The 215338-nt window shown below is 34.1% G+C and overlaps 24 protein-coding genes across 41 annotated transcripts; 14 read left to right on the top strand and 10 right to left on the bottom strand.

Annotated features, from left to right (window-relative positions):
• Positions 1-6040: 6040 nt before the first annotated feature.
• On the bottom strand, positions 6041-62912 carry LOC144856161 (uncharacterized). The gene is made up of 126 exons (XM_078714119.1): positions 62823-62912; positions 56652-57091; positions 56396-56458; positions 56123-56218; positions 55725-55820; positions 55512-55583; positions 55016-55108; positions 54712-54816; positions 54468-54566; positions 54232-54300; positions 53971-54066; positions 52128-52196; positions 51392-51484; positions 50844-51196; positions 50433-50643; positions 49951-50306; positions 49587-49797; positions 49140-49495; positions 48807-49014; positions 48596-48664; positions 48269-48364; positions 48056-48085; positions 47752-47841; positions 46804-46872; positions 46624-46716; positions 46439-46498; positions 46146-46250; positions 45944-46039; positions 45752-45847; positions 45408-45476; positions 45081-45176; positions 44868-44897; positions 44564-44653; positions 43554-43622; positions 43374-43466; positions 43189-43248; positions 42896-43000; positions 42694-42789; positions 42502-42597; positions 41625-41705; positions 41449-41527; positions 41014-41109; positions 40561-40631; positions 39913-40026; positions 39711-39812; positions 39509-39613; positions 39315-39413; positions 39113-39211; positions 38928-39026; positions 38731-38829; positions 38537-38635; positions 38343-38441; positions 38158-38256; positions 37971-38069; positions 37786-37884; positions 37599-37697; positions 36639-36737; positions 36441-36542; positions 36109-36216; positions 35575-35671; positions 34962-35134; positions 34225-34515; positions 33961-34069; positions 33540-33721; positions 33130-33276; positions 32598-32726; positions 32321-32454; positions 31944-32088; positions 31316-31603; positions 30725-31089; positions 30237-30447; positions 29663-29770; positions 29275-29376; positions 28798-28911; positions 28303-28419; positions 27398-27517; positions 27005-27053; positions 26703-26843; positions 26407-26465; positions 25561-25896; positions 25041-25343; positions 24341-24466; positions 24053-24142; positions 23021-23152; positions 22768-22801; positions 21984-22124; positions 21683-21741; positions 21195-21536; positions 20606-20902; positions 20274-20433; positions 19893-19954; positions 19644-19662; positions 19294-19422; positions 18534-18601; positions 18385-18400; positions 17599-17736; positions 16688-16746; positions 16486-16510; positions 16135-16275; positions 15661-15725; positions 15436-15454; positions 14986-15123; positions 14747-14805; positions 14464-14479; positions 14226-14363; positions 13995-14053; positions 13845-13860; positions 13556-13693; positions 13121-13179; positions 12989-13004; positions 12584-12721; positions 12381-12439; positions 12134-12155; positions 11811-11948; positions 11569-11627; positions 11380-11404; positions 11062-11196; positions 10369-10427; positions 9874-9898; positions 9397-9531; positions 8930-8988; positions 8775-8829; positions 8442-8579; positions 7103-7161; positions 6640-6846; positions 6041-6554 (listed from the first exon to the last, which is right to left on the bottom strand). Exons 1-126 carry the CDS (start codon positions 62858-62860, stop codon positions 6532-6534), a joined length of 14496 nt encoding a protein of 4831 aa, XP_078570245.1. The 5' UTR covers positions 62861-62912; the 3' UTR covers positions 6041-6531.
• Positions 62913-65279: 2367 nt separating this feature from the next.
• On the top strand, positions 65280-70902 carry LOC144855334 (synaptophysin-like). Its single transcript, XM_078713157.1, has 6 exons — positions 65280-65389; positions 65855-65911; positions 66131-66246; positions 66552-66741; positions 68820-69014; positions 69230-70902. The coding sequence occupies exons 1-6, from the start codon at positions 65366-65368 to the stop codon at positions 69383-69385; spliced, it is 738 nt and encodes a 245-aa protein (XP_078569283.1). The 5' UTR covers positions 65280-65365; the 3' UTR covers positions 69386-70902.
• Positions 70903-76160: 5258 nt separating this feature from the next.
• On the top strand, positions 76161-80902 carry LOC144856563 (ankyrin repeat and BTB/POZ domain-containing protein 1-like). Of its 2 annotated transcripts, none has more exons than XM_078714582.1 (13): positions 76161-76240; positions 76612-76689; positions 76996-77058; positions 77356-77411; positions 77510-77654; positions 77774-77933; positions 78084-78129; positions 78275-78391; positions 78614-78735; positions 79279-79371; positions 79638-79805; positions 79925-80125; positions 80553-80902. In XM_078714582.1, exons 2-13 carry the CDS (start codon positions 76631-76633, stop codon positions 80757-80759), a joined length of 1437 nt encoding a protein of 478 aa, XP_078570708.1. In that variant the 5' UTR covers positions 76161-76240; positions 76612-76630; the 3' UTR covers positions 80760-80902. The 2 variants fall into 2 exon arrangements, with proteins under 2 accessions (XP_078570708.1, XP_078570707.1); XM_078714581.1 differs by having other exon boundaries at positions 76177-76248.
• Positions 80903-81087: 185 nt separating this feature from the next.
• Positions 81088-83131, bottom strand: LOC144856564 (m7GpppX diphosphatase-like). The gene is made up of 4 exons (XM_078714583.1): positions 82764-83131; positions 82243-82388; positions 81857-82081; positions 81088-81743 (listed from the first exon to the last, which is right to left on the bottom strand). Exons 1-4 carry the CDS (start codon positions 83083-83085, stop codon positions 81477-81479), a joined length of 960 nt encoding a protein of 319 aa, XP_078570709.1. The 5' UTR covers positions 83086-83131; the 3' UTR covers positions 81088-81476.
• A 234-nt stretch (positions 83132-83365) lies between these two features.
• LOC144855730 (zinc finger MYND domain-containing protein 10-like) lies at positions 83366-91831 on the top strand. Of its 2 annotated transcripts, none has more exons than XM_078713652.1 (13): positions 83366-83540; positions 83698-83806; positions 84198-84365; positions 84678-84757; positions 84987-85056; positions 85195-85283; positions 85690-85790; positions 86358-86530; positions 86870-86995; positions 87206-87327; positions 87730-87852; positions 88243-88338; positions 91691-91831. In XM_078713652.1, exons 1-12 carry the CDS (start codon positions 83443-83445, stop codon positions 88331-88333), a joined length of 1350 nt encoding a protein of 449 aa, XP_078569778.1. In that variant the 5' UTR covers positions 83366-83442; the 3' UTR covers positions 88334-88338; positions 91691-91831. The 2 variants fall into 2 exon arrangements, with proteins under 2 accessions (XP_078569778.1, XP_078569777.1); XM_078713651.1 differs by lacking the exon at positions 91691-91831 and adding an exon at positions 88765-88821.
• LOC144855733 (monocarboxylate transporter 12-like) lies at positions 88666-92462 on the bottom strand. The gene is made up of 4 exons (XM_078713655.1): positions 92273-92462; positions 91699-91842; positions 89619-90404; positions 88666-89205 (listed from the first exon to the last, which is right to left on the bottom strand). Exons 1-4 carry the CDS (start codon positions 92460-92462, stop codon positions 89033-89035), a joined length of 1293 nt encoding a protein of 430 aa, XP_078569781.1. The 3' UTR covers positions 88666-89032.
• Positions 92463-94402: 1940 nt separating this feature from the next.
• Positions 94403-96388, bottom strand: LOC144856160 (galactose-3-O-sulfotransferase 2-like). Its single transcript, XM_078714118.1, has 3 exons — positions 96368-96388; positions 96020-96132; positions 94403-95793 (listed from the first exon to the last, which is right to left on the bottom strand). The coding sequence occupies exons 1-3, from the start codon at positions 96386-96388 to the stop codon at positions 94497-94499; spliced, it is 1431 nt and encodes a 476-aa protein (XP_078570244.1). The 3' UTR covers positions 94403-94496.
• Positions 96389-97258: 870 nt separating this feature from the next.
• On the bottom strand, positions 97259-104337 carry LOC144855729 (monocarboxylate transporter 12-like). 3 transcript variants are annotated; one of them, XM_078713649.1, is made up of 5 exons: positions 104177-104337; positions 102038-102225; positions 100147-100290; positions 98748-99716; positions 97259-97763 (listed from the first exon to the last, which is right to left on the bottom strand). In XM_078713649.1, the coding sequence occupies exons 2-5, from the start codon at positions 102219-102221 to the stop codon at positions 97582-97584; spliced, it is 1479 nt and encodes a 492-aa protein (XP_078569775.1). In that variant the 5' UTR covers positions 102222-102225; positions 104177-104337; the 3' UTR covers positions 97259-97581. The 3 variants fall into 3 exon arrangements, with proteins under 3 accessions (XP_078569775.1, XP_078569774.1, XP_078569776.1); XM_078713648.1 differs by having other exon boundaries at positions 97260-97763; positions 102038-102273; XM_078713650.1 differs by lacking the exons at positions 102038-102225; positions 104177-104337 and adding an exon at positions 100574-100996 and having other exon boundaries at positions 97260-97763.
• Positions 104338-105724: 1387 nt separating this feature from the next.
• On the bottom strand, positions 105725-107843 carry LOC144855874 (uncharacterized). Its single transcript, XM_078713826.1, has one exon. The coding sequence runs from the start codon at positions 107082-107084 to the stop codon at positions 105873-105875; it is 1212 nt and encodes a 403-aa protein (XP_078569952.1). The 5' UTR covers positions 107085-107843; the 3' UTR covers positions 105725-105872.
• A 28-nt stretch (positions 107844-107871) lies between these two features.
• LOC144855872 (monocarboxylate transporter 12-like) lies at positions 107872-110844 on the bottom strand. Of its 2 annotated transcripts, none has more exons than XM_078713824.1 (5): positions 110782-110844; positions 110201-110434; positions 109707-109850; positions 108562-109407; positions 107872-108136 (listed from the first exon to the last, which is right to left on the bottom strand). In XM_078713824.1, exons 2-5 carry the CDS (start codon positions 110379-110381, stop codon positions 107979-107981), a joined length of 1329 nt encoding a protein of 442 aa, XP_078569950.1. In that variant the 5' UTR covers positions 110382-110434; positions 110782-110844; the 3' UTR covers positions 107872-107978. The 2 variants fall into 2 exon arrangements, with proteins under 2 accessions (XP_078569950.1, XP_078569951.1); XM_078713825.1 differs by lacking the exon at positions 110782-110844 and adding an exon at positions 110524-110602 and having other exon boundaries at positions 110201-110487.
• A 1721-nt stretch (positions 110845-112565) lies between these two features.
• Positions 112566-123940, top strand: LOC144855723 (uncharacterized). 4 transcript variants are annotated; one of them, XM_078713638.1, is made up of 14 exons: positions 112566-112763; positions 113272-113535; positions 113872-114016; positions 114252-114319; positions 114477-114572; positions 114906-115001; positions 115404-115550; positions 115836-116090; positions 116514-116681; positions 117079-117162; positions 117992-118021; positions 119574-119646; positions 119981-120182; positions 120511-123940. In XM_078713638.1, the coding sequence occupies exons 1-14, from the start codon at positions 112671-112673 to the stop codon at positions 122591-122593; spliced, it is 3804 nt and encodes a 1267-aa protein (XP_078569764.1). In that variant the 5' UTR covers positions 112566-112670; the 3' UTR covers positions 122594-123940. The 4 variants fall into 4 exon arrangements, with proteins under 4 accessions (XP_078569764.1, XP_078569763.1, XP_078569766.1 ...); XM_078713637.1 differs by having other exon boundaries at positions 119978-120182; XM_078713640.1 differs by lacking the exon at positions 117992-118021.
• A 1297-nt stretch (positions 123941-125237) lies between these two features.
• On the top strand, positions 125238-134623 carry LOC144855735 (protein meiotic P26-like). Its single transcript, XM_078713657.1, has 3 exons — positions 125238-125296; positions 125975-126725; positions 134522-134623. The coding sequence occupies exons 2-3, from the start codon at positions 125993-125995 to the stop codon at positions 134536-134538; spliced, it is 750 nt and encodes a 249-aa protein (XP_078569783.1). The 5' UTR covers positions 125238-125296; positions 125975-125992; the 3' UTR covers positions 134539-134623.
• Positions 128645-174570, bottom strand: LOC144855725 (dynein regulatory complex protein 11-like). 3 transcript variants are annotated; one of them, XM_078713645.1, is made up of 13 exons: positions 174435-174570; positions 173769-174096; positions 173090-173467; positions 172683-172976; positions 172428-172568; positions 172093-172168; positions 171593-171741; positions 171326-171480; positions 170965-171155; positions 170557-170840; positions 170017-170194; positions 169465-169703; positions 128645-128827 (listed from the first exon to the last, which is right to left on the bottom strand). In XM_078713645.1, the coding sequence occupies exons 1-13, from the start codon at positions 174443-174445 to the stop codon at positions 128693-128695; spliced, it is 2559 nt and encodes an 852-aa protein (XP_078569771.1). In that variant the 5' UTR covers positions 174446-174570; the 3' UTR covers positions 128645-128692. The 3 variants fall into 3 exon arrangements, with proteins under 3 accessions (XP_078569771.1, XP_078569769.1, XP_078569770.1); XM_078713643.1 differs by lacking the exon at positions 128645-128827 and adding an exon at positions 136556-136735; XM_078713644.1 differs by lacking the exon at positions 128645-128827 and adding an exon at positions 168983-169227.
• LOC144856066 (uncharacterized) lies at positions 130313-132482 on the top strand. The gene is made up of 4 exons (XM_078714040.1): positions 130313-130325; positions 130658-131206; positions 131787-132415; positions 132477-132482. Exons 1-4 carry the CDS (start codon positions 130313-130315, stop codon positions 132480-132482), a joined length of 1197 nt encoding a protein of 398 aa, XP_078570166.1.
• On the top strand, positions 132408-136277 carry LOC144855728 (tripartite motif-containing protein 2-like). The gene is made up of 3 exons (XM_078713647.1): positions 132408-132572; positions 132922-133008; positions 133785-136277. Exons 1-3 carry the CDS (start codon positions 132515-132517, stop codon positions 135953-135955), a joined length of 2316 nt encoding a protein of 771 aa, XP_078569773.1. The 5' UTR covers positions 132408-132514; the 3' UTR covers positions 135956-136277.
• Positions 140582-144919, top strand: LOC144855727 (tripartite motif-containing protein 2-like). The gene is made up of 3 exons (XM_078713646.1): positions 140582-140679; positions 141029-141115; positions 141887-144919. The coding sequence occupies exons 1-3, from the start codon at positions 140622-140624 to the stop codon at positions 144067-144069; spliced, it is 2328 nt and encodes a 775-aa protein (XP_078569772.1). The 5' UTR covers positions 140582-140621; the 3' UTR covers positions 144070-144919.
• Positions 141630-199620, bottom strand: LOC144855740 (thioredoxin-like protein 4B). Of its 2 annotated transcripts, XR_013614859.1 has the most exons (5): positions 199528-199620; positions 199150-199301; positions 198581-198732; positions 197459-198246; positions 141630-141641 (listed from the first exon to the last, which is right to left on the bottom strand). XR_013614859.1 is itself a non-coding variant. In XM_078713661.1 (4 exons), the coding sequence occupies exons 2-4, from the start codon at positions 199282-199284 to the stop codon at positions 198081-198083; spliced, it is 453 nt and encodes a 150-aa protein (XP_078569787.1). In that variant the 5' UTR covers positions 199285-199301; positions 199528-199620; the 3' UTR covers positions 196813-198080. The 2 variants fall into 2 exon arrangements, 1 of the variants encoding a protein (XP_078569787.1); XM_078713661.1 differs by lacking the exon at positions 141630-141641 and having other exon boundaries at positions 196813-198246.
• On the top strand, positions 145685-148324 carry LOC144855896 (tripartite motif-containing protein 2-like). The gene is made up of 2 exons (XM_078713848.1): positions 145685-145787; positions 146684-148324. The coding sequence occupies exon 2, from the start codon at positions 146702-146704 to the stop codon at positions 148127-148129; it is 1428 nt and encodes a 475-aa protein (XP_078569974.1). The 5' UTR covers positions 145685-145787; positions 146684-146701; the 3' UTR covers positions 148130-148324.
• LOC144855520 (tripartite motif-containing protein 2-like) lies at positions 156588-160391 on the top strand. 2 transcript variants are annotated; one of them, XM_078713407.1, is made up of 3 exons: positions 156588-156718; positions 157779-160193; positions 160268-160391. In XM_078713407.1, exon 2 carries the CDS (start codon positions 157790-157792, stop codon positions 159956-159958), a length of 2169 nt encoding a protein of 722 aa, XP_078569533.1. In that variant the 5' UTR covers positions 156588-156718; positions 157779-157789; the 3' UTR covers positions 159959-160193; positions 160268-160391. The 2 variants fall into 2 exon arrangements, with proteins under 2 accessions (XP_078569533.1, XP_078569532.1); XM_078713406.1 differs by lacking the exon at positions 156588-156718 and having other exon boundaries at positions 157700-160193.
• LOC144855556 (tripartite motif-containing protein 2-like) lies at positions 162513-167145 on the top strand. Its single transcript, XM_078713453.1, has 2 exons — positions 162513-162541; positions 164963-167145. The coding sequence occupies exon 2, from the start codon at positions 164974-164976 to the stop codon at positions 167143-167145; it is 2172 nt and encodes a 723-aa protein (XP_078569579.1). The 5' UTR covers positions 162513-162541; positions 164963-164973.
• On the top strand, positions 174636-185983 carry LOC144855724 (putative helicase MOV-10). Of its 2 annotated transcripts, XM_078713641.1 has the most exons (21): positions 174636-174699; positions 176317-176514; positions 176795-177086; positions 177275-177403; positions 177616-177710; positions 177836-177930; positions 178040-178185; positions 178432-178533; positions 178915-179074; positions 179408-179550; positions 179685-179867; positions 180292-180442; positions 180673-180840; positions 181322-181425; positions 181539-181744; positions 182020-182246; positions 182731-182916; positions 183477-183656; positions 183876-183964; positions 184188-184300; positions 184891-185983. In XM_078713641.1, exons 2-21 carry the CDS (start codon positions 176325-176327, stop codon positions 184965-184967), a joined length of 3036 nt encoding a protein of 1011 aa, XP_078569767.1. In that variant the 5' UTR covers positions 174636-174699; positions 176317-176324; the 3' UTR covers positions 184968-185983. The 2 variants fall into 2 exon arrangements, with proteins under 2 accessions (XP_078569767.1, XP_078569768.1); XM_078713642.1 differs by lacking the exon at positions 174636-174699 and having other exon boundaries at positions 176256-176514.
• LOC144855734 (uncharacterized) lies at positions 186027-187131 on the bottom strand. Its single transcript, XM_078713656.1, has 2 exons — positions 186281-187131; positions 186027-186217 (listed from the first exon to the last, which is right to left on the bottom strand). The coding sequence occupies exon 1, from the start codon at positions 187117-187119 to the stop codon at positions 186307-186309; it is 813 nt and encodes a 270-aa protein (XP_078569782.1). The 5' UTR covers positions 187120-187131; the 3' UTR covers positions 186027-186217; positions 186281-186306.
• LOC144855736 (zinc finger CCHC-type and RNA-binding motif-containing protein 1-like) lies at positions 191520-199068 on the top strand. 3 transcript variants are annotated; one of them, XM_078713658.1, is made up of 7 exons: positions 191520-191615; positions 194009-194183; positions 194570-194681; positions 195177-195284; positions 195575-195711; positions 195924-195996; positions 196374-199068. In XM_078713658.1, exons 2-7 carry the CDS (start codon positions 194071-194073, stop codon positions 196485-196487), a joined length of 657 nt encoding a protein of 218 aa, XP_078569784.1. In that variant the 5' UTR covers positions 191520-191615; positions 194009-194070; the 3' UTR covers positions 196488-199068. The 3 variants fall into 3 exon arrangements, with proteins under 3 accessions (XP_078569784.1, XP_078569785.1, XP_078569786.1); XM_078713659.1 differs by lacking the exon at positions 191520-191615 and adding an exon at positions 193560-193851; XM_078713660.1 differs by lacking the exon at positions 191520-191615 and adding an exon at positions 193560-193895.
• A 7091-nt stretch (positions 199621-206711) lies between the features above and the next one.
• LOC144855732 (origin recognition complex subunit 5-like) lies at positions 206712-213672 on the top strand. 3 transcript variants are annotated; one of them, XM_078713654.1, is made up of 10 exons: positions 206712-206807; positions 209434-209537; positions 209782-210078; positions 210531-210717; positions 211064-211194; positions 211512-211651; positions 211950-212166; positions 212269-212379; positions 212666-212778; positions 213262-213672. In XM_078713654.1, exons 2-10 carry the CDS (start codon positions 209448-209450, stop codon positions 213308-213310), a joined length of 1335 nt encoding a protein of 444 aa, XP_078569780.1. In that variant the 5' UTR covers positions 206712-206807; positions 209434-209447; the 3' UTR covers positions 213311-213672. The 3 variants fall into 3 exon arrangements, 2 of the variants coding, with proteins under 2 accessions (XP_078569780.1, XP_078569779.1); XM_078713653.1 differs by having other exon boundaries at positions 206749-206870; XR_013614858.1 differs by lacking the exon at positions 213262-213672 and having other exon boundaries at positions 206749-206870; positions 211950-212170; positions 212274-212379.
• The last annotated feature ends 1666 nt before the right edge of the window (positions 213673-215338 follow it).

The raw sequence follows: 215338 nt of genomic DNA, 5'->3' as shown, positions 1-215338 counted from the left end.
TTTTAGTGTTATACCTAACATTAATTATTTATAATATGTTTGTGCATGATACAACACGCCGGTGTATAATATCCCTATAATGTTGTACGCTGGCTTCCATGTTTATCCACAGTGGAAGGTAGGTACTAACGCAGCAAGACTTCCTTAACACATTGGATTGTAACTTAGTTGTTAGGCTAGGCTTGTGATTTTATCCCAAAACAAACTCATGTATTTTTTTTTCTCTTTCGTGGATTGTTGGTAGCCGGCGCTTCTGACAATCACGAAAGAGATTTTTTTTATATTTTATTTCAGATTGATGTCTTCTGTGACATCTTACGTGTAAACTAATGCTCTATCTATCTTTAACGTTTAGTGACTCGCACGTCGGCATACTTAGCATGGCTGTCACTAATGTCAAATAATATTTCTGTCGAGTATGGTTATTCAAAGCAGTTGTATAGGGCAGCTACTTGGCTAACTGTATTTGATATAAACATAGGAACTTGATGTTTTGAAAGAGATGTGATATAAATTAAATTTAAAAAACACGATGTTGAACAAGATTTACCGTGAATTCTTTATAGGGAGTCTTTACGTGTACGTCCTCTATTCGACATTTAAATTCAAAATAAACGAATAAATAAATAAATAAAATAGAAAACATCATACACAACACATAAAATACACTCGACAACGTAGACATAACACATTCTCATTTAAATGATTTGATTTAATTAAAGTTTGTATTGTACTAACAAAATATTTTTATTTCAGCTTTGTTTGGGGGGGGGGGGGGGTGGGGGTAGGGGACACCCCACTAAAAGTAGTCTAAGTTCATGTTTGTAAACTGTCTCGTCTATGGCGAGCAGTAAGCGCATTTTGTAAACTACTAACCATTTTTACTTTTCAGGTATAGGGTCATTTTGTAAACTGTCTACCACATGAATGGAAGGCGGTATTAGACGCATTTGTACACTAACATCTTCACTAAATTCTTTCATTAGGCCTCGTTATGTGATTTTGGATATTAACCACATACGGGTTCCATGGTCTAGTGTTACATAATATGTGAGTTATTATTAATCAGTACTTTGGTATTTGGTTAAAATAATTCTACATTCCTATTTGGGTGGTTGGTTGGTTTATTAGGTTAAGTTCCAAATCGTATAAATCAGCTTTAAAAACTCCTCCATTCCTCGGATAACACTAAATTAAAGTTAGACGAGATTTTGTTGGAACAATGTTCTCTTTGTTTATGTATCCGTTTATGTTACTGTTCATAAAAAGGTTTGTAATAGTGCTGGCTGATTTGCGTAATACTGATGTCTAATTTGCATAATACTGCTGCCTGATTTGCATAATACTGATGTCTGATTTGCATAATACACCTGTCTGATTTGCATAATACTCCTGTCTGATTTGCATAATACTCCTGTCTGATTTGCATAATACTGCTGTCTGATTTGCATAATACTCCTGTTTGATTTGCATAAACCTAATTTGCATAAAATATCGAACACGTGGCAAAATGCAACAAATAATAGTCAAGGTCATTGTCTGACCTAGAAGAATAGCAATTTCCCATTAGTCTTGTTGTATGTATCTCTCCACTAATGTATTTATCTGGCTTGTAGGCCAAGATATGGTAGTTTATTTTATGGTTTCAGGTTGTCTATTGTTTAACACTGCTGTGTACAACGTGCAATCGTCCGACTTTATTTAAAAGATAAGTACCGTACTTAATTTAAAGTAAATTATTGTAGGGCTAACTCTCCCTCCCCCTCCCAATATTCTACCTCCCTAAGTAAATCCCACCTCTCTAAGTAAATCCCATAAAGAATTACCAAATAATGAAATCACTGTAAAATTATTACTAGCTTAAACAATAATAATTCTTAAAAGGGTAATTTAACTAGATATTTAAACAAAAATAATTTATTGCCGGTACAAAACAAATTCGATTTTCAAAATAGTAATTTGAATCGCAATTTTGACTTCTGAACCTTTAATGTTTTATCAACTTTCATGACGTGTGTGCTGACGTACGTATGACGTGTGTGCGCATGTTGTTCGTTTGGCGTCTGCGCGCGCGTCGGCGTATGTTTTCTGAATAGTAGAGTATCCAATCACATCCATATCATTATCATTGTCCTCCAGTTTGTCCTCGTCATATTTTCTTTTTTTTAAATAGAGCCTTCAGAACCGAAGTATGCAGATGATTTATGTTTTACATTACATAAAAACATAAAAGGTTACAGAAGTCAACTAAAATTCAAAAACTATAATGAAAAAAAATGTTGCGGTTGCATAAAATACCACGCGTACATTTTTGGGAAGACTCTATATTCACTACTCCTACACAATATCCTCATAGTTTTCATTGGTGGAAACCTAACTATTGATTGTTTTTTTTCGTAGACGCAGCAGACTTCAGCCTCAAGATCCCAACGGACACCAATGGTTGGCGGTAGCCTACAGACAAGCACCAATGGTTAGTTGGTTGGCTGGTTGTACACACTGGTATAGGTAATTAAAATGGTTGCATTTTTCGTCTCCCAACGATTACAATCCTTTTCGTTATATTTATATTGTCTGTTCGTTTTGTTACAGGTTGCATCTGACAAAGGAGCTAGCTCTCAGCACGGATGCTGGTTGTCGTCTGATGATGGTCCTTGTGGAACTCAAAGATGAGGTAAAAATAAGCTTATGAAAGAGGAAATTATTCAAAGACACTGCAACATTATTTAATTACATTTTCTGGTTTGCATTGTTACAGGAACCACGATGCATCTGGCCAATAACACTGTTTGTCATCGTAAGCATGTGGTTGATAGTTCTTGTGAATTTTCTAATGGCCGCAAGTCTCACCTTTCAGGACTTATGCTTATGTTTACGTTGTACATTTTGTAATACATCTAAATTATAATTTGCTTTGTTAAAGCAGTGTGCATCTGACCAAGGAGATCGGCACGGATGTTGGTTGTCATCGGAAGCAGGTGGTTGATACTTGATGGTTCTTGTAAGATGAGGTAAAAGATCTATATGGCTGTGGAGATAATTCATTGAGTTTCACCTCTTATTGTAGAATGCCTATTATATGTTTACGTCGTACATTTCTAACATATTTAAATGTATTGCTTTGTTGTTACATGAACAGCGATGTATGCCAAGTATGAGCTTATAACGGATGTTGGTTGTCATCGGAAGCATGTCACTGGTTGATTGTTCTGGTAGATTCTCAAAGATGAGGTTAAAAAAAAGCTTATGAGAGAAAATTTAAAGACGTCTGTAACATATTTAAATTACAGCCAGATTTGCTTTTGTTTCAGGAGCATCTGGCCAAGGAGCTCAGAACATGGATGCCTAGCATGCTCTTTATGGTTCTTGTGGAGGAGGTAAACAATAATTAGCTTATCGTAATGGTTTTTTCATATATTGTGTCGTGTTCCTACAATTTATAACCCCTTTACATGTTTCATTGGGTACCGCATAGAGCTGCTTCTAGGTTCTTCAACTAGAAGATGAAAGAGTGTCGCATCTTACAAAGATGGATGATGCGCGATAGAGGACTGGTGATCAAGAGGAAAACATTCTAATACACTTGATGTTGCAGGTAAATAACTATCATTAGATCCCAGATTGATGTTTAAAACTGTTGCATGGATTTGATTATGAAAGCCAATTGGTTGATTATCATTGTATTTTCTTAAATTTTTAAATGTGTAATTTTTTTAATGGCTGTTTGAAATCCTCTAGATCCTGACACCCAAGTTGACCAAAGTTGCATCATACCAACTTCAAGATGTAAGAAATGGTAACGGCTGGCGCATCTCTGTGATGATAACCAAGAACCAAACTATACTATTAGGTAGGTGATATACTATATATAATATTTGATTTATACACCAATTTTTATATATTCATTGTCGACGAATTGAACTTGCCCAAGATGACCATGGGTGAGGATGATAACTTTTAACACTTCGGTGTCAACCAAGGACTTACGAAAGTTGGAAAGCTGTCAAAAATATCCGTAAAAGCAGTAGCTGATATCTTTAATTATATTTTTATAATACTTTTAATACAATATTTTCAGTAGCCGTCCTTACGAAGCTCATCACCGAAGCCTGTTGCTGATAGTAGAAGCTGTGCTAGATGTTGATGAGGTGATAAGGTGATAAGGTTTTCTTATTTTTCCTTTATTCTCCTTCTTTTATAAACTCCTCTTCTATGTAATCCGTTTGATATTTCTATTTTCAGTATGTTATGCTTTATTAGTTGATTTTAAACAGCTAACGGCTAATTTTATAATGATGACGCAAAATATCAGTATAATGATGACGCGAGCAGTTTGACGCGAATTCTATAATGATGACGCAAAATAGTATAATAGTGATGACGCGAGCAGTATGTCGCGAATTCTCTAATGATGACGCGATACTAAATGCGACTTAAAATCATTTCTTTTAAAATTAAAAATGTTCAACCAATCGCATTAAAACAAAGCTTAATAACGTAAGGTGTACGATACACCATTCTCACAAAACATTAGGTAAAGTTAAAAAATGTTTCGGTCAAATCTTGAAATCTATAAAAAAAAAATTAAAAATGTCTTTGTTGAATACTTACTGTTTATGTACTTTGTATAATTCTGTACCATCAACCTAACACTGTGTAATCGGTATTATAATTAATATTAGTTATAACTTAGTGGCCTTAGTCTAGTCAGGATTAACTTAGCCAGTAGATAAGTAGGTAGATATAGTGAGATGGTAGATAGTAGTAGTAAGTTGGTAGATATGTGCGCTATAAATGGTACCAATTAATTTAAAATAAGCGAATTAAGTATTAGACTTAGTTTAAGCAGTTAGTATGATACCGATTACACTTTCATCAACTAATCATTTACTTTTTGTTTTCAACTTATAATTAATTTTTATATTATTAATATTATTTGTTATTGTTATACTGTCAACCGTATCAAGGACGAGCAACAATTATGCCTTATAAACTCGATAAAAAAAACCTTAAGATAAAATATCATTTTCGGCCTACCGGTAAACATTAGGCCTTCGTTTGTAGAATTTTTTTTAAAAGCGCATATTAGCTAATAGAGCATAACATACTTGTGTCCGTTAAATGTTCAGGGTCATATGGGTACGATGCGTCTCGAAAACACACTCCTGAAAATAACTTAAAGGAGAGTTTTGTGATGGGTGTAATAGCCTCTCTACCCAGCAAGCCAACCCACACCTTCTCGTGGTTGACCCTGGTTAACCAAAGTGTATTACTTTGGAACAGACGTGGGCAATGGCAGTTTATGTTCATATTGTACCATTCTAATGTAATGAATATTGTTTAATAATGCTTTCTTTTTCTTTTTCAAATGTTCCTGATTTAATGGCTGAGTGGACGAACATGCTTGCTACTCCAAGACCCATCCATTGTCATGATTTAGAATCATCATGTTTGATAATAGAACAATTGAAAATAAATTTATAAAACATTTGTAAGTTGAATAGAATTTGAGTTTGTCAGTTTACAAATAGGTAGTGTACTAAAAACTGATCTGAAGGCGTCAAGAACTTGTATAATCATAAATTAAGTGTATTAATTTGAGGCTATCGACTAAAGCTCTGTCTACACTATTAAACTTGGTGATAAATAAATGTGATGTGCTCATATATGGACATGATGACCATATTTTGGCACATCACACTTTTTTTTGTCAAATTAGTTTAACAGTGTAGACAGAGCTTTACAGAAAAATGGTTATGTCCGTCAATAGAGTTACCATACCACTATCTGTTGCCATGCCACTATCTGTTGCTATGCCACTATATTTTGCCATAGATCTTGTCATCTTCCTTCTGCGCAGAACCTCGTTTGAATATAACAGTCGCACATAGTGAACTACTGTACAATTGTTATCCATTGGTCCATTGATGACTTGTAAATGTAGTTGCATGTGGCCATGGAGGTATAATATTAGTACCAAAATGGTTCCAACTAATTATTGTGTGCGGAATGAGCTGAATAACAAAAACACTACATAAGATATTGTATCCAAAAGTATTTAATAACAAATAAAAACAAGATTGTACCGTACTGACATTTCGGAATGCTTACAATTTAATTACAATGCAGCAAAACAAAAAAGTTAATTTATATATTCAAATTAAATTATAAATGGAGGTATGTTATTGTAAATGTCTGCACAACCAGCTAACATTCCTAATATAAAAGTATTAGCCTACAGTACAAATAAGTAAATAATGAAAGAACATCATTGTTCCAACATCGACACACGAGTTTCAGTAATAAGCTTTCTTTGTATGGCATTTATCATTTACTTATCTAAAGAAAACGGCAATATTCCATTATTCTTAGGTGTACTATCTGCAAACAGCATTATGTCACAATAATATAAAATCGATCCTGATATTTAAACATAATTTACAGTATTCGATCAGACCTAATACAATTAACACGTATTATGCTGCATACAAATGATCTTGTATTGCGAATCGCAACTCCTACCAGTCATCATTAGCCGTGTAATATTTCAGAAGCTGAGAAAAAAAAAATGAAACTTTCAATCAATTTGAACACACATACTTGAAATTTAGTAACTTTTTATCTAAAAATGAGTCTTACCCTTTCGTCTTTCTAAATAACAATTTTGAGATTCTCCCGATCGGTGTGTAGTTCCATCGATTGGAGCGCCATCGGCTGTGGCGCACCAGCATATTGAGCCTGAGCACTGATACGCCAGGAACGTCCCGTCAAAGTCACATTGGGGAATAAAATCCTCGTTGGCGTCTATGGATATTTGACGTACTGCACCACACTCACCCGGAGTATCTGTAAAATTGAAAAAGGATGTTTATTGATTGATTGATCACATTATTTTAGATTAACAATTCCATACAAATGATACTTATTTTGGATAACAATGAATTTTATCTCATTTCTATTGTACAACTCAACGTCTGTTTACATGAGATTGTACTGTGAGCAACAAAGAATGAGTGAGTGAGTGCCATAACACATTTGTAAGATGAACCAAAAATTACAAAGATGAGAAAAATGTTCTCGCAGATGTTTTGATATTACTTACCACAAGCTGGCATTAGGTAAAAGTTTGGATCTCCTGTGTATATATCTGCACAGTGGCATCTATAAAACAAATATAATAAATAATTATATAATATATAACATAATTAATGATAAAATCAGTACGAACTAAACTAGTACTATACTTTCACTTCACTGTGATTTGTGGATACTTGAATAAATAAATGTAAATACTCGGGCAGCGCTTGTCTGCTTATTTAATTTTTTTTAAATTTATCGTTTTGATTTAGATTTTTGCTTATTTTATTTTGTATCTCCATTGAGATCCAGCCACTGGCACCAACAGCATTGTCATTTTTCAGTGCTTATTTTATTTTGTATCTCCATTGAGATCCAGTCACTGATACCCACAGTATTGTCATTTTCAGTGCTTATTTTATTTTGTATCTCCATTGAGATCCAGCCACTGATACCAAAGAATATATATCACAAGAATGAGTATTCCGCGATTTTTGCATGAGAAATTTGTAACAGAGAGCTCCAGAGAGTAATGCCCGCCCTCATAAGGGCGGATGTATACATACTAAATAAGACTTGATTTAATAGATATTATACATGTCACATTAAATAGAATTATGATAATATATTTTGCAATTGTAAACCATTTTATAATACATATTTATTAACAAACTAGTGTACATTCACTTTTACAGACAATTATTTACTAACATGCTAAGTTAGTTCACAAAAAAGGCCTAACACAGCAACACCAAAAATCAACGAATCGTACTCAGCACGGCCTATTCTTTACCATTGCCGTGTACTACTCTACGCCCGGTAAATTAAGTATTGTTTTTATGATATAAATTAGTATAAAATACATGTTATTAATAGGACAAAATGTTAAATGTCATTAACATTTATTTGTTTTACCAGAAACAAGTTAAATATAGGAATATTATTAAACTATCCTTCGTGAAAACGCGTAAACACCAACACGCCCGGTCACGCTATCGTAGCGCCCGGTTGATAAAGCAAACTGTTTATACGACAGTTTTTACTAAATAAATTGCATAAAAGGAACAATTAAATATCCAAATAGTATTTAACATGATGGTGGCATGTAGTTGATAACATTTTTTATCATGAAAATACTACCGGTGGTCCAGCCTTTGATTAGTGAAACCGTCACAAAAAGTTGTATACGTCCCAGATACATCCACACTTATGGACAATATTGCTGTTACAGGGATCCGGGAAAATCGCGGATTACTCATTCTTGTGATATATATTCTTTGCTGATACCCACAGCATTGTCATTATTTTTAGTAATTTGCCTTTGGATTTATAAATAAATATAATGCAAATAAATATATACTTACGGAATTGGGTAGTTGCATTTTATAGGATTGTAATTGCCATCGTCGGTACAGTCTGGCGGGTTCAAATCCGCAATGAAGGCACCTTGTTGTGCAGCTTCAGCGAGCTGGGCGTGAACTTCGGCTGCTGCCCTAGAACAGCTGTCAAAATAAACATACATTATTATTTCCATATGTTTTATGCAAAAAAGGACCGGGGTAATAATGTTCAGCGCTTAGAGGTTTCACAACATTAGGCGCTATATAAATCCAGGATATTATTATATTAATGCTATAGCAATTTAAACTAGTCAACTCCATGATGGTGGATTATTGCACTTGGTGATCACGGCTTACCTTCCTTGACCCACAGGTGGCGCACTCTCTGTTGTTGGTGTACGTTCAGTTGCTTCTAAAAAACAAAAAAAAACATGCAAAAACAAATTCAATAATTTAAGGCATAAGTATATTGCATAAAAATAAAATTGTATGTAAAAAAAAGGTATGCTTACCAATTTTAAACACAATATTTCTGATAAAGTTTCCATTGTTTACATCCACCAAGAAACAGCTGAAATACAATGGTAGTATAACTTAATATAATATATCTTAGTGCTTGTGACAACTCTTGGTGGACAAAACGTATCATAATAAACATAAATTACTTTTATGAACTTTTAGTTCCAAATATATTGAAATTGCTGAACTAAAACAATTTATTGATATAGTACAGGAATTACACAGGAAGGTGTGACTGGTTGCCCTTGACCGCCCCCATCCATGGTTGCTCGCAAAGTACTACATAACATGAAATTGTTCCCAATCATATAACTTTGCACCCACCCAAATCAAATCATGCGTATCTCTATATTATCCCTTTATCAAATTTGATATTGACTTAATTCTCAAATTATAACTCTATATATATGTATAGCTAACTTACAATTTAAGCTTTAATTAAAGATTATTGTGTAATTACTTAGAATTATGACACTGCACTTCTCTGTACAAGCCATCTTCGGAGCAGGTCAGAGGTACAATGTCGGGCGCTGGACTTCCCTGTGAAATGGCTTCTGCCTTCTGTTGTTCAATAAACTCTCTTTTCTGTATACAGCTGTTATAAAAATAGCAACAAAACCCAACAGTTAAACTAATGTTGTGTATGACCAGCTAGTTACATTTTATTTTACAGACAATTAAAAAAACGATATTAACTGGGCTAACCCAAAAAAGTTTAATTAAAAAAACTTATTTCCATTGGGGTTCTAATACAATGCAAGTTGTTAACCCTCAAAAGCTTGTTGAAAAAACATTTTAGAAATAAATTAAGCAGTAAAAGATCTTGTATTCCGAGAGTGAGTATACTACCTACAGCAACAGCAGCACTACATACATACTAGACTGTTACATAGTGCATTCTATCTATAATGAGACAGTTGTACATGTTTCAACTTACTTTATTTCATCTGGTTTAGAATCCACTGAAAGTAAAAAAAATAAAACAAATTTAGATTGCAGTTTAATTGATAATGGTTTTAAATTAAGGTAAAACAAGCGAGGGATGTCTCACAAAAAAGTAGGAATTGTAAATCCATGCTAACACTCAAAACGAAGTAAGGGATACGCCCTCGTCAGACGGAGTTCATAACAATGAACTACAATTGAAACGCAAGTTGAGTTTTCTCTGGACTCTGTCTCTTAAGCTTGGTTCCCACTAGCGATGCAACGCAAGGACATAACTCAACGTAAATGATTTTACCAATCACAAGCAATGGATTATTCGAACAGTGGCTTGTCATTGGTCAACTCGCTTGCATTGCACGAATGTCCCATTCGTTGCGTCTCTAGTGGGAACCACGCTTTATACCAGTTAAAGCGAGACAACTGACAGGCCTGAATACAAATACAAGTAGGTCATACTTTAAAATAACCAAATAAATGGAATACTAACGACAGTAAGGTTCGCGAAGTCCAGAGCGTGTTCCAGTAATTGCATCTACACAATAACATCTGAAGAACAGAGATATGTTAATCATTATTGCTTGAGTATGACAAAATAAATATGGTATATGGTAGTGATATGCCTAAATATAGTACTGATAGGACATCATCATGTCCATGTTATGGGCACATAACATTTTTTGTCACATAAAGTTTGATAGTGTATACAGAGCTTTAGAAAGTATTTCCAAAAAGCCCAAACTGTTATTATTTACTCTTTACTGGGTAGCCTCTTCAGTCTAACACTGTTCTCCCAGAGGGCTCAGTGTATATGATGAGTTGGTGACATGAGCCAGATATGTACACTGGACCTACGGTTTATAGTCCTTAACTATTCTACAGAGTCGCCATGTGGAGATCCATGGAAGCTAAAATAAATCTAGATCTGAGTCTCTTCTTGCCCATATATTTCATTTTCTTCGGCATCCGTTTCTCTATGGAATGCGTTGCCTATTGAAATCCGTCAGGCTACTTCCACCAGTGTCTTCAAATCTCTCCTCAAAACCCACCTTTTTAATTTGTAATTTTTCTAAATTTTCTGTCTTTGTAAAGTGCATTGAGGCTTTCAGCATAATGCGCTATATCAAGTACCAGTTATTATTATTATTACTTTTATATAAATATAAAAACACTGAACTCTTACCCAATTATGGAGCACTGTAGTAGTTCGTAATTGCCATCATCTGTGCAAGATGGTGGTAGAAGGTCTAAGATGCGTTCTCCAGATTCTTCCGCTTCTCTTAGTCTCTGCTCGATTGAAGATACCACATCCCTACATCTATAAGAAACACAGTACTTTATTAAATCATTTTCTTTCCATTATGACGAGTGAGTTTTGTAATCCCCATCTGTTTCACCGCTGTCCGATGGGTTTGAGGCCTGACCATTGTGTAAAATATTGGGTGGGGTGTAGTATTTATAGTATAAACGGTAAAAGACAAACATAATTTTAAATACTCACGTTGCTTCAGGAACCTCGTAACTCACTGAAAAAAATTAATGCATTAGTTAATTTTAAACAAACTAAAACGAATGTTTTTAAAATGAGAAAATAGATTACAAATAAAAAAGTGGATAGTATTTTATGCTAAGAGCAAGTATATTAGTAATACAGTATAGTGAACACGGTAATTGTGAAACTATATCTTACCACAATCCGGGGCTGTGAAACCAGAGTTTATTCCCGTTTCAGGATTCACACAGAAACATCTGAAGGAGAATAGTAGCAATAGTATAATAATAATCGCATAATGAACTAAAATCTAATTTTCCATATGTATGTGGTATGGTGTGTTAAAATTAGTTAAATCAGTAAAACTTCCAGAGAATATTTAAGTAGAAAAATTATTTGTTATCAACCTTTTATTAGATTAAACACTTTAATTTACATACCCCTGTTTAGGTAGACACTGAAGAAGCTTAAAGGTACCATCTGGGGCACATTGTGGTGCCACTAAATCCTCAGTAGATCTACCAGCTTCCTCAGCGTCCTCTATCTGCTCATTAATGGATGCAACCACCTGTAAACACCTAAATAAATAATTTAAAATTTTATTGGAGACTGTCAAATTATTTGTTTGATTTTTGTTAGTCATCATCAATCATTACTGCCTCTACGCTTAAAAGTCTGCCGACATTTCTGCTTGGGTTACAGTAAATTTGTTATATATATATTACATTACTACAGTAATTCGGCGCATTTGAAACATACTTACGTTGTTTCTGGGGTAACAATCCCTGAAAAATAAAGAAAATTAATATTTGAATTAAAAGACATTGCTGTTTGAAGGCATGGTTATCAACATCTTTGCTCACATATTAAACTAACACAGACATTCTCAACAAAAACGAAGAACAGTTTATAAAATTAGATTTAGAAAATGTTCTGATTGTAGTTAAAATGTATTCCTGAAAAAGTAAAGAAATTGATACATAAATTTAAAATAAATCTTTAATTCTTACCGCATTCGGGATAAGTCAGCCCTGTTTGGTCACCAGTAATTGCATCAACACATAAACACCTTTAAAAACAAACGTTTTATCTTTTAGTTGGGATTTTTTACTTTCTTTAAAAGAATGGAAACAGTTTATTGTTTGGTAGTCAATTTGAGACATGGAAGTCCATGTTCTTGACCGACAGAATTTAAATAATAACAATTTCTTACCCAATTAATGGATGGCATTGTACAAGGACGTAGTTGCCATCTGGGGTACAATTTGGTGGTGCTAGATCGGCGATGAATTCCCCTGCTTTTATAGCGTCGTCTAACCTCTTGTTAACGGCAGCTGCTCTATCAGCACATCTATCATACATACATACATGTTTTTATTATAACAATATTCCATCAAAATAAAATACTAAACTGTGAAATAATTATTTTATTATTTCTTTATACTGGGTAGCCTCTCCAATCAAAGACTGTTCTCCCAGAGGGCCCAGTTATGCTATGATTAGTGGCTGTGTGTGACAGTGACTGAGTGTGTGTACTAGTACACCGGGGTAACCCCATACTTGATGATGTATAAGGTTCTTTAAAGTGCACATGATTGTAACAAATTACAATACTCACGTTTGTGGTTCTCTACCTGAAATATAAAAAACAAAAACTGTTTAATTTACATTTGTCTTTAGATTAAAGAAAAACCTTTGACAGATGAAAAAAACAAATGACAGAAATTTAGACTGAATCATTAATTCTTACCGCATTCAGGATAAGTCAGTCCTGTTTTTTCACCGGTTATTGCGTCAACACAGAAACACCTTTAAAACAAATTACATATGTTACGGAAAAAGGTATTTATATTTGTCCTCAAGCTTAACTTGAAATCGAGGAAATTCGGATTAGGCCCTCTACGGACCCATAGCAGCCAGCAGTGCAGCGCCTACTAGATCAGAACACCGGGACACAATTCCCTACTCTTTGCGAATAGTGTACTAAGCTCTTTAACATGCACTATGTACACGGGACCAACGGCTTTATGTCCCATCCGAAGGACAAGGCAACTAGAGTAAAGCACTTGCCTAAGGATACAGTTAGTATGTTACAGACAGGCTTAGATTTCTGGTATAGTCAATGGCATTGACATGTGGAATTTTTGGTCGACAGTATTTAAATAAATGAATCATTTTTTCTTACCCAATTAATGCGTAGCATTGTGCAAGAGCGTAGTTACCATCTGGAGTACACGCTGGTGGCGTTAGGTCAGCAATGATGGCGCCCCTTTTTATAGCATCATCCAACTCCTTGTTAATGGCTGCTGCCTTATCAGCACATCTATTATACATATTTTCAATACATACATTATTTTTATTTATTAAAATTTGCAATAAAAATTAAATATTACAACATAACATAAAATAAATGAGTTTTCAACAGTTAGTATGATGATTGTTACCATGAAATTGGAACATCTTATAATACTTACGTTTGTTGTTCAGTACCTGAAATAAAAACAAAAAAATGTTTGATTTACATTTATCTTCTTTAAAAAATGTTTATGGATTAAACAAAAAAATACATTGATAATTTAGAATTATTGAATTACGTAACTTTAAAATTTATAAATAATTCTTACCACACTCAGGATAAGTCAGGCCTGTTTGGTCACCAGTAATTGCATCAACACAGTAACACCTTTAAAAACAAATTATATATTCTAGTCATGGTGTTCATAATTTATAATCTAATAGTCAGTATCTTTAGTTGGGATGTTTTGCTTTCTTTAAAATTATAATAGTTTAATTGCATGTATAAGTCTTCTGGTGGAATTTTTGTTCGTTTAAATAAATTAATCATTTTTTCTTACCCAATTAATGCGTAGCATTGTGCAAGAGCGTAGTTACCATCTGGGGTACACGCTGGTGGCGTTCGGTCAGCAATGATTGTTCCTCTTTTTATAGCGTCGTCCAACTCCTTGTTAATGGCAGCGGCCTCCTCAGCACAACTAGATCACATAAAAATAAAATAATAAATGTATTACAACAAACATATTTCATTTCTAAAAGTCAATAAAATGAACTTATTAAAATTATTATAATACTCACGTTTGTTGTTCTGGTTCTGAAATAAAAAAATAAAAAAAACTGTTGTAGATTTGTTATTTAAAAGAAAAGTCGCATGGATTAAACAAAAACATAACAAAACCATGAGCAATTAAATCTATAATTATCAAATAACGAGAGGCAAGCCACTATTAAACGTTTAAATCTTTATTTGATCATGATCAGGAATCATGGCTTGCCTCTCATTATTTGGCGTTAATCAGTGCATCTATTGGTTTTTATAATTATCAAATTATATAACTTTAAAATCAACATCAATCCTTACCACACTCAGGATAAGTAAGGCCTGTTTGGTCACCAGTAATTGCATCAACACAGTAACACCTTAAAACAAATTATCAATCCTAATTATGATGTTCACATTTTATAATTTGTGTCTTATTTGGGCTGTTTTGTTTCATATATATAGTTTTACTCCATATTTTAGGTAGACAATGTTAAAGTTTAGATACTTGCTTAACTTTATTTAAATAAATGAATATTCATACTAATTTAAAGTCTTACCCAATCAACGCTAAGCATTGTCCAAGAGCGTAGTTGCCCTCTGGAGTGCACGTTGGGGGCGACAGATCAGCGATGATGGTGCCTGATATATAAGCATCTTGTAACTGCTTGTTGACTTCAGCAGCTTCCTTAGCGCATCTGTTACACATACATATAAAATAATGTCAAACATTTATAAAGCGTTCTTTACCGGAGTCTCACAGCACAACATGGAAAGAATAACTATTGAAATAGCTGAGTTTTCAGGAAAGATTTGAATTGAAAATGGGGATGGAGTGTAACGGATGGAACGAGGAAGTTGGTTCCAGATCTCTGGTGCCTGAGCAAAGAAGCCCTTTGGTTGGTTCTAGGTGGTTTTTAACAAAATGTTATTTCAAAATAAAACCTTTGATGTATTAAAACCTAGCAAACGTCAATAAATTCCTAAAAGCCATTGTTAATAATACTCACCCTTGTAGTTCTGTGATATCTGAAACAAAAGCAAGTAATACAAAGTTTCAATAGGATTATATCGAATTGTGTTACATTTATACGAGTTAAAGTTAAACAACCTTCTTAAGGACTGGTTGCCATAATAAAAATAACCGTAACAATTATCAAATTTGTTCTCAAAAAACAAAGAAAATTTTATATATGCAAAGAAAAATTAGTGTCGCATGATGATTAAGAACTTACTGTGGCTACAGTCAGGCGCTAACTTTCCTGTCTTTTCTCCAGTTATGACGTCAACGCAGTAACAGCTAAAAAAAAATAAAACAAAAAATGGTGGTTTAAGTTTGGTGGGGTGGTGGCAGTACTAGATGATAGAACATTAGCACTTTGTGAAGTACGGCTTCTACAAACTATCCATTTTGGTTGTGCTAGATCATTCCATTTTTTATTTATTTGTTGATCATGCACCTTTCAAATCAAATATACTTTTATTCATCATCGTTAAAATATTAAAAAAAAAGGTTGATAAAGAGATGAAAATGAAATACATAAAAACTCGAAATAAGCTTGATAAAAGTGTATTCTAAAATTTACGAGAAAAAATAAATACAAAAGTCATCAAGTATCATATTGATTAGTGGCACTCACAATATGCGGTGCGGTCCAAGAAACAAAACAGAACATATCGAGAAAAAACATATTATTAGTGAATCTTACCCTAGAGGTTCTAGTGAACATTGTACGTCCACATAGTTTCCATCGGGGGTGCAAGCTGGTGGCGCTAAATCAGCAATTTGGTGACCCAGTCTATCAGCTTCTGCTAGCTGTTCTCCGATAGAAGCGGCTTCCAGAGCACATCTAGTAATAACAAATACATAATGTTACATTGTATACCACACTTTGGTGTGTTCAATTTGATTGGATACAGTTCTACTATATATGGTAAAATTTGATTGGTTAATTTCATATAAAGTTCTACTATATATGGTAAAAGAAAACTGTTGTGTAACATAGGCCTACTATGCCATGTGAATTTTTTTAATAATTAAGGCACACAATTGTACTTACTTTGCAGTTTGGACAGGAATTATTTCTGAAAAACAGAAAACTCATTATTATGAGCATCAGAAAATGGAAGTGCAGGACAAATGTGTTATATGTTAAATTAATGTATTTAATTTATGTTAAATATGTTTAAACTTTTATTCATTTTATTCAGATTTTTACCAAAATAAGATTCCTTGTGTCTTAAATTAATTCAATTTCTTACCACAATCTGGTCCAATCAAACCGGTTCTTTCACCAGTAATAGCATCCAAACAAAAACATCTTTAAAAAAATGAAAATTCAAAAAATATATATCAACCGTTTTAATTTAAATTGATGTTCCACAAATTAAATTTGTTGTTTCATACACTTGTGAAACATTTGAAGTAAATAGAAATAAATTTGGAAATTCCAGAAAAAAACAGTAGCTGAGGTTTTCGTAATTTTTTTTTCAATGGAGGGCCTAATCCGAATTTCCTCAGTTTGAGGACAAATATAAATACCTTTATGCTTTTAATTCACTTATCATTAATTAGCATGTTTTTCTTTTCTGTTTGCAGCACCTTTAAATGGTAAAACTGATAAATACACCCTTAAAGTGCCTAAAACAAACTTGGAAAAATCCACTTCTCACATGGCCGGCCCGTTGAACCTTTACATGGCCGGCCCGTTGAACCTTTACATGGCCGGCCCGTTGAACCTTTACATGGCCGGCCCGTTGAACCTTTACATGGCCGGCCCGCTGAACCTTTACATGGCCGGCCCGCTGAACCTTTACATGGCCGGCCCGCTGAACCTTTACATGGCCGGCCCGCTGAACCTTTACATGGCCGGCCCGCTGAACCTTTACATGGCCGGCCCGCTGAACCTTTACATGGCCGGCCCGCTGAACCTTTACATGGCCGGCCCGCTGAACCTTTACATGGCCGGCCCGCTGAACCTTTACATGGCCGGCCCGTTGAACCTTTACATGGCCGGCCCGTTGAACCTTTACATGGCCGGCCCGTTGAACCTTTACTTTGGACTGCACTGCCTTATTGCATAGGTCATTCAATTTAATTCATACTAATTTATTCAGTTATTTGACAATAATAACTTGGGCCCGCACTAGAAGCAACATATTGAATCTCTTACCCCTGTTCAGGGACACATTGGTACAATTCAAAGTTGCCATCAGGTGTGCAGACAGGTGGAATCAGGTCAGCTATCTCGTAGCCGAGTCTTGAAGCCTCTGCCAGTTGCTGATTGACCGCTGCTGCTTTCTGTGCACATCTGATGACAAATATGAATTAAATATAATACATTAGTAGAACATTGTAACTCTTTTATACCCCTTTTACATTTAAGCATGGTTCCCGCTATGATGCAACACATGGAAGGATATGATTATTCAAACTTTTGCTTGCTATTGGTCAATTTGCTTATGTTGCTTAAATCCTTGCATTGCGCTCTAAATCCTACACCCACTGAGAGTCAACAATGTTGTTTTGTATGATGTGCACCCCAACGTTGACGCATCCTCCAGGTACATGTTGACATAAAGAACTACTTTTGTTGTGTATGGTGTGCGTCCTAGTGTGTTGGGAAGGGTAATATTGGAGTCTCACTGTGAGACATGTATTCAGCTTGTTTAACTGAGTGGAGTTGTGGCTTGGTGGTTATGATGCTTGGCTACCACTCCAAGGGTCCTGGGTTCAAGTCCCGTCACATGTCAGGATTTTTTCTAAGGACCAAATTATTCCACTCCCAAAGACTTGTAATAAGACTTTGTTTATGTAGAGCATCTTGTGTATATGTTTGTCTTGTGAACCTCTGAGGGTCCCTAATGATCAGCAATAGCTGGATGGATCACCCTCATTAAATATGGTAAAAAAAAACAAAAAAAAAAAAACTTTAGAATGTTTAAGAATGTATACTTACTTCCCTGTTGGTGTCACTGAAAAAAAACCAAAAAAAAAACTAAATTCAGGCAATATATCAAAAACTCATCCAAGAAAGAAAGTACATTTACCAACTTACTATTGAATTTTGAAACTAATAATTTGTAATATAAATTATACAATACTTACTACAATTGGGTGGTGTCATTCCATTTGGTTTACCTGTCCTGGTATCTACACATATGCAGTGGGTGAAACTACAAAGAGATATCATAAACTTACTAAAAGCTGAACAATGTAATTTTCTGTCTATAAAAATGTAACTTATACTAATATATAGAAACATTAAAAACGTATCATAGTCTATAGAGAATAAAATATTCCATTGACAGTTAAAAAATTGTCTCAAGTAAGTAATATTTATTGCTTTCCAAGAACAGTAGAATTTATAAAACAGCATAATATTTGAATGAAAATAAATACATAGAATAATACAAACATTTAACTTGAGAAATTAAACATGGAAAGCAGGGGATAGCCCTTTAAGCCCAAAGGCTTGTTTCCAAAGGGGTCCTCAAATATACATATTAGTTAAAATATATCAGCTAAGTTAATCATAGTAATCAAGGTTTACGTTTGCTCCAGTACCAGAATTTAGAAGTTACACAAACCTATAAATGATTATTGTTTTAGTTGCAATTCCACAAAATTATCCAAGTAGAAATGTATTGATTTGGACAGAGGATCAAGTTACATTAATTGTGACTATCAAGGAAACTAAAGCTCTGTCTACACATTTTATGTGACAAACAAAATGTGATGTGCCCATATATGGACATATGAGGGCATATCAGTACCATATATGGGCACATCACACTTTTTTTGTCAAATTAGTTTGATAGTGTAGACAGAGCTTAAGGTAATACTAAGAAACAATACATTTTCGTACCCAAAATCTGAGCGACACTGTTGAGCGTCATAGTTTCCATCCTCTGAGCACGTCAAAAATTGTATTTCTGGGTCAGCGATCAACCCACTAGCTAGTTGACGTCTATAAGTCTCAACAAACTCGGCACAACTATAAAAACCAAAAAAAAAACAAATATATAAACAAAAATAAATATAAATTGGCATCTCGACGTCTCACAATCAACCTGGACTCTTTGGAAAACATGCATTAATTATATAGTAGTCATCTGTCATTGCCGTTTAAAAAACCTAAATAAAAATAGCATATAACTATTTCACCAACATGAAAGTATTATTAGATAATAATTAAAAGTATTCATAAAAACTTACCTTAATTGGTCAAATGGGACTGAAAAGAAAAAACATGAGAAAATAAAAAGATGATTTAAAAATATTAAATCACAATTATTTGAGAATACACCATCCTTATAATTTTATATTATAATCTTTATGTGACAACAAAAATGTGATGTGCCCATATATCGACATGATGATGTCATATTACTACTATATATGGGCATATCACTTCCATATTTGGGCACATCACCTCCATATTTGGGCACACTAGAAGTATCTTACCACAACTTGGAGGAACAAGGTCTGAATTGACATCACCAGTTTCAGGATCTGCACAATAACAGCTAAAAACAAAGATAATAAATAATTGTATTATTATGCGAGAAACAAGAAAAAATTATTTTTTAAGCAGTATATGTAACATTTACCACCCGTCTTTGTTTTTACATAGTAGAGTATTGTTCTTGCTGTTGTATTATGTCTCTCTCTGTCTACACTATCAAACTAGTTTGATGTGCCCAAATATGATAGTGATATGACATCATCATGTCCATATACGGGCACATCACAGACAGAGCTCAACTTATATCAAACAACATTCATTATTGAATATAAGACAATAACAGTTTTTTAAATTTTAATTATGTTAATAGTATAGCTTACCCAACGGCATCAAAACATTGAAGAACTTCATATCTACCATCTGAAGCACAAGCTGGTAATTCACCAAAGTCTGGTATTTCGATGCCAAGTTTTTGAGCTAATTCAATATTTAAGTTAAGTTCATCTCGTCTTTGAGCACATAGTGGTACTTCACTTGTTTCTGTGAAAAAAAGCACAAAACAAAAAATGTGTTTGAGAACAAAAAATGTTTTTTTTATGTTGTCTTTCTAAGCCAACTCGAGTAATTATCATCGCAAAATAAATAGTATTTATTGTTTTTTAAAGACAATATTTTGTTGGTAAAGGCCAAGTACCTAACCAATTGTTCATACCTTCTACAACCAGACGAGCATGTGAGCTAAGAATCGTTGATGATCGAGCAGTAACACCACATCGATAACTTCCCTCGTCTTCTTTCTCTACGCCAACGATAACGAGATCATACGTTTTGTCTGCTTCGTTTCTCACTACCCTGTAACGGCCATGTGGAAATACATTAACAGGAATGTCGTCTTTGAACCAGTAGACGTAGCCTTCGACTTCCAGAAAACTGCAAATCATGTTGACGGTGCTGCCAATGGCTGCCGTGACATCCGAGGGCTCCACATCGAAGATCACTGTTGGCGCTTCTGTAAAAGCAAGAGTAAACCAAGATACTTTATTTTTCACTTTAACTTCACAGCCTTGTCGCCGACAGGTCCATGTACTTCTTAGCTTGGGCTGCCTTACACCTTACAAGATTTCTCTCAAGATTTTTATTCTATGCAATTGCTTTTACTTGCCAGATCCATTGAAATTTTGAGTTTTAACTTAGAGGGTTTTTTAAGGAATTTTATTTATGGAAATAGTTATTAATGAAAACACAAGAAAACCAATGAAGTGTACACATAAATGAACCTTTAGAGCTAAACAATCACCTACCATCAACAAGGTATATGTAGCAGTTGACCGGCGGTTCATCAAATCTTCGCAAACTGTCTTGAATCAACGTTCCATCTCGGTAGTTACACATGCTACTTCCGGTTGAAAGTTGTCGTGATTTGTCTTTGTAATCACCGTAATGATCGCACTCGGGCAGGAACTGATCAACGAGGTAAACGCTTACAAGATCTTCGTCGAGCAACGCTAGTTTGTTCATTACCTCGGGGATGTTCTTTTCTATGTGGAGTTGTTGGATTTCGTCGGCTTCGTCGCTGTAACCTGCGCTTCTGATAGCTTCTAATATCATGTTACTCATGGAAGCCACACAGGATGTGTACTCGTCTGTAATACAAAGTTTTAAATACTTAAGAAATCAAGGGGATGTTCATATGACATAATTGCTACACCAATCCACCTTTAAAAGACTCCATGTGCCTCTCCCTTCAATCCAATAACCACCACAATTAACAAATGTACAAGAAACTTACTGCAATCGGGATATTGGTATGGATTTATTCTTCCGTGTATTTCATCCACGCATATACATCTAAAAATTAAAATTAACATCATTATTATTTCAAGGTTAGAAAGAAATTTTATTGGTCCACTTAAAATTGAAATTCATTTTGCTTGGCATAATTAAGACAATAAAACTACAAGAAAAATACATCAAATTGCACAAACTCTACATAGACCAATGATAAAATACGGTTAATAGGCCAATTGTCTTGTCTAAAGTCCAGCATTCATTTTAGGGGATTACGTCACATTATCAAACATCATCCTTACCCCGTTTCTGCAGTGCATGATTGTTTAACAAAATATCCTTCATCATCACATTCTGGTGCTTCTGGGAATGGCGCCACGTTGTAACTTTCAGAAAGAATTGAATCTATCTCTCTCAAGGTTTCTCTTCGACTTTCAAAACACCTAAATAATAAAAATATAAAGTCATAAAACTGCCACTTCATTGTGTTCTTAAGTGAGATTATGTTCTTAAGTGAGACTGTGTTCTTAAGTGAGACTGTGTTCTTAAGTGCATGAGACTGTGTTCTTAAGTGAGATTGTGTTCTTAAGTGACATGGTGTTCTTAAGTGACATGGTGTTCTTAAGTGAGATTGTGTTCTTAAGTGAGATTGTGTTCTTAAGTGAGATTGTGTTCTTAAGTGACATGGTGTTCTTAAGTGACATTTGGTTCTTAAGTGAGACTGGGTTCTTAAGTGAGACTGTGTTCTTAAGTGCATGAGACTGTGTTCTTAAGTGAGATTGTGTTCTTAAGTGACATGGTGTTCTTAAGTGACATGGTGTTCTTAAGTGAGATTGTGTTCTTAAGTGAGATTGTGTTCTTAAGTGAGATTGTGTTCTTAAGTGACATTTGGTTCTTAAGTGACATTTGGTTCTTAAGTGAGACTGGGTTCTTAAGTGAGACTGGGTTCTTTTCAAACCAAACTTACAGAGATGTATTCTGCTAAAGCTACCCCTACCCATCATGTCACATTTTTAAATTTGTATTTGTTGTGTTGTATACAGTATGCCAGATAAGATATGATAAATATACACAATATGAAAATACCTTGGTTCTGCTTCTTGGTCTTTTGCTGGCAATTCTAAAGAACAAAAATTTTAAAAAAAATATCAGATTGTAAAATTCAAATCAATACAACTTTATCATCCCAAACTCTGGGGAAATTCATTTGGTTGTGGTATACAAAGAAAAGCTATGAAAAAGGACACTACCCACTGCCAACATTTTCACAAGATCAATAATAATTTACCGGAAAAAATTAACACAAACCTTCTACAAATTCTGAAATAAAATATCTTACCAACTTTAGGTAAACATGAACACAATCTGCAGTAATCATCTCCTCTTTCGAAACCAAAGAAACAGAATTTGTTACAAATAAACGGCGGACAATCGTCACCAGCCGATGCTTCAAAAATGCTGGATGAATAGTCTAAAAGAAAATAAAATATTAATATTAATTTGCTTCAAATATGTGAACTGAACTTTCAGAAACATTATTAAATTAAATTATAAGTTCAAAATCAAATTTTAAATATATAGTAACAAGCAGCAAGAATATTATGACATAGTCAACCCGTCCAAGCTAAAAAATGTTGTTTGCCAAACTAAACTTTAAATTGAACGTAAAAGTTTTAGGAGAGTTTCCAGTTTCACTTACATCTGACTTCGGAGAGTTGACTGTCTGACTGTAATTTATTTATTTATTTATTTCAACAATATTTTATGAGGGTGGTCCATCCAGCCGAAGCTGATAATTAGGGACCCTCACAAAAATAAAACATGACGAGACAAACATTTATTAATAAAAATATAAAAACTTATTTAAAAAAAAATGTTAAAACAAATATACATTTTGAAAAAAAATGTTAATGACAGTTTGGACTTTATAAATAAATTGATTTAAAATAATTAACATAAAAATGAGATGAAATCTAGCAAATCACAATCACATAAATACATACAGGATATTAATTATATATGAAGCTAATATTGCCAATTCATTAAATATAAATGATGTCAAAATATACAGTATATTAAATATTATTATGTATTATGTTTAATATTGTATAGTACATACAAATGTATTTAAATACAAAAAAGAAAACTAGTGTAGTATTCTGAGTACTGAGTTAATAAATCAATATTGTAGTTTAAACTGATAAGCTTTCCTTAAAGAGAAGTCATAATCGCTTGTAATATACTCAAGCAAAATATATTTGACATGCATTTGTCACAATATTAATAATATTTTTCCTCATCCCCTCTCCCTTAAAGGAGGTGTTAGGTTGATATCATTAATATTGCATACATGTTTGCAATACTCTTTTACCTGAATCATTACATTCACAAACAGAGCAACCACAATTATCGGTTACATAACCAAAATTACATTCTAACGAACAATTAAATGGTTGACATTCTGAGGAAAACAAATATAACCAACAGTACAGAGTAAACAATTACATTATGGAAAACAAACATTAATGTGATGACATCAGTATAACATTAATATAAACATTAATAATTGTATTTCTTTAATTAATGATTTATGAGAGTATGACACAAGTATTTTATTAGTATTGCTGTTAGGGTACTTAAACTAAGTATTGTAACTTACTTGTAAGTGTGGTAGAATGTGAGTCTGGTTGGTAACATTCACAAGTATCACAGCCATTCTCATCTTTTACGTAACCTTGACTACAATAGACTAGCAAACAGTCAGTAAGCGCTGGACAGCCTGGAGCTAAATAAGAAAAAATAAAGAATATCATTCTCCAGAAAATGGTGAAATATTCGCAATTTAAACTAACTATGTGGTGATAATATAATCATGTGGAGATAAATATGAAAAATAAAGAATATCATTCTCTTGTGACATAATTGCAAGGCAATTTTTTCAACTAATTATGTGGCAATAATATTAAAGGATATAAACATTGCATCACCTATAAACCATCCTGCCCTAAAGACAGAACTGGAAAAAATATTGCAGAAAGCATGTTGCAAGACGGAACATGATAAAGATGATGCTTATCAATGTCTGGAATAGTCTAACTAAGGATGTAGTTGCAGCAAAAATGGTGAACTCCTTCAAGACTCGTATTGACAGATGTGGCCCTGCGTTATAAAGGCATTGGCCTAAACTTTTCCAACTTACAGTACACATAAACCTGGTGACGAAGACGAAGACAAACCGCCAAGACAAACAGCCCCTTGGACGGCCATCTTATCAAGTATATGTTGGTCTGAGCCTACATTAGTAGATACTTATTCACATCATTGGTAACGTATAATTGTTAAGACTGAGCTAAACATACCTCCTGTAACGGTGAGCTGAGCAGTAGTGCTGGATTCATAGAAAGGCAGAGATGTGACCCCACAATGGTACTGGCCTTCATCCTCCTTCTGAACATCGTATATCACAAGGTTATAGGTCATCTCAGCATCGTTCCTATCAACGTAGTAGCGACTGTGTGGGTACACATTGACCGGTATTTCAGAGTCTTTCACCCAGTATACGTAGCCTTCTACTTTTGTGAATGTACAGGGTAAAATGATGGTGCTACCAACCTCAGCTGTCATGTCAGATGGTTGTGTATCAAACTCAATTGGTGATGGAACTAAAAATGAGGAAAACAATGACAGTTATACCATGGTGACAATTGTACTATGGTGACAATTATACTTTAGTGACTCTTAAAAATATTTTTATATTGAAAGGAATAATATCATTGTATATTCATATACATTTCAACACCTATTTGAAGAGTCACTAAAATACCAAAGAATGCTAAAATAAATTTGTTAGCAAGCTTGTGGGCTAACTTAAGTATTTACCATTGTATAACTCCCTGCAGTTGATTGGTTCTTCTCCCACAGTTCTCTGTGTTCCTGGAATCAACGTACCGTTTCTATAATTACAGTTTTTACTTCCAGTGGACAGTTGAATGGACGTATCAAGGTAGTTACCGTAACCGTCGCACTCTGCCCAGTACTGATTCACAAGATATTTACTGATACGCTCTTCATCAATGGTTGCCAGGACTTTTACGATGTATGTATCGTTCTTGTTAATCATTCCGTCAATTTCGTCTGCTTCGGTTGTGTAGCCAGCACTTCTTAGCGCTTCAATGATTCTGCCAGTGTAGTCTAACATGCATGGTTTGAACCGATCTGTAATAAGGAAACAAGCAAATATATAAACTGATTATATACAAGATAAATGAAAATGATGGTACAGAAATACTCATAAGCTGTGCACAAGCACCACTAGTTTGGAACCAGCTTCCACTCCACATCCGTCAATGTAAATCTGTTAAGCAATTCAAGTCACTTCTAAAATGTCACCTTCTTGTTGGTCTTTAAGCGCTGTGAGACATCCGTAAATAGCGCTTTATAAAAGTTTATTATTATTATTATAAAAGGCTAAAAGAAGGCTAGAAGATATGCCACACTGCTTTCTTGAGCTTGCGCATTTGTGCCTGGCATGGGCTTGCTATAGATATACATAGTTAATGGTTATGAAAATGCAAAGCACAAAAAGTCTTGGAGCGTTGTGAAAAACAACATCAAAGAAAAGGAAGAGAAAGTTCATGGCAGCGCTCCAACCAAAATATAGGGATACGCCCTCATCGTTGTTTGTTCTTTATAAAGTTAAGCATGATAAGTTAAGCATGTACTAACCACACTCTGGATATTCAAGCTGGGTGGCTGAGCCATATATTTTGTCTACACATACACAACTGAAAAAAAACACAAAGAAAACTAATGAAGGAAGAAAAATTGAAAGAACGGAATGTGAAAGGAAAGATCCTCTATTCATTTTTGTATTGTCTCATTATATATTACCACTTTTTTTATTGTATTGCTTTTACTATTGATAGAAACTAATAAATGTTGAATTATATATAGTCAAGAGTAGAGTAGTCCCGAAGCTCATATGAAATGCTTTCATTAAACAAGACACCAACAAGTCTTACCCCTCTTCTACAGTGCATGACTGCTGGACGAAGTTACCATCTTCATCACAATCTGGTGGTTCTGGGAATGGGCCGACCCTATAATCTGAATTTAGGATTGCATCAACGCTATCCTGCCGCCTCCTCTGTGTCTGTGGACACCTATAAGATAAAACCTTATATGCGTAATGAAAACATAAAAAAAACCCGGTAATACGAGAATGATATTTTGTAGGTCAGATACTTAAAATGCGTCTGGACCGTTCCATTTTGTATTCTTGGACATTTTTTCCGGTTTTGTTTTTACATCTAAAAAAACAAACCTGCCAGCTTCTGCTTGCTTGTATCGTTCTTGTTCTTCAAAGTCTATTTCTAGAATAAAAACAAAAAAATCAAATAATTGCATTTCACACAAAACATTATAATTCATGTCTAACAAAATTAACAAGTAAATATATGGACACGATAATGTCATATCACTACAATGTAGATATGGGATCATGTCACAATTATTCTACTAAGTTACTGCAGATAACTACATTTTGATACTGCAATGGTGTATGATTTTAATTTGGTCAATGATAAGGCAGTCACTGTAATAAACAGTGTGTATGGTTATCAAAAAAAAGGTAGTTAAGCCATTGCATAAACCGGTTTTAAAAAGTATAAACATGTAGTTGCTGCAGTAACGTGTACTAAATAAGCAAAAATCTTACCAACTGCAGGCATACATGAACAAGTTCTGCAGTAATTCATATCTGTCTCGTATCCAAAGAAGCAAAACTTGTCGCAAATAAACGGTGGACATTGTACACCTCCTGAATAGTCTCCATCTTCTATAAAGTAATAACATTGTATTTTAAATTTTTTTTTAAACCATTTTTATACAAATTTTAAACATTTTAAATCTTTACATTTTTTATTTTTAATCTCTTCTTTTATTATTAGTGTAAGAAATCTGTGCAATTTGTTTCTCTGTGTTCTGGACCCCAATGGAAATAAGTATTTTAGTTTTTGGGATATCCTTTTAACTCAAGTCTTACTGTTGTACTGATTTTTTAATTTGTTCATATGTTTTTATTGTATGTATTTGTGTGACTCTGGTTAATAAAGTAAATCAATCAATCAACAATATCATGAATATATAATATAAAGACAAAAACACTGTTGAGACTTATTTTCACATAAATCACTGCAAGGTTTGCTTTATGAAAAAGAATTTTACAAACCGCCTAAGAAAAAACCATGGGCCTAAATGGGCACCTCTTGGTTAAAAAAAATGTTGAAGTGTGTACAATAAATAACACATCATAGTAAAGAAGAAAACATACTTATAATTTCGATTCGTTTATTTTAATGATATAATTTGATCAGATTCAAATAAAATACTTAAATATGATTACAGATTAAGTTTATCTTAAAATAGTTTAGTCCAGACCCATCCCCATATCGACATTTTTAATGCCAATCTTCATCTGTTTCGTTGTGTTTCTTAGTTGTTGTAGTTGTCTTTGTTTCTCTTAACCAGCTGTAAGTGGCGGATTTGTTTCTGCTGTTGTTTTTGGTTTTAAAAATAAAATTTAAAAAAACAATTAAATTGAATGTAATTTGTTATCATTACCTGTAACATTCACTAGATAGTTACATTCGCATGTATTGCATCCATTCTCGTCCTTCAGATAACCATCACTACAATACAATGATGAACATTCCGCAGACAACGATGGACACTCCGGACCTGTAAGAACAACACTCATCATTGGCCAATTGTTCTTATGTAACCTGATGCTGATTGGACGTATTAATCTCACCATCGCCACCCCATGAATTTGTTCAATACAAACATTTTGTGAGAAGCAACATTTTGTTGTACGCTATCCATTCTAATTTTATATTTTCAATGTTTTTTTGTGCATTTGTATCTTTATACCGCCTTAGATAGCTTTATAGTATTTTTATATTTGAATTTCTTAGTTTGGACTGTCAGGCCTGCGGGCTATAGTAATTGAGTTTACTTTTAGTGTCCATAGCTGATGACGAAATTCATTTATCTTGTAAATTTCTGTATATTTTTATGGCTTAATAATAAATGAAAAAAAGACAAAATTGCTGGTACCTTCTTGTTGACGACAAGTACATGTTTCGCAGCCATTGCCATCAATGACGCCTCCAAACTCACAATGTTCAACACATGCATACACAGCACACGCAACAGGTGCATAGCTTGGAGCTAAGACAGAAATAATGTTAGAAGCTCACAGTTAGTAGCCATGCAAATGCAACCTATTCTAAAATACAGTCTAATACATACTAGAGATGACAAAACATACCAAACGTTTATATAACAACACTTTTGGGTATCAAAAAGTTTCTTTTTACTCTCAAACTTTATGTGACAAAACAATGTGATGTACTCATATATGGACACGATGATGTCATATCAATACCATATTTGGGCACATCACACTAGTTTGATAGTGTAGACAGAGCTTTATAATATGACATTAGGAGACATTACATTTTTAATAAAATGTCTTTCTGGACATTAGCTTTATTGATAAATTGATTTGATTTATACATAATACAATGGTACCTTGTTGTTCAACGCATTCACAAGTGTGACAGCCATTTTCATCAACCTTTCTACGTCCAGGACAATGTCCAACACACGTCACTGTTACACACGCTACGTGTCCTACATAAATTATTATGATTAGTCTTATTATAAATGTTAGCAATTAGTCCAACATGTACATACAATTTAAGGTTCAAATTCTAAAAATCTACTGCTACTATTATTCATTCATTCATTTCCCAGAAAGAAATACAATAATACAAAAAGCATAAATTACATAAAAACAAAAACAAGCATAGAAAAACGCAGGACACTATCCTGGCGGATTGTCAAAAAGCAAAAATATCGCTGTAGAAGACTTTCCTGATAGTGCTGGTGGCAAATTATGTTAATGTTTATAACATACCTTCTGTTGGAGGTACTGTTGGGGTGGCACACTGGCATGTTTCACAACCATCAGAATCAAGGACATACCCATTTACACAGTTGAAATCACACTGTACTGGTTGACAGTCTAAGTGAGTAATTCAAATCAAAACCAATTATTAAGGGGGAAAAAAGCAAAATCCAATTTTGTATAAATGATTTAACTTTATGTATATTAATCATATAATTTACACAGTTAAAATCACACTGTACTGGTTGACAGTCTTAAGTGAGTAATTCAAATCAATAAAACCAGTTAATCAAAAATCCAATTATTAAGAAAAAACAAACTCCATTTTGTACAAACATCATACATTTAACTAAAGGGAACATGTCAAAATATTCTACTGTTTTTTTTAATGTAAAAGATTGAAGCAATAAACAGAGTGTATGGTTATCCAATATTAAATAATGCATATAAAGGTTAAAAAAGTAAACAAAATATAGTTAATCCAGCAACTGCAGTAACAAAAAGTTGAAATGATCCCTTATAAGCATATTTGTTTTACGTTTCAATCATTATTCATAAATAATTTTAACATTTTAACCGTTACCCGATATAAACGGTCTTGCTACCGGACCACTACCATATGAATTGGTAGTGCGAATTTTAGCAAAGTACCGGTATGATGTATTGATATCGTTAAGTACATATGATGTGGAAGACATTGGTAGCAACACATCCCATGATTCAGTTGTGTCACGTGATGCAATCTGAAGAATGTACTGAGCATCTGAGCTTCCCCAGTAGATTGGATCCACAGCCTAACAAGACAAAAAAGAAGCAAAATACTGTATATAAGTCTATCTGCTTCTGAATAATTACCAATTCCAAATGACAATTGAAATTGATGATTCAGTATTTAGCAAAAACAATTATTATTAGTCTGTCTACACTATCAAACTAGATAAAAAAGTGTCCAAATATGGTAGTGATATGTCCAAATATGGTAGTGATCATCATGTCCATATATGGGCACATCACATATTTTTGTCACATAAAGTTTGATAGTGTAGACAGAGCTTTAGACCAAATACTTACACTCCATACAATCACTAGTGTGCTGCCAGAGATCCTAGCTTCAACATTTTCAGGATTGCGGCTTGGAAAACCTGGCGCCGTTTCAATTTGATTAGAGGGCAGGCTAGGAGCGGATCGTCCGACATCATTTTCTGCCAACAATCTGAACATGTACTGGTTGCCTGGTAACAGACTTAGGACAGTGCTACTGTATGGACCTGCTACTTCTTCCAGTATTCGCCAACCATACTCCTCGTGTTGCGACATGTACTGGACAATGTATCGGAGGATGGGAGAGTTTCCATCAGAGGAAGATGACCAGGCAAGGGTCACCACCAGATCCTCTTGTTTCTCCACCTTGACAGCAGTTGGAGGGAGTGGTACATCTGGGTGGAATTTGAACAAAATTATCATCAAATATACTTTTTGAGCACAGCATTACTGGAGGACAACTTACTGTTGAGTTGCGTGTCATTTTATTATCACAGTTTAAATAGAATACAGATACTATTAATCACATTAATTTAAATTCTTTATACTATTATAGGTATACATTCTTTGAAAATAAGCATCGATTTTAATATTTATTTTGTAAAATAAATTATGTTATACCTTTCACATACAGGTTGACTGTTACCCTCTCCTGAACACGATCTGTACGTGCCAAGCAGGAATAAGGTCCTTCATCTTCCAGTCGTGCCGACAAGACATTCAGGGTGTTATCGTCATCTACAACAAAATTCTCAACATTTTCTCCAATATTCTGTCCATCGGGTCCTTGCCATACAATGTCTCTAACCTCGGTAGTTGAAAAGCGGATTTGACACATGAAGCTTGTTGATTGGCCGACAACAAGGGTGCGAGATGATGGAAGTACGACCATTTGAATCTTGTCAGAGACTGCATTAAATTAAAAAAAGAAAGTTTAGATTTTGTAACATGTATTCGAAATGTGTCTAAAGCTCTGTCTACACTATCAAACTTTATGTGACAAGAAATGTGATGTGCCCATATATGGACATGATGATGTCATATCACTACCACATTTGGACACATTTTTTTTGTAAACTAGTTATCATCATCTATAAGCTCTGTCTACATTATAAAACTAGTTTGACAAAAAAGTGTGACGTTCCCAAATATGGTAGTGATATGACATCATCGTGTCCATTTTTTGGCACATCACATTTATAAAGATACCTCAAATTTATTGTGCATTGAAATATACAAATAATTTTACCTTCTATGATGATATTGAAATCAATTTGGACTTCAGATTCTCCATTGCCAACTACACAGGTGTACACTCCACCCTCATACACTTCAATGTTACGTATTACCAGATAGCCACCTTCTACAAATTCAAATTTGTAACCAGCAACAATCTAACAGAGAGAAGAATTGTTATTTTAAATTGTTAATTTGTAATCTTGCTTTTTTTACTCCTCATGCTTTTATTGAACTTACTTACTTAGTAGTTTCAAATATTTGGATTTTTAATGTTGTACATGTTGCAAAGAGTATTGAATTGATGCAATAATAGCACCATAGGTTACCAGAAAAAGATGTTGTTTGATCTGCTCATCAATTACTGTAAAAGTAATGTTTGTTGCTTACCTCATCTCCATTTGCTGTCCTCCAAGTAGTTGTGGGAGCAGGAGCACCGTAACCCTCACATCGTAATGCCACATGGCTGCCTTCTGCCACTCTCCATTCCACATTTGAAGTTTCAAGTATTCGTGGAGAAAACTCTAAAATATTAAAATTTAGATTAAACAATTTGTTGAAAGCATTCTCCTGTCAAAGCCGTTAAGAGGATTAGATTAGGATTAACTGATTATTCTTCAATTGGTGAGTTTAAGTATTCACTTGCTGTAACAAAGTACGTTCTTACCTACAACATTGATGGCAACATTGCTCATGATAGTACCAAAGACGTTTGATGCTCTACATGTGTATACTCCACGGTTTTCTACATTGGCTGAAATTATCTGTAGTCTATTGTCCCGGAAACGAACATTGTCTGCAAATTGTAAGAAAGTAAAGATGTGAAAACTTAATATAATGTCAAGAATATTGTCGCAACAAAGATACCAGTGGTCGTATTTACTCTTGGGCTAAGGGAGACACCCTTAAAATAAAAAAAAAAACTCCTATCTAAGTGAATACAATTTAAGGGAAATACTGAAATATTTATTGAGTGGAATACTTAATATTTAAGTGAAATATCTCACTTAAATGTGATTGGTGAATACGGCCACAGGTCCCCTCATTATCGAAGCCACAATTAAATACGCACATGCTGATATATTTGCTCACCAGTGAAAAACATAAAAAATGATGCCACAACCAGGTTTCCCCAACAACTAGCCATAAACTGTACCTAAATTTAGTGTTATAATCGAAGCCTGTAACGTTATACTTACTTGGTAAATAAGAGATAGATAATTGCTGGCCATTGAAAAACCAGTCGTATGAAACATCTGGTACAGCCTCCGCCTCACAGGTCAGTGTAATGTCATTTCCAACAGAAAGAACAACATCCTGCATCTCAACCACCCAAGACGGCTTATCTGAAAAAATTAAATCACGATTTGCTCATTATAATGCTGAATTAATTGTATTTGTGTATTGGATTCTTGTCAAAAATGGGAACACAAGTGATCTTTTTGTCATACCTCAAAACATTAAATATTAGAAAATCAGGATTTTTTCGATTTAATATACACTCATTTGAGATAATTTTCTGCTGAATTCATTCTATCTTTTATATGTATTGGATTTTTGTCAAAACTGGCAACACCAACAAGTTTATACAAGCGATCTTTTGTCATACCTCCAACGATGACGTCAACAAATCCTTCAAACTGATTCCCAACACCGTTCTGAGATGTGCATCTGTATCTGCCGGAGTCTTCATACGCTGCGTTGAACACGGTCATTTTTAATCCACCGTTCGTGAACACAGCTTCTGGTATGGCGCCACCAATCTTGTCCCAAGTCGTTGTAGGAGTTGGGCTTAAAGGATAATGGAAAATATTAAAACCAGATATTTTATAAATAAATGATGTATTAGGTTGTTATATTAATGTACTTTGTATAAAGTACAAAATGATGTCATAGTAGGGCAAACATCTAACAGGTATTAATTGTAGTATTTGTGGATCTGGACTAGCGTAAGCTATTTTGTCATACCCGTGTTACTCTGTTTTGTAGTGAATAAATGTATGACTGAACATAATGCGTTTAAAACTTACAATGCTTGAGGGCTGCACCACAAACTAAACGTGTCACCAGAGGCTGCATAGACAGTGTCCTGAAGAGCAGTTGCAAGCTTTACTTGTCTAGGTGATGTAGGCTCATCATCTGAAAAGATAAGAATTTGAGATTGCAACAATCATTTTCATTCTTATTCTTATTTCTTATTCTTTATTGCCAATCATAAAAACAACAATTAAACAAACAACTACTAAGTGGCAGGAAACACAAAAGGGAACATGTTACTCAACGCTGAAACACACCTGATAAAATGAGGCGATGAACTCGTGAGTAGAGAGCCTTGAAGATGACATCATTGAAGATAGAACATACGTAAACATCAACATCTTCCTCTTTCATGTTGGAAATCACCAGATTATTTTCATTATCTTGGTAGACACGACTGTCGTACACCAATGGGTTATTATAGCGCCCTCTGCTCCAGAATACGCGAGGCGGTGGGTATGAATTCGGCGAGTCACAGTGAAGCTTGGTGAAATTGTTCAACGTGACCTCATGGGTTAGAATAGGCTGAAACGGTACACTATCCATATCTGTAGGAAAAATTTGTTTAAAAATTAAAAAAAAATTCAACAACCTTGAGTAAATCACATAAACAAACAGCGAAATGTTGACCTAACAAATTATGATTAATTTGAAGAATGATAGGCCCCTCCAACAATATCGTTTAGAGAATCTGAAGGTTCTAATATAGATGGCGGTATACCAACTACAAGGTTTCACAATAACGTTTCCAAGCTCCATGGACTGACCCGTGATTCTAAAGCATATGATAATAATGTATAAATAAAAGAAATCAGATACCAACTACAGTATGTGGTCGCTAGCACCTTGAGCACTTTCAGTGGATATGTGCGCTATATATATAAGTTATTATTATTAAACTGTGTCAATGAACCTGCGAAAGCTCAAGTAAAGTTAATAATTTTATATCAGATAATCAGAAAGAAAATTGATCAATAGCATGATATACACTTACATGGAACATGAAGTTCTAATGGAGCCGACTCGGCTGTGCCTGCGTTGTTGCTTGCTACACATTGGTACATCCCATTATCATGGGCATTTCGTTCCTCGATGCGTAGTGTGTTTCCATCAAGATTAACGCCATCAGCTGCCGTAATAGTCACTCCATCCTTCCTCCAACTTATACTATTGAAATAAAAAGGGTTTTAATACGCTGTTACTTCTCTGTTCGGTTAGTGGATTATGATCAATAGTGGTTTTCTTCATGAGAAAAGCTGACTTCATTATTACTTTATTTAAACAACATAAATTGCTTTCAAACCTTCATCTTATACTATTGAAGTATAAAGCTCTGTCTACACTATCAAACTGTATGTGCCCATATATGGACATGATGATGTCATATCACTATCATATTTGGGCACATCACTACAATATTTGGGCACATTACACTTTTTTTGTCAAACTAGTTTGATAGTGTAGACAGAGCTTAACCTCCTGATTAAGGTTATGATATGCTGTTACTTCTCTGCTTGGTTAGTGGATTATGATCAACATTGGGGGTTTGTCAATAAAGAAATGAAGAGTTGATGAAAAAAGCATGATTTTTTTAATTGCTTTCAAACCTTGGTTCATCAGTCCCTTCTGCTTCACAACGAAGTTCCAGTTCTTTTCCTACTGATCTTGTTCTGGAGACCTTTGAAATACGTGGTGGAATTGGAACTTAAAGAAAAAAACAAATCAAGCATAAATTAAGCAGTTCTTAAAAGTTGAACATTTTATTTCCAATATTCAACTGGATAATTATTTCTCATTTCACTTCTTGGACACATGATTGTATACATTGTTAAACCTTTTTCAAGAGAGTAGAGCCAAACATCAGTGGGGTCAAAGATCTTTTACGTTGCAGCCTCAAGTGTATGGAACAGTTTACCAGCAACAGTTGCTCCACTAGTCGGAACAGTTTTAAACCAACATGAAGGCGTCGCTATTCATTGATGTTAATGCACAAAGCGCCATGTGCTCCACATGGGTGGGTGGGGGACACCAGCGCTAAGTTTTCATTTATTATCAATAGTTTCTCTAGTAATTGGTGTAAACTGGTTATTAAAGATTCACATTAAGTTTTACAAATGTTATTGATGTTTATATCGTTTTACCTTCTTCTATATAGTTACATCGACAAGTACTGCAACCATTTGGGTCTAAAATATACCCTATAGGTCCACAGTCAATTTTACACGTCCGTGGCTCACAAACAGGTACCTCTATAAAATTGATAATAAATCAATGCATTATGACTGTGTTTACATAGGTATGCATGTCAGTTTTATTTTGAATATAATGAGTATGTTGGATAGGAATTAAATATCTATCTAGAGCTAGAAAAGCAAAATAAAAACTCATTTTATAACAATTTATTAAAAGAGATTTTCAACTTTACACAGAGGAAAGAGACATACAATTATATAAAAAATAAATCTAAACTTACGGAATGGATTAAAGCATTCACAAATGTCACAACCTGTCTCTGAATCTTCGACGAAGCCAAATCCGCAAGAAAGATCACAATTGATTGGAGGACAAGTTGGTGCTAAAAAAAAGAACCAATCAAGATTTATTAATACACCAAGTCAAACATTTCTCAATGGATTGCGTAATTGACCAATCAAATGACAGCGTTACTAACCTGGTGGGAGGTTGCATGAACATATTTCACACCCATTTGAATCCACTTGGTTGCCATGCTCACAGAAGATTGTACACACAAATGGTGGACATGCTGGCTCTAAAAAATAGACATTGTGATCAACTTTTTATTTTTTGAAACAAAATCATATTTTGTTTCAAATAACATACAAGTATTGCTACCAACAGAATGTTTGTTGACTAAATGTATTTTTAGTCGCGTGGACGCGACTCTATAGTTCACTTCTGGTTCGGTCTGTCTGTCGGTCTGTCTGTCTGTCTGTCTGTCGGTCCGGTATCACTATGCGTTTTATCGCTTTCTGAACTTATCTTGATATCAGTTTAATCTTGCTATGTCAATTTTTCACAGAATATTCCTTATGGCCAGGAATCGATGTGGTTATGTTTTCACGATGCGCAATAAAAAATTACGCGGTCTACGCACGATTTAACGAAATCACGTTTGTAATCATATCTTCACAACCATGAATCACAATTAAATAAAATTTGGTACTCATAAATTTCAGGGCATAAATCATCATATGGCAATACAATTACGTGCGTAGCGCATGTAACGCATGCGTACGCGCGCTTAAAATTTTCAAAATTTTTTTTCGATGAAATAAGAGTACGTTTCAGGCAATTTTAAGCGTTTACAAAATTGCCATGACTGCGCAGATTTTTGCGCGCGCACTGCGTGTTAAATGTTATTGCGCACTCTTTTTGCCCGATTTCTGTTTTCTTGACTTACTTAACTCGAAATTACGTTATACGAGCACGTCAAAAGTGACAGGCTACGCACGTGTAAATTAAAAAAATATAAATGTTTTTAAACATTTCAACATTTTTAAACATGTTCAGTAATTTCGGTCAGTATAGTTCACTATGTCGGTCTGTCTGTCGGTCCGGTATCACTATGCATTGTAGCACGCGACTTAATGGCTGTTGGCCTTGTTCTTACCTGGAGGAGCATTGCAAGCACAAATTTCACAACCATTTTCATCAACCTGGTTTCCATACTTGCAGAATATTAAACAGAGAAATGGTGGACAAGTTGGTTCTAAAAAAAAAAATATATATTTAAAACAAATAGTATCAAACAGAATAAAATGGTTAAAAAGTTAAATAATTTGTTTCAAAAATTTTACCTGGTGGTGGGTTACAAGCACAAATTTCACACCCATTCTCATCAACCTGGTTGCCATGATCACAGTAGATAAAACACACAAATGGTGGACATGTTGGTTCTGAAAAAAATAATATATTTAAAACAAATAGTATCAAACAGAATAAAATGGTTAAAAAGGTAAATAATTTGTTTCAAAAATGTTACCTGGTGGTGGATTACAAGCACAAATTTCACACCCATTCTCATCAACCTGGTTGCCATGATCACAGTAGATAAAACACACAAATGGTGGACAAGTTGGTTCTAAAAAAAAATATATATATTTAAAACAAATAGTATCAAACAGAATAAAATGGTTAAAAAGTTAAATAATTTGTTTCAAACATTTTACCTGGTGGTGGGTTACAAGCACAAATTTCACACCCATTCTCATCAACCTGGTTGCCATGATCACAGTAGATAAAACACACAAATGGTGGACATGTTGGTTCTGAAAAAAATAATATATTTAAAACAAATAGTATCAAACAGAATAAAATGGTTAAAAAGGTAAATAATTTGTTTCAAAAATGTTACCTGGTGGTGGATTACAAGCACAAATTTCACACCCATCCTCATCAACCTGGTTGCCATGATCACAGTAGATAAAACACACAAATGGTGGACATGTTGGTTCTAAAAAATAATATATTTAAAACAAATAGTATAATAGAATTTGAGAAATGCAGAATAAAAGGTTTAAAAAACATAATTTTTTTTTAATAGTTTACCTGGTGGTGGGTTACAGTCACAAATTTCACACCCATTCTCATCAACTTGGTTGCCATGCTCACAGTAGATAAAACACACAAATGGTGGACATGTTGGTTCTAAAAATAAATATTTAAAACAAATAGTATCAAATAGAATTTGAGACATGCAGAATAAAATGGTTAAAAGAAGTAAATAGTTTCAAATATTTTACCTGGTGGTGGGTTACAGTCACAAATTTCACACCCATTCTCATCAACTTGGTTGCCATGCTCACAGTAGATAAAACACACAAATGGTGGACATGTTGGTTCTAAAAAAATAAATATTGAAAACAAATAGTATAATAGAATTTGAGATATACAGAATAGGATGGTTAAAAAAGTAAATAATTTGTTTAAAATATTTTACCTGGTGGTGGGTTACAGTCACAAATTTCACACCCATTCTCATCAACTTGGTTGCCATGCTTACAGTAGATAAAACACACAAATGGTGGACATGTTGGTTCTGAAAAAAATAATATATTTAAAACAAATAGTATCAAACAGAATAAAATGGTTAAAAAGGTAAATAATTTGTTTAACATATTTTACCTGGTGGTGGGTTACAAGCACAAATTTCACACCCATTCTCATCAACCTGGTTGCCATGATCACAGTAGATGAAACACACAAATGGTGGACATGTTGGTTCTAAAAAAACATATTTAAATCAAATTATATAAAACAGAATTTAATTGCATAAAATAGATTTAATCTGATAAAAAAAAAAAATAATTTGTTTAAAATATTTTACCTGGTGGTGGGTTACATTCACAAATTTCACACCCATTCTCATCAACTTGGTTGCCATGCTCACAGTAGATGAAACACACAAATGGTGGACATGTTGGTTCTGAAAAAATAACATATTTAAAACAAATAGTATCAAATAGAATTTGAGACATACAAAATAACATTAAAAACATACATAACTTCCTAATATTTTACCTGGTGGTGGAGGTTTACATTGACAAGTTTCACATCCATTCTCATCAGCTTCATGGCCATATATACAGTAGATTAAACAGGTACCAGGAAGTAAGCATGTTGGGTCTATCAATATAAAGATGCAATTTAGTATTTCACACAAAATAATTGTGGGATTTAAAGTCCCGTATCACAATAAACCAACACAATTAAAATATTTTACCTGGTGGTGGGTTACAGTCACAAATTTCGCACCCATTCTCATCAACCTGGTTGCCATGCTCACATAAATTAGAACATATAATTGGTGAACATGTTGATGGAACTGAAAGATATAATATAGCAAGATTATGATTGGCCAACCTACACTGTAATATTCAACTGATGTCAAAGGTTATCAGATGAGATAACAATAAGGTTCTTACCTTCTGATTGTTCTTTACATTTACATGCGTAACAATCACCATCATCAAAATCATAACCAAATTCACAGGTTCTTTTAAATTTACAGATGGCAGTAAAACCAGAACACGGAGCAGCTGCAAAACAAAAATAAAAAATTGGTTTTAATCCATCTACTACTTTTTTTTATATCATATTTTGCAAAAAATCAAGTATTCAGTAAATTACAATGTTTGAGTGTGCAACAATATTTGCATCTATAAAACAATTCCCAACTATTTTCACTTATTTATATTTAAGTTGTGACCTGCCCAACAGGTAACAGGCCTGTGAAACGAACTAAGCCTAAAGCTCTATCTACACTATTAAACTTTATGTGACAAATAAATGTGATGTGTCCATATATGGACATGATGATGTCATATCACTACCATATTTGGGCACATCACATTTTTGTCAAAATAGGTTGATAGTGTAGACAGAGCTTTAGAGTTCCTTATCATTCCTTATGTATAAGCTTGAATGTCAAAACAAAAGATGAAGCGTTGTGGCCTGGTACGATGTTACAAAACATAAAAGTGAATTTTACTTAATTTTTTGTTTGACCATAGAGATATTATAGTGAACTATAATATCTCTATGGTTTGACTCAATAATGTCAATAAATTTACCTTTACACGAAGGTGGTGTCCCCGATGCAGGGCCAAGCGGTTCGCCTGTTACTGTGTCGACACAGATACAGCTGCAAAAAATATACAATAAACATTACAATATGCTCATTGGTCATTGTATATTAAATAGAAAAGTTATTGAATGATTAATCAAATGCTTTAATAGATAACTTATACAGTTGGGCGGCTTGGGCCATTCTATTCACTGTCAAGGGGTGTTCTAGTAATAGCAACAAATATGTAGATACAGCTTATACAGTTCACTTAGGCCATCCCATTCACTGTCAAGGGGTGTTCTAGTAATAGCAACATATATGTAGATACAGCTTATACAGTTCACTTAGGCCATTCCATTCACTGTCAATGTTTCAATGGTTGTTCTAGTAATAGCAACATGTATGTAGGTACCAGCTAAACACTCTGGTAGTTACTTAGTTACATATAGTTACTTACTTTCCGAGTGGAGGGCACTGCATTGGTTCATAATCGCCATTCTCGTCACAAGCGGGAGAGAATCCACCACCAGCATTATCACGTGCAATTAAACATCTAAAATAGAGTTTGAATTATAGAGTCAACTCTCCCAATACTGGACTCTTGAAAACTGGAAACTCCCCCAATACCAAACTTTTCTTAAAGTCCAAACAGTCCCAAATTCATTTTTACCATTAAAAATACATTCCAAATACCAGAATTTCTGGAAAACCAGACATATTTGGCCAGCCCAAAGGTGTCCGGTATTGGGAGAGTTGACTGTATATAAATAAAAAACTAATAAACAACAATTTATCAAAAAAAGAATTGTTGTGCTAAATATGGCATCTAAATATACTGACGGAATGAGTACTTTACTGATAGACCACAAACAAAATTAAATTATTTTCCAACCGTTTTCCTGCACTTGGTGTAATATCATCTACTTCTGTAACTTCATCTGCTTTTTGGGTTGCAACAACCGCAATATCTACTGAAAAAAAAGAGGTTAACAGTTACCATCGCTTTAATGTCAAGCTGATTTTGTGTTGGAAAAAAATAATATCAAACAGCGGGAGGTGGTGTATTACCTTTTTCAGTGACTGGTACAGCTTCTTTTTCAATTGTTGCTGTCACTTCATCTGCTTCTCGGGTTGGAACGACCGCAATATCTACTGAAAAAAGAGATTAATGTTGGTTGAACTGCAAGATATATTTTAGCAGGATTATGATTGGCCAACCTACACTGAAATATTCAACTGATGTTAAAGGTTATCAGATGAGATAACAATAAGGTTCCTACCTTCTGGTTGTTCTTTACATTTACATGCATAGCAATCACCATCATCAAAATCATAACCAAACTCACAGGTTCTTTGAAATATACAGATGACGTAAAAACCAGCACACAGAGCAGCTGCGAATAAAAATAACATTAATGTAACTTTAAATGTCAAGTTGATTCCTTTGTTCCTTTGAAACAAAATAATATCATACAGCCCAGGTCTGGTTATTTATGTAGTGATATATTACCTTGTTCTTCAGTGACTTGTTCAACTTCTTTTTGAATCGTTGCTGTTACTTCATCTGCTTCTTGAGTTGGAACGTCTACCAAAAAAGAGCATCAAAAAGTTAGCAACTGCTGTGATTGTATGAATACTGGATTATAAGTTTTACAGTACTATGTGCTACTAATTTCCAGCTTCTATCAATAAAACATTTGACATTCTACGACCTAGACATATTGTGTCACTGGTCATTGCCTGAACTCCGCCAAAACTGTTAAGTTAAGAAATGTCCTAGCATGCGTACAATTATTTTACTTGGATGGAATATATGAATGGAATAGATGGATGGAATAGGTGGATGGAATAGATGGATGGAATAGACAGATGGTGTACTTATGCGCAAGTGTTTCTGAATTTAGTATGTTATAATAATGAGGCATGATGATAACAATATGATTACCTGGTAGACATTCACAAGTAAAACAGCCATTGTCATCTTTAGCATATCCAGCTAGGCATGAACCGTAACATACTCTGGTACCACAATCCTCGGGTTCTAACATAAAAAAAGGAAATCAGAGATTTTTAACGTAGTGCATGTTGCATTTCCGTGGATAACCTGAACTCGTCATGATGTTAACAATATGATTACCTGGTAGGCATTCACAAGTAAAACAGCCTCTGTCATCTTTAGCATATCCAGCTAGGCATGAACCATAACATACTCTGATACCACAATCCTCGGGTTCTTACATTTAAAAAAAATAAATCGGAGCAAATACATTAAAAAGATTATTTTTTTACAATTACAAAAAAACAGCACACATTTGGTTATTTCTGTAATGGTTTCCTACCTTCTACAGTGACTGATTCATATCTCTCTTCAGTTACGATTTCAAATTCAGCTCCTGAAGATGAAACTCCTTTAGTCCCTGGGGTTGGAACAACTTCATCGTCTTCTACAAATAAACAGCCAGACATTGATCAATTTAAAATTAATGTGATTCAGGGGGTAGCTTTTAGGGTGCGCACAAACCGCTTTTGAAAGATATAAATGGAACACATCTGATTTTTAAACATACCTGGCAGACAATCACAAGTAGGGCAAACATGTAATTTATTTAAGATCGTACTAAATGAGACTTACCTTCCACTGTAACTTGATCCGTAGGTTGAGTGACCTCTTCAACTGGTATCTTGGTAGGAGCTGTTAAAATATTAAATGTTGCCTTTATTTAGCATTCTTTTAGTAGTTTTTTTCTTATTCATACAAAAATAACTTACTTTAATTTAATGTTGTCTTTTAGAAAAGTAACAAAATTGTAAAAGTACCTGGTAAGCATTGGCATGTGTAACAGCCACGGTCATCTAGGATGTAACCGTCAGTACATATTCCATAACAAATAACAACACCACAATCAGTATCTGAAAGCATATACAAATATGATCATTACACACTGTGAAACATTAAATCAGCTTCCATGCACTTTTTGTCAATTATTTTTACTTTACCTCCGTCTACTTCTCCAGCTATTTCAGTTACCATTTCAACCTCAAAATCCGTAACAGTCGCACCATCATCTTTTGAAAGTTAATGAAGAAAATAATCATCTAATTTAATGTCATTCGTATTCTGCCTTATTACACATTACTATCAAAACTGTATATGGCTTTGAAAAATAGTACTACAGTGTGTAGCAGTACTATAGTTGTGCTGGAGAAGTATTTTAGTTGTGCTATAGCAGTACAAGCAGAGCTATAGCTGTGCTGTAGCAGTACTATACTATAGCTGTGCTTTAGCAGTACTAGCTGTGCTGTATCAGTACTATAGCTGTGTTGTAGCAGCACCGTTGCTTGCTGTTCCTGTAACAATGTTGTAACATTGTTGTAACAGTGTTGTAACATTGTTCTAACAGTGTTCTAACAGTGTGGTATTGTTGTAACAGTGTTGTAACATTGTTGTAACAGTGTTCAACAGTGTGGTATTGTTGTAAAAGTATTGTAACATTGTTGTAACAGTGTTCTAACATTGTTGTAACAGTGTGGTATTATTGTAACAGTGTTGTAACAGTGTTGTAACATTGTTGTAACATTGTTGTAACAGTGTTGTAACATTGTTGTAACATTGTTGTAACAGTGTTCTAACAGTGTGGTATTGTTGTAACACTGTTGTAACAGTGTTGTAACATTGTTGTAACATTGTTGTAACAGTGTTCTAACAGTGTGGTATTGTTGTAACAGTGTTGTAACACTGTTGTAACAGTGTTGTAACATTGTTGTAACAGTGTTCTAACAGTGTGGTATTGTTGTAACAGTGTTGTAACAGTGTTGTAACATTGTTGTAACAGTGTGGTATTGTTGTAACAGTATTGTAACATTTTCATAACATTGTTGTAACATTGTTGTAATAGTGTTATAACAGTGTTGTAACATTGTTGTAATAGTACTGTAACAGTGTGGTAACAGTGTGGTAATAGTGTTGTTGGTGCTACACTGCTTAATTAAAAAGTGAATGTGCTTACCAGGCAAACAGTCACAAGTTACACAATCATTTTCATCTGTAGCGTAGCCATTTGAACATTCAGCGTAACAAACAATCGAGCCACATTTGCCTATAAAAAAAATAATATGCAGATATTTATAACACGCAATTAACCAACATAACCAAAGGTTCTGTACACAAATAAACGATTTGAAGATTTGAAAACATAAAAGAAACCTCAATCAGTAATTGTTAATCTACCAATCTACCAAATTTGGCATGTGAGTGGATAGAGAAAAAATGTTGAGTTTTTAATTTGTTAAACATTAAAAATCTTCACCTACCGTCTTCTGTTACTGGTTCCAAAGTGGCACCTTCAACAACAAAGACAAAAAATAAGATATTGAATAAGTTATGTAATAAACTGTATACAGGTTGAAGTTTAGGTATTTAAGAGCTTGTAAGTTCAGCATGCAAAGTTCATCATGCAACATGCTGGCAATTACCACTTCACTCAATCAGTTTAAAGTCTATTTCAAAATGGAGTACTCGGTTACCTGGGAGACAGTTACAGGTATAACAGCCATTATCATCAATTTCATATACACCTGGGCAGAATCCATAACACACACGAATACCACATTCAGATGATTCTAAATAAATAAGATTAAATAGATTATGTAAAAATCAGGGTTAAGACCCAAATGTTAATTAAAATCTTGTTTTAAATAATTATTTCCATTATATTTGGTAGTAGTGCGTAAGCAAGGTTATTTTTCCACAAAAGAGTAAAAACTCATTATGAGATGTGCTAGAATCCCTCCTCAATCCGTCTTTTGGTTACAGGCTTGATATTGATAGCTTAAGTGATTGCTTATTAATACCTGACACAGTAACTGGTATGCCATCCGATTTTGCTGTTGGCACTACATCAACTTTAGGAATAACAACAACTAAAAAAGAACAACAAAAGAAAAAGCTAAATTTAAACCTTGTTCGGAGCGGTATGATTTTTTTGTGAAATCAATTGGTATTATTATTTCGATTCATAACTAAAGACCATAATACACAATGATAAGAAATCAGTAGACTTACGAACTCCACTAGCTGGTGATGGAATAGGTGGATGGAATAGATGGATGGAATAGACAGATGGTGTACTTATGCGCAAGTGTTTCTGAATTTAGTATGTTATAATAATGAGGCATGATGATAACAATATGATTACCTGGTAGACATTCACAAGTAAAACAGCCATTGTCATCTTTAGCATATCCAGCTAGGCATGAACCGTAACATACTCTGGTACCACAATCCTCGGGTTCTAACATAAAAAAAGGAAATCAGAGATTTTTAACGTAGTGCATGTTGCATTTCCGTGGATAACCTGAACTCGTCATGATGTTAACAATATGATTACCTGGTAGGCATTCACAAGTAAAACAGCCTCTGTCATCTTTAGCATATCCAGCTAGGCATGAACCATAACATACTCTGATACCACAATCCTCGGGTTCTTACATTTAAAAAAAATAAATCGGAGCAAATACATTAAAAAGATTATTTTTTTACAATTACAAAAAAACAGCACACATTTGGTTATTTCTGTAATGGTTTCCTACCTTCTACAGTGACTGATTCATATCTCTCTTCAGTTACGATTTCAAATTCAGCTCCTGAAGATGAAACTCCTTTAGTCCCTGGGGTTGGAACAACTTCATCGTCTTCTACAAATAAACAGCCAGACATTGATCAATTTAAAATTAATGTGATTCAGGGGGTAGCTTTTAGGGTGCGCACTACCCGCTTTTGAAAGATATAAATGGAACACATCTGATTTTTAAACATACCTGGCAGACAATCACAAGTAGGGCAAACATGTAATTTATTTAAGATCGTACTAAATGAGACTTACCTTCCACTGTAACTTGATCCGTAGGTTGAGTGACCTCTTCAACTGGTATCTTGGTAGGAGCTGTTAAAATATTAAATGTTGCCTTTATTTAGCATTCTTTTAGTAGTTTTTTTCTTATTCATACAAAAATAACTTACTTTAATTTAATGTTGTCTTTTAGAAAAGTAACAAAATTGTAAAAGTACCTGGTAAGCATTGGCATGTGTAACAGCCACGGTCATCTAGGAGGTAACCGTCAGTACATATTCCATAACAAATAACAACACCACAATCAGTATCTGAAAGCATATACAAATATGATCATTACACACTGTGAAACATTAAATCAGCTTCCATGCACTTTTTGTCAATTATTTTTACTTTACCTCCGTCTACTTCTCCAGCTATTTCAGTTACCATTTCAACCTCAAAATCCGTAACAGTCGCACCATCATCTTTTGAAAGTTAATGAAGAAAATAATCATCTAATTTAATGTCATTCGTATTCTGCCTTATTACACATTACTATCAAAACTGTATATGGCTTTGAAAAATAGTACTACAGTGTGTAGCAGTACTATAGTTGTGCTGGAGAAGTATTTTAGTTGTGCTATAGCAGTACAAGCAGAGCTATAGCTGTGCTGTAGCAGTACTATACTATAGCTGTGCTTTAGCAGTACTAGCTGTGCTGTATCAGTACTATAGCTGTGTTGTAGCAGCACCGTTGCTTGCTGTTGCTGTAACAATGTTGTAACATTGTTGTAACAGTGTTGTAACATTGTTCTAACAGTGTGGTATTGTTGTAACAGTATTGTAACATTGTTGTAACAGTGTTCTAACATTGTTGTAACAGTGTGGTATTATTGTAACAGTGTTGTAACATTGTTGTAACATTGTTGTAACAGTGTTGTAACATTGTTGTAACAGTGTTGTAACAGTGTTCTAACAGTGTGGTATTGTTGTAACAGTGTTGTAACACTGTTGTAACAGTGTTGTAACATTGTTGTAACATTGTTGTAACAGTGTTCTAACAGTGTGGTATTGTTGTAACAGTGTTGTAACACTGTTGTAACAGTGTTGTAACATTGTTGTAACAGTGTTCTAACAGTGTGGTATTGTTGTAACAGTGTTGTAACAGTGTTGTAACATTGTTGTAACAGTGTGGTATTGTTGTAACAGTATTGTAACATTTTCATAACATTGTTGTAACATTGTTGTAATAGTGTTATAACAGTGTTGTAACATTGTTGTAATAGTACTGTAACAGTGTGGTAACAGTGTGGTAATAGTGTTGTTGGTGCTACACTGCTTAATTAAAAAGTGAATGTGCTTACCAGGCAAACAGTCACAAGTTACACAATCATTTTCATCTGTAGCGTAGCCATTTGAACATTCAGCGTAACAAACAATCGAGCCACATTTGCCTATAAAAAAAATAATATGCAGATATTTATAACACGCAATTAACCAACATAACCAAAGGTTCTGTACACAAATAAACGATTTGAAGATTTGAAAACATAAAAGAAACCTCAATCAGTAATTGTTAATCTACCAATCTACCAAATTTGGCATGTGAGTGGATAGAGAAAAAATGTTGAGTTTTTAATTTGTTAAACATTAAAAATCTTCACCTACCGTCTTCTGTTACTGGTTCCAAAGTGGCACCTTCAACAACAAAGACAAAAAATAAGATATTGAATAAGTTATGTAATAAACTGTATACAGGTTGAAGTTTAGGTATTTAAGAGCTTGTAAGTTCAGCATGCAAAGTTCATCATGCAACATGCTGGCAATTACCACTTCACTCAATCAGTTTAAAGTCTATTTCAAAATGGAGTACTCGGTTACCTGGGAGACAGTTACAGGTATAACAGCCATTATCATCAATTTCATATACACCTGGGCAGAATCCATAACACACACGAATACCACATTCAGATGATTCTAAATAAATAAGATTAAATAGATTATGTAAAAATCAGGGTTAAGACCCAAATGTTAATTAAAATCTTGTTTTAAATAATTATTTCCATTATATTTGGTAGTAGTGCGTAAGCAAGGTTATTTTTCCACAAAAGAGTAAAAACTCATTATGAGATGTGCTAGAATCCCTCCTCAATCCGTCTTTTGGTTACAGGCTTGATATTGATAGCTTAAGTGATTGCTTATTAATACCTGACACAGTAACTGGTATGCCATCCGATTTTGCTGTTGGCACTACATCAACTTTAGGAATAACAACAACTAAAAAAGAACAACAAAAGAAAAAGCTAAATTTAAACCTTGTTCGGAGCGGTATGATTTTTTTGTGAAATCAATTGGTATTATTATTTCGATTCATAACTAAAGACCATAATACACAATGATAAGAAATCAGTAGACTTACGAACTCCACTAGCTGGTGGTGGACCAGATCCCAATGGATTCACGGTTTGAATTGACACAGAAAAATCTTCAGAAGTATCAATGTTGCTAAGAACATAGTTTGTAGTTGAGGGCGACAAAGAGTATTTCCAAACTCGATGAGATGATGATGATGTAATGGTTAGGTTGTATTGTGCATCTGAATGTCCTTGATAGAGTGGACTAATGGCCTGAAAATGTAAACATAAAATGGAATGGGGATTAATACATGTAACATCAGATGATTATAAACATCTTTTATTAACTTCTGTTTAAGTTCTGTAAAAATCAAATACACTTTTAAGTTCATACTTACACTCCATGTAATCAAGAGCGAGTCTCCTGTAAAACTGAATTTAATGTTTTTAGGATTTTGACCTGGAGCTCCTGGGGCTGTGCTGACGATGTTTGACACTGAACTTGGCTCGGATCGACCGTTATCATTCTCAGCAAATATGCGGAATGTGTAAACAAGTCCTGGTAGGACATAGATTAACGTGCTATTTGTACTGCCAGGTGCTTTTGTAATCTGTTGCCATCCTAAGTCGTGATATTGAGTACGATACTCAATGATATAGCGGTATACATAGGAAGATGATTGGTCCCACTGTAAGAACACAACATCACTTTCTTGCAGTTTGCCTCGGACATTAGATGGAGACTGAGGAACACCTATAGTAACATTGGAAATCATTTAATCAATTTAAACATTAAATGAGATGATCTTTCAGCCATGTTTAAAAAACAATTATGGTAAACTTACCAGATTCAGAAGGCAAGGGAACTGGACCTGATCCAATGGAATTAAAGGATTGAAGAGTGACCGAATAACTGTCAGATGTGTCGATGCCTTTCAATGTGTAAGACGTAGTTGAATGTGACACATTAAATGTCCAAGTTTGACCAGAGGTCAGTGACACTATTGTAAGAATATATCCAACACCAGAACTGCCAGAATACAGTGGACTAATAGCCTAGAAAACAATATCAATAAAATGTTCATATTATTAGAAGTTTTTTTTTTTTAATAGCAACTAAAAACAGTAAATAAAACAGAAATTGTCTTAGCATATGTAGTTATTGCAATACTAATCACTTAAAATAATACACTATTCTATTTTACTCACAGACCAACCAATGTTAAGAGAGTGCTCTGAAAAGCTGATGTCAATCTTCTCAGGATTTCGGCCAGGAACACCAGGAGCTGTGGTGATTACGTTGGAGACTTCACTTGGTTTGGATTTACCGTTTTCATTCTCTGCTAAGACGCGAAACGTGTATTTCAGCCCTGGCAAAACATTGAAATCAGTGCTATTAACATCTCCTGAAACTGATGCAATCTGCTGCCATCCTAAGTCGTGATATTGAGTGAGGTATTGTACGATGTAACGATCCACATCAGAGGTTGACTTCTTCCATTCCACGAAAACGACGTTAGCTTCACGTAGTTCAGCATTGACGTTAGATGGTGGTTGAGGAGCACCTACAAAAAAATAAGAACATTAGTAAAGAAAATCAAATAAACATACCCATTTTAAAATGAAATGTAAAAGTGTAAACAGGTAAAAATATGTCTAACATAAAGAAATAAGTTTCAAGTTAAACTTACTGGATTCCAATGGTGCTGGAACTGGACCGGAACCAATTAAATTGGACGACTGCAAGGTGACAGAGAAACTCTCTGATACATCGATGCCACTGAGGGTGTAGGAAGAAGCCGAGGAGGTCACGTTAAAGGTCCAACTTTGTCCAGATGTCAACGACATGATGGACAGGATATACTGCATATCTGAACCTCCGTAATAGAGAGGACTGACAACCTTGAAGACAAAAAAAAACAATATTTTAAATGCCAATTCTCTTTTGATGCCACTGACATCTTGATCGATTTTAAAATCCCATTTAAATGTTTTATTTCATAATGTTGAAGTTCTAGGAATATAAAAGCTGTCCTTTGAGCTCCGCCTACTTAAGACTTTGTGCTAAAACATAATGTTAAGTTCATCCTTAGAATACTTACATCCCAACTGGTAATTAGAGAATCTTCTGCAAATCTAACATTAACATTTTGAGGATTTTGACCTGGAATTCCTGGAGGTGTGGTGATTACGTTGGAGACTTTACTTGGTTTTGATCGACCAATAGCACTCTCTGCTACGACACGGAATGTATATTCAAGCCCCGGCAAAACACTGATGATAGTGCTAGTAAAGTTTGCCGAAACCGAAGCAATCTGCTGCCATCCTAAGTCGTGATATTGAGTGAGGTATTGTACGACGTAACGGTCCACGTCAGAGGTTGACTTTTTCCATTGCAGGACCACCACATTATCATTTAGCTCGGCACTGACTTCAGATGGCGGTTCAATAAAAACTATGAAAAAAAATTGAAAAAATATGCATGTTAATAATTTTTGTATATATTATTGTAAATATACTGTACTGTGTAAGAATACTGAGTATAGTATAACTAGACGGTGGGGTTATACTCGAGCATGTGATTATTATGTTATATATATACAGTATTACTATTATTAGTTTTTGTATAACATTATATTTCTCATACTACCTTCAATACAGGTACAGGTTGTACAGTTATTATCATCCTTTGCATAGCCCCCTGGACAATATACATAGCATACAATAGTGGGACAACTGTGCTCTATATAATAAACAAAAGTAAAAATAAATAAAATGATTGGAACACATCAAGTATACATCATCAATATTGTATAATATAACACAATAACCATACTCCATTTCTAATGACAAAGTCCATCATCTTTCTGTCAACTAAGTTGAAATTAGTTAGCCACCATGTCCCTTTTCTATACCACCACCAGATATAGTATCTCATCCCGCCAAACCCACGTGTGTACCGGTACTCCATGACACTGACTGCGGAGTTATTGGAAATTACCTCTCGTATGCGAATCTTGGATAGGCCTAGGCCTAGTCTACGGCTAGTTTTCTACCTAATATTATTTACAAAAGGCACTAATAATGCTATTTGCAACACTTGAACATGCTTGTTATTTATTGCTGATGTTCAGTCCTTCGATTTAATGTATTTTTGCTAGGCTTTCTAATGCTCTAAGCGGGTAAATAATGTTTACACGTCGCTACACCAAGTATACGAAAAAGAGAAAAGTTATGTGCATAATTACACATGCGCAGTTCAAAGTAGGCGGAGCAACATATGTAAATTACTCCTAATTACAATTCGCCCGTGGAAGAAAAAGTATGAATTTTACGTTAGAAAAGTGATAGAATTAGACAATTCTTGTATAATAAAGTTAGGTTACCTTCAATTGTAATAGTTTCCACAATCTCTGTCACAACATCCACTGTAGGTTCATCGGTAGGTTCTACTCCTAAGCAGTAAAATAATACAAATTAATTCGAAAAGAATACATTTTTAAGAGGGTAAAATTAATTTCATTTTCATATCTCATTTTGGCAGTTTATCATAGTGTGTCTGAGTATTTTAATGTTATAGGCCTATGTCTATATTAACTCAATATTTTTTAGAGCCATAACAGCCTATCAAATACCTGATATGGCGGGTGAAGGGTGTGTTATAAAAATAAAATATAATATAATATATAATAGTGCATATTAGTGTATATATAAAGCATGGTAGTTTTTATAGGTCATCCATATAATTCTATGCTTAAGAAAGTTGAGGTGAAGAAAGGAAATTTGCTGCAGGGGTCTCGATGGAACTTGTGTATAGTATTATATTTTAGTATTCAATCGTGTTAGTATGCCCGGAATGTTATGTGGGTTACACGGTGTAGTAAAGTATATAACGAATAGCCACAGGACATTGGCTTTATGACACATTAATGTTTTTAAACATAACTACTTCATTCAAAACAGTGGATGTTTAAGCGTTTTTGCTTTTTTAACATTTAAAGTGAAATTATTTCATTAGGATCCAAATAAATTATTTAAAAGTTAATTTTCATTGTCCAGTAAATAAGTCAAAAACAAAGTACAGTGGTTTGCGAAACGAACTGTAGGATTGTGAAATACTAAAAACGTTTTCCTCTGGTTTCGATAATATATTTGCTATGTAGTTAATTGATAGTAAACCAGTAATTCTAGGCCTACTGCACTTGGAAAAAAGAAAATGTACTAAAATTGGCCATTATATAGCATTGGATCATGACCATAGATTCTATTCATTAATCCATGATTTACATCCTAGTACTATTCTGTACTATTCTTTAAATTCGGTGTGTTTTAAACTAAGTATAGTGAATTGGACAAATATCACTAGGCCTATAATACTGTACTACGGTTATTAACTGCGTCGATGTCAGCTCTTTAAACTAAAGTATAGATATAATAGTGGGTGAAATAGGCTATGAGATGAGATGAGATAGATAATGCATTGGATACTAAGCCTATATATTAACTACGTTGACGTAGACTCTTTAATCATTTTAATAAAACAAACACAGTCGGGTATCTTTCTTTATAACAGCGGTTAAGAATGCGTTAAGAATGTGTAGGTTATCATAATCTAAGGTAGCTTACTGTGATACCAGGGTGTATCTAATCACTTAATAAAGTAAATATTAGGCAGGACATCTTTAATGCCATGTCAAGAATGTCTGTTTCATTGAGTACTTATACGTGTGTCATGGGTGATATGGGTTATATATTCAATTTCACTTTGATCTCAATAATAATAATAATATGTGATATGTATAATATGTGATATGTATAAGTGTGATGTAATTAGTAAGTTCTAAAAAGAAAATGTATTAATATGCGTGCTATAGTGTAAGGTGAATTTCAGGTAACTGGGTTATCAAATCGTTCAATATAGAACTTATTTTTAAAATATGGATACGTTGTATTTACCTGGTAGACATGTACATGTGTCACAGCCATTTTTATCTTTCTCATAACCATTAAGGCAGATTCCATAACATATTCTGATACCGCAACCTTCAGATTCTAAACACAAAAAAAGTGTCACTGACGTCAGTGGAAAATTGGAAGATCGTAGTATTAAACATGGGACGAGCACAACGCAACTACTGCGCGTACACGTGACGCAAACGAACCAATCACAAGTGACGTTGTACAACATTGTTGCGTTGCGCATACGTTGCGTTTTAATTAGAAATTTACCTGGTAAACATGTGCACGTATCACAACCATTTTCATCTTTCTCATAACCAGTAAGGCAGATTTCATAACATATTCTGATACCGCAACCTTCAGCTTCTATAACGAAAAAGTTTACTGACGTAAGCACAACGCAACTACTGCGCGTACACGCGACGCACACAGTCATTTTAGTGACGTTACATATCGATGATGCGTTTCGCGTCTTAATTGGAAATTAAAGTTATATTTGACACCACATCAGATACTAAGTACAATACTAACCTTCCACAGTTACTTGTTCGGTTGCCATGCCAACTATTTCAGTAACAGTTTCAATTACTTCTGTAGGAACTATAAATTAAGTAACATACCAAGAATAATATTAGATATTTGAATGTAGTCAATCTTCTTTCTGAGGTTTTGACTTTTCACCAAAAAAAAATGTAATAGAAAAGTGCTGGTACACAAACAATACTAGTGTCAAAATGACGTAATAATAATTTAAACTATATGCGTACCTGGTGGGTCTAAGCATACGCAGGTCTCACAGTTGTTTTCATCAACTTCTTTTCCGTGGTCACATTCAGATGGACAAATGAGAGCTGGACAACCGGGGTCTGCAAACATTAATAAATGTTCTTTGTATATTCACATTGATGTGTGTGTACTTTCTTTTGAGACTTAAAATGTGTATTATTTTGTGTTGCTTCTTAGTCTCAAAGTACTACATCTTTTATGTATACAAATAAATTTGTTTCTTACTCTGCGGATCTTCCTTGCATCTGCATATTTCACAGCCATCTTCATCAACATTGTTTCCAAGAGCACAGAACGCCTTGCATAGCAACGGAATTGGTTCACATTGTACTTAAGCATAAAACATAATAATCATTATAATGGTCCAATATTATGTTCAATTAACATAACTTCGACTCAAACAAGGCCCAACTTAAAATACTCATCCATATCATTGATAAGAATACTGGATTTTCAAACATCAAGGGTCCCTTAACATTGGTTTCCAAAATATAACGCAACGAAAAATATAAGGCTGAAATTGTTTTACCTGGTAGACATGTACATGTATCACAGCCATGTTCATCTTTCTCATAACCATTATGGCAGTATCCATAACATACTCTGATACCGCAACCTGGTTCTATACCAAAACGAAAATTAATTATTTTTAATTATACTTAAATTAAATTGGAAAATCATGGTAAGTGCTTCCCACTATAAAACGCAACACACAACTGGACGCACACGCGACGCAACTGGACGCACATGCGACGTAATTGGACGCACACGCGACGTAATTGGACGCACACGCGACGTAATTAGACGCACCGCACAACTGGACGCACACGCGACGTAATTAGACGCACCGCACAACTGGACGCACACGCGACGTCATTTTGCCAATGTCATAGAACATGATCTTCTTGCGAACCGTCACTTGCGTTACGCATACATCTGTTGTTGCTGTGCATATACGTTGCGTCCTAATTCCAAATACAATTTTATTTACAATTAAAGATATTTTAGACAAGTACAATACTAACTTTCCACAGTGGTTGTTTCGGTTACCATGTCAACCACTTCAATAGCGTCAACTTCAATTACCTCTGTAGGAACTATAAATTAAGAAACATAGCAGGAAATATATTATATATCGGAATACTAGGATATTCCTCAATTGTTGCAAAAACTCATCAACCTTAATAAACTAAGAACAAGTTTGGAAATTATATTGCAAAGGCCTAAGCAGCACTTACTTGGTAAACATGTACACGTATCACAACCATTTTCATCTATCTCATAACCAGCAATGCAGATTTCATAACATACTATGGTACCGCAGCTTTTAGGTTCTACAGTATACCAAAAAGATGTATAAAGTTTTACTGACAGTGGAAGAATTAGGAGAATTAAGTTGGGGAATTGAAAAACACTTTAGGAAAGAATGAAATAGGGACTTTATTATTCTTGTATGGTTTCAGAATGGATATTATATGTAGTAAGTTTCCTGAGAATAAAAACAGGTTGGATTGAAAACATCAAGAAGTGGACCGACAGACGGGTAATTAAAATGGCCATGGCAAGAGTAAAGACATACAAGAGAATGCTTATGATTCTCTCAGGCTTTATGGTAATAATAGATAGAGTAGCCTACCTGGTAGACAAGTACACGTTTCACAGCCATTTTCATCTTTCTCATAACCATTAGAGCAGAATTCATAACATACCCTGATACCACAACCTTCAGGTTCTATAACAAAAAAATTGATAAAGTTTTACTGACACCAGTGGATGCAACGCTGGACGTACATGCGACACAAGTTTGACCAATCACAAGCAACAGGTCTTCGAAAATGTCGTCTGTGATTGGTCAAACTACGTGTGTTGCGTATACATTGCATTTTATATTGAAAGGTTACAATTTTACCTTCAACAATTTCTGTGATGATTTCAAGTGTTGTATTCTGTGTAGTAACAACGTCATCCTCCACTAAGATAAAAAACAAAACATTTTGTTAATCTTATTAGTCAGGTTTACATTCTCCAAAGGAAATAATAGGTACGATACGTAGACGCAACATGAGTTTTTGACCAATCACAGGCGATGATCCATGTGATTGGTCCAACTACTTGCGTTGCGCGTACGTTCGTGCGTTGCATTCTTGTTGAAAAAGAAAACTTACCATCCGTTGCTGCTGTGGTTGAGGCTACCATAGATTTCATGTAAACTTCACGACTATCAACGAAAGCGTATTGAACTTCAAGACGTCCATCCGTACGACTGGACTGACCCTTGTAAACGAGTTGAATCCTTGAGTCCGAAGACTGAAAGAATGTTGGTAAATTAACTCCTTCACTGGTACAGAATCCATGCAAGAGTTCTCTGTCTCCGTTTGTTGGAGTGTCTCTTACGTTCAACCGTAATTTACAGTCTTCGCGTTCTTTGATATCTGAAGAGAAAATGTCCATTTCCCTGATACCAACAACAACATATTTGCCTGGTGGTGCGATGAACCTGTATACACAGTTGGTCTCATCACCAGAGAATTCCTCAACAAAACTCCCTTCAAGTGGCTCCTTTTTGTAATTTATTACCTTCCCACACGAGCTGGCCGCTGACGTGCTGAAATTAAATTAAATATTTATAAATGAATAAGTAATCAATACATTTTTTTCAAATAATCATCCAATCAATCAAATACCGTTTTACAAGATCCGACTCACAACATTTACGCGCGCGTACAAAGTCGGTGGCACGCGCGTAAACGTTTGACGCGCGCGTACTCAAAGTCTTATCACGTTTTCAACGCGCACATATTTATTTATTTATTTATTTATTCAACTTCTCACTAACACTGTTAGTGAAGGATCGGGACCAACAGGTGGTAAACACCTCTATAAACGGTCCAGTCCCAATTGCACAGTGGCTGTGTGTGACAGTGGCTGTGTTTGTGTGGACTAGTACACCGTAACCCCCTACTCGTCTCGAAAGATATATAATTATAAAGGACATGGAGAGAAAAATATAAAGGTAAAAAATAACATGAAGGGAGCTCCTCCAACATTCCCGAGACATAAAGTAATTTTCATCTGTTTTCACACAATGAATAACTATTAACAGTCCAACCCAACTGATTATCTACTAATTGATGAAAGGCTAGCCGGCACACCCCTTACAAGAGGACAAATATGTAGGTCAACTCTCTTCGGCTTTATTGATATTAGATTGTTCCCGTATAGACGGATCAAACAGAAACTAGTACGGTTAAAAAGTTGTTGTCTGATAGACTATTACACGTAACAAGTAAATTTACGAACGAATTTAGGAGAGATAAATTTAACAATTAGTATCTTAATTAATCGTTTGTTTTAAATCAAATAAAAAAATCCATCCTTTTGTTTCAAAAGTAAGCCCATGATAAGAGAAATTGTTGTGCGAGCTCAATGCTGATCTTAAATCGAATAACAAAATTCAATTGCAGTAATAAAAGTGTGTCATTGCTTTAAAAAAAGTTGAATATTAATATAAATAATAATATTACTAACTCCAGGCCTACTATAGTAATTATTTATTCAAGTATTTTCGGTTAACTTGTTAACCTTGTAGGAACAGTAGAGGAAGTGATCACACACGCGGGTGGTGCTACCGGTACCCAAGTTAGCCGTGACCTATACCTACATGGTATAACAATTGCTTTGTCTGCTCCTACATGTGTAGATTCAATTATTCGCCTTAAATTTCTTGTAACATTTCACCACAGACGAACACGCCATACCGTGTTGTCAATAAATAATTTTTTTTTAAAGATGTTGCACTTTTTTTGGAACAAACGTTTTAGCAGTCACACTGAGTGAATTCACAAATTATTAAAGACAAATTGAGGCTGACAGTTGGTTTTAAATTTAGGAGCTATGAATGGTTTAGGCAGCTAGGCTGAATGAATTATCAGATCGGTAATTTAAACAAAATAAAATTGCATACAATGTGTACGCGCATTAAATGTCTTCTTGGTGACAGTTTGTAACTGTAAATAACGCTTTTTAAATTGCTTGTTTTATTTGAAACGACATTAAGCTCTATCTACACTATCGAACTTATGTGACAACAAAATGTGATGTGCCCATATATATGGACATGATGATGTCATATCACTACCATATTTGAGCGTATCACTACTATATTTGGGCACAACACACTTTTTTTGTCAAACTAGTTTGATAGTGTAGACAGAGTTTAACTTTTGACGTGTTCTCCAATTCCTTCATTTCAAAGGTTGATTCCGCCTCTAGTAGTAGCACGCAACGCAATCGGACCAATAGACAAGCACGACGGCTCATCCGTCCCTTGTGATTGGTTTATAAATGTCTTCCGCGTACCTTGACTTTGCTTTCAAAAGTGAGAATCAGGGGGTGTATTTCAAAGGACAAAGACTATCGTGACAAAGAAACTAATATATTCTTAATTTAATGTCATATATACTGCAATACAACAGCTGTATTACTGTAAGCAGATGGTTTATGGTTTTCAGTTTTCCGCAATATTTCGTTTTATGGTTCATGCGTCTCTTTGTAAAAGTGGCTGTGCAGGCTGGTCGTTTCCTTCCTATCCCAAAATGTTTGGTTCAATTCTGGTGGGTTAGTACGGTAGGCCCTACCAGCATTTCGCCAATGACGTCATGAATTTCTACGCATCGGAAGCGTCCGACAAATTTACGATTATTATAATTCATTATGGCCATATTAAAAATTCCCTTGCCAAAAGTTCGACAAAAACTTTTGATTATGACGTTCTCTCTATTCTAACTCTTTTATTCGTCAAAATAAATAATTTTTGATTATTTTGTTTGTACTATACGGACATAAGAATAAAACCACAAAAAAAATGACCTTCGATCCTGTAAATAACTTTGACCTATCACAACAATATCTAGCTTACTGACTTTAAAACTTTTGTTTCGATTATGCAACTGTAAGCCGGGTATATAGGGTTGAACTAATGCCCACCAACTAGGATAACTGTAATAACATATGACGCTAATCATAGGGAATTAAATAAAGAATTACTAGTGGTATCAGCAACAACTTCATCAATAGATTGGAACAGACCAAGGTCGTCCAGGCAACGTTGCGTGCGTGCCGATGACGACGACAAGTGTAAAGAACTTTTTATTAAAATGCACCGACGACATTGAGAAATTATCAAATAAATGGTACTCTAACCAAATTAGTTAACAATTAAAATGTTCTGTATTGTTCTCCTTCTGACACAAGTCCCTTACCATTCCAGGTGCACGAGTATTATGGCTAGCATTTTTTGAAATTTTGATTATGTTTTTTAGAGATCATGATTCTCCGGTCCCATCACATTTTACCGAATTCCAGTTTGCCGAAACCCAGTTTGCCGAATCTCAGTTTGCCGAATTTTAGTTTTCCAAATCCCAGTTTACCGAATCCCAGTTTACCGAATTCAAGTTTGCCGAATTTCAGTTTACCCCGGAATCCAGTTGATCAAATCCTAGTTTGCCGAATTCCAGTTTAACGAATAACAATTTCCGAATTCCAGTTTTCGGAATGGCAGATTTCCAAATCCCAGTTTGCCGAATTCCAGTTTGCCGAATCACAATTTTCCAAATTCCAGTTTGCCGAATCTCGGTTTACCGAGTCCCAGGCTTACGAAACATTTTATTTTATTTGCTTTTTCTGTTATTATTACTAGTATTGTTTTACTATTGTTATATTATTACCTTTTATTGAATAAATGTTATTGAAATTGAACTTGAATAGTACAGTTGAATAGTACAGTCCTACTATTAGTTCAAACACAGTTTATTGACGATATTTTACAAACTTTACTTGTAATGATTTGCATTTAAACTGTTGATCCTACGTGGCTTTGCATCGCCAATGCAACACCTTGGAACCCAGGAAATTATATAAACACACTTCCCTTATTTCCAACGTTTTTTCAGTCATAAATCCTTAGATTAATCCCATTTTTTGCAACATTAATCCGTAAAATCAATCTGCAACACAGTATAGGTTGGTTTCTATGGGGACATACGCACGCAAGTGATTTGACCAATCACGATGACAGATCAGATGTCGCGAGTGATTGGTCAAAGCTTAGTTAAGTTAATTGTGGGTACGTCCTTGTGTTGCGTTTTGGAGTGGGAACCAATCTTTAGCGTATTTCCACACTAAACAAGTCCAATATTTGGCAATCGTTTTTACCCAGGGAATGTTCCCAACGGACTTCTTAACTTTTCTCACTGTGCACGCAACGCCATATTAAACACAGTACCATCATTTACCATTGGTCCAAATTACTTGTATTGCTATTTTGTGATGGTGTAGCGCCAAACATTTTTTATTTATATATTGTTATGTTTGGTGGATCGATTTGAGGCCGTCTTACAGGGTTGTTCGAAAACCACATTTCCGTATAAATAAACTAATTGAAGGATTATTGAAACTAAATAAAGAAACACATTAATCTCGCTAAGTTATTTCGGAAGGAATAGATAGCATAGCCAATGTTGTGGCCTCTACGTGACATTTTACTGTATTGAGCGAACGAGAGCATGTACCGTAGGGTAGTAGGTATCATGTAGGGATATACTTTATTGAGGTCAGATGTCATTATAACAAAGCAAAACAAAGACGTTTAAATGTATACCAGTAATATTGAATGCCTGAAATGTAGGAAGACTGTTGCAATTACCAGAGGGGGATGTAAAATAAATGAAGACAGTATACGAATTAACCTCCTTTGAAGGTGGTTTGATAGCCGCCGACCCCATAAAAACCAAGTAGTATCTCCCTGCAATTACTGTTTTTTATCCCACATTTTCGGAATCATGAATTTGATATGATTTTTGCAAATGCATTTTAAAAGTCAATTTTCTTCCGGGACTTGACTTCGTGAACCCGACTATATCAGAATGTAAGTATGCTATTCCAACACTTTCCCAGTTGGATAAAAACGACACCAAATAAGTTATTTAACAAACAAAAAAAGATCACATTTCCAGGTTTCATATTCCTTGAATTATTTCTTAAAATTATTTTTAAATTGACTTTGGGAAAAGGATCTTGAAATTACAAATACTGTATTTAAGAAATTTGTCGATTATGATGTGTTTTAGGCCCTAATCAAAAAAGGGAAATCCGTACTGACTAAATTACTATCAGCTTGCTTGTTATCAGCAACATGCACAAGATACAAGGCAGTCACACTTCATTCTTTAGAGGTGGTTTTTTTTTCAGCCAAATTCATGGAAGAATTTGTCCTGATTGATAGGAATAGGATGAGTCACTGAACCACCAAGTAATGATACCATTATCTTGTTCCAGCCCACGTGACTAACTGACTTGGTTTATTACTCATGCTGACAATTAACCCTTTTAAGGGCCTGTTTTCATGGGGACTTGAAGACTTCGTTAGGATTGCAACATTATCTATGATCCATATTATTATTAAGCCGCTCAATATATTGGTAAAATATAAAGCTCTGTCTATGTGATGTGCCCATATATGGACATGATGATGTCATATCACTACCATATTTGGGCATATCACAACCATATTTGGGCACATCAGAGCAGAGAAGACTATATAACTTGACAAGACATGACAAGACGCCTTGTATCATTCCTTTATGGTTTTATATTTCAACTTCCTACTGTTACGTAATATTACGTAACATGCATTCATTCAAAGTGTTCACACGTGATAGCAAAGGGAACAATCATGGTACAATTTAAAATTATCTATAATTATTATATAACTTTATCAAATAAAAAAAAAAAGCCTATGGTCGTTTAAAATCTGTTTACTTTTCATTCAGTTCTAAAAGGTTAGAAATCCTACACGTTATTGGTGTAGCCAATTTGTATTTTAACCTTGGCATGATTTTAACATTTACATCATGGAGTAAAGTAGCCTTCATCATATATTTTTTATTTATCCATTTACTATAATGTGGGTATAATATATATATGATAAATTTACTCCAGCCAGGCAGATAATTATCTATTTGTCCCAAATATTAACTCTAAATATTATTAAAACTAAAATATCAATAAACATTGTATTCATAACACAGGATGTAAGAAAACTATTTTAAAAAAAACATTTTTGTTATAAACAAAAATCATGAGCAATTGTTTTACTGCAAAACAAAGTTACGAGTTGTTCTAATAATGATCTCACAACCCACAACGTATGGGTACAATCAAAAAGTAATTATAAAATAACTCCTTTTTTGCCATTAAATTTAATTAAATAAAGGTGGTGGTCATCAAAACCACATTTCGAAAGCACCCTCCAAAAATAAACAAAGAATTTCACTAACCTGGAAAAGAGCAAACCCAGAAAGAAAATAGATAACATGATGTTGGATTAAACTAAGTCATCCAAGAAGGGGGAAAGACATCCGTTCCTGACGAGACGTTGGACAGGAATGATGGGCACCTTGACGCTTGCTTGAGAGGAAGGAAACGGGAATGAAGATAAGAATCTAGAACTTATTTTGTTTACCGTTGGCGGCGTTAGTTCATTTAAGAGAAGTGTCTTATTTTCAATTCAAATTCTTTTATTTCGGAAATTTCATCCATATCAACAAACGTAGGCCTACAAAAAGAAAAAGAAGAAAGAAAATTCTCAAACTCTAAGCTTAAATATATAGAATACTTCTCTCAATCTACAATACATTTTTTAGTTATGGAGCATATTTTTTCAAACACAAGCAACAAGAATACTACAACTATATTCAACATACGTTGCATGAAACCATAGATAGACTTTTATTTCCTCATGGAGTCATGGGATGCCTCTTCAGTTTTGTTTTTTTTTGTTTTTTTTTGTATTTCTAGGGTTTGTGTAACTATTTCCCTGTAAGCATTAGGCGACCTCATTCTTTTTTGTTTTGTGTATTTAATTTCATATATTGTGTGCATAGTTTGTTGATCAAATAAAGAAATGAAATGAAACTGCTTCTGTGCACTGAAGGCAGATTTCGACGTTAGGAGATGTTTGTTTTAATAATTGTATGTATTGTATATATTGTATATATTTCAACCACCACACCGCATAGGTCCAGACATATCCGCTTACACCATTTTTGTCATTATAAAACAATTATATAAGCAAACACGTCGAGACAAAATATAAATATCCACATGACCACATCCGACCAATCGACTGTTACTAAAAAGCGTATGTATGCCGAAAAGTTTCGGATTAACTTCCTGAAAAAGTTGTTTAGACCTATTGTTAGCCTATTAGGCCTATTAATTAAGTATTTTTATTTATTTTATTGGTAGTTAAAAAGGAACAAAATTCCACTTACAGTTAATTGATAAAACAATAATGATTAAGCCTATGTCTACGGTGTCAATATAAATTGTAAACATTGATAAAAACAATCCCGACCACAAACCATAAATAAAATAATTAACGGGATACATAACAATTTATACAATGTGTTAAACAATTACGGAATCCGAAAACAAATAAACTTTGATGGTAGAAAAAGGTTTATCGCAAATAGCTTTATTTCACGAGGAACGTCATTGCATGATGGGAAGGGTTTGGGAGCAAACGTCACGGCGCGTACGTACAACCAACAAATCACGTACGTGCGCGTCGTGACGTTTGCTCCGTTTTGCGATACTTTATTTTGCAAGTCATCATACATCAATTTGGTAGCAGACAGAGAAATCATAGAACTTTTTACAAATATTAATGACCAAACGGGACATAAAAGGATCTCGTTGACGAAAATTGACCAGTAACTAAGAACAAAAAAAATAGATCGCTCGGAGTTTCTTAATTGGACCCTGAGAAACAATACATAAGTTTGTAGGAACTTCACACACATATATTTGCGTGTGTGCGCTCTCTCTCTCCGCGTCAAGTTTTCAACGAGAAGACATCGACATTTTATGAGCAAACTATTAGCGAGTTTTTACGAGTTTAACGATAATAATTAGTTGTCCTAATTATTAGCGCTATTACATCTCGATATTTAGCGTTTTAACTTTACATATTTTACTACGTGTTACTGTATGTTATCGTGTTTCAATTATTGTACCGTTGTTATATATTATTGTCCTGAACTACTACGCACGTAACGCGCTTCGTGTGGATATTGTGGTTTCTACACTCCGTATAGTTTATTTACTTCGAGCCTAGGATACTTCCAGCTTTGGACATCGTTCGACTGCTAGTGCTACAATACTCCATTACCGTATTCTAAATAGGGTAAGTAAAGACCGAATTACTTATTCCCTAAAATAAAAGTTTATGTTGGACACAACAGAGGCAGCATTCAGTATACAGTTCAGCCTGCATGCCGTGCAAAGATCTGTGTATTATATATAGCCTATTTAGGGCTCACAGGAACTGCTTTTACCAGCGAATTAATCACGCACTATACAGATATAACCTTCGTAACACTTTATTGTCCCATTAAAACAGCCTGTAGAAAAGTATAGAGATACTTGGTGGTTTCTCCAGAGCACCCAATTGAAATGGTACATTTCCGATACTGTTTCAAGAACTATCCATTGATGATAAACAAAATGTTTACAGTTATTTGAATTATTTTGACCTTAGAATATTCAGTCAGAGTAGTTTTTTGCTAATAATGTTCTGTATTTGCCCCTGTTACAGTCTTGTAGGAAAAAATATATTGTATACTAGGCTAGTTAATAAGTAAAAGCGCCTATAATATATTATAATTTCACGCCAAAGGCGCCCCATATTTGAATGAGGAAGTGCCCCCTCTATTTATTTCGGTTGGGTGTGGGGTACGTTTTTTATGTGGCTGTTTTTTATACACATACTCTAGGCCTAGCTAGTTATATCTTGAAAACCTTTGAAGTTAGAAAGAAAATGGCAAACAATGAACAGGATCAGGTTTGTGTAATATTAAGTGCATCTGAAATCACAATTATCTCTGTAATACTATCTACGTATGGGTAACTAATAATCAAAAAAGGCTAGGCTAGGCCTAGCCTAGAGTGACTAGTCTACTCGCGATCCTCTCTCCTACCTAGTAGTCTTGAACTCCTGCTAGCCTAGGCCTAGAATATAGGGCTAGAATAGTAAGCGGTAGGCCTAGGTAGAGTTCGAGACTCAGGAGAGCCATTATATTCTGTATACGGCAGGCTTGGCGCTACTATTACAAATACGTACTATATAATTTATTTAGACATTCATTTTTGTTTTGAAATTTATTCGACAAGACTGAAAAAAAGAGCGAATTCTCAATTAAATTAATTGTGCTATCACATCCAATGCGATAACAAATATTTTAATATGTATAAATTCAAATCTTAACACATTTATTAAAAGTAAAGGGTGTTTATTATTTTTTTTCAGCCATGGAGGTTACGAGTCTTACTGGAACCAAAAGGCTTCATAAAAATATTGGAATTTGTAAGTATTTAAAGAAGCTTCATTTGAATGTTAAATTTATAATGTAACATTAACAAATACCAGAGTTCTAGTTCTATTTTCTGGAAAAAACTGATGAATGTGAAATTGTCGAGTCGATTCCAGACCTGCTGAAACAATGCAGAAACTAATTCATTATTAGAATGTGATCACCATGAAAATATTGTAAGAAAAATAAAAGCATATTTTATTTATTTGTAGATACTTTCTGTGTGTATGTTTGCTACTACTGCTGGGTATTCTGATGACTTGTTGTACACTCTATCATGCATAAACAGTCCTGATGATAGAAAGATACATATAGAATACCCATTTCAGTAAGTGATAATAAATTAATTCCTGTCATTTGATGTGCAATAGTATATACTATTGAACGATCGTTCTATTCCAGTAAGTGCTCCTATCAAATACCAATAGATTTGATTAGTGTGAATGCAAGCATCGCAACAAATCACTGTTTTGGAAATAATTTGTTTGACCCTTTTTTATGTTTTTTAATTTCAAATCCACTTTTAAAATCAGTACTACTGTGATACTGAAAGACAAATATATAAATAAACTTAAACTGTAAACAAATTCCACCTTCAAGTTATTCACACGTGACACTGTCTTTACCTTGCAGACTTAACACTGTGAAAGTACCAGAAGGCTGTACTACATCTGCTGATATGTACCTTGGTGGTGACGCATCAGGAGCTGCTAAGTTTTTTGTAGCCATTGGTGTACTAGCCTTCCTCTATGTTATTGCTATCACTGCTTGGTATGTGTTTTTGGAACATAAACACTTGGAATGGGATCTGGTCCCTATGGTTGTAAGTTTGTTGTTTTCATATTGATGGGTTGTGGATACATAGGGCAGCGACGCATTGTGGTGTGACGCATTGTGGTGTGACGCATTGTGGTATGTACCATTGTGGTATGTACCATTGTGGTGTGTACCATTGTGGTGTGTACCATTGTGGTGTGTACCATTGCGGTGTGTAGCAATCCATTGTTGTATGTACTATTCCATTGTGGTATGTACCATTCCATTGTGGTGTGTACCATTGTGGTATGTACCATTATCGTATGTACCATGATATGTAGCATTGTGGTGTGTACCATTGTGGTATGTACCATTATCGTATGTACCATGATATGTAGCACTGTGGTGTGTACCATTCCATTGTGGTATGTACCATTCCATTGTGGTGTGTACCATTGTGGTATGTACCATTATCGTATGTACCATGATATGTAGCACTGTGGTGTGTACCATTCCATTGTGGTATGTACCATTCCATTGTGGTGTGTACCATTGTGGTATGTACCATTATCGTATGTACCATGATATGTAGCATTGTGGTGTGTACCATTGTGGTATGTACCATTATCGTATGTGCCATGATATGTAGCACTGTGGTGTGTACCATTCCATTGTGGTATGTACCATTCCATTGTGGTGTGTACCATTGTGGTATGTACCATTATCGTATGTGCCATGATATGTAGCATTGTGGTGTGTACCATTCCATTGTGGTATGTACCATTCCATTGTGGTGTGTACCATTGTGGTATGTACCATTATCGTATGTACCATGATATGTAGCACTGTGGTGTGTACCATTCCATTGTGGTATGTACCATTCCATTGTGGTGTGTACCATTGTGGTATGTACCATTATCGTATGTACCATGATATGTAGCATTGTGGTGTGTACCATTCCATTGTGGTATGTACCATTCCATTGTGGTATGTAGCATTGTGGTATGTACCATTATCGTATGTACCATGATATGTAGCATTGTGGTATGTACCATTATCGTATGTACCATGATATGTAGCATTGTGGTATGTACTATTATCGTATGTACCATTGTGGTATGTAGCATTGTGGTGTGTACCATTGTGGTATGTAGCATTGTGGTGTGTACCATTGTGGTGTGTACCATTGTGGTATGTACCATTATCGTATGTACCATGATATGTAGCATTGTGGTATGTACTATTATCGTATGTACCATGATATGTAGCATTGTGGTATGTACCATTGTGGTATGTAGCATGATATGTAGCATTGTGGTGTGTACCATTCCATTGTGGTATGTACCATTCCATTGTGGTATGTAGCATTGTGGTATGTACCATTATCGTATGTACCATGATATGTAGCATTGTGGTATGTACCATTATCGTATGTACCATGATATGTAGCATTGTGGTATGTACTATTATCGTATGTACCATTGTGGTATGTAGCATTGTGGTGTGTACCATTGTGGTATGTAGCATTGTGGTGTGTACCATTGTGGTGTGTACCATTGTGGTATGTACCATTATCGTATGTACCATGATATGTAGCATTGTGGTGTGTACCATTCCATTGTGGTATGTACCATTCCATTGTGGTATGTAGCATTGTGGTATGTACCATTATCGTATGTACCATGATATGTAGCATTGTGGTATGTACCATTATCGTATGTACCATGATATGTAGCATTGTGGTATGTACTATTATCGTATGTACCATTGTGGTATGTAGCATTGTGGTGTGTACCATTGTGGTATGTAGCATTGTGGTGTGTACCATTGTGGTGTGTACCATTGTGGTATGTACCATTATCGTATGTACCATGATATGTAGCATTGTGGTATGTACTATTATCGTATGTACCATGATATGTAGCATTGTGGTATGTACCATTATCGTATGTACCATGATATGTAGCATTGTGGTGTGTACCATTCCATTGTGGTATGTACCATTGTGGTGTGACGCATTGTGGTATGTACCATTGTGGTGTGTACCATTCCATTGTGGTATGTAGCATTACGGTGTGTAATGCAAGTAGGCCAAAACATTACACCACAACCATTTCTGTATTAATAAATTTATTTAAATTTCAGGATTTTGGAATTCATTGTGTATTTACATTCATGTTCTTCATTGCATCTTGTGTGTGGGCTGCAGGTGTGAATGAGGTCAAAGATCACACTGATTTTGACAACATGAAAGCAGATGTTTTAAAGGATCAGTGTAGTGGTAATCAAACCTGTACATTAACTGGGGCACTTAGCTTTGCATCACTTAATGTGTCTTTGGTAAGAATGTTTCTTGATAATATTTATTTTTTATGATTCTAGTTATTTGCCCAAGTAAAAATATTCTTTTTTACTAAAAGTGACAAATTTGAACAATCAAGTCTTTAAGTATGTACGATTATGATTGCAAAAGTGAAAATGCTTTACACCACGGTCTAGTGTGCATTGGTAGTTTTTTTAAAAATTCAAAAATAATTTCTCATTTAATATTTCAGTTGTTTGGTTTCCTGAATGTAGTAGTATGGGGCGGAAACTGCTGGTTTGTTTACAAGGAAACATCTCTGTTTGGTAACAAGCGTGATACTGGTAACGGAGATAAAGCCACAGGACCACCAGATCAAAAGGTGGAAGTACCAACAAACACCATTTAAGCACTCAACAATACACTGGTGGTAGTCACTAATCTGCATTGAATCTTGTCTATCGCGCAGCACAACAAGAGCGACATGTTAGATATTGTTAACTAAATAGATGTAGCGATCTAAACAAATTATCAAATAAAAAAAATTGTCTTTAATTACAGTGCAAACAGGAGCCTTACCTGCGAAGTTCCTCAACCAAGTCTTTGTATGTTTTTTTCTTAGTTTACACTATTTTATATATTCAATTTGTTATAGTTTTTGTATCATTTTCAGTGTGTTGATATTATGATTAATTATTGTAATTTTGATTTACTTTGCATAAGTTTCGCCAGTGTAGCATAGCAAAAAGCTATACATAAACAACCTTATTGCTACACATTTCTAAAATTGTGTAGCAAAAAATTAAATTTTTAAGTTGAAATTTTTCGCTCTGAGTATGCTTCCATGTTATTATATAATATATCATTTTAACATTTAGTGCCTATTATCACAATATTTACATTCAAAGCGTTTATTTTTTGGCTCAAACTTTTGGAAGTATATCCACATATTAGGAAATTTCGTAGTTATAACAGCCAGTAAATAAATTATTTAGATAGCCAAGAGGTAGAGACCACCTTTGAAGAAGGTGCATTTTCATGTCAATAAAATATGTATTCATTTTATTCCATTGGGAAGAGGGTGTACGTATTATAAAATTGTAGTAAGATTATCATTTTGATGATTAAAAAAGACATTTTGCACAATTTATTTGTGCATATTATAAAATTAGGCATGTGGATCGGTAATTTTCTATAAAAATTATGATTTAAATTTGTTGGCAATTTGTTTAAAGATGTATTGTCCCTTGAAACACAAAAAAATGAAGATCAAAATATTCTAAATTTAAATTGGCCATATCAAGTAATATTAAAGTTATTCACTTTAAGTCGAAAATTCGAGCTAAAAGCAACAAGTTTACGTAATTAACAGGTAAATTAGTTTAACTACATTTCGTCTGGAAAATCGTCGCAAGCAAAAGTAAACAAGGATTTAAAACCACGAGTACGCATTATGCATATGCTAATTAGGATTGTTTACAACTCGTCGCGGTTGAGAAAGTATTTTCACACAGATCGTGAGGAAGTTTTATGATTATGCATACAGAGTAGCCAAACAAGCGCGTTTCATTATGGGGTATGTTTTGATCGAAAACTTTGACTGGAAGTCAGTTATTTTTTTAACAAAAAAACGTCTGTATTTCAGTTAAATGATTTTTTTTTCGACAAATTTTTGGTGATAGTTAATAACTATTATGATACTTCAAAATGACCCACCTTTTTTCGAAATCTGTTATTTTTTATTTTTTTGGAATTAGTCAAAGGGACAATACATCTTTAAGCAATGATAATATTTCTGCTGTTAGTTTTCATTCATATCAAAGATAAACATACTATAAAGTAGTAAGTAGTTATTCATGATTTGTTCTTATATTACTGTTCTTATTATTACTTATTAATTCTTATATAAAATCTTAGTTTTAAACATCCGAGCCTCCTGTTGTTATTTTGTTATTTACAACAAAAACTAGCCTATACCTGTAAAGCAGTACAGTATATATAACAAAGAACTATTATGTTCTTTGGTCTGTAAACAAACAAGGTCGCGTGCTATGCATAGTGATACCGGACCGACCGACATAGTGAAACTATAGAGTCGCGGCCACGCGACTAAAAGAGGTATATTCAGAGCGTCATTTCGGCGATCGAGCATTCTCTACTTCTACGGCGCGCCATATATGCCTTTATTTACTTCCGAAATAGAAATAGTACTACCAAATTTAGCACCAGTGGAGCACATACAGTGATGATATAAAATAGAAATAAGTCACTAATTTTAATATCTTTTCGTATGTTAATACACTGTGCTCAAGTGGACCCAATTTAGAGCCAGGGGAGCACAGTGATACTAATAGAAATGAGTCACGGAATTTTAATATCTTTTCGTATTTTAATACACTGTGCTCAAGTGGACCCAATTTGGTACCAGAGAAGCACATTGATATAAAATAGAAATAAGTCACTGAATGTTAATATCTTTTCGTATTTTAATACACTGTGCTCAAGTGGACCCAATTTGGCGTCAGTGGAGCACAGTGATATAAAATAGAAATAAGTCACTGAATTTTAATATCTTTTCATATTTTAATACACTGTGCTCAAGTGGACCCAATTTGGTACCAGGGAAGCACATTGATATAACATAGAAATAAGTCACTGAATTTTAATATCTTTTCGTATTTTAATACACTGTGCTCAAGTGGACCAAATTTGGCGTCAGTGGAGCACAGTGATATAAAATAGAAATAATTCACGGAATTTTAATATCTTTTCGTATGTTAATACACTGTGCTCAAGTGGACCCAACTTGGAGCCAGTGGAGCAAAGTGATATAAATTAGAATTAATTCTCTTCGTTACGTGTTTAGAAGAGAATTAATTTTATCTCATCGTAGTTTGGTATGCCGTGCGTTTGTTATGCAAATGAGTGTGCACATGTGCCGTAAGAAAGACGGTATTGTTAGTCATTCGCGATCAACACACAACACTGTTCAATTTTTATTTTGTTAATCTTTTACATTAGAATTGTAATTCTACCGTTACACATTATAGTGTGCTTTTAAATATCCGTTTCATGCAAGATATTGTATTGTAGGCCTACTAATATGTTGTGAATAAAAGTTTATGGTAGAATATATCAATAAATATGTTTTAAGCAGATCTTCGAAATTTAAGCATAATTATGAAGTCGAGTTTTTTAAAACCCAACCTAAAATTCGCATCTGGATAGTTGAAATTTAACATTATAATTATCAAAGGTGATATGATAATTCTAATTGTTTTCTAAATTATAGAAATATTAAAATGTAGGCTTTTGTTTGTTAGCTCTGTTTGTATTTCATAATTTTGTTTTGTTGAATTACCGTCACGGCCGCGTGCATTGCATGTCTCACACTTGGGAAACAATACCATTGTATGGCTGGTCCTGAAGACTTTTATATTTCGTTTCATAATTTCCGGGGACTCATTCTTTCATTCTTAGCTCTGCCCCAACCATGGTGAGCTTAACTGGAGACTTAATATTTAATTTCATATTTCAATAAATATTTTTTTCAAAATTGTCTGCTCAGCCCCAATCATGGTGGGGTAGTGAATACTCTTATATATCATGTTTCAAAATATTATAGGTGTCATTTCTGGGGACATTGTAGCTATTTTAAACAGTTTGGTAAGCCCTGCGTTGTTATACAAATAAGTTTGTGCAGGTGTAGTGGGAAAGATGGTATTGTTAGTCGTTCGCGGTTAACGCGCCCCACTGTTAAATTTTGATTTTGTTAATCAATGTTGCAACATTGGTAGCGAAATGTCCGATTCTTCATAGTAGTTGGTGTGTATGGCCGCACCGTACCTTAATAAACATGTTTTAAACAGATAGTCTCCGATGGTTTTTGCATAGGGTTAATGGAGAGTGAAATAAGATCAAATATAGAACATTTGCAAAGATGCCGATTTCCAGACCAATTTCGAAGCTTAGACTAATTCCGCCGCCGGGCTAGGCCATAGGCATATACGAAGTCGAGTTTTTAAAGTAGAAAACCCCACCTAAAATGTTGAAGTCGCATCTGGATAGTTGAAATTTTAACATTATCATAATTATCATAGGTGACTATGTATAGTAATACGTATAAGTAAGTGCATTTCTGGGCTCTATTTTCATTGCTCTGCCTCAACCATGGATGGGCTAGTACTGGAGACTTAATATTTAATTCTATATTTCAATGAATAGGTGCACTTTCCGGGGACAAGCTCATATATTGTCCTGGTGAGTCTTATATAGTTTGTTTTATTCAAATAATGTAACGTCATTTTTTCGGGCGGGAACCTACTGTATACAGCTCTTTTTTTCAAAATTGTCTTTGCTCAGCCCCAAGCATGGCCGGGTACTGAAGATTCTTATGCATGTTGTTTGAAAACATAATAGATGTCATTTTCGGGTACCTTGTAGCTCTATTTTAAACAGTTTGGTATGTGCGTGCGTTGTTATGCAAATGAGTCTGTGCAGGTGTAGTATGGTAAAGATGGTATGTTAGTCATTCGCGGTCAACACGACACACTGTTAAATTTTGATGCTGTTAATTATTTACATTAGAAGATTTTTCAAATCATGTAAATAAAATATTTTTTCGGGCGGGAAGTTAGCAGTTCCCCCAGTTTAGTTTGCAAACGTAATCTCGAAAATAACTCCATGTGGAAAAAAAGCCCACCCAAGAGTACTAAAAATGAAGGAGCACATGGGCTTCTTTTCGAGGTTTTATGGCAGTCTATTTAATGGAAAATAATGCCATGCAACTTTGTTTCTGATTTAAAAAAAGTTCCACTTGACATTTACAATCCTGAAAATATCTCTCTTTCAAAATAAAAGAAAAACAATATTCACTATTTTCCATTAAAAAAAATCTACTGGCGCCAAATTGGGTCCACTTGAGCACAGTGTATTAACATACGAAAAGATTGAAACTTGAGTGACTTTATTTCTATTTTATATCACTGCTCCCCTGGTACCAAATTGTGTCCACTTGAGCACAGTGTTTTATACGAAAAGATATTAAAATTTAGTGACTTTATTTCTATTTTATATCACTGTGCTCCACTTGGGCCAAATTGGGTCCACTTGAGCACATTGTATTAACATACGAAAAGATATTAAAATTTAGTGACTTTATTTCTATTTTATTTTTTTATTAAACCTTATTTTGTGAGAGTGACCCTAAACAGCATATGCAGACAGTCAAAAACATAATTATATGAAAAAACGGATGAACTATGTTAAACAAATTTAAATATATAATATATGTACTTAAATACAAAAATATAGCCTACAATACTATACAAAACGTTGAGTCTTTTCTTTTGGGATTAAATATTTTTTTAGAGCAGACTTAAAATTGTTTATTGTTACCGCATTTCTTAGTTTGGTGGGTAGCAAATTCAGGTATGTTGTGCTCTATAGATGATGAAGCTGTTCTTAAAAGTTTCAGTTTTAGGGAAAGGGACGACAAATTTCCTCTCACTTACACTTCGGGTACATCGATGATTTGGAATTCTGGCAAGACGCAGGGCAAGGTATTCCGGAGCAAGACCATTTACAGACCTGTAGGCAAGGCAGCCCGGTTGTAAATGCATGCGATCTTGGACTGTATGAAGATAAGGTGTTGTAAATGTTACGTTAGTTCGTGGTGTGAGAGGATGAGGTTTAAGGATAATGCGAAGTGCTCTATTTTGAATGGTCTGTATTCGGTCAATATTCGATCTGATTCCTCAAACACTACATCAATAGTCAATGTGTGGGAGGATTATAGTGTTATAGAGGAGTATGGATGTGAGTTTATTAATTAAATGACCGAGCACGCGATAAGATGGAGATGGAAAAGCCCAGTTTGGAACGGAGTTTATTTACATGAAAAGAAAAAGATAAATTTGAATCAATGTGAATGCCAAGATGTTTCTGTTTGTCAGTTTGTGATATGGGTATATACGAAACGAAAGTAGTGACTTTTATTTCTATTTTATATCACTGTGCTACCCTGGTGCTAAATTGTGTCCACTTGAGCAGTTACCGTAGTACTATTTCTATTATTGAAGTTAATAAAGGCATAAATGGCGCTCCGTAGAGAAGTAGAGAATGCTCCAGTCGTCAGAATGACGCTCTGAATATACCTCACTAAAAATGATGTCAAAGTTAGTATGACAGCAGCAAAAAACACAATTACCCCCTCTATTGGTAATCCCAGTACAATAGTTCCCGTACTGAAAAGAAATAAAAATAAAATGTATTTTCCCATTGTAATTATAATACAATGTAATATTCTTTAAATACTTCTTTTAAACTAGTATCCTAGAACCTCAACATGGGTAGACCACAGCTTGTGACAAATGAATTTAACACGGTTTAGGTCCAAAATTAGACCCAAAAAATATTGTCAACTTCCATGATAACAGCAAAAAACACAACTACCCCCTCTATTGATAATACCAGTTCAATAGTTCCCGTACTAATGAAGGGGAGATAAAATAAATATATTTCATTATCAAAATACACCTTTAATATTCATGAAATATTTCATTTAAGCTAGCAACATTAACACCTTAACATGGATAGACCAATCATTTGCTTTTAAATAAATTATTTTAACACTGTATAACAAAAGTTCAGTTTTGAACATTTATGATAGCAGCAAAAAACACAACTACCCCCTCTATTGGTAATCCCAGTTCAATGGTTCCCGTACTGAAAAGAAATAAAAAATAAAATGTATTTTCCTATCATAATACACCTCTAATATTCACTAAAAACTTCATTTAAAACTATCATTCTAGCACCTAAACATGGATTGACCACTGCTTACTATAAAAAATGAATTTAACACGGTTTTTAGACTAAAACAATATTGTCAACATTTATGATAGCAGCAAAAACCACAACTACCCCCTCTATTGGTAATCCCAGTTCAATAGTTCCCGTATTGAAAGGAAATAAAAAATAAAATGTATTTTTCCATCTAATATTCATGAAATACTTCATTTAAAACTAGTATCCGAGCACTTCAACATAGATAGACCACTGCTTACTTTTAAACAAATGACTATAACACGGTTTAAGTCAAAATTAGGCCCAACAAATATTGTCAACATTTATGATAGCAGCAAAAAATACAACTACCCCCTCTATTGGTAATTAGTAACTATTTCGTCACGCTTGAGAAAATTCAATGAAAACATCGCAAGAAGAGTAATTAGGAGTTTAGATTATTTGGAGGATTTTCGAGGTTTTTAGGTTAGTTTGAGTAAACTTTATGTAAAATGTTTTGCTGATGATCTAATTATACATAAACATAAAATAGGCATATATCTGCCTCTTCTAGTACTACTACCGATGCCAGAGCTAGTTAGGAGAGGGCCTAGGCCTACTGGACTGCATATTATTATTTATATGCCATATGATCCAACCAGGGCAGGGAGGCTCTCCTCTAGCTAGGCTGGTATTATGGTAAACAGACGATCGGGCCCATCATAGAGACGACCGGGCGCATTATAGAGACGATCGGGCGCATTATAGAGACGATCGGGCCCTAATTATCAATGAAGAAATGCAGTGTAGTAACGTGTAGAAATGATATCTATTGCCTTTTATTTGTAGTGCATTCAATGACACCATCATGGGGAGCAAGGCAGAACTGTTCTTATGCTGTAAAGCAGGAGACTTGTATCAAGTAAAGTAGGTTGAAAGGCCAATGACCTCTTGAGAAAGTTACCATACTATCATGTGGTGTATATTAAAATACCTCTCACATAGAGTTATTATACTACAACTAGAGAGTCAACTTCTGTGATTGTGGAGGACCTCTAGTATGTTGACCCTTACTTTTTTATTCTAGATTCTAAAATATGATCTTAACTTTTTTTATTTTCTTGCTCGCACACAGAACAGAATTGTCTTGGGATGACTAAAAAACTTCCATTCCTGATATTAAAAATGTTTAGTAATATCTTTTATACATCCTTATTTTGTGACCATCTTTAGATACCTATTGGAGAAGAAAGAAGTTGATGTAAATATTCGTGATACTTGGGATAGTACTCCACTGTAAGTACAAACTGTGTCATGTGCCCAAATATGGCAATCCATGTTGGTTTTTTCCCTGTACCCCCACAGGGGAGTGCACCACTGGAGGTGCTGACCGGTCGTGCTGCAATGTTTTTACTTTTTTGTACATAATTTTTTTTGTATGTTGTATGTACCGTACATTTAAATGCATTTAAATAATGGTTACCAAACTGACAAGCACTCACTTCTTTTGGTATACAGGTAGTATTATATATTGTGAATATTACTTAATTAATGTATTTGTTTGTGTCTATCTAAAATATTTTTTTTTGGTAGATATTATGCTTGTTTGTGTGGACATTTGGATGTAGTTAAATATCTACTAGATAATGGTAAGTCTGATAGATGTAATATTAATAAGTTTCTTGTAATATAAACCTCTAAATTAAATGGGAAAAATAAAATTTTTAATTAAAGTTTGTCCTTGTAGGAGCACGTTGTGAAGCAAAGACTTTTGACGGAGAACGCTGCATCTATGGCGCCCTCACTGATGAAATCAGAGACGTTCTGAAAGGATATAAGGCTGTCAACACTGGTAGTAGAAAGAGAGATGAGTACCAAGACTTCTTATTGAGGTAAACATACAAATATCAAGAGTACAAACAAATTAGTATGATTATAATGTGTATTATACAGTATATTTACATATACGGTAACGGTAATTTAAAATATGTCAATATTTGCATTTTTCCAGGGCTTTAGAAGGCGGATTATATGAAGATATTCAATTTGTTATTCATGATGAGACATACATTAGTCATCGCTGTATCCTAGCAACTCGCTGCCAATATTTAGCAGAATTACTTGAGGGAAAATGGAAGCATAGGAAGACCATACATATCAAGCATGAACTGGTAATGCTATTACCCCTTGAAAATGCTAAGTGTAGAATGAATGAAGAATTTGATATTATTATAAGAGACAATAAATCATAAAAGTTGCGTTGTTTGAAACATTTGTATTTTTAATTAACTTTAGTAATAACTTAAAATACATTGTTTCAGGTGAGACCTCAAGCCTTTCAAGCAATTCTGAAGTATCTGTATACAGGTATTTAATTTGATTTAAACATAATTAGTAGAAAATATATAGCAATACCCGTGTTATTGTGGAGCAGGAACGTCTCAAACTGAGGCCTTCTCTTGCACTATCTCCATAGAAGATTTGTGACAGACAATTTAATTTTGTTTTTAAGGAATTTTTCAGATACAGCTGGATTGTGTGGAAGATGCCTTACAATTTGCCAACAAGTTCCAGCTGAAATACCTTCAGCAAGAAATAGAACAAAAGTTGAAAACTGTTTACACATTTGGTAAAAAATTATAAAGAATTTGTTCTAGTTCCACCTGAAGTATTCTTATATTTACTTAGTATAAAGTACAATGACATCAGAGTAGAGCAAACATCTGACCCTTCCCTCCCTGATACAAAGTATTTAGTAAATTATCATCTTATTCAATATTGATTCTGTAGCTTTTCCACCATTTATTGTCTGATTTATCTAATTATTCAAATTTGTGTTTCTGCAATTTAGTTCATGAAAAACCAGGAACAGATGTGAACATTTTATGTATAGAAACGGCAAATGAGTTTCAATCGTTAAAAGACGATTTCCAGACTTTGGCTGACATGGCGATGCCCGCATTACCAAACTGGGTAGGTCACAGATTACCTTTGAACTCTTAATTTGAGTTTCTAAGTTGACAAAAATCTCACTTTATTTGTGAATCCGTTGTGAGTATCCATAAGGGTTCCCGGCCGTTTACACGGGAAGTACCGGTATGGTGTACCCTAAATAGAGGTGTCAGATGAAGGGGATTCTGCTGTAATTTTGTTTCTTTTCAATTTCAATTTTTTTGTTTCTGTCGTATTTATATGGTGTTGGTTTTTTTGTAATACAGTATCACAAACTTGTGTAAAAACAATCAATGTTGATTGAACGAGTTGTACTGCACATCAGTCTTGTGTCTAAATAAAGTTTATATATATACAATACAGAGAATCGGTTAAATAGCAGTGAATGTTTGATCGGTAACAATAAAACGGTTATCAAATTTATTACTTTTCTTATTACGTAACCAGGTATGTTGGAGCTGATTACAATCTTTCTATATTTTGTGAATCTGTTGAGAGCATCATATTGAAGTATGAATTTTCTTGTACAGCTTATTTTAACTTAGTTTGTTTCTTTAATTACAGATGGAGATGGGTCTTCCGTTTCAGTCTGATCTGCTGCCACCATTCTGTGATATTTGTTTTCAAGTTGAAGAAAGCCGGTTTTTCTGTCATAAGGCAAGTGTTGGTATTTCAACATTAAAGATGACAAAGAAATTGAAAATGTGGAAGAAGTGGATAGATGGTGTAAAAGCATAGAAACTTTATGTGACAAAAAAGTGTGATTTGCCCAAATATGGTAGTGATATGCCCAAATATGGTAGTGATATGACATCATCATGTCCATATATGGGCACACCGCATTTTTTTGTCACATAAAGGATTGCTAAAAGATGTTACACTCTATAATCATCACTATCTATGATGTTTGTTTTTTGTTGTAGGTGTTTTTCTGCGGTCGAAGTGATTACTTCAAAGGACTGCTATCCAATCATTTTAGTGAGTTGACAGAGGATGATGATGATTGTCTCGTACAAAAGATTACGCTACAAGGCGTCTCAACACAAGTGTTTTCCACTGTTGTCAACTATATTTACACCAACAAAGTGGAGGTATTAACGGTCAAAGATTCCGAAAGTAAAGATTTCCATACACATTTTGTTTGGATAATAATTAATGAAATTCACTTCATATAGACAAGATAAAGATATAATTTTATTTTTATGTTCAGATTTCGGAGGACAATAGCTATGAAGTATTGGTTACTGCAGATATGTATCTGTTGTCTGGACTGAAGAGACTATGTGCCAATGAGATTGGGGGTCATCTTACAGAAGGCAGTGTTCTGACAATACTTAGGGTTGCTAAGATGTTCAACTTAGTGCGACTTGAAGATCAATGTGTGGAATATATGGCAAAGATTGTGGACAAGGTTTGTGTAGTAACAGCTTTTGATTTGCGTTGGCTTAGGAACTACTTTTGTCGTGTAGGAATGTGTGTTCACTTGCATGTGTCCAGTTAGTTTAGGTTCTAGACCGAAATTAGTAAAAAGATAAATATTTTGGCACATATGGCGTTTCATACCTATAATACATGAGCTTGTATTTTCATAGTATTCAGAAAAAAATCGAAATACCGACTGATGGACTAACATAAAAAAGACAATAATTACAGACTTGGGGCAATCTACAGAAGTATCCAGTCAATGACACAATATTTGTAGGTTCTTGGTACACTATAATTAGGTGCTATAGTGACAGATGATAGTTTTGATGGCAGAGATGTCACTTAGATAATTTTGTTTTTGAAAAAAAAATTGGGAGGGATGGTTTAACAGCTTTTTCAATCCACTTTCACAGATGGTAACAAACGAAGATTTTGCAATACTAGTTCAAGAAGACGCTGCAAACGTTCAAGAAAGAGAAGAAATAGACTCAATTCCGATCATCGATGACATGCGCCACCACATCAGTTGCAACGTGCAGACGACAAGTGCAATAGCAGACGCTCAGGAGAAGTTGAATTTGTTAGATAAGTTCCTGGAGCAACTTGGCCTCATTTGTTAGATTATTTTTAGTTTTTTTTAGAATTCATAGTTTTTTATTGTAAATAATTTGTAAAGTATTACCTACTAATTTTTAAAATATTTAATTAGAATTTATAAAACTGAAAAAATATAAATTATATTTATATATAAAAGGAAAAATAGAATAGTATTTCAACAAATTTGTTTGTCGATTTAGAAAATTATAAAATTGGTTTATTTTTACAAGCTTTTGTTTTAACTAATGTATTTTTGACTACCCTATTTTATCAATTACTAAAGTGTAGTAAACTTAATAATAAATGTAAATATTCACTTCCTCTCAAATGAAAAAAATGACTAGTACAGTATACACTGCATATTGTAACTGTTTTAATTCTAATTAATTTAATAATTAACAGAACAGTGAATGGAATCTAGTATTGGGCTTTTTATAATACTTACAAGTTGTTCTCTTGATCAATAATTAAACTGTATTATAACAAGATTATTATTAATAATTATTTTTGAATTATTTATTTGAAAAATAATTTAATCTTAACAGATTACTGTATCATAAAGATTGTGTTTGAAAGTGATGGTTTAATTCCAGTTTTTGTTCATGGGTTTTATATAGTGTCTGCATCATGTTATTCTTTACTCTCAAAACCTGATGTTTTTGCTACTGTACTTGTTTAATATTCCGTCTGTCCTCTTTTCGTGGGGAATTTCATTCATTCATAATGTAACAACATTATTGTTAGAATTTCCCAGCCTCTTTAAATTTCGTTAAAAGGCCATCGTTTTCTTGGAGAGAGAATGTCATTGATTTTTTCTGATAGTAGTTCGCAACCATCTCAATATTCTCAATGACGTCCGACAACAAGTACGCTCGTCCCACTTGGATACCGGGGGCTTCAAACTTGAGGTGTGTAACATGCACGTGAAAATGGTAATATGAAGGCTGGTAGTGGACGTACATTCGTAGCTGGCTGGGTGCGACGTTGAATTTTTCTTTAACAGCAATCTGTAGAGATAAAAAAAACAAGAAATATTTGAAAAAAAATATTTCTGGGAAATGAGTCATGAACATTATTTAGAGAGTTGGATAAATTATTTTTAAATAAACACATAACTTACTCTACATTTTTCTTGAATATTTTTCAACAATGGTAAGTGTTTTTCATTTAAGTCTCTAAGACTCATGACGTCTTTCCTGTGGCATATAGCAATGAGGTAGAGATTCTCCAATTGCTTCTTGTCCCATTTCATGTCTGGTAACAATACAAAGCCATTGTTTTCATCCTCGTCTTCAAAAACAATACGATCAGCTTCTGATGTTTTATTCAGAATATTGTAAACCCACTAGATAAAAGAAAAATATTGTTATAGTATTTAACAGATTTTTAGATTATATTTAACTAAAATATTATGAGAAATAAAAATTCTTCAAAACAAGAAAACATCTTGTTAAACCATGAAGAAAACTTATGATTTTTCAACGAGTAAACCATGTAGTACTTTACCTGTAGACTAAATTTCTGTGATTGTAGATATGGTAGTGTAATATTGACGTAGTCCTCGTAACTCTCGCATATCAAGTTCACATTTTGTGCGGTGTACTTCTGTATGTGGCGCTCTGTTGCTGGATAGATTACTGTTGTTTTCACACCTAAAAGAAAAACAATTATTGGCTTTTTTCAGGGAAACAATTTTAAATTCTTTTTATGTAAACCATTCACATTAAAAATTTTAGTTTCAAATAAAGCCAAAATAACATAATTAATAAAACAAGACCATTATACAGTATGTCATCTTGACTCTCCTTGACAATAATAAATACATGTGAATAATATTAATCACACATATTAATTAAAACAGCAAAAAAAAAAACCAGAATTTAATGCAAAATAAAACATTGACAAAGAATGAAGAATTGAGACAATTCTTTTAATACAATATAATAATATTAATATTCTTTCTGACAATGTTAATCCAGGTTAATCTAACCGCATTAATTAAAAATACTGAATAAATATCGATGTACCATTAAGCAATTTGTCTGGGTATCCGGTAAACATGCCATATATATCATTCTGCATTTGAAGAGACAGTTCCATCTTAGATGAAAGAAGATTGCCGACAGTCTCTTCTGAAAACGGTGTTTTCTCCAGAATAACTACCGCATTCTCCTCCTTACACTTCTCATCTTTTGAGAACTTTCCCAGAACAAAAATACTTTTATTTGAAGCATTTTCATTTAAAATTTTTGTAATTGTGAATCCATCAAATGATTTTAATTCTTCCTGAGTTGTCCCTTCGTCGATTTTTCGTTTCTTTGCAGCTTCTTTTGCGTCTACAGAACTCATCCTTTCGTGCTTGTTTTTCTCTGTTTTGTTTACCTTTTGTTGAGTTTCGCGGATTTTTTTGTGACATGTGCTTGACCCCGGATCACTAACTATCTCACTATTGCAAATTGAGTGAAATAAAGATAATACAACGCTGTACTTTAAAATAAATAAAAACTCAATAACATATTATAATTATTTTTTTAAATATTAAACGAGTTAATAATTAATTTTAGCTATTAAATTGTCTAGAATGTTGTTAATGTTGCGTGTTAAAGGTCGATACCAACGGCAACCATGATACGCGCTGCTGCAATATTTTTTCCCACGCACTGTTTTTGTGTACAAAAAATAAACAATTAAATATACGTTTATATAATGGCCCAACAAGGTTCTCAAGTCGTCTTACTTGTCGAAGCTGAAGCATATATTGAATCTTTACAACAATTTAAAATTAAAGACATAGGAAATTTAAGGTAGGCCTAGTCTTATTTTATCTAGGCCTAGGCCTAGGCCGGATGGCTAATAATACGATTATTAGATAGAGGTGTTAGCGGAACGATTCGGTGTGCGGACCGTTTCTGTCCATGGTCGTTTTGTTCCATAACAATAAATGATGTGGTTTGTTTTCAGATGGATGAAACAACATAATCATCTTGAAAAGCTGAACATGCAAGCTGTCAGAAATGCTTCTGTAAATCAAGATGAATTTATCAAAGAAATTCTAATATCACATGATAAGGTACAAATTATAATTTAATTTAAATAATAATTTTTTAATAATTTAATAAAACCAAATTGTGTGAAATGCCTTAATTGATCATTTCTATTTTACCAAGTAACCATTGTTAAGTGTTGCAAATATTATGTGCTACGATATTTTAGGTTATAATATATATATATTTTTGCAAAGATAACATATTCTGATTATTATTATATATTATTATGATGTATTGTAATTCATTTATTCACTTTTATTTATTGCCATGAAAAATAAACAAACCACAACTTAAAATGTTGTATGAAAATATATACAGTATTCAGTAATTGTATAATAATAATAGGCACTGTTATAGTGGAGTGGTGAATATAAATAAATAATAATAATATATAATCTTTATTAATTATTTCAGGTATCTCTAGTAATATATGAATTGTTAGCTTTAGAATTATGGAAACAGAAGGTTTGGCCAATCATAGCAAAGATGAACTTTGAACCCAAACACACATTTTTTCTGTACATGACACTTTACCACGAAGCAGTCTTGTGTAACTTACTTGAGACGACCCTATTTTACAAGGTATGACACCTGGTAAATAAATGACATGTTTTGTATAGATAGTGGGATACTTACACTATCAAACTACTTCGACAAAAAAAAGTGTGATCTGCCCAAATATGGTAGTGATATGCTTAAATATGGTAGCGATATGCTTAAATATGGTAGTGATAATATGCTTAAATATGGTAGTGATATGCCCAAATATGGTAGTGATATGACATCATCATGTCAATACCTTATTTGGGCATATCACACTTTTTTGTCACACTAGTTTGATAGTGTAGACAGAGCTTAAGACTATTAATGTTTAAAAAAAAATCTTTTTTGTAGGAAACCTGTGAAGCAGCTGGAGACAGTATTCTGGATCTTGTTGATTATTGTTATCGCAAAATAACAGCACTTTTATCCAGGTAATTATGACATCAAACAGTTGTAAAAGAAACTCCATCAAACTTAGTTTGCTGCTCCGCCTACTCGAGTTTTTCTTTGGTTATTTGTCTGCTCCACCTACATCCTGCTTTCAAATAGCACTTCTGATCATCATCAGTTTTGGCGATACTAATCAAAATGCTATTTGGGAGTGTATCTGATTCGTTTCTATTAATTTGGTTAAATGAGTGTTTTATTTTTTATCTACAGACAAGAAGAGGGAGAAGAATTTTATCAAGAAGAACAAGATAAAACCATTGAAAGTGATTCTAGCTTACAAGTAAGGAAGCCTGTATATGGTACCTTTTTTAATTGTAGAGTCTCTGTAAACAACTGTACTCTCCCTCTCTTTGTTTTGTTTTGCCAATCAGTGAATTTAATATTATTCATGTTGATGTGTTTTTTTTTTAATATTCAGCATCTGATGAATCAAGAACGAAAAATAGGATTTGAAGTTGGAATCAAATCTGTGTCCATTATCAGATATATCACTGACCACATGTCATGGTAATATAATAATTATTTCATCTATAAAGAGAATTTTTTTACCAGTTATATATACCTTCAGGCACCTAGAGCCGCTTTGTGGGACAGATGTTACGTTTTCCTGCCAAGCGCTGCTGGACCCAATTTCCCTGGAGAAAACCATAATGGTATTTATGAAAAACCATGTGGCCTTCCATAGATACTGTAAATACAGTAGAATTGAATTGACCACCCCACAGCAATTGCAGGTCTCACCTTTACTATAGGTTATTGCCTTTTTTATAAACCCACTCTTAAGCTTGGTTCCCACTAGAGATGCAACACAACGACGCAACGTAAGTGAGTTTACCAATCACAAGCGACTTTTCATTGGTCAACACGCTTGCATTGTGTTACTTGCTTAACGTACAGTATGTTTTGTTTGTAGCCTTCCATTAAGTGTTGTAACCAGACTGCTGAATACTCATGACATACCTTGTTTGTTAGTATCATTAGTGGAGTCACCACCTTGGAGTACATTCAACAATGGTATGTTACATTGGTTACTGTGAAACATTTTGCTGCAAGTTTGTCTGTTAAGACTTCGAAGTGCAATCACTCACCTAAAGCACTGTCTAAACTATCAAACAAAAAAGTGTGATGTGTCCATATATGGTATTGATATGCTTTAATATGGTAGTGATATGACACCATCATGTCCATATATGGGCACATAACATTTTTTTGTCACATAAAGTTTGATAGAGTACAGAGAGCTTAATACACTTTTGAAATACCTACCAGGTGTGCGATTTACAGCCCAGTTAAATTTGTTAATCTTCTACACCTAAAGACACAAACAGCATGGCACAACACACCTAAATGTTTTGAGTGAGTGCAATTTGTAGCCTTGTGAGGTAATTTCCCACATGATCACAATCAAAAACGGTACTGGGTTTGGACTACTAGCGTTCCTGTTCCCAACTAGTCATCCATTCATAGAAGCGTTGATGAAGCAAGCCTACCTGGTGGTGACTAAAGAATGGTCCCGAGATAACAAAAAGACAAGGCCTGTTGTGTTAATTATGCTGATAGATTACTTTTGTTTGTTATTAGGTAAACAGATGAAATACATTGATGGTAAATGGTCAGAGATAGCAGCAGATGAAAGGCTACAACTGACCAAGATGGACGGTCAAGTTTGGATAACAGTGTTCAACCTTCTGATGAATGAAACATGTCAACAGAAATATGAATTCAATTCCTTCAATAAAGCAACTATTTTAAAGGTATAGCTTTCTAAATTGTAACAAGTATATTTTTAAATTGCTCTGTCTACATTATCAAACTGTATGTGGCAAAACAGTGTGATGAGCCCATATATGGACATGATGATGTCATATCACTACCATATTTGGGCATATCACTACCATAATTGAGCAATGTCAATTACAGGATGCCTAAAATTTGGTTCACACTTAAATGCAATGCAAGTATTACTGCGATGATTGCATCTTTGCATTGGAACCAAGCTGTAATAAATAAACATAGCTATACAATTTTAAACAATGAAAATGTTTGCAAATTCACATTAAACCCATCAACATCTTTTGTTACTTTATTTTCAGTTAAGAGGTCATTTATCAGAGGTCACCATTGATCAAATTCCGAATCTGAGTGACCTTCAACGATACTTGGAGACGTTAGCAGTGATGGAGCCACCACCAGCTCGCACTGGCCTTCTACTTGAGCAGGTAACTTGTAAGCTCTACCATTAAAAGTTAGTCCGACTAGTAAAAAATAGCCCTGCTTAAAATTGATTAGAACAAGATGAAATTATTCATTAATTGTTTTAATTTTAAGTATATTATTATTTAAAGTGTTTCATTCGGTGAAAATAAGTTGTTTTATCCTTGGAATGCTTATGTAAACTTAATTTTTCAGAATAATTTTGTCTTGAATAGGTTCCAGAAATACGTGATAGGTTGTTGTCAGAGAATGAAGGCAAATGGGGTGCGATTGCTAAGCATCAAGTTAAGACGGCATTCAACCCACCACATGAACAACTAAAACAACAAGCAAAGATGTGGGTATAGGAATTGTTTGTAATAGAACTAGTACAGTCAATTCTCTCAATGCCAGGCACCCCTGGGCTGCCCTAATATGTATAGCTTTCCAGTACCATTTATACCTTGAGAAAAGTATAGTTTTGGTGGATTTTCCCGTTTTAGAGAATCTGATATTGGGAGAGTTGACTGTATTTCTTCAGCACCGTGACTACCATTTTCTCACCCAGTAGGGTGCAGCCAGTGTTCATCATAACTGGGCCCTCTGAAGAGCCCAGTATAGATAAATAAATAACAAACAAACACCATCTTAGAATGTTATAGCAGCAATGGCAATCAAACCTAAACCTTAAAAACTTCAATTCCAACCACTATATTGACACGGTGTGAACAGAAGCTTACTACAAAACTTACTTTCACAGATTTGCAGAAACGTACGATGTTATGCTTGAAGACTTGATAAAAGAACCGCCGAAATGTGTCATGTGCGGGGAACTTGCCACCAAAAGATGTTCACGTTGTCAGAATGAATGGTACTGCCGAAGGTAGGTTTAATAAAAACGATAACACGCATCACATTCAGTTGCCAATAACACGCAACGACTTAAGCTATGTCTACACTATCAAACTTTATGTGACAAAAAAAATGTGATGTGCCCATATATGGACATGATGATGTCATATCACTACCATATTTGAGCATATCACTACTATATTTGGGAATATCACTACTATATTTGGGCATATCACTGCCATATTTGGGCACATCACACTTTTTAACTCACAAGCGACGACTGTTAAAAGATTTAATAGACCAATCGACAAGAGTCGTCACTTCTGATAGGCCAAACTCAAATCTTTTTTTCCGGATTCAATTAAATTTATGTTTGTAATCACTATTAGGAACTTTAATTTTGGGTTTCTTATTTTTGTAGAGAATGTCAAGTTAAGCATTGGTGTAAACACAAACAAGTGTGTGACTTGCTCCAGAAAGATAAATTGAAAACTGCGCCGACAAAATCATAGCACAGGTAATTGGAAACAGATGGACTTTAGAATAATGTTTCTGCATGTTTTTATTTTTCCATAAAAGGAATGATTTCTGCTTCTATTGTTTTTGTCATTGTGTTTTGTGAGAACAAATTAATCTTACCAATCATTTTTTACATTATGTATTTTATTTTTAAAAAAAACACTAAGTTCAAATTACTATTGAGAGCAAACTTCTCTTTCCACTTTTCTACAATCTAAAGCCTGTAAAATTCAAGACAGTATTTTGTAAAAATATTGTTATATTACATATTGCATAGACACTGCAATTTTGTCTCATTACGTTGAGTGATTCTCAAAGTTAAATTTAATTTTGTTTACATGTGTTGTGCGTACGTCATGCAATGTGCTCATGTCCTTGCTTAACAACCAAACTAACTATGTTTTTCACTCTTTTACACAATCAGTCTAAAAATATGGTTATCAACTAGAAGGTGTATGCTAAATGCCAACGCAGACAGCATCGTACGATGTGTCCCAACGAAATGTCTTGACTCGTTGGTGCTGTCTGAGTTGAGGACTTTAAACGTGTTTACGATGCTGTCTGAGTTGGCCTGTGTTTCATATATTATCGCTGTACTTTTTGGCAAACAAACAAATTAGCAATGTAGCATCCCATCAGAGCTTAAGAAAATTCGATTCGCGCTAATATGTTCACACAGTGGAAACAAGATATTATACATGTGTCTCTTTTTCTGAATCATTGTCTTCTTCACTAATTTTCTGTGTTTTTCCCCGAAGTTTGGTAATAATCTCTGCAATTGTTAACATAATACCTACTATTAAATAGTTGGCAGCGGCAAAGAAAAACGATATTTTGTAGTTTCCAATTTTATCATAAAGCGCTCCTGAAATAGAAAAAAATGTTGTGTCAGTGTATCTTTTAGGAAAAATTAAGGTGACGTTTTTCAATAATAGTTTCTTCCAATTAGTGTGGTTCAATTAAGATTTGATTTTATTAGTACATCACTGCATTAGTTCATTGTCCAGTAATTTATGAGTTAAGTCATTAACTATTGTTAAGGCCGACGTTTGTCGCGAACTACAATGTCAATTAGTTTTATATTCATCCGATCTGAATGATGGACTGTTTAAAGCACCTTGATTGGTCTTATCATTGATCAAGGGCTTATCTCGTCCAGTGTCCACCTTAACCAGAGGAGAGGCATAAGCCAATACATCTGATTCAGATACTAGATGCAAGGGGGTGGGGACCCCAGCTCCATAAATACACGCACTTAATAAATAAGTATTTCCTTACCTACTATGTAACCACCAAATATTGCTGTGAATCCTGAAGGAACAAGACTGATGCCATAAGCTCGAGCAAAGACGCGTTTTGGAACAAACTCCTTGACAATCGCTGGTATTTGCGGGATGTAGATGCCAAAGAAAAGTCCAGTTATTAACGAGAATGTTAGAAGAGATGGAAAAGATTGCGATACTGCCACAGCTGACATCGTGCACGTGATGACAAACATGCAGAAGATGAAGAGGTTATATTCTGAAATCCATCCAAAGTATAACGGTATCGCGTTCGCCACTCGTCCAGCAAGATTCCCAATTCCAAATCCGCCAAAAATTATCGAAGCTTGGAAATCGGTAACGCCTTTATATATTGCACTAGCGATGAGATGCACGTAGAATCCTGAATAACCAACGCATATAAAACACGTTGCTACGGTCATTAGTATCAGACGTGGATATTTCTTAAACAATCGTAGATTGTGTAAAATCGTGTCTCGATCTTCGTCATTTGTAATCATGTCTATTGAACATTTTTTATCTTGATCTTCCGATATCGGATAGAAGTCTTTACGGAAAATCAGAGTTGCGATAACAACGCTGTGTAGAGATACTGCCCCCATTATCAGCAGTGAACCTCTCCATCCGTAGTACATTTTTAATACTGAGCACGCCAATGGTACTATTAGAATCCCGAGTCCGATTGCTGCAAAGAGAACTCCATTAGCAATGCTGGCTGATCTCTTGTAGTTCAAGTTCACATATATTACCATTGTTTGAAAACAAATGCAAACTCCTGCACCTAAAAGTTCAACAAATTGTAAAAACTGTTATTGATTTCTGAAAATAATTATTTATTCTGTTTTATACTGAATGACAACTAACACAATGTAATGTAATTTACATTAGTACACACACATTTACAGTAAGGTAACTATCTACACATACAGTATATATAAAAAATTAAATGAATTCAAGGTAAAAGATACTTATTAATCAAATTTTGGATTGAATTTTTAAAAGTTGAAAATGTCATAAAAGTTTTTTTTTGTTGTTCCATAATTTGGTTGATTGATATACAAAAGTGCTTTTACCTTGTGTATTTTTTTTGTATGTTTATCTGTAAAATGTGAAGTGTAAACCGTATGTTGAAGTTCACAGAAAATAAGTCTGTGCATGTTTAATCATGCTACAGTATAACACGATATCTTTGTGTACACCCAGTATTGCTCAAGTCATTGTTCTATTCAAACTTGACACAGGTTTTATTGCTGTTTACACAGATCATATGCAAACAGTAGCATTATGACATTAGATTTTATTATCTGGTTTCTTGCACTCCTACTTATGTATTGTGTAATATTTGTGATAACAAACTTGATTGGAAATTTATCTTAAGATAGGCTTAATCTATATTGCTATCCATTGTGCTGGTTTTAATATACCTATCTGTCCTATCTCTAACAACTAACGCTAACTGCTGTGTGTAGAACTAAAGCTCTGTCTAAACTGTCAAACTTTATGTGACAAAAAAGTGTGATGTGCCCATATATGGACATGATGATCACTAACATATTTGGGCACATCACTACCATATTTGGGCACATAACACTTTTTTTTGTCAAACTAGTTTGATAGTGTAGATTAAGGTTATGAAACAATTTTGACATGTAGATTATACAACTATTTATCTAGTGTATATTGACCTTGTTTGTGTCATTTCCAGGTCAAATTTCATAATGATACTACCTTCATTGTTTATGTCCAAAGTTATTTACAAATTATCATTTCCTCAATTAACAGTGTCATGCAATTACTGCAGGTTTTATTAAGCTTTGTCTACACTATTAAACTACCCAAATATGGTAGTGATATGCCCAAATATGGTAGTGATATACCCAAATATGGTAATGATATACCCAGATATGGTAGTGATATACCCAAATATGGTAGTGATATACCCAAATATGGTAGTGATATAACATCATCATGTCCACATTTCTTTTGACACATAAAGTTTGATAGGGTAGACAAAGCTTTAAACAAGAAAAAAGTCCTGAAAAAATATTATTTTTTCTTTTTTTTTAGTACTTTACCTGTCATGAGTGAGTGTGACAAGAATAGCTGCCAGACCTGAGTGACCTGTGAACTGATCATCATTCCTAATGAGTATGACAACCCTCCAACCACAACTGTGTTTCTGTATCCATACTTTCTGCTCATTGTTGAAGCTAAAGGACCTGATATAAAATGCATCATGTTACCGTTATCCGAAAAAAAAAATCCTTTAAAAGATTAATATTTTGATTCATGCAGAATCTTACCTAGTGGTATGCTGTTAAGGCTTAAGTTTAGTCCGCTTAAGCTATGACATCTTACTTACTTAGTCATGCAGTGCTATCAGTTTGATGCTTAAGCTATGACTCGGACAACTTACTTACCTAACAGTGCTGTTAATCCAATACTTAAGCTATTACTTACTCAAGCATCATCTTACTTATCTAGTGGTTTTATTAGTACAATGCTTATAAGCTATTACTCGGACTACATCTTACTAACTAACAGTGCTGTTAGTCCGATACTTAAGCTATTACTCAGGCAACATCGTACTTATCTAACAGTGCTGTTAGTCCGATACGTAAGCTATTACTCAGGCAACATCTTACTTACCTAACAGTGCTGTTAGTCCGATACTTAAGCTGTTAGCTATCCCAACCAATCCGGAAGTGGTGTTGAACTCATCCTTGATGGAAACTAAAAAGAAGCTGAAACAAGGAATAGCACTTCCAATGGATGTCAAAGCAATGATGTGCATGCCAGCCAGAAGCAGAACCTCTCTACAAGAACACGCACAAGCCATTCTGTTTGACGTCACAGGTTCGCTAGCACCAGAACCAGTTAACTAACATTCTACAAAGAAAACAATTATTAATATGCGTTCACGTTTGGTGCGCATTAGGACGCAACGCACGTATTTTTAACCAATCACAAGCGAAATTTCTAATAATCCGTCGTTTCAAGCACTCTGTTCAAATAGGCCTACTTGTAATGATAATATTTAAATTTTGTATTTAAGACATGACCACAATGCAAACAGGTTTTCTTTTACCTTGTGTAATCCTGTATAAAGATGATGTTAAATAAAATAAATAAAAATAATACCTCATATTTACCCTTTAATATTCGTGTTTTTAATACCTGTATCTTGAAAAGGGATGTTGCATTATCGTAACACTACTACTGCAGAACTTGTGAGACTGGTGGAACAATTAATTTGTATAGCCGTTGACGTGACAGGTTTCACAATACATTGTCACTGCAAAGTCCACATTTTAACAAGGGTATACACTTGAACAAACATCATCATGATAACTTCCTTCCTCACACAGCAATAATAACACGCTTAGCAGTCGATTTCACAATGTTTTATTATGAGAAAATGCGACTCTTAGCAAAACATACAATTAGATGTTTCAAATAAGGTTTTGAAACTAATTGGAAATCGTATTGTACTTAAGTAAAGCTCTGTATCGTAATTAACCATGAATAATTAGTCTTTCATTCAATTTCGAGTATTACATTGGAGGGTCACAAACAGTGCCCAAGGACCAAGGTATTGTGATTGCCACAAGCCGAGGTTGTAAGATTGCACTTAAGCTTAAGGTCGAATAGCATTACAGTATGTACTGGTATTTCTATAGAAGCATATGTTTGACAGGACGACAAAATAATTTGTTCAGCATACATACCATTGACTAATGTGTTACCATAACATCAATAGACCATTTGAATATTTTTTTTACATATTTTGTTTTTTAATATTAAGCGAAGCTCCTGGTTTTTAATTATCTATTATTAAAAATACAGACATTAGCAATACATTACGCAAAAGTTCTGTAATACCTCTTTTTCTTTTAAAAGAGGCTTAGTTATTTTTAATTTTGTATATCTCTTTTTCAGCAAGTGCTTTTAATTTCTTTGGATCGTTGGATAATAAAGTTTTCTTGTCTTATGACGCTCGTTCTGCTTCTCCGCTTTTAAGTGGGGAATATTATCAATGTTGCAAATTGATTGATTGATTGATTTACTTTATAAACCAGAGTCACAGGGATAAATCCAATATAAACATAATTAATTAAAAATAAGTACAACAACAGTGAGACTCGAGTTAAAAGGTATCCCAAAAATAAAATACTTTAATTCCATTGAGGTCCGAACACGAGAAACAAATTTCACAGATAAATAATAAACATGTTTAAACCCCGGGACTACCCATAATATCTTTTTCATATTTCTTTAAGCCTGGTTTCCATAAATCGCTACACCGTCGCTACAGCGTTTCCATTAAAATCGCTACACGCGCAGATGTCGCCGACGCAATCGGGAAGGCTCCCCGATTCATCGCAGTCAAATCGGCAAAGTTCAACCATGTATGCCCATTGTACCTACACTTAAAAGTATTTTCTGTCAGTCCAACATATGTTTCAACTTTGTTAGTGTCATTTCTTGTGACAGTGGCCTGGTATACTACACCACTTGTTAAGCATTTCCCATCTAAAGGGCATGAATCAAATACAAATATATAAACTGAAAGATGCACAAATTATGATAAATAACATAACAAACGTTTCATAACTAAACAACTTTTTTATTAAACATGCAATATATTTTGTAATAGATGACATGAAAAAAATATGCAGAAAATAATGTAAATATATATGAGATTCTGTAATTGTTGTTTATGTAACATATTGAATGAATAAAGGTGGTAGTTAACCATAAAAGATAAAAAAAAAAGTTCAACCATGTTCAACTTTGCCGATTTTGTCGGCAATTAATCGTATACGCGTACCAAAGAATATTTAGCGCTCGCGTACTAGATCCCCGATAAATTCTAGCGTTTCCATAGAATCGCTACGCTCTGTCTTGTAGCGATTTTATTCTCTCTCTGTGCGAGACGGCGTTTACTCTGCTTGTTGTACCGTTTTATTCTCTCTGTGTGAGACGGCGTTACTCTGCTTGTTGTACCGTTGTTGGTCATCTTTGGCGGCGGTTTAGGGTATTGTCTTTTCCATACCAAATCAAACAGTTCTTTCTTACTCATTACCAACAGATTGCAATCTTGAGACGCTCCTTGTCTGAGCACTTGCTTAATTCGATTCCAAATATCATTAACCGTACTAAATTGTTTCTGAATGCATTCGTTAAAAACCTGATGTCGCAAACTTCTGAAAAATGCTAAATCACTTTGAAAATCGCCGCCATATTGTGAAATTTTTCTCCATAATGTTTCATTGAAATGTTTATACAGTAAAACATCGAGGTGATTCCACGCTTTTATTTTGGTTGCTAAAGATTCTGATATTTTTGTATTATGTGGTCGTCTGTTTTTTGAAATATATAGGATATCATCCCACGACCAACAGAATTGCCTGCGCATGATCACCAACGACTCATCGATATATTCGGTCAGTAGCACCATATCTAACTCTCTATCTAGCGTGTCGATATAACTTAATGTTTTCGTTTTATTTAAGTGAAAGTTGTGATCCAATCCAAGATCGAACATTTGATTGTTTTTAGCGTAATACCAGCGCAATCCCATCACCCCTTCCCATTGGACATGTCTTAATCTTTCGTGGTATATTTCAGGTTGTTTTAAGAATTCAAACACTTCTTGTTGTGACGTTTTTGGTATTTCTTTATCTATTTCATTATCATTGGTATCTACTTTATCAAATACATCTCGAAAGTGAAAATGTGAAAACGCTGATTCGAACTGAGTGACAGGGTTGCGTAATATCGTTATGTATTTAGTTCTAGGTTTCATGAACGAATCCATGGCTTTACGGTTGTATCTTACATGTACACCAATCAGATTATATTTAAAATTGACGTAATCATCTTTGGAGATTCCAATCGGCGGAAGAAAAGAGTACCTAGGGCTTCTCTCGTTCAACCTAAAGTAGACGAGATGCCCATTCCACGAACTGTTCTTGTTGAACACGAATGATAAATTATTATGAAATCCGAATCTATTTATTAAGTGTCCTAATGTTGTGCTTCCAGTTTTGTGTGTCTTTATAAACGCTACGTTTAATACTTTGTTTCTACAACTGTTCACGTCACCGTAATCTCTCCAAAATGGTGAAACGGATGACGTATTGAAGTAGAGTTCATCTTCTATATTTCTGTGAAAGTAAAAATTTAGTAAAATGTTATGTCGTTCAGAATGGTATTTGTTTGTTATGTGTTGCTCATTCATCAAATACAATAATACAAATGCATACAAATGACAGGATGAGAGCCTATAAGCTCTAAAGATTGTTAGTCTATTTGTCGGTAGATCAGTCACCCTGTCGGTCTGTCTGTCTGTTGGACAGCCATTGTACTTCAATATAATTATTAGTATCTTACTTGTTAGGCCTATGGCTTTCTTTTACATGAGGCTTGTTGCCCGCAAAGAAGTTATCCATCACCGTCGTCACCATTGCAATTAAACATAACCCAACTATCAAGTTTATACATATCTGTTAAAAAAAGTGTTTCATGTGTTCCCTAATTAGGGGGTATTTAAAGGATGGGTGTCCCTTAATAGGGGTGGCTGTCCCCTAATTAGGAGTATTCAAAGGAAGGGTGTCCCATTAATAGGGATGTTCTAAAGGAGGAGTTCTACTGTATGTGAAGTTATCGTAAATTACGATTAAAGAAAATTAGGTTAGGCGCGCGCGCGGAGTATCGGACGCCCTCTGCAACGTAACTTACCTTGAACTTCTTTATTCTCATCGTGAAAATTGCTTATGCGTCTGTGTAGGCCTAAAAACCAAAGCTGGACGTCAAATACGTGGCCGTTTGTGTTACTTGTACCAGGTATTAACAATCAATAACAGTCAATCACGCAACGGCTGGTTTCAGGCCGAATAAGTATGACTTTTCAGTTTTTGTTTAATTATCGATTCCATTTGTTTTGGGTTAATTATGAGGAATGAGATTAATATTTCCATTTATTAAACCATTGACGGACACAACGCAAGAACGAGGTAACACGAGGACTTTGGCCAATCACGATGACGCGCGATGTTGTCGCTTGTGATTGGTCAACTCACTTGTGTTGCGTGTACGCCCTTACGTTGTGTGTACGCCCTTACGTTGCGTCTAAGTGGGAACTAATCGTTAGGCTAGCATGCACACGTACAAATAAACCACTCCGAATTTTTGTTCGGATAACGTAAACATTTGAGCTTTGATAAATTGTTTTTATTTAAATGAAAAACATTTCATAATACAGGTCAATTACTGTGGAAGATATAGCATTTATTTACAAACTATTAAACTCTTATTTTCGTAATTTTCTATACTGTATTATTTTATTTTATTTCTTTAGGCTTTTTTTTTACAAATTTAGTATAAAGTTCTATCTGTGCATTGTACTTGTATAGACCTATACAGTTATTTTTTGCACGATTTTTGGACGTTCAATTGTCTGTGGACAGCCCTATGCCAACTACAGTGCACACTTTTTTTCTATAACTCAAATTAATACTATGTTGAACCTAGGAATCCCTGGGTCAGCAAGTTCTCAAAATAGTGGTGGGATGTCATGTAGAGTATATTTCCCATCGTTCGTTGCGTGTCATGTACGCCGACCCCCCCCCCCCCCCCCCTTACTGTATCAAGGGTCTTTCACATCTGTTCCGGCACGGAATCCAATCTAACGTCAATGTTTCGTTTTCACGCGGCTACGCGCATATCGATTGGTGCCGGAACACTGTGTGAAAGGCCCTTAAGTCATGCTAAACACAATGTTTGTATTTGTTTGTACGCCAATAATAATAATACTGAAGTGTTTAAGTCTTGTTCTTTGCACACGTCAGCATGCACCATCAGCAGGGAAACCGTTTACCGTCATCATGATTACTTTACAGTAGGCCTATTGCGTAATAGCATCGATCCCATAATGCGTCCGTCTCCTAACCTACTCATACAGCCGTTACTGGTGCGTCTTCATCTTCTGTCGGTACCGGTAGTCTTCTGCTTACAGATTTACTTTTCCAACGTGTTACAAGCTTTGATACAATGAGCATCGCTACTACAATTACGTAATTTCCGGCCGCAAAGAAGAAAGAGAGTGTGTAGGTCCCCGAGCTATCGTATATTGCACCTATAAAGAGAGAAAATAAAGGGTGGGTGGAATTACATCAACATTATTTGACGAATAAACAACACAGTGGGTAAGTATCCACATAGGAGTTGTAATTATTGTAAACATTACGTTTATTTTCTTTTAAAATTAAATTTTAATTTCAGTGCCAGTTCGGATGATCCGTCACACGTCAATTGCTTACGTCCTAAAGCTCTGGCTACACTATAAAATGTTGTGACAAAAAAATGTGATGTGCCCATATGAACATGATGTGATATCACTACCATATTTGGGCACATCACTGTCATATTTGTAGTGTAGGAACTAAGTTTAACTTCCAAATACTTAATTATTTAGGAAACAATACGGACAATCACAGCTTATGATGAATTAAAGGGATGTGACATATTTATTTAAGCATTGTCTCTGATTAATTAAGTACATCCTTTAAACTTGACGTTGATGGGTAACTGACTGATGTTAACGCTTCGTTTACTATGTAGGAGTCACAACAAATCAAATTATTTTTGGATCGTCACTTGCATTATAAAATGTTGACAAACCCAAACTGTAGTACCTCTGTGAGTGTAACTGTATTAATTGAATATGATAGGCTTAGGTCGTATAGACCTACTTATCGACGACAGTTGAACCAGGTATTGTTCACACAATATAGTGGTTTGTAATGATACGCATACAACAACTTAGACGCAATGACGTAGGCCCAATGACGTAGGCGCAATTAAGTTGACCAATCACAATTCGGATCGCTTCGTGATGATTGATCAAGTTTGCAGTAGTGCGCTTCATGAGCGTGGTTCCCACTAGAGACGCAACGCAAGGACGTACGCGCAACGCAAGCGAGTTGATCAATGACAAGCCACTGTTCGAATAATCCATCGCTTGTAATTGGTCAAATCACTTACGTTGCATTACGGAGTTGCGTTGCTAGTGGCAACCAAGCTTTACGACGTGCTTACGTAAACCAAGCTTTAAGCTTACCTGCAATGTAGCCTCCAAAAATAGCCGTTACTCCAGACGGTACAATGCAGATCCCATAAGCGTGATCAAATTTTTCTTTTGGAACAATCAGCCGAGCGATGGAAGGAATTTGAGGGACATACATCCCGCAAAATAGTCCAGTCATTGATGCAACAAACAACATAGCTGGAAAAGTCTGACACAAGCCAAACAAACTCATGCAAATAGACACGACAAATAAACTAAGTATGAAAAGGTTCGTCTCTGATATCAGTTTGAAATATAATGGTATTGCGTTCGTTAGTCGGCCGAGTAAATTTCCGACGCCGAAGACACCGAATATTACAGCCGATTCAAAGTCGGTAACACCTCGGTATTTGACGCTTGCTATCATGTGTACGATGAATCCCGAGGAGCCGACGCAGATGAAACAGAGCGCCACGGATAGTACTAACAGGTTGGGATATTCTTTGAAAACTAATAGACTTCGGAACATCGGAACCAGACATCTAAACTTCTTTGGTGGTAACGGTTGCTTAGCAACTTTTTGTTCTTTTTTGTCGTCATTATTTTCGGGTTTACAACCATTCTCATTGCATGATGCTTCTCCGTTGGTATCATCGTCTGCTACCGTTGCCATTGACATCGGAGTGCGCGCATCATCGCAATCATTCTCTGCGTCGTCACATTTCTCCTTGTCCTCATCGTCATGTTTCTGTGGCAACGCGTCAAATTGCTCCATATACGGGTTGAATGACCTGCGGAATATTAGCACTGAAATGACGACAGAATGTAGAGATATCGCGCCTATGATACGTATAGCAGCCTTCCAACCAAACCAGTAATCAAACAGGGAGCAGAGAAGCGGGATGACCAGCATACCCAGACCAAGCGCTGAGAACAGAACACCGTTACCGATATTGTTTGATTTCTTTAAGTTCATACCGACGAAAAATACCATGGTCTGAAATGTTATACACACACCGCCACCTGGAAATATAAAAGAAAAATAATAACAATGTATGGCTTTTCACGCAAAAAAAGGATGTTTTAATTGGAGTTTGTTACGTAGAGAATTAATTCCGTTGTCTCTAGCTGCCGTTGAAACAGACAAGTTGAATCAAATTGGTTGTTTGGGGCTACACCTATGTTATAGAACAATAATGGAATTGTCTTCGGGTTTTTTAGTTTTTTATTGTAGTGGTTTACACCACTTTTTATCATAGTATTTCGACATCGTCATCATTGTTCGTTCCATAATATATCTTTTTGCATACCGTACATACGTTACACTTTTTTATTTTATAGTGTCCATGTTTGTCTAAATATTATTGCTTGTAATCTTGTAATTTTCTTATGATATTGAAATTGATTTTGAAAAAATAAATTAATGCCTATAATAATTTGTGACGTAACTAACCCGTTAACAAAGAATGTGTAAAAAATATCTGCCACACTTCGGTGACGTAGGAACTTAGAATGAGACCGACGGAACATGACGTGGCTCCCGCCAGGATCGTCAACCGATATCCGAATCGTCTGTTCATAATCGTCGCGACTGGCGCTGGAAAAACAAAAATAACATTCATTAATATTGATTACAAAAACTGGAAACTTTCTTATTGAGATATCATTAAGCGTGGTTCCCACTAGCAACGCATGGACGTAGTCGCAACGCAAGCGAGTAGACCAATCACACGCGACTGTTCGAATAATCGCTTGTGATTACGTTGCGTCCTAGTGGGAACCACGCTTACATAAAAACCAACAGCCATAAGAGATTTAATTTGAATCTGTAGACTGTTGGGAGGAACAAAGTTTAAAATAATAAATTTAAAAAAAATCACCTAGATCCGATACAGAATCATTTAAATCCCTTTGTTTAAAACTGACAGTTGTTGTTGACAAGTTAATAGAATTTTGACCACTGGTATATTAGCATTGAAATGAATGACCTCTTTAACAACATCCGATGAGTACGTACTTAATAATAAAAACAGACCTACTTATTTTGATTAAATTTGAAAAGTTTAAGAACCTCACGAAACATAATTGGTGGCACATGTATAGACAATAATAACATGACTCTTCTTTGTGGATATTGTTGGTTCTATGTAATTACTATGAAATGTTGACATGAAATGTTATGGTCATATCGTTACGGTGTATTCATGTCAACCGGACGCATCAAAACATATCACTCACCAGCAATTATTATACTTTATTGGAACAAACCAAATTCTTTTGTTTTTGTGGGTTTTTGGTTTTTTTTTTGCACGTAACAAATTGTTTCAATGTGAACCCGAATTACTGGATTTAGACTTTAATGTGTAACATCCCTGAATAAGTAATTTTTTTTCCATTGAAGTAATTTGTATTCATTTTTTTGTTGTAATAGGCCTATGTTAATGTGTTTTAAGCCTCAGTATTATATTACTATCATACAACAGCGAACAATGTAGTTGGTTCCAAGGTCCACTCTCTGTGTTGTTTAGATAAGCTCCCAATTACTTATTAAACACAGGTTATTGATTTTAAAAACCTCCTATGAATACATCATTGGAACTCATTAAACTTATTTTAGATCATTTACAGAATATCAATAATAAAGCGAGGCTACCTATTATGAGTGTTTCTTCGCTTGTTTTCCACTAGAGACGCAACGCAACGAAAGCAAGTAACCAAACCAATCACAAGGGATTGTTCGAATAATCCATTGTTTGTCAAATCACTTACGTTGAGTTACGTATTTGCGTTGCGTCTCTAGTGGAGGAAGGCCCATACATTGAAGCTTGGTTCCTCCTGAGACGCAACGCAAGGATGTAAACGCAACGTAAAGCTTGGTTCCCACTAGAACGTAACGCAAGGACGTAAACGCAACGCAAGCGTTTTAACCAATGACAAGCGAAGTTATAGACAGTTAGCAATCACAAGCGAATAAGCCATCGCTTGTGATTGGTCAATTCACTTGCGTTGCGTTACGTCCTTGTGTTGCGTCGCTAGTGGGAACCACGCTTAAGTGATTTGGCCTATTCGCTTGTAATTGGTCAACTCACTTGCGTTGCGTCTACCTACCTCCTGCGTTGCGTCGCTAGTGGACTAATGCTGTATGCAAATTGAGGAGTAAAACGCTTATGAACTTTTTATGAACATATTATAGACTTCGGATGGGACGTAAAGCCGTTGGTTCCATGTAGATAGTGCACGTTAGAATTTGGCACACTATTCGAAAAGAGTAAGGGGGTGTGCTGCTGGCTCCATAGAGGACCTAATCCGAATGTCCTCACCAGGAGGTCGATATCTTTACTCACCAATGATGTTTGTGAAACCGATACAAAGGCTGTTAGCGGTACCTATGAGACCAGATCCAACTTGAAACTGTTCTTTAAACTGGATAAGAAAGAAACTGAAGCAGGGCAGAGCACAGCCTATTGATAGTAGCGCTATTATATGCATGCCCGCAAGCACGCATACCTTTCTAAACATCTCTCCCATTATACTGATGGTGGAAACGCACAAATTAAAAGAGTACTGTTAGTTAGTAGACCTATAAGAAAAAAAAGGTTATTACATTATATTTTAGGACAACTTTTACGTAAGGTTTCGCAACTTCGTACTTTTCATAATAATTGCTCAAATGGCATATGTTGCAAAAGGTATTTTTACACGATAGACTAGTCCAGATTTGAGAAAAATGAAATGCTGTAGGCATTTCGTGTTAAAAGCAAAAAAACATGTGTTTTAGGGTAATTTCGGGGTGCTGAATTCAAATCTGCTGTTTACCCGGCTCAATTTTTAGATCTTCACCCTTAAAATGTGAAAAACAAAATGGCCGCCATTTCAGACTTATTTTGGCTTTTAACTTGACTTCTAAGTGACGTAGCAAGTTAAAAATGGTGTCTATACCTATGTTTGTGATATGAAGATAATGACATTTAATTAATTAGAAACAATAAAAATGACGAAACCTGTGAGAATGAGAGAAAGCCCTAACTGAGATTCGAACCCGGAACCTTCAGCTTGATATGCAGATGTTCTAACCATTAGACCACTGGGGCTTTCATTGTATTGTTCCAATTCGATTGGACAGACTCTCGGTGGGGTATGGCTGAATGTATCTGTACATAGCTGTGCCTACTGTATACTGGTGGATATATATATATTGCTGCTACTAAATTTGTCGAGTATTTTACGTATCTCCTCCGAAACCGCTGAATGGTACGTGCTCACATTTGGCACACTTATGTTTCTTTTATCATTGTTGAATGTTTTGATATTAGCCTAATTGTTAAAACGACCTTCACAACTAAAATATTTCTTTGGAATAACATTTATTTTAAATGGAACGCTACAAAAATAATCCTCTTCTTCATTAGAGCATGAATACCTAATAACCAGACAAGAACGCATCTTTATTACGTTTTACTATCAATCCATTTTCATATCACGCAATCCATTTTTCAACAATATAGTAGTATAATAATAACATTTTGATTGAATAGTGAGGGATTAGTTACAGTTTAACTTTGAATAAACCATTGGTAATTTACTGAAAATCCAAAATGGACTTGTGTTATAATACAAACAACATTATTCAATCAAAGAAACGAGTAATTCGTTAAGCTTGGTTCGCACTAGGACGCAACGTAAGAAACCCGCCGCAACGCAAGTGAATTGACCAATCAAAAGCTTAAACTGGATGAGGACGCATCCAACGCAAGAACGCACACATAACGCCGCCGCGCGCCGAACGGATCATCCTAACTGTCACATGATTGGCCGAATTACTTACGTTGTGCGCGGGTTTTTAGTTCGTCGTGCATGCGTCATGACATCACGTGTGTGTACGTGACATGGGACGACGAGACTTTCAATTGTTACGTACCAGAAAAAAAGGTCCCTAGTATTACATGTACTATTAGGAGGACCGACCATTAGGGCAGATAATTGAACATACGATGTAGGCCGCCTACGTTAAGTGGCCATACAGAATCAATAGGGGTCAATTCATCGATATTTTTTTCGATACTGTGCTCATTCATGTGATGATGCAATGACCACTGGCTATCGATTGGTCTCAATGTCCGATAAACAGCAACAAAATTGGCGCGAGCACATAATACACTGTATTAATAGGGCCTACACACACATATGATTATGAAGATTTATACAAGAGGAAATTAAGCTCTGTTATAATACTAAGAGATTATAAAAGAGATTTTAAATAATCCGTTATAAATACTATATAAACCCTTTGAATTGTACTACAGGCCTACTAAATAGTCTTATAGTATTAGCCTATGTTATTGTATATTATGTCGCCCGCTAAATGTGTCGATCAGCTGATCAAACTACTAGAGTATCACATTATCCATAAGCTGGTAATGTCATACTGATTACATAAGCCTAGATACGTTATTAGTAGTAGATAATACTCTATCATAACCTACCTCTATTCGTGCCTCGCATTCAAATCAACCTTCTTTCTCCGATCCATCGAAAATTATGGCACAAATTTGTAAAAAACCTTTGTTAAGGAAGCCAACATTCTATAGACACAACGTAGGTATACACTCTTGGTGCTTATTGTCTCGATTAGGGGTCAAAGTTCAATTGCCTGCCAATGAATTGCTTGCTATAATACATAACATATTGTATTGCTTGTTTCGCAATCCGATCATGCAATACAATTAATTGTTATTCATGGAGCGTTTTACTTATTGTCTGGTGCAGAACAGCAGGACAGTGATAAATATTCCACCATGACCCCGTGTATATACGCATTTAGGTAGCAGATGTCATAATGCATATCATCAAATTTGCATAGGCCTATATAGGGCCTACCTATTATTTAGAAAGTACTGTACTAAGAGAGTCAAGTGGTATTAACATGGCGTACATTTCACGATACAAAAATAGAAATGGTGAACTTTTTCAGGTGAAAATATTGATTATTAACACAATTGTAAATTGTTTAAACAAGTTTTGTGTTTCCAGAAACATAACATTTTGCATTGGTTTGGATCAAAATCACAAGCGACAGTTCGGATAAGGCGTCGCTTGTGATTGGTCAAATCTTTCGATACGACTTGCGTTGCGTCCTGGCAACAAGCTATAGCAGCACGCTCACAGCAGCCAGAGAGCTAACCGCCTGGCAACAAGCTATAGCAGCACGCTCACAGCAGCCAGAGAGCTAACCGCCGGACAACAAGCTATAGCAGCACGTTCACAGCAGCCAGAGAGCTAACCGCCTGCAACAAGCTATAGCAGCACGCTCACAGCAGCCAGAGAGCTAACCGCCGGACAACAACACAAACATATATTAGGCCCTTATACTAAACCAAGTAAAAAAGTAAATTTCGAAATAGATTTTTTAATTATTCGCTTATCATTAATGACATTATTGAAATCGATAGGCCATCAATCTGCATGGTTCATTTTGAGGTCGAAGAAAGAAAACATCAATCATAACTAATAATATAGGCCATAGGCCTGGCCTAGGTACCTAGGCTAGGCCTAGTAGTAGTAGTAGTAGTAGTAGTAGTAGTAGTAGTAGTAGTAGTAGTAGTAGTAGTAGTAGTATTAAACTATTATGAGATCGCGGAAACGACTAGGCCTAGTCTAGGCCTAAACAGTATTTTTATAAAAATAATACTTCTATGTATGTAGGCCTACCTTGCTAAAAAGAACATCACCAGGCAATTAAACGTATCATTTCTTGAATAATGTTGTCATAGGCCTACTTACAATAATCTACTGTGTATTCTGGTTTGATAATTATTTGGAATTGCATGCGTACATCATACACACGTCCATTTATTCTTTTTACGCGCGTATTTTGCACAATGCGCGCGTAATTTTTCGCAAGCAAAGTGCTTTTTTTAGATAGAGAACCAAAATCTTGGTCGAAGGTCTTGGGGAAAAAGTACGTTTTCAATTTGGAACATGGACATAACAAGCAATGAATGAAAATATCATATAGGTCTAATTCGATCTTTTAATTAAATAAATGTTAAACAAAGTACAAATCGATTTGTTTTATCCCCGATAATGTACTAGAATATCACGGTATTAGATCCATACCCACAATAGTCAAACAAACCATCGATAGTTACGTCATTGTTTTGTTTGTTTTGCATTATTTACTCAAGTGACATATTGTGGTTGTTTTTTACATGTATTGTTATTGACTTTTTGCCATATACTGTTAGTCATGTGTTCTACCGTGTTGTATACGATGAACGCATCGCGCAGTTTCTCTTGGTTTTCATTTGGATTAAATATTTCACTTGGTATAAACGTCGGTGAAATCCCCAACCTTGCCAATGTCTTTTCTATTAATCTGTTTTCAAGTATAGATGATAATGAAGTATTATCATTGAAAATGTTTATCATTTTATGTACTAAGTCAGTAGATAATATATTCACACTTCGAAATGATAGTTGATGCCGACTTTTACCGAGGTTGTCCCGAGTGGGTTGTCTGCGCAGAACTGATCGTCTGTGATGCCAAAGCATAGGAAATCGTCTGCGTCGAAAAGTCGTTTGTTTGCCCATATTTGGGTCAGTATTTGCATAAAACGGTGTATTACTCTTTACGTTGCTAAGATAATTTACAACCCTGTACATATTGACTATGTCATCATCATGTGCAAGTAGGACATACGAGGCAGTAGGGCAATTAATGTTCACCCATCGTAGTGCCATTTGTGTCTTTAATTCCATCAAATCTGAAGCATCAACATCTATCTGGATTATGTCACCAAAATCGAGCGATTCTTTAAAAATTATTTTCGATGCATTTGGATTCAAAGAGTTTCCAAACAAAAACAATGTCTTGATGATTCGTCCCTCGTGGTTGCTAGGCCAACAGCTTCCCCAAGTATCGCGTATAAGCTGTCGTCTGATTGAATTATCATCACGTGATATAATAATATTTAAAAGAAATACATTTTGAGTTTTTAAAGGATTCATGTTGACGCAATAATCTGGATAACTGAAAATGTAGTCAATGTTTTTGAAAAAAGATTCCCAAGTTTTATAGCTTCCTCTTCCTCGTAAGAGTTCATTTGTAAGGAGTTCGATGTTAGACATGGATAGAGAAGCTAGGTGTCCTTTTAACTGGCGGTTCATTGAATCATTATTAGCTGGTAATAACGTCATCAATTCGTTCAATTTAACTATGTTTCGAATCGGATCGGAAACGAGGTTGAACTTTGACACTTTCTGTAAGACTTGATGAGTTAGTTGTCTGTCTTTGGTTTCTTCAAGATTGTAGTTGGAGGTGATAGCAAGGTAGAACAAAACGAGACAGAACATAGCAACCAGTACCACTTTCAGACGTCTATATAACCTCATTTTAGATTAGTCTATATACACGGAAATAGTCACTGGGAGTGTTTTACTTGCTTACCTTTCCATACACCACCTCTTCGTCGTCGTAAATTGTGGACTCAACATACGTTGTTTTACAATCAGGAAAGAGTAGTCGATCTTCCAATCTACCCGGATACAACGCTATACTTTAACAAGTATCCATATAATCCAATACCACAAATATGACGTTTAAAAATACATTATTTATTAACTGATTGTCATGTGTACCGTACCTGGTGAATATATAAATACGAATAATGTATTTAACCTTATAATACCAATATTGATTGCATCCATTGTTGTGCGTTCTGCTGTGTTGTACTTCCACGCATGTTTAGCCAAATATAAAAGTAATACAAATGATTCTAGCTCGATGGACCGTGATGGGTTTTATACCATATATTACTGTATCTATTTATTATATGTTACAAATTCATGAAACACATAATTTCCATTGAAATTTTCATTTCAGGGAAACGAAATGTTCAAGAAAATGAGGTATTTGAGTTTAGAGAAAGTTGCAATGAAAGTGGCCGATCAATACACACGACCAAAAGATAAATGTATAGACTCTGATTATTGTGTGAGCTGTATGCTTGCTGGTATCATGCTTGCCTTCCAATCCCAAGGTCTGGGGTTCAATCCTGACCTAGTGCCAGGGTTGTAACTCACGACTCTTCTACTTCACTCCCTAAGCCTCAAATGAGACTTAGTTTATAAGCACGATAACAATTATAAAATAGTTTATTCATCCTGTAAGGTACGGCGGTAGTAGGCATAAATGTCCAACCAAGTTTACTGTTTAATCGGCATGCAACAACATTCCATAAATATAAATGTTTTGATTAGTTCGTTAAATGTCATTTGAATGTTTGTTTACACTTTTGCCGATTCCGTAGGAGGCCTATATTTTGTTATCCATTTTAAACTAAACGCGACTTCTCCTATAATCATCAGGACAGCATTTAGTATAAATATTCCTCCTGCGATGAAAAATGACAGTCTATATAACCCACTTGCATCGTATATCACACCTGAAATATAATAATAATAATATTCTTTAGATTAACTTAAGTTTTTGCGTAGACGTGACGTGTGCGCGTGTCTAGAATGCAGGCCCTCTAAAATTCTCCACGAAAACAGGAGTCATGCTTACTAAGTTATTTGAACATTTCCTGAGACAAGTATAAGGTCTGTACCAACTCTACAGGGTTCAATTCGTGAGCATCCCAATAATTAAACACATAAGAATACTGCACACTGTATTTTATGTATTTTGACGTGAATACTGTTGCCCTAATTATTGACACACACATGCGCTGCGCGGGAAGCATGTGCGCGGGAAGCATGCGCGCGGGAAGCATGCGCGCGGGAAGCATGCGCGCGGGAAGCATGCGCGCGGGAAGCATGTGCGCGGAAAGACTGTACCCACATAATATCAATTGGTATTTCAACTTACCTATAACATATCCAGCGAACATACAAACGACTCCTCCAGGTAAAATAATAAGTCCATAAACATCTTTGAATCTTGTTACACAAACTGATTCACGTACAATAGGTGGAAAGATTATAAGGTACCAACCAATAAAATAACCAATTGTCGCCGAACATATTATAATACCATAAACGTTATAAATATAATCAAAGATAATTGTAAGTGTTCCTGTGATTAGCATTGACGTGATAAATTCGGTAGATTTTTTCATTAAGTTCATATGTCCTGGTACGAAGGCTGTAAGTCGACCGATAAGGCTACCAAGCCCATAGGAGCCTAACGCGAACGCCGCATTTCTCTCTGATATTCCTTTGTAAATTACACTTGCGATGAAGTGAATAAAAAACCCAATATAAGCATACTCTGCAAGTGATCGTACGGTACACAGTAGTATAAGATACGGGTACTTCAAATATAAACGTACTGTGGAAACATTGTCTATCGAATCCGTTTTGGTAAAATCCGACGCGTGGTCATCATTTAAAAAGCTGGTTTCGACCGTATTCACATCTTCAACTACCCCATTGCTAGTTAAGTTCATCTCCGTATTTTTCTTAAGTCGTCGCTTTTTGGAAAATTTTCTAAATATAAAGAGAGAAATTGGTATAGCGTTCATAGATAGCGCACTTAATATCAGCAAAGTTCCTCGAAATCCGAAATAAATTTTTGCCTCGGCACAGAATATCGGCGTTACGAGCATGCCTGAGGCTGACCCGGCGTACAGGAAGCCGATGTACACAGGAGAGCCGTTGAAATAATGTCCTATTATGAAGATGGTACTCGTAGCCATCAGAGAAAAACCCAAACCTATAAAAAAATAAATGTATATAGCAACTGAAGTGTGTGTGTATATTATGTTTCAATTGTTAGTTTTTTTAGTACGAGTATTGCCAAGGATCGTCAAGCATGGTACCGTATTCATTTGCGTTTTTCAAACACAACACGCACGTACGGAATATATATTGCACAGTTCTTTTCCTACAAAATTATTAATAGACCCATTTTTACGGTGTTTTTATCGGGCCACCACCACACACAACTCAGTGTGACCGTAGCTTAAATTAATGTTCTCTGAAACTTTTCTGAAGTGATTTAAAATGTCTTACCTGTTACCAATGAATGTGTAAAGAACAACTGCCAAACCGCTTTTGTTTGTGACGTCATCAGTAACCCACTGGAGACCATACAGCATCCGATGACAATTCCTTCCTTGTCACCGATTCGCTTCGTCACGACGACTGCCAACGGGCCTACAATGTTACCAAAACGCATTTTCATATAAAAAACCAAAACGACATACAGACAACAAATCACGTACACACGCGTCGTGACGTTTGCTCCCAAATTCTTCCCACAATGCGTCGCGCACGCTCTTTGCGATAAACCAATGCGCAGATACATTTTAATCTTAACATGATATATTTTTAAGCTATGTCTAAACTATCAAACTAGTTTGACAAAAAGGTGTGATGTGTCCAAATATGGAGGTGATATGCCCAAATATGGTAGTGATATGACATCGTCATGTCCATATTTGAGCACATCACATTTTTGTTGACACATAAAGTTTGATAGTGTAGACAGAGTTTTAGGTACATACCGAATACAGATATTGCTCCAAAGAATAAGCTATGTGCCAGTCCAATTGTGGCTGTTGAACTGCCTTGCAGGCTGAGTGTGAAGTCCACAAGAAAGAAGCTGATGGCAGGCCCAGCAATCCCCATTGTCAACAGATGGGAGACAAGGATACCGACGAGGGTTGCCAATTCTTTCCACTCCATAGTTGTCTACACCAAGGGTGTCTTAGTTTACTAGCCTACTTCGGAAGGATTCCCTGAAAATAACATTATTTTTTATTTTATTTCACCTTATTTATAGAGGGTGACCCTAAACAGCGTATGCTGACAAACAAGAGGCCCTTACGATGAGTGACAGTGGCTGTCTGTATACTACAGTAGTACACAGGGGTAACCCCCTACTCGTCTCGAAAGATGTACTAGGTTCTTTAAAGTGCACATGAGCTAGATGTGTACACTGGACCTACGGTATAGTCCTTATCCGGGAAGACTCGTTCTACCACCAGAACCATTAACAAATAAAATGTTAACGTCAGCTTCTACACCTATTCACGTTTCCTGCAATCATATAATAATATATAGTTAAATCTAACCAGCAGCAGACCGGTGGTACCAGCATGATTTACGAAAGAAACAAACAATTGGCACCAATTGGGACTCTGCCTTGTCAACGTACAGGACATCATGTGTTACTTATTATTTGCATTATCAAAGAATGAACTGTATCATTAAATAGGCAATGTCTTCCGTTTGCATGGTTTTAACCCAATGAAATAACAAATTCGAGTTTCGAGAAGTTAAAATAATTGTTAGGTGTTTCCCCCTAACCTATCAAAACAGTAGATTAATATAACAATTACAAAACATCCCAAAATAACTAATCAACTTAGGCCTACCGGGGCTATGAGACTAACTTTTGAACAATGCTCATGACAATTGCGTAAGCACATGCTTACTACCAGACCGTTTAATCTAAAAACAAATATGATTAATGAATATTACTTTACCATGCTTTGCCAGCGAAGATATCACTAAAATTATAACGTTTCCAAAAAAAGTACACTGTTAGTGCAATGTCAGTTTTTATAAGGAATTATGGTAAAAATGAAACTTAATGCACACACGAACATGCCGGATGCCTTACAGGATGTGCCTCCGAATGTCACCACTGTCTATCGTGACACTTACATAGCGAAGTTCAAAGTCCTACACTTAAGTATACAGTACTACAGTATAATAAGCCCATATAGTATTTCGTAAGAACATGGAACTATATAGTTCCATGGTAAGACTAATTTTTGACTCAGCTTTGCGCGGTAAACCATGTGTTCCCACCATTGTCTGTAGAGCTAACTGCCCCTACACATGGTGTACCCGGTTGCAACTTTTAGCCACGCAACCTTTAAAAAATATTCATAATTTGGCAAAATATAATTTTGCCAAGTATATAATAGTAGGCCTACTTGCTTTATATGTTTTTGTATAGCACGATAGTGCCTACAATTTTCAAATTACCATTCTGAATTGAACCAGGGATCTCAATTTTGAAAGGCTGGATACAGGTTGGTCTTTGCAGAAGACTATGTAAAAAAGTATCAAGCTAATTGAAATGGCTATTATAAGAACTTAAAATCAGGTAGGTACAGTAGTATGATTATTTTATTCTACTAAATGTAATTTATGAAGACCGAAACAAAAATTATTTTCCATTTATAAACCAAAAAAAATCCGCAGAGATTCGAACCCGAGCCGACAGCTAGACCTTATGAGTTCTCGAAACAGAGCATTACCCGTTACTCTACAAAGTACTGTACAAGACTGGGCTGAACAGCTGACAATAGTCTATTTTTTACGTTCTTTATTATTACATCATTCTGATCGTTACGTCATAAATATGCATATTCATGAACGTCATTGTGAGAGAACGGTGGAATAGAGTTAGCTACCGTGCTAGAGGCAAGGGGGCACACCAAATTTTTTTTTCGGCTTATCGCCTCGACCTTCGATCTCGTAAATTTTATTTTTGGCGCCCTTAATTTTAAGAACATCTGAGTTATATACATTATAGGCTTATCATAAAAATATAATTAAATAATTATAATTGATGGATTCCAGAATGTATTTTAAATGGCGAGTGGATCACATTGCCAACGAATAATTCTTTGATGGTGGTTCTTACAGAATCCAATGTGTTGCTTTTCTTTATTATAAATAATATAATAATTTGAAATAAAAGTTGAATTAAAATACGTCGATTTTCGATTTCTCACATAATTATTAATAATCAGTACCCATTGCGTCATTACACAATGACCAATCATAACCGTTTGTGCTATTTATTATGAAAATCAAGAGACTGCTTCCGGGTTATTTGAAGTACCACCTGACAGCAGAGTTCATGAGAGGAGAATGTGTGGTCGCGGAAAAAAAATCAATTATTAGTTAGAGCTAGGCCTAGCTTTACGCTAAATTAACTTTTGTAATAGCATAAAAATGGCACAAATAGGAAACAGCAATACACCAAATATGGGTAGTGATGCTAGAAATATTGATATAACTGCTACTGAACAAGTAGAAACATTTACGGTAAGCATCGAATATCCCTTTTTAGCTAGGCCTTAGTTAGTTAGGCCTAGCCAGCTAAATTAACTAGGGAACCGAGAGGGACAGCCAGGCACCAGGAATATTTGGCCCAGTGGCAGGGCATAGGCAGCTCTACTACTATAATCCCTTCCTAGACCTACCCAATCTATAGGAGCGTCGTGAAGTTGGTTACTTATTCTTTATAATAATATTATTTATTATATATTTAAAAACCGGATCCGTTAAAACCTAGCCTAGCTTGAGATAGTATGAGTATACTATATATTATATAGGCCCCCAAGTATGGTGTGTGAATATTATTAAATTGTTGGCTCTTTTTTGTCAATAATACAGTTTTTACAAAAACAAGCTGTGTCTCATCTATCCATATAATAATATTCTGTAGGACAGCAAATAAGTGTCAATGTAATTACAATAATAAAAATGTTAACAAACTGTTATATTTTGCCAAAACGTTAATTATAATTTGAGATGTTGTTTATTTATACAGGTATATGTCATTCAAGTCACAATGGGAGAATGCTTTTGGACCGTCAAACACAGATACAGTGAATTTCACGAGCTGCACGAGAAACTAGTGTCGGATAAAAAAGTAGAGAAATCTGCTCTGCCGCCAAAGAAACTAATTGGGAACACATCTAAATCCTTCATTCAGAAGCGTAAACAAGAACTGGCAGTTTATCTGCAGAAGTTGATGGAGAGATACGATCCGTTGCCTTCACATCTTTCACGTTTCCTTGAGTTTGATATATATGTAAGTATACTGGTTGAACTTTAACCTTCTACACTAAGATTTGTGACGACTTGAGACATTTGTTGCTTGACGACCTCTATCCTAACTTATGCACTTGTCAATTGTATGACACACTATACGACAGGATAGGTGTGCCATTTTTCCGATGTGTGTCACACCTTATGTATATGTGATACAACTTTCCCGGGGGTTGAATTGCATAAGTATAGTGGTTGAACCACGGGGTGAACAAACTTTAACCTTCTTAATCAAGATTCGTAGATCTGTGAGTGTGACAGCTAAGTGTTAGGTCTCTATGTTATGCCACTGAACAAAACATTGTTTTATATTTTAAAGGATGTGACTGGTGTATCCCAAGCTCTTGCCAGGGAACTCTATGAGAAAGGTGATCTTATCCTATCAAGTGGTGAGGTGTGTGAGATGACACCAATGCAGTTGTTTGCTATTACAGAGAGACTCAAATTACCTCTACCAACATGTGGTATGTAATCTTATACAGTATAATGTGCTTTGTATAATGTATTAACCTTTTACCTATGACATTCTTACCTTTCATTTTCTAGGGTCAAACAACATATTCAGTAATTGACAATTCTCAATGTGATCAGCTGATTATATTCCCAAACAAATAATTTGAAATCATTTATATCAACTAATATATTAGTGAAATTTAAATTTAATTTGATTTTTTTCTGCTTGGTTTTTTTTGTTAACAGTTACTGGAGATGCCCGTAATGACCTAGGTCATATCATGGACTTCCTTGCACAATTAAAATATCTCAGGGTAAATATTTGCTCTTTATTTTCTTTTATAATGCATTCCAATGCAAACACTTTTTTTATTCTGACTTTGTAACATCAGTACATGTTCCAGAACCTATCTTTCATATTAAGTACTGACTTAGAATGTTCTCTGTTACATAAACCGTTTTCTTATGTAGATTGTTGGATCACATAACATGCTAGGCACCAGTAATAGAAAGGTCGATGAACTTCTGTTTGATATCAGTCCATTTAAGAACCTTATTCACTTACAGGTAATTGATTGCTTTATTGTTTATATGAAAACACTTTCTTTACTGCAGTAACTACATTTACTGCAGTAACTTATGTTTCAATGTAATGTTTATGTAGTATAATATCTGTAGGTGTGAAATATGAGTAGTACATTAGTGTGTTATTAAAGCCTTGCTTGTCTACACTATCAAACTTTGTGACAAACAAATGTGATGTGCCCATATATGGACATGATGATGTCATATCACTACCATATTTGGGAATATCACTACCATATATGGGCACATCACACTGTTTTGTCAAACTAATAGTGTAGACAGAGCTTAAGGTTTGATTTTTTGTACTCATTACAGATTGATATTTGTGATTTGAAGATGATTTTTGGGTTAGAGTCATTGAAGAAAACGTTGCAAACACTATGTGTACATAAGTCAGCCAGAAGCGTTAAGGTAATATTGTGGAGCTGTAGCTTGGTGGTTAACATGCATGCCTTCCAATCCCAAGGTCCAGGGTTCAATCCTGACCTAGTGACAGGGTTATACTGTTACTCATAACTCTTTCAACTACACTTCCTAAGCCTCAAATGAAACTTAGTTTATAAGCTAAAGATAAATTATTTTAAAATAATTTATCCTCTTGTAATTGGCGAGTTGCTTGGATGCGTATACATTTTTTTTAAAAAAGATGAACAAATGATGGCGTATTGCGCAACTACTGTATTCCCATTAGGTGTTAATTTAAACAAATTAACACCTTCCTCTATTTGTTCATTTTTAAATTTAGAAACATATTTTTTTATTTTTACAAAATTAATAACTTCCTTTATTTGTTATTGTTGTCCTTGGTTACAGGACATTCTACTGCCCTCGGTCAAGGATTGGTCAGCCCCCGAGAACACTGCGAATGACGGTTGCACAACAGCGTATGTGCCGGCCTGGAAGTGTATCACTACTGCAGATTTCAGTCGTAATGATTTGCCAACCATAGATGAAACTGTGGTATGTTTACAGAAATTATTCTGAGAACTTTTATTTTAACATTTAAAACTAAAAGTCTGTCTACACTATCAAACTTTATGTGACAAAACAATGTGATGTGCCCTTATATGGACATAGTAATGTCATATCACTACCATATTTAAACATATCACTACCATATTTGGGCAAATCACTTTTTTTGTCAAACTAGTTTGATATAAATAGGAGTAATGTAGGTAGTGTTATGTTTTCATAAAAAGCTACAGATAAACTACCAGTTTAAAATCCTTTTTTCTTATGTTATAGAAACTTTTAGCAAAGGTAGAATACTTATTCATTGGCAACAACAAAATTACTGAAATCACCAATTTGGAACATCTAAGTTGCCTCACATACTTGGATCTATCATTCAATGAGATTGAGAAGATGAACTGTCTGCACTCAAGGCTAGGCAATGTGAAAACATTGAGATTAACTGGTAACAAGTTAAAATCACTGAAAGGGATGAATAAGATGTATTCACTGGTAGAACTGGACGTCAGCAGGAATCAAATTGAAAATGTCAGTCTATTTCTTTAGTTTTTTGGACCAATCTAAGAGTTCCTCAGGTGGGGTTTCTCGGGAAGTTTCACATAAATAATATTGGGTAGAGTTAGCCCCTGAGAAATACAAAACTGATAATATATATAGTATAAATGGGAGCAGGCTGGTTTGTTTGTACATTTGGTATATACAGTACAGCTATTAATTATTGCTCCGTTCCCACACGTAACCCTTCGTAACCTACGTATGGGACATTTTTTTATCCCTATCCTACGAATTATTGTTTTTTTTAATCGCAATACCACAGGAAGGTGTTTTTTATCGCGATCCCATGCATTACTTCGTAGCCACAAAGCTAGGACGTAGAGAACTTTGCAGTAATTTTTTGCTGGACTGTATAATTTCATTCTTTTACTTTGTTTTCTAATATTGCTACTGCAGGTGGTGGAAGTTAGTCATATTTGCAATCTACCTTGCATAGAAGTACTACAGATGTATGGAAACCCAATTACTAATGTTCAAGATTATAGAACTAAAGTGTTTGAATTATTTGTGAGTAGAGTGTCGGAGCTAAACCTGGATGGCCAGAAAGCATCTGAGAAAGAGCAGGTAAGTGGTACTGTGAAGGTGAAACGTTCAAACTCCTTACCGATTTTGCGATCATTCACATAATCAAAATAATTCCCTTATATATAATCCTTTAAATGACTGTAATAAATGTATACTTGAGCTTGCCTAATAACCTCATGTTCTTGGGATCAAGTCGTACTTTATGCTTAGTCAACAGCAGCTCCATTTCTTTGGAACCTACTTCCCGAACATGCAAATTCATTGAACTCCTTTAAATCAAAGCATAAGACCTTTAACATCAGCTGGGACTTTGACTTTACTACATGATTTCATTCATTGCATTGTTGTGTCAATGCGCCATGAGCATCTAAGATATTATTATTATTATTAAGTGTTTAGAAATGGCATTATTATTTTGTGGTTTTTTTTGTTACAGGATACAGTAGCTGTACTAATGGCGATTCAGAAATCTAAAGATCACAAAGAAAGGTTAACGAAGCAAAGCTCACCTCATAAAAAGGTAACAATGTAATAATCAGTAGAGAAAAATACAGCATCATTTCTTTTATTAAAACATATTCCGTTATACTCATTGTGAGTGAGTGAGTGAGTATAATTGCCCAGCTTGTAAACACAGGTTTGAGCAGTGACTTTGATCAAGCCAAGCTAACAACAGGACACTGCCAAGATGGGAACTGGTAACAGTCCTTTGATCTTATGTCTGGCTGCGACAAATACCAATAGTATTGTACTATGTGAGTGAGTATGATTGCCCGGCTTGTAAACACAGGTTTGAGCCCTTGCCTGCAAGTGACTTTGATCAAGCCAATCTAACAACAGGACACTGAGCTTGCTTTGCCAAGATGGGAACTGGTAACAGTCTTTTCACTTCAACTTTTATTGCGACAAATACCAACAGTACTTTAATGTACATATTCTCTACAGTGCGCGGCGTCTGTTAAGGGTGTGGAACTGATCGTGTTGCAGCCGCTTTGATTTCCAGAGCTCAGCATCCTGTTGTTAGATTGCCTTGCTTTACTGTAGGAATTGTGTGTTTGTGTAGTTGACATTTTTTGTTTCAATTATTATTAATGTGTCGGTTACACAGAGAATATTAGAGGCTAGTTAAAATGTTTTTTTCTACTGACAGTTTTTATTTTATTGTTTAAATATTTTAAATATCTTTTTAATTTTTTTATTTTTTTGCCAAGCAAACCTTGCATAGTATAAAAGACCTTTCTACCACATGGATGGTGAATGCAACATGATGGTATAATATTAGGTTAACCTAAATATTAGTATAAAAGTAGTAATTATGGTATTGTTATTATATTTTTATTATTATATAGGATGACAATGCAGAATCTTCCAGTCTAACAGTAATATATTTTCATTTTCATGCTATTTAAAAATTGTCTTCTGAAAATGAAATGAATTTTTAACAATGCTCGAATGTCCTTGACTAAAACAATCCTTTTGTGATGACATTGCACATGACATTGCACATGTGCGCGATTAAGAATTTGGTTCACTATTCGAAAAGAGTTTAAAATATTAATTCAAGATTCACTTTCAGAAGACAATTATACTATTGTTTCAAGCTAATTTCCTTCTTTTACAAAAACTATCAATTTGATCAATACTGCTGGTTGTTGTAGACATAGAAATCAATCCAAATTTGGTATTATTAGTTTTTTCCACTTCATCACAACCGAACCATTGTATTTTGCACGATTTAATTTAGAATGCGGTGAAAGTGCTTTGTCTATAAAATTATTCTTTTTGCCATTTTTCTAACTAAACACTGATAACATTGATAAACAAACAATAAATCGATTGACCAGGTTTGTTCAAATTGAATAGGTTTTCTTAACTAACAAGATAAACACATATTTTGTGTATTATAAAATGTTCAACTTTTTATTTTTGAATTTTATTTATTTTGCTTCACAACTGCTGCAAGTGCAATAAACATATATTATTAAATATAATACAATATATATTATATATACAGTATAGAGGCTACCATTATTAAATAGGAGTTGTGCTTTTAAAACTATTTAGGCAGTATCACAATTAATATTATCACTGGCTTATTTTATGGGTACATCCGTTTATTTATGTTTATAAGTTTATAAATGTTAGTGTGACATGGTTGTATTTCTAGATGAGATTCTACCACCACTACCACCACCACCACACTGTCTAAAGTTTATTTAAGAACTAACTCAATATCCTCTTGAACCCTACCCAATTGCCTCTGGTACTATTTGAAGATCATATGCAAATATGCATTTGAAATCAGCACTGCTGACTCTTATGGCAGCCCCTGCATATAGTATCTGCCTCAGACGTATTGGCTTATGCCTTTCCTCTGGTCAAGGTGGGCACTGGACGAGAGAAACCCTTGATCAATGTTAGGACCAATCAAGGTGCTTTAAACAGTCCTGGCTTTGTTTGTATCAAACCTGTTAGTGGCGGTAATTATCGCTGTTGGTTTCGATTGAATAAAATAAATAAAAATAAATACCTCTCAACATTTTGTAACCACAACAAAATGATTCAGCTACTGGTGATGGGTTTGTTTGATTTGAAATGGTGTCAATAACTACAATCAACAGTTGCTTTACCAATGTGGTCTTTGTATTTAAGTCCTTTTCTGTCATAAATACTTATTATCAAATTTGCATTAGTTTTCTCGTCATCTGCAGGTCAAAAAGTACTGAAATTCCCAATAAAGTAGTAGAGCTGTAGCTTGGTGGTTATCATGCTTGCCTGCTAATCCCAAGGTCCATGGTTCAATCCTGACCTAGTGCCAGGGTTGTCACATAAATGATAGTGTAGACAGAGCCTAAGCATGATAAATTATAAAATAGTTTGTGCTAGATGTTGGATGCGTATAAAAAAGGTTTACAATTTGTGTCTTTGTAGAAAGTGAACAAAGCAACAATAATTGATCCAGACAACAGTACTAACGATTCAGCAGGTTCAATTCAGTCGGCATGTAAGTGTATCATCCACCCATGAGTGTAAATAGTCACTACCATATTAGCATGAGAACATTCCCCCACATTTATTGTCGCAATAGGATGAGAAACTTGTTCTCTCTACTGCATTGAGGCAATTAAATGAAACTTGGAAATGTTGATCACACCAATCTTGCTTGTATTTTAAACAATGTATTTTATCTGTATTATAAACATAGTATTTTATCAACAAATGAAAATAATTTTAAACCATGTACTATATTTTACTGTGTTTAACATTGAAAAATGAAATGAAATAATGTACAAAACTATTGTACTTTATTCAGTAAAAATGTGTAATTGTTTCAGCAGCCACTGAGATTGACAATGCAGAATATCGCTCTAAAGTGGAAGCCTTACGAAATGAAAGTGGAGAAAAGTGGTTGAAGGTTTTTAATGAACTCCAAGACTCTCCTCAAACATCGCCAAAAGCAAGTCGCAAAGGCAGCAAATCTCCCAAGCGAGGGCACTCTCCAACACGATCTCAGAATAATTCACTATCAAATCCACGAAGGTTTGTATTCAAGTTTGTTTAAGGTCGTTTTTTTTTAAACTTTCACTGTCCATCATTTTAGTGTCTTTGAAAAATATAAAAAATTACCTTATTTCTAGTAAATAAAAGTGAACTATTATATGTGTTATACATAGTTGCATAGCCCTTGTATGACACGGCTTTTTTTTTGTAGTTTTGGAGCTTTTCCCCTTTTTTTGTCTTTTTTATGTGTTTTAGATTTATATTTTTATACAAATTTTAATGTAAAAATCAATTGCAATTCAGTTTTACTGTGAAGATTATTTTTAATAAATATACCATTATGAATGAATGTTTGTTTCGTTGACAGGGCCAGTGATACAGACTGGAAACCCACTTTACAATGGCAGAGTCAGCAAAGAAGTGAGCCTTTTGTACTTAACCCAACAACACTCGCACTTGTTATCTTTGAAGAAATTCCTCGCTACTCCGTTAGAAACCTTGTCGAATTGAATGCACTTTTATTGCAAATCCGTATGGAACTTTTGGGGCCAATCCTTTACACGTGTGGACCATTAGAGCGTAAATCGGTTAAAAGTGAGTATACAAAGCCGGGGAATAACGGACCATCGATTGCCGAATACTTACGAAGCATGTCAGCCGAATTACAGCAAGATTTTGTGAAGTATCTCCGTAGTTTATTTGAGGGTCGAGTCGAGCTGAAATCTACAAAGGTAAAAATAAGTAAAGAAATGATTGGTAGTGTGTTAGCGTACTCTTTGAATGCCGTGGAAGAAGTAGAAGCGGACAAGCAGAGCCGATTACAAGAGACTGAAACAGAAAGTGAAGGTGGGTCATCTAGGAAGTCTAGTAGCAGCAGTGCAAGAGGACTAAATCTAGGCCCAAGCATCAAGAAACCAAACAGCCCTACAGCAGTTGTACAGCCAGTTGTTGATGATGCTAGTTCAGGAAACTTTACAGAAACGATCAAAAGTACCGATCAAGGAGCTGCAGAAGGTGTAGTAGCATTGAACGAATGCATAGAGCAGGAGGAAGTTGCAACTGAACAGTTAGTGAACTCAGCGGATGATTTACCTGATATTGTGTACGATGAAAAGACAATAAGATTGAGTACATGCTATGATGATAAACTTCATTTAGCCCATCTGACCCAATGTAACAAAGTGACCGACCTTCATCTGACCCCTGCATTACAACAGTTGGCCTGCCTACAAGATGAACAAATCGTCAAATATTTTCACGAAAATATTGCACAAATTTCAAAAGAGAAGGAATGGCTTAGTCATATTTTATGGACAAAGGTGATATTTTACATCCACCCAAGCGAAGAACTTACGTATTGCCTGTTACTAAGCAACAAGGCATTATACTTTGTCAGTGACCAAGCGATTCAGTTGAAAAAGCAGCACTTTAGAGGTCACAAACGATATCAAAGCGACTCTTTTGTTGGAATGCGTAACAACGCAAACAATGTTATGAATTTCTCTGCAGGTCGTCCTGGAGTGCCTACCTCAGCAAGCGGCGACCTCTTAAACGTGAACTCGGAAATTTACTTAAACAGAGTGAAATGCCAGCATACGTTACATTTTGAGAATTTAGATGAGGTAATAGTCGGTTTATTCGATCAAAAACTACGCCTAACTGGAAAAAGTGGCGCAGATACTGTTACGCTAATGACGAGGGAGTTCAGCAAGACGCGGACATTTATTGAGAAACTCATGGATGCACTTCCTGTCTCGGGCCCCAACGAGAAAGACGACGATCGTTTGCGAACCTCCTCATGGGCAGATATGTACAAAGCGTCTATTAATGATCGCAGTAGTCATGAAACCTCTGAATTTGTACACCCAAGTGACGTTAAATTTATTTATCCGAATGAAGAAACAATTACGGAGTTAGCGTATATTATCACCGAGAAAGTGAAAGATAAAACACTTGATGCAAAAGAAGTTAAAGTTGTTGCTTACTCGCTTGTTCTTGAGAAACAGAAACATCCAACCGAGCAGGAGCAGGCCATGTATGAAACCCGTACATTCATTATAACCGATTCCCACTTAGCCTTATGCAAAGAGGATCATGTTAGTTACCCCATTCCAAGTTATGCCAGATCCATTCCTGAAACTTCACAGTACACAGTCACCGAAGTCATCCCGACTAAAAGCTTAAGAGAGGTTGAGGTCAACGAAGCATTGCCAAAGAATTTGACACTCACGTTTGATAACCCCGAGATAGTTGTTGATGTAAGTAAAGAACACTTCAGTGAGAAGTCGCATGAGAACGAACGTACAGACAGCGTCAGCTGGTTTCTGACCGTACAAACGTCGCAGCAGAGAGATCGCTTGATTAAACTTCTTCAGCAGCAGTGGTTACAGATCCACGATGATGAAGAGTTACGAGTCGTTGGTTTTAATAAACAGAATCATGCCGAATAAATACTGTGGGAATGCACAAGGAATGTTTTTATTATTTATTTTATTTTATATATTTAGGCAAATTGCAGAGGATAACAATAAGTGAATTCATTCCTCTTCTTAAAGGTGACAATCCTGTTCACCAGACAAACATATACACAAGATGCTCTATGAAAAGTTTTATTACAAGTCTTTGGGAGTGGGTTTTTTTTTTGTAATGAGAAAAATTCCAGACATATTACAGGACCCTTGGATTATCAATCAATTCGTGAATATTATTCGTAAACCTTTGTACTCGGCATCAGGCAATCTTTAGAAATAAGAAATGTTCTTGACCTTTGACATCTTATTCTGCAAACCAGTGGATTATTTTTAAGCATATACTTAGATTCTCTTTTTTGTACCACATGACTATCAACCAGTTTTTATTCTTAACTAGTTTTTATTTGTACTGTAGTACTGTGCAATTTCTAATTATTTCTTGTAATTATTTTTATCATCAAATGATTTTTTTTTTAATTGTTCATAGAAATATATCATAGAGATATATATAGTTAAATATCTATGATCGTAAAATGTTTTGTTACATTACAACTCTTTACTTAAAATGATAGACTTTGACTTAAAGTTAGTTTTTGGGTTATGGTTAATTAAAGTGCCTTAATATAATTCAAAATCCAATAATTGCTTATTTAACGGGAAATTTTCTTTTGGTGCAGTTTCCACTTAACTCTGTCTAATAATAAATAAATAGTATATAGAAATAATATATTATAGTCTTGATTTTCTAAAATTACTAAGTTGAGTTAAGCTTGGTTCCCACTAGAATGCAACACAAGGACGTCATCCTCAACCCAAGCGAATTGACCAATCACAAGGAACGGTTCGAATAATCCATCACTTGGATTAGTCAATTGGCTTGCGTTGCGGCTTACATCCTTGCGTTGCGTTCTAGTGAGAACCAAGCTTAAATTTGTCTGTATGAATTTATATCAAAGCAGCTTACCGTATTACAATTAAGGGGAATGTAATATAGGGCACTTTTCGATTTGTGACACCGGATGACCAAAATACATTTATAAATTTATGTTCAGTCATGTATTGTAGTGCACTCAAATATTATATATTATATAAGATCATATACTCAACTCAAGTTCACTGATGTAGATTGGCACCCTATAAATAAACATAAATTAGTATTGGAAAGCATAATTGGTGACGCACTACAAAAAAAGATAAAGAAATTCAAATTCCAAATAAAAGTGTAATTTAATATATGCAATGAGTTATTCTCATTAATTTTTATTCATTTTAGTAATATATCTAATATCTTGTATTTTTGCATGGTGAGATCAAATAAAAGTTTAGTATAAAAAAACAGCAATCTCATTACTAAATCGATTTGTTCGATATGGTCGTTGTTTCATGTTCCGTGACTTGCTAGATTTAATTTGTCATCTTTTTCATTACTATTCCTGCAGCTGTGCTTTTTTTCAGCTCATTTTTACGTTATTTGTTTAACCTTTATCTACTGGTATAATATTTATTTTTATTTCTAATTAATTTATTTTTTATTTATTTTTTCATAATATCTATTTTAAATTAATTTGTAAAGGCAATCCCGCCACAACTTTCTCATCTTTTTGGGGTCGTGCCTTCGTCCATTCTCACAATTATTTTCTCTTGTCATAATATTGTTTTTTTTTACTTTTACTTTTAATACACTTGAGCACAGTGTATTAACATACGAAAAGATATTACAATTCAGTGACTTTATTTCTATTTTATATCACTCTGTGCTCCACTGGTGACAAATTGTGTCCACTTGAGCACAGTGAAAAATATATACGAAAATATATTAAAATTAGTGACTTTATTTCTATTTTATATCACTGTGCTCCACCGGTGCCAAATTTGGTCCAGTTACTATAGTACTATTTCTATTTCGGAAGTAATAAAGGCATAAATGGCGCTCCGTAGAGAATGTTAGTGTAACACCAGTGAGCTGTAAACCGAAGGCTAGAGGGCGTACTCCAGATTGAAAAGTGATTCCAACAGGCAGGAGGGGGAACCAACAAGATGGCGGACGTAAATGTGTTCAAAAACATTATTTAATATAAAAAATAATAATCTAATATAATACATTAAGACCACATACATTACAACACATATTCTTGCCAAAGCACATTAAAGTTTTTATAAAATTAAATATTGTTAATCGCAATGAAATGAAAAATTTCTTGGTAATCTAGCATTTTTTGTATAACGAGGATCATATAGAATACGTTCGCGTTTATACGCTTAACACGCTGCGTTGCGTACCGTTCTCACGCAGATAGACTCAACACAGGCGTAGCAGTGTGTACAGCGTAGGGCATATCTGATTGGTCGATTGCAGCCGCCATCTTGTTGGTTCCCTCTCCATGGAGAATCACTTTTACTGCGATAACATTAAAATATTGCCATCCAGCCTTCGGCTATTACAGATCACTGTGTAACACTATCTTTGCTAATACCTCAACTTTTTGGGCGTGTACCTCTGATCATGATCCAAAGTCCAAAGATTTGAGTTCTTAACAATATTAACTGTACATAAAAGAAGTAATCGTGCTAGTCTAATAAAATCAAAGCTTTAGTCATATCGGAACCATTGTTTTAAATTAGACCTGCAGCATTTGCGCCTGTCTACAAACAACTATCAAAACACTGATCTATTGAGAAAAGGTAGGTTATTTAATAAGCTAGTACTAGTAGTAGTAGGTTAATTTTGATACCATGTCGTACTTCATGGTTTGGATAAGTGAACTGTTTTAGTATTTTACCAATAAACACAATCGTCATTCAATAATTCAATATAAAATAGATCGTCTTCATTTTCAATGTAATTCTATGGAATAATACCACGAGTATGTATTATACTTTTGTAAGTTAACTGTATATCTTCGGTTTTAATTCACAGCGAATAGAAATAAGAACTAATCCAGTTTAATAATATTCAGGGCGTGACTGGTGACGTCACGACAATTTTCACATGACCGATCGATTTATAAAAATCGATTTATAAACTAATTTCAGAGTATACCGATTGCCCGTGACTCTCCCAACATTATTGTAAATTGTTTATTTGATTATTACCATCAAGTTAAGAAGTTGAGAAGTGTAGAGTGTATAATATAAATACACTAACGTCACAAGAATCATGACTAAACACTTAATTCATATCGGAACTTCAGCAGTTGTCATGTCCACATTATAGTAATAGACTTGCGCCATAATGTATCTTTACAAAATATCAAGTGAGCACGCAAAATGAAAGACAAAAACTCTGTGAATTATTAAATGTATTTCACCATGAAAACACAATTAAAATAAAAGGAAAATAACCATTAAAGTAATTATCAGTTCACAGATTAACACAAGATGGCTTCCAGTGGTGATTTGGCTAAATTTCTAGAAGATATCGATGAAAAGGTTCTAGAGTGCCAAATATGCTTAAATAGACTCCATGAACCCAGAACCTTAACATGTCTTCACAGCTTCTGTTTGGGTTGTCTTGACAACTGGTTAGAGAAAAATAAGAAAGAAACCTGTCCAACATGCTCTAAATCTTATCAGATTCCTGAGGGTGGTTTAAAGAAATTACAACCCAACACTTTTCTGAATAATCTATTAGAAACAATTGAACAATTTACAAATAAAGATCAGATGAAATGTCTCTGTGGAAAGGAAAATGAAACTAAACATTACTGTCAGGATTGCAGACAATATTTTTGCCATGATTGTAGTGATGCTCATAAGAAATATAGACTATTTAAGAATCATACATTGCATGCCGTGGAAGAAGTTCAATCTATGAGTATTAGTGAAATCAATGCCATACACCCGCCTCTGTGTTCCATCCACAATGAACCCTTAACAGTGTTTTGCAAAATATGCGATGTTGCCATTTGTATTCACTGTTTGTACATGGACCACAAGGAATGGGAAGGAAAAGACAAACACACCATAATCAGCATAACAGACGCGTTTAAAACATTTAAACAAACATCAACTGAATTGGAGAAAGTTGCTAAGCAATGTACAGATAGATTAAATGATGACCTTAAAGTAATGACTGATCATGTTAAGAAACTCGATGAAAAGAGGGAAAAGAGTTTGAGAGGAATTGAAAATCATGTGAAGGAATTGGTAACAAGAATAAAAGACAGTGAAGGCAAGTTGAAGAGTGAGGTAGAGGCAATGTACAAAATAAAGAGGAAGGCAACTGATGCTGACATAGAGGATGTGACAACTACTGTATCGTATATAAACACTAACATCAATTTGCTGCATCACCTAGGAAAGGGCAACGAAGCAACGGCGATGTTATCTGGTAATAATGTTATTAGAATACTGGATGAAAGGGTCAAAGCAGCTTCTGAAACAAAATATGATGGAAATGCAGAGATTAACTTTGTTAAAAACAATCAACAAATTGCTTCATTACAAGAGGATGTTGGAATGGTTACAGACTCGAGGGCAGGCTATTTAGAATTAAGAGGAGCTGAGAGCATGACATTGCCAACAATTGATGTTAAAATAATTAAAACTGATGAATGTGATGTAAATGCAAATAACATAAAAGTTACGTTGACACAACCAACAGGAGAAACTATCATCCCTGAAGTAGAAGAAGACATCAATGGTGACTATACTGTGATAGGTAGATGTACAAGTGCAGGGATTTGCAAGGTTGATGTTAGAGTTGATGGTGAACACATTAAGAACTCACCTATGAGTATTAATGTAGAGAAAAAAGGATTATTAAAGTCTATAAAAATAGATAATGTTAAATACGTTAAGGATGTAGTTAAATATGTAGACGACTGCTTGTTTGTTTCATGTCGAGACAATGCCATTCACAAATACAAGCAGCAATCAGGTAAAAACATTGGTAAGGTTACACTATCAGAAGGTGTGCAAGTAAACAGAATATACACAATGAACAATGGTAATATAGCATTCAGTGATTGGGGTAATAAATGCATCACACTATGCACTATGAATGGTGAGGTGGTTAAATCATTTGGTAAGGAAGAGTTGACAAATCCATTGGGTATCCATGTGGATGAAGCATCACATGTCATGTATGTAGCTAATCATGACAGTGTATCCATGTTTAACATTGAAAGTGGCAAACTGATTAAGAAAATAGCAGCATGTGATGTTGCAAGTTTAAATATCATTGATGTGACCCTTACAAGACAAGGACATATTCTTGTACTTTACTTTAACGAAAGCTGCTTAAAACAATTTGATAATGAGAGAAAGTTGATGAAGGTTCTTGTCAATAAGGGTGATGAAGATGGTAAGGTAAAGTACCCAAGAGGAGTAGTAGTTGATGATGATGACAATATCATAATATCAAGTTTCCACAAACTACAGCTATTTAGTAATAGTGGAAAGTTCATTAAAAGAATTGATAAAGAAGAAGATGGAATCAAGTATCCTAATGGATTATCCATCATATCACACAATCCACGTAGAATAGCAGTGGCAAATGGTGATACAACAGTAAAAATATTTAATTATTAAATAATGAGTAAATAATTGCTGTTGAAATTCTTTAATAAAAAAATAAATAAGAAACCTTTTCAACAAAAATAACTTTGGAAGGAGATGAATTAATTTAATAATTACAATAAGTAAATAAGCTTTGCACAATTAGTAGGCTTGAGACGGGATTATTTAATTTTTAATTGTTCAAAATCAAGCCTAAATTCTACATTTTCACAGAAATGTTTATGAACTTTTATCTTTCTATTGAATTTGTTAATTTATAAAGTCAAATGACAATTAATCTGATATTAATTACACTGGCGCTAGTAAAGGTGTAGTTTCAATAAATGATATTATAATTTATATTATTTATGAATGTTTATCTTTCTATTGAACGCTAGTATAGTAATGAATCAAATAAACATTAACTTTGTATGTATCAATCAAAGCAACAGATTAATAAAATGCAGTCAGAATTAGTTTGTATTCAATTTATTTAAGAACTCAATATGTATTTACAAAGAGATTAGGTGTCTGAATTTGGAAACAATTTTAATCAGCTTGCAAATAATATTTGTCAAACTACTTCTTTTTCTTGCCCTTCTTTCCACTCTTCTTTCCTTTTTTCTTTCCTTTTTTACCCTTTCCGTCATCTTCATCATTACCCTCTGCTGCCTTTGCACGTTTCTTTCCCAGAGGAGTTTTTGCATACCAACTCTGGAATGTAATGGTTTTCAATTAATTCTTAAGCTCTGTCTCACTATCAAACTAGACAAAAAAGTATGATGTGCCCAAATATGGTAGTGATATGTCCAAATATGGTAGTGATATGACATTCATGTCCATATATGGGCACATCCCATTTTTTTGTCACATAAAGTTGATAGTGTAGACAGAGCTTTAAAGTTATCGTTCATACATTTCTGTTCATATATTAAGTATATAAACTTAAATTAAAGGCTTACTTAATGTTGTATATTTTTTCATCGTTTCATTAAAAAAAAATCTTTCCTAAACGAAACAGGGTTTCTAGATGAATTCTTCAAACAATGCCTTGTGCATCAGGTACGTATATTGGAATGAGAATATTTGATTGACACAATTTAGAAGTTGGCATAAAAGTTCATCATTGCTGCTATATTGGTATCAAAATCGATTGATTGGCTTTTCTATCTGAATAAATAAAACGAATTCTTATTTCGCAATTAAATTAATAAACGGGCGTTCCGTCATCATCTATGAGGATCGGAGAGCTCATTTCAATAAACTCTACACAATGTTTTTCAAATTGCGCCCTCTATTTTCATGTTCACATTTTCCCAGTATTTTGGTATTTTCCGGTAATTAATTTTCTTTTTTTTGGTATGTTTTCCGGTGTTTTTTTGTTTTGTTTAAGTAAAGGTTCTCTCTCTAGGCCTATATTATAGCCTGCACTTTAGCCTGCCCAGCACAGAAGAGGCCTAGCACAGGGCATTCAAGGGCTTTTATCTAGTCTAGAGTTTTAGGGGGGAACACAGGGTAGTGAAACCGGGCCAGTCAGGGCTAATTAATTAGGCCTACTACTTCCGCCTCTATCTAGGCTTGGCACGTCACCGTAACTGAAACTGTAACTGTACCATAGAGGTAGTACTATAAATAACTATATATTATATTTAATATCTTTTTCAATATCAAATATATATTGATATATTTGAATACCAAATTAAAACAACTTATATGGCATTTGAATGATAATAACGTAATATTTATTTACGCACACACCAGGGGTTGAATGTCTGGTAAAATTGCATTCTACATTTTTTTTAAACTACTAGGCCTAGGCCTGTATAGTAAAAGATTTTTTTCATCCAAAAGATTAAAACATTTGACTTGACAAAGAAAGTTCTGTATTGAAGCTGAATTGATGTGCTGCACTATGCTGTAATGAATATTGTATATATATTTTAATATCATGTGGTGGTTCATTTTTAGCCGAAGCGAGACCCTAAAACATTTTTTTTATTGATGAAAAATACTTCAATTTTGTATTACAAATTACAGGTCGTTGACATGAAAGACAGAACAACAAAGTACAGCTGTATTATTACACTGTGTTTTTATCACATTTTTTGAAAAATTAAATCTTGGATGACATCATTGTTTAGTTTATTTACATTTTTAGAAATGAAGACAATAGAGAAAATATAAGTTTTACTGTACAACATGGCTAAATCAGGTACTGTGGGAAGACTTATTTTAATCCAGATTCATTTTTTTTTTGCCATTATAATTTATTCTGCTAATTAGTGGTCTATTGGACATATTTTGTCATTGATATTATTAGGAATAATTAGCCTGGTTTTAATACTCATCTATTTTACCCTTGGTCTCGTATGTATGTAAAATTCTAGAAATGGCATTGTACTGGTATTAATATTTTTTTTCAAACAGTGATAACAATTGACATAAAACAAACTCAAAGTGACCAGGCCATTGTGCCATTATTTCTTATCTTCAGGAATCAAGCAGTATTTTAAGAATTAATGCATTTTCTTCCTTTTTATATAGAAATATATGATGCGTCTTTTAAAGATGCTTTAGTATGTTTTTCAACTTGGTATGATGACCGATCACTCATCAGGAAACTGAAGGTTCTGTTTCAAGGTTATATTGAAGAAGGAGATTTATTTAGTGCCACTAAAACGATGGACTTGCTGAATCAATTAACTGATTCTGGAGATCTCAGTTCAGAAGACCCCTCCATTCTTTATAATACAATAAAGGTCACTAACCAGTTTGGTATTATACATAAACTTCAAAGTCATATACCATCATTTCCTAATATTAAAGAAGTTAAACAATTGCCAATTACAAAATTCAGCCATTATCAACAAAAAATTGTGAAATTAGGAAATGTACTAATAGATGAAGAAGTGATAAAAATTGATAATTTGTACAATGATCCTCCAAAGAAATATCAAGATGCATGGCAACTGATTATGGATTTACAACACAGAAATATAATTTGTGCAGAAAAGACGACAACCGATGACGATACATTTATTAAGAAATTAGAAAAGTTAGGCCTATCTAGAGCTCTGGAAACTCTTACAAAAGGTATGACACTGACAGTTGATGTGGTGCTTTGCACTTTTTACATAATAGAAACTGAAAACAATGTCCATTATACTAGTAATTTAAAACTTAATCCATGTAAATTGGAATGAATTCAATAAAATTGTATTTTTCATATTTGTAAAGCTTATTAGAAAATCCTAATTACAATGTGTTCATTTTATTTTTAGCCAACATGCATAATTGATTTTTGGTTAGTTGGATAACTCTATAAAGGTTATTTTAGGTTAATTTACTTTTAAAAGAAGGGTGATAATAATATACATGAAAACAAAAATTCCTCTAGGTGATAGTGAGTGATGGGAGAAAGGTCAGCCAGTTGAATAATGTTATAACATTAATCCAAATGTCAGCTGGGTTGAATAACCTTTATAATATTCAAATTATCTTTATAGTCTATTACTTTCTTGATTTTTGCCAAAAAATAGCTAAAATTGTGATTCTCAATGCATTCACACATTATATACAAATTAAAATTGTATTATCATTTTATTACAATTATTTATTGAATTTTGAGGGATAATATTCACAGAAAGTTATGCAATTCATTTTTGTATTACAGATGTTAGGATATCCGTGGCTTTGAAACGCAAGCCTGACTCTAAAGATCATCTAGCTCAAAAAAAGATCCATCATGAAGTTTCATCACCTTTACAAAGTAGTTCCACTGAAGACAGCCCATCTACACAAAGGAATCTTGATGAAAAAATGCAATCGTTACAAAGAACTATTGATGAAGTTATGACATCACTAATAAGAGCTATTGATGAAAACCATTTACAATCTTTACCACGTTCTATTGACAATAGACCATCTGAACTAACGACTATTGAGGAAAATCTACAATCATTACAGAGTGCTCTTGAAGATTTTTCATCTGTAGAAAGAGAAATTGATGAAAAAAGTACCTTAATCGAAGAAATGTCATCGAAAATAAGAGAACTGCAATCTTTAAAAAGTTTTCTTGAAGAAAGTCAACGATCTCTATCAAAGTTTACACCACGCGCTTGTAATTTTGTAGTTAAAATTCACAGGTATTATAAGGACTCTATGACAAAAGATGATGAACAAATTTTATTTTCCATAATTCGGGAACTTATTCGTTTCTGCCAAGATTATTCATTGCAATTGAGCAAAGCAGAACACGGAAGTATAATATTCCACTTATCTGTGCTGGATCCCATTGCTTTGGTCAATTTATGGGAAATATACCAAAGTGGACAACTTCTCATAAAGTTATCAGAAATATTAGTGGTAAAGGAGCATCAGCACATATTTCAAGCAGAATGGATGACACAAATTGACAAAAACAAATATGAAGAAGCACTTTGTATGTTAAAAAGAAGAGGTACGATTTTTAAAATATGCAATCTAGAAAGAAAAATTTATACCTATAATGTCTAATAAATCCATATAAATATAGTATTTTTCACCATAGTGGTTCAAAATTTCCTCAATAGTATTGATGTGGGTATCAGTGGCTGAATTTCAATACAATATGAAATCCAGAAGAAATTCTTGTATGCAAATTTCACCTTAATATTGATTTAATGTCCCTTTAATGACCATTCTTGACTGTTAAAAAAAGCAAATCCAGAATAATTTTTGCTTGCTTGTGATAATAAGATTTAAAGTAGCTCTGTTTATACCAAATAGAGAATAGAAATTAAATCTTTATCATTCTTGTAAATTAACAGAGTCATCAGCAGATTTATGTCATACACCAACTAAAACATTTCCAATCGGTGTTAAAGAGAAACATGCACCTAAAGAGTCAGAAACAGGTGAGTATGAATAGTGAATATAAATAATAACAATGAAAAATATATATTTGACCATATAAAGTGTTTCCAACCAATAGAACTAAGCAAGGCAATATTTGGTTAACCTGTCGGTATCTAAGTTATTGTTTATCATCGAACCTGTCCATTCATGTCGGTGAATTACTAAGCATATTGTCTCTACATATATTAACAATTTTATTCAAGTCGGCCCTAAACTATAACTAGCCTGACGTCAACTCAGCCTAATAAGTATGGAATGTAAAAAGTGCAACAATGCAAATGACACTTTTGTAAAAATATTTCTTACATCACAAACATTAAACCACATCATTCCTTGTCTTAAATGTACGTTTTATCGTTCATTATGATAAAAAAAGAGAAACAATGTAGTAGTAGTGCACGGTTTTAGGCCCAGCCTAGCTAGGCTTAGTTTTTTAGGCCTAGCTGGTAAACAGTGGTAACATAACCTATCGTTGTTTAGTTGCTGCATTATTTGTCTTTCTGTTTTTTCCAGATTTTGTTATCGCTTTAGGTCCATAAAGTAAATTAATTAATTTAATAAAATGCAGTTTGTGACCTAAAATTATATCGAAAAAATATAGTGTCTTAGTAGGCCTAGTTTTCAAAAGTAAAATAAAACATAAAGAAATCGACATGATAATATAATCAGGCCTAAGTTACATACTATTTTTTCCCATGCTTTAAAGTAGAATAGTCCTCAAATACTTTGGATCAGCCTGTTTTTTATGTCAGTCTCTTTATTATATTGTTCACAGATCGATTCAAGAAGGCTACAGCTAGTGATTTGGCTAAATTTCTAGAAGATATCGATGAGAAGGTTTTAGAGTGCCAAATATGCTTTAATAGACTCAACGAACCCAGAACCTTAACATGTCTTCATAGCTTCTGTTTGGGTTGTCTTGACAACTGGTTGAAGAAAAATAAGAAAGAAACCTGCCCAACATGCTCCAAATCTTATCAGATTCCAGAGGGTGGTCTAACAAAATTGCCACCCAACACATTTCTGAATAATCTATTAGAAACAATTGAACAATTTGCAAATACAGATCGGACTAAATGTATTTGTGGAAAGGAAGGTCAATCTAAAACCTACTGTCAGGATTGCAGACGATATTTGTGCCACAGTTGCAGTGATCATCATAAGAATATTCCATCTTGCAAAAATCACAAGTTACATTCAGTAGAAGATGTTAAATCCATGAGTGTTAGTGAAATCAATGCCATGCATCCACCTCTGTGTTCCATTCACAATGAACCTCTAACTGTGTTTTGCAAAGTTTGCGATGTTGCCATTTGTATACACTGTCCAATCCTAGATCACAAGGAATGGGAAGGAAAACACAAGATAATCAGCATAGAAGATGCGTTTAAAACATTTAAACAAACATCAGAAGAATTGGAGAAAGTTGCTAAACAATGTACAGATAAATTAAATGATGATCTTAAAGTAATGACAGATCATGTTAAGAAACTAGATGAAAACAGGGAAAAGAGTTTGAGAGGAATTGAAAATCATGTAGAGGAATTGGTAACAAGAATAAAAGACAGTGGAGACAAATTGAAGAGTGAGGTGGAAGCAATGTACAAAATAAAGAGGAAGGCAACTGATGCTGACATAGAGGAAGTGACAACGACTGTATCGTATATAAACACTAACATCAATTTGCTGCATCACCTAAAGAAGGGTAACGAAGCAACGGCAATGTTATCCGGTAATAATGTTATTAGAATACTGGATGAAAGGGTCAGTGCAGCTTCTAAAACAAAATATGATGGAAATGCAGAGATTAACTTTGTTAAAAACAATCAACAAATTGCTTCATTGAACGAGGATGTTGGAATGATTACAGACTCGAGGGCAGGCTATTTAGAATTAAAAGAAGTTGAAATCATGACAACAGGACAAACAATTGATGTTAAAATAATTAAAACTGATGAATGTAAAATAAATGCAAATGACATAAAAGCTACATTGACACAACCAACAGGAGAAACTGTCATCCCTGAAGTAGTAGAAGACATCAATGGTGACTATACTGTGATAGGTAGATGTACAAACGCAGGGATTTGCAAGGTTGATGTTAGAGTTGATGGTGAACACATTAAGAACTCACCTATGGATATCAAAGTAAAGAAAGGAGGACTATTAAAGACTATAAAAATAGATAATGTTAAATATGTCCAAGATGTAGTTAAATATGGAGATGATTGCTTCCTTGTTTCATATCGAGACAACTCCATTCACAAATACAAGCCATCAGGTGAAAACGTCGGTAAGGTTACACTATCAGAAGGTGTGCAAGTAAACAGAATGTACACAATGAACAATGGTAATATAGCATTCAATGATTTTGGTAATAAATGCATCACATTGTGCACTATGAATGGTGAGGTGGTTAAATCATTTGGTAAGGGAGAGTTGAGAATTCCATGGGGTATCCATGTTGATGAAGCATCACGTGTCATGTATGTAGCTAATCATGACAGTGTAGTAATGTTTAACATTTACAGTGGCAAGCTGATTAAGAAAATAGCAACATGTGATGTTACAGGTTTTGAATTAATAAATATCATTGATGTCACCCTTACAAGACAAGGACATATTCTTGTACTTTACCATTACCAGAATTGCTTAAAACTATTTGATAATGAGGGAAAGTTGATAAAGGTCCTTGTCAATGAGGGTGATGAAGATGGTAAGGTGAGGTACCCCAATGGAGTATTAGTTGATGATGATGACAATATCATAACATCAAGTTGGCACAAACTACAGCTATTTAGTAATAGTGGAAAGTTTATTAAAAGAATTGATAAAAAAGAAGATGGAATCAACTATCCTCAAGGATTATCCATCATATCACACCATCCACGCAGAGTAGCAGTGGCAAATCATGGTGATAAAACAGTAAAAATATTTAATTATTAAATAATAAATAATTAATTGTTGAAATTCTTTTTTAGTGAAGGAAATAAATAAGAAACCTTTTCAGCAATAATATTTTTGGAAGGAGAAGAATTCATTTAATAATTACAATAAGTAAATAAGCTTTGCACAATTAGCAGGCTTACGACGGAATTATTTAGCCTAATAAAGTCTAAATTCTACATTTTCACAGAAATGTTTATGAACTTTTATCTTTCTATTGAATTTGTTAATTTATAAAGTCAAATGACAATTAATCTGATATTAATTACACTGGCGCTAGTATAGTAATGAATCAATAAACATTTAACTTTGTATGTGTCAATCAAAGATACATATATATACAAATGTATTTTTTTCTTTTGTTTATGGGTCTTGTGTGACAAGTAATCTTTTCTTGCAAAATCCTCTATTAATGGTATTTTTGTATTGTCTCATTATAAATTATCATTCTTTTTTATTGTATTGTTTTACCATTGATAGAGACTAATAAATGTTGAATTATTATTATTATCAAAGCAACAGATTAATAAAATGCAGTCAAGATTTAGTTTGTATTCAGTTTATTTAACAACTCAATATGTATTTACAAAGAGGTGACTGAATTTGGAAACAATTTTAATCAGCTTGCAAATAATATTTGTCAAACTATTTCTTTTTCTTGCCCTTCTTCCCACTTTTCTTTCCTTTTTTCTTTCCTTTTTTCCCCTTTCCGTCATCTTCATCATTACCCTCTGCTGCCTTTGCACGTTTCTTTCCCAGAGGAGTTTTTGCATACCAACTCTGGAATGTAATGGTTTTCAATTAATTCTTAAGCTCTGTCTCACTATCAAACTAGACAAAAAAGTATGATGTGCCCAAATATGGTAGTGATATGTCCAAATATGGTAGTGATATGACATTCATGTCCATATATGGGCACATCACATTTTTTTGTCACATAAAGTTTGATATAGACAGAGCCGCAGTTATCGTTCATACATTTCTGTTCATATATTAAGTATATAAACTTAAATTAAGGGCTTACTTAATGTTGTTTATTTTTTCATCGTTTCATTAAAAAAAATCTTTCCTAAACGAAACAGGGTTTCTAGATGAATTCTTACAAACAATGCCTTGTGCATCAGGTACGTATATTGGAATGAGAATATTTGATTGACACAATTTAGAAGTTGGCATAAAAGTTCATCATTGCTGCTATATTGGTATCAAAATCGATTGATTGGCTTTTCTATCTGAATAAATAAAACGAATTCTGATTTCGCAATTAAATTAATTAAATTAATAAACGGGCGTTCCGTCATCATCTATGAGGATCGGAGAGCTCATTTCAATAAACTCTACACAATGTTTTTCAAATTGCGCCCTCTATTTTCATGTTCACATTTTCCCAGTATTTTGGTATTTTCCGGTAATTAATTTTCTTTTTTTTGGTATGTTTTCCGGTGTTTTTTTGTTTTGTTTAAGTAAAGGTTCTCTCTCTAGGCCTATATTATAGCCTGCACTTTAGCCTGCCCAGCACAGAAGAGGCCTAGCACAGGGCATTCAAGGGCTTTTATCTAGTCTAGAGTTTTAGGGGGGAACACAGGGTAGTGAAACCAGGCCAGTCAGGGCTAATTAATTAGGCCTACTACTTCCGCCTCTATCTAGGCTTGGCACGTCACCGTAACTGAAACTGTAACTGTACCATAGAGGTAGTACTATAAATAACTATATATTATATTTAATATCTTTTTCAATATCAAATATATATTGATATATTTTAATACCAAATTAAAACAACTTTTATGGCATTTGAATGATAATAACGTAATATTTATTTACGCACACACCAGGGGTTGAATGTCTGGTAAAATTGCATTCTACATTTTTAAAAACTACTAGGCCTAGGCCTATATGATGGTAAAAGATTTTTTTCATCCAAAAGATTAAAACATTTGATTTGACAAAGAAAGTTCTGTATTGAAGCTGAATTGATGTGCTGCACTATGCTGTAATGAATATTGTATATATATTTTAATATCATGTGGTGGTACATTTTTAGCTGAAGCGAGACCCTAAAACATTTTTTTTATTGATGAAAAATACTTCAATTTTGTATTACAAATTACAGGTCGTTGACATGAAAGACAGAACAACAAAGTAAAGCTGTATTATTACACTATGTTTTTATCACATTTTTTGAAAAATTAAATCTTGGATGACCTCATTGTTTAGTTTATTTTTATTTTTAGAAATGAAGACAATAGAGAAAATATAAGTTTTACTGTACAACATGGCTAAATCAGGTACTGTGGGAAGACTTTTTTTTTCCCATTATAATTTATTCTGCTGTAATTAGTGGTCTATTGGACATAATTTTGCATTGGATATTATTAGAAATAATTAGGTTTTAATACTCATCTATTTTACCCTTGGTCTCGTATGTATGTACAATTCTAGAAATGGCATTGTACTGGTATTTATATTTTTTTTCAAACATTGATAACAATTAACATAAAACAAACTCAAATTGAGCAGGCCATTGTGCCATTATTTCTTATCTTCAGGAATCAAGCAGTATTTTAAGAATTAATGCATTTTCTTCCTTTTTATATAGAAATATACGATGCGTCTTTTAAAGATGCTTTAGTATGTTTTTCAACTTGGTATGATGAACGATCACTCATCAGGAAACTGAAGGTTCTGTTTCAAGGTTATATTGAAGAAGGAGATTTATTTAGTGCCACTAAAACGATGGACTTGCTGAATCAATTAACTGATTCTGGAGATCTCAGTTCAAAAGACCCTATTATTCTTTATGATACGATAAAGGTCACTAACCAGTTTGGTATTATAGATCAACTTCAAAGTTGTATACCATCATTTCCTAATGTTAAAGAAGTTAAACAGTTACCAATTACAAAATTCAGCCATTATCAACAAAAAATTATGAAATTAGGAAATGTACTAATAGATGAAGAAGTGATAAAAATTGATAATGTGTACAATCGTCCACCAAAGAAATATCAAGATGCATGGGAACTGATTATGGATTTACAACACAGAAATATAATTTGTGCAGAAAAGACGACAACCGATGACGATACATTTATTAGGAAGTTAGAAAAGTTAGGCCTATCTAGAGCTCTGGAAACTCTTACAAAAGGTATGAAAACAATGTTCTTTATATTAGTAATTTAACATTTTATCCATATAAATTGAATTCAATAAAATGTTTTCATATTGTGTACTTCAGCATGGATTTGTAAAGCTTATTTGAAAATCCTAATTACAATGTGTCCATTTTTAGCCAACAAATAATTGATTTTTGGTTGGGTAACTATATAAGTATAAAGGATATTCAACCAGCTGACGAAAGGTATGACACTGACAGTTGATGTGGTGCTTTGCACTTTTTACATAATAGAAACTGAAAACAATGTCCATTATACTAGAAATTTGAAACTTTATCGATATAAATTGGAATGAATTCAATAAAATTATATTTTTCATATTTGTAAAGCTTATTTGAAAATCCTAATTACAATGTGTTCATTTTATTTTTAGCCAACATGCATAATTGATTTTTGGTTAGTTGGATAACTCTATAAAGGTTATTTTAGGTTAATTTACTTTTAAAAGAAGGGTGATAATGATATACATGAAAACAAAAATTCCTCTAGGTGATAGTGAGTGTTGGGAGAAAGGTCAGCCAGTTGAATAATGTTATAACATTAATCCAAATGTCAGCTGGGTTGAATAACCTTTATAATATTCAAATTATCTTTATAGTCTATTACTTTCTTGATTTTTGCCAAAAAATAGCTAAAATTGTGATTCTCAATGCATTCACACATTATATACAAATTAGAATTGTATTATCATTTTATTACAATTATTTATTGAATTTTGAGGGATAATATTCACAGAAAGTTATGCAATTCATTTTTGTATTACAGATGTTAGGATATCCGTGGCTTTGAAACGCAAGTCTGACTCTAAAGATCATCTAGCTCAAAAAAAGATCCATCATGAAGTTTCATCACCTTTACAAAGTAGTTCCACTGAAGACAGCTCATCTACACAAAGGAATCTTGATGAAAAAATGCAATCGTTACAAAGAACTATTGATGAAGTTATGACATCACCAATAAGAGCTATTGATGAAAACCATTTACAATCTTTACCACGTTCTATTGACAATAGACCATCTGAACTAACGACTATTGAGGAAAATCTACAATCATTACAGAGTGCTCTTGAAGATTGTTCATCTGTAGAAAGAGAAGTTGATGAAAAAAGTACCTTAATCGAAGAAATGTCATCGAAAATAAGAGAACTGCAATCTTTAAAAAGTTTTCTTGAAGAAAGTCAACGATCTCTATCAAAGTTTACACCACGCGCTTGTAATTTTGTAGTTAAAATTCACAGGTATTATAAGGACACTATGACAAAAGATGATGAACAAATTTTATTTTCCATAATTTGGGAACTTATTCGTTTCTGCCAAGATTATTCATTGCAATTGAGCAAAGCAGAACACGGAAGTATAATATTCCACTTATCTGTGCTGGATCCCATTGCTTTGGTCAATTTATGGGAAATATACCAAAGTGGACAACTTCTCATAAAGTTATCAGAAATATTAGTGGTAAAGGAGCATCAGCACATATTTCAAGCAGAATGGATGACACAAATTGACAAAAACAAATATGAAGAAGCACTTTGTATGTTAAAAAGAAGAGGTACGATTTTTAAAATATGCAATCTAGAAAGAAAAATTTATACCTATAATGTCTAATAAATCCATATAAATATAGTATTTTTCACCATAGTGGTTCAAAATTTCCTCAATAGTATTGATGTGGGTATCAGTGGCTGAATTTCAATACAATATGAAATCCAGAAGAAATTCTTGTATGCAAATTTCACCTTAATATTGATTTAATGTCCCTTTAATGACCATTCTTGACTGTTAAAAAAAGCAAATCCAGAATAATTTTTGCTTGCTTGTGATAATAAGATTTAAAGTAGCTCTGTTTATACCAAATAGAGAATAGAAATTAAATCTTTATCATTCTTGTAAATTAACAGAGTCATCAGCAGATTTATGTCATACACCAACTAAAACATTTCCAATCGGTGTTAAAGAGAAACATGCACCTAAAGAGTCAGAAACAGGTGAGTATGAATAGTGAATATAAATAATAACAAATGAAAAATATATATTTGACCATATAAAGTGTTTCCAACCAATAGAACTAAGCAAGGCAATATTTGGTTAACCTGTCGGTATCTAAGTTATTGTTTATCATCGAACCTGTCCATTCATGTCGGTGAATTACTAAGCATATTGTCTCTACATATATTAACAATTTTATTCAAGTCGGCCCTAAACTATAACTAGCCTGACGTCAACTCAGCCTAATAAGTATGGAATGTAAAAAGTGCAACAATGCAAATGACACTTTTGTAAAAATATCTCTTACATCACAAACATTAAACTACATCATTCCTTGTCTTAAATGTACGTTTAATCGTTCATTATGATAAAAAAAAAGAAACAATGTAGTAGTAGTGCACGGTTTTAGGCCCAGCCTAGCTAGGCTTAGTTTTTTAGGCCTAGCTGGTAAACGGTGGTAATATAACCTATCGTTGTTTAGTTCTGCATTATTTGTCTTTCTGTTTTTGCCAGATTTTGTTATCGCTTTAGGTCCATAAAGTAAATTAATTAATTAATTTAATAAAATGCAGTTTGTGACCTAAAATTATATCGAAAAAACATAGTGTCTTAGTAGGCCTAGTTTTGAAAAGTAAAATAAAACATAAAGAAATCGACATGACAATATAATCAGGCCTAAGTTACATACTATTTTTTCCCATGCTTTAAAGTAGAATAGTCCTCAAATACTTAGTGGATCAATGTCAGTCTCTTTATTATATTGTTCACAGATCGATTCAAGAAGGCTACAGCTAGTGATTTGACTAAATTTCTAGAAGATATCGATGAGAAGGTTTTAGAGTGCCAAATATGCTTTAATAGACTCAACGAACCCAGAACCTTAACATGTCTTCATAGCTTCTGTTTGGGTTGTCTTGACAACTGGTTGAAGAAAAATAAGAAAGAAACCTGCCCAACATGCTCCAAATCTTATCAGATTCCAAAGGGTGGTCTAACAAAATTGCCACCCAACACATTTCTGAATAATCTATTAGAAACAATTGAACAATTTGCAAATACAGATCGGACTAAATGTATTTGTGGAAAGGAAGGTAAATCTAAAACCTACTGTCAGGATTGCAGACGATATTTGTGTCACAGTTGCAGTGATTCTCATACGAATATTCCAGCTTGCAAAAATCACAAGTTGCATTCAGTGGAAGATGTTAAATCTATGAGTGTCAGTGAAATCAATGCCATGCACCCGCCTCTGTGTTCTATCCACAATGAACCTTTAACTGTGTTTTGCAAAATATGCGATGTTGCCATTTGTATACATTGTTCAATCATGGATCACAAGGAATGGGAAGGAAAAGACAAACACACCATAATCAGCATAACAGATGCGTTTAAAACATTTAAACAAACATCAACTGAATTGGAGAAAGTTGCTAAACAATGTACAGATAAATTAAATGATGATCTTAAAGTAATGACTGAGCATGTTAAGAAACTAGATGAAAAGAGGGAAAAGAGTTTGAGAGAAATTGAAAATCATGTGGAGGAATTGGTAACAAGAATAAAAGACAGTGGAGACAAATTAAAAAGTGAAGTGGAGGCAATGTACAAAATAAAGAGAAAGGCAACTGATGCTAACATAGAGGATGTGACAACTACTGTATCGTATATAAACACTAACATCAATTTGCTTCATCACCTAAAGAATGGCAACGAAGCAACGGCAATGTTATCTGGTAATAATGTTATTAGAATACTGGATGAAAGGGTCATAGCAGCTTCTAAAACAAATTATGATGGAAATGCAAATATTAACTTTGTTAAAAACAATCAACAAATTGCTTCATTGAACGAGGATATTGGAATGGTTACAGAATCAAGGGAAGCAGACTGCTTAGAAATAAGAGGAGCTGAGAGCATGACATTGCCAACAATTGATGTTAAAATAATTAAAACTGATGAATTTGAAATAAATGCGAATGACATAAAAGCTACATTGACACAACCAACAGGAGAAACTATCATCCCTGAAGTAGAAGAAGACATCAATGGTGACTATACTGTGATAGGTAGATGTACAAGTGCGGGGATTTGCAAGGTTGATGTTAGAGTTGATGGGAAACACATTAAGAAGTCACCTATGAATATCAAAGTAGAGAAAGAAAGAATAATAAACACTATAAAAATCGATAATGTTGAAGATGTTAAAGATGTAGTTAAATATGTAGACGACTGCTTGCTTATTTCATGTCGAGACAATGCCATTCACAAATACAAGCAATCAGGTGAAAACATCGGTAAGGTTACACTATCAGAAGGTGTGAAGGTAAACAGAATGTACACAATGAACAATGGTAATATAGCATTCAGTGATTGGGGTAATAAATGCATCACATTATGCACTATGAATGGTGAGGTGGTTAAATCAGTTGGTAAGGGAGAGTTGATACGTCCATGGGGTATCCATGTAGATGAAGCATCATGTGTCATGTATGTAGCTAATAATAGCAATGTAGCCATGTTTAACATTGAAAGTGGCAAGCTCATTAAAAAAATAAAAATAGCATTATGTGATGTTACGGGTTTTGAATTTGTAAATATCATTGATGTTGCCCTTACAAGACAAGGACATATTCTTGTACTTTGCCATTACCAGAATTGCTTAAAACAATTTGATAATGAGAGAAAGTTGATGAAGGTCATTGTCAATGAGGGTGATGAAGATGGTAAGGTGAAGCGCCCAAGAAGAGTAGTAGTTGATGATGATGACAATATCATAATATCAAGTAACCACAAACTACAGCTATTTAGTAATAGTGGCAAGTTTATTAAAAGGATTGATAACAAAAAAGATGGAATCAACAATCCTAATGGATTATGCATCATATCACACAATCCACGTAGAATAGCAGTGGCAAATTATGGTGATGAAACAGTAAAAATATTTAATTATTAAATAAAAGTTAAATAATATTAGCATGTGTAAATAAATAAATGTTAATAATTGTAATCTTACTTTCCGTATTGAACATAATTAAATAAATAAATCAACTTGTAAATATAATACAAACGTGTACAGATGACAGATAAAATGTTGTAGTGATCTTATGCATAACTTAGGATTATTGTTGTATAAAAATAATCATTGTAATTTCATTACTTATAATTTTATATTTTTGTGGTAAAATATTGTTTATGAGAAAATATTGTAATTGAAATCAGAGGTGTCTTAAAGCTGTTTTACCTGGCGCCTCTGTGTAATATGTTGAATTAAAAACAAAATATTACTTATTACGCATACTGTATATTGCCCAAGACACGGAAGCTGAGATTATGGTAAGATTTAAGTGATGACTTATAAGTCAGGGAAACTGGTAGTGACGAGAGAGCACTTACATTTTGTTTTAATATAGTACATTTTATTTTAACTTGAATGCTTTGGAACTATTATCTAACGTTATCTAGCAAGTGTGATGATGAATAACAACAGTATAATGATAGTATCATAATATTTGAACATATAACCATATTTCGTATATTTTCAGCCAAATTTAATTCTGTAAGTATATACTTATTAACACCCACAAATGAAGGACACTATCGTGCAAGAATCAAACCAAACAAGTATTCTAAAAATTGTTAGTATAATCAGTTTATATCATGTTATGATTATTAAATTAATTACTGTAGGTAACTTTCTTATAGAAACATATTTTATTACACATTAATGAAACATTTCAACTTTATTTAGGTATAATCTAGTGAAACTATAATTGTATATTTTGGTAATTTTTGTACGATTAAATTTGACTTTTTTTGGCTTGAATTATTAAAACTGAATTAATAAATTTTTTTTTTTCATTTCATTTATTTCACTATCATCATCGCAGCCTTAGCTGAATTACAAAGATATTTACATTTTCTCAATATTAAAATTTGTATAAAAGTATAAAACCAATGATAATTACATATAAAAAAGGAGGCAATTTACACAAGAAATACAATACAGGAACATTCAACAAGTTTAGCATTAAAATATTAAAATAGAAAAAAAAACACCAAAAAGGACCAATAAGAATTGCATAGCTGTACTGGGTGATATATAATGATTATTCATTTAGAAGCGAGATAAGGTATGGTATTGCACTTTTTCTATATCTTTCAACTCTGCATTTGGGTTGTTGACAATTCGTTACTGTATAATACTGTATTTAAAGTGAGATAGAACCATGCTATCTTTTCCCTTATAATATGCCTACTCCAGAAGAAGAATAGTGTTAAGGACACTAATACTTAATAGGTAAGTTTGCAGTGCTAGATGTATGTATAGAAAGTTAATTCTTTTATAACTATTTCCAAGGGTTCTCAAATATATACAAATAACAGTCACATCTGCTACTTCAAATTTGGCTAAATTCCAAAGTACGCCCTCTGTGGGGTGAACATAACCGTTTCTATTTATATAATTGTGGAAATTCCCTCCATAAACGTTTCTATGTAAAGCACAATGTTGCGTTCATAACAATATAAATATACATAAAAGAAGCAATCGTGCTAGTCTAATAAAAATACATCAAAGCTTTATTCATATCGGAACCATTTTGTTTCAGTTAAACCTGCAGCATTTGCGCCTGTCTACAAACAACTATCAAAACACTAATCTATTGAGAAAAGGTAGGTTATTTATAAGCTAGTACTAGTAGTAGTAGGTTAATTTTGATACCATGTCGTACTTCATGGTTTGGATAAGTGCACTGTTTATAGTATTTTACCAATAAACACAATCGTCATTCAATATTTCAATATAAAATAGATCGTCTTCATTTTCAATGTAATTCTATGTCAAAATATTGAATATTACCATGAGTATATGCATTATACTTTTGTAAGTTAACTGCATATCGTCAGTTTTAATACACAGCGAATAGAAATAAGAACTAATCCAATTTAATAATATTCTGGGTGTGACTGGTGACGTCACGACAAATGTCACATGACCGATCGACCCCCGATCGATTTATAAAAATCGATTTCTAAACTAATTTCAGAGTATACCGATTGCCCGGGACTCTCTAACATTTGTAGATCAACTTATGATTATTACTATCAAGTTAAACAAAAGGTTGTGGTACAATTTGGTAGAAGTAACATGCTATAGCCCCCTATATGAGAAGATCGAGTGAATTAAAATACCTTTTCTTATTGTTATAAGTGTGGTATACAGTATGTTGTTATATACGTGTCCAGGTACCTACCTCCCTGGAATGTTAATTTGTGATCATATAGAATGTATACAAAATAACCAATCATGCTCCGGTAATAATATAAATACACTAACATCACAAGAACCAAAATTAAGCTCTATTAATTCATATCGGAACCATTTAATAGATCTCAGCAATTGGGCTTGTCTACATTATAGTGACAGACAATTGCGCCATAATTTATTTTTGCGAAATATCAAGTGAGCACGCAAAATGAAAGACAAAAACTCTGTGAATTATTAAATGTTTTTCACCATGAAAACACAATTAAAATAAAAGGAAAATAACCATTAAAGTTATTTTCAGTTCACAGATTAACTCAAAATGGCTACCGGTGGTGATTTGGCTAAATTTCTAGAAGATATCGATGAGAAGGTTCTAGAGTGCCAAATATGCTTAAATAGACTCCATGAACCCAGAACCTTAACATGTCTTCACAGCTTCTGTTTTGGTTGTCTTGACAACTGGTTGAAGAAAAATAAGAAAGAAACCTGTCCAACTTGCTCCAAATCTTATCAGATTCCGGAGGGTGGTTTAGAGAAATTGCCACCCAACACCTTTCTGAATAATCTATTAGAAACAATTAAACAATTTGCAAATACAGATCAAACCAAATGTATTTGTGGAAAGGAAGGTCAATCTAAAACCTACTGTCAGGATTGCAGACGATATTTGTGTCACAGTTGCAGTGATCATCATAAGAATATTCCAGCTTGCAAAAATCACAAGTTGCATTCGGTGGAAGATGTTCAATCTATGAGTGTCAGTGAGATCAATGCCATACACCCGCCTCTGTGTTCTATCCACAATGAACCCTTAACAGTGTTTTGCAAAATATGCGATGTTGCCATTTGTATTCACTGTTTGTACATGGACCACAAGGAATGGGAAGGAAAAGACAAACACACCATAATCAGCATAACAGACGCGTTTAAAACCTTTAAAGAAACATCAACTGAATTGGAGAAAGTGGCAAAACAATGTACAGATAGATTAAATGATGATCTGAAAGTAATGACTGATCATGTTAAGAAACTAGAAGAAAAGAGGGAAAAGAGTTTGAGAGGAATTGAAAATCATGTCGAGGAATTGGTAACAAGAATAAAAGAAAGTGGAGACAAATTGAAGAGTGAAGTGGAGGCAATGTACAAAATAAAGAGGAAGACAACTGATGCTGACATAGAGGATGTGACAACGACTGTATCGTATATAAACACTAACATCAATTTGCTGCATCACCTAAAGAAGGGAAACGAAGCAACGGCGATGTTATCTGGTAATAATGTCATTAGAGTGTTGGATGAAAGGGTCAAAGAAGCTTCTAAAACAAATTATGATGGAAATACAGAGATTAACTTTGTTAAAAACAATCAACAAATTGCTTCTTTGAACGAGGATATTGGAATGGTTACAGAATCAAGGGAAGCAGACTGCTTTGAAATAAGAGGAGCTGAGAGCATGACGACAGGACAAATGATTGACGTTAAAATAATTAAAACTGATGAATGTAAAATAAATGCAAATTACATAAAAGCTACATTGACACAACCAACAGGAGAAACTATCATCCCTGAAGTAGAAGAAGACATCAATGGTGACTATACTGTGATAGGTAGATGTACAAGTGCAGGGGTTTGCAAGGTTGATGTTAGAGTTGATGGGAAACACATTAAGAAGTCACCTATGAATATCAAGGTAGAGAATGAAAGATTATTAAAGAATATAATTGTAACGGCAGTATGTGTAGACTAGTAAACAATTACGTAATTGTTGTATCTGGGTTAATTTGCATAAATGCCAGACCAGGCGACGTATAAAAGAATCTCACTGGCTAGTGTGGCTAGTTGAGATGATGCCAGCGTATAGACCGGAGGTCTTAGTTATTAGTATAAAGAAGTTACACTATATGAAGTACACAATAAAATATTTCGATTGTTGCATGATACAAGCCTTCCGTGTTCTTTATTACGTATTATTCTCAACTCAAAGAAGTGGCCAGTGAGGCCGCAGTTACAGTCTATACGTGACCATCGATAATAAAGCTTTGTCAGCCATTTTGTGTTGGTTGAACGATAATACGATGACGACCAGTAAGGTTAGTGCTGAGCGGGTGTATAAGGCCAGTGAGGCCGAAGCTTATTATTTGATAGAAGAAATAAATACATGCGTGTCGCTTAAGACCCTTCAAGAAAATATAAATCGGCTGAGGTCTTATGAGCAGAGATTATTTCGAAGTCATGCTAATTTATTGTCGTTTATTTTGGATTCACCTCGAATGATTGATCATGGCAGGGATTACGACAGTTTATGCAATAGGATTGAGACTTGTCTTATTAAAGCTGAGAACAGGCTATTGGAAACGGCGTCTCTACGGTCAGATCCGAGTGTCGGATTTGCTGCTAGTGTTGCAGTTAGTACTACTAGTTCTATAATGGATAGGAAAATAAAGCTGGCTGAAAGTAAAGCTTCCCTGAAGGTAGACTTAGAGTTTAGTGCTGAGGAGAATCGTCTAACTAGCGAGCTCAATCGACTTCGCATTGCAAAGAAATTAGCAAAGAGTGAGGCTCAATTTGAATCATTTAGAGACTTAAATAACGATTTCGTTACGATTGATAAAACAGGATACACTTCTGATATTGCAACTCCTAAAGATACCAGTTATGGAGACAGAATAACACAACTTGAGAGATTTCTGGATAAGAAAGTAAAGAATCATGTGGATAAGGTTGATGTTCAAGTACATAATTCTACTCCAAAATATGATCAAGGTAAACTTAATTCGTTTATGCCTAATAGCGAACCAAGTTATATCCTCCATTCAGAAGCTATGATGAACCGTTTAGTTGATTCTTTTAGACTTCCACCAGTTAAGGTGGATAAATTTGACGGTGATCCGTTAGCATTTCCTATGTGGGAAACTGCATTTGATTCGTTGTTGGCATCGAAAGCTGCGTCAACATATGAGAAGCTAAATCTATTAAGCCAACACCTCATAGGGCAACCAAAAGTGCTGGTGAATAATTATTTACTCTTACAATCCGAGGATGCATACTACTTAGCTAGAAACGAGTTGAAGGATCGGTATGGCCATAGTTCAGTGATAGCGAATGCCTTTCTTTCTAAATTATCTTCCTGGCCTAAAGTGTCGCCACGGGATAACATAGGTTTGAGACAATTTTCAGATTTCGTGTGTGAGATGGCAGTCGCAAGACAGAAGGTAGAAGACTTGGGAATTCTTGACTATCCTCAGGAGAACTATAAATTGGTATGTAAATTACCTTATTATATTGAAAACAAATGGAGAACAGTAGTGCAGACGCATTTAAATAACAAACAAAGTTTTCCTAGTTTAATGCAGTTTTCGAATTTCTTAAGATCGAAGGCAAAAGAGGCGAATATTCCCATGTTTCAAACTAAAATCAACACTACTCCAGATGGAAGTGCTACCAGGAAATATGCAAATAAACCAATCAATTCCCTTTCGACAAACATAGACAAAAGTCGTTACCAAAAGAAATGTTATTATTGTAATGATGTAAAACATGATATTGATAATTGTAACACTTTTCTTGATATCCAAAGAAACGCTAGAAAACAGTTTTTATTTGAAGCCAACTTGTGTTTTGGTTGTGGAAAGGCAAATCACAGGAAACAGGAATGCAGGAACAAATCTAAGTGTAGGACTTGCTCCAAAGAACACATGACGTGCTTACATTTTGAAAAGAAACCAGAAGTGGTGGATAACAAATGTACTATGGTGTGCGGATCGATCGGAAAATGTAATGACAATTCGATGATTGTTCCAGTATGGGTACGTAACTTGCAAAATCATTCAGAGCATCTTGTATACGGGATTCTCGATGCTCAAAGTAATTCATGCTTCATAGACGAAGACTTGATAAAAAGGCTGAAAGTCAAGGGTACACAAACTCAGTTGAAATTATCTACGATGCATTCAGCTGATACTGTAGTGGACTGTCAAAAGGTAAATGGTCTTCAAATTATAAGTTTTAATAGAAGAGAGACTGTTACCCTACCACCTGTATTTAGTAGACCAAAAATCCCGGCCGAAAGAAGTCAAATACCTTGTCCTGAAGTAGCTCGTAAATGGGAACATCTAAAATGTATTGCCGACTATATTATTCCGCATATGCCGGATATACCAGTATCTCTGTTGATTGGTAATAACGTACCTAATGTCATACGTCCAAGGGACATTAAAGCTGGTGGTGATAGTCAACCGTATGGTCAAAAGTCGCTACTGGGATGGGGTATTGTAGGAACTGTGTGTAACGATGAGGATTCATCAATATCTCATCGAAATCTCGTGTTACCCTCATCCTGTAAGGAAATTATAACACCTTCACAAATTAATCAAATGTTTGAGCTTGACTTTGCAGATCAAAAGATGAAACCTTTGTCATTGGAAGAGAAACGATTTCTTCAGATAATGGATGAGAACATCAAACAACGTACTGATGGACACTATGAAATGCCTCTTCCATTTAGAAACAGTGATGCCTCTCTTCCAAATAACGTATCATTAGCTAAGAGCAGATTGGACAATTTAAAGCGACGCTTTAACTACAAACCTCAATTCAAAAGTGACTACATTCAATTTATGAACCAAATAATTAATCAATGTGCAGAACCAGTTCCTGTTGATAGCATTGTGGTAAAGGGTAAAGTAAACTACGTGCCACATACAGGTGTGTATCACTCGAAAAAACCTGACCAAATACGGGTAGTGTTTGACTGTTCAGCTAGATTCAAAGGTGTATCTATTAATGATTGTTTATTACCAGGACCTAACTTACTTAACCACCTTTTAGGTGTATTGCTTCGTTTCAGACTTGAAAGAGTGGCTCTAATGTCCGATATACAAGGAATGTTTCATCAGTTTGTTGTGGCTGATAGGCACCGAGACTTTCTTAGATTCCTGTGGTGGAAGAATAGTGATACTTCGGAGGAAATTCAAGAATATCGAATGAAAGTGCACTTATTTGGTGCAGCCAGTTCACCAGCATGTGCAAATTATGGACTAAAACGGGCAGCGAGCGACGGCGAGAAGGAATTCGGTAAGAATGCCGCTAACTTCATTCGTAACAATTTCTATGTAGATGATGGGCTGATATCTGTATCATCACCGGATGAAGCTATTAATCTGATTGCTAGCAGTACAGCCATGTGTGCTAAGGCTGGTTTACGCTTACACAAGTGGGTTACGAATGACAGAGAAGTGTTAGAGACGATTCCTCAAGATGAGCGAGGTAAACTAATTAAAGAAATAAACCCTAAATCTGACCCATTACCGCTGGAACGAGTGCTTGGGGTATCATGGTGTGTGGAAAGTGATTCTTTTAATTTCCGAATTGAACTGAACGATCGTCCTCCGACCAGAAGGACTATTTTAGGTACTATTTGTTCTATTTATGATCCATTCGGATTTGCAGCTCCCGTACTAATTACAGGAAAGTTGATTTTACAGGCTATGTGTAAGCAGAATTTAGACTGGGATGAACCGTTAACATCTGAATTACGGACCAGTTGGTTACAGTGGTATGAAGATATTGTTCATCTTGGAAAACTACAAGTTAGTCGATGCTACAAACCACAAGGGTTCGGAGAAGTCAAGCAGGCAGAAATTCACTATTTCTCAGATGCCAGTGAAGTAGCATATGGCCAATGCACGTATTTAAGATTGATAAATCATGATAACATTCCCTCTATTTCTCTACTATTAGCTAAAGCCAGAGTGACGCCAGCTAAGAGGAAGATCTCTATACCGAAACTAGAACTAACTGCAGCGGTGCTATCTGCTCGTGTCAGTGAATTTGTAAAGCAAGAGTTGCCGTATGATTTGAGAGAATACTTCTGGACGGACAGTATGGTAGTCCTTGGATATTTGCAAAACGAATCCAAAAGATATCAAGTTTATGTAGCGAACCGAGTTCAACAAATCAACGATGCAACTTCAATAGGAAATTGGAATTACATAGAATCATCTTCCAATCCGAGTGATAAAGTCATGAGTAGAGGTGTACGTGCTAAGCAATTGATCTCGGATACCGGATGGGTGAGTGGTCCTACATTTCTTCACCAACCAGGTCCTACTAAACAAAGGCGGTTGGCCGAAATCGATGAAGAATCTCGTAAAACTGTTGCTTCGGAACTAAAACGTATGCATTCATTCCACACTAATGTTGATAAAGTTGTCTTTCAGAATGATGATCCACTCAAACGTATTTGCAGCCAGTTTTCAAATTGGATGTTACTTAAGAAAGTCGTAGCACAACTTCTTACTTTCAAAAAGAAACTGATGCTGGCAGCAAATGTTCCAATCAAGAAAGGTGGAGTAATGGATAGAATATCCACAGTTAGCGAAACAATTATCTTAAAATATATTCAATCTGAATATTTCTCTAGCGAAAAATCTGTATTATGTGGTATTCGAAGAAATGATGAAATACAAAACAAAGGGACTAAGAAAAGAAATCGTAATTTGAAACGAACCAATGGAATATATCGTCTGGATCCCTTCCTAGACGAAGATGAACTTATTAGAGTCGGTGGGAGAATGAGAAATGCGGTAGCTCCAAATGAGGTAAAACATCCCATCGTAATCCCAAGAAAATCCACAATTACCAATTTATTAATAGATTATTACCACAAGAATGTTAATCATATGGGCAGAAGTACAACACATAATAGCATAAGGCAGAATGGATACTGGATCGTGGGTGGTAATTCAGCTACATCACAATACATTTATAAGTGTGTAACTTGCCGAAAACTAAGGGGACCATTATCAACCCAAAAAATGGCTGACCTTCCTTTGGATAGACTAGAACAACATCCTCCATTTACTTATTGTGCTGTTGACATTTTTGGACCTTTTCTTATTAAAGATAGACGAAGTAAGGTGAAGCGGTACGGTGTATTGTATACATGTCTTGCATCTAGGGCTGTACATCTAGAATCTGTGAACTCATTAGAGACCGATTCTTTCATCAACTCGCTAAGACGATTTATCAGTATTCGTGGGCCGGTTCGTCAAATTCGGTCAGACCAAGGTACGAATTTTGTTGGCACACGCAACGAATTTGAAGAAGAGAAAATTAGACAATATCTGTTAGATGAAAACTGCGACTGGATTTCGTTTAAGTTCAACGTCCCGTCAGCTAGCCACATGGGTGGCATATGGGAACGCATGATACGTACAGTAAGAAGTGCGCTTGAACCTCTACTACAACGTTGTGGCGAGCAACTTGATGACGAATCTTTCAGAACATTATTAGCCGAAGTTCAAAATATTGTGAACTCTCGCCCTTTAACTATAAATACTTTATCCGAGGTTGATTCACCCGAACCTCTTACTCCAAACCATTTATTAACCATGAAGGCGAAAGTTATTCTTCCTCCCCCAGGTGCGTTCCAGAATACAGATGTGTATTGTCGTCGACGATGGCGAAGAGTGCAGTATGTTGCGGAGCAGTTCTGGCAACGCTGGAAAAAGGAGTACATTACAACTCTTCAGACTCGTCAGAAATGGACTTACCAAAAACGTAATATGGAAATTGGAGATGTTGTTTTGATAAAGGACGATAATGCTGCTAGAAACCAGTGGAAACTTGGAATAATAAAAAATGTGTATGCCAGTGAAGATGGACTTGTGCGGAAAGTACAACTCAAAATTGGAAAAGACAAGACACTTGATCGACCTGTACACAAATTAATTTTATTGGTTGCAACGGATAAAATGGAACTCTAAATCATACAAACTGTATTGAATGTTCATTCCCCGTCAGGGAGCCAAGCATAATATTTAGATAGGCGTATAAAAAGTATATAAAATAAATGATAACAATTGTAATCTAATATGCAAAGATTGTGAAAACTTTGCAGGGAGCCATGTAACGGCAGTATGTGTAGACTAGTAAACAATTACGTAATTGTTGTATCTGGGTTAATTTGCATAAATGCCAGACCAGGCGACGTATAAAAGAATCTCACTGGCTAGTGTGGCTAGTTGAGATGATGCCAGCGTATAGACCGGAGGTCTTAGTTATTAGTATAAAGAAGTTACACTATATGAAGTACACAATAAAATATTTCGATTGTTGCATGATACAAGCCTTCCGTGTTCTTTATTACGTATTATTCTCAACTCAAAGAAGTGGCCAGTGAGGCCGCAGTTACAATAATGATAGATAATGTTAAAGATGTTAAGGATGTAGTTAAATATGGAGACGACTGCTTGCTTGTTTCATGTCAAGACAATGCCATTCGCAAATACAAGCAATCAGGTGAAAACATCGGTAAGGTTACGCTATCAGAAGGTGTGCAAGTAAACAGAATGTACACAATGAACAATGGTAATATAGCATTCAGTGATTGCGGTAATAAATGCATCACATTATGCACTATGAATGGCGAGGTGGTTAAATCATTTGGTAAGGGAAAGTTGACATATCCATGGGGTATCCATGTGGATGAAGCATCACGTGTCATGTATGTAGCTAATGATGGCAATGTAGCCATGTTTAACATTGAGAGTGGCAAGCTCATTAAGAAAATAGCAACATGTGTTGTTACAGGTTTAAATATCATGGATGTCGCCCTTACAAGACAAGGACATATTCTTGTACTATACCATAACCAGAATTGCTTAAAACTATTTGATAATGAGGGAAAGTTGATGAAGGAAATTGTCAATAAGGGTGATGAAGATGGTAAGGTGAAGTACCCAAGAGGAGTAGTAGTTGATGAGGATGACAATATCATAATATCAAGTAGCAACAAACTACAGCTATTTAGTAATAGTGGCAAGTTTATCAAAAGGATTGATAAGAAAGAAGATGGAATCAACTATCCTTTTGGATTATGCATCATATCACACCAGCCACGTAGAGTAGCAGTGGCAAATCATGGTGATAAAACAGTAAAAATATTTTGTTATTAAATAATAGTTATGTGTTATTAACCTTACAAAAATAAATATATAATTGTTTAATGTTACTTTCCGTATTGAACATAATTAATTAAATAAATCAACTTGTAAATATAACACAAACGTGTACAGATTACAGATAAAATGTTGTAGTTATCTTATGCATAAATTAGGCTTATTGTTATAATAACAATAATAATTGTAATTTCATTACTTATAATTTTATATTTTTGTGATAAAATATTGTTTATGAAGAACATATTGTAATTGAAATCAGAGGCATCTTAAAGCTAATATTTTACCTGGCGCCTCTGTGTAATATGTTAAAAATTAAAAACAAAATATTACTTAATACGCGTAGTGTATAGTCCCCAAGTTACGGAAGCTGACATGGTAGGATTTTAGTGATGACTTATAAATCAGGGAAACTGGTAGTGACGAGAGAGTGCTTAAATGTTTTAATATAGTACATTTTATTTCACTTGAATGCTATGAAACTATTATCTAACGTTAACTAGCAAGTGTGTTGATGAATAACAACAGGATAATGATGGTATCATAATATTGAACATAATATATTTCGTATATTTCAGCCAAATTTAATTCTGTAAGTATATTACTTATTAAAACCCACAAATGAAGGACGCTATCGTGCAAGAATCAAACAAACAAGTATACTATAAAATAAATTTTATTTTGCGAAGTATAATCAGTTTATATCATGTTATGATCATATATTATTATTAAATTAATTACCATAGGTAAATTTCTTATAGAAACAAATTTTATTACACATAATGAAACATTTCAACTTTATTTAGGTATAATCTAGTAAAACTATAATTGTATATTTTGGTAATTTTTGTACGCTTAAATCAGACTCGCTTGAATTATTAAAACTGAATAAATAAATAAATAACAATTCGTTACTGTATACTGTATTTAAAGTGAGATAGAACCATGCTATCTTTTCCCTTATAATAGGAACTCCAGAAGAAGAATAGTGTTAAGGACACTAATACTTAATATGTAATTTTTGCAGTGCTAGATGTATGTATAAAAAGATTGGGGTAATTAATTATTTTATAACTATTTCCAAGGGTTTTTTCTCAAATATATACAAATATATAAGTCACATCTGCTACTTCAAATTTGGCTAAATTCCATAGTACGCCCTCTGTGGGGTGAACATAACCTTTTCTATTTATATAATTGTGGAAATTCCCTCCTCTTAACAATAGACTGTAGACCTACATAAAATAATCACTCATGCTAGTCTAATAAAAATACATTAAAGCTTTATTCATATCGGAACCATTGTTTTAACTTAGACCTGCAGCATTTGCGCCTGTCTGCAAACAACTATCAAAACACTAATCTATTGAGAAAAGGTAGGTTATTTAATAAGGTAGTACTAGTACTAGTAGGTTAATTTTGATACCATGTCGTACTTCATGGTTTGGATAAGTGTGTAGCGTCTATTCATATTGAACTTTTAATTTATATATCGGACTTTTAATTTCTCCTATTTAAATTTGTAACTTTATTTTAATACATGTTTTATATTTATACTGCCTATATTATTCATCCTGTAATTATCAGTATACCTACCTCAATAGATATACAGTACAAGTATTATTTATTAGCTTATCAACCTTCACTGACAAGTTGAATGTTGTTTCGTGTTGTGGTCATTACATTGGAATGTACAGGCAAGGGAGTGATCAATCCCACTTTCCAATTGGTGGAAAAACAATTCCCCTATGCCTCCTGAGTTACACAATTACATCTCAGGCAGTTGGTTTTTAGATTCGAAGAAGATAAACAGCATTTTTATACTCGCTCCAAATCAAGTGTTTTTTGTATCCCATTCAACTATGTTTGTCTTGCAATAAATTTAACGGATATAGACTCAAAATTAGGTTTTGAGTCTTTTGTCATGTCATCCAACATCTAAAAGTGTTTTAGTATTTTATCAATAAACACAATCGTCATTCAATAATTAAATATATAATAGATCGTTTTCATTTTCAATGTAATTCTATGTCTATGAATAATACGTACACGAGTAGGCACTTTTGGAAGTTAACTGTATACTTTCGGTTTGAATACACAACGAATAGAAATAAAAACTAATCCAGTTTAATAATATTCTGGGTGTGACTGTGTGTAGAGTGTAATAATATTAATACACTAACGTCACAAGAATCATGACTAAACACTTAATTCATATCGGAACCATTTGTTAGATCTCAGCAATTGGGCTTGTCTACATTACAGTAATAGACTACTTGCGTCATAGGCAAAATATCAAGTGAGCATGCAAAGACAATAAACTACAGTAGTAAATTAGTAAATGTATTTCACCATGCAAACACAATTAAAATAAAAGGAAAATAACCATTACAGGCAATTATCAATTATCAGATTTAAAATAATTATTTTTCACAGATTAACTCAAGATGGCTACCGGTGGTGATTTGGCTAAATTTCTAGAAGATATTGATGAGAAGGTTCTAGAGTGTCAGATATGCTTAAATAGACTCCATGAACCCAGAACCTTAACATGTCTTCACAGCTTCTGCTTAGGTTGTCTTGACAACTGGTTGAAGAAAAATAAGAAAGAAACCTGTCCAACATGCTCCAAATCTTATCAGATTCCAGAGGGTGGGTTAGAGAAATTGCCACCCAACACATTTCTGAATAATCTATTAGAAACAATTGAACAATTCACAAATACAGATCAAATGAAATGTCTCTGTGAAAAGGAAAATGAAACTAAACATTACTGTCAAGATTGCAGACAATATTTGTGCCATGATTGTAGTGATGCTCATAAGAAATATAGACTTTTTAAAAATCATACATTGCATGCCGTGGAAGAAGTTCAATCTATGAATATTAGTGAAATCAATGCCATGCACCCGCCTCTGTGTTCCATCCACAATGAACCTCTAACTGTGTTTTGCAAAATATGCGATGTTACCATTTGTATTCACTGTTTATACATGGACCACAAAGAATGGGAAGGAAAGGACAAACACGTGACCATCAGCATAACAGACGCGTTTAAAACCTTTAAAGAAACATCAACTGAATTGGAGAAAGTTGCTAAACAATGTACAGATAAATTAAATGATGATCTTAAAGTAATGACTGATCATGTTAAGAAACTAGATGAAAAGAGGGATAAGAGTTTGAGAGGAATTGAAAATCATGTAGAGGAATTGGTAACAAGAATAAAAGACAGTGGAGACAAATTGAAAAGTGAAGTGGAGGCAATGTACAAAATAAAGAGGAAGGCAACTGATGCTGACATAGAGGATGTGACAACGACTGTATCGTATATAAACACAAACATCAATTTGCTGCATCACCTAAAGAAGGGCAACGAAGCAACGGCGATGTTATCTGGTAATAATGTTATTAGAATACTGGATGAAAGGGTCAAAACAGCTTCTGAAAAAAAATATAATGGAAATGCAGAGATTAACTTTGTTAAAAACAATCAACAAATTGCTTCATTACAAGAGGATGTTGGAATAATTACAGAATCAAGAGAAGATTATTTAGAGTTAAGAGGAGCTAAGAGCATGTCGGCAGGTCAAACATTCAATGTTAACATAATTAAAACTGATGAATGTGAAATAAATGCAAATGACATAAAAGCTACATTGACACAACCAACAGGAGAAACTATCATCCCTGAAGTAGAAGAAGACATCAATGGTGACTATACTGTGATAGGTAGATGTACAAGTGCAGGGATTTGCAAGGTTGATGTTAGAGTTGATGGTGAACACATTAAGAACTCACCTATGGATATCAAAGTAGAGAAAGAAGGATTATTAAAAACTATAAAAATAGTTAATGCTAAAGAAGTTCATTGCGTAGTTAAATATGGAGACGACTGCTTGCTTGTTTCATGTTTTGACAATGCTATTCACAAATACAAGCAGCAATCGGGTAAAAACATCGGTAAGGTTACGCTATCAGAAGGTGTGCAAGTAAACAGAATGTACACGATGAACAATGGTAATATAGCATTCAGTGATCGGGGTAATATATGCATCACACTATGCACTATGAATGGCGAGGTGGTTAAATCATTTGGTAAGGGAGAGTTGATAAATCCATGGGGTATCCATGTAGATGAAGCATCACGTGTCATGTATGTAGCTAATCATGTCAGTGTAGCCATGTTTAACATTGAGAGTGGCAAGCTGATTAAGAAAATAGTAACATGTGATGTTACAGGTTTTAAAACTGTAAATATCATGGATTTCACCCTTACAAGACAAGGACATATTCTTGTACTTTACCATAATCAGAATTGCTTAAAACTATTTGATAATGAGGGAAAGTTGATAAAGGTCCTTGTCAATGAGGGTGATGAAGATGGTAAGGTGAGCTACCCCAATGGAGTATTAGTTGATGATGATGACAATATCATAACATCAAGTTGGCACAAACTACAGCTATTTAGTAATAGTGGAAAGTTCATTAAAAGAATTGATAAAAAAGAAGATGGAATCAACTATCCTCAAGGATTATCCATCATATCACACCATCCACGCAGAGTAGCAGTGGCAAATCATGGTGATAAAACAGTAAAAATATTTAATTATTAAATAATAGTTAAATAATATTAGCATGTGTTATTATGGTAAATAAATATGTTAATAATTGTAATGTTATTTGAGACTCCTGAGGACGATCAAAGTACATTGATCGAAACGTCGAGAAACTCAACAGTTCTTTTCAGAACTAATACACGTGGTGTACCGCAAACTTTATATCAACATTCGATTTCGCCATGCAAACCTTCAAACAATATAGTGATCTTATGCATAACTTATGCTTATTGTTATATAACAATAATCATTGTAATTTCATTACTTATAATTTTATATTTTTGTGATAAAATATTGCTTATGAAGAAAATATTGTAATTGAAATCAGAGGCGTCTTACAGCTAATGTTTTACCTGCGCCTCTGTGTAATATGTTGAATTAAAAACAAAATATTGCTTATTATGCATACTGTATATTCCCCCAAGACAGGGAAACTGGTAGTGACGATAGAGCACTTATGTTTTAATATAGTACATTTTATTTTAACTTGAATGCTGTGGAACTATTATCTAACCTTAACTAGTAAGTGTGATGATGAATAACAACAGTATAATGATAATCATAATATTGAACATAATATATTTCGTATATTTCAGCCAAATTTAATTCTGTAAGTATATTACTTATTAAAACCCACAAATGAAGGACGCTATCGTGCAAGAATCAAACAAACAAGTATACTATAAAATAAATTTTATTTTGCGAAGTATAATCAGTTTATATCATGTTATGATCATATATTATTATAAAATTAATTACCATAGGTAAATTTCTTATAGAAACAAATTTTATTACACATAATGAAACATTTCAACTGTATTTAGGTATAATTAGTGAAACTATAATTGTATATTGTGGTATTTTTTGTACGCTTAAATTAGACTTTTTTTCTTTTTTGGCTTGAATTATTAAAACTGAAGAAATAAATATTAACAATTCGTTACTGTATTTAAAGTGAGATAGAAATATTTACTATATTTTCCTTTATAATAGGCCTACTCCAGATGAAGAATAGTGTCAAGGACACTAATACTTAATAGGTAATTTTGCAGTGCTAGATGTATAGAAAGTTTTAAAAAAAGATTGGGGCAATTAATTCTTTTTATAACTATTTCAAAGGGTTTTTTTCTCAAATAAATACAAATAAACGGGGCTACTTCAAATTAGGCTAAATTCCATAGTACGCCCTCTGTGGGGTAAACATAACCTTTTCTATTTATATAATTGTGGAAATTCCCTCCAAAAACGTTTCCGGGTAGCCTACAAGAAAGTTCATGGTGTAATTAAAAAAATGGAGAAGATTGCTTGCTTGTTTCATGTCTAGACAATGCCATTCACAAATACAAGCCATCAGGTGAAAACATCGGTAAGGTTACACTATCAGAAGGTGTGCAAGTAAACAGAATGTACACAATGAACAATGGTAATATAGCATTCAGTGATTGGGGTAATACTAAACGTATTACATTATGCACTATGAATGGTGAGGTGGTTAAATCATTTGGCAAGGAAGAGTCGTTAAATCCATGGGGTATCCATGTGGATGAAGCATCACGTGTCATGTATGTAGCTAATGATGACAATGTAGCCATGTTTAATATTGAGAGTGGCAAGCTGATTAAGAAAATAGCAACATATAAATAATATCATTGATGTCACCCTTACAAAACAAGGACATATTCTTGTATTTTACCATGAACAAAGCTTCTTAAAACAATTTGATAATGAGGGAAAGTTTATGAAGGTCATTGTCAATGAAGGTGATGAAGATGGTATGGTGACGTACCCCAATGGAGTTGTAGTTGATGATGATGACAATATCATAATATCAAGTAACCTCAAACTACAGCTGTTTAGTAATAGTGGAAAGTTCATTAAAAGGATTGATAACAAAAAAGATGGAATCAGCTGTCCTCAAGGATTATGCATCATATCACACCAGCCACGTAGAGTAGCAGTGGCAAATTTTGTTGATAAAACAGTAAAAATATTTAATTATTAATACATTATGTTAGTATGCTCCATCCAGAAATAATTTTGGGTTTCAAGTACAATATTTTTGTCAATTGTGTTAATTTCAGTTTTTCAAGTTATAGTTTCTCTTTGTTAACTGGTGTATTGAAAATATTGAATGAAAATTAGTGTTAAAAAGGTAAATTAGACATCAATTACCGTATTTATTCGAATAAATAATTTTAATTAATTTTTAATATCTTGTACTTTTACATAGTGAAATACAGTATATAATATAACAAAAGTATATTATTTAAAAATTGTTCAACTTCTTTTCATCCAAACAATTACCATTTATATTAATAAAGGCTGAAATGATATAGTGTAATATTTTACATTTTATTATATAATTCACACAATATAATATGTATAATACATCAGTTCTAAAAATAGATTTTCTCAATGGGACGGAAGTTGACCTATTGTACTGCAAGAAGACTGAGTTTTGATTGGCTGATAGTTACTGTCATATCTGAATAAATTATGACGAATTCTGATTCGCAATTAAGTTACGATAAACAGGGCGTTCCCATTATTTGCATCTCATTTTGTCCTGTACGGAAAAAGGTAAATATCTGCTGAAATTAAACTTGTATTTTGCTTAATTAGGATATTTTAGCATCACCTAGTATAAGCGTATTACTATGTATAATCAAATTTAAGCCTACGATGTAGGCCTACTTGACATTACATCGTTCTATATCTAGCTAGCTAGGCTAGGAGGCTCAGACCACTGACTGTGTGCACTGAGAGATGCACTAGGCTACTAGCTAGTACTACCATGGATTAAAGAATAGAAGGATATGCATCGACGTGAGATCAAGGGTTCCTTGACTCTCGCCGACAGACCGCGGACCGCCCACAATGTTACAGTTTAATTAACCGCATGGTAACAACGAAACGGTCGCGTGCCTAATATATTGTTTACTGCACATGTGCAACTTCTTTCGCGCGTTCTTTGGTTTCCGGTCCTTCATAGAAACTTTACTGCTACCACAAATCGTTTGCAGACACAACTGGTGATTGCTCATTTTCTATCTAGAAAATAGAAAATATTGTTGCAACTATGTATTCATACATATTTGAACAGTATAATCAGTGGCGTAACGACTATGTGCGCTCACTGGCTAAACCCAGGGGCCCTGAAGCTTGGGGCCCATGAGCAGTGCCCAGAGGAACAGGCATAAAATATGTCGAAAATGCTAAAAACGTCCCAGGCCTCGATCTTTGAAACTTGGAGGGCCACTTAGGTTTCATAAACAAGTGGCTTCAGGCCTCTGCCTCACGCCACTGAGTATAATTTTTATTGAAAACAGTTATTAAATTACATTGTATGTTATTGTGAAGACCCTAGTGTAGGCCTACTTCATCAATATACCAGATAAAAACAATACTATATTGTTATTGGCTTAGAATTGTAGATGCTATAATTGTAATTAGTATAAGTTTCTGCCGCGATTGATCTTCGCTAATGTTTTTATGACATTAAAGTAGCATTTTATGACCTGTAGTAGCCCTACATCTGAGACAATGTTTTCTCAGCCTACATGTAAAATTACAAAATCAGCAAGAATACTAGGCATAGGCCTTCTAGGCTTACTAGTAAACCATATGATTTGCCGACATTGATACTGTTAATCTTAAGTGTAGTAGATACAACATTTAATCATGATCTATATACTCACCGTTGTCTTACTTCTTGTGTGAATAATAATAGGTACTTCGTTTGTTCGTGATTAAGTTTGCCCTGCGTGTACTTTTCAAAACGACCGCTAGGTAACGTATCGCAACTATACATAGCCAGCCAATCCCGGATCAGGGATCGCTGTTTTCATTCAATTAGGCCCGGTGATTGGATGTGATGTGGATGACATAACCACTAGCCAATCACTAGGCACTACAATTTAAATATAATCACATCGATAATTTAGGAGATTTATGAAGAAACCACTGCTTAGCCATATATTAAAAACACGATTGTTGTATGTGTGAACACCGGCCACGCTAATAACATACATGGTCAAATGCATAATTTAATATTCTATAGATTAACGCAATTTTTAATGACAGAAGATGGCAGGCAAATAATGATAATTCAAATATAAAAATTGCATATTTTATTAATATTACCAACAACTTAAAATTACCAGTCGTAAGAAAGTGAACTTTTCGTAGTCCGATTGTGATGAAACTAAAACAGAATTGTTCAGCAATATATTTTTGTTGTCAATTAATCATCGACGCAGACATGTCAATAGAACATTCAGACTGCGCATACGATTTCTACATGGTTACGTTTTGGTCTTAAAAAATGTAACAGTTGATTCGCAGCGTTTTACAGAGGGCCGCGGTTAGAGACACGGAGTTCAATGAGCGTGTTTGTTTGATTGGCAGCAGTGCTTTAGTATAGGCAAGCGCGTTGTAAAATCGTTTGATGTCACCGTCGATGCATATCCTTCTATTCTTTAATCCATGGTACTACCCACTACTCTACTAGGCCTAGGCTAGGCACTCTTTACATTAACATGATGATGAGGGGAGGTCATTTATTAGAGCATACTTGTTGGACTTTCCTAATTAGCCTTAGACAAGGCCTAGCCTACTACAGTATAATATAATAATAGTACTCTGTAGTAGTGTAGAAAGAAATGCATGTACAGGTAATAAATGTTACTTAAGGTTTAGTCTGGTAAATTCTTAAATATTTCGCCCACGCCCCAAAAAAATGGGAAGACATGCAGAATATGTAGTAATATAATAATTGTTGTTTTGTCCTGATTTTGTTTTCATTTACGGTAAGTTATATACATATTTTTGTACATTTTTGTCGACTGAGGGAATTTGATGATTTTGATGTTGGGTGCATGGTAATGTATTAATAAAAATATAGAACATGTTAACAAATGTGGAATGGTGAATTCAAGTTTATGGTTTTTTTTTCTGCCTCTTTTTATTCTTTTTACACATTTAAAATAATTGTTTTCACAGATTAACCCAAGATGGCTACCGGTGGTGATTTGGCTAAATTTCTAGAAGATATTGATGAGAAGGTTCTAGAGTGCCAAATATGCTTAAATAGACTCCATGAACCCAGAACCTTAACATGTCTTCACAGCTTCTGTTTGGGTTGTCTTGACAACTGGCTGAAGATAAATAAGAAAGAAACTTGTCCAACATGCTCCAAATCTTATCAGATTCCAGAGGGTGGTTTAAAGAAATTACAACCCAACACTTTTCTGAATAATCTATTAGAAACAATTGAACAATTTACAAATACAGACCAGATGAAATGTCTCTGTGGGAAAGAAAATCAAGCTAAACATTACTGTCAAGATTGCAGACAATATTTGTGCCACGATTGTAGTGATGCTCATAAGAATATTCGAGCTTGCAAAAATCACCAGTTACATTCAGTGGAAGAAGTTCAATCTATGAATATTAGTGAAATCAATGCGATGCATCCGCCTCTGTGTTCCATCCACAATGAGCCTTTAACAGTGTTTTGCAAAATATGCGATGTTGCCATTTGTATTCACTGCCAACTCATGGATCACAAGGAATGGGAGGGAAAAGACAAACACGTGACCATCAGCATAACAGATGCGTTTAAAACATTTAAACAAACATCAACTGAATTGGAGAAAGTGGCTAAACAATGTACAGATAAATTAAATGATGATCTTAAAGTAATGACTGATCGTGTTAAGAAATTAGATGAAAAGAGGGAGAAGAGTTTGAGAGGAATTGAAAATCATGTAGAAGAATTGGTAACAAGAATAAAAGAAAGTGAAGGCAAGTTGAAGAGTGAGGTAGAGGCAATGTACAAAATAAAGAGGAAGGCAACTGATGCTGACATAGAGGATGTGACAACGACTGTATCGTATATAAACACTAACATCAATTTGCTGCATCACCTAAAGAATGGCAACGAAGCAACTGCAATGTTATCCGGTAATGATGTCATTAGAGTGTTGGATGAAAAGGTCAAAAAACCTTCTAAAACAAAATATAATGGAAATGCAGAGATTAACTTTGTTAAAAACAAACCACAAATTGCTTCATTACAAGAGGATGTTGGAATAATTACAGAATCAAGAGAAGATTATTTAGAGTTAAGAGGAGCTAAGAGCATGTCGGCAGGTCAAACATTCAATGTTAACATAATTAAAACTGATGAATGTGAAATAAATGCAAATGACATAAAAGCTACATTGACACAACCAACAGGAGAAACTATCATCCCTAAAGTAGAAGAAGACATCAATGGTGACTATACTGTGATAGGTAGATGTACAAGTGCAGGGGTTTGCAAGGTTGATGTTAGAGTTGATGGTGAACACATTAAGAACTCGCCTATGGATATCAAAGTAGAGAAAGAAAGATTATTAACAATTTTAAAAATAGACAATGGTAATGAAATTTCTAATGTAGTCAAATATGGAGAAGATTGCTTGCTTGTTTCTTGTTGGGACAATGTCATTCACAAATACAAGCAGCAATCAGGTAAAAACATTGGTAAGGTTACGCTATCAGGAGGTGTGAAAGTAAACAGAATGATCACAATGAACAATGGTAATATAGCATTCAGTGATTGGGAGAATAACTGCATCTCATTATGCACTATGAATGGTGAGGTTGTTAAATCATTTGGTAAGAGAGAGTTGACCCGTTCACCATGGGGTATCCATGTGGATGAAGCATCACATGTCATGTATGTAGCTAATGATGACAATGTAGCCATGTTTAATATTGAGAGTGGCAAGCTCATTAAGAAAATAGCAACATGTGATGTTACGGGTTTTAAATTTGTAAATATCATTGATGTGACCCTTACAAGACAAGGACATATTCTTGTACTTTACCTTAACGAAAGCTGCTTAAAACAATTTGATAATGAGGGAAAGTTGATAAAGGTCATTGTCAATGAGGGTGATCAAGATGGTAAGGTGAAGTGCCCAAGAGGAGTAGTAGTTGATGATGATGACAATATCATAATAGCAAGTAACCACACAATACAGCTATTTAGTAATAGTGGAAAGTTCATTAAAAGGATTGATAAAAAAGAAGATGGAATCAAGTATCCAAGAAGATTATGCATTTTATCACACTATCCACGTAGACTGGCAGTGGCAAATCATGGTGACAAAACAGTAAAAATATTTTGTTATTAAATAAATAAGTAAATAATTGTTGTTGGCATTCTTTTTTAGTGATTGAAATAAATAAGAAACCTTTTCAACAAAAATATCTTTGGGAAGGAGATGAATTCATTTAATAATTACAATAAGTAAATAAGCTTTGGACAATTAGTAGATGAATTCATTAATTACAATAAGTAAATAAGCTTTGGACAATTAGATGAATTCATTAAAATAATTACAATAAGTAAATAAGCTTTGCACAATTAATAAATTAATTCATTTAATAATTACAATAAGTAAATAAGCTTTGGACAATTAGTAGATGAATTCATTTAATAATTACAATAAGTAAATAAGCTTTGCACAATTATTAGATAAATTCATTTAATAATTACAATAAGTAAATAAGCTTTGCACAATTAGTAGATGAATTCATTTAATAATTACAATAAGTAAATAAGCTTTGCACAATTATTAGATGAATTCATTTAATAATTACAATAAGTAAATAAGCTTTGGATAATTAGTAGATGAATTCATTTAATAATTACAATAAGTAAATAAGCTTTGGACAATTAGTAGATGAATTCATTTAATAATTACAATAAGTAAATAAGCTTTGCATAATTAGTAGATGAATTCATTTAATAATTACAATAAGTAAATAAGCTTTGCACAATTATTAGATGAATTCATTTAATAATTACAATAAGTAAATAAGCTTTGCACAATTATTAGATGAATTCATTTAATAATTACAATAAGTAAATAAGCTTTGCACAATTAGATGAATTCATTTAATAATTACAATAAGTAAATAAGCTTTGCACAATTAGTAGATGAATTCATTTAATAATTACAATAAGTAAATAAGCTTTGCACAATTAGTAGATGAATTCATTTAATAATTACAATATGTAAATAAGCTTTGCACAATTAGTAGATGAATTCATTAATTACAATAAGTAAATAAGCTTTGCACAATTAGTAGATGAATTCATTTAATAATTACAATAAGTAAATAAACTTTGCATAATTAGTAGATGAATTCATTTAATAATTACAATAAGTAAATAAGCTTTGCACAATTAGTAGATGAATTCATTAAATAATTACAATAAGTAAATAAGCTTTGCACAATTAGTAGATGAATTCATTAAATAATTACAATAAGTAAATAAGCTTTGCACAATTAGTAGATGAATTCATTTAATAATTACAATAAGTAAATAAGTTTTGGACAATTATTAGATGAATTCATTAATTACAATAAGTAAATAAGCTTTGCATAATTAGTAGATGAATTCATTTAATAATTACAATATGTAAATAAGCTTTGCACAATTAGTAGATGAATTCATTAATTACAATAAGTAAATAAGCTTTGCACAATTAGTAGGCTTAAGACGGAATTATTTAATTGTTATTCAAAATAAAGTCTAAATTCTACCTTTTCACAGAAATGTTTATGAACGTTTATATTTCATTCTTTTCTATTGTCAAATGACAATTAATCTGATATTAATTATACTGGCGCCTTGAAGTAATTTCTCGATTGATCGTAATCAAAACGGTACTGGGTTTGGTCTACTAGCGTTCCTGCTCCCAACTTGTCATCCATTCATAGAAGCCTTGATGAAGTAAGCTTACCTGGTGGTGGCCATAGAACGGTCCCGAATGATGTCTATCTGTATATAGAAGGCACCGTGTATGAACGGGTGCCACCGTTGTAAAGGTGTAGTTTCAATAAATTATATTATAATTTATATTATTTATGAATGTTTATCTTTCTATTGAATGCTAGTATAATAAACATTAACTTTGTATGTGTCAATCAAAGCAACAGATTAATAAAATGCAGTCAGAATTAGTTTGTATTCAATTTATTTAAGAACTCAATATGTATTTACAAAGAGATTAGGTGTCTGATTTTACTTGGAAACAATTTTAATCAGCTTGCAAATAATATTTGTCAAACTATTTCTTTTTCTTGCCCTTCTTCCCACTTTTCTTTCCTTTTTTCTTTCCTTTTTTCCCCTTTCCGTCATCTTCATCATTACCCTCTGCTGCCTTTGCACGTTTCTTTCCCAGAGGTGTTTTTGCATACCAGCTCTGGAATGTAATGGTTTTCAATCAATTCTTAAGCTCTGAGACAAAAAAAAATGTAATGTGCCCAAATATGATAGTGATATGTCCAAATATGGTAGTGATATGACATCATCATGTCCGTATATGGGCACATCACATTTTTGATAGTTTGACAGAGCTTTAAAGTTATCGTTCATACATTTCTGTTCATATATTAAGTATATAAACTTAAATTAAAGGCTTACTTAATAAAGAACTTACTTTGAATGCTTCCTCCTCCTCTTTGTATATTGGGTCGATCCGTGCCAACGACGGCACAAACTCGGCAGCAGTTAGAGGTCGCTTTGCCAGTTGTGATACCCTCCTCTCTGACAACACCTGTTGGCAGGCTGTCACAATGTGTTTCTGTGTGTAGCCATCGCTGATCTTGGTCAGTGAGCTAACATCCAGATGTTGAGTTATGATTCCATTCTGTTTGATTATCAGACTGTTCCATAGCACTGCAGCAGTAGATAGAAAATGTAATTCTTATTTTTTATTGTCAAAAACATACAAACAACAACAAAAAACACCACAAAGTTGGCAGTAACACAAGCAGGAAACTAAATTTCTATGGCTAAGAGCCTGTGTTCCCGTCTTACCCAATCTTACCCAGCAGTACCACATGAAATGAAAAATATAAGGTTCATTTAACTGTACAAACTTTATATTATTACTTTTTGTTGTACATTATTTGTGATCATTTAATTACTGTTTTAAAATAGAGTAACTGGAATCATTTCTAAAAAGAAACAAACTGGTTAAAAAACTTACAATGCCTTGATGCGTAATCAGGTCTTGGAATCAGAACGATCTTTTGGAAAGCACCGGTCAATCCCTTCATTTCGCATTCAAAAGGACAACGAGATGTTCCGACAAACAGGATGCGATCTTCTGGTTTCAACCCTTTCAACATTTTTGGAATTTCTTTCTTCAACCGTTTTGGGTCAGTCTACACAAAAAAAGGGAAAAAAGTTACATTAATATGGCTGACCTATGAGGATGTGTTTGTTGGTAAGGGAGGTTTTGTTTGCTTTGCGACAAACCAGAAGGGATCACAATATGTAGGGATATCGAAACATGCCTCAACTCTATCATCAAGATGAATAGTTTCATACCCAAACTTTGCAGTGATCTCTGGAGACACTCCAGGGTTTATGACCATTCAAAATGTCGAGAATCCCTGAAGAGACCCCATTCACACCAACCTATCAACACCGGAGTTTTTTAATAAATCATAAATACCGCCCTCTATTCTATTTGTTTGCATCACGTAAAAGTAGAATAGTTTTTACCTAAACTTGCTTAGTTTACCTTGTCTGTCTTTGGAACTTTTTTCATCCAAGTTCGTTCGGCATCGTTGATGAGGATGACAGATGGTTGTAGGTTCCTAGCGACTTTCAACACAAGATGCATCAACATTGTCAATCCACTCTTTCCTGGATATTTACTTGCGATATTCGAGGCTGTTAAGTCAAATAAATTTGCTCCCGTCTCGGTGCAAATGGCGTGAACTAAACTTCGCTTTCCTGTTCCACGGGGTCCCGCGAGTAAAAGAGACTTTATGAATGGTGCTTTTTCATGTACAGCCTGAGAGCCTATATCAAGAAAGCATTGATTATTTAAAAGCAGTAATAATTAATTAATAAATATATCTTTGAAATCCCATCAGCTCAACTTTTATTCACTCTTTGACTTATTAGAAGAAGTAATAATATTTACCAAGCGGGAGAATTCCATATAGTGCCACCAGCTGGCGGACATCCGATAACGATGGCATGGGTTCAATGTTGGCCTGTCGTAGCGTAGTTCCCAAGTAGCTGTATTCACCTTCGTAATCTCTAAAGTGGAACTTGGGACAGCGTACCAGAACTCCTTCTGTTACCAACTCCTCATACAATGATTCTATTGTTCTTTTACAGAAAGTTGAGAAGAAGCATTATTATTTGCAGTGTTATCACTGATCTGGGCTTACCTCTCTAAAAAAAGACTAATAAAAAAAATTTAAAAACTTAATATATTCTTTATGATCTGTGGCTGTATATTTGTTTTGCATTCAAGTTGAGTAAATTACGTTACTAACCTATCAGGAGTAAGATCCTTTTCTTTCTTTCCTTTTTTCTTTCCTTTTCCGCTCTTCTTTCCACTCTTTTTCTTCTTTTTCTTGCCACTTTTCTTTCCACTCTTCTTTCCCTTTTTACCTTTTTTGCCCTTCTTTCCCTTATCTCTATCCACAGCCTACAAAATTAAACAAAATGATTAAGTTTTTAAACCAGAAATCATGTGACACACACAAGTTGATTCTTTACCATTACAGAATATTAACATCAAACAAAATAGTAATATTTACCAGTTTGAGATTTTTCAATTCCTGTCGCATCAGTTCATCGACCTGTTGCCTTATTTCAGTCTCGACCTCGATTCGTTTTGCCTCTTTGATCAACTCTGCATCGTGTTTCTGACTGAAATTATTCTCCTCATTCCGAGTCTTCCACACACCTGTATAAAATCATTATTATAAATAAGTTTCTGTCATTTGATTGGACAATTTTGGGTCACATGCCGTGCAATAGTACATACTATTTAACATTCCTTTTTTTCAGTACTATGTGAATAATATATTGAATATTGTATAACACCTAAATAAATTCCTGTCACTTGATTGGACGATTGTGGGTCACATGGAATGCAATAGTACTGTACGTACAATGTAACAATCCTTTTTTTTAGTACTATGTGAATAAAATATTGTATATTCAGTTATATAGCACCTAAATATTAATTCCTGTCATTTGATTGGACGATTGTGGGTCACATGTCATGCAATAGTATGCACTAACAAATTCCTACTTTCATAATCCTTGGATGATTCATCAACTGTTGCAAGAAACTTGGAAGGCTGAAGTTTAAAGCCTTCTTCTTCCTCCTATAACAAATGACACAAAAGAACATCAGTTTTTATTCCAACACAAAATGATGTATCTCAATTTCTCATAGCAATTTTTAAAGCATTTTAATGAGAGCAATGTAAAGTAATGTAAATCTCTCCTGAGGATAAATGAAGTATATTGATCGTAACATGGAGAAACTCAACAGTTCTTTTCAGGACTACATACGTGATGTACCGCAAATCTGTCAATCTGATGACCCAAGACTAATTGTCCTAAAAACATGCCTAAACTTACTTCTTCATCTCCTTTGCCCTTTTTGCCTTTTTTGCCCTTTTTGTCTTTCTTTTTGTCTTTTTTCTTATCCTTTTTGTCCTTTTTGCCTTTCTTTCCTTTCTTTCCTTTGTCATCCTGTTTTTCAAGTAGCTCTGCTTCCACCTACAATGGAGTAAAACATTTCAAATTTTTGAAATTCATTTTATGAATTTAAACATAGAGTTTGTAACTGAATAGAATTTGTCAAAATCCCATTTATTACAATTTTTACAGTACCTCTTCCGGTGTTTTCTCTTTGAAAATTAACACTGAGCCACCTTCATCTTCGTCCGGATAATCTGGGAATTTCCCAGTTGCATCCCGGCATTCCAGAAACCATTGCCTGATCTGATCCTGCATGGTTTCCTTGATATCAGGGCCTTCAACTTCACGGAGCTTGTCTTTAATAGAGATCAACGCTTTCTGGTAATCCCTCTCGTGGTCTGTTTGTGCTACTCGTCTGGAATGCTCTGTTTTATCTGCTAGGTATTGCGGTGTATTCTTAGGATTAGTAGACTGAGGTGGCGCTATCTAAAATAATAATCATGAAAAATTGTGTACAACAATGACATGAAAATAACATATTTCATGGCATCAAAACAAGTTATTTACTGAGGAAATGTTTATTAATGAAAATACCATACCATTCCAATAAACATCATCTCTTCTATACGTTCTCGCTTAGCCCTCTTACGGACGGAAAATCCTTTCCATGTTTTCTGGATCCTGACAGCCGCAACATCTGCGTCTAAAGTCGGTGCGCCACGATTGGCTGCCAGTCTCTCTCGTTCCTCTTGTAACCGGATCTCTCTCATGAACTTGGCACGCAGCCTGCCTTGACGTGCCCTCTCGTGAACTTGTATAAGGCGAATTGCTTCATCAGGGGTCATTTTCATCTCCTCCTCTTTCTCTTCTTGTGGCCCCATTTTTGCGAGAATCTGGCCAAGTAGTTTCTCACGATCTTGTAACACCTTGCTCCGTTCATTGATAAAATATTTTGGAATTGGTATTTCAATATCTCCCTGTGTATAAAGTAAGATTTAATTTAGGCCTACAATTAATACTAATAATAAAAGCATTTATAATACGCCATATATCCAATGAATGATTGCTCATAGGCGCAGTACATACATGTAAAAAACTATATAAGAATTAAAACAACTTTAGAAAGCAAGTTACAATACATAAAGGTCTACAATAATTGCATTTTATATCATGAAAAATGTCTAATCTGTGAATGTTTTAAAACAAAAATAGATTAGTCATTGTATTAGCTGTTCTCTGCAATTTTAACTCAAGAAAGAACATAAAATGGTGGCTTACTGGTGCTAGTTTCAAATCAGACAAAATATCATCAAAATAATGAAACTCTGAAAGTTCTAGCAGAACAAGCTCATTCTTTAATTCGAGCACTCTTCCCATTACGCCATCAAGCACGTGTCGAATCACTCTCCTCTTTTGCGGATGAACAATCTGGTCGTAGCACTGCTCAAGCTTGTGGAAAATATGGATATACTTGATGTACATAGTTGCTAAGTTCTGAAAGGCGGTGAGACGATCCTTTTCTGGTTTCTGTGGCTCTGCTGGAAGCTCTTGTGTCAAAAGGTCATTCAAACTTGCCTGGGCTTCAACCCATTGTCTCTGATATGCACTAAAAATTAAATGAAATAAAATATTATTATATAACTTAATAAGAATAAAAAGTATGTAAAGTAATATAATATTTATTTATTACTTTATAGGAATCAATTTTAGGCCTACAACACTGCCATTTATTGCCTTAGGCCTCCTATTGAAAAGGAAAACTCATTTTCAGGAGGCCTAGCATCTCTTTTTTTTAATTCACATTTACCCACCACACCACACACTGTGCACAGCACACAAGTACACACAGTACAACTGCTCTCTGTCTACTAAAGTTACTACAATGTTAGTTGTGTTTATGGACGTTTTTTTCTAAAATAAGCCACATAAATGTAATTTACTTACGTGTGAGACATATTTACACGCAATATTTTCTACAAAAAACCAAAAGAAAATATTATTCAACTAACAAAATGATCAAAAAGATCACATCAACAAACTGCTCTCGTTCATTTTGCTGGTGCTGTATGTTGTTGTTGTAATTGTTGTCATAGCAACTTAGAAGGGAGTATAGAGGGCGTTTTACAAAAATAATGTGGGTATTTCCCACGCTTGTTTTTAGAACTACAGTACTTCCGATTTTTCAACGGCGTGGTTTGTTTTCTGTGAGGTAGGCCTACTAAAAGTACTAGAGTAGTACTAGTCCTAGTTGTTTTTTTATAATTTTGTAGTTAGTTTTAGTTTGCAAAAATGATTTGTATTGGTTTTATGAATATGTATCTCTACCTAGCCTAGCTAGTAGTAGGGCTAGGCTACTTTCTAAGCCTGACAGACTTTTTCGACACACAACACAGTGTGTAGGCCTACCCAGCTAGGCCTAGGACATAAAATAGTAATATTATATGGTCTAGGCCAACACGTTTCTTTAAAGATTTGTAGGCCTACTTATTATAGTAATTAAAAGAAACCTGAAAATTGTCATTGTAGATTTTCAAAATGATTTAATTTATTTAATAAATAATAAATAATTTTTTTTTTATAATAAATTTTAATATTTGAATTGGGTTATCAACACACTTAACCGTGCATATGTAATTTTTCAAAATAAGTATCAGTGGTCACTGTTTTTTTCCACCCATTAAATTATTTTTCTCGCCACATTCAACACAACACATTCATTATCAGTAGGTGTACCGGTTCTACTAATAGTTGACCGTTGAATACAATACGCAAGAGACACGGATGAATGCGTTCGTTTCGTTGCTATAATGTTTATCAAACGCATTCGGTTCTGGAATACGACGGCAAGAAATTCAACTTTAAACTTCAATTTTTATCAGTTTCTGAAGGAATTAAGCTTTGAAATTTGCAATATACCCTTAATAATCAATTCCAAACAGATGGCTGCTCTCTGATGGTAAGATTTATTGCTCTAGTAGATATCTGGTGGTATCTGGTGGTGTTTAGTAGGACCCGTAGGCGTACAGTTACACGTCATTAGCATTTCCTGTTCACAACGCCATTTTTTGGCAAACATCATTTCCTTTTTCATTAGGCTATGGTCAATGTTTGCATTCTCTGTTTGGTTCAAATTATTGATTAGATTACGTGGGAAATTCCCAGACAATGTACATTATCTCACTGCATGATTTATTGATTATTATACTCTTCCTGTTTCATTGAAAAATTAGCAATTTCATTGTACTGTAAGTAATTTGTTTTTTAATCATATTGTTAATTGTAATTTATTGTAATTGTTAATTTATGTAAATTAACATTTGTTTAAAACATTGAAAATGCAGTCAGTGTGTTGTATGGCTTATATTGTGCTGGTAGGGCAATTACTGTAATTACTTTATTGGATGATATCAATCATTAATAGGGCTGAACATTAACACACATAAAACACGTCCAGCTACAAAAATCACATTAATAATAATTCTCCTCAGACTGAAGCTTATCAAAAAGTTAAAAAATGTTTGTAATTTGATAGAATAACATTGTTACGCAAAACCATTTAAATCTTGTTTGGCATAACATGAGGTGTGGTACAGGCCTGTAGGGCAGTTTGTCTAATGTTTTTTGAAACAACATTTTTATCGTATTGTATCATTTTCATTTAAATGTTCTTTTGTCAAAGTTAGGTATCCTTGATCTGGTAGACAATAAAATGGTTCTGAGTCTAAAAGATTTTCCTTTCCAAATATTACCATTAATGTGCAAATATAATTGCCTTAAATTGCTCTTTTTTCATGGTTTTCAGTTTCAATATTTTCAAATTTGACAGTTGTAGAAATGACACGTAAAAGAGGGAGGTCGGCTTCTACAAAGCCAAGTAGAACTGAGCGTAAACTTGTAAATCTGTGGAACTGTTTCTTGACGTACTTGTATGAAAAGAACCTGCAACAGTCATGGCAAAGAGAACAGCTGAAAGAGGTTTTCAACGAACAGTTCACAAATGATCCGCTGTTTACCTATGGGCCATGTAAGTACAGTATCATATGCTTAAATTGTTTTGTTTTGTAGAAATTTTATTATAATTTAAAATTTAAAAAAATGTTCCTTGATTCATTTTTATTTTTATGAATTTTATATTGATATTCTTTATTTTTGATTTTGTATGATTTACCTGATTTCAAAGGTTGCAATAAAAGTAATCTTATTTTTAATAAGGTATAAAAGGTTATTCCTAATTATTTAAAGTTTCTTAAACTGACAGGAGAATAAAGTTTTACACATTTATTTTTGGTTAATAATTTCTTTAGATTATGTCTTTGATGAACTCATTACAAGATTAACACGTGGAAAAGCAAAGAAACTCAAATTTGATTCTCAAGGTAAACTTGTTGAAAACAATGTTCCATATGAGAAGATGACGATACCTATGCTTGAACAGAAACGTGATGAAGAACGCGAGAAATTGGAACAGACGATGAAAGATTCGTTGTACTGCGTCTTCTGTGACACGTTTTTTAGAGAGAAAGCAAACAAAAAGGGTCATAAAGAAGGAAGGGGCCATCGCTTGATGATGACTTTACACTACTTCAAACAAAACAGGTAAGTTGTTTCAGTCTTGATCTAAGACTATTTGCAATCACTCAATTAAGTAAGGTTGCTTTTCTTAATTTTTTGTGTGACCACAGTTCAGTATTTTTAGTAAGATTTACATTCATCTCTTCTCACCCTTATTATATAAAGCTGTCATTCTTGCGAGACTGACTTTTAAAAATATTTTTCGTCAATAGAGACAGTTTGCGCAAGGATAAAGAAGGGATAAGGATAACGTCGGAACACGATACCGAAAATGGTGACATTTTTATGGATACGTACAGCAAACATCCAGTTGTTTTTACAATTACTGTGGAAAATCTCAGGTAAATAAAAAAAACAGCTAAGTCAGAGTATCACAATCTACATTAGCACAACCAACTCAATCCGTGGTTCTGGTATTTTCTCAGATAATATTATAAAATAAAGTTTCTAAGCTTTTTAGGCTATCCATGAAAACCCTTTTTGCACCTTAAGTATTATATTTTTTCTAGTTTCACCTTGTAGCGGACCAATAAAATCTTTTTACTTTTTATAGTGATGATAATATTGTTTTGAAGAAATGTGAGTTTATGACATCGAGATCTCAGTTTGAAATTGTTAGACGTCGAAATGATGAAATCATTACACCAAGTAAGACAATTTTTTTTAACATCTTTATGTCTCCAATAACAATATTCTATTTATATTTATTTATTTTGTATTAATATGTGATTTTACTAATAAATTCCTAAAATGACCATTTTGTGTTCTTGCAGATGGACAAATTGCCATAACGGTTCGATGTAATCCACGATACGTCAGCAATTATAGAAACGTGATTGCATTTAATTTTGAACATCCAGATGAAACGGTAAGACTAAGCCAGCATAAATGAACTGCTTCTATTCACAAATTGCAACATTTTTTTTTAAAGTTGAAAGTAAAATATTACTATTATTAAATTATTCTTTTATTTTCAGTCATTCCACATATTTCGATCTATATGTGTACAGTTAAAATCTATACTGACGGATGAACTTCAGGCAACCTCACCGTACGTTAAAATTAAACAAACAAGACGTAGATTCAATGAACTTGAAACAGTTGATGGATTCAGACTACCTCAGTAAGTCAATGACATGAAATTAAAATGTCTGTTTTAAAGATAAAAGTTTTCATGTAATAATAATAATGTTCAATTTAAATAGCGCAAAATGCAGGGTACCTCTAAGCGCTGAACAATCAGCAGAAAATGTAAAAAGCACAAAATTAATTATTGTTGAAAGTACAAATTAAAAAGGTGGGATTTAAGAAACACCTCTCTCCAACTTACCCAACAAGTCAAGGTTGAATTCTATTTTTTCTTTCCTAGGATGAGCTCTGATGGTCTCCAGATGTCTGCTCTTGACAATTATTATGTGCCGAATGAACTGAGATCGAAAATGAAAAGTAAAGATTTAGATGATTCCTTGGAGTAAGTTTGTACTTAACTTTTCTATAACATGATTTTGACTTGCATAATTTATTTTTTAGTTAGCATATTTAGTTGTATATTGTTTAAAGTTTGCTCACTCCTGAGAACAATCAGACATGATCTTTATAGTAATAAATATTGATTAAAACATCAAGAAATAGGTCCATGATCAAAGTATATTGATCGAAACTTTTCAAAACTATGTGGTGTACCACAAACTTTTTATCAACATATTATTAATTAAATGTCACGATTGATTGATTAATAAATGATGTATAATATTATTATACAGTATATAGAATAGGAGGAACACTTTTATACTCGGAGAATTAAACCATTGATTGATAAGTAAGTAAATAATGTCGTATAATAATTTTCCAGAAAAGATTTGAATGAAGACTTGTCCTCTGTGAATTATTCTCAAAAACTGTCCAAATTGTTGCACATTGAAGAGATGCAAATGGAGGTAGACATTCAAATGTACAGAATGGAAGAAGCCAAGTTGACTTACGATACTAACAAACGTTACCTTAGACTTAAGGTTAGTAACTGCACCGGTTCTGGTTTAAGTACAAGAAATTATAATTTTAATATTTGTTTATGTAATGATATTTATCCCAAATTGATATTTAATTTGCACTAGAACACAACGCAAAGACAAATTCAAATGACCCATCATTGTAAATGGTCATTGGTCAATTACTTACATACATCCTTCCATTGCATACTCATGAGAACCAACCTTCAAATAAGTTTATTAAAAATAGATAAAAATATTACTACTATCGTTTTGAAATTTAATAACTGTAAACAATGAACCTTTTTGTCTTAAACTTTTTTGAAAAACTTGTTATTAGTAAATTATTTTCTTAAGGTACCTGGGTTGGCCGAGAATCGCCCTTCAGTACTAAAAGGAGATCATTTGTATGCGACTTCTAAGGACAATCCAACCAAACGTTACAAAGGTTACGTACACCGAGTAGAAATGGAAGAAGTTGTATTGGGATTTCATTCAACGTAAGTTTTTAACTTTGTTTGTCATAAATGATTAATGTTGACGTCATTGACAAACAAAGTTTTAAGATTCCTATATAATCATCAATAACTTATGAAATTTGAATTTGACAAAATATTTGATTTTGTTTTTATAGGTTTGTGAGTTCTTTCATTCCACAAATGAAATTTATGATAGATTTTACATTCAATCGTCTACCCTTAAAGTTACAGCATCTAGCTGTAACTAAGGCCATTCCCAACCAGCTTACAACCACACTCTTTCCCAGTGAAGAAACTAGTTCAAGGCGAGGAACACTTTATGATTCAAAAAAACGCATGTAAGTAAGATAATAGAGGATTATCAGTATTATTTTTACAACTCTCCCAACATCAGACTTCCATAAAAAAAGTTATTTAGGAACAAAAATTCAGCTGCAACACAAAATTACGACGGTTGACGGCTGCGGAGCTCGAGTCAACTACACTGCAATAACGTTTAAATTGACCGTCAGTGCCCATTGCATTTTTGGTAATGTTAGCGATTTGCGTTAACGACCATCCACCGTTTTAAGCGAATTTTCTTTTTCTGTTTGTACGTTTATTGATATTGATGAATTTTCCGAAATGGATTAAACCACTATATTTTTAATCTATTTTGATACGATTTGTTTGGCACTATGCAGCAGAAACAGACCCCTAGCAATAATAGACTTCTTGGATACAAGAAATATTTTCATAAAATAATAACATTCTGTTTTGAAGGCTCCTATTTGATCGAAGTCTAGAAACTAATCCAGAACAATGTGCAGCTGTTAGACACATCACAGAAGGGGTGTCAAGGCCAGCCCCTTACCTTGTGTTTGGACCTCCTGGTACTGGTAAGACTGTCACCATAGTGGAAGCTATTAGACAGGTTAGTAGATTACCACACATATTTGTACATTTAGAATAATACTTTTTTAGATCTAATTTAAGGTCAAAAACTACATTGTTGTAAGAATTAATACTATATGGTCCTATTCAGATAACTTGAAATGACCTGATTTAATTTTTTTAAAGTAATATATATGCAATATTTTTACAAAACGTCACAAATTGTAGGGAATGGGTCTTTAACTAGCTACTAAACAACTTTTTTTATAGGTGTATAGTAAATTAGAAAATAGTGTTATCTTGGCGTGTGCTCCGTCTAACAGCGCTGCAGATCTGATAGCAGCAAGGATATTGAAGTATGGTACTGTTGCTAAGTCTACAATGTTCCGCATGAATGCCCGCAGTCGTCACATGGGCACCATTGATACAGTCCTCATGGTTGGTATTGTTTATTTATTATTACTGTATACTTTATATTTGTTTTTTTGTAAAGTAGGAACACATTGCTTTCAATTTAGACTAACTGTTTGAGGTAGGTAGCTTTACTCTCATTCACATGAGGTGATATCTCAGTACTCTCTTTGAAATAAGATAAGGGTTGCTCCTTTTTATGCTAACCCTAGTAGACATGTTGTGGACAATATTCATTTCTTTTACAGCATCATAAGTGAACATGTATGGAATTTTTTGAGAATAAATGATATTGTAAATGCACTAATATAAAAATATGTATATTTTTATATAACTTTTTCGAAAATGGTTTTATGCTGTTTGTTGCCTTTAGGAAGACAAACTATTATATTTTTGACAATCAAGTTATCTTGAATCTAGAAGAAGATATTAGTACTTAATATACTATTAAGTGATCGTTTTGATTATGATGTCATAATCATGCAATATTTTGATATTATTTCTACAGGATTCTGGATGCTGCAACTATAAAGATGGAGAAAATTATTTTCCTGCCAAAGAAATAATACAAAATTATAGAATAGTTGTGACTACACTCTGCACAGCAGGAAGGTTAGTTCACCTTTTACTGTTGGGTAACAATAATAATAATGGTACAGTATTTAAGTTTTATGAGAAAAGAGTTTTTTTCACTCTAAATTTAAACTTCTTGTTGTTTTTTCTAGACTTGCACAGGCTAGTTTTTCAAGAGATCACTTCACTCACATTTTCATTGATGAGGCAGGCCATGCTCAGGAACCTGAGGCCATCATCCCTATTTTCAACTTACTGAACCCTGACAATCCTCATGGAGGGCAACTTGTACTGGCTGGCGACCCAAAACAACTCGGTCCTGTGCTTCGCTCTTCCTACGCCATCAAGTACGGCCTGGGTATGAAATTTCTTTTTTTTTCTTGCACATGAAAACATTAACAAATGTAACTGCACTATACATGCTTGCATTGCTAATGTGTCTCATCCTGGTCCTGCTAGGGAGATCAGCCCACACTACAACAAAGTTTTTTACATTTGTTTTTTTTTTGTGTTTTCTATTGTGCACGGCCTTATTGAAAAACAACTTTCAGTTGAGTTAAGTATCCATGAATAAATAAAGCTTATTATTATTATTAAGTATTTTTCAAACACTTTTTTTGCATATGATTTCAGCTACATCTTTATTGGAGAGGTTAATGAATTCAAATCCATTGTATGCCCGTAAGGAAGAAGGTGAACACTACAATCCAAAAGTTTTGACAAAATTACTGAAGAACTACCGATCGCATCCCAGTATTTTGGAGTTGCCGAATGAGCTGTTTTATGACAATGAGCTTGAAGCCAATGCTGATATAGCCATGAGAGAAACAATGTGTAACTGGGAAGAACTACCGAAGAAGGTAAGATGCATGTGAGTGTTCTATACCAAATGGTGTGAATGTCTTGTCTTCCCCTTGCTCATTGAACTTAATAATAATAATAACACCCGTTTTGAATTTACCTAATTTTGAGAGCTGAATGCTTGGATGATTAGTGTTCTTGTCAATATGAAATCCATATATAAAACCTAACCTGATTCTAGGTTTCATTTATTATATTTATTCAGTTATAACAATAATAACTGGGGCCTGCACTAAAAGCAAAAGCTTGTCTCATGAGGGCCCAGACAATGAAAAGAAATATAAAACAATAAAATAAGTAAAATAGAAAGAGATAAAATATTGAGCATAACAAATGTTTAAATGGCTAATAGGTAGCGTTTTACAGATTTTTGGATCAAACTTATATGCCTGAAACTTTGTTTAAATATCATGGATTTAACCCTTCTATAATTAATGATAATGTAATATGTTGTATTCTGATATAAATATGTATCTCTCGCAGAATTTCCCAATGATTTTCCATGGCGTGGACGGCAATGACGAGAGGGAAGGGAATAGTCCGTCATTTTTCAACAAAAGTGAAGCTGCTACTGTACTGGATTACGTAGACAATCTAATGAAAGGAAAGCATTCTGGGAAGAAGATACAACAGGCTGACATTGGAATTATATCCCCATACCGCAAACAGGTAGGATTGGTGTACCAATCCAAGGGTCCTGGGTTCAAGTCCTGTCACGTCAGGATTTGTTGTAATGACAAATTACAACTCCACTCCCAAAGACTTGTAATAAGACTTTGTATATGTAGAGCACCTTGTGTATATGTTTTTCTTGTGAACAGGATTGCCACCTTTAAGAAAGATAGTGAATTAATTTGCTTATGGTTGTCATTGGTAATTTGCCTAAATATTTAAAAACAAAGTACAGTATAGTTTTTCATGAGTCCAATTTTGATGTGTAAATGTGTAAATTTTAGTATTGTTCTTCTCTACTCTAAATCCTTGTCTACACTATCAAACTTTATGTGACAAAAAAATGTGATATGCCCATATGGACATGATGATGCCATATCACTACTATATCTGGGCATATCACTACCATATTTGGGCACATCACACTTTTTGTCAAACTAGTTTGATAGTGTAGACAGAGAACTTAAGATTAATGAGTTTAAGTTGCTTCATAAAAAAAAAAGTAAATAATTAATAAGTTTTGTTTTACTAACAAAAGATACTGTGTTTTGGTTCAGGTTCAAAAGATACAACAGGCTCTTAAGAGTCGTAATTATAAAGACATCAAAGTAGGCTCCGTGGAGGAGTTTCAAGGTCAGGAAAGACTCGTCATCATCGTTTCAACAGTCCGTAGCAACAAAGAAGACTACTTGAAGATTGACAGAGATTTCAAACTGGGCTTCTTAGACAACCCTAAGGTATTTTTTGTTTAAATTTCCCAAATTTTAATTCAATTTTTTTTCTGTGCCCTCCAATTTATGATGTATCTTTTTTCAATCTGTATACATTTTCAATATTTATTAATTTCATTTATTAAAAAAAATATGTAATTAAGTAAAGTTTATATTTACCAGTCAACGCAAGAAGGTGTCATTATTTGTACATTAATTTAAATATAACGTATATTTTTAAAACAGAGATTTAATGTTGCAATTACTCGTGCAAAAGCTTTGCTGATTGTTGTTGGAAACCCAGTAGTGCTGAGCAAAGATAGCAATTGGAAAAGGTTGGTATATGACTTAATTTGAACAATGTTTCTGTTCAATTTATTGATTAATTAATTCATCAAACAACAGTCTCATCAAATCAAATCTTTATTCGTGTTGTGTCCGTTGGATATTGTGTTCTGCCAACAGAGCAAACAGAATTTCTATGTTGTTTTTTTTAAATAAATGATACTTGACTTGACTTACTCTGATTGATTGATTGATGTGGTTTTTTTTTATCAGATTGATTAAGTTCTGTAAAGACAATGGCGGTACCAGAGGTGAACTGTTTCACATTGATGATGATGAAGAAACTCTATTGAGGCAATTTGACAGATTACGTCTCACGGCTAAAGGTTAGAGTTTGTAAAAGGTCTTAAGCTCTGTCTACACTATCAAACTAGTTTGACAAAAAAAGTGTGATGTGCCCAAATATGGTAGTGGTATGCTTAAATATGGTAGTGATATGATATCATCATGTCCATATATGGGCACATAGCATTTTGTTAGTGTAGACAGAGCTTTATATGCATTCCTTAAGTAGGGGTATAGAACTGTGCAAAGGTGTCCTTTTATTTTCTATTTTCCTGATTTATGTTACTTGCACCCAGTAAAGCGTGGTTCCCATTAGAGACGCAAGGCAAGGACGTACACGCATTGCAAGCGAGTTGACCAATGACAAGACACTGTTGAATAATCCATCGCTTGTGATTGGTGAAATCGATAGTGGGAACCAAGATTTACTATGTGTACTCATTAGTTCCTTTAATTACAATGTTATGATATTACAATATTATGATTTGTAATAAAGACGAAAATAGGTATATAGTTAACTAGGTTATATTAATTATTTGCGTCAAATCAATTACCGTGTTTTAATTGACATATATCTTTTATTTGTGGAAAACAATTATTAAATAATTGTTTGTTTTCATTCATTTCACAGCTCTTGAAGCAGAAGTAGAAATGGAAATCAGTCACATTGCTCAGCAGAATGAACCTGAATGGAGATCAGAAATTTAAAGTGTTGAAAATCAGTATTGCATGTGGTTTATGGTATCTCACTGTAAAGCAACACAATTACATATTATAGCATTATGGCACAGTTATGGTGTTGACTCAGAATATGACAATCATATAGTGGGGTGGCTAGATCTTTTTTCAATTTATTTTAAGGATGTGTGGCGCAGTGTGTTGGGCGTTGGACTACTGATCGTGAGATCGCGGTTCGATTCCATCTCTGCCACATTGCTTGTATCCAATAGGCAAGATACTTTACTTACGTTTGCCTCTCTCCACCCAAGTGTATAAATGGGTATCCGGTTAGACCAAGACACAACTTTGTGTTGATTACTAGCTGCATTATGGGAGTGTTTCCACACGTGTTTGATGCAAAAAATGACTGGGGTAATAATGTTCAGCGTTTAGAGGTTTCACAACATTAGGCGCAATATAAATCCATTATTTTTATTATTTTCATAAGATACATCATTATGTATCTCCTTACTTGGTTACTGTACATTAAAATCTGTCTTTCTTATCTCCAGTGGTCGTGTTCACTATTCACACTTAGGCTAAGAGAAACACTTGACTTAAGTGAAATATTTAATATTTAAGGGAAATATCTCACTTAAGTGTGATTGGTGAATACGGCCACTGCTTCTTACTTCTGATCTTTCTGACGTTTTATTATATTATCTCTACATAGTGCATAAATATGGGTTGCACCAAATTCACATATAAAATCTGCTACATATTAACACTATTTATAGAAAATATTCTATAAATGCTGGGATAGTGTCGTACCATACTTAGTACAAAACACCAAGGTAGACTGTTGTTACAAAGTTGCTTTATTTTTAACCAATTATTATATTTTTTTTAATTGACAATTTTTAATTGATTGAATATTTTAAAATAAATTTAAAAACCTCATATAATACATTTTAATGTCCAGTTTGTACTACTATATTTAAACTGGAAATTCAATTTATAGGATTTTAAAATATATGTGAAATAAACTATTTTAATATTTAGTGTTTAAGATAATTAAATATTTTACTGAATTGTGAATGATATTTTAAGAACATTTTTGGATTTATGAATAAGAATGGTTCTATTTTTGTCTTAGAATAAATGGTTATAATATTGGTGATAGTCAGTTGTTTTAAACTTCAATCTGCCTTACTATAAAGTTGATTAAGTAAAAGATATATGTTGAGTTAATTACAAGAAGTTCAAGAGTATTTTCAATAGCTTATATGAATACCAGACTTCCTTATTTGTATACCAGCCTTCCTTATATGTATAAATGACTTCCTTATATGTATACCAGCCTTCCTTATATGTATACCAGCCTTCCTTATATGGATACTAGTCTTCCATCATTGTCATTTATAGCATCATCATCACCATCATCGTAATCATCATCATCGTAATCATCATCATCTCCGTCATCATCATCATCATCATCTCCATCATCATCATCTCCATCATCGTTATCATCATCATCATCATCTCCATCATCATCATCTCCATCATCGTTATCATCATCATCTCCATCATCGTCATCATCATCGTTATCATCTCCATCATCGTCATTGAAATCACTGCCTTCCCTATATGCAATATTTTCTATGCATGTCGTAGACTTAACGGTTTTAAATTGTATATACAAGTCGCATAGCATAACAAAAGAATGAAATCTAAAGAAGATCAGGACAGGAAAAATGATTGTGCTTAGAATAGCCCAGTTAGAAGTCCCAAAAAACATGCTGTTCGTTGGCGAATCTTCATCTGGATGTACAGTGCCGGCAAAGCTGTTGTTTATCCACTGTGCAACATTACAAATAGCCAGGTATAGGATGGTTTCTCTTAAGTGGTACGATTTGGTGTCGGGAATTCGGCGATGCGCTGCGATAATAAATGTTACCTGGAACCAAACGCACAAAGTATCAAAGAAGGCTGTGTTTATATTTACTATACAGACTGGTATGCTAATGACAACTTGTTCAATGCTCTTTGTAACAGTGATTGCGTCTATGGTATCATTGTGCCAGAGAGAAACGTTATTGAGCGTTGTTAGTTCTTGTTCGTGTGTCAATATCCAAAGGTCTCCAACAGACGATATGAAGACACAAGAAGTAAAAAACATTGCGCCAATTGTAGATAACATTAACAAAATCTCGTCTGCAGTGAGAGATTTGATTTCTTTATACTGATGAGTTAGAGTTAGTTTGAATCCAATAAGACAGACAATTATTATTTGAATTGTGAGAGCAAACTCAGTAGCACTGTGCAGTATTCTCCTTACAGGAATCTGGTCATCAAAAAGAAGAGCTGATGTGGCCAAATAGAAAACGCAAGCAACAATCGCAATCACAATAGACGACGGACGGTTTTTCATTCTGTGACGAGATGATTGTGTTACACTGGTGTGAACACCATCATCATTTCTGTTTCCTGAGGAAGACATATCAACATCTACTTGATTTGTTGCCACACTCTCATAGTCATTACGCTGACGCCTACGCCCAGTAGCAAACGACTGACTACTTAGAGTTCCCCATAACATGAAAAGACTTCCAGCTGCCAAAAGAGAATACTCAGCTACTATAGGAATGAAAACATACTTTGAGTTTTCTACGAAATTATCTATTATAGTTTCTGACCGGTTACACAATGTTTTAATTTGTTCCTCGTAATCAGCTGGTTCCTTACTTTCCAGTGATACTTCTTTCTGTTTTGGCGATATTCGTTCTATCGACTCAGAAATGGTTACCTTGAACCAGCAGGCCACATTAGCCGCGATAATCACTATAAGACTATAGCGAAAGAAGCATGTACTTATAAACCGTGATGCCTTAAACACGCGAAAGAATACCATCTGCACACTTATGAATACAATACATTCGAAATAAAAAATCACTGATGTTACACTTCTCAGAAAGAGAATGTCACTAATCGAGTACCTTATACATTCCAGTATTTCAATAAAGTTCATTAGTGAGAAAACGATTACTCCCACTCCAAGAAGATATAACCCATATAAAGCAAACTCCTGCTGCTGTTGAAATGTTTCTTGATTCGTGATAAAACTAAGTTTGCCTTCATCCTCCCACTGGCATCGACGATAGATGTAGTAAAGCATAAACATGATTGCTAAAGCCAGCACACTGATAATCACCATGTTAGAAAGTTCATCGTGGATAGGTTTACTCTCCACAAAAGTAGAGATATTTATACTTATGTACAAACAAGTTAGAATGTTGAGTAGCAATAGTGAGGAATATCTCCCATCTCCGTGGGTACTTTGATTGGCCGAACGCTGTCCAGAAGTAAACGGCATTAACAGAATATTGAGAAGGGCCATCTTCAAGTCCGTTCAGAAGTAAAGTTGATCTGCTGCGGCGACAGGAACATTTACCTTTTAAATAAATATTAAGACGATTCCGCTAATGGAAATACCCGAGTAGTTTATTTTCATCTCTTCCGCTATTTTTTTTAGAAGTCCTATTAACCAATCAGATTCAATAGATTTTTGCTGACGTATCTCCTTGTAACATGTACTTTTTTCTGTCCAGACCTTTTACATAGCTCTTTCAGCTTCCTGTCACGTTTCTCTTTTTCTGTTATTGTTTTTTTATCATAAAGTGTAGTAGGCCTATTCTCCAATAGGCTACTAAATACTCCTTATAACGCGCGCGCGTGATTCGTCACTGGTTTTTCTTATAGATACATTAATATTACGAAATAATGAAGACACTCTTGATATCCCATCCACAATCGCTATTAGAGATTGTTATACTGTTCTATATGTTTGCAATGTTTTACTTTATCATCAAAGATCTATTATTTATAATTTACTCATAGTTAATAATCGTCATGATACTCCCACTTTCAAGCATCTTCGCTCCAGTAATGATATTTTAAAATTTTGCATCCCGAACAGATTCACTAGAACTTGGAATTCCATACCCAATGAGATTCGCGATATTTTTGTTAATGGTTCATTTATTAATTTTAAATTATCTCTAAAGCTATATTTTAAATGTCGGAGAGAAACTTTTTAACTTTTTAAATCTATGTTATTTTGTATATATTCTTGGTTTTTTTTGTAATTTTTGTGTTGGAGAGACACACCTTACCGGTGACAGCATTTTGTTTAATGCTTTTGTCTCTCCTCGGCTTCGTGTCTTGTACTTCATATATATATATATATATTTCTATGTTTTTGTAATTATTATTTTATGTTTATTGCCGAAATGAATAAAATAAAAAAAAGAAAATTATAATCATTGAGTTCACCTGCTCTTATAGAGTAAAAACATACATTAATATTACGAAATAGAAAATTGAACATAATTGTTGCCGGATAGTGGTGGTGGTAGTCAATCATCAGAAAACTTACTTTCCGTGTCGGACAATTCGGAATAATTCTGGGAGAATCCTGGGAATTATTCTATAGACACTCATTCAAATATCCAGGATTTCAACCCCATTTATATAAACAATACGAATGTTAAACATAGCAATACTAGATTATTCACCTCCGTTTTCTGTTTCGCTAATAACTAATACGCAAGTAAACGTCTCTTCCTGTAGATATACTAAAAATAGAACAGGGTAGGCCTAAATTATAAATATCTCTGTGGGTAATTCCAAACAATACATGAACGAACATGGGAACTTAATTATTAGATATGGTTTACTTTCAAGAAACATTGAATCATCCTGTCATTTAGGACGATGCCTTGGTCGTCGATTAAAAGACAGCTATCACTCGACATATCACCAATATTATCACTCAAGAAAACACGGTTTCACATTCATGATTTACAATAAATGTCACAAAAAGTTGATAGTAGGCTTTACATTTGCACGTACACGGGACTCTATGTTTCCATTGGAATATGTATAACATTCAAATGTTTTAATTCTAAAATAGAATTAGCTAACTATTATGTTACATCAACACTTCAGAAGGCAAAAGCCTCTCTGTGTAGCTGGTTCCCACTCTCGTACTCGTTTGTTTCACGGTGATGGTAGGCCTATCACCTGTGGGCCTAGTGAGTGTCCCAAAGGGGGTTCTAGGCTACTGTGTCGCCTATCATTTATGTTAAACTGTTTATGTTTGATTATATAACATACTGATTTATGATCATATGTTTTTTTTACATTACTACATTTATTGTACATGGCTTGCCCGCCACAAGTGTCAATTGTTGATGTCTAACTTTTAGGGCTCAGCCTCTTCGTTTTAGCTTTTTTATTTTGAAGCAAAAGTATATTAATTATTATTTTCAATACTTTATTTTTGTCAAAAATTAATGTTTAGGTTTTATTTAGAGGAGGAAATAAATGTTACTTGAAATGAAAATTAAATGATATTGATAATTAGTTATTTGATATTAATCAATTGTAATTAAGGAGTTTAAGGCACATGGCTGTAGTTTACTTAAGTTAAGTAAACTAACTTAAGTTATTTCTGTCCTTCCACTACGTATTACCTCATTACCTGCAAGTAGATTCCAGGGACATATATCCGATTCAGCGAATTACAAAAATAAAATTCCCCTAGATTTGCATAGTTCTACAGTAGCTTTAAACAAATCATCACGTTTGATTTATTTATTTATTTATTTATTTATTTATTTTAAATCTTTCTACATAGCAAAAAACAAACATAATATAAGTATAACAGGGGAGTAGCGGAAATAGATAGGCTTTGTCACACGCAATGTTTACAATCTGTCTGGAAATTTGACGTTCTTTTGGCAATATCATATAAAATACATTAATTAAACACACAAAAAAAAAAAACCCAAAAAATTAACCAGATTAAAATAGATAAAAAGTAAAATGTTGACTTTATGAAAATGGTAAAAACTATTTATAAAATACCACTACATGTTATACTATTGTTAAAATAAAAAATAGACGGGTAAGAATGATTTTTATTTATTTTTTTTTTATTTTTTTATTTATTTGGTATAACACTCAAAATGCAACAAAAGTTGAAAATCTTATGAGTTTACAAAAGGTACAACAACAAAAACCGAGATAAAGATATAAAACTAATAGGCCTATACTAAAATTGACATAAAAAAAACCAATTAAAACATCATACAAAAATATAATATGCACAAATTTTAAATTAATGATTATTATTAGATCAAATTAATAGAAATTCAGAAATATATACAAGTTTAAAATTATTCATTATTTATTATTTATAAAGTCCTCTTAAAATTTAAATTCAAAAATGTTCAATACTTGTGAGGCGGATTGTCGAAACTAATTCTGAACTGTTATGGTGCTTTATTTTTAAATCGCCATATTTGGAATAATTTGATTATTTTATTATTATATTTATAGTTCTATTAAAAATAAGATAATTAATCGCGAATTTTCGTTCGTCAACTTTTTCATTAGGCCTAAGTGACTTGTGTTATGTTTATCAAGAAAACAACTTTAAAAAAAAAAAAAGATTTTAATCCGAACCATCATAATTATTATGCAGGCTGTGATTTTAATTTATAGTACTGCCCTCTATAGTTTAGTGTAATATCATAAAGTGTTTTGTTTTTTTTCATATTTCATGCAGTCGTCATGCTTCTCTTTTTTCTCTCGCTGACATTTACAACAACTTTTGAGTCTAGTTGGGCCTAGGTGAGTTACTGCATCATCTTATTATGATATTAAGGCATTATGTAATATTTTAATCTACTAAAAGTAAAACGACAAACCACACTGGTAGATTTATAGGCCTAGGCCTATAGTTTAGACCGAAGTAGGCTAGGCCCTAGGCTAGCTAGCTAGGAGACACAGACGGATGCTAGTCAAGTCGCCCCATCGCAAAGTCGCCCCATACAAAGTCGCCCCTTACACAGTCGCCCCATCGCAAAGTCGCCCCAAAACAAAGTCGCCCCGACACAGTCGCCCCATCGCAAAGTCGCCCCATCGCAAAGTCGCCCCAACGCAAAGTCGCCCCATCGCAAAGTCGCCCCATCACAAAGTCGCCCTATCGCAAAGTCGCCCCAAAACGTTAAAAAATAGTTTACAAGTGCGTAAAATGTCGCAATGATACACAAAATAACACGGAACGTGTATGCATAAAAGGGGAAGCCCCGCCATGTAGTCTCAGGTTACACGATCGGCACGCACCCCCATCATCAGAGAGGAAACCCCGACTAATCACTCCGCGGTCGCACTAACGTGCTAGCTTACCAGAGGGAAACCCCCGTAATTACTCCGCCGTTGTCGCACTACAACGCACCATCTGAAGATGGGGAAACCCCGCCGGAGTTTTACGATGATATCAGTCGCGTTCGAAATCGGTCGCGTTTAATTTTGGTCGCGATAAAATAATGTTATACGATCTAGATTATTTTTACTTTGGTCGATGAATATTTATTATTATTATTAGGCCTATATTAATAATTGATTTTTGTTTTTATTTTACAGGTCAGTATGATGAGAAAGATGTGTGCCTTAAAAAAATGACAATTTGTAAACATAGTTTAAGATTATAGTATTATAATTATTTAAATGTGAAAAAATATTTTATAGGAAACGTAGGCTGCGTCTGTGTCTTTTATTTTATATGCAACAAATTACGTAAAACAATTTATTTATAAACATTCAGTTTACTATTATATACATAGTATTACAATGAACATTGATTCTAAGCCTGGAAAGGCAATCCCATCATTATATAAAATTGCATCATATTACCACTATATGTCGTAAATGATGACGTGCGTGTGTGTATTCGTCGTACGTCCGTGTACGTATTATTCCGTGCCTCTTCACTGTCTTGTTTAATTTAAAATTAAATATACACCCGATATGAGGATATTTATTAGGCATATAAACCAATCGGAGCTGCGCCTTCTGGTATCTGTTTCCTCACAGCTGCTACGTCTTTCTGCTGACCGTCGGGGATTCCCCTTTTTAAAAAACACGCACACGATACTGTACGATGGTTTTTCCATGGTCAAAATGTAGCGTTTTAAATTTTACTAAAATACCTGCATGTAAAACAATCATATCGGCGATGAATTTTTTTTTTTTTTCTTCATTTTGAAAAGTCATTATAAAATTAAGACACATAACTTGTCAATAAATGCAAAATGATCAATAAGTAGCCTATAACACTCATTGTCTTACAACACTGTTATTGTTTTAACTACTGTAAATCTATACGAAGGCCTACTACACATTTATACATTTATTATATTATCCTAAAAATGAGCTGGTATCCACGCGTAGGTTGAAGAAAGATTCGTAATTGTGGCTCTGGTAACTAATTTTCAAATCATATTAAATTAACATTTTAAACTATAAATCAGGGATAATCTTTTTAGAACTTTCAAACAAGGGACTATATTTCTTTAATGATTTTTAAAAAGCACATCACTCCATTAAAACCTGTAAAATAAAAATTAAAACACAAATTATGTATATAAGTAGGATAAACATTATAATGTATACGACATTTAGCGCGACCAAAGTAACAACGCAATCGATATCAAACGCAACCGACTACAGCGTACTACTAGCGGCGGCGCTTCATAATCATACCGAAATAAAACCGTGGGCGACTTTGCGATGGGGCGACTTTGCGTTGGGGCGACTTTGCGTTGGGGCGACTTTGTAATGGGGCGACTTTGCGATGGGGCGACTGTGCCGGGGCGACTTTGTTTTGGGGCGACTTTGCGATGGGGCGACTTTGTATTGGGCGACTTTGTATGAGGCGACTTTGCGATGGGGCGACTTGACTGGATCCCACACAGACAGGCACAACAACTCTACGTACTAGCTAGGAGGCCACAACAGGATGGCTTGACGTTGACCAACTTAATTAGGCTAGGCCTAGCCTAAACTAGTAGTATATTCATAAAATGTGATGTGCTGTTAATAGAATGTTTTAGTCCAGCCTCTAGCTATGTTTGTTATATATATTTAATAACAAATTTGTTATAATAATATTAATAATAATAATAATTTAAATGATAAAATGTGAATAAAAATAAAAGATAAAAGATTAATTTTTTTTTCAGTAACATTTACTCAGGGAGGTCTGTCAATATTAATTAGTAGTGGACAGCCATTGCATTGAAACATGAGTGGTGGATTGGCACCAAGTAAAACAACTGTCTACGTGTCCAACTTGCCTTTCTCACTGACAAATAATGACCTTCATAAGATATTTGAAAAGTTTGGGCGAGTCGTCAAGTAAGTTGTTATAAATGGGACAAGTAATAATATTATTTATTTTATTTCATACGCATCCAACAAAAAAACAAAATAAATAATAAATACAAAAAAAATAAATTTAAAAAAATAATAATAAAAAAAAATTTAATAAAATGAACAGCGAGTAACTCCCTAATTACAGAATGGATAACTTATTTTATAATAATTTTATAATTTATCGTGCTTATAAACTAAGTCTCATTTAAGGATTAGGGAGTGGGGTTGAAAGAGTCGTGAGTTACAACCCTAGCACTAGGTCAGGATTGAACCCACAACCTTTAGATTGGAGCGCAAGCATGTTAACCACCAAGCTACATAATAATGATACAATATTGATGGTTTTGAGAAATTTAAATATTTTTCAGGGTAACGGTTGTGAAGGATAAAGATCAAAGACGAAGTAAAGGAATTGCTTTTGTTCTTTTTATGGACAAAGAAAGCGCCCTCAAAGCAGTGAAGGCAATCAATGGTAAAGAGGTATGTAAAACTGGGTTCACTCCTTGGAAAGGAGGGTTGAGGAGTCGGATCAGTGGCGTAACAGCTACTGTATGAGCGCTCACTGGCTAAACCCAGGGCCCCAGAGCTTATGGGGGGGGGGGGGGGGGGCAGTGCCCAGAGAAAAAAACAGCCATTAAAATGTAGAGAAAAGCTAAAAACGCCCGAGGCCTCAGCGTTGGAGGACCACTTAGGATTCCTAAATCAGGGGCCTCAGGTCTCTACATTACACCACTGGAGTTGATGTATTGCATTCAAAAAGATAGAGTAGTAAGTACAAGGCTATTAAGATCATTAAAAAGTACTATAAAAAAACCTGATTAATTCATTTTATTATTCATAATTAATATAAACATAAGTTCAATACAAATAAAACAAAACACATCAATCTTGGTTGTCTCCCTATAGTTTACATTGTTAAATCATATACCGTGCTTTCCATATTATTTTGCTTAAAAGGAGTTGTTCTTTTTTTAGTTGTTTGGTAGAAAATGGAAGTGTAACATGGCAACAGACAACGGAAGAGCATCAGAGTTCATTCGACGCAAGAATTACCCTGATAAGTCCAGGTGCTATGAATGTGGGGTATGTGATGCATACTATATTGCACTCTTTTAAACATCTTTATGCCCAAAAGGCTTTCAAATTGCATGACGGATTGAGTAGAAATTCTATTGTATAATGACTGTCAAATGTATCACTCCTGCAGTAATAGTGGCTCATCTGGATTGCTAGTGATAATAAATGAAACTTGCATGGATTATTTATCTTGTACAATGTATGTCAAGATAAAATTCCTTGTGAATTAATTGTTAGAAAAAAGGATTATACAGTGACCTCATTTCTAAATATAGTTTATTGAATTGTTTTTTTAGGCTGAGGGACATCTTAGTTACCGTTGCCCCACTAACTCTTTAGGAGAACGGGAACCACCGCCAAAGAAGAAAGAAAAAGATGGAAAGCATAGAAAAAGGAAAGGAACTGGCCGACCCGCTGAACCATGGGAAATAGAGTAAGTAGGAGAGATTAAGCTCTGTCTACACTATCAAATTTTATGTGACAAAAAAATGATGTGGCCATGGACATGATGATGTCATATCACTACCATATTTTGGCACATCGCACCTTTTTTGTCAAACTACTTTGATAGTGTAGACAGAGCTTTACTCACTCACTAGTATACCAATATTCTACATTTTAAATAAATATTGTGTTTGTTTTCAGAGAAGAGGAAGAAGATGAGGAGGAAGGAGAAGATCCAGCTTTAGATAGCTTAAGTGCAGCTATCAGTTATGAGGTAAGGTCATAGGTCATAGTAAGGTCATAGTTCATATTAAAGTCAGTTTTCATCTCTTATTGTCTTAATTTTGGTTTGATTTATTTCTACAAATATGTAACATTAAAAGTCATGTGAAAGTCAGGTACTAATGCTATGAGGGATTATCCTCTAAAGGAGGCTATACATTGATATCAAAATGGTATCTGAGATTAACCTCTAAATCCTTTATAGTAGTGTACTGTATAATGGTCTCATTACATTCAAATCAAATTCTATGGTTTTTCTTCCTTAGGAGAAAACATAGCAAAACAGTACATTTTACAATTTAAAAAACACATTTGAAAGAAAATGTATCAGTGCATCTTCATGTGTCAATTGTACTACATTTTTTTTAGTATGATTTGAGAGAAAAAGGTCAAACCAGTAACTATGAGCCAAGTAAGAAAAAGTTGAAGGTTAAGACGAGTGCATACTTTAGTGATGAGGAAGAACTTGGAGATGGAGATTGAAGGACCAATGTCTGGAGATGGAGACTAACTACTCCTTAGAAACCAGTGTCTGGAGATGGAGACCAACTACTCCTTGGAGCCAAGTTAAGCCATGCAGGAAAGGTAAAGCATACTGTAAGTAATTGATGGCGAGAGAGAACTTGAAGAAATTGAATGCGACTTAGAACTAATACTCCAAACGTGTCTTGACTAAGAGCATTAAAACTGGATTTTATTAAGAGTTACAGGTGGATCGGAGGAATTACAGCAATTACATGGCTATTTAAGATCGGCATAACGAGTATGTGTTGAGAGATTTCAGAAAAGAAAAAATGAAGAAGCAAAGTTTAATTCAGGAATGAATTTATTACATAACTTTTACAAAGATCTCAAGGTTAAGTGTCTATGGAGTACTGTACTTTTAAGTATTACAATAAGCAAGAGAATAAGTTTTAGTCTGCTGTACTTAAGTTATCATACTTATATTCTGAGAAGGTGAACTCAATGATTAGAACATTTCAATAATGTAGAAAATTAAAGTCTAATTCCCCTTTTAAAAATGTAAAAATGAATTGGGACTTTAATTTTCTACAATTGCAAGACACTCAATGTTTTCTTAAACATTTTAATAATTCTAACATTACAATGATCCATTTAATCTAGGATGATCATCATATGTATAAATATAAGTTGCCTTCGGTCAAAGTAAGTTATAGTAATTTGTGTCTTATTTATTACATTTTTACGCACTAACACACATGTAAATATTGTACAGAAAAATGGAAACATGAACAATTTATCGGCATTCAAATGTACATTGCATATAAAGTAGTACAAATTAAAGTAAAAATAGTATGTATTAAACTAGATTTGTAGATCCTCTAAAGCTCTGTCTACACTATTAAACTTTATGTAACAAAAAATGTGACCAAATACGGTAGTGAAATGACATCATCATGTCCATATATGGGTACATCACATTTTTTTGTCACATAAAGTTTGATAGTGTAGACAGAGCTTTAGATGCATATACCTTTGAAGGATTGTTGGTTTCTATTTATAGTTCATTACATCATGATTACTGTTTAAATCAGAATAAAAAAATATAAATATTGCACTTTTTCACTGTTTCCCACTGCACTATATACTGTACACACCTTTTTCAATAAATTCAAATAACTATCTAATACTAAAACAATTCAGATCTGGCAACTATGCTACCTTGATATTTTCTGCTTTAATTCACCATTCACAGGGGAAAATTTCATTATAAAATCAAACTGATTTTTGAGTTGAGAAACATATAGATTTGTATTTCATTATCCGTCAGGCAACTTTCACCAGTGTCTTCAAATCTCTCCTCAAAACCCACCTTTTGAATTTTTAATTTTCTAAATTTTTCTGTCTATGTAAAGCGCATTGAGGCTTTCAGCATAATGCGCTATATCAAGTACCAGTTATTATTATTATTATTATAAAATCAAACTGATTTTTGAGTTGAGAAACATATAGATTTGTATTGAATTTTTTGCTACACAATTGTAGAAGTATGTAGCTATAAGGTTGTTTTGTATAGCTTTTTGCTATTCTACATTGGCTAAATTATTCCTCGATTCATATATCTTTGTATAATAATTCATACTTAGGAATGTTAGCCTGGTCTATTGGACTTGTCACCATTACTTTCCCCTTCATAGCGCCCCGGTAAATGACCTCAACCAGGTCAATAAAGTCTTGCTTTGTCTTGAAACTACCAATAAACTTGGTATGATCTTGTGTGCTGTAATAATAATAATTGGAAATTATACAATTAATGAGGTGCTTTAATTACCTCTGCTAGAATGCCGAGAGGTTATGTGGTCGATCATGTGTTTGTGAGTGTGTGTGTTTGTTTCTTACTATATTTGTTAGCAGGATTACTCAAAAAGTCATTGCCCGATTGTCAAAAGATTCAATTTTTGTCATAGCTGTATGGGAACACGTCATTAAATTTTCATATGCCTAGGTGGAGGTTTGTGAACTCCGAGTGCCTATCTAGTTTCAAATGTGACATGCCATTTGTGGCACTTTTTTAAGCATATTATAGTTTTGTGATTTTGGTCAAAACAACTTACCCATAATCCACCTTGATATGTTCTCCATTAAAAAAGAAAATAGTGGCCGGGATGAGAGTGATATCAAAGTAGCGTTTGTACATATCAACTGTATCAACGTCAACGATGTAGATGGCAGCCATCTTGGCTAGCTCGTCATTTGATTTGGCAAGCTGAAATAAAAACAAATTTGTTGGGTAACAACTTATTTTATATCTCATCCAAATAGGTTCTGCAACAGCTTTTATTCCAATTTTATTAGTGTTTATGAATATTATTGGACAATAAAAGTTTTTGAATTTTAATTTTGGGTATAAATGTGCGAATGATTATTCTATTTTGTATTTATTTTTGTCTCACAGCAACACAATCTGTTATTCTATGGATATTGAACATAAATATAACAATAAATATTAGTGGCAGGTTTCCCACTGTCAAATGTGACTGAAAAAAAAATTAAAAAATTAAAAATACAGTACAGTATAAATAAATAAATGTAAATGTTTCTACTGGGAAAAAAATGATTGAATTCTTTTTTTTTCAACTATTATTAGTCAGAAATTGGATTGTAAACAATTCTGTTAATTTACAATATTATCTAGTTGTAGACAAGTTGCTTCCTCATCTCGACCAAACCGCATCACAAGAACCAAGTCCTCCGTCGTCTTGATAGCGTTATCAATCTCGGCTTTTGTTGTCAGCTTTTTTAGCAGCAATGCAGCCATTCTTCTTTACTTTTTAACTGAATAAAGAAAAAATAAATCGGGGCGAATCGACCAGGACTAAAACTATTCTAGACAAAAACACACACAGGCCAATAATAATAATATAGCCTGCCTAGCTACTCAGGCTAGTAGGCCTCTACTACTCTAAGGTAAACCGGTTTCAGCACACAAGCACAACCATCGACGTAGTACTGTTTAAAAAAACAACAAATATTATTATGCAATGACAAACATTGCCATTACCTCTGAAATTCATTGACAGTCATTAAATAAAAATTTGAATTACAGGTGTCTGTGTGATCCTCCTTTTTGCTTCCCTGTATAATAGAGGGCGTGGTATGGTAAATAGTAAATCACGTGACAAACGCGCACATGTTGGGGAAACGAGCTAAGTTTTCGATACCATTTCGGTACTTCAAGAACGTTAGTATTTTGATCATATTCATCCATGCAGTCTTCGAGGTATATTCAGAGCGTCATTCTGACGATGGAGCATTCTCTACTTCCCTACGGAGCGCCATTTATGCCTTTATTTACTTCAGAAATAGAAATAGTACTACGGTAACTTGTCCAGTCACTCAATTGTAATATATTTTGTATGTTAATACACTGTGCTCAATTGAACCCAATTTGCCAGGGAAGCACAGTGTGGTATATAGAAAATTCACTAAGTTTTAATAAATTTAAGAAAAAAAATCCTTTGTCGATATAAAGTTTGCGGTACACCACGTATATTAGTTCAGAAAAGAACTGTTGAGTTTCTCGACGTTTCGATCAATATGCTTTGATCGTCCTCAGGAATAATATCCTTTGTGTTCCCTTTAGCAGAGTAAAAAGTTAAAATGTTGATGATAATTTTTACATTAGAAGATTGTTCAAATCATGTAATAAAAACATTTTCCAGCCGGAAACCTATCAGCTCCCCTCTTTTAGTTTGCAAAAGTAATCTCGAAAAGAACTCCATGTGGAAAAGAAGCCCACCCAAGAGTACTAAAAATGAAGGAGCACATGGGCTTCTTTTCGAGGTTTTATGGCAGTCTATTTGATGAAAAATAATGCCATGCAACTTTGTTTCTGATTTTAAAAAAGGTCCACTTGTTTAGGCCTGACATTTACAACCCTCAAAATATCTCTCTTTCAAGATAAAAGAAAAATAATATTCATTATTTTTTTAATTTATTTATTGTTTATTTAAAAAAAAAATATCCGTAGAGGTTCGAACCCAATCTACTAGAGCTGAGAGCACCCAAAGCTGAGCATTACCCGTTAGGCCACAAAGTAGTACATGACAGAACAGCTGATAATGGTCTATGTATACGTGTATTACATAATTCATCATTACGTCATAAATATCACATTAACCTTGTTAAAACCAAAAATAAATGCCATACACTTTTGTTTATGATTTAAGATCCACTTGCCTAGGCCTGACATTTTCAATCCTCCAAATATCTCTCTTTAAAAAAAAAAATTCATAAAAAAAATATCCGTAGAGGTTCGAACCCCAGCTGATAGCACTCAAAACTGAGCAGTACCCGTTGCACCACAAACTGAAACATGACTGAACAGCTGATAATTGTCTATTTATACGTGTATTATGTAATTCATAATTACGTCATTAATATCCTATTAAGCTTTCTAAAACCAAAATGATCAGTTAGCTCAGTCGTCTGAGCGTCGTGTTAACACACGTATGTCGTGGGTTCGATTCCCACGCTGGTCGGTGGAATAGAGTTAAAGGCATGCGGCCACTGTGTTTGGGGTTCACAGAATTATACGTCCCCCTTTCCACCACACATCATGAGGCGACAACATCAATGCATCTGGTGATGTGCTGGAAACGACCCCAAAAGGCTGTGGCAGGGCCTTAGTGCTGAGGCAGGGAGAGCACATTTAACATCTTTTTTTTTATTTAATTTTTTTTCCAACCTGTATTCGATCTCGTAAATTTTATGTTTGCCGCCCTCAATTTTAAAAGAAATTGAATTTTATATTTTCATCGCAGGTGTACGAAACGGTTTGGTATGCCGTGCGTTGTTATGCAATGATTGTGCAGGTGTAGTGGGAAAGATGGTATTGTTAGTCATTCGCGGTCAACACGCCACACTGTTAAATTTTGATTTTGTTAATCAATATTGCTACATTGGTAGCGAAATGTCCGATTCATGCAAGATATTGTATTGTAAAATGTTATGAATAAACTTTTATGGTAGTTGGTGTGTATTGCCGCACCGTCCTCAGAATAAACATGTTTTGAACAGATAGTTTGTCTCCGATGGTTTTTGTATGGGGTTAATGGAGAGTGAAATAAGATCAAATATAGAACATTTGTAAAGATGCCGATTTCTAGATCAATTTCGAAGCTTAGATTAATTCCGCCGCCGGGTAGGCCCACGAAGTCGAGTTTTAAAGTAGAAAACCCCACCTAAAATGTTGAAGTCGCATCTGGATAGTTGAAATTTTAACATTATCATAATTACCATTAGGTGATTATGTATAGTTATAAGTATAAGTGCAATTCTTGGCTCTATTTTCATTATTTTCTCTGCCCCAACCATGGTGGGCTAATTTCAATGATTTATAGGTGCACTTTACGGGGACAAGCTCTATTGTCCTGGTGAGTCTTAAATAGTTTGTTTCATATAATTTAAAATCATGTAAAGTGCCATTTTTTCGGGCGGGAACCTATGCAGGTTCTATTTTTCAAAATTGTCTTTGCTCAGCGCCAAGCATGGTAAGGTACTGAAGATTCTTATTCATGTTGTTTTAAGAAATAATAGATGTCATTTCCGGAGACCTTGCAGCTCTATTTTAAACAGTTTGGTATGCCGTGCGTTGTTATGCAAATGAGTTTGTGCAGGTGTATTATGGGGAAGATGGTATTTTAGTCATTCGCGGTCAACACGCCACACTGTTAAATTTTTATGTTGTTAATCTTTACATTAGGAGATTGTTCAAATCATGTAAATAAAACATTTTCCGGCCGGGAACCTCAGCTCCCCTCTTTTTAGTTTGCAAAAGTAATCTCAAAAAGAACTCCATGTGGAAAAGAAGCCCACCCAAGAGTACTAAAAATGAAGAAGCACATGGGCTTCTTTTCGAGGTTTTATGGCAGTCTATTTGATGAAAAATAATGCCATGCAACTTTGTTTCTGATTTTAAAAAAGGTCCACTTGTTTAGGCCTGACATTTACAACCCTCAAAATATCTCTCTTTCAAAATAAAAGAAAAACAATATTCATTATTTTTTATATTTATTTATTGTTTATTTAAAAAAAAAATATCCGTAGAGGTTCGAACCCAATCTACTAGAGCTGAGAGCACCCAAAGCTGAGCATTACCCGTTAGGCCACAAAGTAGTACATGACAGAACAGCTGATAATGGTCTATGTATACGTGTATTACATAATTCATCATTACGTCATAAATATCACATTAACCTTGTTAAAACCAAAAATTAATGCCATACACTTTTGTTTATGATTTAAGGTCCACTTGCCTAGGCCTGACATTTTCAATCCTCCAAATATCTCTCTTTAAAAAAAAAATTCATAAAAAAAATATCCGTAGAGGTTCGAACCCCAGCTGATAGCACTCAAAACTGAGCAGTACCCGTTGCACCACAAACTGAAACATGACTGAACAGCTGATAATTGTCTATTTATACGTGTATTATGTAATTCATAATTACGTCATTAATATCCTATTAAGCTTTCTAAAACCAAAATGATCAGTTAGCTCAGTCGTCTGAGCGTCGTGTTAACACACGTATGTCGTGGGTTCGATTCCCACGCTGGTCGGTGGAATAGAGTTAAAGGCATGCGGCCACTGTGTTTGGGGTTCACAGAATTATACGTCCCCCTTTCCACCACACATCATGAGGCGACAACATCAATGCATCTGGTGATGTGCTGGAAACGACCCCAAAAGGCTGTGGCAGGGCCTTAGTGCTGAGGCAGGGAGAGCACATTTAACATCTTTTTTTTTATTTAATTTTTTTTCCAACCTGTATTCGATCTCGTAAATTTTATGTTTGCCGCCCTCAATTTTAAAAGAAATTGAATTTTATATTTTCATCGCAGGTGTACGAAACGGTTTGGTATGCCGTGCGTTGTTATGCAATGATTGTGCAGGTGTAGTGGGAAAGATGGTATTGTTAGTCATTCGCGGTCAACACGCCACACTGTTAAATTTTGATTTTGTTAATCAATATTGCTACATTGGTAGCGAAATGTCCGATTCATGCAAGATTGTATTGTAAAATGTTATGAATAAACTTTTATGGTAGTTGGTGTGTATTGCCGCGCACCGTCCTCAGAATAAACATGTTTTGAACAGATAGTTTGTCTCCGATGGTTTTTGTATGGGGTTAATGGAGAGTGAAATAAGATTAAATATAGAATATAGAACATTTGTAAAGATGCCGATTTCTAGATCAATTTCGAAGCTTAGATTAATTCCGCCGCCGGGTAGGCCCACGAAGTCGAGTTTTAAAGTAGAAAACCCCACCTAAAATGTTGAAGTCGCATATGGATAGTTGAAATTTTAACATTATCATAATTACCATAGGTGACTATGTATAGTAATAAGTATAAGTGCAATTCGGGGCTCTATTTTCATTATATTATGTTGAAGTCGCATCTGGATAGTTGAAATTTTAACATTGTCATAATTACCATTAGGTGATTATGTATAGTTATAAGTATAAGTGCAATTCTTGGCTCTATTTTCATTATTTTCTCTGCCCCAACCATGGTGGGCTAATTTCAATGAATTATAGGTGCACTTTACGAGGACAAGCTCTATTGTCCTGGTGAGTCTTAAATAGTTTGTTTCATATAATTTAAAATCATGTAAAGTGCCATTTTTTCGGGCGGGAACCTATGCAGGTTCTATTTTTCAAAATTGTCTTTGCTCAGCGCCAAGCATGGTAAGGTACTGAAGATTCTTATTCATGTTGTTTTAAGAAATAATAGATGTCATTTCCGGAGACCTTGCAGCTCTATTTTAAACAGTTTGGTATGCCGTGCGTTGTTATGCAAATGAGTTTGTGCAGGTGTATTATGGGGAAGATGGTATTTTAGTCATTCGCGGTCAACACGCCACACTGTTAAATTTTTATGTTGTTAATCTTTACATTAGGAGATTGTTCAAATCATGTAAATAAAACATTTTCCGGCCGGGAACCTCAGCTCCCCTCTTTTTAGTTTGCAAAAGTAATCTCAAAAAGAACTCCATGTGGAAAAGAAGCCCACCCAAGAGTACTAAAAATGAAGAAGCACATGGGCTTCTTTTCGAGGTTTTATGGCAGTCTATTTGATGAAAAATAATGCCATGCAACTTTGTTTCTGATTTTAAAAAAGGTCCACTTGTTTAGGCCTGACATTTACAACCCTCAAAATATCTCTCTTTCAAAATAAAAGAAAAACAATATTCATTATTTTTTATATTTATTTATTGTTTATTTAAAAAAAAAATATCCGTAGAGGTTCGAACCCAATCTACTAGAGCTGAGAGCACCCAAAGCTGAGCATTACCCGTTAGGCCACAAAGTAGTACATGACAGAACAGCTGATAATGGTCTATGTATACGTGTATTACATAATTCATCATTAATTACGTCATAAATATCACATTAACCTTGTTAAAACCAAAAATGAATGCCATACACTTTTGTTTATGATTTAAGGTCCACTTGCCTAGGCCTGACATTTTCAATCCTCCAAATATCTCTCTTTAAAAAAAAAATTCATAAAAAAAATATCCGAAGAGGTTCGAACCTCAGCTGATAGCACTAAAAACTGAGCAGTACCCGTTGCACCACAAACTGAAACATGACTGAACAGCTGATAATTGTCTATTTATACGTGTATTATGTAATTCATAATTACGTCATTAATATCCTATTAAGCTTTCTAAAACCAAAATGATCAGTTAGCTCAGTCGTCTGAGCGTCGTGTTAACACACGTATGTCGTGGGTTCGATTCCCACGCTGGTCGGTGGAATAGAGTTAAAGGCATGCGGCCACTGTGTTTGGGGTTCACAGAATTATACGTCCCCCTTTCCACCACACATCATGAGGCGACAACATCAATGCATCTGGTGATGTGCTGGAAACGACCCCAAAAGGCTGTGGCAGGGCCTTAGTGCTGAGGCAGGGAGAGCACATTTAACATCTTTTTTTTTATTTAATTTTTTTTCCAACCTGTATTCGATCTCGTAAATTTTATGTTTGCCGCCCTCAATTTTAAAAGAAATTGAATTTTATATTTTCATCGCAGGTGTACGAAACGGTTTGGTATGCCGTGCGTTGTTATGCAATGATTGTGCAGGTGTAGTGGGAAAGATGGTATTGTTAGTCATTCGCGGTCAACACGCCACACTGTTAAATTTTGATTTTGTTAATCAATATTGCTACATTGGTAGCGAAATGTCCGATTCATGCAAGATTGTATTGTAAAATGTTATGAATAAACTTTTATGGTAGTTGGTGTGTATTGCCGCACCGTCCTCAGAATAAACATGTTTTGAACAGATAGTTTGTCTCCGATGGTTTTTGTATGGGGTTAATGGAGAGTGAAATAAGATTAAATATAGAATATAGAACATTTGTAAAGATGCCGATTTCTAGATCAATTTCGAAGCTTCGATTAATTCCGCCGCCGGGTAGGCCCACGAAGTCGAGTTTTAAAGTAGAAAACCCCACCTAAAATGTTGAAGTCACATATGGATAGTGCAATTCGGGGCTCTATTTTCATTATTAGCTCTGCCCCAACTTAATATTTAATTTCATATTTCAATGAATAGGTGCACTCTCCGGTGACACTAAATAAGTATTTATCTTAGACAAACGCAAGTTATTAAAATCACTGATATGGCTTGAAACTAATTGCTATGGAGTAACCGATATTTAACATAGCCTATATACCTGGAAGTTTGAAATATTTTTGAAGTATTTTTTCTCGATGTTTTTGTATTTGACTATTTGTGCTCCACCACTGGCGCCATGGATCCACTGGAGCACAGTGTATTAACATACGAAAAGATATTAACATTCAGTAACTTATTTGTTGTTTAAATCACTGTGCTCCACTGGTGCCAAATCGTGTCCACTTGAGCACAGTGTAGACCTATTAACATACGAAAAGACATTTAAACTTAAGCGACTTCAAATTAGGTCCACTTGAGCACAGTGTATTAACATACGAAAAGATATTGAAATTAAGTGATTTTATTTCTATTTTATCACTGTGCTCCACTGGCGCCAAATTAGGTCCACTTGAGCACAGTGTTTTAACATACGAAAAGATTGAATCTTAAGTGACTTTATTTCTATTTTATATCACTGTGCTCCACTGGGGCCAAATTGGTCCACTTGAGCAGTTACCGTAGTACTATTTCTATTATTGTAGTTAATGAAGGCATAAATGGCGCTCCGTAGAGAAGTAGAGCATGCTCCAGTCGCCAGAATGACGCTCTGAATATACCTCGGTTTTCGAGTGATGCGGGGAAGTAGCATGCTGTGAGTGGGCCTAGGCTAGAAATAATATTATTTTCATTGACTATAACATGACCTTTCTATTCTGTAGGTTGTTATTCAATATTTTCCATAATCATTATTAAACAAAATACAATATAAAACGAATATGCTAGCTGTGTAGTAGTAAACTAGAGCCTAGGCCTAGAGGCTAGGCTAGGCCTCTAAACTATTACTTTATAGTAACACTATATAGTAACACATATATAGTAACACATGTATCAATGGTAAACAGGCGATCGGGCCCAAGGTCGCTCGGGTCCATCATAATCATCACTATGCCATGGGCCTAGACCTAGAGAATAGGCCTTAGAGGTGCACAATTTGAATTCTGCCGTACTAGTCTAATAAAGTAAGTAAGTAGAGAGGTTTACGATGAAATCGGTCGCGTCTGAAATCGGTCGCGATAAAATCAACTTCCGGTATTTTGTATGGCGCGCCGCTAGAGCTATACTTTTGATGATATCGGTCGCGTTTGAAATCGGTCGCGCTATTTTGTATGGATCGAGCGGGATGCATGCTAGAGCGGGATATACATGTTTCGTTTATATAGATTTAATTGATATTTTTTAGGAACTAGATTATTTATGTGGATATTTTTTACTTGGTTAATAAATATTTATTATCAATCATTAAATTATTTTTTTCTTGTATTTCACAGGTCTCGGAGAAGGACTGTGTCTTTTCAAAATGGCCATTTCTAAAACACGTTTAAATATTATATTAGGCATAATGTTATATTAGGCATATAATAATTTACCTCTATTTATATGTACTGTAATTAATATATTATTATATAGAGAATATAGGTCTGTCGTGTCTTTTATTATGCAAACAATTACGTAAAAGAGAACAATTTATTTAAAAACAATAATCAGCGTATCCATTTTTATACTTATGCATACTGTGGCAGATTATATCATATCCATGTTGTTAACAACATATACTATTCGATCACCTTATTTTTATTTCTATCCGTTATGTAGGATAATATTAAGTGTATAATGATTATAGGTCTTTTGTTATTTAAACTTTGACCCTTGGCTTGTGTTATTTAATTAGTTGGTTTTTTTAAATTTTATTCATTGGACTTGATAATGACTCCATGATGGAGTCGAAACATCGTTCTTTTTTTAAGCGTTATTTTTCTATTATGTATTTATAATGATTATTGTTGAGGCAAATCACGTGTATATTTTTATTTCTAATGTTTAAAATAGTTTTTAGTAAAATGATCATTATATGCGGATGGTTAAAAGGCGAGTTACTGAAATAAACCCCCGAATAAGCCATTATTGTGGAGATGCGCCTTCTATGATCGTGCAGCTGTTTTCCCTAACAATACGTTATTTTGCTGACGGGGTTTCCCCTTTTTAAAAAACACGCACTTGTTAGTATTAAATCATGGACAAAACACGTACGATCGTTGTCCATGGCGAGGTAAAGATGACGATCCAATGAGCTATAGATGCTTGACGCGATTATGAGATCATGTTCATTAATTCTTTATTTAGCCTTTAAAATCGAAATACATTTAAAACATAGGTAACAAAATCAAGACACGTGGAAATCTAAGGAGGCAAGGATAAGCAAAACCAATTAAAATCGCTGTAGCTCACAGGCTTGCTTATCCATAATAATTCCGAATAAAGCACTGTTTCTATAATTTGACAGTATGATTTATATATAATTTACGTATATACGTCGGCGATAGGCCTACTATAGATTTTAATTTGAATATCTTTTATTTCTTCATTTATAATAATCATTTAATGTAAATAATTAAGTAAGTGAAACTCAGTGTCTCACATTCATACGCCGTTAAATCTAAATGTTTAAATATCAGTGCAGTTTCCTCTTTGAGAATCGTGTCCACCTTTATTATCCATACATTATTATTCTCACATCTATCATTGTACATCATAGTCCTGGCCGGTAGATTGATTTATAACGGCATATTATCTATATATTTTTATTAATATCCTAAAACCATACGTAATTGTTTGCATAATAAAAGACACGACATACGTATATTCTCTATATAATATATTAATTACAGTACATATAAATAGAGGAATTATCATATGCCTAATATAACATTATGCCTAATAATATAATATTTAAACGTGTTTAGAAATGGCCATTTTGAAAAGACACAGTCCTTCTCCGAGACCTGTGAAATACAAGAAAAAAATAATTTAATGATTGATAATAAATACTTATTAACCAAGTAAAAAATATCCACATAAATAATCTAGTTCCTAAAAAATATCAATTAAATCTATATAAACGAAAAATGTATATCCCGCTCTAGCATGCATCCCGATCGATCCATACAAAATAGCGCGACCGATTTCAAACGCGACCGATTTCAAATGCGACCGATATCATCAAAAGTATAGCTCTAGCGGCGCGCCATACAAAATACCGGAAGTTGATTTTATCGCGACCGATTTCAAGCGCGACCGATTTCATCTGACACCAGTAGAGAGAGGCCTTTTTCGGTAATTGAGTGTCGCATTCAATTCATTTTATAAATTAATATTTTAATAACTAAAATAATTGACAATAATATTATTATATTAACAAATATATAATTTTTTTTTCTTAGAAAGTAATTAAAACATGGAACAAGTAGGCGTTGTTGCCGACTTAATGGATGAAATCCCAAGTAGAAAAAAACAAATACAGTTACTTGTTGATCTTTTTGGACAGGTAGGCCTAGATGAAAAATATTTATTGAATAAAAAGAGAAACACAACATAAATGTCTGATAAATACATGTCTGAAATACATATTTATAATACAGTATAACTTTACTAAACACTCAGGATTCAAATACTTTAATTATCACTGTACCAAATTAAAAAAAAAAATAAATAACAATATTACATAGGCCTATTATACAAGGCTAGATTTAAATTGTAAAATTTAAAATGAAACATTTTTTTTTCCATAGAAAAACCATTATACATGTCCTGCTTTGTACATATTTGGCCATTCTGCTACCGGCAAGTCACTAATAATCAACTCGATTTTGACCAAGTTAGAGCTTCCTCATGCTATCGTAAACTGTGTGGAATGTCACACACAACGGTTGCTGTATGAACAGATCCTAAACAAGGTCGCTGGATATCAAGCAGACCCTAGCAACAACTACGGTTGCTATGCTAGATGCGACAATGCCAATGATTTTATGAGGTTGTTGAAATCAGCGATTGCTGAACGAGGAGCGCAAGAGGAAACGGTGTACATTGTAAGAATTTAAAACATTAGTTTACGTTTTTTTACATTTTGAAAGTAAAGATATGTTACATCGCATGTTGTAACAAGCCCATAGCCCATTTGATAGAAGGTTCTTTGTCTATAAATGAGGCAAAAATTGTCATGCCCTAGGCTAGGTTAGTTAGGCCCATTTGCCATTACTTTTGGTCTCCAGTTTGAAAAAGGAACGAAAGCTCTATCTACACTATCAAACTTTATGCGACAAAAAAATGTGATGTGCCCATATATGACATGATGATATCATATCAATACCATATTTTGGAATATCACTACCATATTTGGGCACATCACACTTTTTTTGTCAAACTAGTTTAATAGTGTAGACAGAGCTTTATATAAAAACAGGCTTGTGTAATTTAGACTATAAACAGTGATATAAAGTCAGATTTAATTTATTTACTGTTCTACCATTTGTTGTGAAAGGTACTTGATAAAGCAGAGCGGTTACGAGACATGGAGGCTAACTTGTTGCCTGGCCTACTGCGTCTATCTGAGTTGTCACACTGCAATGTCTGTGTCATCTTAATCAGCCAATTGGTCTGGGCTAAATTCCGCACAGGTACTGGTTTTGCGGAGCCTATCATTCTACACTTTCCTGATTATTCAAAAGGTTGGTTTAATATTCCCTTGCTTGAGTTTTTGATAAAATATTTTATTTATTCATTTGATTCATTTATTTATTCATTCAGTATTAAGACTTCTTTTTCTTACATTAAACGTAACATTATAAGGAATTTGATATCTGAAGAGCAAACTTTTTGAGTCCAAGGTCCAAATATTGTTAGATGGGCCTACTGAATTAGCAATATGATTTAATGTATTCAGCCCAGTATGTTTGGTCGCGCTTTTCTGTGTCTGTGTGTTAATAACCCTGCCTTAACATCATCCACTCCAGATCCTCCTATATTGTTTTTCAATCGCTCATCTGATCAGCCATCTCATTTCCTTTTCTTCAGCTGAACTTCTAGACATCATTTCTCACGATTGTCCTCCTGGGTACTCTGCTGACTTCTACTCATCGTATGCCAATCTGTTAATGAGTGTATTTTATATCGCATGCAGAGATCTCAATGAAATTAGGCATTTGGTAAGTCTTCACTGCTTTGCTGATTTCAATATTTGAGCTTATTTTTTCACTCATTCATAGATAAAATATAGTATAAAGATGACTCTGTCTACAATCAAACTAATTTGACCAAACAAGTGTGATATGCCCAAATATGGTAGTGATATGACTTCATCATGTCCATATGGGCACATCACATTTTTTTGTCACATAAAGTTTGATAGTGTAGACAGAGCTTTAGTTTATATGTATCTTGTAATTGGTGACTTGCTTGTTGTTGGATGTGTATGAAATTTAAAGAAAAATCTTTATTCATTAAGTTTTTATTTTGTTCTCAGGCTTTTTTAAATTTCCCAAAGTATATCGAACCGATAAACAAAGGGTTACTAACACAAGATAATGCACACAAACTGTGGAGAAATATAGAACCTCATCTTAAAAAGGCTATGCACACAGTTTACCTGAGGGAGGTATCTAGGTAAGTACCATTTTGGCGTTAAACTGATGTTCCATTTGCTTTACAGAATGTATTTGTTTCCTTGACTTTGCCTCATATTATAGATTTTAATATAAGCTGTCATTAGCAACCTTTTATTTTCACAATGCACCATGTGACTGTTGAGTCCATAAGTTATTCTGCACATGCTCAGAAATTATGTGCGTTTGCAGAATGACTGTTGGACTCAATAGCTCATTGTCTGGTTGAATCTGTGAAATTGAATGGTACTGTGCAATAATTATTTTAGCACAAATTAATCATTAAAACTTGTATTTAGTTCACAGTGGGAAAGGTATCAGGAAGAGGACTGTGAACAACCTGGAGTCCTCACGTGTTTATCTTCAAGGTCAAAGGTCGAGCTACCATTCTATTCTAAGTACCTCCTTATTGCAGCCTATATGGCATCTTACAACCCAGCGAAAACTGACAGACGCTTTTTTTCAAAGCATCATGGGAAGATCAGGAAGTCTTCTAAGGCTAATCCAAAAAAAGATGTGAGTACTTACTGTAAAACTTTTTGTAAAATTTTGTACCAACTACCAAAATCGTGTTTTATGGGAATAGTGAGAGACGACAACATGTTTTTTTTCTTTCAGACAAGCAGTCAACTGCTAGGACCAAAGGCCTTTGCGTTAGACCGCCTCATGGCTATTTTTTACAGCATTGTGGATGGGAAGGTCTCAGCAACTGCTAATGTGTTTTCACAAGTGAGTATAAAATGCACTGTTTTTGTAAATTGTTATTGTTTTCATTGAATGTAGCAACACATTATTTATCAATGGGCTTTGAAAAATTGTTGGGAGAGTTGAAATTTAATATATTATACTTATATTTATTTATTTTTTTATTCAATTTCTGCCATATACAATACATAGAAAAAACAAAACAAATATAATAAAAGGCAAGGAAAGACCAACAGGTGCTAAACACCTATGCTAGTTGGTCAACCCAGAACAGAGCACGAAAAAAAAAATTACATTTTAAATTTTTAAGATCTCGTCACTTGTAACGTTAAGTCTTCTTTGTCAAGTTGGACATGACGATCAACTAGATTCACCTCGTTATAAATGCACAGTTTCACTTGACTTCATCCAGTCAATAGCAAGGCAAGTACTCTACACTTTCTTCATTATTACTTTACAAATAAAAATAAACGAGCAAATTCCCAAACATAAGCGAATTCATTCACTTTCCTTCTTAAAGCTGGCAATCCCGTTCACAATACAAACATATACACAAGATGCTCTATATAAACAAAGTCTTATTACAAGAGAGTGTAGTTGTTTATTTGTTTAGAGTCATATGTACAAATGTTAATGTTTGATTTTGGTCAAAATAAATGTTGAATTGAAAGAATTATTGAATTGAAACGACATGTGATGCTTAGTATTTTGTAGCACTACCCCCTCTATAGTTCATCTTTCCTCAACATTACAATAATTATTCAATACTTCAACTTTCTAATAGTTATGTTTAATTACTGTACTAAATGTAATTAATAAATTTCTGGAAGACTTAAGAAAGATAAATTGATCTGAGACAACAGTGTTGGCTTGTTAATACATTTTTTTATACTTTTCCATTTTCAGGACAGTCAATTTTGACATCATTCGCTACCTCTATGACTTTGTGCAATAAGTTTTCTCACTCCAGAGGGCGCTATCTGAAGATGATGTTTTGGAATCTGTCGTCAATTAGCTGGTAGGAATTTTTATGACTACTTCAACTGACCATGTAACGACACTTTTCCCCAAAATACAGAATTTATGCATTTGGCAATGTTCCTATGTTATCTGTAAAATAAAAAAACTGTCCTTACCAAAGAATGATAAGTAATACAAATATTTAATGACACCTGACACAGGAAGTGACACCTGCGTTTTGTGACACCTGCGTTGTGTGACAAATATAGCTGAAGTAGGTGTACACAAGTACTGAATTCAAATCCCTGGGTGTGATGATATAAATCAAAATAAATTACTTTACTATTTTGTACAAAAGTGTTTGTATGTTTGTTTCATTTGTTGTAGTGCATTTAAGATGTTTCATTAGGCATTTCCTAACACCACATTTCTAGTGAACAAAACTGGAGAAAATAATTTGAAGTTTTGTTGTTTTATCAATTTAATCTGAAATGAGGCAGGTGAAACCGTCGGCTATTACTGTTCCTGTTCTACAGAAATTTAGTAAAGATTACTAGCCTATGTTTATTGTACCCCCATGACTTCAGAATCAGTGATACACTTCCATGAGGACTAGATCAGGAGCCAAACCTTTATCGTGTTTCCTTATAAATTATGAATCATTTTTGTTCCTTTCAGAAGAAACAATATGTTAGTCGGCTTTAAGGTAAAACCATTTTTTAAGCTATCTACACTATCGAAATTTATGTGACAAAAATATGTGATGTGCCCAAAAATGGACATGATGATGTCATATCACTACCATATTTGGGTATATCACTACCATATTTGGGTACATCACACTTTTTTTTGATAGTGTAGACAGCTTTAATTTGCAATCTGCATTGTGTTTATATAACTTTCAAGCTTTGGATAAATTATGTTTTTCATCGGATGTGCCCTTGTTCAAACGGCCAATTAAGGAGAAACGTTCGCTGCCAACAAAGAAATATTATGGGTGCTGTACACCCTGATTTAAGCTCTGTTTATAAAATGGAGAATGAGAGAAATGATGTTTGTTTTAGATTTATAAATTAGATAATGGATTTAGTTTACACCTGTAATAATATTCTGGGTTTTTTGTACCTTAGAGGTCAGAGGTCAACCTGTATTTATATACATTGGTATTTTGGTTTTTCAAGTACCAACCTTCTAGCAGAACCTTTTAGCAGATTGCTTCGGATGATTTTAGAAGTGTAAATTTTTAGTATTTTAATACATTTTGGCTCTTCCTCAGAAAGCAATATTTCAGACAATTTATTTGCTTTATTTTTATAATACTACTAGCGCCGAATATTTATAATTTTATTTCTTATATATTTTGATTTTCAAGTATCAACCTTCTAAAAAAACCAGAGATTTATTTGCATACATTGCTTCAGAATATTTTAGTAGTGTATTTAATACAGTATGCATTTGACTCTTCCTCAGAAAGCAATATTTAAACAATTTTAATTGCTTTATTTTTATAATACAAGCGCCGAATATTAATCATTTTATTACTTTTCTTGAAGGCAATATTTAAGTTTTAACAGCTTGCGTTGAACTGCATTAACACCCTAGTTCTCCCAGTGTTTACCTACTGCACATTTGTTGTTTTTCTTTACAATTGCTAGTTGTTGACTTAGCTCTGTAATGTTTGTTTTGGTTCTGATTGACTGCTGATTAAGTACAAGTGCTTATATACCAGTGTTTGCAGACAAGGAAACAATTTATAAGTAAACTTGCTATTTGATCTTTTCTTCTTTCTTTCTTTACCTGTGTATTGAACTTGAAAAAAACTTTTGCCACCAAACTATTGATATATTTTTAAAAATTCAATTAATTTTGTGTGTATTTTTTGACAGTTAATACTTAACTATTAATTAATTTTGAAAATTAAAATTTTGATAAACCTGGATAAAACAACTTTTTAGTTTTTACTTATTAAAATTATTCTTAAAATAAAATAGAAGTGTAATAAAATGACTAAATACCCCATTCA

The sequence above is a fragment of the Antedon bifida genome, chromosome 11, assembly GCF_963402885.1.
Source record: "Antedon bifida chromosome 11, ecAntBifi1.1, whole genome shotgun sequence".
Lineage (NCBI taxonomy): Eukaryota > Metazoa > Echinodermata > Crinoidea > Comatulida > Antedonidae > Antedon > Antedon bifida.
The sequence above is the reverse complement of the archived record's forward strand: the minus strand, read 5'-3'. Positions and strand labels throughout refer to the sequence as shown.

What these genes read in the sequence shown, in the direction of transcription:
- LOC144855872 (XM_078713824.1), bottom strand. Translation starts at nt 110,381, where the DNA reads ATGGAGTGGAAAGAATTGGCAACCCTCGTCGGTATCCTTGTCTCCCAT. An exon ending in TACACATTCATTGGTAACAG is followed by an intron (nt 109,408 to 109,706) that starts GTAAGACATTTT and finishes ATTTTTTTATAG; the next exon opens with GTTTGGGTTTTTCTCTGATG. An exon ending in GTTCGCTGGATATGTTATAG is followed by an intron (nt 108,137 to 108,561) that starts GTAAGTTGAAAT and finishes ATTATATTTCAG; the next exon opens with GTGTGATATACGATGCAAGT.
- LOC144855723 (XM_078713637.1), top strand. Translation starts at nt 112,671, where the DNA reads ATGGCACAAATAGGAAACAGCAATACACCAAATATGGGTAGTGATGCT. An exon ending in CAACCATAGATGAAACTGTG is followed by an intron (nt 115,551 to 115,835) that starts GTATGTTTACAG and finishes CTTATGTTATAG; the next exon opens with AAACTTTTAGCAAAGGTAGA. An exon ending in GCAGGAATCAAATTGAAAAT is followed by an intron (nt 116,091 to 116,513) that starts GTCAGTCTATTT and finishes TTGCTACTGCAG; the next exon opens with GTGGTGGAAGTTAGTCATAT.
- LOC144856161 (XM_078714119.1), bottom strand. Translation starts at nt 62,860, where the DNA reads ATGTTATCTATTTTCTTTCTGGGTTTGCTCTTTTCCAG. An exon ending in ATGTAACTATATAGAAGAAG is followed by an intron (nt 35,672 to 36,108) that starts GTAAAACGATAT and finishes TTTTTCTTTAAG; the next exon opens with TTCCAATTCCACCACGTATT. An exon ending in TTTCACAGCCCCGGATTGTG is followed by an intron (nt 11,405 to 11,568) that starts GTAAGATATAGT and finishes AATTTTTTTCAG; the next exon opens with TGAGTTACGAGGTTCCTGAA.
- LOC144856066 (XM_078714040.1), top strand. An exon ending in TCTGGAAACTCTTACAAAAG is followed by an intron (nt 131,207 to 131,786) that starts GTATGACACTGA and finishes TTTGTATTACAG; the next exon opens with ATGTTAGGATATCCGTGGCT.
- LOC144855727 (XM_078713646.1), top strand. Translation starts at nt 140,622, where the DNA reads ATGACACAAATTGACAAAAACAAATATGAAGAAGCACTTTGTATGTTA. An exon ending in TTGTATGTTAAAAAGAAGAG is followed by an intron (nt 140,680 to 141,028) that starts GTACGATTTTTA and finishes GTAAATTAACAG; the next exon opens with AGTCATCAGCAGATTTATGT. An exon ending in ACCTAAAGAGTCAGAAACAG is followed by an intron (nt 141,116 to 141,886) that starts GTGAGTATGAAT and finishes TATTGTTCACAG; the next exon opens with ATCGATTCAAGAAGGCTACA.
- LOC144855735 (XM_078713657.1), top strand. Translation starts at nt 125,993, where the DNA reads ATGGCTTCCAGTGGTGATTTGGCTAAATTTCTAGAAGATATCGATGAA.
- LOC144855740 (XM_078713661.1), bottom strand. Translation starts at nt 199,284, where the DNA reads ATGGCTGCATTGCTGCTAAAAAAGCTGACAACAAAAGCCGAGATTGAT. An exon ending in GTCTACAACTAGATAATATT is followed by an intron (nt 198,733 to 199,149) that starts GTAAATTAACAG and finishes TTTTTATTTCAG; the next exon opens with CTTGCCAAATCAAATGACGA. An exon ending in CATATCAAGGTGGATTATGG is followed by an intron (nt 198,247 to 198,580) that starts GTAAGTTGTTTT and finishes TTATTATTACAG; the next exon opens with CACACAAGATCATACCAAGT.
- LOC144855734 (XM_078713656.1), bottom strand. Translation starts at nt 187,119, where the DNA reads ATGTTATCTACAATTGGCGCAATGTTTTTTACTTCTTGTGTCTTCATA.
- LOC144855729 (XM_078713649.1), bottom strand. Translation starts at nt 102,221, where the DNA reads ATGGGAGAGATGTTTAGAAAGGTATGCGTGCTTGCGGGCATGCATATA. An exon ending in CGGTTTCACAAACATCATTG is followed by an intron (nt 100,291 to 102,037) that starts GTGAGTAAAGAT and finishes TTGTTTTTCCAG; the next exon opens with CGCCAGTCGCGACGATTATG. An exon ending in TTTTGGAGGCTACATTGCAG is followed by an intron (nt 97,764 to 98,747) that starts GTAAGCTTAAAG and finishes CTCTCTTTATAG; the next exon opens with GTGCAATATACGATAGCTCG.
- LOC144856563 (XM_078714582.1), top strand. Translation starts at nt 76,631, where the DNA reads ATGGGGAGCAAGGCAGAACTGTTCTTATGCTGTAAAGCAGGAGACTTG. An exon ending in TCTGAAGTATCTGTATACAG is followed by an intron (nt 78,130 to 78,274) that starts GTATTTAATTTG and finishes TTTGTTTTTAAG; the next exon opens with GAATTTTTCAGATACAGCTG. An exon ending in TGCCCGCATTACCAAACTGG is followed by an intron (nt 78,736 to 79,278) that starts GTAGGTCACAGA and finishes CTTTAATTACAG; the next exon opens with ATGGAGATGGGTCTTCCGTT.
- LOC144856564 (XM_078714583.1), bottom strand. Translation starts at nt 83,085, where the DNA reads ATGAGTTCTGTAGACGCAAAAGAAGCTGCAAAGAAACGAAAAATCGAC. An exon ending in CCCAGACAAATTGCTTAATG is followed by an intron (nt 82,389 to 82,763) that starts GTACATCGATAT and finishes TTTTTCTTTTAG; the next exon opens with GTGTGAAAACAACAGTAATC. An exon ending in ATATTCAAGAAAAATGTAGA is followed by an intron (nt 81,744 to 81,856) that starts GTAAGTTATGTG and finishes TTATCTCTACAG; the next exon opens with ATTGCTGTTAAAGAAAAATT.
- LOC144855730 (XM_078713652.1), top strand. Translation starts at nt 83,443, where the DNA reads ATGGCCCAACAAGGTTCTCAAGTCGTCTTACTTGTCGAAGCTGAAGCA. An exon ending in TTCTAATATCACATGATAAG is followed by an intron (nt 83,807 to 84,197) that starts GTACAAATTATA and finishes TAATTATTTCAG; the next exon opens with GTATCTCTAGTAATATATGA. An exon ending in AATGAATGGTACTGCCGAAG is followed by an intron (nt 87,853 to 88,242) that starts GTAGGTTTAATA and finishes TTATTTTTGTAG; the next exon opens with AGAATGTCAAGTTAAGCATT.
- LOC144855334 (XM_078713157.1), top strand. Translation starts at nt 65,366, where the DNA reads ATGGCAAACAATGAACAGGATCAG. An exon ending in TCATAAAAATATTGGAATTT is followed by an intron (nt 65,912 to 66,130) that starts GTAAGTATTTAA and finishes ATTTATTTGTAG; the next exon opens with ATACTTTCTGTGTGTATGTT. An exon ending in GGGATCTGGTCCCTATGGTT is followed by an intron (nt 66,742 to 68,819) that starts GTAAGTTTGTTG and finishes TTTAAATTTCAG; the next exon opens with GATTTTGGAATTCATTGTGT.
- LOC144855725 (XM_078713645.1), bottom strand. An exon ending in ATATGGAATTCTCCCGCTTG is followed by an intron (nt 170,841 to 170,964) that starts GTAAATATTATT and finishes TTCTTGATATAG; the next exon opens with GCTCTCAGGCTGTACATGAA. An exon ending in TGATTACGCATCAAGGCATT is followed by an intron (nt 169,704 to 170,016) that starts GTAAGTTTTTTA and finishes CTACTGCTGCAG; the next exon opens with TGCTATGGAACAGTCTGATA.
- LOC144855733 (XM_078713655.1), bottom strand. Translation starts at nt 92,462, where the DNA reads ATGGCTTGTGCGTGTTCTTGTAGAGAGGTTCTGCTTCTGGCTGGCATG. An exon ending in GTCACACTCACTCATGACAG is followed by an intron (nt 90,405 to 91,698) that starts GTAAAGTACTAA and finishes TTGAACTTTTAG; the next exon opens with GTGCAGGAGTTTGCATTTGT. An exon ending in ATTTGGTGGTTACATAGTAG is followed by an intron (nt 89,206 to 89,618) that starts GTAAGGAAATAC and finishes TTTCTATTTCAG; the next exon opens with GAGCGCTTTATGATAAAATT.
- LOC144855732 (XM_078713654.1), top strand. Translation starts at nt 209,448, where the DNA reads ATGGAACAAGTAGGCGTTGTTGCCGACTTAATGGATGAAATCCCAAGT. An exon ending in TTGTTGATCTTTTTGGACAG is followed by an intron (nt 209,538 to 209,781) that starts GTAGGCCTAGAT and finishes TTTTTTCCATAG; the next exon opens with AAAAACCATTATACATGTCC. An exon ending in TTCATCCAGTCAATAGCAAG is followed by an intron (nt 212,779 to 213,261) that starts GCAAGTACTCTA and finishes TTCCATTTTCAG; the next exon opens with GACAGTCAATTTTGACATCA.
- LOC144855724 (XM_078713641.1), top strand. Translation starts at nt 176,325, where the DNA reads ATGACACGTAAAAGAGGGAGGTCGGCTTCTACAAAGCCAAGTAGAACT. An exon ending in ACACTCTGCACAGCAGGAAG is followed by an intron (nt 181,426 to 181,538) that starts GTTAGTTCACCT and finishes TGTTTTTTCTAG; the next exon opens with ACTTGCACAGGCTAGTTTTT. An exon ending in ATTACGTCTCACGGCTAAAG is followed by an intron (nt 184,301 to 184,890) that starts GTTAGAGTTTGT and finishes TTCATTTCACAG; the next exon opens with CTCTTGAAGCAGAAGTAGAA.
- LOC144855556 (XM_078713453.1), top strand. Translation starts at nt 164,974, where the DNA reads ATGGCTACCGGTGGTGATTTGGCTAAATTTCTAGAAGATATTGATGAG.
- LOC144855728 (XM_078713647.1), top strand. Translation starts at nt 132,515, where the DNA reads ATGACACAAATTGACAAAAACAAATATGAAGAAGCACTTTGTATGTTA. An exon ending in TTGTATGTTAAAAAGAAGAG is followed by an intron (nt 132,573 to 132,921) that starts GTACGATTTTTA and finishes GTAAATTAACAG; the next exon opens with AGTCATCAGCAGATTTATGT. An exon ending in ACCTAAAGAGTCAGAAACAG is followed by an intron (nt 133,009 to 133,784) that starts GTGAGTATGAAT and finishes TATTGTTCACAG; the next exon opens with ATCGATTCAAGAAGGCTACA.
- LOC144855896 (XM_078713848.1), top strand. Translation starts at nt 146,702, where the DNA reads ATGGCTACCGGTGGTGATTTGGCTAAATTTCTAGAAGATATCGATGAG.
- LOC144855520 (XM_078713407.1), top strand. Translation starts at nt 157,790, where the DNA reads ATGGCTACCGGTGGTGATTTGGCTAAATTTCTAGAAGATATTGATGAG.
- LOC144855736 (XM_078713658.1), top strand. Translation starts at nt 194,071, where the DNA reads ATGAGTGGTGGATTGGCACCAAGTAAAACAACTGTCTACGTGTCCAAC. An exon ending in CCAGGTGCTATGAATGTGGG is followed by an intron (nt 195,285 to 195,574) that starts GTATGTGATGCA and finishes TTGTTTTTTTAG; the next exon opens with GCTGAGGGACATCTTAGTTA. An exon ending in GTGCAGCTATCAGTTATGAG is followed by an intron (nt 195,997 to 196,373) that starts GTAAGGTCATAG and finishes CATTTTTTTTAG; the next exon opens with TATGATTTGAGAGAAAAAGG.
- LOC144855874 (XM_078713826.1), bottom strand. Translation starts at nt 107,084, where the DNA reads ATGAGGTTATATAGACGTCTGAAAGTGGTACTGGTTGCTATGTTCTGT.
- LOC144856160 (XM_078714118.1), bottom strand. Translation starts at nt 96,388, where the DNA reads ATGAGAATAAAGAAGTTCAAG. An exon ending in TGAGAATAAAGAAGTTCAAG is followed by an intron (nt 96,133 to 96,367) that starts GTAAGTTACGTT and finishes TTTTTTTAACAG; the next exon opens with ATATGTATAAACTTGATAGT. An exon ending in GAAAGCCATAGGCCTAACAA is followed by an intron (nt 95,794 to 96,019) that starts GTAAGATACTAA and finishes TTACTTTCACAG; the next exon opens with AAATATAGAAGATGAACTCT.